At 41.7% G+C, this 227,751-nt stretch overlaps 3 protein-coding genes across 7 annotated transcripts; 2 read left to right on the forward strand and 1 right to left on the reverse strand.

Annotated features, from left to right (window-relative positions):
• The first annotated feature begins 18,338 nt into the window (after positions 1–18,338).
• Positions 18,339–177,761, forward strand: GAB2 (GRB2 associated binding protein 2). Of its 3 annotated transcripts, XM_036220948.1 has the most exons (11): positions 18,340–18,536; positions 24,610–24,893; positions 129,210–129,510; positions 155,526–155,769; positions 165,713–166,305; positions 167,573–167,667; positions 168,976–169,240; positions 170,549–170,639; positions 170,935–171,037; positions 172,464–172,589; positions 173,455–177,761. In XM_036220948.1, exons 2-11 carry the CDS (start codon positions 24,816–24,818, stop codon positions 173,596–173,598), a joined length of 2,040 nt encoding a protein of 679 aa, XP_036076841.1. In that variant the 5' UTR covers positions 18,340–18,536; positions 24,610–24,815; the 3' UTR covers positions 173,599–177,761. The 3 variants fall into 3 exon arrangements, with proteins under 3 accessions (XP_016016948.1, XP_036076841.1, XP_036076840.1); XM_016161462.2 differs by lacking the exon at positions 24,610–24,893 and having other exon boundaries at positions 18,339–18,536; XM_036220947.1 differs by lacking the exon at positions 18,340–18,536 and having other exon boundaries at positions 18,759–24,893.
• Positions 177,762–178,639: 878 nt separating this feature from the next.
• Positions 178,640–202,454, reverse strand: USP35 (ubiquitin specific peptidase 35). 2 transcript variants are annotated; one of them, XM_016161461.2, is made up of 12 exons: positions 202,105–202,452; positions 195,452–196,134; positions 194,278–194,410; positions 192,421–192,550; positions 191,928–192,029; positions 190,192–190,350; positions 185,757–185,950; positions 183,585–183,678; positions 182,527–182,633; positions 180,814–182,077; positions 179,628–179,796; positions 178,640–179,095 (listed from the first exon to the last, which is right to left on the reverse strand). In XM_016161461.2, exons 2-11 carry the CDS (start codon positions 196,122–196,124, stop codon positions 179,629–179,631), a joined length of 3,024 nt encoding a protein of 1,007 aa, XP_016016947.1. In that variant the 5' UTR covers positions 196,125–196,134; positions 202,105–202,452; the 3' UTR covers positions 178,640–179,095; position 179,628. The 2 variants fall into 2 exon arrangements, with proteins under 2 accessions (XP_016016947.1, XP_016016946.2); XM_016161460.2 differs by lacking the exons at positions 178,640–179,095; positions 179,628–179,796 and having other exon boundaries at positions 180,591–182,077; positions 202,105–202,454.
• Positions 202,455–202,608: 154 nt separating this feature from the next.
• KCTD21 (potassium channel tetramerization domain containing 21) lies at positions 202,609–217,935 on the forward strand. Of its 2 annotated transcripts, none has more exons than XM_016161621.2 (2): positions 202,609–202,691; positions 214,685–217,935. In XM_016161621.2, exon 2 carries the CDS (start codon positions 214,715–214,717, stop codon positions 215,495–215,497), a length of 783 nt encoding a protein of 260 aa, XP_016017107.1. In that variant the 5' UTR covers positions 202,609–202,691; positions 214,685–214,714; the 3' UTR covers positions 215,498–217,935. The 2 variants fall into 2 exon arrangements, with proteins under 2 accessions (XP_016017107.1, XP_016017106.1); XM_016161620.2 differs by lacking the exon at positions 202,609–202,691 and adding an exon at positions 202,721–202,962 and having other exon boundaries at positions 214,685–215,665.
• Positions 217,936–227,751: the final 9,816 nt, after the last annotated feature.

Consider the following 227,751-nt stretch of genomic DNA (forward strand, 5'->3'; position numbering starts at 1 on the left):
CCTCATATACTGCTGGTGAAAATGTAAATTGGTACAGCCTCTCTGGAAAACAGTACAGAGTTTCCTTAAAGAATTAAAAACAGAGCTACCATATGACCCAGCAATCCTTCTTCTGGGTAGCTACCCAAAAAATTTGAAAACACTTATTTGTAAAGATATATGTACCCATATGTTCATTGCAACATTATTCACAATAGCCAAGACATGGAAGCAACCTAAGTGTCCTTCAGCTGGTCATTGGATAAAGAAAAAGTGATACATGTATACAATGGAATATTATTCAGACATAAAAATGGTGAGATATTGCCATTTGTGACAACATGGACGGATATTGTGCATATCATGCTAAGTGAAATAAATCAGGTGGAAAAGGACAAGAACTATATGATTTCACTCATATGTGGGATATAAAACAAAGCAACAAACAAACTCAAAGACAAACAACAGTGTGGTGGTTATCAGAGAGGAAGTGGGTTAAGGGAAGAATGAAGAGGGTTAAGGGGGTCAAATATATGGTGAAAGAAGGAGACTAGATTTTGGGTGGTGAGCACACAATGCAATATATAGACTATATATTACAGAATTGTACCGGAAACTGACAATGTTATTAGCCAACGTTGCCCCCAATAAACTTAATTTTTAAAAACTGATCTTTAAAATTTTTTAAAAACTGAAAAAAATAAAAATAACTCATCTTCAATTATGCAAGTTAATGAGCTATGCTAATTATTTAAACTAATCACTTCTTTGTTATGATTAGTTTATATTAGATGTTATAACTTTACGAATAATCAACAAAATGTATTTTTCATACCCATAGGAAAAAAAGTTATATTTTATCATTCCACTTGGCCTTTTACCAGGGAAATTTGGAAGAAAGGTATTTTTAGTCTTGTATGAGGATGCAGATATAGTTAAACCTAAAGGATGGGTAATTCTGGAGTTGAAAGTAATTAGAGTGAGAAGATCACTGATTTTGGAGTTTGAGACCTGCCATTTCTACCACTTTGCATGTATGAATCTGGACAAGCCACTTACTCTGTATGAGCTTGTACATCATTTTTCTCAGAGTTGATATAATAATTACATGAAAGTGTGTGTGTGTGTGTGTTTAAAACTGAAATGCCACACAAATTTTTTTAACGCTTAGTCTTCATTGAGTTACATATATACGGACTTACAGCAAATTGTATATTCAGTAGAATTTGTCCTATCAAATAATTGTTAAAAGGTATGCATGCCAGAATAATCAACTTTCTAAGTCTCATTAGATTATTTATCTTTGACTATTTCCTAATGAGTTTGTATATGCACTTTATTTTAACTTAACTCAAAACAGCTGAAAAGAACTACAAAATCCTAGAGTTGGAACTCATGGAAGCCCTGAAAGGTTGTCAAGGTCAAACTTCTGCATGATGCAGAGAGATCCTTTATACATGGGTAGCCTCTTCTTGGCAAAGGCTCAGTATCCCACAAAGTAGCTCATTTCATTTCTGAATATCTCTAATTGGTAGCTTCTGCTGAGCTAAAATCTACTTCCCTAGAACTTTAATCCCTTGAGCTTAGATGCCAAGTTTAGGATAGAATAAAAGAGATAATTGGGGCTTCTGTTAGGCTTACTTCAACCATGGGTTTAAGAGAGAAATTCATTTGTTTATTCAACAAATATTATTTGAACATACTCTATGTGCCAAGAACTGTGCCAGGTGCTAGATGAACAATAGTGAACAAAACAGAAATGACTCCTTTCGTGGGATTTACAGTCTATTAGAAAATATACACAATAAGTAAATAAAATATATTATTTTAAAATAGGACATATGCTATAATTTTTTACAAAGAACAGGGCAAGAAAAAATAAGCTTGCTAGAGAAGGCATCTCTGAAAAGGTGATGTTTAACCTTAGATCTGGAAGATAAAATGCAAAAACCATTTAAAATATTTGCAATATCAGCCAATATTGATTTGGCATTCAAGTCTTGATACTGTATTGATTTTGTGGAGTAGGAATCACAATCATTTCCAGGCCCCAACCCTGGAGGCACTACTAGTTTCCAGGGCTATCAGAAATCATGCCTCTAGTGATTTTTGAGGAACCAGATAGAATGATATGTTGTCATATTGGTAGAGCATCAAAAATAATACTAATAGAATACTGAATTAGAGAAACCCCAGGTTCTGGTCCTAGTGCCACCATTAATTTAGCTGTGGAGCGTTAGGCAAGTAAGTCATCTTTGTGGCCTCCAGTTATTTCATCTGCAGAGCTAAGTGAACTCTAAAGATCCTCCTATCTCGTAATCTTCCATGAATCTGTGCTGGACATGGTCACTATAATAATTGATTTAGAGTTTAACCTTTCAACTTTATGTTAGTACATACTAGGTCTCTGAAAATGTATAAGGAAATCAAAATCACTGAAATTGTTACAGTAGACAAGTGTATTGGATGCGTGTATACGTGAGGTGGGAGTAGGTCCTGCTCAAGGAGTCAAACATACATTGTTCCTTACCTTTTTGATAGTCTTCAGCAGTATATTTCCAAACTTTAATACTTATTTGTTTATTCTTTCCCTTCACAATTGATCACACAATGAATATCTAGTTGGAGCCAAACATTTGCCACTTATAAAAAGCCTAATCATTTTATCCAGTGGCTTAATATTTCTATTTTACCAACTATTGAACTAAAACACTGGTGTCAGACAAAGATGATGAAAATGCCACAACTAATGTGTTGCTTGCAGGCAGCATCAATAGGAAGAAACTTTAAAGTGTTAAATTGTCAGCTGATACATGAATATCCAAATTCTACATATAAACACCATTGTATAATTCTATGTATAATGAATAAAAGTGTTCACTTAATAGTCGAGGACCATCTATATTATAATAATATTTTTATAGGGCTTCCTTTATGAGTTAAAATGTGATTTATTTTTTTTCTACTTGGGGAATCAGTTTCCAGTGAGGAAAAAAAAATTGATTCTGTTTTCCCAAGATTCCCAAACATCACCTCAAAATAGTAGTCCCAGCAACCCAGGAAAGAGTATATTCTAAAACTTAGATTTTTCCATCATTCTCTTTCTCATTTCAAATTTTGAAGTAGGTAGAGAAAAATAGTTACTTTCCATCTGGCTGTCCTCTTGCCTAGGGAAGTTGCGTTTTGGGTTTGTGGGTTTGTTTTTTTTTTTTTTTTTTTTTTTGTCTGACAAAAACTTAATTGTGTGAGTGATCCACTCCAGATCTAGACAAATCTCTCCCATCCTCTGACCCAGCCCAGAGAATCTGTCACAGAACAGCAGAGGAACTGTTTGACCTTTTGTCCCTCTCAGACAGGATCTGCCAGAAGCGTCCCTCCACAATGTTTCACATTCATATTCTCTATAAATTGAATCTAGACATTCAAGCATGACTGAACAGGCATTGAAGATGCAATTGGTTAGATGGATTAACTCTACTTTAAATCTCTTGTTTCAGATAATTATAGATGAAAGATGCTTATTTGGATTGGATTGCTATTTATTCATATATTTATTTTAGTAAGTGGTGAGGCAAGAACATAAAAATGCAGAGTTGAAAGACAGATTGGCCTGGATTGAATTGATAAGAAATGTGTGGGGCTTTTGGCTTCTGATCAATATTTGTATTCAGTATGCAATCTAAAGTATGCATAATAAAAAAAACAGGTGGGAGTAATATCTGATTATAGTTTCTTCCCAGTTTATATCCCAAATTAAAATATTTAAAAAAGCATTAAGAACAGAAACCAACCTTAATCACCCTACACAAAAATGATTAATAAGACTTCCATAAGAGAGATCTTATTAGATCATAGTCAACACCTATCCAGAAACCTACACAGTCTACCATTGCCAGGAGCCCTAGAGTGTCCCTCTGATCAGTTACAGCTCCAGTTAGCTCTTGTCTTATGAGTTTAAACCCATTATTAGCACGTGTGTGGGAGTTTCTAGGGTACCTTTGTAAAGAAGTCAGGAGTTTAGGTGGTTCATAAAATGTCAGACAGCTATTGAATTAACATAGCTCACGACCCTTCCATAACTTTAACATATTCACAATATATCATGGACCTCATTCTGTTGTAACTTATTGTACCTCAAATTCATCTGGTTTCATGAAAGATTCTTTTATTTGTTACAAAGATTGTCTATTTGGAATTCCTAATATTGAGGGCGAGTAAGACTATGAATAAAGTTCACTGCTCTGAGCCTCCAGAGAAACTGAAAACACAGAACTTTTTATAGTAATTAAAGACGCTTGCATCTTAAGCCCCAGAGTTTACTGGACATGTTGCAAAACAAACACATTGACCTCTGATTTCATTGTTCTGCACAGAAAGAAGAAAATTAAGAATGTGAAGAAATATGATGATCAAGCTCAAATACATTTCAGTAAAGAGAAACATTGAAAATGGAATAAAGGGTCCTGGACCCAGCAATGTACTTAAGCTCACCACGCTTCAATTTTTTAAATGAATTTATACTCATCTTTGCCCGACCTTTTAGGATCCTACAATATAATAGACATACACATTAAAGAACTTTGGTGGGAATCATTAAAATCCTCCTCAAAATGATGGACATTTGATACTTCAAGATGATACTTGAAGATATTTCAAGAATAGAAACTTGGTGGGCCCATCCAGCAAAGGTTTTTTTCGTACTTCAAATATACATGTATACAAGCTAGAACTGTATTTTGCAGAACCTGGGCCATTTACAACTTTGACTCTTTGACTTATAATCTCTGCACACTGGCTCAAGAACTGCTCCTTGGCTGTTTTACTAGGACCCTAGATTTGAAGAATCTTTTAGAGTTTATATTCCTTTCCCTGTCTGTGATATATAAATATTTTCCCCAGTTTCTAGTAATTTATGCACCGTCCCGTCAGTAAACAGGAACTCTCTAACCTTAAGAGATAACTTAATTCTTGGAGAACTCTGACGAGGTAATAATAAAATCTGCCTCTCCATAGCATGCAAATATAATGAATTAGAAACAGCAACACTTTCTTTTCTCCCCAGCCTTCTCCAGTTGAGCAATCTGTCCTTCCCTAAAGGGCTGCACCTCACTAGGTTATTCATCAGGCCGTATATCCCTTAAATGGGCCTTTCTCTTGGCAGAGGAAGGCTTCCCTCCACTGTCTACTCATCTGCTACCCAAGTATCCTGTGATAACAGTCTCGGTATTAGAAAAGCTTTGAAGTTTCCAGTGCCTTCTTCCTATCTGTCTTCCAGCCTGTAGTATTTGTTCTTCCTGTATATATAATACTACTAAAAAATCACAGTTACAATTTTAGAATGTTCAGGGCAGTCCCAGCGGCCTGCATTTGGGGATTGCGGGAATGGACTTGGGTTGAAGTACAGTAAGTTCACTGAAGGTTTCCACTAATATGCAGATTTTATTTGCAGTGTCCCAAAAGGGAGAAACTGACTCCTATATAGTTAGGATATGGCCCGCTGATGATGTCTCTAAATGTAATTTCCATCTTCCACGTTCTGCATTACAGATTTTTGCAATAGGAGATTGCTGCCAGAAAATGTGCTGGATTTTTGGTGTCTTGGAAAGGATATTAGACATAGAAGGAGAAGACTTTGGTTTAAGTCTGGCGCTCTACTTGGAGGTTATGGAAACTTGAGCAAATTATGTTATCTCTGAGTTTGTATATCTATCTGCAAAATGAGGGCAATACTTATAAAGCTTTGTGAGAAATAATTACGTCAAAAGGTGTCATAAACTGAAGAGCACTATACAAGTGTAAGGTTTTCTAAGGAAAACCTTTTCAAAATTCAAAAACCTGTATGAACTAAGATATTGCTTATTGAATGAAATATTTTATAGCCATTATAAATTAGAAGAGAAAATGTGTTGAAAAAGTTTTAATTGTAGTTTGCAATTACAACGATATAACAGTTACATGCCTGGACTAGAAGCACATGGGGGGTGGAATTAAACCAGCTATTGTAGGGCAGTAGAATTGAATTATTTTTTCTTTCAAAATCTCTTTGGTGTGTTCAGTTCAATAAAGTTATTGAGCACTCATTGTTCCCGGTCCAGTGCTGGACTCTGTTGATACAGGGAGAAACAGGACATGCTCCTTGGACTCCCATTTCACAGTCTTTGCAAAGTTTATTCTGTATAAGAATCATCTGGTTCCGGTAAGATGATGGAGAAGGTAAATGCTGTGTTTGCCTCCTCTCACAACCACATCAAAATTAGAACTACAGAACAGCCATCATTGGGAGTCACCTGAAGTCTAGCTGAACAAATGTTCTCCAACTGGGGACACACAGAAGAGGCCACCTGGAGGCTGGTAGGAAGGGCAGAGACATGGAAAGGGCTGGTCCCACACTCACATGTGCTGGTTGAGAATCAGGAAGGAGATTCCCACTGCAGAGATTCCCCAGACCCACACCAGGGTCCCCAGCCCAGGGTTCCAGTGTCAGGAAGAGAAGTCCCCACAATATCTGGCTGTGAAAACCAGCAGAGGATGTGGCCAAGTGAGACAGAGGGCCACTGGAATCTCAGACATTCCTCTTAAGCGGACTATGTATGGATTTACTCACTGATAGACTCATTCACTCTGAGCTCCAGTGCTGAGGCAGCAGCTCGAAAGGCACCAGGGAAAAACAGAGAGGAGTTGAATTGTCTGGCTACCAGGTGAGGGCTGGAATGGCATCTTTCTCCCAGACAGAAGTGCTGGCAGAGGGCATTGTTCCTTTGTTGAGCTCTCCTCATTCTTAGCTTGCAGGCACAGGCAGCAGCCACATCTGAGTGTCCATTCGCACCATGCTGGTGATTCCCTGAGACTGCCCCACCAATTTGCCGGCCCACTCAGGCTGCCTCCAGTGGCTTTATCATACAAATGGCCTGCCTTGGCTCATGCTGAAGACTTTCCTAAAACCTCTCAAAGGTTCACAAAACCTAAATAAGCAACATCTGTCCTTGGCATGCCTTGAACCTCTCGCTGAGCAGCCTCAAGCCCAGGACTAGCAGCAGCCATCCTCGGTTTGTGGCTTGGCCTCTCAAGCCACATCAGAGCCCAGCATGAGTGGTGGCCTTCTGCAGATTGCTTGGCGGCTCATGCCAGGTAGCCCCAGCCAGGGCACAGACTGTGGCTAAACTTGGCCTGTGGCAGGACCCCTCTTGGGAGGCCCCAGCCTGCACACCTGGTGGCCAGCTTCAGTCTGAGCCATAGCATCACCTGGGGCCATATCTGAGGACAACACACCCAAAGGGCAGACTGAGCAGGCACCAGAGCCCTGCTAAAGCAAACTCTGGTCTATAGGGCCAACCGTTATACAGCAGCTCTAATGTCCTCTCTAGCCAGTCCTCACAACCAATCAGCCCGAGGATCAGTCTCTCCCATTGATGTGCAAAAAGCAACCAAGGCTCAACTACAACAGGACAACAGGAGGGCACATGCAACCCATACAAGGGACATTCCTGCAGCACCCAGCTCAGGAAACCTCGGAGACTGCACCACTGTGCCCCACAGGACATCTACTACATAAGCCTACTCTGCTAAGACCAGAAGACTTAGCAGCGCTACCTAATGCATAGAAATAAACACAGAAGGCAGCCAAAATGGAGAGACAAAGGAACGTCCCAAATGAAAGAACACAAGAAGGCTCCAGAAAAAGAGCTAAACAAAATGGAGAGAAGCAGTCTACCATTTGCAGAGTTTGAAATACTGGTTATAAGGATGCTCAATGAACATAGGAGAAGAGTAGATGAACTCAGTGAGAACTTTAACAAGGAGATAGAATACATAAAAATGGAGACAGAAAACATAAAGTATCAGTCAGAAATGAAGAATACCTTAGGAGGAATCAAAAGTAGATTAGAGGAAGCAGAGGATTGAATCAGTGAATCAGAAGATAAGGTGGCAGAAAACACCCAATCAGAACAGGAACAAGAAAAAAGAATCCAAAAAAGTGAAGATAGTTTAAGAGGCCTCTGGGACAATGTCAAGCATACCAACTTTCACATCATAGGGGTACTAGAGGAGAAGAGAGAGAGTAAGGAATTGAAGACCTGTTTCAACAAATAATGACTGAAAACTTCCCTAACCTGGAGAAGGAAATAGACATACAAGTCCAGGAAGCTCAGAGTCCCAAATAAGATGAACCCAAAGAGGCCCACACCAAGACACGTCATAATTAAAATGCCAAAGGTTAAAGACAAAAAATCTCAAAAGCAGCAAGAGAAAAGCACCCAGTCACCTTAAAAGAGAGCTCCCATAAGACTGTCAGCTAATTTCTCAATAGAAACTTCGCGGACCAGAAGGGATTGGCATGAAATGTTCAAGTGATGAAAAGCAACCTTCAACCAAGATTACTCAGCAAAGCTATTATTTAGAATAAAAGGACAGGTTAAAGAGGTTCCCAAACAAGAAAAAGCTAAATGAGTTGATCACCAGCAAACCAGTATTACAGGAAATGTTGGAGAGACAGCTTTAAGAAGAAGAAGAAAAAAATATATATATATATATATATACACACACATATATATGTGTGTGTGTATATAATGTATGTGTGTGTGTGTGTGTATATATATATATATATATCAAAAATATGAATAATAAAATGCCAGTCAAAAGATAGGGCAGCTGAATGAATAAGAAAACAAGCCCCTTACATATGCTACCTACAAGAGACTCACTTCAGATGGAAAGACAGGGATTAAGAAGTACAAATTGGTAACTACAAAATAGTTATGGGGATGTAAAGTATAGCATAAGGAATATAGTCAATATTATCAATATAATTATGTATGGTTTCAGATGGGTATTAGATTGATCAGGGTGATCACTTCGTAAGTTATAAATGTCTAATCACTATGTTGTACACCTGAAGTATATCTTATGCCAAATGTAATTAAAAAATAAAAGAATTATTTTTAAAAAGCTGTTTAATGGAAGAGCCCGGCAGTCTGGCTCCTGAGTCACTGAGCCGTCCTTAATCACTAGACTGCACCTATGCTTCCCAGTGATAATTTTACTTCAGACCCAACAAACACAAAAGAAGCTACTCAGGGCAGTCAGTGCTCTCTTCACAAGGCAAACTGCAATTTAGTTTCAGCAAAACATTATACTAATATCATTTTGAATGTTTTTAAAAAATCACTTGATTAATTTGGATGACCCTGATCCCACCCTAGAAAGTCTGATTCAGTAGGTCTGGGATGGAACAGCCCACAATTTGTGTTTCTTAAACAGCAACCCTGAGTGATTCTAGTAATTCTAATGTGGGCAGTTTAATTCCACACTGTGAGAAACCTTCGGTGAGGTTTTAATATTTTTACAATAAAAGATTAATAATAATTACAAACATCTGCTCATCGAAGAAGATACTCTGTGAGTGCTCTGTCTGAACCGCTGAGCTGGTTTTCATGCCTTTATGCGCAGGATGAGCAAGCCAGCCCCAGAGTGAGGGTGCTCTATGCACGTGTTTCTCTCCCACCCTGATCCCTCCTGTGCCTAGTGTTGTATCAATATTTGGATGCTTCCGCTTTTCTTTCTCCACCCTACCCCCAACCAGCTATGTCAACGTTATTGAAATAATATAGAAAACATATCTAGTTTACTAATTTTTGCTGGAAGACTCTCGTATATAGTTAACGTTTCTCAAAAAACTTAGCGGGCTATTCATTGATCAACAGCCACAAAAATACCGTATGTGGAAACTTCTGCATCTTAATGTGTGACTATCATTTAGCTCCTGATCAATTTTTTCCCAGTGGGTTAGCAGCCCTCAACAGATTCCTGTTTTGCCCCTCGAGTTGGAATATGCCCTGCACCCCGACTCAGCACCGCTTGTTTTCACATGCCTGTGACTGGGCTTGTGTGGCTTTCTCAGGCTACACACCTGTCGCCTCTTAGTCACCCAGAATTAAAATATTACAACTCTAATCACACTGTCTGAGGCTGTGAGGCTTTATTTTAAGAGCAGTGACACTCCAAAATGCAGCTAGGATTTCTTCATGTTCACATGTTTATATTACTAGTGTTAGTGTTTATATTACTTGTACTTCAAGATACCAAGGGTTAGACAATGACTTCCAGACTCCCTCCTTTCATTCTGCTCTCTCAAAACTATATGCAAATTCGGGTCATATTCTGCTACCATTTGTCTTCTCTGCCACAACCCAAGCTCCATGAGAACAGAGAGGAGAATGCATTCATCTTTGTATGTGCAGTGCTCTGGAGAGCATCTGGCCCACAGTGTGGGTACTCATTAAATAACTCTGGAATGACTTAGGTATCACTGAGGTGTCAAGAAAAAAAAAAAAGGAAATATGTCCATCAGACAAAAGAGAAATATTCCTTAAAAAGTAATACCCAAATTGGCTTTTCCCTTTTTATGTGTCTGAAATACTTCATAAATTTTTAAACTAGTCTCTTCAGCATAAATCCAGGACTGGAACCATTGCCTAACATAGAACAAAAAGTCAAGAATAAAAAATAATTGTATTTGTCTTCATAATCTGTTACCAAAGGTGAGTTTCTAGGGCAGCTCTCCCAGCATTGCTTCTGGAATACAGTGATAGATCTAATAATAGATCGATCCTCAAGAACCTCGCTATACTGTTCATCATTATATAACCAGCACCTAGCCACATGCCTTGCACACAGCAGGTGCTCAATAAATATTTGTTGAGTGAATGTATTTTATGGACAAAAGAATTTCAGAAACAAGTCTTAGATGAACTTAGAATTGCTCAGATTTTCAGTTAGTGGTTTCTCCACTTTACTGTCTAAATCCAAACAACTTTCCTGCCTCCAAATTGAAGTGGCTATTACATAATCTAATTCAGCAAATGTTAATTGATGCCTACTCTGTGTAGCTCTGGGGGCACCCAAAAATAAGTAAAACCTAAGCCCTTACAATTTCAGTCCCCGTACGGTTGGGTGCTACAGTCCCTGTGCTCCCACAATGCTCGGAACCTACCTCTGTTATAACATTACCTGTACAATACTGTAGACACCTGTCTAGTGGTTTCTCTCCTCAGAAAGACCCTGAACTTAAGACCCTAGACTTACTGCTCTTTGTATTCCTATGCTGAACTTGGGGCAGTAGGTTCTTAGAAAATCCTTATTGAGAACTGAATAACAAATACATAAGTATTTCCTAAGTAACATGTATTTGAATATAAGTGTTTTATATTTGAATAGAAATTCATGCCTAAGTATTTTTCAAAGTTTCAAATGATACTCAATATGTTCTGAAAGAAACAAAGCTGGTTTTCATGTCTCTCTTAAACAAGGTGCTTAATTAATTATCAAACCCATCCCTCCTCTAAGAAGTCCCCCACCTCTATTCTAGCCAGTGTATCCCCAGCAGATGAACTGGGAACATGAGCTTCCCTTGCTGACTGTATTAGGGGTGGATACCTGACCTAAAATGGACTAGTCTCATTTTTCTCTTGGAAAATTGCAGTTGAGAACACTAGAGTGTCTGGACTGCTCATTTGAACCAGGAACACGTAAACTTAGGAGCTGCAAGGCAATCATGTACCTGAAGAAATGGAGAAAGCAGTCTAGAGAGAGAAAGAAAGGAAGGCAAAATTCTCAGAGATGAAAAACCATATGGCTCATGAGAGAGAGACAGTCATACGAACTGGCTGCGTAGTGTTTGCTCCATTTAGTCCTTGGTTGCTACCCTTCCTGAGGCCAGATTATTCAACCTTTTCTGGGGTTTCATGGGGTATACCTCATTTTTCTGACCAATAAATTCCCTATTTGGGCTTCAGTGAATTTCAAATGGTTATCTGCTTTTACAACTAAAAATATAATACATTATGTGATATATGGAAAGAATTCTTTTTTAGCCATGCTAATTAGGAAATTATTTAGATAAAGAATTCCTGATAAATAAGGTGTAATAGGGAGGGTAAGTGACTTCTTGCTTTTCAAGTCTTTTGATCCTCTAAGTCACAAAAACAAAACAAATGAATGGAGACTTATTTACAGAGGGGATGGGACACATCAGACTTTTTTAAACTACAAAATTGGGTTAGGGAGGTTTTGAAGAACCAACATATTTGGCAGTGTCCCAAGAAAGCTATTTTTGAAGATTCTGCTTTCCAGAACGACATAAGAATGGCTTTTGTCATGGGCCTTAGCTGTGTTTCAGACAAGCCAAAACTGAAAACTGAAAGAGACTAAATAAAAACGTGTGTGTGCCCAGAGCAGGCCAGACCCTGCTGGCCATGCACAGTGATGGCCAAGTCTGTCAAAGTGGGATAAAAGACTTCACTCTTCGAAACAGTTACAAATGCTTATAGAGCTTTGTGTGCCACATTCATTCAACCCTGGCATGCCACACCCTGAGTTTAGTCCTCACTTAATCACTCTGAAAACACACATGGAAAATAGAGGGAATTGTGGACAGCTAAAATCATTATTTCGTTTAGGAAAATTTCAGAAGAAAGTCATAGGGCTTTTTCCTAGAATGTTATGAAAATATTAAGCTATAATGATTGCTGCCAACATATTTCTAACCACTCTAGGAAAAGAAAACAACAACAACAAATAAGTTTCCAGCTTTTCTGAGTGATGACCTTGAGGAGCTTGCATGTAATTCGACTGCAACTACTTTACTTTTTTAGTTAATGGTGTTAAATGTGCCTCATAACTTCTAATCCCGGTGGGGCTGCCATTTAGAAGGGTTTGGGGGAAGCTGTTTTAATTCTGGCTTTTGTTTCAGCCACTAAATGTAATGCCACATGATTGTTGACCCAACAGTAATCCAGTTAAAAAACAGTCTTCAGAGTTACTGCATCATCAAAATTAACCCTGATTACATCAAATTATGTTGAAACAGACCACAGCTGTTTGCCCTGTTGAAGCAACTGCTTGAGAGCTCATCCAGAAGATACATCTGGGTGTCAGGAAGATATATTTGGGTTTTCATTTGTGTTTCTCAACACAAATGTGGGAGGGGAACTCTATTCTGCTCAGAGTGCTTGGTGGGAGCCAAAAACCTGGTGATTCTCTGGAACCAAAAATCCTCTTAATTCCAAAAGAGAAGAAAACCTGACACCTTTTGTTTGGGTTTCTATAGGAAGGATGTAAGAAGAAGAAATTCAAATCTGTTGAGTATTGCTCTTATCAGCAGAAAGAAGTCGAACCAACTACAGAAAAGTGTGTTGGGATTTTCTGTGGTAGGCTGTATGCAGTGGTGTGCGAGGACTGGCTCATCCCAGCCTATGAGAATAGATAGTTAAATTGTACAAAAATTTGCAAGCTGGTTATTAAAAATAACGTTATTAAACTTAAATTATAATTTTAAAAAATAGAAAATAAGTATTGAAGATGTGGACAGAGTGGAGCCCTCATACATTGCTGGTAGGAATGTAAATAGGGTAACCACTGTGAGAAACAGTTCTGTAAAAAGTTAAACACAGTTACAGTATGATCATCAATTCATCTCCTAAGTATATACCCAAGAGTACTGATAGTTCACACAAAACCTTGTACATGAATGTTCGCAGCATTGTTATTCATAATAGCCACAAAGTGAAAAAAAATGAAATGTCCAACTGATGGATAATTTTATACATGCAATGGAATATTATTCAGCCATAAAAAGGAATGAAGAAAAACCGACATGTGCCACAACATGGATGAACCTTGAAAACATTATACAAAGTTAAAGAAGGTAAACACAAGAGGCCACATATCGTATGATGATGATTATATGAAATGTCAGAATTGGCAAAACCATGGAGACAGAAAGTAAAATTAGTGGCTGCCAGGGGTCAGGGTCGGAGGAATGGCAGTGGCTGCTAATGGATCTAGAGTTTCTTTTTGAGCTAATGAAAAATGTTCTGAAATTAGATAGCTATAATGGTTGCACAACTTGGTGAATGTACGAAAAACCACTGACTTGTCCACTTTAAAAGGGTGACATTTTTGGTATGTGAACGATACCTTAATTAAAAAATGATCACATAAACTTACAATTAAATAAGTTATATTAAATACAAAGGGAATAAAGCAAAACTACATTTAAACTACATTTTGCTATTGTCTCTGCTCTTGGTGTTATGTCTATTTTTTCTTTATGTTGGTTTATTACTGTGTAGCTCATAACTCTGTATTCAAAGACTTGAATTTAATAGCTTGAAATTGGTTAGAAGTAGAGTGGGAAGAGCGTAGTATTTCCACCACAAAAATCATCACATACTACAAATTAAGGCCACTACTACCAGCAGGGAGCCAGTTCTTAAATATTTACCAGCACTTAACTAGCTGTATGGGTCAGACAATCATCTTGGGTAACTCCAGTAGAATTAGAGAGTTAGGTGAGACGATCTCCCAGGGCCCTTGGATCCCCAGCAAAACAAAGACTAGTAAATCTGCACAGCTGCCATGCGTGTATTCAGTGCAGGATAAAATGGCATTTCTGGTCAACTGTTGGGTGAAACCCAGTTTGTGTCAGGGGACTTGCTTTTTCCAACTTTACTAGTATTGTGTGTAGGGATAAAGTGCTAGAGCTCCTCTAGTAAAGCCAGATATCAAACCACAAATGATTCAATTCTTAGTCCCAGAGAGGAGGGTATCTGGATAGTTTGTACGACAGTGTCAGAGTTTGGAAACTAAGGGTAACATAATATGGAGCCTGGGAGCAGAAGTCAGAAGGTCTAAGCCAATGGTCTGGAACCATTGTTTTTGAAACTACCCCATGGTTTCAACCACTGAGAAACTGGGTAGAATTACTTCCATCTCCTCAGCCCTTCTCACCAGGCCAGTTCCTGTGGGTTTAAACACTCCAGCCACTTATAAAGACCATCATAGGTACTATTCTCTGGGAGTGTATGGATCAGGGCATTCTGGGTACTCCAAGGGACCACAGCTCCCACCTTATCCTTTAGGGTTGGTTCCTTCATTCTCACAACAAACATATAATGAGTATCCATTGTGTCCCTGGTACCATGGTGGGTGGCCTAGAGAAACATTTGCAGTACAGTGTGACAACCCAATTTATGTAGGTGCAGTGAGATCTAAGAAAATGAACAACTATGCTGGGGAATGGAGATGGTGAGTTTTAGGTAACGGAGTCTTGACCTCTGTTCAGGATCTAATTCAAGGGAGGAATTCTGTGAAAGAAGTTAAATATGGTTTGGAGTACCAAGGCACTTTCCCAGGGTCTTTGTTCATGAGAGCACATGATAACTGATATTCCAGCATGATCTGTGAACACTGACATTACCACTGCCACCAGTGTCGGCAGAAATGTCCCAGGAGCCTAACTGCCCCAAAGCAATTAACACAGGTTCTGATTCTTTACAAAGAAAAATTGGGAAGCTGGACTTGTCAAACTTTTTAAGAAAGCTTACTTCCAAAATGTCTTCCACTGGTTGTAATGTCAAGTAACAGACTGTCAGCAGCCACAGACAGGGTGGGAACCCAATTATGTCTTCAACCACACCCCGAGCCCACTTCCAGATCTCAGTCCCATCCAGATGCCAAAAGCTGATTTGAGTAAGTCAGAGTAATTTGGTGAAGAGAACCAAGTGGGCTCAAAGCACCCAGGGGTTAAAGAGGTGCAAAACCCCAATATGCATGAGAGACAAGTGTCATGAAAGTCACCAGCCAAGGTGGCTCTGCTGGCCACACTGACCTTGGCAGGCAGCACTCAGCTCTGAAATTAACCTGTCAACTAAATTGAAGGGGAGAAAAGGCAGAAAAGCTAGAACACAAATATCCATCCCCACCCCCAGTGCAATCACTGACGTCAGCCCTGGCGTGGGTGGTATTAATCACACCAGCCTAGTGTGCAGTTGAGGACAGCTCTCCTTCCAGCCCTTCCAACCCGTTCCTGGGAGTGTTCCACCAGCCGTGCACCTGCCGCTGGCCACAAACCCTCAACTCTCAGACAGGCACGGATGCAGGCTGTCGCTGACGACACGCAAAGCCACAGTGTACCCTTTAGAACCCGGGCTTTGGAGGGGTAAAACATGGTGCCATGCTATCCTACCAGGTGTGTATTTCTCTAATCTCTTCAATGCTCCCTCCACAGAAACCCTCCCCATAAGATGGTCACTTCCTGGAGATTTTATGAGAATATAGAATTAATAACCCAAAGCGATCCTTGCAGCCGGTCTTTAATTTCTTCAGGAAGTACCTGTGGTCTTTAATCAAAATTGCCTAAATTATAGACTAGTGCATATCCTCGCAGGTTGGGCGGTACTGTCATCCCAACCGATTCCGATAGATGGCGCTTAGCTTCATGTAAATAAGTCTGTTTTCCATTTCTCGCTCGCAGGGAACGTTTTTTTTTTTAAAAAAAAAAAAAAAGAGATTAAGAGAGAGAGAGAGGGGGAGAGAGAGAGAGAGAGAGAGAGAGAGAGAGAGAGAGAGAGAGAGAGAGAGAGAGAGAGAGAGAGAGAGAGAGAGAGAGAGAGAGAGAGAAACTGAGAAACTTACTAAAAGCCCAGACAGGAACATTCTGTCCGATAGCCGTTTCCAGGCCTGGCACGCACCTTCAGACTCAGAAGACTGGAACCGTACCAGGGTACAGTCAGGGTCCTCCGCACTCAGCAGTCCTGCCTCCTATGTGCAGCTTGATCTAGGCACTAGCAGCTTAATAATGAGAAAGATAGGGAGGGTAGCTGCAAACAAGCCATGTAATTTATCAGATTCTGCAATCCTTGAGACTTGGCACCATGACTCAGATGTGAATGAAGTCAGAAGTTGCTTTATTTTGTTTGGGAGTCACTGCCTTCTGATTGATTTGGCAGACTTGTGTATTTTAATATTTGTCTCATAGGGTATTAAGGTACTTAGCCGGAGGTTAAAATGGCCATGATTCTTGTGGTGGCCCTTGTACATGGCTTAAGGATCCCTAAACCGGAAGGGTAGGGGAGCTCTGGTCTCCACGACAGCGGGATATGGCTTTACATGTCATCCAGCAGCACACTGAATAGTGAAGAAAGTCAGTGAAGTGTTGGGTCCTGGGGAGGAATTTCTAAATCTCCCAGAGTGTAAAACGTCCCAAGATCTGTAAAACCAGATGGATGTCCAACGACTTGAAACAACAGTTTTGCCGCAGAGGCAGGGAAATGAATAGATGCTGCTTCCCCTACTCACCTTCCTGCAGTTCCCTGTTGATGCAGTGAGTTACTCTCGTTTCTTGAAGAAGTTGGGGAAGGACCAACCTTTTAATATTGCTTGTAAAGGTACACTGTGAGTGGAAAGGAGCCCCTACCCACGGTTTCTTTTTTTCCTCCGCTCTCTCCCTGAAATGTAGGGTTGTCTAGTGTGCGCTTCCGCATACTTCATCTCAGATAAATCTCACCACAGTGTAGTGAGAGAGGTAACATTATGTCCCAATCTTCATATGAACACCAAAATTCTCCAACTTATGTCAATAAGTTGGAGAATTTTGACCCCAATTTCTTAGTCTACACCACCTTGCCTTCCAATTCGCCATGAAATACATTGATTCATTTTTGTTTCCTTGTTTCTGTAAATCATATGAATTTTCTTTTACTAAATTGTTTTGCCCAGAGTCAGTGAAGGAGCCAGCTGACCTTTATTTCCTGGTAATAAGAGGTCCCCAAGTTGATCTGCACACATTAAATTCCCCCATTTTAAAAAGCAGGTGAGCAGGAACAACCCCACCGCCTCCAGAATTACAAACTTGGCTCTGCATCACACCGGCTTTGGGACTTTAAGCTATCTGTAAAATGGGAATAATACTGCCCACCCAGTTTGCAGATTCGTCGAGACAATTTTGTAAACAAGGAATGTAAAAGAGTCGAGCACGTAATAGTCTGTTTCCTTCATTCCTTCTCCCGCCAAGGGGGTGTGAGAGTTAAAGAAACTCTTGCTAGGAAGCGGAATTTCAGCAGAACCTGATCCAGTGAAACCTGAAACTCTGGAATGGATAGGAAACTGGAGCAGCCCTCGAGTCCCTTCCTGACGACCCTCCCTGAAAAATCGATTCGCGATCAAGAGCGCGCAGCCCCCTCCCATCACCTCACCCCACCCGCATCCCCACTAGGGGCGCAGCCGCGTCCTCTGCGTGCTGCTGGAGAATTCAGGAATAAAGCAAGATCAGGCAGGGCGGGGGACCGCGGCCCGCGGCAGGCGTCCCGGCGAACCTCGGGCCTCTCGGGTCCAAAGCCTGGAGGCGGTGTTTGCGTCTTTGAAGCCGCGGCCGGGGGGCGCGGCGGGCTGTGGGCGTGGCGAGCGCGCACCGCCCTTCCTGCTGTGGCGCCCCCACCGAGTGCTCCCGGGCGCGCGCGGGGAGAGGGGGCGCGCGCGCGGCAGCCGGGCTCGCGCCGTGCCGCCCCGTCCTCAGCCCGCGGCCGCCGGCCGCCCCGGCCCCTTCCCTCCCCCGCGAGCTGCGCACCGCCGGCCCGCGGACCCAGCCTCCCGCGCCCGCGCCCTTGTCCGTGCGACCCCGCGGCGGGCTCCAGGCGGCCGGCAGCATGAGCGGCGGCGGCGATGTTGTGTGCACCGGCTGGCTGAGGAAATCGCCCCCCGAGAAGAAGTTGAGGCGCTATGTGAGTGCAGGCGGCCAGCGGGCGCGGCCGCGGAGGGTGCAGGCGGGGGGCGCCCTGCGGCCTGCCGGGGGTCTGGGGGCTCCGGGAGCGACTTGCGGACCGGGAGGGCGGGCCCCGGGGCCTCCGGGGGGGCGAGGAACGGCCAGCGCGCCCCGAGACTTGGGTCTGTGTGAGGCACCTGCACACCTGTCACAGGTGCGCCGCCGAGGGGCGGGGCGGGCGGGCCAGCAGGTGGAGGCTACGGCTCCTTCGCCGCGGGGTGGGCGCGGTAGCAGCGCCTTCCCAGCCAGCCTCCCTGTAAACTACATACAGTATTGAAGTTTGTATTGATTGTTTTTGGAGAGCGAGAGAGTTGATTCCCGGGGTTCGGGGACGATAGTAATCCTGAGCGGCTTCCGCCTGCAGAATTGGGGGAATGGGCAGGAAAGGGGAGCATAAACTGTGGGGCCGCTCAGCCTGGCCCCACAAAGGGCGAGGCGTCTCACACCCTTTCCCCGTTCCCTTTCTCTGCCCGCCCCTCCCGGTGGCCGCCTGCTTCCTTCCAGTCCACAGCTTCTGCATCATGGGCAGCGTCAGCGGCATGTGCAGCCCTTGTATGAAGTGACTCATTTGTTTGTCCCTCTTCTTTCCCTTTATTCTGTATGTCTCTCACATACATCCCCACCACCACCACCCAACTCCTGGATGGTGACACTGCAGTTTGGTCTGCTATAACTGACCCAGGTTTTGTGTTGTGCAGTCCTGGGTATTGGGGGTCGAGAGAAATCAAGGTTCTCAGCTGCCAGGTGGTGCTAACCGACAGTGTTTACTGAAATTGTTGGGACAGCCTCTCCCTTCTAGGTGAGAAACTGGCAACATCAAGCAGAAGGTGGTACATACAGTCTGGTGCTGAGCGGTCAGGAGGTCTGGCTTCCCCCAAACAACAGAAGATGCCGTACCTGGTGGGATCAAAGTACAAACTGGAGCCGATTACTGAGATTTGGCTGAAATCAGCCCTGGGCTGTTTGCAGGTGTTTTGAAATAGAAATAAGGTCGCTAAAAAGTGTCAAGGTCTCCCATCCCTTCCTTCTGCACTTCCTATGAAATGTCCTTGTTAAACTGACTCGAAGCTCTGGGATCATTCCCACAGCATGGAAGTGAGCTAGCTGTTGCCTTCCAGCTGCAGTGCATCAAGGGAGCTCTGAATAGACCCTGCCCTCTGTCAGCTGCACCAGTGGCTGTCCATGGGGGGAGAGGCAGAAGCTTACCAGAATTTCCTGTCTTGGCTCCCCAGATCAGAACCAAGGGACTCTGGCCTCTGGACTGAGGAAGTGACACTCTGTTTTTCAAAGGAAGTGTTGTTGTTGGGGAGTGCAAGTGTATGTGTATGTAAATGAAATCGGGCTCTTATTTAGATTATTTGCTGGGAAAACATTCTAAGGATTTAGCACAGGACTTTTGAAAGTGGACATCGAATTAAAATGGGACAGTGATGTGTTCATCTAAGTTCTAAAGCTCATTTTCAGGCATGTACGTGTAGCCAAAGAATTATAATTACTAAGAAACTTTTCTGCTCTTCAGGTTGTATCACTTTATTTAGGAAAGGTGAATTTTTATATTAGGTTAAGGTAGAGTAATTTGCTATTAGTATTTTTATAAATACTGAAAAAAAAAATATTTGCCCCCAAACAGTTTCCAAAAACCTGTCAATAAAAGTGTAACACCATACCAGGTAGTGGAATAAAGTATCCAGTAAAAATGTGACTGTTAACTGTCAATTTAGAACTCTAAAGAACCTTGAAACTTTGTTTTTGAAACCTTCTGCAAACAATTTGATATTGTATCTACATTTGACTAATGACTGTTTCAACTCTATCACTCAGACTCAGTTTATGACCCGTTTCTTGGGTATTTTTGTTTACAAAACAAAACAAAACAAACACAAAACTTTAGCTCAAAATAACCAAGTTTGGAGGCTTTAGGGTCAAACAACTTCTTCACCCAGTTGAAGTACAGGCATACCTCGTTTTATTGCACTTCAATTTATTTTACTGCACAGGTGTTGTGGGGTTTTTTGTTTGTTTGTTTGTTTTACAATTGGAAGGCAGGACCCTCCACCAGCAAAAAGATTACAGCTCGCTTTATTGCAGATACTTGCTTTATTGCAGTGGTTTGTGACCAAACTTACATTATCTCTGAGGTATGCCTGTACATACTTGACTCCCTACAGTCATATGATGACCTTAGCCTCCTTTTCATCTTCCCTGCAGCTCCAGCACATAAGGCGTCTGACCAAACTAAGAGCTTTCCTTAGGCTAGGGTGTGATGTGTTCCATTGGTATGATTGGAAGTCTCTCCTACTGTGGAAGTCCAGTTCCTTTAGTTGAAACTGATCTGATCTGTGTAATCTTAAACTCTTGAGGAACTGTCTACTTTTACATGTTCTTTTCTTTATGGGTATTGAGAATATCTGCGCCCTGTTTTAAGTTAGAATTCTGCCAGTTTCCTCTGTTCATTAGAGGCCCAAGTTCATTAGAACCAAACTAGGAAAGAAGCATTTTTCCAGCCCTATTGTTAACCCCCCTCCTCAAAAAAAAAAAAAAAAAAAAAAAAAATCTGCTTATTCTAGCATATGTACTAGCCATGTTGTATTATAGAATGACAAATATATAAGATTGTATCAAGCATCTGAGATCATGGAAAAATCAGCTGATAAAATAGATCACGACTATTTAAAATTAATTTAACAAACTACCTCTTGTTAATTTAGGGAGGAGGTAGGTATAGGGGGGAAAACAGCTTGAAAAAAGCTATGGCAAATGTTACCAAGGATTAGCTTTAGGAATTTTTTTTCATCAGCCTTTTCTAATTTATTAATCATAAAAAAAAAAATGTAAAAGGTCTATTCAGTATTCGCTGTGTGCCCTGAAAGAATTCCAAAAAGTGACCTCTGCAGAGTAGCGAGTACTGCCTCTGGGGGCATCATGATATGATTGCAGTGGGAGGCTGGTAGAAGGAACAGCCCCTCCCATCCTGCTGCAGTGTGTGTGTGTGTGTGTGTGTGTGTGTGTGTGTGTATGCGCGCGCGCGTGTGTGTACACATGTGAACACAGATATATACATGTATACAAAGCTGAAACCAGATTTTCTTGAGGAAAAAGATTTAATGACATACACTATTCTATAATTTTATATTAATTTCACGGAGTTAAAAGATTTGGAAGGAAAAAAAAATTTAGGGGAAAGAGTCGCAGCAGCATTGCCCCCTGGTGGCTAATTTGGAGAAAGTTGAGTATGAACAACTGAATTAATGAAACTTATTGTTTTTATTTTATTAAGTACATTTACTTATTAAATACTTGTGTCCCAGGTACTGTATTAGATGCTGGAAATAAAAATTAAGGCAACTCTTCAGTCTTAGCTGATGACCTTGCCTTCTCTTTCACAAAGAAAATTGAAGCTATCAGGGAGCAGCTGTCTGCACATACTGTGACCAAATTTCCAAATGTATGTGTCTCCTGCATGGCTTCTTTCCTTTTCCCTTATTAGAGTAGAGGAGGTACCCCTTCTCAACTAAGCCTGCTACTTGTGCACTGGATCATATATCCTCTCCTGCGTATTCAGATCATTCTTACTGTTTGTCATGAATTTTCAACTTCTTCCCCTCTATTTTTTCCTTTTCATTAATATTTAAACATACTTGCTTTTAACAAAATTTTCCCTATCACACCCCTTCCTTCTCACTGTGCTTCCTCTTTTTCTTGTTAATGGTTGTTTATATTGTCTTTATTTTTCCCATCTTCTCAGTCAGCTCTCATGTGAAACCTACTTTGTCATTTCACCAGAGCTATTCTCAGAAAGGCACTAAGTGACATCGAGGTCACTAAATTCAGAGGTTTATTTTTCACTCATTTAAATTTCTCTCCTCACTCCTTGGTCACTCACTCACTCTTGAAACACCTTTCTGTTATCTTCCAATATGATACCATATATACCTGGTTTTCCTCCTTTTATGGCCACTGTAAGTCTCGTTTGGTAGACTGACCCTCTCTCTCCAATCCTTAAAGCGTGAAGCTCCTTTGTACTCACAGTGGCTGTGCTCAAGGCTCTTTTCTTCTCCTTGGAAAATTTAATCTAGTCCATTCTCCTGGCTTCAGTTATCATTTGCATGCTAGTCATTACCAAGTTAAATTTCCATCCCCAGGCTGTGTTCTGAACTCCAGACTTGCCTAGCCAGTTGTTAACTGGACATCTCTACTTGAATATCTCCCAGTCAACACAAACTCACCACACCCAAAACTAAACTCTTCTTTATTGCACTATTTTTCGCCCCATGTCTGCTCAGTAAATGGTGCCACTGACCACACAGTGGCTCAAGCGTGAAACTTGGGAATCATCTTGACTCCCTGTCACCCACATCCTTCACCAAATCCCATGATTCAGATCATTCTTACTGTTTGTCATGAATTTTCAACTTCTTCCCCTCTACTTATTCCTTTTCATTAATATTTAAACATACTTGCTTTTAACAAAATTCTCCCTATCACACCCCTTCCTTCTGTGTTTTTTTTTTTCTGTGTTTTTCTGGATCCCCATTGCCATTACTCTTAAGATTATCATTTTAATAACTGTCTGTTGAGCACTTACGCTGTGCCATGCATTGTGCTTAGACCATGGATCTCTTAATTTAATCTTTTAGCCCTATGAGAAAGGAAGTGATTTGCCCAGCATCACCTAGCTTTGTCCTAAAGCCTGAGCTTTTTTTGAAATTAAACCTTTTATTTTGAGATAATTGTAGATGCATGTCTAGTTATAAGAAACAGTAAAGAGAGAGCCCATGCACCCTTTACCCATTTTTTTCTCCTAATCTTACATCTTGCAGAATCATAGTACAGAATCACAGTAGGATATTGACAGTGATGTGGTCAGGATACAGGGCGTGTCCATCGCCACATGGTCTCTCGTGCCGCCATATTACCGTACCATCCCATCCCCACCACATCCTTAGCTCATGACAATCACTAATCTGTTCTCCATTTTATAATTTTGTCATTACAGAAGTGTTACATAAATAGATGTATGTGTAATTTTTAGAGTTGGCTTTTTTTTTTTTTTTCATTCAACAGAATCTGGAGATTCATCCAAGTTGTTGTATATATTTCTTATTTATGGGTGAGTGATATTCCAGAGTAAGGATGTACCACACAGTTCATTTGTTAAACTGTTCACCCATTGGTTTTAATTTACATTTCCCTATGGATAAGATAGTGGACATCTTTTCATATTTTTGCCATCTATATATCTTCTTTGGTCAGATGTCTCCAAGTCTTTTGTCCATTTTCTATATGGATTTTTTTTTAACTGTTGAGTTTTGAGTGTTATTTATATGCTCAAGATACTAGTCCTTGTCAAATAGGTGGTTGCAAATATTTTCTTTCAGTCTGTAGCTTGTCTTTTCATTCACTTAACAGGGTCTTTCACATAGCAAAAGTTTTTGATTAGGATGACATTCAGTTTATCAATATTTTGTTTTATGAGTTGTACTTTTATGGCCAAGTCTAAGAACTCTTTGCCTAGCCTTAGGTTGCAGAGATTGTCTCCTTTTCCCTTAAACATTTTATAGTTTCATAGTTTTCATTTAAGTGTATAATCTATTTTGAGTTAATTTTTTAGTGACATTTAGATTTAGATACCCCCCGCCCTGCCCCTCGCAGTGGATACTCAATTGCTCCAGCACCATTTGTTGACGGGGCCATGCTTCCCTCATTGAATTGCTTTGGTACCTTTGTCATAAATCAGTTGAGCATGTTTGCATAGGCCTGTTTCTGGGCTCTCTGTTCTGGTTCATTGTTTCATGTGTCTGTTCTTCTGCCAATACCACACAATCTTGATAACTATAGCTATATGATAAGTCTCGGAATCTGGTAAACCTATTCCTTCACTTTATTCTTGATCAGATTATTCTTAAATTTTTCTAAAAGGTAACTTCGAAAAGTAAGCTCATCATTGGAAAATCTGAACACTGTTAAAGTATAAATAAAAATTACCTATAATCCCATTAACTTTGAATTTTTCTGTAAACTTATTTCAACAGAGAATGTGAGCGTAAGAAATATATTTTAGTTCAGTAATTTATCAGCCATTGTGTGTCAAGCACTCAAGTTCTGGAACTACAAAGAAGAAAAATAAAAGGTGTCCTGGAGAGGTGGCCATAACTAGAATTAAGCCAAGAGAAGAAAGATTTCCAGCCAGGGAGACCACTGACAGTGGAGGCCAGGTGGCAAAGGACCTGTATCGTATATGCAGGGACACTGGAAAACAGTTTGGTGTTGCCGAACCGTTAGCAGGATGACGGAAGTACTGGGCTCTGCTGAAAAGGTAGGCAAGAGAACATGTGAGCTAGTAAGAACATGGGAGGGGTACAAATGCCTAACAGGTACATGAAAAGATGTTCATCATCACTAATCATTAGGGAAGTGCAAATCCAAACCACAAAGCGATAGTACTTCACACTTGTTAGAATGGCTGCCATCAAAAAGACAAGAAATAACAAGTGTTGAAAAGGATGTGGAGAAAAGGGAACCCTTGTGCACTGTTGGTGGGAATGTAAATTGGTACAGCCACTATGGAAAGCAATATAGAGATTCCTCAAAAAATTAAAAATAGAACTACTATATGACCCATGACCCAGCAATTCTACTTCTGGATATATATCCAAAGGAAATGAAAACTGGATATTCAAGAGGTACCTGCAATGTTCATTGCAGCATTACTCACATTAGCCAAGATTACATTGGACTATATTGGCAGACAATGGATTATATTGTCCATTGATAGACCCTGGATGAATGGAGAAAGAAGATGATATAGACACACACACACACATACACACACACACACACACACACACACACACAAATACACAAATATTATCCGGCCACAAAGGAAATTCTGCCATTTATGACAACATGATGGACTTTGAGGGCATTCTGCTAAGTGAAGTAAGTTGAAAGACAAATACTATATGTATCACTTTTACATGGAATCTAAAAAGTCAAACTTACAGAAATAGAGAGTAGAATGGTGGTTACCAGAGGCAGGGGCGAGGGGAATTGAGATGTTGGTCAAAGGGTACGGACTTCCAGTTAGAAGATGAATAAGTTCTGGAAATCAAATGCACGGCATTGTGATTATGGTTAACCGTACTGTATTGTATACTTGAAAATTGCCGAGAGAGTAGATCTTAAATATTCTCACCACACACATGCACACAGGTAATTATGTGATGTGATGGAACTGTTAGCTAATGCTACAGTGGTAATCATACTGCAAAAAATATATATCAAATTAACATGTTGTACACCTTAAACTAACAATGTTGTACATCAATTATATCTTAATAAAGCTGGAGGGACAAAAAAAAAGTACGGGAGATGGAGGTCTTTAGAAAGTAGAGTGAATTCAAGGTTTGTTTCTAGACCATGCTAGGTAGCTGGGGCTTTATTCCAACAGACTATTTGAGTATTTCAATAAATGTTCTATCTGGTTCCAATTTCTAGGACAGATAATCAGATGGAAATTCCTTTTAGCAGCTTTCCGTTCTGTGAACTGAACCAGTGGATTGGTTCTTTGTGTTCACAACATCAAAGAGACCACTCTAACCCAGGACCAGTATCCTGAGTTCTCATCACAAGCATTGGATCAGAACTCATTTGGAAGCAAACTTCGTGTCCAGCAACAGATGAATGAATAAACAAAATGGACTGTATATGTACAATGGAACACTATTCAGCCTTAAAAAGGAAAGAGATTTTGACACATGGACATGTAATAACATGGATGAACTTTAATGACATTTAGCTAAGTAAAATAGTCCAGTCACAAAAAGACAAACACTGTATGATTCCACTTATATTAGGTACCTGGAGAAGCCAAATTCATAAAGACAGAAAGTAGAATCGTAGTTGCCAGGGCCTGGGAGAGGGAAGAACGGAGAGTTATTGTCTAATGGGTACAGTTTCAGTTTTGCGAGATGAAAGGAGTTCTGAGACAGATGCTAGTGATGCCAGCACAAAAATGGGAATACTTAATACCACTGAACTTTACGTTTAAAAATGGTTGGGATGGTAGATGTTAGGTTTACATGTGTTTTACCACGATTAAAAACAAAAACAAAAACACTCCTTTGCTAAGGATTAGTACTTGGCCCTACGAATGCTTCTAATCCAAAGAAAAAGACAGGATGGAGTCTTTACAGTCTTGAATGATAATGGGCTGTTCTCTCAGGGATACCTAAAGGCAGCGAATTTGTGCGAAGCAGGATTGCATGCATGCCTGCTGCTTTGCTTAATGAAATGACTTTTGATGTTGCTTTCTGTCTCTAGCTGGCCCTTTTCTAACTAGAAAGGAAAATGGAATGAGGTAACCTCGACCTTATGAGATATGCTGAGAAATATCAGTTCTTGAGTGGGCTATTGTCTGCATCCAAATTAATGTGGATAAGCCTTTATTTTGTATCCTTTCCCTTCCCCAGGGAATATATCTATCCTGAATCCTGCCTTCAAGGAATTTTCAGGCCAGGGAGACCAGAAGTATACATGTGAAACAAAGCAATGCCCTTATAAGGAGTTATATGGTCCAGACAGCAAGTTTCATGAAGGCGAGAGCTCTGAACATGGGATAAAAATGGAAGGGCTTCCTAGAGTGGGAGGTGGGGATGTGAGTTGGACTCAAAAGATTAGGACCTAGAAAGAAACATGACAGTTGGAAAGGAGCAATGCACATGGGATTTGGGGATGGTGAAAATCCATACAGAGTGGAGGAGTCTATAGTAGAAATCAAAAAGAGGTTTGAAAAGTGGAGAGCTGAGGGAGATAGTCCATAAAAGGCCTTGGATGGTAGGATAGTATTTAGTAATGAAGAGCATCACTCACAGTAAGTCTTTGCCTCTCAGATGACCACTCCTTCCATGTGAAATGTTAGTGATGTGTGGACATTGTTTATCTCCAGAAGACCTGTCTTAGTGTTTCAAGGACCTCTGGGTCCTTGAACAAATGACTTGATTCTCTGAGCCTACTTACTTGGAGTAATGTGTCTTTCTTTGCTGGGTTTGAGAATTTACTAGGATAACACATGAAAAGAAAAATCTTAGCACAGCATCTTGCCCCCGGAATAGGTAGTTAATATAGGGGGATGTGGCAGGAGTGGCTGACATTTGTTAATTCTTTCATAGGATCTCTGAACATGAGCACAGGTGTCTTCACATCATTTCAAATTTTGGCTAGATCTGAAGCTTACGAGGTCAGAATGTAAATGAAATTCCCAAGTTAGATCTTACAACAAGTTCTAGGGAGTTAATTTTTCCTGAAAGGAACATCTCAAAGCTCTCCTGATTTCCAGGAGGGGAAATGAAATCACATGAGGATTTGTCTGGAGCTATAACTTTGACCAGTTTCTGGAAAAAATGTGTGTGCTAGGAGATATAAAGATCAATGCGTGAGATTCTGGATCCCATGTTTGAGACTGGTTTAAAAATGTAGAAACTTTCCAGTAAGTCATAACTCTTTAGGCTGGTGTCTACTACCCTCCAGGCCTCTCCAAATTGAGCCCCTTTCTTGGCTTGTTTTCGCAAGCACTTTTTTCAGTTACAGTTTGGTATTCTCACATGGGGTATCTCTCTGCTCCCTTTGTTAGATGATGGGCGTTTTACACGATAGTGTAAGCATCTCAGGGCTTGGTGCCACTTGTCAGGCATCAGTTATAAGTAAGGCACTATCAAAGTCATTGTCATTTATACTTCACAACTATTCCCATCCCCAGCTTTATGCTTTCTTTTTTTGTCTATCTACCAGTTGTCAAAATAGTGCGTGAGTTCCTTAGTATGCTTCAAAGTGATCAATTAGGGCATTTTTAGTATTATGAGCTCACATATTTATACATACTTGATGTGTTTGAATCTGTTCTATTTGTTACCCTTATTATACTCAGATTGTGCTGTCTTTAGCCAGTGAGCCTGTTCAAGTTGTCTTCTGAGTTCTTTTGACATGACCTTAACAGTATTTGAGTTTCTTTGGTATCTGGTGTGACAAGATGTTCCAGGCTTCTCTTGTATGTTTTCTGATACAAACTTAGAATTAGCCATATCCTCAGAGAGTTCTTTTGTTTTAATAAAAGTGATATCTAGAGATCCAGATGGGCTTTAAGGGGTGCTTCTTGCTATTGGGTTGGTCATACTTATTTTTCACATGGTTATAACTAATATGAACTATCACTTTGTATTCTGCTTTTTTCACAAGCCATCATTGTGAATATTTTATTTACTTCTACAAGTATTTTTTCCAGCTTTTAATTTTGAAAAATTTCAGTCATACACAAAAGTAGAGAAAATGGTCTGACGAACACCAAGTCACATAGTTTCGAATATTATCAAGATTTCATCACATTTGTTTCATCTTGTTTATTTGCTGGAATATTTTAAAGCAAATTCTAGACATGTACATAAGTCTTATAAATATCATGTGAGTGAATGTGCCATACCTTCTGTATACATTTCCCCTGGTTAGACATTTATGTTACTTCTAGTTATTCAGTTATATACAACACAGGCCTGTTCTGTTATAGGGATGGAACATCTGAGAGGTTCACCCAAGCTGATGAGCCACAGCACTTAGTTCTCATTAACCATCCCCGCAATTTACTTGGAGGAATTTCTTGGGTAGGCAATCAGTGTATCTTTCCCTGGCCTGCTTTGGGAGAACATCCCAGCTGGAGCTCTGCAGGCTTGCAAGAGCTTTTTCTACATAGTAGATTTTCATGTAGGGATTATTCGAAATGAATCTGTTGCTTTGATCTTTTGACTTTTTTGATATAATTTTCTAGAGGGAAAAGTGAGTATAAGATAGACGTATACATACCTTTTAAAGTATCAACAGAGGCTATGATATGTTGAGTTTAATGCCCATTAGAAGTCTATCTGAAGATAATGTCATTAACAAATAATATGGTCTACAGTGTGCATAGAATTCCCCTCTGAGTTTACAAACTTGCTGGGGAAGCAACTTGAATTATAATGGCAGGCCATACAGATGACAAAGACCAGTGCCATAGGAGCCCAGATGAGATTGGTCTAGTGTGGTCAGTGAGTTCAGTGTCACAATACCTATGTTTAGATTTTGCTTGCTGGGTGATCCGCCATTTCACCTTTCTGCATTCATTTCCTCACGCATTCGTAGGACTCGGTTCACGTGTCATCTTATGGCATCGTGTGCTGCCTCGCCCTCCCCGTCAGAGTGAGTCACGGAGCCCCTTCTCCACACTCCTGTGTCACTGGGCCTTAGTACCACTAACTGGTATTTATGCTGTGCTTCCCCCAGACTGGCAGCTTCTAGAGTGTACCATGTCCTTTGTTCATCCTTGTAGCCCTGGTCCCCAAAGCACAGTAAGTTATTGCTAGACCAGGACTTTATATGCTTTGACGTTTTAAACAGATATTACTTTAGGATTAGTTTTGTTTCTTTAGATGAAGAAAGAGCTTGAGCTGGTATTGGATTGCAAGTGCAAAATTTATTTTTTTTGGAAACAGGTTTTGGGAACTTTCATGGGACAGGCTGTTAAAAAATTGAATTTTTTGTACTACTTAAAATTTCACTCTTAAAGTTATCATAAATAGACTATTATAAAAACAAATAGCAATATTAAAAGAGATCACCTATAATATCCTTACCATGGCATAAACATTAACATTTAAGTGTATTTCATAGTCTCTTTTTTCTTATGTTTATACATACTGTGTTTATTTTACAAAAGGGAGTAATACTCTACCACCTTTTGTATGCTCTAAGTTAATATATTGAAAATATTTCCTTTTATCAGTCTTCCAAGACATAAGTTTGAATAGCTGCTTAGGCAGAATGACATAAGACAGAGCTTCTCAAGCATATGTAATTGAGGGCACTTTAAACAAACATTTTTACAGGTTCTTGATGTAAAATTAAATTATCTTTATTATTATATAACCAAAATGTCTATAAAATTATGAGATAAAAGTATATACTTATAGCTCTTCTCCAATTATAAAACCAAAACAAATATATAACTTCAGAATCAATGTAATTCTTATTAACAACAGTGGATATTTTGCTGAAACTAAATTTCTTAAAATGTGAATATTGCCTTTATTTCTGTGGGTCCTATCTGTTCTGTGTCCCTTTCTTTTCTGTGTTTGAACTATAGTGAAACATTGGCTTGTATAGCAAGCCATTTGGCTTTTGATGGGTATGACTACGTTATTTATATATCCAGTCACCTCTGTCCTTTCTCATTAGTCATTGGTGATGATATTAAAGAACTTAATATTTGATATCAATAAGATTACAAATGCAAATACTGGTAATCAAGGAGCACCTTTCACTTGTGAGATGATCATTTAGATGACTGAGACTATGCTTACGAATTTTAAGATCACCTTTATCCTTGAGATGAAACCTCTTTATTGAAAAAAATTTTTTGAAGTGGATTTGGAGATCCCTAGGAATGTGTCTTTGCCCCCTATACTGAAAAATCCTGATTTACCTGTAAAAGGCATGGGTTCTTAAATTAGCTCTGGGTTGAAATCTACACTAAGCTTCCCACATGGTTTGTGGACTTGAGCAAGTTTATCTTTCAGAGCTTTAAATTCAGTCTACGTAGTGGATATAATGGCAACTTTAACCAGTTAATTGAACAATACGAACTCAGAGGAGTGCAAACATGAATGCTTTTATTTTTCCCCGGTCAGAACACCAAAGTGTGCTTTGTCAAAATCTCCTCTCTCCTCTAGAGGACAAATCCCTTGATGATACCTTGGGCAGAGTCTGAAACCTATTGAAAATTCACCATTTTAAAATTTTAGTACATCTAATCGAAAGCTTTTCCTACTCCTATTACTGACCGGACTTGTGACTCTAGGGATGTGAAGTGGGGAAAGGTAGACTTGGTTTATTTGGAGCGTGTGGAGGTGGGAGAACAGAGTCTCTCTGGACTACTCCTGTTGTTACAGTGTCTAGGGATGAGCAAGAAGGAGAGGGACAGGGATAAGTGTTTCTAAATAGTTGCTGCTGGGTCCTCCTTGATGACCTTTACTGGTTGTCTGACCAGCACTGCCTGTGTGTACATGCCCCTCGCTTGTGAATTCTTCGAAGGTTAGGCTGGCCCACTGCTTAACCTCCAGATCTGGAGGGGAAACTAGTATTAAATTCTTTCAGGCCAGCCCCTCTCACTCTCAGTATCCCACAGCTGGGGCCCACTTGCTCAATGGACAGCCCTCTTAGATGAGGACCTAGCAAGAGGGCTTGAGGCCAGCAGTTTCCATGGGACTGCTTGATACAGTGGACTCGCATCCATGGCGAACACTTCTTGCTCCATTTCCCCTTCCTCTGTCCACAGTGGTACAGGGCAGGTCTATAAGTCAATTGCCTAAGCAGACATTTACCAGGCGGTACAATTTCATTCATTCATTCATTCATTTTAAAAATTCTTTAATGTCACCACATATTCGACTCCTTTTACCCCATCTACCTCCCTCCTCTTCCCTCTCCCCCTACCCTCTGGTAATCACTAGTCTATAGTCCATGTCCATGAGTCTCTGTTTGTCCTGTTCGTTTATTGCTTTTAGGTTTATGTCCCACATATAAGTGATATCATGTGGTTTTCAACTTTTTCTGTCTGGCTTATTTCGCTTAGCATGATTATCTCGAGGTCCATCCATGTTGTTGCAAATGGCAGTATTTCATCTCTTCTTATGGCTGAGTAATATTCCATAATTAGCCCAGCCCCAGTTACTGATTGCTCTCTTTACCTTATGAGGAGCTTACCTCTTCTCTATTTTTAGCTTTGGTTTCTGTTTGCCAATTCTGGTGCAACTGGAAAAGTCCCACTAAACATTCACTTATAACTGCTTTATAAGTTGCTGTGGTATTAAACGTGATCATTTCAGGCACATTATAAGCACACTATAAATGTTAACTGTTAAAATTATTGCAGTGCCAAATTTATTTGATTTTTCTGTTGGACATTTAGATAGTTTATTATTTTCCACAATTTTAACTAATGCCATGATCTTTATAACAAAGATTTTTATCCTTAGGACAAATTCCTATAAATGGAATTTCTAATTCAAAGGATGCAGTTATTTGTAAGGCTTTGATATGTCATATCAAATTGCCTCTCAGAAAGGCTAGTTTTGGTTTTCCTGATTCTTCTGCAATACCAGATATTATAATTTTATAAATAACTGACAACTTGACAGGTACAAAAGTAGTTCCTTGTTGTAATTTGAATTTCTGTGATTGCTACTGATTTGAATACATTTTCCTGTATTATTAACTCATGTTTTTAATGAGTTGCTTGTTCAAATGATAGGTGCTTTTTAATATAAATAATTGATGTAATTGGGAAGACTGAGTGGCCTTGGGTAATGCAAAAAAAAAAAAAAAAAAACTTGAAATAATGTGAGCAGGGAATCTCCAGGAGTAAGGAGATAAAAGATTGACCAGACATGACCAAATGTTCCTGTTATTTAGCAGTTCCCTTCTGAGACCTTTTTAGCTCTGACTCCATAGATTTTCCCCATGTAAACTTCTGACTTCAGTTTCAAGGCCTACCTCAAATATCACCTACTTTGTGCCACTTCCAGATTTCCTTCTGAAGATTTGTCTTTCTACATCATCCTACCGTACCTCTGTGCAGCTCTTATGACACTAAAGTGTGACTGCAGTGTGACTATCTCTCCCCTTAATTATGTGGGCTCTTCAAAGGCAGTGATAATTCTTTTTTGACCTGTTTGGCACAGAGACACTCAGGCAAGAGATAAGGTGACGAATAGGAATCATCCTTGCTCTTTGGTAGCTTATAGTTTATCAAGGAAAATAGACATCTAAACTTACTAATTAGATATAATGCAGAACATTCTGCTATACTAGAGGTTGTGGAAAGTGTTACAGGAGAGTGGAATAGATTAACTCCACTTGGAGTGGGGCTCTATTAGAGACAACATGACAGTGGAGTTACGCTTTGCAGAATAAGTAGGAGCTCATTAAGCAGATGGGAAAAGAACATTTCAAGTAACAAGAACAGCTTGACTAAAGGCCTGAGGACAGGGATACATGAATATTGAGGGAAAGCGGCTATATAGGGAAGGATGAAGAGTGAGCTTCAAGTGACCCCTGTTTTCTCCCCAGGACCCCATCTTCATTACCTTTACTCACCATGATCCCTTTGCTTTGTCTGGAATATCTTATCTCTCCCCTGACTCCCCAGACCCTCTGAGTCATTCTGCAAAGTTGCTAAATACCCATTATGTGCCATGCACCAAGGGAAAGAGGCAGAAATGGGTTACCAGAGAACTCTGAATGGCATCATGGGAATGTTAGTCTCATATGGAAAATCTAGATAAGAAAGCAGTATCTTGCCCAAATTCTTTTTGGACTGTCCAGAGTCTTCCAGTTAACTGAGACATTTTCTATTATAGCAGCAGTAGATAAAAATAGGTATTCTTAATAATCGAAAGAGTGTTATAGTTTATTTAGTCCTCTGTGATAAGATAATGGTTTCTGTCAAACCAGGCTTAGATAATCAAAGAAAATATAGCTTCATTTTTTTTTTTTTTCTGTAACCAATCTGCTTCCTTTTTGGCAGTTCCTGTCTGTTGTTCCAGTTACTTTTGCTTCACGATACATCTTTGAACATGATAAAGCATGCCCAAAACTTAGTCGCACAAGACAACTATTTTGTTTTGCTCACAGGTTCTGTGGATCAGGAATTCAGACAGTGTGTGGCAGGGACTGGTTTCCCAATATCAGGGGCCTCAGCTGGGAAGACTTAAGTGGCAGGGGGTGCCTCAACTGATAGGAACTGGAATCATCTGAAAGCGTCCTCACTCACACAACTGTCATCAGGGCTGGGGTGACTCAAAGGTTCCACTGGACAGGTGCCATTGACTAGGGCACCTACAGCTGGTCTCTACATACAACCTGGGCTTCCTCCCAACGTGGTAATCGCTGAGTGATCAGACCTTACCTGGTGGCTCAGGGCCTTCAAAAGTGAATGTCTTAGTGGCCAAGATGGAAATATCACGGATCTTTTGAATGGTCTCACCTTGGAAGCCACACAGTGTTACTTTTGTCATACTCTAGTGGTCAAAGGAGTCATAGGCCCACTCAGGTTCAAGGAAAAGGAATGGAGACTCCCAAACTCTTAGTAGATGGGGTGTCAAAGGATTTGGGTTTTTTTTTTAAAACTGCCATAATATTTCAATTTTTCAGTATAAACAATCTCCTTTGGATCTTTTCAAAGTTCAACTTCCTACTTAGAGATCTTTGAGTAAACACTTCATCTTTCAGAGTTACATCTACTTCCCTTTCTCTAGCACAAAATCTTGTTTTGTCGGGGCAGGGATTTTGTCTGCATCGTTTACCTCCAAATCCTTTATGCTTAATACCTATTACTGACTACTTAATGAGAATGTTTGCTATGTCTTTATGTGAGTTAAAGAGAAGAAGGTATCTATGTGGTGTCTTCTGCTTTATTGCCTAGTTTGGAAAGTATCCTGGAGTTGACTTTTGAGCTGTAAATAATTCCCTCTGCCCTTTGGGAGTGAGGTGCAGGAACCCGCTATGGAGGTTGTGCTGGTGCTAGACATTTGTCTCAAAGTCTCTGTATACTGAGAATTCTTCGCTCCAACCACAGATATCTGCTGGTCCATCAGCCTCAGTAACTACTAGATGCCTGACTCATCATGCTCAGGCCTTAGGGAGTGAGCAGCGTTGCCCCAAGCTCATCTTTCTGGCTGCCTCCGGCGACTGCATCCCAGCATGTGCCCCGGTACCATATACTAGCATAGAACTGAAGAATGAACTTTGGTAGCCTGAAGCCCACCCTCATGGTACGTATGTCAGGGAAAATGGAGTCTCAATATTTCCGAAGCGCCATTGCTCCCTGAGTTGAACCAGCTTAGTGAAAAGGAGTGTATATGTGAGGAGGGGGTGTATGAGTGAGGACCATGTCTTTGTTCTACCCCTTTTCTTCCCCACAGGATCAGAAGGTGCAGACTTCTCTTGTACTTCCCCTTTCAGGCCTAAGGCTTCTCCTGTATCACATCCTCCTTTCGAACTCAGGCTTAGCTGTAAATTAGGAGGTGCTTTATATGTGGAATATGTGAAGAAAAACTGCTCTGTCAACAAGGGGATTAGGAAGTTACATTTCAAATTAGGGAGCATTTAAAAAATATCGTAACAATTATTCTCCATTATACTGAGGCTGAAGTAAAATGACCTAATTATAGATTAGCTTTCTTCTGCCAAACTACATTTTCACAACTTCATACTATAAGAGAGTTTGGAAAGTTTATACCAGGAAGATGTGGTGATACCATCAGAACTCTCAAGTGCTGCACCAGCTTTGTTTAAGGAGTGAATCCTTGAGCCTCAGTTTTCTTTTCAGTAAATTAGGATGTGCTCCCAGCCTTCTGATTGGCAGCTATTACACATTTAACATGATTTGCATGGAAACCAGTTTTCCATCCTATTCTTCCTAAAAGTTCTTAACCTGTTTCCTAACCCTGAATGACCTGTGCTAGTCTAAGTTAAGTCAGAACTTCTGAGAGCACAGGGATGTGTGTTAAAAGGTTAATTCGTGTGATTTTGTATGCCCCCTAATTAAAAAACTTCTGCAAAAAAGACTAGGAACATAATATCATAATGTTCTTGGAATAAGTCTTTTTTGAGACTAAGGCTTCTGTTTAAGTTGGACTTGACCAAACCTAGAAATTACTTCTTTACCTTGCCAAGCCCAGTTTCGTTTATTCCAAATTCTATAAACCAAGGGGAGAGATGTAAAGTGCCTCCTTATTTGCATGAAGGCCTATATCAGGGTTTTCTGGTAACTAGATTTGTGGTCGGTAGCTTTGAGCCGGTTAAGTGCTATGCTACTGCACTTGGTGTGTGTGGTGTTGATGTAAACCTTACCTCTAAAGTTGCCTGATCCTGAACTAATGAGTTTATATGATGGAAGATACAAAAGGGTCTATATTATCCTGAAGAGAACAAAGCAGTATTATTTATCCTTGTTCAAAATTATTGTAAAAAAAAATGCCCAAAAACCTTGCTCTGCGCAAGAAACAATCTGCAAGGCATTGTGAGAGAGAAGAGTGTTGTCACAAGGAGTCACACTAAGCTGCTACTAATGGTAACCTGTGGGGATTTGAGTTGGAGGGATGGTCAGAAGAGCTTCAACTTTATTTATTTTAAATAACAACTTTATTGAGGTATAATTCACATACCATAAAAGTCACCATTTTAAAGTGTACAGTTCAGCGTTTTCAGTATATTCACGAAGTTATACGACCATCACCACTGTCTAATTTCAGACCATTCTCACCCATTGAGCAGTCACTCTCCATCTCCTTCTCCCCAGAGCACACACAGACCACTCTTCTGCTTTCTGTCCCTACCTATTTGCCTATTATGGATATTTTATGTAAATGGAATCCTATAATATGTGGCCTTTTATGTCTGGCTTCTTTCACTTAGTGTAGTGTTTTCCAGGTTCATCCATGAAGCTCTATGTACTTCATTCCTTTGTATATCTAAATAATAGTCCATTGTGTGAATATATCACATTCTGTGTAACAAATCTAACATGGCTGTTAAATGAACGCTTGCAAGAGTGGAATGGAAACCAGTTTCCCATCCCATTCCTTCTAAAGGACCCAAGAGAATTGCTAGGTCATGTGGTAACTCTGTGTTTAACTTTTGAAGCACTGCCAAACTGTCTCAATTTTTTTTAATAATAAGAATATATTCATGTACTATTTTTGTACTTATGAATCAATTTTTAAATTACTTTTAAAATAGAACAGAAGATATTGCAGGGGATGCTAAGAAGAGTACATATCCAGTTCTGATTGTATCCTCTAGAATTTGCCACATTCTGTTGCCTCTTAATTTTTGGTAAAGTAAAAGACTCAAAATAGGAGAAAAATTGTTTCCCTTCTATCAGAATCTCTAAAAGAAAAGATGGAGAAGAACATGGACTTGTTTATGTCAATCTCAGATGTTTCTCCCATAGTAGAATGTGATATTCCCTGTTCTAATCTCAGAGTGTGTTGACTGACACTCTTCCTGACATTTAAAGCATTCTTCCAAGAGGCTAGTAGTATGTATACCTTCCCCCTCATAGATTATGAGGAACTTGAGAGCAAAGATTATCTTGTGCTTATAGTTGTACCACATGTCGTACACCTGTTAATATTGGTTTGAGAGTGGTAATCACACAATAGAATATATAGATGTCAAATTATAATGTACACCTGAAAATTATCTAATCATATTAACCAATGTTACCCCAATAAACTTAAAAAATATATAGCGATTTGAATTATGTTAACATCCTTAGACTTTTCAAGTTGATATTAGGAGGAAAAATTTTTTCCGACCAAGACACCCTAGTTCACTTCTCTGTTAAATGAGGTTTCTCATTCTTCTGTCCCCCCCACCCCAAAGAAGTGTGGACTAAGGGAAGGTTAATAAAAGTAAGCAGGACTAGTTGTGCAAGTAAGAACATTGTATTACCTATTATGAAGCCATGTTCTCCAAGGATATCCATAGCTCCGAGGGAAGAGATTGGTAAAGAGCATTTGGGTAAAGGTAAAAAAATATATATTTTCTAAGAATATATTGTGAGCCATGTATATTATACACACACACATATATATATCTACATAATGGTATAAGACATACCTTGTTTTATTGTGCTTCACTTTATTGCACTTCGCAAATGTTGCTCTTTTTACAAATTGAAGATTTGTGGCAACCGTGCAACAAGCAAACCTATTGGCAGTGTTTTTCCAGCAGGCTTAGATGATGGTTAGGAATTTTTAACAATATTTTTAACTTAAGGTATGTACATTTTTTAGACATAATGCTATTACACATTTAATAGCCTACAGTATAGTATAAGCATAACTTTTATGTGCACTGGGAAACCAAAAAATTTAATTTACTTTATTGCAATATTTGCTTTATTGCAGTGGTTTAAAACCGAACTTACAATATGTCCAAGATATGACTGTGTATAGAAAAATTACATCTATATTTGAATTTGCCTATCGATAGCTAGATAAATAAATTGATTTGTTTATTCACATATATATGGGATACTGTTCTGAGCACTTCTTATGTATTATCACATTTAATGTTCACAGCAACCCTAAGAGAGAGGTACTTTTATTTTCTCTATTTTATGGGTAAGGAACTGAGGAACAGGAAATTTAGGAAATTTGCTAAGATTTCTCCATTAGAAAAGAAAAGGTGTAGATTTTCAACCCACAGAATCTTCCCTCAGGGCCTGGCTGGCCTCTCTATATAGAATAAGCATATATTTTTGTCAGACAAATCTGAGTTTGAATCCCGGCTCTATGATTCAATACGAATATGACCTTGGACAAGTTTCTGGGCCTCCTTTCTACATGGGGTATTTGGCAGATTGTGAGTAAAGTTCCTCATTCCATTTTAATTCCCACTGTCACTTCTTTGTGGCAATGTCTCTACTAACATGACACAACCTGACAGTGATGGATATGAGTGATGGCAGATTTCAACTGAAATTTTTTGGAGTTTGGTGGTATAACAAGTAAGCTATTTGACACATCCTTTTCTGGTCATGTTGACAACTTTGTTTTCTGAATTCATTGTAACTATGGACTTAATTCTGACCCAGTGTGAAATATCTTGGTAATATGAACTTGATATGAGCTTGAGAATATGATGATCAACTTAGTTTGCTGTCAGTAAAGAGAAGATTGTACCCTACTTTGGAAATGCATATTTCAGAAAGTGTGTATCTTAAAATCTTGACCAGTGCTAGTATATCCAGAGAAGGCGACTAGGGAATCACGTGGGAACCATGTCAAAAAAAAGGAGTAGTTGGAGGCTCAGAGCCCTTTTGGTGTGAGGAAAAGAAAAGAAAGTAGGTTTATTTTCTTCTAGCTATGATACTTCTTGCACTTCAGTGTTTGAGTTAATGAATTCTAAATCTTATTCCTAGTTCACGTGGAAATGATAGTATTCCTTACATGACTCACTCATTGCCTTCTCTGAAAGCTTATTTCTAAAGTCAGAACAAAGTTATATTAACTTTATTTTTTTGAGAAACATTAGAGAATCCGAGAAGCACAAAACTTTCACTGTAAGTAGTAGAATCATGGCTCATAACCAGTAGTTTTGATCTCAAACCATTGATCCTATTGAAATCCCTTGTTATTAGTAGACACAAATAAATGTTATCTGCTCCCAGGGACTTTACTAAAATTGTAGGAACGTTATTTTCCAGTGTTTTGAGCTGTTGTAGAAATAGGCTTTACTATGGCTAAGTCTGGTGGTGCTCATGGTTACAATTGACTGTGAAAAGATATGAATTAAATGATTTCCATGCATGGTGACTTAGCTTTGTGCAAGGGACTATGCAATACACAGAGACTTGCATAATTACTGTTCTTGGAAGGTCTATTAGGTATAAAAATATAAGTATCCCTGTCATTAATCATGTTAGGAAAATAGCATGACTGAAGTCTTCCTATTTGTAGATCCAGGAAAGCTTTGTTTTGGAATACAGTGGCCCAGCAGGAGAAACTAAGGAAATGTAGGCTTTTACTGAGTGCCTACATGATGCCTCTCACTGGAGATGTAAGTGATACAGTCCTTGGCTTTCAGAAGCCTGAACTAAAAGGAAATCAATCAATGAATCGATAGCTAACTGAGATCCACTGAGAAAAGTGCCATAATACAGACATAAGCAAAGTGCCATGAGAGAACAGAGGGGGGTACAACTAATTGAAAATGATTGGAGAAGGAGTGTTGTGTTAAAAATGATATAAGGTCAGTATAAGGTCTTTAGCTCAGTCTCTAAAATCCAGTAAGCAAAGAAACTACTTGACAGGGCCTGTACTGCTTCCCAAATCCAATCTCATACCACTGCCCTGCTGTTCATTACTATTCAGTCATAGTGGCCTCTTTTCTTTGGAAACACCAAGTCCTTCACTACTTCAGGGTCTTTGCCCTTGCTTTTCCCTCTGCGCAGACTATCTCCCCCTCCCCTACCCCTTCCACATGCCTGGCTCCTGCTTGTCCTTCTGGTGTCAGCTAGCGTCTTCAAGCAGCACAGCAAGACGGTTAAGGGCATGGACTCTGGATTCAGATTCACTGACTGGCTTTGTGACCTTGGGCAAGTTACCGCTGTGCATCCCAGTTTCTTCAGTTGTGAAAACGAGTAATAATATCGATTCCATTCTGTTGTCATGAGGATTAAATTAAAAGTATATGTAAAGCATTCAGAATAGTGCTTGGCATGTAGTAAAGCTCTGTTGAAGTGATTGCTGTTATTAGAAAATGTCATTACTTCAGAGAGAACTTCCATGACCACTTTATCCAGAGTTTCCCCCAAACCATGGCAATTATTTATTGTGATTACCGACATGTTTAGGTATTTTTCTGCCATCTTATTTTACGCTGTCTGTCCCGCTTTCTGTTTCCCTCCTTTCCATTGGATTCACTTGGCCTCCTTTATATCTTTTTCTTCTTCCCATGGTTTGGAATTCACACATCCTGTTTCTATTATTTTAATGATTTTCCTTGCATTTCTTATACAAACTCCTTATTTGAAGTGTAAAGTAAAACATCCCTCCTCTCCTTTGAATTCATGATCTTAAGGAATTTCTGCTCTAATTCCACTTGCTCCTTCATCTTCGTCTTTATCGTTGTCTCATCTTTGGATTCCGGCATGTTTTTCACTCCCCCAATTAGCTGCCATTAGTGTTTTACGCTGTCAGTGCCTGAGTTATCTACAATCGCCAATTTCTTTTGCTGTATTAGATAGACATACATGTTGCTTTGAAGGGTAAATGACCACGGTAGGAGTACAAATCAAGAAAGCAGTATATCTTAGCAGAACATCTATAATAAATGCCTCTAATGAAGACTGGAGCATCATAAAACATATCTGGTTGTCACTTGATAGTCAAGTGCTGTCTTCCATCTGATCATATTAAATTAATTCAGTTGACAGTTAAGCCCCACTCTACTTACAGCCCTGGTAGAGTGTACCAGCGATGCGGCAGGATAAAAGAAGGTCCCTACCTTTGAAGAAGCCTGCCCCTCATACATGAATGATAAAAATTAGTACTTATCTAGCAAGCACCTACTATATAGGAAGTCATATCTTTAGACACTGAATCTGAAACTAAATATGAGAGACAAGGTGCCTGACGGTGGTGCTTACTTACATTCAGGGCCAAGGGAGAGGAGTGGTACAGTGAAGGCAAGGACCAAGTTGAGGGGAGGCAGCAGCTAAATCAGTGAACAAGATTCACTTAAGAAGCTATTTACTGATTTCTTGCCAAGTATGAGTTATTGTTCTGGATGCTAGGAACACACCAGAGAATGAAAACAAAAACCCTTTATGGAGTTTATAGTCCAGAGAGGGGAAAACTGAGGATAAGAAAACAAAAGATGCTGTGGAGAAAAATGAAAACACAGAAGAGAAGTAAGAAGTATGTATGGGTAAGGTACAGTTTTAAGTAAGAAGGCCTCTGACTGAGAAATAGACATTTGAGCAAAAACTGAAAGGAATTGAGGGAAGGACTCAGGCAGTTTTCTGGAATAGGAATTTCAGGAAGAAGGAACTGCATGGGCAAAGGCTCTGAGTCAGAAGAGCATTTGGAAAGCCCCAAGGGGGAGTGTGGTAGGAGAGGAAGTCAAAGAGGTAATAGGAAAATAGAAAACTCTGTGACGAATTTCACATTAGCTGAATGAGGTAAGAATGAAATAAGCATCACGAAGAAACTAAGCAGTTAGGTGATTGAATAAAATATGGTTTGAATGCCTCAAATGCTTTTTCTTCATGCTGTTTTTATGTATGTCTGGATTGAAGATGATTTATCTTGTATGATTTTGGAGTTTTTCATCCTTACATTTTGAGGTGGAAGAAGTTCCAGTTCTGGTAACGGTGAAGTAGCTTGTATCAGACTAAATCTCCTACAGAAAAAAATTATAAATTCTAAACAAAATATATAAAAACAATTGATTGAAGTCACCGAAGTGCAGAGTAGGCAAAAAAACTAGAAAGGATTTAACTCTTAAGGGGAAGACAATGGGTAGAGCCACAGTTATGTGACTTTTCTTCTGAGGGTGTTATTCCCCCTTGTGCACAAGGCAGAGAGGCTGGGATCCAAATAGAAAACTGTACTCTTGTCTTGGAGAGTTTTGGATTGACAGAACAACTGGAAATGGAGGGGAAATCCTGGAAGAGGGGAGCAGCAGAGTCTATATATAGACACCCCTCAAATATTTGACTGATCTCTGAATTGTACTTAGAGGAGTGAGACTTTCAGGACCCAAAGAAGAAACAATACCTAGAAGGCCGAAATTACTGATGTGAGATTTCAGCTGCTGTCCATACACAGTGGAGGGTAGATTTTACAGTTAGAGACCTGCCAGGTTAGATTGGCTTGGTAAACACTTCAGGCTTTTCATTGAAATCCTAGAAAAGCTGCAACTTATAATTAAAGATTATATCCCCAGAGGGACTCACCATAGGACCAAGGGCAATACCAAAATAGACCTATCCCAACAAAGCATAAAATAAAGCCTCCACAAATTCAGGATTATCCTTCAGTAATTAAACTGCCTGCTAGAACAAAAATTACTCTTCAGAGAAACACAATGGAATCCAGAATCTCCCTCAATGTATCATCCATAATTAAAAAAAGATTATTCAACAAGTGAAAAAACTACAAAATATGTCCATATTCAAGAGAAAAATCAATTTTTGGAAAACTGAACAACCCAAGTATTGGAATTAGCAGATAAGAGCTTTAAGAAACTATGATAAATGTTAGCGCCTGCAGCAAAAAAAAAAAAAGTTTATTATAGGTGAACAAATAGGGAATTTTAGCAGAGATATGGAAATTATGGAGAAAACAAACAAATGGAAATATAATATAAAAATATAATATGAAATAAACAAGTAATTAATTGGTGGGATTAACGGAACATGAAGGATAAAAGGAGGATTAGGGAACATGACATAAAGTCAAGAGAAGTTGTTCAAACCAAAGCACAGAAAAAAAAAAAAATTGAAAAGAAAATGAATAGAAGCTCATTGACTTGTGGGATAGTATCGGGAAATCTAACATAAGTATAATTGGAGTTCCAGAAGAAGGAGGAAGAGGGGAAGAGGAGGTAGGGAGACTAGGGCAGAAAAAATATTCGAATAAATACCAGATGAAATTTTGCCCATTTGGCCACAAACAGAAACCCACAGATTCTGGAAGGTTAGCTAATTTTAAGCAGGATAAACACAAAGAAAACATACTTGGCACATCATGGTCAAACTGCTAAAACACAAAGATTTTTTTTTAAATCTTAAAAGCAGCCAAAGTGGGGAAATACATACAATTTTTTATCAGAAACAGTGGAGGCCAGAAGATACTTTAATGACAGCTCTATAGTCCTTAGAGAAAACTATCATCTTAGACTATATCTGTAAAAATTTATATATAGATATATACACACAGAAACATATATATACACTTATATGTGTATGTATATACATATAAGTATATATATACATATGCATATATGTGCAAAATAAAAACATTGTCAGATATTCTTTAAAACTGAGAATATATGTTACCAGGTGATCTACAATATAAGAACTGCTAAAAAAAAAAAAAAATGCAGGCTATAGGAAATTGATACCAGATGCAAAGTTAATTTTATAGTAAGGGAGCAAGAGTGAGCATAGGAAATGATAAATATGTGGCTAAATCTAAAACATTTTTCTTTCTGTTAGTCAATTTTTCAAAGGCCAATTCACTTTTAAACCAAAAATATAATGTATTGTTGAGTTTATAACATATATGGAAATAAAATGTATGACAGCAAAAAAATATATATGTTATAGCATAAAAAGTGCAATGGAATTAGAAGATTTTTGCATTATAAAGTGATATTAATATACACTGTGATGAATTCAGGATGTATATTAAAATCCTCAGAATAAGCACTAAAAGAAAGAAAGAGAAGGAAAGGGGGGGGGAGAGAGAGAGAAAAGCTAAGACAAACAAGCAAACAAACAAACAAACAAAAACCTTTATTAACTAAAAGACAGAAAGAAATAAAGTCTACTTAAATTTAACTATTTAATAAACACAGTGAATGTAAATGAACTAAACACTAATTATTTTTATTTTAATTTTTTAATTCCCCTCCACATTTCCACCCCTGACCTACAGATGTTGCCATCTCCCTTTAAGAACTGGATCACTGAAGGAGGGCTTCTCCTCCCACACACTCACAGCGCACACCCAGGGGGCCTGGTGCTCCCAGGGTATGGGCCATGGCTCCTCTGGGGCTCAAACCCAGGACCTTCTGCATGTAAAGCAGACATGTTAACCACTACTCCATGGAACCATCCCTCTGAACATTAATTAAACAACGGGTTGTCACATTGGACAAAAATGTAAGACTAAACTAGTTGTAGTCCTCAATTTAAAAAAAAGAAAAAGGAAAGAGGGAATAAAAAATGGCATAGATGACAGAGGCTTTGGACTACCCTCTTGCGACCAAATCAAAGTTGTGACAGAAACATGAAGCAAACAACAAGGAAAGTCACCTAGGAACTAGATGAACAAGCACCACAACTAGGGAAAGAAAGAAATCACCCTGCAACAAGAGGAGGTAGAACGGGGCGAGGACGTGAGGCTGCCTGGTTGGACTGGTTGAGTGGGACAGAGGCTGCAGCAGCTGCAGACACCTCTTAAAGAGGCCGTGTCCACAAGTGACTTTCACAGTGACTGACCTGCTCACTCTGGGCATCAGCGCCCAGTCGGCTGTGCAGGAGGCACCAGGGGCTTACAGAGGTCAGAATGAGGGCCGGAGACGAGGTTCTTTCCTGGACAGAAGTGCAGGCGGTATCCATCGTTCCTCTGCTGAGCCCTCTCCCAGTGTGCTGACGCAGGGCCACCATAGCTGAGATGTCATCAAACTGGATAACAGAGGTCACTCTGCCCAGAGGATTCCCTGAAACTCCGCCTCCCCCAACTTGCAGTCCCACGCAAGCCACATCCAGGTATATCCTCCACTGAGTCAGGTTGTCCTTGCTGAGCAGAGCCAAGATTCACACTAGTGGCAGGTGGCCTCAGTTTCTGGTGTGGTTTCTTGAGGCATCTGTAAGCACAGCATCTGTGGATTGCTTGCTGAATCTTAACAGGTAGCCCCAGAAGTGCACAGATTTGGGCTAAACTGGCCTGCAGCTGAACCCCTCTGGACACCTACTACACAAAGCTGCACTAATAAGACTGGCAGACTTAAGAGCTTTCTTTAGTACATAGAAACAGACACAGAAAGTCAGCCAAAATGGGAAGACAAAGAAGCAGAAACCATATGAGAGACTAGAACAGAGATCCAGGAATAATACAGTCAAGTAGTCTAACAGATGCAGAGTTCAAAACACTGGTGATAAAGACGCTCAGTGAACTTAGGAGGAGAAGTATAGATCAATTCAATGAGAACTTTAACAAAGAGAAAAAAGCATGGAAATGGAAATAGAAATTATAAAAGGGAACCAGTCTGAAATGAAGAACACATTATCCGAGATGAGTATGTTAGATAGAATAAACAGAGTGGATAAAGAAGAGGTTTGAACCACCAATATAGAGGATGGGGAAGCCAAGGACACTCAATCAGAATGGCAAGAAAAAAGCCAGGACTATAATAATAATATAAGGAGCCTATGCAACACTATTAAATGTAAAAATATGCATATCATAGGGGTACCTGAAGGAAAACGAGACGTTGAAGAGCTATTTGAAGAAATAATGATGGAAAACTTCCCTCACCTGGTGAAGGAAATAGCCATACAACTCAGGAAGCTTAGAGAGTTCTAAGAAAGAGAAACTCAAAGAGGCCCACACCAAGACACATCATAATTAAAATGCCAAAATTAAATATAAAGAGAGACTCTTAGAAGCAGCAAGAGAAAAGCAGTTACCTACAAGGGAGCACCCGTAAGACTAGTAGCTTATTTCTCAAAAGAAGCCATGCAGGACAGAAGGGCTTGGCACAAAAGATTTGACATGACGAAAACCCAGGATCTATAGCCAAGAATACTTTATCCAGCAAAGCTATCATTTGGAGTGGAAGATCAGATCGAGAACTTCCCAGATAAAAATAAGCTAAAGGAATTTATCAACACCAAGCCAGTATTACCCGAAATGTTGGAGGGACTTCTTTCGGAAGAAAAAAACATGTATCAAAAAACAGGAATAAAGAATGGTAATAATTATATTCCTATCAACGAGTCCCTCAAATGGAAAAGAATTAAGTGCTCCAACCAAAAGATAGAGTGACTGAATGGATAAGAAAACAAGACCCCTACATGCTGCCTACAAGAGACTCACTGCAGGTTAAAAGACACACACAGACTAAAAGGAAGGGGATGGAAAGATATTTCCTTGATGGACCTAGAGAGTATTGCTCTGGATGAAATGGGTCAAGTAGAGAAAGACAAATATCACATTATTTCATGCACATGTGGAATCTAAACAACAGACAACAGCAAAAGCAGTAACACATAGATACAGAGAATATTTTAAGGATTACTAGATGGGAGGGGGTTGAGGGATGGGAAAAAAAGGCAAAGGGATTAAGAGATACAAGTGGATAGTTGCAGAATAGACATGGAGATATAGAGTGTAGCACAGGGAAGAGGGTTAATAATGTAATAAATATGTGAGGGGGAAGAGGGAACTAGATTAACGGGGTGATCACTTTGTGAGTTATGTGCATCTCTAATCACTAGGCTGTACAACCGAAACTGGCATATTGTATGCCAGCTATAGTTCAAAAAAACCTCATTGAATTGTACAATGTAAATATGAGCAATTAATTGCCCGTTATATTTCAATAAAGCCAGAGGAAAAAAGGAAAAATAAAATGCTTGTGTAAAAATGTGTATAGCAGCTTTATTCATAATTGTCATAAACTGGAAACACCCAAATGAATACTGTATTCTGTAACTACAGAATTTGTGTTCTTTTCAAATATTTAATTAATACGTGTTCAGGTAATACATTTGAATCATAACTAAACTTTATTTAATCATCTTGTCAGTCTAATGAGGTAGATTTTTATGTCAGGAAATGAGGCTCAGGAAGATTGGTCTTGTTCAAGGAGGCAGTTATAATGAGAAATGGGACATCTCTCACCATGAAGGTAAACAGTTCAACTTTAAAACCAAGATTTTTTCTACTCAAGAGCTCAGTGAGTAAGTTTAGGTATTGGGTCTAGAAGCCACGTTTCCAAAACCCCAGTCTAAAGCTAGAAATCTGTATCATATTCTCATTGCATTCTAACAGAAATTTCTGTAAAAAATCTATTGGCTCACTGTTGTCAGCCCAGCCTGTGAGGAATCTGTTTTGTTGGACAACTGGGTGATAAAACCCTTTTCTAAAGGAAAGACTTGCCTTTCTTATTTTCTTATTGTTTTGAGTTTACCTTTACTAAAGAGGAACCCAAGACAAGGAGACAGCCGAGGACATTTTAACTGAGTTGAGTGGGCCGTGCTTTTAATCAAGTCTTTACTGTCACAGCTTCTGGAAAGTGCCTTGAGATCTCTTAATAATCTTGCCAAATCAGCATTTCAATTTGGTACTCAGCAGTGCTGAGAGGGTCATTGATTAACTAGCCTCCCTGTGGAGGAGAATAACTGGAGCCTCTAGAGGACAGTCTTAAATTAGACTGAAGAAGTAAGAGATCACAATAGTAATGTGAACAAAAGAATTATTGATCAGATGGCTCAGAAATCTAGATAATCTTAAAAACCATTCATTTCAATTTTTCTTTGGAATATGTAGTAAATACTTGTTGATTACTTTCCCCAAATTCATTTCTCCCTTTCTCCTTCCTAGCAGCACCTTCATTTCTGTTAAGACATCTGTGTGGTTCTGGGGAAGCTGGCTCCATTTACCCTTAAGGTTTGGCCAGTCAGCACATTCCATCTAGTTTGCCACTATGATTATGCTGGATTAAGCCTGTGACCTAAGCAGGTACAATCTGAGTAAACTCTAGTTGGCATGGTGAGGAGAAGATAAAAAGTGGGGGGGGGGGGGGGGTTATAACTTTGATTCCTTTGATATCCTTTGAGAAATTGAAGTAAAGGCTAGGATTACTCTTTTTTTTACCTTTGCTTGCTGGAATGTCTTTAAATGTCATTCTGGCCAGGACTAAGGCACTTAGATTGCTGGAGTTTATTCAAGTTATACATATCATGTCTCTCCACTTTAGTTGGCTTTTTGTCCCTTTCCTTGCTTAATAGTTTTTCTCTTTAGGCAAGTAACTGATAAATGAAAAATTCTTACATTCTTCTTAAGAGTTTTTCCTAAAAGAAAACTTCTTGAGAGGTAGAGTGGGCCCAGGGAATAGTGCAGCCTTAAGTACCCACTGTTGAACTATAAGGGACTGGTCAAATTAATTTGAAATACTGTACTTTTTTTTTTTTTACCATATCATCAACTTAGACTGGTGCATCTTATTGTGTTTGTGGTTGCAGCTACAATCCATATCTGTTCCAGGAGTCACGGACTCTGTTAATCTCTCAGCGCCTCTAGTGGGTATACCTGGCAGGTCTGTAGCAAAGGCAGCAGGGTAACAGTTGAAAGAGAGGCTAGCATGAAAACACTTTGTAAACTTACAAAGGATGGTATTTTGTACAAAGCCTGGCACAGAGCTGACATTCAGTAAAAATGTGTTGAATGACAAGACAAGGAGGAAAGAAAGATACTTTTACTCATAACAAATCTCTTTTCTTTTTTTTCATTCTCCCATCACCACCAAAGCAAAACAAAACAAAACAAAACAAAAAAAACAAACTGTTCTGTTACAGCTTGGGACAGTTGCCAAAGAGCTGCCCGAATCACTCTTAACTGGTGAATTTCTTATGTTTATGCTGCCCAAATTGTGGACCACCATTCAGTAAGTGAGGAATTGAGTTTGGTTGCTAGTAACAGTCACCTAGCTATAGTGGCCTAAATATACAAGGGTTGTTCTCTAGCATTAAAGAAGTTCAGAGATTTAAATCCATGGAGTCATCAGGGACCTAGGCTCCCTCTGTCTTTGCTGCTGGTGATTTTGATCCTTAATTAGCTGGAAAAGCTTTTTCCTTTCCAGTGCTCCCTGGAATGCAGACCTAACAGTTGTGCTCCAGAAGTCAACTTGTACCACAGTGTCCAAAACACAGTGATAAGTTGCTAAATCTACTCTATTTCTGCCATCTATATAATCTTTAACAGTACTAACAATGAAGGAATCTATATCTCCCCCTAAGAATTGGTGTTTGGAGTTCTGGTTCATTCAGCAAACATGTGCTCAGCCCCAAATAAGAGAGAGCATAGCTGTGCTAGGCACCAAAAGGGGACACCGAAGACTCAAATAATAACCCTGTCCTCAAGGAGCTCCCAGTGGAGCAAGTGATGATAAATATAAACAATGCTAAGCAGAAGGACGTCAGTAGTGTAATCTGAGATCTCCTGGAGGAGCATGGAGGAGGGATTGAATGGGGGAAGGAAAAGAATCAGCCTCTCATGTAAGAGGCAGAGTCATGCTTGTCAAAGCCAAATATCCCTTTTAGCCACCTGAGCTCCTTTAATCTTCATAATAACCACATAATATCCTAATTATACAAATGGGAAGCCCACCCAAAGTTTCCTAGTTCAATAGGATTTTCATACTCAGAACTTTCTGACTCCACGTCCTTGCCTTTTCCATTAGACCACTGAGTGTGACCTAAATACCATTCCTTCTGTTTTAAAAAGTAATACATACATGGTGGCAAAGGTTCCATTCTATATCCAAGTATATGTGTTATATTGGACTCAATTAATTATCTACCTAGACTCCCTTGGTTCTACCTGGTCCTCAGGCCTTAGTCAGTTGCTCAGTGGTGAGCCCCAGATGTTGCTGCTTTTGCCTTATTTCCTAACACTGTCTCCTTCTGGGTTGGGGGCTGGGCTCTGGTTTGGTCTGTGTTGTGCACACCGTGGAGAGAGCCAGAGCAGTTCAGAGGCCTGTGCTCTCTGACTATACCCAAGAGGGCTCTGGCTCCTCCTGCCATGTCCGGATTCAAATGTAGGGTCTGTTGTTCCCCAGAGACTGTCCAGCAAGCTGGGTGACAGCCTGGGTGTGAAATGGTGGTAGGCAGGGGCAGTCACCTCTTGCTTGCTTGTCTGTCTTTCTCCCCTGGTCCCTCACTCCCCATTTTTCACATACACTAGCAGCCCCCAACCTTTTTGGCACCAGGGACCGGTGCTCCTGTAACAATCTAATGCCTGATGATCGGAGGTGGAGCCGAGGCAGTGATGCTAGCGCTGGGAAGCGGCTGCAAACACAGATGAAGCTTCACTGCTCTCCCTCAGCTCACCTCCTGCTGTGTGCCCTGGCCTAGTTCCTAACAGGCCAAGGTACCAGGCTTCGGCCTAGGGGTTGGGGACTCCTGACATACACTATTCTTAGATACAGTAGCTCTACATCATCTATTTGAAGCATTCTGAACGATTGGGCAAATGGCTGTTTTCATGTGAAGCTGTAGCCAATTTGTGAATGCACAGCCTTCTGTTTGCTTTCATTCCTACCCTGCCTAGTCTTTTTCCCCTCTCTCTGTTCTGAGATTTCAACACCTGATAAAAAGCAGATGAGTTTTGCCCCAGGCTCTGTTTTCTAGGGAACCTGGGCAGAGTAGTAGTAGATGAAAAATAAATATCCCACCCCATACCCTTGTTTTACCTTGTTTTGCACCTTATTATATATTTCACTTAACAGTATAATAATAGGCAATACGTGAATGCTTAGGTGCCAGACACTGTTCTAAAGCCTATGATTAATGTGTACCACAACCCTATGAAATAAAATAAACCCTGGAGATAGTTCCATATTAGCATACACAGATCAATTGCATTTATATTATTTTTTAAAGAAATGGTCATTACTTTTGTTAAAATGGACCATATTCATTATAAATTTTTTAAATGCAGAAAAATTTGATAAAGAAAGCAAAGATTTACCCCCGAATTCCATATCCTAGAATAATCATCAGGCAAATAGTATAGTATATAGCTCTCGCAAACCAAGTTTTCACAGCAGTATTGTGTAAGGATAAATGCCTTTGCTTTTTCTATAATTTGCTGACACATAAGACATATTTCTCCCTCCACCCCCCAAATTTTATTCAGATATTTTCTTGTGCCAAATACACCTATTTCTGTTAAGCTATGTAATTCCTGATATAGGAACATATAATTGTGTTCATTGAAATACCAGCTTCTAGTAGCGTACATTGTTACTTTTACTTAATTTTGTATAAATAATTAGTGAAATCTTGCTTTTTATAGCATGCTTATTCCCATTTTTATTGAAGTAGTTGCTTGTACTGTGACTGCCTGTTTAGCAATTTGTATATATTTTAGATTGTAGTGTGGTTTTTAAGCACCAGGACCATATTTTAGTAACTTCTGGGCAAACATGATTTAGCTATAGGATCATGTCCTAGTGGAATTTTTGAGTCAAAGAGTATGTGCATTTTAAGTTTTGACGGACATTGTCAAATTGAAGGAAGTGATGATACGTAAAGGTAGACTAACTAGGTTCACTTTTTTGCACTTATGTCAGGGTAATTTTTTTGCCTAGAATAATAAGCATAAAATCCCTGCTTTGAGAATTGGAGGTGGCAACTTTTCTGAATATTTCTCCAGGTAGCAAGTCTATTATTGAGTAGATGGGAATTAATCATATTAATGAGCAGTGTTAATCTGTTGATTAACAAGACAAACCAGCAAGGCAGCTGCTTTGACAGTATTGCTACTTCCTGACTTTCTGGTTGAAGAAAGAGATCTTGCCATTCTTAGCAAGGGAAGTATCTGAGCAAGTGACGATACATTAGTGTAGCCAGTAAGTGCTGTGAGAAATGAAAAATTAATGAGAGAATTAAGAACTATAAAATATTCTAGGATATTTTCTGAAGGAGGTGAAACTTCAAGGTTCAAACTAAATGCCTTCACCTACTTGATGCTTGCCCAGACCTACTTAACTGGAACTGGTTTCCTCCTCAAGCCCAGTGGTACTTAGTTTATAATGCTACATGAGTGACTGTGTCTCTAAACCAAAAATCATGATACATGTTCTAAGACAAAAGTCGTAAACTGATACCTTCAGCCTGAATTCCATCCACGAAGTGTTTTGCTGTGCCTGCAGAATTTTAAACAATTTTAATTGGTTATAGATTGTTAAAAACTGAGAGATTTTACATAAAATTTTCAGCCTCCAGATCTGGGAATATTGGGCCCAGATTTCTGCTTAGCAGCAATTAGTTTGAACAGGCTAGCAGCTGCTCATTTTACCCAAAGCATATTTTTTCCAGTTCTCTGTATTCCCTCTTTTCCCCACCATGGGATCACAAATATATGTACCTCCTTGACCTTTTACACTTCTAGAACATATGCCCTTTGAAGGCAGGATTTTTCTGTTTTGTTCATTGCTTTTTCTCTCGTGACCAGAATGTTGTCTGGCACATAATAGGTTAAAAAATATTGTTTGATGGAAAGAATGAATTTGTGACTCTTGGTCTATCTTTATGGAGAGATGTAAGACAGTTTTTTCACTTTTAATTCTTCCAGAAATGGGATAATGTGCCACTTTACCCTTGAGGCATTGTATATGGCCTAGCATTATAATTTTCATTTTTGACTTATCTCCCTTGTTAGATGGTAAACTCAGTGGAATCAGAGACCTGACTTGTAATGTTTTGTATCCTTAATAATACCTTGCACATAATAGATGCTTAAATATGCCTTGGGTGATTGGCAGAATTTTTAATTTCTCATGTAAAATAACTTTGTGAATAAAGGTAGGGAGGTATTAATGAATATTTTATGGTGGGGGATCATGAGATGGCCAATTTGAGTTTCTTCTACATCTTTTTTCTCTATATCCTCATACCCAATTATATTCTGTTCCCCATCAAGACCATAGGAGGTTTTTGACAACCATCATCCCTATTCTTTAGTAGCAGGATAAATTACTCCCCATTCTTCATATTGTGTATTCTCTATTTAATGCTAGTATTATATTGGAGAACTTATCTCCTACATTAGTCTGTGATTTCCACACAGTTAAGAATTCTGTTTTTTTTTTTTTATCTAACAGCTAATGTTTATGTTATTCATGTACCAACGCCACATAAGCAGTTCTAGAAACTCAATAAATGATTGAATTTGAGTTTGTATTACAAGCTGTATTACAGCTTTGACACGACTTTATAGTTTATAAAACATTTTCGTATTCATTGTCTCATTTGATCTAAAATCAACCCCGAGAACTGCAAATGAGAAAATCAAAGCCAGAGAAACTGTATGTAACTGGTGTAGTCACACAGCAGTTAATGACTGACCATCCAGGCTGCACTTTGCCAGTTAACGGCTGAGTATTCACTAAATTGTGATGCCCAGATAGGGAGTGTTAGTGTTGTGGAAGGCTTGTCATTCTTGGCAGAGAGTTTGGACTCTTTCTTGAAACAAAAAGAGAAAGGGAAATGTTTCTTGATAACTTATTTTTGGATGAGGGCTCTTTGCCATCCAAGGCTTTATCCCCTCAATCTGGACGACAATAGCATTCCTGAGGGGAGTGAGAAGGATGATGAGTAGTCCTTATTTTGCTCGCCTCACCCAGATTCCATTCCTAACTCCCAGAATTTTCCCTGTTTCCACCCAGCTCTTCAGTAACAATCAGTGGCTGTACTTTACTTTTTTGGACCAAGGAATACCCCTCCCTTCTCCATCTTCCTCCTTATGGCTTTGGATAGGAGTCCTTTAATTGCTGTTGACTAAAGGACAGGAGACCAGCCCCTACATACCAAGAATGCCAGTGGCTTTGTTAGCTGAGGAGGGCATTGCATTAGCACTGCTCTCTAAATCCCGGAGCAGGTGGAGGAAATCTAATTAGCACTTAGTAAGCCAAGGCCCCTTAGGGAATTTCTGATAAGGAAAAGGTCAATGCAAAAGGAGAAGGAACACTGATAGACTTTATTTTCCTAGGGGCAGCTTTCTGAAATGGACTGGGAATCGAATGAGCTGGATCCTCATCCTTGCCCTACCAGTGGCTTGTTTGGCCACTGGCAAGTCCCTTTACTTATCTGGGGTTTTATTTTTCTTGTCTGTATTTACTCCTTTGCTAAGCTTCCTTTCTTAAACAAATACTTGTTTTGTAAGAGTAGAAGGGACCTCAGATCATCAACTCACTATCACCCTGGAAGTTTTTCCCAGCATTTGCATACCCAAACCTCACTGTTATCTATATCCATAGATTCAGTAGATATGTAGTAAATATGTATAGTTTGGAAAAGTTGCCTGAGAAAATTTGATAATATCCTTGGTTCATGCTTTTTTGGAGAACTGAGCCACATACAGCTAACTCAAGGCCGAGCACAGTGTTTCCTCTGCACACAGTAGTTGCTCAGTAAAATGTCTGGAGAGGCCTGTGAAGTGAGAACCTAGAAGTGGAATTCCAGTTGGGAGAAGCAACGGAGATGTTGACCTTAAATGAAAAAAGGGAGGGGGGCAGATATTTCTCCAGCAAAATGGGCTTATTTGGGAACAACAAAGAATTTCAGTTTGGGACATGTGGCCTAATGATGAGCCACACACAAGTCCAGAGAAACAAAGGAGAGGAATGCTTTTTTTATGGACTTGGGAGGGCGTGCTGTAAATGAAAAGTCCATAGGAAGAAACTGAAAGTTTGAAGTATAGTGACTTCTCATTGGTTGAGTTGTGGCAGTCTCCTGTTGGCTGAGTTGTTACCGGGCAAGGAGGATTCTTTTCTTGTTCCTGCGGAGGTAGTAAGATAGGATCTCTTCCTGTCAGAAATTCAAGGTACATTTCTTCCTGTTGGGGTCAGTAGTGTGCGTGAATAACACATGCTCTCAAAGTTCTCTTGTTCTCTTTTCTAGCCTCCCAACTCCCTTTTAAATGATGTTTCTGTTTACTAATTGATATATTCCCTCCCCCCCCTTTTAAGCAAGATATTTCTCTGAAAGCATCACTGATCAAGAGTCAGGTTTTTCTGGTTTCATTGTCTTTTTTCCCTGGATGCTAGGAAGGACCTCTCCTGGGTGTCGTGTCCCACATTGGAGGGAAAATGCACAGATTGGAAACCTATCGTAGTCATATTTGAGTATCAAGGAGCAGCCGGAGGGAGGCTCTTCTTATCTGTATCTTAAAAGAGTGAATATGGCAAAGATACACTCAGAACTGAAAGAATTAAACAAGTATTTTGGGAAGATAATGAAGAAATAAACGAAGTAATTAGATAGTATTATTTCAAAAGAAACTGGAACAAAATGTCTTATCAGTAGTACAGCCTGTGTTTGAGAATTTAGAGACTACGAATTTGGTTAAAAATCCAGAATCAGTTAATAGTCCAGATGAAAGAAGGACTTCTGTGAATTTTAAACCTTCTCAATGGCCTGGTCTGAACATCTTGGGAAAGTGTCATTTGCTTCAATTTTGGGAAATCTCTACTTTCAGGTCATCAGATGGTGTGCAGGTGCAGTCAGGGTTGGGTGCTTTCTTTAGATGTGTCACATGAATACAGAAGTCTGTTCCCTGGAGTTTGGCAGCACAAGGGTTCGTTAGCAGTACCCGTAGGGGCCTTTCCAGGGCGGCTGAAGAGAGTCTTTCTGGAGGTACCTTTCTTACCAGGTGAAATCTCCAGGTTGCAGAGTTTGTTGCTTAAGTTCTTTCTCTCCCTGAAGTGCACTTTGAAAAGATTGCTCTGCCAGGACATGGTTAATTTTGATAGAAGTAATTAGGCCTCTACAATATTGAAGTATACCTCCTGTTATAAGCTGCATATCAAAAGAGGCAGGAGCCAGGTGCACTGGGCACCCTATGACCGTTTAAAAGGGTGAGAGTTTAAGTATCGGAGGGGGTGGACCCAAGATTTAAAATGATCAGCAGTGCTTCTGGCCAAGATACTTGAAGGGGCTCTATGAATTTTGCCGGTTGAGTCTTAATAATGCCATTAGTGTGTTCGACTAAACCTGAAGATTGGGGATGGTAAGAGCAGTGACAGTGTCATCAAGCCCACCAAAGAGCACAGACCTGTCAGAGCACCTGACCCGTAAAATGGGTTCCCTGATCACTGTGGAGTTCAAGACGAGTTCCTTGGTAGGGATACTCTTTTCCAAAGGGACTTTTAACCACTGAAGAGGCAGTAGGCTGTCCTCAAGGGAAAGCTTCAATCCAATGAGGAAACATATAGACCATGACTAAAAGAAATTTATATCCATGAGGCAGGAAAGCTGAATGAAATCCACTCGCCAAACCTCAAACAGTCCATTAAGGAATTTAAACTGTCCGGGAGCAACGGGAACAGGCTTCCCTGGTTATACTTGGGACAGGTGGCACAGATGACATAGGTGCTTTTTTCAGCTTTATTAGTATCTTTCTACCAATCCTGATTCATGAATGCTACCATTTTTCATCGGACCAGTGGTTTAATGCATGAACAGTAGTTAGGAGTGAGGATTTTAGAGTCTTCGGTAGTACTAGGTTATTATTTTGCCTGAAGCAGAGCTTTCTTTTGTATCATACCAACAATTGTTGGATTTCCAATTTTGTTTTTCCTTTTCTGAGGCCAATTGTTGGACTTCTCTAGCAAGTTTTACCATGTTATTATTTGGGGGAAATATGACTGGTTTGACTGCTGTTGGTTCTTTCAAATGCACTATTCCTTGTGGAAGTGTAAGCAAGGAGGTTTCCTTTAGCTTTCAGAGAGTTAAGTTTAGAATACCCTGGGATCTTAGTAATAGCTAAAGCAGCAGGTAAAAGTACATATACAAATACAATAATTCCTGAGCATACTGGCCATTTTTAATTTTATTTCCACTCAAAGTGAGGCAGTCACTTTTCTTCCACAACATTCCAAAATCATGAGCTACTCAGAAAGTATGTCTACTATCAGTATAAATGTTGGCAGTTTTACCTTTGACTAGGGTCCAGGCCCTTGTGAGTGCATGCACTAGTAGCTAAAGGCAAAAATGCCACTTCAGTTACAGAGAGTATTAATATCACATATCCTGCACAATATTTGCCATTGTCACCTTTCAAGTAAAAACTAGCAGCAAACCATGAGAAGTCCACGTTGCTCAAAGGAGTTTCCTGCAGATCGTGATGAGGGAGCAGGAGGTGATAATCAGTGGTAAGCTTCACTGGCCATGGAGGAAGGAAGAATAGCAGGGTTAAAGTTATTACAACGTGAAAGAGACATGTGAGGAGCAGGTAACAGAAAGATTTCACAGGAGGTAGAGCAGCTGACGGAAAACTGTTGAGTGTGATGGGAATTCAGGAGAGCTTCTGTTGCATGGGGCACAAAGACAGTTAAAGGGGATACCACAATAGTCTCCTCAGTGGCCTTAACCAAAAGGACAGTGGCAGTGATGGCTCTAAGGCAAGGGGGATATCACTGTGCCACGAGGCTCGTTGCTGACTGTAATGCCCTATGGGTCGATGGTGGTCCCCCTGTTTTGTGGTGAGTACCCCGAGGGCATTCTCTTTCTTTTTATATATTAAAAGGAAAGGAGAAGCTGGTAATTGGGATAACCAACTGCTGGTGAGTTTATTAAACGCTTTCTAAGGCTTTAAAAGATATGTGGTCTCATTGTTCCCATAAAATCAGATTGGGGTTCTTGTCCCTTAATAAAACATATAAAGGTTTGGCCGTAAGGGAGGGAGTTGGGATCCAGTTTCAGCAATAACCAACTGACCTGAGAAAACCTCGCAGTGGATGCCTAGGTTTGGGATTGGGGAATTTTAGGAAATCATAAAGCCTATCTGGATCTAGGTGCAGCCCTAGTTCTAATATGTGATGCTCCAAGTATAGAACTTGGGTTTAGGCAAACTGCAGTTTTTCCTTGGAGACCTTATGTCCCATGAAGGCTAAAAGCTTCAGCAAGTGTCCGCTGTCCTATGACGAGACTTGGGAGGAAGAGCAAAGAAGCAAGTCATCCACGTATTGCAACAAAGTAGAACCCCTAGGGAACTTTATATAATCCAGATCAGCCTTCAGGATTTGTGAAAATAAGAAGGGCTCTCAGTAAAATCCTAAGGCATTACTCTTTAGGTGAATTGTTTTCCTTCCCAAGTGAAAGCAAAAAGATATTGGCTAGCTTCATCAACTGGAATGCTGAAGAATGTGCTTCATAAATCAATTACAGTAAAGAATTTACTTTCAGTTGGGATGGATGTTAGTAGAGTACAAGCGTTAGGAATAAGAGGGTGTCAAGGAATAGACATGCTGTTCATTGCTCAGGGGTCCTAGACAAACCTCTGCCCTTGACCGTTGGGTTTTCTCACAGTTGAGGTAGTATAATAGGGACTAGTGCAAGGGATATTGAGGCCCTGAATCTTGTAATCTTCTATTATGGGCTTTATAGTTTGAAGGGCTTCTTTACTTATGGGGTATTGATTAATTCTGAGAAGGGGTTTTGAGGTCTCTGTTTGAATATGATAGAAGGTACATTGTGGATTCTCCCAAAATCAGTTGAAGATTTTGCTCAAAAATAGGATGGTCTCTTATCCTATAGTATCATCAGAAATGGAGCAAGTAAAAAATGTCAATGGGTCATCGATTGGCTGTTTTCATGGCTACTTTCAAACTCTAGAATTATTTCCCCCTTTTGGGAGAAAGAAATTTCAGCATGATATTTTTCTAAGAAGCTTTGGCCTAATGAATAGGGGTAGAGGAAATCAGGAGAAAAGGGTAACTGTCTCTCAAAGGGCCTAAACAAGAAGGGATAGATTCAGAGACAGGAACCTGTTAAGGTTTATTAGGGATCCCCACTATTGAACTGTTTTAATAATCCAAGGCAGGAGCTGCTTTATAGCAGAGGGGTCGAGCACTGACAGTTTGGCTCCAGTGTCAATAAGGACAGAGAGCCATTCATTCCCAATCGGAGAGTGGTTTCTCTAAACTGATTAAGAGGGAGAATTGGGACACGAACCAGTAGTTCTTCAGAGCCGGGTCACTGGGAACTAGTAGGACATTGGAAAGGCTGGTTGGAAGGCTGAAGGCACCTAATATGCTAAGTTCATGATCATCTCTTTTCAATATCCCGGCTCTTTGCAATAGTAGCAGAAACTGGGAGGTTTTTCTTTTTTTTAATTTTGCATAGGGACCTCCATTTGTCAGAGTTAGGAGATTCGAATTTTCATGGTTTTTCTTTCGGGGGACTCATCTAGGATTCAAGGCAAGCTGATTTGCCAAATCGACCAAATCCAGAGGGGTATGGTCTCCCATTCCATCTTGGTCTTTTTAACTAAAGGAGAAAGATCTCAGATCAGCCCATTAATAAATATAGATAAAAGCTACCCAAGTGGAATCAACATCTGAAGGAAGCACAGAATTCTTTTTTTTTGAAAACAATCTGAAATTGATTATAATAATCATGAACAAGTTATACTTTTATGGGCAAGGCTGAATTTTATTTCAATCGACATGTTTGGGATAGCCCTAGGAACTGCCCAGTGAAGTCACTTAATGATTGCATAAGCCTTATCATATAGCAGGTCAGCAGGTTGGTCTCCCAGTTGTCATCCTAGGGACCTTTCAGGATTTTCCCAGTCAGCAGTTTTCACCCAGTGTTGAGTCTGGCCTTCAGGCAACAAGCATGTAAACTAGCTGATGTAAGTCAGAGAAACCAGGTTGATGAGTTTGAACGACTGTACTAAATTCCTCAACGAATTTATAGAGATCCTCGGTTACTTTGGGAAATACTTCGACTATGGCTTGCAGTTCAGTTTTAGTCCAGAGAACATAAGAAATTAGGAGTTTAGCCTTCTGATCTGCAGAAGACTTCATTTTAAAGGGACAGGTTCTGATAGGTTCAGAGGAGAAGATGGGAAGAGGCTCAGAAAAGGGGGAAAAGGGCACCAGAGGTGGAGCCTGGGAGGGAGGGGCCGAAAGAAAAGAACATGAGGCTTCAGGAGCCCTTTTGTCTTTAATCATTTGTTTGCCTCAATTAATCTTAAAATTTTTACTTTGCAAAGAGGCAATCTTAGGCTCCCGGTCATGTTTGGAAGCCTCAAAATACCAATCAAAATAGGCATTCCATTCAGTTTTGACAATTTCAAAGCTATGGTTATCCAATTTGGTTTTAAGAAAATTAAGTTTGGGGAGTTCAAAGGTTCCCTACAATGGCCATTGGTATTCTGAATTATTTTTGGTCACTAAATCACTTCATTTAGTTAGAAGTGTGCATAAGGAGGAACCATGATTTCTAAACATAAAATTGGTCAGGGTACTCAAAGTATTGAGATAACTGGGATCCCCTTTTGCAGAGGCTTTTTCTCTCTCTAAAAAAAAAAAAAAAAAAAAAAAAAAAAAAAAAAAAAAAAAAAGCCTAAACAACCTGCAGGCCAAATACCAGCATAGTTCTGGCAGAACAGCCCATTTCCACAAGGAATCAGACCACAGGTCCGCACGGTGCCATTGCAACACCCTGATTTCCAAAGAGTCGGGCTGACGTGCCAACCTGCCAACCAGTATCTGCAAACAAAGCAAGGCCTTCACCAGAAGAGGACAAAGCCTTAAATTAGATCCCAAATAGAACCTGGAGAGCTTCTTTGCAATAAATAGCCAGATATTTCCCCAGCAATATAGGTTTATCCTGGAATAACAAAGAATTGCAATTCAGGACATGTGGTCTAAAATGCAGGTCCAAAGAAACAAAGGAGAGGAACTCTCATGGACTTCTAAGGGGCTGTTATAAAGGAAGAGTCCTTGGAGGACACTGAAAGTTCAAAGTATAGTGAATTTTCATTGGCTGAGTTATGGCAGTCTCTCTCAGGCTGAGCTGTTTGGGGGCAAGGAAGAATCTTTTCTTCCTCCTGCTGAGGTAGTAAAGTAGTATCACTTCTGTCAAAGATGCAGGATAGTTCCTTTTGGGGTCAATAGTGTGTGTGGAGTGACATGTGCATGAGAGTTCTCTTCTAGCCTCCTGACTCCATTTTAAATGAGATTTCTGTTTCTAATGTACTGAGAAGCACATTATGAACCATTACAAACAATAAGGATTTCACAAAATGGGATCGAGAGCTATTAGTGAGTGGTAAAGTCAGTGGTAGTGAATTGCAAGAAATATCTTTAAAAATGAAAATAGCAGTGAATTGTGAGAAGCATCTTTAAAAATGAAAATAGAATAGAGTGGCACGCATTGTGTCCAATAAGAGTATCTCGTGAAACGTTTAAGTTAAATTTATGGATACCATGCTGCAATTTTAAAAGAATTTTTTGTTGGGTTATGGTCAGAAGCCATTAATCTAGACAGGGATCTGTATTGGAGTAGATAGGATCCTGGTGGGGAGGAATGTCAGGAAGCCATGTGGACAAGACACCGGGAATGTCAGTTCTGGTCTTTACCCAAGCTCTTTGGCTTTGAGCAAGTCACATTTTCTCCTGAACTTCATAATGTTCTTTCTCATTGTCCTGAATAGCCTACACCTGACTTCACCTCCAAATCTGCTTGGTAAGACAACTCAGATGTCCCTTCTCTGGCATCTATCTGATTCTGGAATATAGTGGGTACTTATAAATACATGTTAAATGGTTGAAAACTTTCCCTCAAATTTTCAGGTACTTTCTCTGAGCTCTTATGCCTACCTCTTCACTCAAACCTCTATTTACAGCTTTTAAAAAATAGATATTTCTGGTTCTCTTCTACTGGAGAACAAACACTATTTTATTTATCTGTGTATTCCAGGTACTTATCATAGTGCCTAGATATGTAATACATGCTTCATAAATATTGGAATGAATAAGTGTTTTTAAAAGGAGCATGTAATAAATGATTCCGTAAAACCCTTATTGAGCACATATTATATACCAGGCATGTGGTAGGTGCTGGAATAAATACGAATTAAGTATAAAAGAGCAGTATTTTTTCTTGAGCTTAGAGATTAAAAAATTGAAGCAGAAGCACATAGAGTTGCTGACAAAGCCATTAATGTTAGTGTCTAGCTATGTGGTTGCTATGCAGATTACGTTTAACTTCCCAATTTTGTGTTTGAATATTGGTCACCAAAACCAGACAGGAAGAATATCTGTCCTTCCTGATTTATTTTTTCAGGAATTAAGTGAGAAACCTTGTTTCTGATATGGTGCTCTAGAGTTCTAAAGTAGGTTAATTTATAGAGGAGGAGCCTTATTCTTTTTACATCAGTTACTAAGAGGTTGTTTAAAATCTCCATTACAATAATGGACTTGCCCGTTTCTACTTGAAGTGATAGCAACTCTTGCCTTATATCTTTTTCTAAAATTTATTTAAATTAGTTTCAAGTATACAGTACATCGGTTACATACCTATATAGTTCATAAAATGGTCCCCCCAATTGCTCTCTCCCTCCCCTGACCCTCCACCTAGCCAAATTATTAATGCTAACTGCATGCCCTATGCCATGCTCGTGACCATCCATCAGCTACTAATTTGTACTTCTTTAACCCTTCACCTCATTCTCCTAGGCCCCTTTTGAAACCATATTTTAGAATGATGTATCTTCCTGGACATTTGAACCACCTGCCTTGTGAAGTGACCCTTTTTTGCCTTAATATTGCTTTGCTTGATATTTGTATAGCTACAGAAGCATTCTTTTGAGTCATATTATATGCTTTGTATAATTCTTAAAACCTGCCTGTGCTCTTACATTAAAGGCGTATCTCTTAAAGCCAGTATGTAGCTGGATTGTGTTTTGTTTAGTCTCTCTTTGCCTTCTAACTGAAGAGTTTAGATAATTCACAATTATTGTAGTGAATACAGTGAAACAATCTTTGTCTTTTAACTGGTGAGTTTAATAGATTTATGTTTATTGTGATTGTGGAATTATTTAGATTTATTTCAACCAACTAGCGTTGTGCCTTCTGTGTGTTTTTGTCTTGGATTGAGTATTTCATTTTTATTTTTCTCATTTCTTTTTTATTCTACTGATTTGGAAGTTATACTCTGTTTATTTTGTTAGACGTTATCCTAGATATCCTGTTATGCATATTTATTTAAAATTTTAATGTAATGGATAAGACAGTCACATGGTATCAATATCAAATATCTGAAAAATATACATTGAAGAGTCTTCCATCCTTCTGCTCCCATCTGCTCAATGCCAATTTCCCAATATATTTATGTCTATAATATATATTAACCTATGTATTGTGATATAGATTATAAATATAGATAAAAGTATATAGATATTCTGTTTAACTATTTCATACAGATGGTAGCATAAAGCATAACTTTATATTTAGCTTTCTTCACTTGATACTCTTTCCATATTGATACATGAAGAGTTTCATTCCCCACACCCTTTTTTTAACAGCAACATATGGTACTCCATCAAGTGATGGAGCCATAACTAAATGACTTTATTGATGGACATTTACACTGTTTTCAATCTTACTCTTTTAAACAGATCTGCAAATTGTACCTATGTCATTGTGCCCATGTATTAGTTTGTCTCTAAGATGAATTTCTAGAAAGGAATTGTTTGGTTAAAAGATATATTCATTAGAATTTCGATATATGTAATTTCGCCACTTACCCTCCACAGAGTTTATAGCTACTCCCACCAGCGATGTATCAGAGCACCTGTTGTTTCATAGCCTTGCCAACATAATTATCATACTTCTGGATTTCTGCCGGTCTCATGGGTAGAAAATAGTATTTTGGTATAGTTTTAATTTGCATTCCTTTTATAAGTGAGCACTGATCATCTTTCACATGTTTAACACTCATTTGTATTTCTCTGTGAACAATCTGTTCATATGTTTTGCTCATTTTCTACAGGTTTGTTGGTCTTATTCCTTTGCAGGAGCTCTTTAAGAGATTAGTCTTTTATAATAGAATTGCAAATTTGAACACAATATTTGTGATTTCTAACCCAGTTTATTGTTTTCTTACTTTGCCTATAGGGCGTGTGTGTGTGGGTGTTTGCACGCTTGTTTGTCACCACGTAGGACTTACAGCTTTTGTATAGTCACTGTAACAGTCTTTTCTTTCCTATGGCTCCTAGACATCATGTAATATAAAGACTTTCCCTCTCAGAAGTTATAAAAGAAATGTATTACATTTTATTTTTATTACTTTTATAGTTTAATTTTTCATTGTATTTAAATCTCTGATCAATTTGGAATATATCCTGATCTATGCTTAGAAGAATAGATTCAACTTTGTCACGCCATTTAAATCTCTAGTGCCATCTCAATTTTTTTCCCCACAATTTGAGGTGTTACCTCTACCATAACCTAAGTATTTTATGCATTAGTACCCATTTGTGGACTTATAATATATTAAATTTCAATAGTTGATCCGTCTGTATCTGGCTACACACTTTGTTTTAATTAACGAGATTTTATAGTATATTTTTACTATATGGTTACCTAAGTCTCCCCTTATTGCTACCCTTATTTTTCTATATGAACCTTACAATTACCTTTTACTGTTTTAAAAAATGCCATTTTTTTTTTACTGAATTCATGTTAAGTTTTATAAGAGCTCTTGGGGAGAATTGAACCCTTTATTAGCACATGTGTTTTAATTTGGCCTAAAGTAATATCTTTGCCTTCTGTGTTAGTTTCCTGTGACTACTATATGAAATCACTACAAAGCTATTGGCTTAAGACAATGCATATTTATTCTCTCACAGTTCTGGAGGCTAGAAGTCCAAAATCAAGGTGTCATAAGGCGGCGCTTCCTCAGAAGACCCTAGGAGAAAATCTTTTCCTTGCCGTTCCCAGTTTCTCGTGGCTCCTTATGTTCCTTGGCTTATGGCTATTTCATTCCCGTCTTAGCCTCCCTGGTCTATTATCTCCCCTTCTGTTACCTTCTACTCTGTATGTCTATCCTCCCTCTCGAGTATTTTGAATTAAGAGCCCAGCTTGATTATCCATGATACGTGCCTCCTCTCAAGATCCTTAAAGTAATCACATTCTTTGCCATATAAGATAATACTTATAGGTTCTAGGAATTAGAATGTGGACATATGTTTTTTTGGGGAGCCACCCCGCACCCTTCTTCCAAATTACTATATATGAATCATAGAATACTTAAACTCTGAATGCTCCTCTCAACTTATATTTTTGTTGTCAAATATCTTAGTTCTATCTTGTTTATTTCTAACTACACAAATTAAGTAGTATTCTCGTATTATACCATCAGTATTTATATTTCTCACATATTTATCAATATCTTTGCTTATCTTTGTTTCCATTTATGTCAAATCTTACATCTGGGCTCATTTTTTTCTTCCTTAAGTACATTCTTTAGAATTGCCTTCAGTGAGGGTCTGTCTGTGGCAATCTGTTTTTGTCCTAAAAGCTTTATTTTGCTTTTATCATTAAAGAGTTTCATTAGCTATAGACTTGTGCATTGACAGTTAATATTTGTAAGATATTATTTTTCTTAGAGCAATTTTAGGTTCACAGCAACATTGAGGGGAAGGTACAGAGATTTCCCGTATAATCCCTGCCCCCAACATGTATAACCTCTTCCATTATCAGCATCCCTCACTAGAATGGTATATTTGTTAAAATTGATGGACCTACATCAACATATAATCACCCAAGTCCATACTTTACATTATGGTTCACTCTTGGTGTTATACATTCTGTGACTTTGAACAAAACGTATATTGACATGTAACTGTCATTATGGTATCATACAGAGTATTTTCACTGCACTAAAAATCCTCTGTGCTCTGCCTATTCATAACTTCCCCCAGCCTCCCAACCTGTGGCAACAATTGATGATTTTACTTTCTCCATAGTTTTATCTTTTCCAGGATGTGATATATTTGGAATCATACAGTATGTAGACTTTTCAGATTGGCTTCTTTCACTTAGTAATATGCATTTACGATTTCTGCATGTCTTTTCACAGCTTAATAGTCCTTTTTTAAAAAAATCGAGTTATATTTGACATATTGTGTAAGTTTAAGGTATACACATATTGATTTGATGCATTTCTTTGCAATACAATTGTCTAGTAGCATTAGCTAATACCTCTATCATAGCACATAATTGTTTTTTCTAACGTTGGGAATAGTTCGTATCTTTTTAGTGGTGCATAATGTTTCAATGTCTGAATGTACCACAGTTTATTTATTCATCCACCTATTGTAGGATATATTGGTCGCTCCCAAGTTTTGACTATTATGAATAAAGCTGCTATAAACATCAGTGTGCAAGTTTTCATGTGGATGTAGGGTTTCAGTTCCTCTAGATAAATACCAAGGAGTGCAATTGCTGAATCATATACTAAGCATATGTTTAGTTTTGTAGGAAACCACCAAACTGTTTTTCAAAATAGCTGTACCATTTTGCATTCCTACCAGAAAATGAATGGGAGTTCCTGTTGGCACCACCTCCTCACCAGCATTTGGTGTTGTCAGTGTTCTGGATTTTGGCCATCGTAGTGGATATGTAATGGTATCTCGTTGTTTTCATTTGCATTTTCCTGGTGACATGTGATGTAGAGCATCTTGTCATATGCTTATTTGTCATCTGTATATCTTCTTTGGTGAGGTATCTGCTAAGGTCTTTAGCCTATTTTTTAATCGAGTTGTTTATTTTCTTATCTCTGAGCTTTAAGAGTTCTCTGTATATTTTGAATAACATTTCTTTATCAGATGCATGTTTTGCAAATATTTTCTTCCGGTTTGTGGCTTGTCTTCTCATTCTCTTGACAGTTGTTTTTTTTTCCTTAGCACATTGGAAATATTCTGTGGTCTTCTAGATCTTACTGTAGCTGTTGAGGAGTCTACATTGCATGATTATCTAATTACTTTTAATCTTTTGTGGGTGATCTCTCTGCATCTCTTTTAATATCTTCTTTTTTATCTTCGGTGTTCTTAAGTTTCTCATGTTATTTCTTTATACTCTGCTTGACATTTGTTGAGCTTCCTGGATCTGAGGTATGGTGTTCTATCAATACTTCTGGAAAAATCCTCAGCTCGTAAGTGTTTGAATAATGACTTTCTCCATCCTCTCTAATCTCATTCTTGAATTTCAAACATTAGATGTATGTTAGACCCTCTTACTTTATCATCAATATCTCCTAAGCTCATATTTTTTATATGTTTATTTCTTGGCCACATTCTATGAAAATTTTTTGGATCACTCTTCTAGTTCTCTAATTATGTCTTTAACTGTGTCTAATCTAATGTTTAAGCTAGCCATTGACTTTTTAATTTTCAACTATAATTTTTATTTCTAGAAGTTCCATATTGTTTGCTTTCAGATGCACTTAGTTCTTTTTCATACTCTTGTTACTTGTTAATTTTTTCAAGCCTCTCTTTTATTATATAGCAATCATAGACATTTTGTAGTCTGTCTCTAATTTTAATATCTGAAGTCTTTGAGAATCTGATTTTACTGTCTGTTTTTCTTGGTCGTCACTCATATGGCTTATTCCTGCATGTGTGTGTGTGTGTGTGTGTGTGTGTGTGTGTGTGTGTGTTTTGTTTTTGTTGTAAGATCAAATCTTCCTTAGGACTTTATCTGTGGAAATTCTTTGAGGCCTTGGGTTACACTTTTATTCCACCAGAAAGGATGAGTTGCTTGTGCCAGTAGCCTGAAGACATTATGAATAGGACTACTTTTAGATCTTCACTTGAGTTTGCACAGATTTGGTCAAAAACCTACACTAGGGTCAGCTTTTGTTATGGATCCTTAGGAGAGACATTTCTCTTTCTCTGCTGGTTAAGACAGGACATTTTCTTTGTGGTCCCTTTCAGTGCTAAAGATTTATTTATGGCTCCTCTCTACACTGAGGGTATAATCCACTGGGATCCCAGGTTTATTAGGGGGTTTCATATAGGACTGTATACCTAGGGTGGGCCCCAGGCTTTATCTTCTGTTCCCTACACCCCAAACGGCCATCGCAGTGGTCACTAGTGTTTGTTACATAGCAACTGGGCAAAAGCTGACTGTAACGTTCTCTTTCCAGGATTTCTGCTTTCATTTCATTCCTTTTTTTATTATGAAATATACATAAGATTTAAACCATCTTATGTATACAATCTCAGTGGTATTAAGTACATTTACATCATTGTGTAATCATAACCACCATCCATCTACACAACTTTTTTAACTTCTCAAACTGAAATTCTGTACCCGTTAAACAATAACTCCACATTGCCCCCCACCCCAGCCCCTGACAACCACCATTCTACTTGTGGTCGCTATGATTTTGATGACTCTAGGTACCTCATATAAATGGAATCATAGAGAATTTTCCCTTTTATATCTGGATTATTTCACTTAGTATAAAGTCTTTAAGATTCACCCATGTTGTAGCATGTGTCAGAAGTTCTTTTTTAAAGATGAATAATATTCCATTGTATGTATAAACCATAGTTTATTTATCCATTCATTATTGATGGACATTTGGATTGTTACCATCTGATTTACATTTTATTTAATTTTTGTTCTCTGCAGATTCCTGGTTTTTTTTTTTTTTTTTGACAGCTCAGCGTGATGCATTTTAAATAATTTTTAGGAATAATTTATTTAGCTTTTTAATTAATTGTTTTCTTTGGGATGGTCATTCAGAATATCTAAACCACCTTACTTCTGGAAACCAAAGTCTCACACCTTTTATATTAAGACTAGAAGACAACCGCAGAGAACATATTTTTACATTCTTTTGGGGTACTAGAAAGGGAAGATTCTGAGATATGCAACAATTAATATATAGTTTGATAAGTTTTCATTCTTGAGGTCTGTTAGATAATTTTTTCCTTATCTATGAGAAAATTTTTAGAATGTCATAAGGAAACTCATCTCTGTCTTGCAGAATTTGGTACTCTTACATGTTGTTTGTGTCAACGTCCACCTACCCCAGCACACCCCAATATCCAGTAGTATTTTAAACTTTTACAGAGATATAAAAATTGTAGATCGCTTGAGCTGACAGGATCTAATTCTAATCCCTCTTCCCTCTACCACTGTGTCTTAAAGAGGAGTTGTTCAAGGTTAAGTGACTGACTCAGAGTCACATAAGGAGTCTGACAGCCAGGACTTTGGTTGCCTCGCTTCTGTCCCAGTATACCTCCTACTTCCATGTCCTTTCTCTCTTTGGACTTTCTGTGATCCATTAATGAGTTCTGAGCTTATTAGTCTTTTGAAAAGTTGCTATGGCGATTGATGAAGATGATCTGACACTGATACATTGGTCAGAGCAGAAGCAAAAATCCTCATCTAATTAACTACTTGAAAACCAAATAGAATTGGCCTTCCATATTTTACTCTACTCCTATCTCCCCTATTTATGGAGTCTTTTAAGGTAACAGAATGTTAGAGCTGGGGGGACTCTTGGGATCTTTTGGTCCAATCCCAAATTCCCTGCAGGGACATTTTGGGAACCTTCGCCTGTGAGGTTTGCTATTCTTTATAAATGAGGAAACAGAAATCTAAAAGATGCGAATGGTTTCCCCTAGGTCATATAAGGTGTTCATAGCAAAACCAGAGCTGTATCCAGGTCTTCTAATTCCTATTCTAGTGGAGGATTTCCATTGTATTAATGCATTACTTTTGCTCCTTGTCTTCAATTAAGCTCCACCTCTACGGTCTGTGCTTTAAGGTTGTGAACTCTCCTAAGGGTGGTTTGCCTTTGAGAATAAGCCAGCACCTGCAGGGTTAATAGAAATTGAACAGTGAAGTGGGAGCCCTTTTCTCCTCTTCTCAACTGGGGAGCTGCTGGGCTGTTTCACTTGCACCGCATGTGTTCCATTATGGTGTAATGATATAATTACCAGTAATGCTGCTTCTGCTAGAGTAGTGGTGGAGAGGCAGCATTAAGGAAAAGACTAGCCCCAGTTCTCTCCTAAGAGCCATTTCAGCCCACTTCAGTCTATTAGATTGAAGATGCTGGAAGGCGAATGACTTCAGCAGAGGAAAAGGTCAGATTTAAAAGCTTTTCTGGGCATGGTATTTATTGTTGCTTTTTTTGACCTTCAGAAAAGTCCCCTGTGTGTTTGTCCTTGATTCTTGCCTTTCTCATTAATTCTTCAAAGCTGTATTGCTGTCCAGAGCAGGTCTTTAGCATAGGTGGTTTCCTATGTGGTGTTATTTGAGAAGGCATACCCTCCCTGCCCCTGCTCGCCCTGCCCCGCCCCCCCCTCGTTCAGATCACCAGTCCTATTGTCTTTCATACAGCCATTATAGTGTTCAAAGTCTTTTAACTCTTGAATATTTTAGTTTTCTGCATTTCTGTAGTAACACACACACACACATACATCTATAAACATACATACATACATATATATACACACACACACACATACACGCTCTTCCACAAATATGCTTAGACCTAAACAATTTATAATACTTTAAAATACAGAAAAATAAGGAATAGGACCTAGTGCCTTGGGCAAAATCACTTAAGCTTTCTATACATCTCTTCCGAAACATATAGTCTGCCATCTAATGATTATGAGGAGGTAATCATGGTCTCTGGAACATGTTAGACCCTTCCCAAAGTTTTCTTCCTTGGGAGGGCTAGCCATTATTTTTTTCCTGGTATCAAGCACCTGCTGCATTCAAGGCACTGAGCTGATGTGTACTATGGGACATACAGAATCAAAATCCTACTGTCAGGGAGCGTTTCCTATTTGTTAATTTAATGAACACATAGGAAAACACAAAGGAAAAGTGGCTTTGACATAGGTTATAGAAAGCACAAGCAAAGTTTGCTGATGTCAGTGGTTCTCAAGTTCCTATCCCTGGACCAGTAGCATCAGCATCACATAGGAACCTGTTGGAAGTATACATCCCCTGGCCCCCAGCCAGACCTACTGAATCATAAATTCTAAGGATGTGGGCTACAGTCTATGTTTTACCAAGCCCCCTAGTGATTCTGATGCATATTAAAGTTTGAGAACCACCAGTTTATCTCATGTCTTGGTACTAGGAACCGTTTGATAATATAAAATCCATTATGTTTATCCAAAGCTGTAACATCTAGTATAGTAGCCACTAGTCATGGGTGGCTATTTAAAATAAAATAAAGTAAAATAAAATAAAATAATAAAATAAAACTACGTAAAATTAAAAATTCAGTTTATCAGCTGCACAATTACAGGTGCTCAATAGACACATGTTGCTACTGACTACTGTACTGGACAGTAATTGAATAATACTGGGCTCAGAACAATGGTCTTCAAACTTTAGCATGAATCGGACCACATGGAGGACCTGGTCAAGCATAAATTACGAAACCCAGTTGTAAGAGTTTCTGACACAGTAGGTCTGGAATCAGGCTGAAGAAATTATAACCAATCCCCAGTGGCGATGCTGCTGCTGGTCCAGAGAGCACACTTTGAGAACCACTCATCTAGAGTAAGGATTCTTGACATGAAACCTATGACTCACTGAAAATCGAAGGCAAAATATTGTACATATCCATAGAATTAAGGTTACAGGATATAGAGCCCATAGTTTTAATCTGATTCTCAAGTGGCTCAGCAGATCAGTCAAGAGACCTTTTAAATGCAGTTAATAGAAAATCTGAATAATAGTAAGTTAAATCTCAAAGACATAGATGTTCATTTAGCAAAGAAAGAGGCAGAAGTTCTTATCAGTGACTCAAGCATGTCACCAAGAAAACCAAGCACTTTACCTCCCCAGAAAAATTCTTGTGTTTTTTGGTCAGAACTTGGTTACACACCCACCTTTAGACCAGTTCTGGCAAAGAGAATAGGATTTACATGATTGCTTTAGACCAATTGTGATTCAACCCCTGGGGCTGAGGGTTCTGCCTTCCCTGAGACCATGTGGTGTCTACCAGTTCTCTGAACAAAATATGAGTTTTATAACAGGGATAAAGGGAGAAATGGCTATTGGGTTGTTAGAGATCTATGTCTGTCTCAGCAAGTGACCTAAAAAATGTAGAAACATCTGCTCTGCATCTTTTCAGCACATCACATGCTTTCAACTTGCAAGAAAAGTAGGGCCTGGACAAGATCAGCTGTGAAGATTCACTTGGCTCTGTCCTCTCAAACCTTATGGTGGGTCTGTGAAGCAATTCTGCTCATAATAGGGGTGAGGTGGGGTCGAATTTAGGAACCTGATCCAGGCTTCTGGGGACAGCATCAAGTCAGCCTGAAAGCTAGCACCCTCTGACTTTGGCCTCAGTTCTGAAAAGGGCTCTTTCCTGGTTTCTTTGACTAAATTCCGGCCTTATACTTTGATTCTGTATGGAGTCTCATTATTCTTTTTCTTTCACTACTCCTCTTGGAACTAGAGTTCAGGTCCTGAATTTTGAGACCAAACCCTTGGATTCTGCTGCCAGATTTCCTGGTCCCTGTTTACATGTCTGGATCTCTGCTTGTCTCCTCCCATCAGTGTGCTTCAGAAACTCTGCTTTGCTAAGTAGAGAGATCATGTCTAAAAATGTACCATTTGAGTCGTCCATGTGGAAATGGTAAGTGAAGCTCTGAGAGTTAATGAGATCATTAAAGGAGATGATGTAAGAAAAGCTGAGAGCACCCACCCCAGCTTATTGAATTGAATCAAGGGTCTGGTCATCTATGTTTTTATCAGTATACTCCACAAATCAATAGACCTACCGATCACACACAAATCAACACATATCAGTAAAACTAATTGTGTTCCTTGCAGCCCTAGAAATCCAGAGAGACGCCTGATGAAAGGGATGATGGCAGCTGAGCTGACAGAGCTCTCTGCCTGTGTCCCCTACCCCCGGAGCAGTTATGCTTTTATGTTTTATTTTTTGAATATTAGAGACAAAATTTTGTATGCAGAAATAGAGGGCTCTACTTCTTTAAAAAGTGAAAGGGCTGGGAGCACTGGCTAAATGGTGTCAACGGTGCCTTCTAACACTGGCATTGAGCTCAAGGGCTGGAAGTTAGAGTACATGTACTAGGCTATATCACGTCAAACATAAGCGTATGTAGTACTGTCCTGTTTGAGAGCTAGAGCTCTGACTCCCTTGTTCTCTAGTGGTTTTGAGCTGACAGTTGCCTCAATCAGCAGCTGGATACAGTACCCAATTGTTTGCAGCAAAAGTCCTGCAAGTCTGTTTCCTCTAAAAGCATCCTCCGCAGCTTCCCTCCCACATCCTCCCAGGGCAGAAGTGGACACAGGGTAGAATGTTTCAGTTCCCCTGTGGGGTTGTGTCTTCCCCTCAGACCCTTGTCCAGAACGTCTAGGGAATTTTTATTTTCCAAAGTTGCTTACCAGAAACAATTTGGCAGAGCATAGTTTGAGGGAGGAGGTTGTAGCTAAATGAGCACAATAGCACATGTCCCTGTGGTGGATTTTAACGTGTGTGAAGAGGGACAGAGCAGAGAGCTCGCTCCATGGTAAAACTGCAGTTCAAGCTAAATCAGGATCAGAAATGAGGAACGACCCAAAATACTACAACGTACACGAAGGCGTCTAATCCCCGACTCTCGGTAACACACAGGACAGAATTTTAGTGTATATTTGTACATACTTTATTAAAGTTTTTACTTGGTAGTATAATTTATACTGATACAGTGAAAAGCTGCCTGTTTTTATAGGACAGATTTCAGAAACTAAAGCTCGGTTGCTGGGGAATAAACAGGCAGCAGAGCAGTTCTCAAAGAGGAAGTGCACGAGCATCATGAGGGTGTAGGGGGAAGATTATTTTGGGTTGTAAACGGAGGACCTTTGTTAAAAGTTGGAAAACATGGTCAATCCAGTCTGAGGCTCAGCGAGGAAAAATGACCTGCCAGAGTTTCACCGAAGATTAGACAGAGTTAATCCCAGAAACCAGCTCTCTGCTCTCTGTCCACAGAGTTGGCCCTATCCTGAACTACCCTTCCACTTCCAAACTTCCCAGGGTTTCTCCCTGCAGCCCACATTCTGCAGCTCAAGCCACCTTCTCCTAGATCTGTTGACCCGGATTTAGGGAAGGTGGGCTACAACTGGTCCGAAATAGGAAGACTACGAATTGATTTAAACTTTCAGCATGACCCATTTGCCACTTTTTCCACTGTGATGAATGAAAGTGTAGACAACAGAATGTTTCCCAAGACAGATGACTCAAAGAGAATAAGGAAAACCCAAAACAAGAAAGCGTGCGATTTGTTTTTGCTTTTAAAAAGTAGCATATTACAGAACTTCTTGATCCTTTCTTTCTTTCTTTTTTTTTTTACCTCTGTCATCTGTGACCCATTCGCCTATTCAGCCAAGATATTTTGGTGTTTTTTTCTCTGGGAAATCAGTGGGTGGGTGAATATGTAGAAGCCAAGAGTTAACAAAATACCAGCAGATGCTGGAGCCAAATGAGAGGACTCTCCTCAGCCTCAGAGGCAGAGGCGTACTCCACCTCCCACCCTCCCAGGGCCTCTTGCAAAAAGACTGCTAAAACTCCCTACATGAGAGGATTTCCCAGTCCTGATGAAGGAAATCTCCAGGAACTCTGTCTGTCTTTGCCTTTCTGAGGATGCCCCAAGCACTTTAGAAAGTCACAGCGTTGTTTTTGAAGACAAGCTCACCTGGTTTGATTCAAGATTTGTTATTGACTCCAAATCAACTATTTACCATCTGGGAGGCTTTGAATGAGTTGCTTAAACTTTCTGAGCCTGTTTCCTCATGTGACAGATGCAGTAGTACCTACCTCATCAAATTTGACAGAATTGAGTAAGATAATGAATATAAAGTACGTAGCACATTGCCAAACACCTGACTGATACTCAATAAATTAAAAGGTTTTTGCAGTACCACCCCTTTCCTTAGCAGCTTAAGTACAACTTTCTCTTTTCCTTGTGACCATAAGATGGGGAATAGTAGCTTTCTGACTTGATTCTAGTGGCAACAGGAGTGGCAAAGTGGATTAATTTTTTTCCTTATCAACATTGAGGAAAATTTACACACAATAAACTGCATCTGTTTAAATTCAGTGAATTTGACAGTTGTTTATACCCATGAAATGACTGCTGCAGTCGACATACAGAATATTTCTATCATCTCCCAAAAAGATTCCTTTTGTTCCTTTGTAGTCTGTCCCTTCACCTTTGCCTTTCACCCTAGGCAAGCACTTCTCCGATGTCACTATAAATTAATTTGCATTTTGCGTAAATAGAATCATACACTTTTTTCTTGCTTCTTTAACTCAGAATACTGAGTTTTAGATGTGTCCATGTTGTACATATTTTACTGCTGAGTAGCATTCCATTTTATGGATATCCATTATATGGATATCTATTGATGATGTTTGGGTTGTTTCCAATTTCTGGCTATTTTAGATAAAGCTGATATAAACATTCGTTTGCATGTCTTTGTATGTTTTTATTTCTCCTGGGTAAATATCCAACAGTCAAATGGTTGGGTCACAGGGTAGTTGTTAAACGTTTTCAGAAACTACCAAACTGTCTGTTCCATTTTACGTTCCCACCAATAGTGTATGTGGTTTGTCAGTTACTCCACATCCTCACCAACACTTAGTATAATCAGTTTTTTCAGTTGTAGTTATTCTAATGGGGTTACAGGTAATAGTGTTTCATTGTGGTTTTAATTTGTCTTTCCCTGATATATAATGATGTCAAACATCTTTTCATGGCCTTTTGTATATATCTTTTATGTAGGTTCTGTTAAAATCTTTTTCCCATCTTAAAAATTTTATAGTTTATCTTATAACAGGAAGTTGTACAAGTTCATTACATGGTCTGGATACCAGCCCTCTGTAAGATAGAGGTATACAAATTTTTCTTACAGTCTGTGAAACGTGAATATTTTCTCCCAGTCTGGCTTATCTTTTTATTTTTTTTAGTGGCACCATTTGAGGAGCAAACACTTTGAATTTTGATGGTCTGTTTTTTCTATTTTTCTTTGATGAGTTATGCTTCTTATTTATCTACCTCAAGGTCACAAAGATTTTTCTCATATATTTTCTTCCGTGAGCATTACTTTTAGCTTTTATACTTAGATCCGCAATCCATTTCAAGTTAATTTTTTGTATATTTGCAGTAAGGATTAATATGGAAATTATTTTTTGAGTGTCTATTATGTATCAGGAACTTTAATTCTCAATAAATAAATGTTCTAAGATAAGTGATCATCACCATTTTAATAATGAGGGAAATAAATCTTAGAAATATTAAGTAACTTGCTCAAATCACACAACTGATTCAAGCCCATGATATGCCTATGCCAAAACCGACATTCTTTCTACCCTATTATGCTGGCACATTGAATTGGAATCTATATAAAAAAAAATGTCCTGGTATATAACCTGTGAAGTAGATATAAAAAATATAGGATGGTACTGCCCTTCTGAGGACATTACTATCCCAAGCCCAACCTTATGGCATGAACCACAGGGATGCTGGGAGCCAGGACCAGGAGTTCCACATCAGCCCATTTGCTTAGGTCTATATCTCAGAAGCTATAAATACAACTCTCTTGGTGCACTCTTGACAAGGAGACTTATCCTGAATTCTTTTTCCATTTTACAGCTGGTCCATCAAATATGAAGTTAAGTGCCCGGCCACACAGAAAGTTAATCCTAAAAGCACCCAGCTGGATGGCCGAGTCTCACTGTGTTTGGTTTAAGTTTTTATCTTTGGAAAACAAACAGTGAGTCAGCCTCCCATCTCTCTCTCTCTCTTCTTCACCACCCCTTCTGGATTCGCTTAGATGCTGTGGTCACACTAGGTAAATAGTCTTTTCCGTAAAACTTCCTTTGTGCCATGACAGAATAATGTGAGAGAAGTCCCCTGCTCTCTGATACTTAATGCTCTGTCTGCCCCTCCTTAAAGGAAAGGTCTATTTAAGGCTATTCACTTTTGTCATCTTTAAAGAATCTCTTGAGTCTTACTTAGCAGGACTATTTTGTTTCTTTAAAAAAAAAAATGTGGGAGGGAATGTGAAGATAGCAGCTGTACCTCTCTGTTCTTGCTTTTCAACAAGGTAGCTTTGGTAAATTCACTCTCTTTCTTTCTTTTCTGTGAGGCAGTTTGGTATAGGGGAAGAACATAGGACTTTGCAGTGAGAAGTCTGTAGATTTGAATCTAAGCTCCAATATTTACATAGCCGACAAATCGCTCAATCTCTCTGAAGTTCAACTTCCTTTTCCTTGTCTGTGAAATGGGAATAACATGTCCATATAGGTTTGTTACAGAATGTCCATACAGGGTCTGGCACATGTGTCTGCCTATACTACCTCTTCCTGTTCTCTTCAGGTCTCTTTCTGAGGAGTGAGGATGTGGGATACTCATAAAAAGTTTGAATAAGAGTATTTGAGATTTATAAGGAATGTTTTTTGAGTACAGAGCCTTTTTTATGGTACCTTAACAGATACACTGCTTTCTCTTTGGTGAGCTGGGCAGTCTAATTTCAAAGTCCAGCCATGGAGGATGAAACATTGTAGTCATTCTGCCTGTTGTTTCCTTGTAACTGCCAAGTGGATTGTCTTGGGTCAATGGAAGCAAAATCCACTGTGATGTGATTTTTCGCTAGTGAGAAACTTATCTGATGGGCAAGAGTATGAGTTGAGAAAGAGATGGAGGAGAAAAGACTAATACAGAGAGAATTAAGTATAGGTTGATGGGAAGGAGAGGGGTACCCAGTTTTCACATTTGAAAAAGTTATAGATACTTCCATCTTCTGAAATACAGCCCTCATGTCAATCTGTCAGTAGTGAGATGAGGACAAGTCACTGTCTCTCAGTACCTTCTGGTTACCATGCCTTACAGCTGGCCTCAATTTCCTCTTTTTCATGTGAGCCTCCTTTGCATTTCAGTTTGGGGGGCTGGCCTCTGTTTCACCTTTGCCCATTAAGGATTCTGTGCTCTCTCCAATCAGCATGTTCAAACCTATACATCCTTTAAGATACTGTTCAGGCTTTAGCCCTTCCAAAATGCCTCTCTTGACTATTCTGCTTCATTCGATGCTCCCTTGGCCTTCCTAAATCATTCAAGTAGCCTTGAGAACCCAAATCTGTGAATATTTAATGAGTACAAACTATGCGTTGGGGAAGGATATAGAAGGGAGGCAGGACAAGTGCCTAGCACTTAGATTTGACCATTCATTGTACCACTTTTTTCTCCTCACCAAGATTCCCAAGCCTCTGTAGAGTTGCCTCAGAAGTCTAGCGATTACTTTGATTCTAACCTAAATCTCTCCCATTACCTAAGTGTAGCTCAAATTTTATTTCATTTTCCCAGGCTTCATACTGTCTCCACAATTTTGGATGCAGTTTATGTCACTTAACATTACAAATTTAAAAATGCTTATTATGAACTTATAGGAAAATCCGATGGCTACAGTGTGACTCACTCTCTGGAACACTTCGTACCATCAGAACATCGGAGCCTTAGTGTTCCTAGATAAGGAAATGGGCATCATTGAGTCATTAAAACCTCTTAGTCAGACTCTTATGTAGCTTACCACTTATACCTAAAATTCTGTTTTCCCCTTCTTAATTATATACAGAATACTTTGACTCTCCAACAAGTAAGAAAACTAGTCCCTTCCTATCTTAAAGTATGTATTATGTGGCTAAATAACATTTATAGTTAGATCTATAAAATAAGTCTTAAGTTTACCTGTGAATCAATTCTAAGAATTAAAAACCAATAAATATTCTTTGCTGTATTAAATTATGTAAATGTTCACAGCAGAGTTGAGTTATATAATTTGACCCAAAGGAAGAAATGAAGTTGTATAATACTAAACCTGTGACCTTTAAAAGAGAGTGTTCTAAACATCAAGATCAAATAGGAAATTCTCTTTCTCTATTCTATCACTTGCTACAGTTTCTTTGCTTCATATTTATATCTTGTCTTTGCTTTTTGTTTTCCTCGGAATTTCTAATTGCCTGTTATTTTTCCTGATTGAGAAAAGAGTATCTGCCTTTACATTATGACTAACATCATTTAGCTTTTCAATTTTACTACTTCTTGTAGGGAAATAACTTCCATCTTGACACATTCTCCTGTAAGTCCATACAGTTTCTGTTCTAATTTCAGGGCCTGCTACCTTTTCATTGAATCTTGGGTTAAATCTTCTTTCTCGTACCCCATGTTACACTCTTTCTTAAAATCCTTTTTAATTGTGCTATAAAACAACTTTGGTAATTTTTTTCAAAAAGAATGCTTAGAAGTTAAACTTTCTAAGTCCTTAATATCTAAAATGTTTAGCCCAGATGTTTATTAGAGAGTCCTTCAATTAACCACCTTGATTTCTGCTTCTCTTTTTGACCTTGCTCTCCTTATCTTCTATTCTGCACTATCGACTACAATAACCAATCGCCACATGAAAGCCATTGGGCACTTGAAATCTGGCTCATCTGAATTCAGATGTGCTGTAAGTGTAAAATACACACTAGACTTTTAAAAAGAAAGAAAATACCTTATTTTTATGTTGATTCTACGTTGAAATGATATTTTGGATATGTTGTTGAAATGATATTTCATATACGTTATTAAAATTAATTTCACCTGTCTCTTTTTACTTCTTACATGGAAAACAATTTTAATTACATATGTTCCTCATATGACATTTCTACTGGACAGTGCTGCTCCGATGCCCAGCATGGCACCTCTGCAGGCCTCATCAAGGAGCAGCACTGGCTACGTGCAGCTTTTCTCACGCTCTTTTACCTGGCTTCCTTCACTTGCATGATCTGCGGATACGTCGTAATACATCTACAGTATTAGTACACCTACCAGTGTAATCTCATCTACTTTCCATCTTTTGAAAAGCATTTAAATTTCTCATCTGTTCCTTTTCTCCTCTTTTTCCTCTTTCCCCACCCTAAGCACAAGTATTGATTTAGTGCCTCTTCTACTGTTTTATCATATCTCTGGACTCTGGGAGGGAGGAGAAGTAAAGATATTTCTAGTCTGTCAATTGGGAAACAGAATATTTGACTGATTTTTATTACTATTTTGAACAACACTACAATGGTCATCTTAATGCATGTCTGTATCTCTAGATATTTTCTTAAGATGGATTTCTGAAAGGAGATATACTGGTTCAGATTATATGAATTTCTTCATGGCTCTTGATATACGTATTGACAAATTTATTCCAAAAAAGTAACAATTTATGTTCTCAGTGGGCTATCCAATTAAAGATGGGAGCAGTTATCCAAGAAGTGCCAGATTCAATCTGAATTCTCTTCTGTGGGCCTTTTATCTCGATTTCTGGGGAAAGCCTGGCCTCTTTTAAGAACCACTTTTATAAGCCTTAATTTTCTTATTTGTAAAATAGTGATAATGAGGTCCTGAATGTGTATGAAATCTTGCTGAAGGTAATATTTTCATTAATTCATTTCAACAAGTGTTTGAGAGCCTCCTACTTGTACTAAGTACATGTACTATATGAGGAACTACAGGGAATGTCCAAAAGATATAGACCTTGGCCTCAAAACTAATTTCTAATGAAGAAAATCGAATGGAAAAGAAGACACACTCATAAGAAACTGTCTTTTCGTTATTTCTAATAAGAGGTACAAAGCGTTAAATGGGTTTACGTGGGGAAGGTTTGCATTTCATTTAAAAGATCAAAGAAGACAGCCTAGAGGAGCTGGCATTTAAGGTAGGCCTTGAAGGAGGAGCATAATTTCATCGTAGTCGGGGAGTGGGGAGTGGGTGCGTGAGATACCAGGATGGGCTTGAGCAGAGGCGCAGGGGTAAGTTCTAGGCAGATCAGTGGACAAGCTTTCATTAGAGTGCCAGCAGAGGGTGAGGAAAACATTTTAGGTAGAAATTTCTTTAAGTATATTTATTTTCATGTGCTACAGAATGAGATGCTTTCTATTTTTATTTCTGCTCAGTTTTCAAAAGAGAATGTAGAGAGAAATCATTTTACTCACTTTTGGCTCTGGCCAGAATTGATGAGGCAAAGTTTATCTTGTCCTTAGGGACTAGAATACAATATATTTCAACTGGCCTTTCTCTCCCAAAGAAGTTGGAAATTCTGAGGCATTTTTACACCGTTCTGATTCCATGATACACCACACTTATCCCATCAAATGATAACTTGCATCAGAAATATTGAGGCGTGGTCAGAGGAAGAAGAGTGCTGAGAAGAAGAATAACTGAGATGAGGATAGGCCGATGGTTGAGAGAGAGAGGAAGAGAGAATAGTGAGAGAATGCTTTGGTGTCATCATGAAAAGGTGAGGAATTGTGTGAAACAAAGACAAGGATTCTGCTTTCTGTTCATCTCCCTAGCTTCTCCTGGGAGTTCACTGTCTTCAGGCTGTACTCTGACAATCTAAAACCATGCTGGGTATCACCCACCTCCCTCCTGACCACAATATCCAAGATTTTTTTCATGGTAACATTCATAATTCTTTTTCTTTCTTTTTGGTTGCCTAGAAAATAAAGTCAAATTCTTGTGCTTGACTTTCAGGATACCCCCAGCCCACCTAGCAGCTTGTATTTACCATCTTACTTTCCATCGTACCCCAGTATTGTAACCTTGAATCATTCTATGGCTTAAGGTCTCTCATCCACTTCTTCCAACAGAAGTATCTTGTTCATTTATTTATTCAACAAACATTTATTGAATGCCTATTATATGTCATTTCTTCAGTAAACATTTATTAAGCAACTGATATATTCTAGGCCTTGTTTCAGAGTATATGAATAGAGGATAATATTAGTAAGTGGGAAAAGACCATGAGATATATTTGAGGAAATGATACAATATACTACATGTAGGTGTGATAGGAAGCGCCCATGTAGTCCCCTCAAGAGATCGTTGTCTTTCAGATATGCTTGGCTGGATAACTAGTAGACACTGGGATCAAGGATCAGGTAGTGTTTAGATTCAATTCAAATATATTGCCAAATGGAGATGAGGAAAGAAGCAACCATACTGGTTGTGAATTGGTGTGATCAGCTCCAGGACTGCTACTGATTTCTTAAGAGGTATGAGTTATTGCCTCTTCTGATTCATCTTACCAATACGGTCAACAGTGTCACTCTGCTTATACCCAATAGCACTATTGGAGTCTGTTTCCTAGAGCCCTTTTTTTTTAAATGGTGATTCCCAAAGAGCAGATTCTCAGAAGCTGGTACATACTTGCCAGCCATATTGGCTCAGTTCTCATTCCCTAAATGAGCCTTGTCCTTCCTGCCTCCATGACATTGCTCGTCAGTGTGGTGGAGAAAGAGATTATTTGGATCTAGATCTGGATTTGAAACCTAGATTCACCTTTTGTTTGGTCTGTAACCCTGGACAAATTTCTTAGGCCAATTAAAGGTTTTGTGAGAATAATAATACCTACTCTTCCCAGCATAGTCTGTTATAAGGTATAGATGAGAATTTATGTTAAAGTACTTAGCATGATATCTGTCACATGGTAAGTCCTCTTTCTCTCTTTCCTGGGGAGTTTCCTTTTCATCTTGTCCCCATCTTTATTTATTAAAGTCCATCCATCCCTATTTAGCTTTTATGTCATATCCAGTAAAGGTTTTCCAATGTTCCCAAATACAAGAAGATTTGGGTATTCCCTTTTTTGTTTGCTTCATTTGTTGGATTTTAGACCTTTGAAGAAAGAGATCTAATTAATAGGGGAAAATGGCACAGGAAAGTGTAGAAATCTAAACAATAGTGCTGTATTTGGAAGCAGGAAGATAAGGGTCAGTGAGTCACAGTAACCAAATGGTGTAAATAAGGGTGTCTTGTCACTCAGAGCAAGGGGATTGATTCTTGGCCCATCTTATACCAGTAGGCCCAATGTGAAGGTTGTCTCCAGTTTTCAGTGTGAACCACAGAAAAGCAGCCCCTCACTCTTCTTTATGCAGTGAGAGCCAGCTACCAATCTTCCAGATAGCTCTGAACTTTTAGATTTTTTTTTATTAAGTTTATTGGGATAACATTGGTTAATATAATTATATAATTTTCAGGTGTACATTATAATTTGACATCTATATATTCTATTGTGTGTTTACCACCCAAAGTCCAATTTCCTTCAGCTATCATATATTTGACCCCCTTTAGCCATGAATTTTTAGATTTTGATGCTGCGTTTTGATTAGAATTGGGCAGTCATTTTGTAGATTTTTCTAGTAAGACCTGCTTTGGTCAACAGAATGCATCTACAGTGCAGTCTGGCTTGCTTTAAAGGAAACAACCAAAGGTGGCCAACACAACTCTCATTCTTTTCACACCTGGTGCAGTCAGGAGACTACATTTCACAATTGATATGGTCAGGAAGCTACATTTAAAAAATCATTTTCTCTTAAAAAAAAAAAAAACACATAGTCAAAAAAGCACTCACTTGCTATAAAGCCAGAAAGATTTTTTCATTGGAGCTGATTGTTCACATTTGTAGAATTTAGAATTTTGTAGTAGATGGAAGGGGCCTTAGAGTCGACTAGGGCCTTCCAAAGGAAACAAAAGGCTCTTGCTTTCTGCATGAACAGAGTTCATTCACAGTTTTTCTTGATCTATGAGGAGTGATTTCAGACAATTAGCTAATTGGCTGAGGGAGGTGACCTATCAGCTTTGCGGAGAGGATGTCTGCTCTTAGGATCCACATAAAGAACATATCTTAAGCTTTCCATGACAGCCAAAAGCAGCCCCATTAATCCTCCTACGTAATGGCCAGTCATGACCACAGATGAGGAGTACATTTTACTTGAGAGTAAAGCCATGAAAACCCTAACAGCTGCTAACAGCTGATCACTGTCACCATCAGCTCAGTGTTGTTTCAGGCTTTGAAAAATTTCTAAATGATCTTCCAGTTTGCTCTGTTGTAAAAGAATAAGTGACCCTCCAGAAACAGTCTATTTTAAGTAATATCAGATGCTTAGTTTCTTGAAATGACATTTTGTCTATTGTATAGAAAACAAGGGGAGTACTCACTTGTGGTCATATTGAAAGTCCAAATGGTTATCAGAAAAAAAAGGAAAGTTTCTGTAGACAAATGTTAAATTTCTCTGGATTTCAAATGTGAAAGAAATGTAAAATGAAGGAAGAGGACTACAGACTTGACAAGAAGGGAATCAGGAGATTACTGAGAGCCATTGAAACTGGTGTCATTTCTTTTTTAATATATTATTAAGATATACCCAGAATATAAAGTTTTATGATGAGAGTGGCTGTGAACATTATAGGATGTTTAGACCCTACAATTGAAATGACAACCGGACTGGTCATTAAAAGATTCAAGTTTTCATAGCACTGAGTATATACCCTTGTTAAAATAGTGGTTAAGAGTCAGAGCTTTGGATGTCAGATATGAGCTTGAATTCTGTTTCTCTCACCTACCAACTTTATAACCTTGGCTAAGCATATGGTATTTATATCATAAATATTTTCAGTTTATTAAGCTGAGCGATAGTGGTTTAAATAAAATCTCATTATGAGAAGTCTAGAGTAAGTAGTTGCTGCCTTTGGCTTAGAGGCTCAGTGTTGCTATCAAGGATGCTTATTCTTTATAACTTCCCATTCAGCCATCCATAATGTATGTCTTGACTTTCAACCTCATGGTAGCAAGAAGATCAAAAGCTTTCCCAGGGCCCCTAGAAGCTTTCTGCTAGTGTCTTATTGTCTAAAACTGTGACACATGGATACCTCCAGTTGGAAAGGAAGGCTATGAAAGCAAATAGTCTATTGTTCTAGACTATATAATGAAGACAAATAAGAAAAGTGGAGATTGTGGAGGGATATTATGTTATCCAACCAACAGTGCAGTGTCTGACACAACATTCAGTTAATGTTAAATGCTGTGATGATGATGCTGACAAGTAACTCACCTCATGCTCTCCCGAAGATTCAAATGATATGATATTTACTATCTTATACTTTATGAAGTACTTTTACTTACCTGTATAAGGAGATTTTTGGTGGCTGCTGTTGTTGCATGTTTAGAAGTTTCTTGATGATTGATTCAAAGAAGAAAGGTCAACCAGGAAGGACAGCATCGTCCAAGCCTTCACACTGACCTGGCCCAGCTCCAGGTCTGTTGCTTACAGAGCCTTCCTAGACCACCCAGAACCACAGCAGTTACTGACCGCGCTAAACACTAATGTCACTTATGACTTATAATGTTTATTTGCACTTTATGTTTTAAAAGTATGTATGGCTTCTTAGCTAGGTTTGGAACTCCTTAATTTTAGGGTCTCCATAGAATATACCTTCTGGAATGTAGGGAGGAACTTAATTGCTATTTATTTATTGACAGAACATTTTCTGTTTCTCATCATTAGCTAAATTTGAGTTAGTGTGGGATGGGGAATGATTAGAATGATGTTATTGTATGGGAAAAGAATTTTATTTTCTTTTTCTTAAATGTCCACCATTTTTTTTCCAGCCTCTCCTTTTTTGCTTTTTTCCATTTAAGAGAATAGGATGTCAAGGGATGACATCCCATTTTATTACTCTCCCCAGCCTCTTCTTAACTAAGTTTTGACTCTGACTTAGCTATAAGAAATTTTGTCCTGATTTTTTGTAGGACAAAAACTCCTTCCCCCTCACTGCCGTGAGACTTCAGCCAAAAGGAAACTTTACAGTGTAGTTTATTTGGTGCCTTTTGGACACTCTGCCATCATCCTTATGTCTTTTGAAGCCAATAGTATTGGGTAAGGAAATCAAACCCATTGACTAAAGTCTATAATGGGGTGTAAACAATTATCTGATATTGTGCTAAGACCAAATGCTAAGAACGTGTAGGGATTTTATTAGATGTTATTAGTTATTAGTTATTAGATGAATGTTTAGCAAGGAGTTTTTAGTAGCAAAGTCAGTTGGAGAACCAGTCCAAGATTCTTTTAACATCGTTTTCTGCTAGTGCCATAGTCTTCAGAAGTCCCTGGTGAAGTGTAGATGCCAGAATAATCACAGCCACATTTTTGAGCAGTTAAATCCTGTAGGTCTCTTCTCTTTACCATGACTGCAGTTTTAGAAATAGAAATGAGAGTAGTTGCTAGTGTATTTTAGTATAATTAGTATCCCTTCTCAAGTCACTATTCCTATTTGTTTGTTTTGTTTCTAATTGCATAAAACCCAAGAATTTCCTAATATCATGTTTCTCATACCACGATATGGCCACTTACTTTTACCATAGTTTTTATTTCTGTCTAATGTTTACTGTTCAATGATGGTTGTTGTTTAGATACAGCATATGAAATGACAGCTGTAGTACCTATATTTCCAAGTTTTAAAATAAACTTAATGTGCAGACATCCATAGACAAAATGAATCACAAAATCCTAATTATTACCTATTTATATAATAAAGCAGTTCACCAAGGCTTGGGAGATTTGGGGTGCCAGTTAATTATCCCACCTTTCTTCTGATGTAGAGAATGGGAAGAAAGGAGCCAAAAGGCAGCATCAAATCTCCTCATGGCTGCCCTGACTCCTAAAGTATAATCTAGAGATGTAAATCTGGGAGTACTCCATGCACTGAGAGAAATCTAAATCACCAAGGAGTATATAAAGAAAAGAGAATGCTGAGGATGAAATCCTGGGGGTTGTAGACCTTAAAAGGATCACCATGAAGACTGAAAAGGAGCATAGAGATGCACGAAGTTGTGGTGTCAGATAATCCAAAGGATTTGGGAGCAGTGGTTAGGAAGTAAGGAGTGCTTCTCAGCCTCAAATATTGCCAAGAAATTGGTGAAGGTATGAACAGCAACAACAAACGCAGCCATGAGATTTTATAACAAAAGCCTTAGATCATCCATGTAAGAAAGAAAGGAAAGAAAGGGAAGGAAGGGAAGGAAGGAAAAGAAGGGAGGGAGGGAGGGAGGGAAGGAGGAAGGAAGGAAACAATTAAACAAGGAAACAAGGAATGAAACAAGAAAATGAGAAGACAACTTGCTGTTCTCCCAGCCCAGCCTCCCTAGACTGTAATCACATTGGACCACCTACGTTTTATTTTCCAATGTACCTTTACATCTCTGGCTCCCGTTGAGTATAAAGATATGACACCAAAAGATCTTTGGTTTCAAATTGTTTATTGTAAACCTTGAGAGAGGACTTAAGTTATGTGCATGTGTGTTTGAAGGATAATTGGTGATAAGATTTTCCTTTGTAATCAGGGCCCAAAATTTCTGGGTGAGAGGACTGAAAATTTTTGGATTAGAAGGAGTAACTGTGGGGGCAGCAGGGTGATAATTCCTTCTGAAGTTATGCCAGGGTCCCGGGCACTGCAGTGCTGCTCTCCTCCCTTCTGTTATTTGTAGGAGGAGTTTTTGCCATTAAACTGTGAGGTTCTTGTTCTGTTGTCATTGTGTACTGTAGGAGATACACTGATGTTGAGGCTCGGTAAATGTTTGGCAAAATTAAGCTTCTGCAAGTATAAGAGAAGGGGAAGAAGAAGGCTCTGAAAACAAACTCCATCTTTTTTCAAATTTCTTCTCAGGCCCTAAAGCATGGATACACACCTATAGAAAAGTTATTTCTCAAAGTCAGATGATACTCCTTAATAGTTACTTTTTGGCCTCCTGGTGTTGTAGTTTTCATTTCTTTGTTGTTTAAGCCAAACTTTGATTTGTCATTACAGATGCCTTTGAGTGCAAATGCATTTCCTGTTTTCCACGGCCACATCTATGCAGGTTTTCCAACCCTTTAAATCTTCTCATCTCTTAAATTGTGAGCTTTAGCCCTTGAAAATCAAAATTCACTTAAACATATGATGTCATTTGTGCTACCTATCCACTTATCTCATCATTTGAGTCAAGCTGTATATATATATATAAGGCACTAAGGCTCATACCTTCTGTGCTATAATGACTTAGATGAATAGAGAGCCTAGAACACTGTGAGGACTTGATGAAGGTTAAATTGAAATTTAAATCACACCAGGTGCCTGATGAGCTCTTCTGGAGGACAAAGCCAGTGCTGAATTGAGCTCACTGGATTGGTGGGTGGGGAGAGTTCCAAGCCCAGTAGCTTCCTCAGACAATTCTTGAAGAACTAGGGGCCTCCCCACAAGCTTCCAATAGCCTGTGTATTTTTAGTCCTCGCTTTTCATGTAAGTTTCCTGTTAACTGCTTGCAGGAAATCTTTTCTTGGACATAATCTGCCCATTTCCTGAAGTCTTCCTCTCCACATTGTGTCAGTTTAGGGATGAATCAAGTCAGCAGATTTAGAGTGTGTTCTCTTCCCTGCCACAGCCATCCCCCTTTGTGGAACACCAGAAAGCTGCCTTTCTTGTCTGTTTCTAGGGGTGAAGGGAGGAGGAGCAAGCCCTTGGTGTGTGTCAGCCTCTTAGGCAGCTTGACACAAATGTCCTTTTGTATGTGGAGGGGGCATGTGTGTGTTTTTCCCCTTCCCAATGGACATTTTCATTTATTAGGTCTGGATGGTGTCCTCTGAGCTGTAAACAATGACATCGGAGATAAAGAGCTGCCTTAGTGAGGAGGCTGTGGTGGCAGCAACTGGTTTTCCTTCTGTGCCTCTGTGTCGCTCCCTCCCCGCCCCCACTTCCCTATCCCTTATCCCCCAACCCCGACCACCCTCCCCCAACCACCTTCTTTGTCCATGGTCAGTTTGGTCGGATCTGAGCCAGCCTAGGACCTTTATCATCCTTTCTAGGGCCCAAGCAGCATGGACACTGTTCCCTTACCTTGAAGTCTTCAAACTCGAAAGAAGTTTTCCATCATAAGGATAATAATTCTTCATATTTGTACAATGTTAGTTTTTAAACATATCTCTTGAAGAACTGAAAATCTGGCTTTGTTATCCCTTAAGAATGTAGGATTTGGATCAAAAGGTAGGAGTTTGACTGCTGGCCCTGCTGTTTAATAACTATGAGACCTCAGGCAAGTTATGAAGCTAATAAGAATTTCTACTTCACAGGATGTTCCAAAGTTCAAATAAGAAAAAATATGTAAAGTGCCTGCTGCATGTTAACCCAAACGAAAGGGAGATAGGGAAGGGGTATTAAACAAGATTATTTGGATGGATATGATATGCATAAAGTGCTACTTTAGATACTATTTGGATTGAGGTCTGAGAGTAAGCATGTTCTCTCCCCTCGAAAGCTGCCCCTTTACCTGCACTCTCACCCTTCTCTAATCATCCAGCACTGTGGGCTTTTCTTTCACATGTTAGAATGGGTTGCCTATCTGAAAGCAGACCACTGTCCCTTGAGGCCAGCTCCCAGCCCAGTCACAAAGTGGGATTCAACAGTTAATTGAACATTGTATAGGTACTCATTGTAAGAAGCTCCAAAACGCAACCCTTCTCCCATCCGCAGGGGCCTGCCCCTAGTCACTCAAGCTTATTTCTCCATTTTCATACCCAGAGCTTAATGTAAGAAATGGAAACCACTCCAGATACTTTGAACAAGAAGAAATTTAATACAAGGAATTAGATGCCTACCAAATTGTAGAAGAACTAAAGCTGGGTGTTCTTCACAAATGACACTCACTCTCCACACCCTCGGAATGCCACTAGAATGATCAGTCTAACACTCCACCCCCATTCCAACGCTTTGATCTAGCAATTGGGAGATGGGACTTGAGTAGCTACTGCTGCAACTGCCCCATGGCACTCAGGAAGCTGAAAAATGCCTCAGCTGCATAAAACCTTTTCATTCCTACACTCTTGTTTGTCAGAAGAAACAAGAAACCACTGAGAGAGCAGGAAAATGGTCTTCACCTCACTTCCAACTTACCAGTCCTGTGTAAATGCAGATTAACTGCAAGCAAATCTGGTAAAGGTTTTTTTTTTTTTAGTTTTCCAGCATTTCCAACTAGAAGTGAATGGGTGGAGTTTGAATGAACCAACCTATAATATACACCACACCAGCTTCATCTAGAAAGTAATTCAAGTAGCACTATGACAGGATAAGAAGTAGATGAGGAAATACAAACATGTACCCCTGAATCCAGTTGTTATCTTCCAAGTGCACAGAATCTCTTCTATAGAATGTGTTTTGGATCACATGTCTCTATGGGAAATCTTCCGTATCTCCCCATGGCCTTTAAAAGAGTCTGACTGCCCCAACATTTTTGCCTCATAACCCATGGGATATATTCAACAAGTGTTTGAATGAGTTCCCTCTGTATATGTCAGGTACTGTGCTCGGCAAAGGGAACACAAAGTCAAAAAGGAAAGACAAGATCCTGCCTTCAAGGAGTTCTCAGTAGTCTACTGGGGTGACAGAGAGATGAAAGTGGTCCAAAATAATCTTTTAAATGCTAAAATGAAGGTATTCTCAAGAACACAGATGAGAAATACATAAATCAGATTGGGAGATGAAATGAAGATAAATATGAAAAGGCTGTCTGTATTCACTTAAAGTGTTAAATGTAAGACAGTTTTGTTAATATTAAGAGCCTGTGAGCCTGGCTTTATGGGCTTAAGTATAATCTCTTTCTCTTAATTATCCACCCTGGACACAAGACCTTAAAATGTTTTTTATTTTACCCAACATTTTTAAAATCAATTTATTGATTTAAATTAGTTTAAAGTATACAGTACAAACAAAAAATCATCAGATTCGTACGGAAGCACAAAAGAACCCAGATTACCAAAGCCATCCTGAGAAAAAATGAGGCTGGAGGCATCACTCTGCCCAACTTCAAATTATACTACAAAGTGACAGTAATCGAAACAGTATAGTATTGGCAGGAAAACAGACACACGGACCAGTGGAACAGAATTGAGAGTCCAGAAGTAAACTCATATTTATATGGGCAAATAATTTTAGACAAAAAAGCCAAGAACATACAGTGGAGAAAGGAAAGCCTCTTCAATAAATGGTGCTGGGAAAACCGAAAAGCCATCTGCAAAAGAATGAAACTAGACTCTTGTCTATCACCACACACCAAAATTAACTCAAAATGGATTAGGACCTGAATATAAGACCAGAAACAATAAAATGCATGGAAGAAAACATAGGAACTAAACTCAAGGACCTTGGACTTAAACAGGATTTTATGAATTTGACCTCAAAGGCAAGGGAAGTAAAAACAAAAATAAATGAATGGGACTACATCAAACTAAAAAGCTTCTGCTCAGCAAAAGAAACCATCAACAAGGTAAAGAGACAACCATCAGAACAGGAAAATATATTTGCAAGCAACACCTTCAATAAGAGCTTAATATCCAAAATATACAAAGAACTCATACAACTCAATAACAACAACAACATCAAAATAATCCAATCAAAAAATGGGCAGAGTACCTGAACAGCCACTTCTCCCCAGAGGACATACAAATGGCCAACAAATATATGAAAAGATGCTCAACATCACTAGCTATTAGGGAAATGCAAATCAAAACCACAATGAGATACCATCTCACAGCTGTTAGAATAGCTGTGATCAAAAGGACAAGCAATAACAAATGTTGGAGAGGATGTGGAGAAATAGGAACCCTCATACACTGCTGGTGGGATTGCAAATTGGTACAGTCACTATGGAAAGCATAAAGTTCCTCAAAAAACTAAGAATTGATCTACCATATGATCCAGCAATTCCTCTACTGGGTATTTACCCCAAAGACTTGAAAACCCGTATCCATAAAGATATTTGCACAGCAGTGTTCATAGCAGCATTATTCACAATGGCCAGGACATGGAAGCAACTGAAGCGCCTTGTGATAGATGATTAGCTACAGAAGCTGTGGTACATATATACAATGGAATATTACTCAGCCATAAGAAGAAATGAATACTTCCATTTGAGACAACATGGATGGAACTTGAGATAATCATGCTAATAAGAAAAATAAACCAGACAGAAAAAGCTGAAAATCACATGACATCATTTATATGTGGGATATAAACCTAAAAGCAACAAATGAGCAGGACAAACAGATTCATGTACATGGACTATAGCCTAATGGTTACCAGAGGACTATAGAGTAGTGGTTACTAGTGGGGTGGGGAAGGAGGGGGGAGGTACACAAGGTAAAGGGGGTCAAATATAGGGGGGTAGGGAGAGGGTGAAGTGGGTAAAGGGGGTCAAATATATGGTAGCTGAAGGAAACTGGACTCTAGGTAGTGAACACACAATAGAATATACAGATGTCAAATGAGAATGTACACCTGAAATTATATGATTGTAGTAACCAATGTTACCCCAATAAACTTAATTAAAAAAAAAATACACACACACACACACACACACACACACACACACACACTACATTGGTTAGATATCTATAATGTTCATAAAACGACTCCCCCAATTGCTCCCTTCCTCCCCTGGCGATCATATTAATGCTAACTGCATTCCCTGTGCCAGGCTTCTCATCCTCATGCCTAGCTATCAACTACTAATTTGTACTTCTTTAATCCTTCACCCCACTCGCCCAGCCCCCCAACCCCCTTCCCCTGTATATTGTTTCCTGAACACTTCATGAATACTGTTACCTCCATGCATTTTGATAATGATGTCTTCCCCTTTATGTTCATAATATTTTTCTTTCTTCCATCTTTCATCTCTTGTTCCCAGAATTTACTTCTGGGAATATTTTTCATCCTTTAAGACTCATTTCAGATATTATTATTTTCACATAAAACATCCTTCCTGATCACTTACCTCCCCTCACCATTTCCTCCCCACCCCTGATGATTCCTAGAATGAGGTATATGGGTCTTTAGTCTGTTGATATATTAGACTTTGAATACTTATCATACCCATTCCATATTCAGATGCAAAGATGATTAAAAGATGATCCCTTGAAATTGTTTACAGTGTATTAGGAGAATTAGACATGTACAGAAGTGGTTATAATGTAACATAGGGATTAAAAATTGACCCAGATGTAGATTTATTGAGTTCCCACTGTGTACCCAGCATAGATGCTCAGTACATATTTGTAGAATTGTATTGAATAACACATTATACATCCGAACTAAGTAAGAATTATCTTCAGCATAGGCAAAAATGGCAGTTTATCTGCTGGTTAAAGAGCATAGAAGGGGTCTCTGCTCAAATGAATTTCCAATTTCCAATTTCTCCTTAGCCTTCATCCCACTGGGTCGGAACTGTATATTCTTTGGATGTGTTTGAGAGTAGCAAACTGTAAACTGAGTTCTCACATGATTTAAACATTCCCTATAATACTATGTCATCTATTCAGCAAAAGTCACTGAGGCCCTAGTTTATGTGGATGACTTTGTTTCTATCTGTGAACACAAAGATGCACATACTGTCGCCCTCAGGAAGCTCCTAGCAGGCTGTAGACAACTTCACGGACAAGACATAACTAATTTAAACTCACAACTTCTATTCCTAAAGTAAAGCCCTTCAAAATGCTTTCATGACCATTATTTCAGTTATTTGCTCTTCATTTAGCCATAGAAAAAATTATTACGAATTTGATTCAATAGAGTTTCCTACTCTTATTGGCCTGTGGCCACTATGTATCAGTTCATTTTATAAGGAAACCAAATAAATGTAAAAATAAAATATCCTTAACTTTTACCAATGTGAGCTTAAGTAATTTTCTCACTCGAATGGTGTTTGTGTTTGCTAGCCTTCCTCTGGCATCGAGTTTGATGATTTTAAAGAAAATTATCTGAAAATAACACCTGTTCTAATTATCTCACAAGGTTGGAACTATCTTCTGTAAAAAGTAATGAAGAAGTTTTTTAGATACTGATATGGAATAAGCTTCAGAGTATAATTTAAGTGGAAAAAAGTGAGCCCTAGTTACACTATCTGTAATAATGTTAACTTATACTATATGACTATTTGTATTAAAAAAGGAAAATATCTATTTACTGTTGCACACATAAAATATCTCTGAAGTGAAATACAAGAAACTCATAACGATTATCTCTACAAAGCAAAATAGGGTGCCAGGCATTAGGGTGGAAGGAGAATTTTTTTAATGTTTGCCATTTTATACCTCTTGATTCTTGAGCTATATTATTTCTTCAAAAATATGACATTTAAAAAGAAAGGAACGAAAATAGTTTGGAGATAATTTATTACTAATATTCATAGGAATAGGCTATTGTGGGTTTTCTTTTTTATCCATGGTGTTATCCATTTCATGCTTTCTGGTAAAATCACCCTCTAAGATAATCTCTATATCTCTTGTCTGCTGACAGTGTAGTGGTTGTCAAGGTGTTGCTAAGTCTCATGAGATTCTTAGAAATCGCACACTTTAGGTTGGTAGTAGCCTTCTGTGGTCAGGAAGAAGGCACATATGAGCATAGATAGAGTTCTTAGAAACCTAGCATCATAAACTTCCAGGGCTGAAAGAAACAGAAGTTCATTCTAGTCCGCTCCTCATTATATGTTTGTATGCCCTCTGCAATTTTCCTGCATAGTGGTCATTGTCACTACAGTGTTGCTTGATATTATTAATAGAGATGCTAGCTAAGTCAAGAGGTACTCAACTCTGTGATCTCTGTGCGGTCCTGGAAAGATCACTAGACTAGAAGTCAGATTGCTTGACTTCTAGCGTCAGCCCTGCCACTAATTTACTATGTGGCTTCAGACAAATCACCTTCCCTCTTTGGGTCTCTTTCTTCATCTCTACAATTAGAGCATTAGACTGTGCCAGGGATGGCAGGTGCGTGACATGGCCACTGCCACTCTCCCTCCCTTCCCATGACAGACATCACTTCACATTTTTGGCAGGTTCTTTATGATAGAGAACTATAAATGAGGTCTTAGGTTCCTCTCAGGAACTAGAATGAACAGGTGGGACTTGGGTGGGACTGGGCAGTAAGATGAAAGTCATTCAATTCTCTAAGTTCTAAGGTTCTCAGGCAGCAGTGAGCTAGCAAATGTTTAACAATAGGTTCTCAGAAAAAAATAAAAAAATAATAAAAAGATGCCCTGATTTGCAGCATTTGCCTATTACCCAAATGTAAATACTCCCACCATGGCTGAGTTCAGATCGCTAAGGTGAAAACAACTGGATTGCAAAATCCCTGAGAACTTAACAGTCCACTTTCATAACCTGAGAGAAGCTGACTCTGGCACATCACTATAAAATCGATGACTTTGGATTAACTGGCCACAGCCGTAAGTGAAAATGACCATCTTCCTCAGGGAATTTTATCCAGAAGCATAATTCTTACCATACAGCTTTTTGGGCTTTGGAAATACTTGAGTGTCATGACACCTTAGTAAAGTTATTCTACTTCCCTGAGCTTCAGTTACTCTACCTGTAAAATAGGGCTAAGGATTACTACCTCAGGAATATAGTCAGTATTGAGAGGCTGTGTATAATCCACTTAGCACAGTGCCTAACACATTATTTAGCCTCTTGAATATTCTTCTTCCCTTACCGGTGTGGGAGACTTCTATGTTAGATTGTGCCTTTATCTTTTCCAGACTCACAAAGGCTAGTCCTTGCTTTCTCTCCAGTCCTTCTCTTTTTCTAACCACTATACATTCCCTTTTCCTCTGTCTCCCTTCTGCGTTACTTCATCTTCCGTCTGAATAGAATATAAATATTTAATCTTATGTATTGCTAGTGTTTTATTTGTATTTATCCTCTATCCAATCCTCTCTTGGTATCCTCTGCTGTCAGAGATTATGGGCACACTTATGGGTAGAGACCAACCCTGTGTAAGTCTCTTGGACTATCTTCCATTACAGCACCATGAGCAAGTAAGTGCTAATAAGTCACCACTCTTGGGGTCAAACTTATATCAAGACTGTTGCCGAAAGGATCTTCTCTTACATGAGTACCAGAGGAGGCTGCTGAAGACCAGTCCAGAGCTTCGTGGCAGACACCTAATGTGTGCTCATGACCAAAGACTTGACAGCAGTTAGAAATAATTTCACAATTTAAGAACGTGCTGTTTTTTTTTCCTTCCTGTAAGTAGAGTGAGTACTTTTGAAAAGTTGTTCAAAAAACAAAAGTTTGATTAAAATATGTATATAGTCTTCTCCTTCCTCCGGTATAGTGTTTATAAAACAAGAGGTGTTAAAGGAAATGTAGTGCAATCTGAATTGTGGTGTCTCCTAATTACAGCGTCAGTTCTGCAAACACTAAATACATATATTATGCCCCAGACACTGCTGTAGGCTGGGAATAAAAAGACATGAGCCATGTTTCCTGCCTGCAAGGAACATACAATCTATAGGCAAGAGATAAGTCATCCAGCAGTATAACATAGGGTGGTAAATGCAGGCAGTAACAGAGGTAAGTAGTAGGTACAGTGATTTACATTAGCCCAGGATTGTGGGAAGGTATCCTGGAAGGAGTGATCTGGGAAAACTCTTTCCCTTCTCACAGCACTTCGTACTGTGCTAAGCTCAATAAAGTCTTACTATAAGAATGATCGTATCCACTCCATTGCCTCAGTTACCATCCCTATGTGCTGATGACTCCTAAATCTATACCTCCAGCACACGTATGCATTTTGAGATCAAATCCTTCACCTACAGTTCAGCTCCACAAGGATGTCTTGAAGACTTTCCAATTCTAAATGTCTAAAATTGAACTCAGTGTCATCTGCCCTGTACCAAAATTCCTTGTGCTCTGGGAAGCCTGCATTAGTAAATGTCACAGTTTACTCAAGACAGAAACCTAGACGTCATTCTTCTCTGCCTGTCACCCTCCACATTCCAACAATCACTAAGAAGTTGATTCTGGCTATTACATATCTTTTACCTTACCTTCTCTTTTTCTCCATTGCCTTACTGTCATCTAAGCCACCATCATTTCTCACCGGGACACACCTGATCCTAGTCTTGTTCTTCTCTAACTTTCCACATAGTAGCCAGAGTGATCTTTCCAGAACACAAATTCAGACATAGCACTTCCCTTGAAAGAATTCTAGTGTTTCCTATTGTCCTTAGAATGAAGTGCAAATTCCTTAACTTCTTTCTACTGGCTTTTTCTAACCTTTTCAGTATGGAGAATTCATTCCCCTGGCACACTATATATCTCTTTATCCTAATATTGATCATGCTCTATTATAATTATTTGTTTCCTGTTGGCATCTCTGCTAAATGTTAGGCTCTGGAATTAGGACCATGTCTGTATTGTTTACTTCCCTAGCACAGTGTCTGGTACACGGTGCAATACCACATGTGTAAATGAATTCATTATTTTAAATAACTATTTAAATAATACTTTGCTATCCTGTAAAATGAATAGGAGACCTCTAATGTAACTCATTGGTAGGCTTCGTTAGTCATGTAGTAAATGTTCTTACAGCAGATCTTTTTTATCTTGTGTGCACAGGTGAGAGATTCCACTTTATCATAAGATCTGTGCTGCCCAGAGCCAGAGAGAATAACTTTACAAAGCCTAAGGATAAGTTAGAGGAGGAGCTGGGGAGAAAAAAAGAATACAGAACTCAAACTTGACTGCTTTTTCTTTCCTTCTGTAATATGTATAATATATGTATGTTCATTTTTATTTCCTTTGAATTATTCCTTTAGTCAGTTACCTGAAATGAGAATTATCAGATAAAAAAAGGATGAACATTTTTAAGGCTCTTGAAATGCTGCCAGATTGTTTTCCAAAGACATCATAGCAACAAACAGCTTTGCGCAATGGACGAGGGTTAATTACACTCTTACCACCTCTGGGAAATGTCAATTGAAACCTTTTTTTACTATTTTAATGGAGGGGAGAAAATGGTCTTTCCCATTCCTTTTAGTTAATGTTTGGTCTTTTGAGCCTGATTGTTCATGCTTCTCGTTCTGAAGCAGCATCCCACCGCTCAAAGGCTTGCTCAGAGGCGGTGGGGCTCACAACCTCAGCGGCCTCTGGGGCACAGCGTCTGCCTTGTGCCGTGGTGGGGAGGGGCAGTGATGGAGGGAAACATGACACAAATCACGCCATTGTTAGGGGATGAGGTCGCTGGGATAATGCTGTGAAAAAGGATGAAAAGAACGATTCTCCATTCTTGACTGTTGTGATTTCCAAGGATGAGCCAACAGCTCCAGCACGGGAAGGGATGGGTCTTCACTGCAGCCAGATGCTCCTTTTTCCAGGGCTGCCTTCCATTATTTCTGGTGAGAAGGGGTGGGGGTTAGCCTAGCAGCTGAAACAGATTAACTTTTATGCCAGTTTCCTCCCTTTGAGTGATTGCCCTGGACCTGGAGACATTCAGAATTAGTCAGAAACTGTTTAGAAATAAGAATGTGGTTCAAGGTCCACAGTGTATAAGAGCCAACCTTCTGGAGCTGAAGCACCATTCCTGCCTTTATCTACGGAAGCCGCGTGAGGCAAAAAGTGCTTGCTTTCTTCTCCTTCCCCATAGCCACTGTCTTTGTTCAGGCCGTCGTCCGGTTTTGTCTGGGAAATGCAATAGCTTCCTGTTTCCCTTAATTTATCCTCTTGTGCACTGCTGCCAAAGTGATATTTCCACCGTGCACATTGGATCTTGTGCCTCTCCAGTTTCAGCTGTAAGTGGTCTCCACTGCCTTCAGCATCAAAGCCAAGCTCCTTCTCCGAGCAATTTGGTCATGGAGCAATCAGGTACCAAGCTGCTTTTCCAGACAGGCCTGCACCTCTCCTCTGGACTGTGCCCTGACTAGTGTATCCAGTCCATGTAAGGTGCTCCTGTTGGTCTCTGCTGTGCCTGCCCTTCTGCCTCTGTCCTACCTGATTTACTCTTAATCCCTCACATCCTTCAAAAAGCAGGACCTCCCTCAATTATCACCTCTTTGGTGGATTTTTCATGGATTTTCCCTAGCAGTTAATCATTCTCTCCTGTTACCTACATATAGATCGTGATTTCTATGTTTGTTTCCCCCAAATCAGAAATTATCACCTTCCTTTTGCATTTGTGAATCTCCAGCCCCTACCACAATATTTTGGATATAATAAATGCTCAGAAATGTTTCCTTTCTGCTAGTCTGTCCTTAGTCTATTTAATCTTCAATACTTCAATATGTTCTTATTTTTAGAGCCGAAAGGGAATGTAATATAGTTTAATCCTTTAAAAAAAAAAAAACAGTTAACAAAACCAAATCTGTGAGGGAAGGAATTCACCCTGGGATGCACAGCCATATTTAATGGCAGAGCTGGGGAACCTGATTGGGACTGAATTCCTCAGGTAACTTAAAAAGATCTTTGAAATACAGGATTGCATCAGGGGGAGAGGAGGGAACTAAGTAAGGTTCATTGCCAAGTTTTTTGCTAGATACTTTATATATGTTACCTTATTTTTATTTTTGGAAACATTCCTTTTTTAAAATTGTCCTAAAATGCACCAAACATAAAACTTACCACCTTGCCCATTTTTAATTGTACATTTCAATGGCATTAAATACATTTATATTGTTATGCATCTCCAGAACTCTTTTCTTCTTGCAAAACTGAAACTCTGTATCCATTAAACAATAGCTTTCTATTCCCTCATCCTCCAGTCCCTGGCAACTACATTCTACTTTCTATTTCAATGAGTTTGACTCCTCTAGGTACCTCATGTAAGTTGAATCATACAGGATTTATCTTTTTGTAATTGGCTTATTTCACTAATAAAAGTCCTTAGGGTTCATCTATGTTGTAGCAGGTGTCAGAATTTCCTTCCTATGCAAGGCTAAATAATATTCCATTGTATGTATATACTGTATTTTTGTTTCTCCATTCATCCATTAATGGACACTGGGTCGCTTCCACATTTTGGCAATTTCAAATCTCTTGTGAACATGGGTGTACAGATATCTGTTTGAGACTCTGCTTTCAATTTGTTGTACTGCATACCCAGAAGTGGAATTACTGGGTCACATAGTAATTCTATATTTAATTTTTTGAGGAACCACCAGACTGTTTTCTATTGCAGCTGTACCATTTTACATTCTAACAACAGTGCACAAGGATTCAAATGTCTCCATATCCTTGACAACACTTGTTATTTTCTTTTTTGATGGTAGCCATCCTGATGGATGTGAGGTGGTATCTCATTGTGATTTGATTTGCATTTCCCTAATGCTTGATGGTGGTGAGCATAATTTCATGTGCTTGTTGGACATTTGTATATCTGCTTTGGAGAAATGTCTGTGCAAGTCCTTTGCCTATTTTTTTTAAATTAGGGGTTTTGTTGTTGTTATTGAGTTGTAGGTGTTATTTATACATTCTGGATGTTAACCCCTTATCAAATATATGACTTACAAACACTTCCTCCCATTTCATGGGTTGTCTTTTAACTCCGGTGGTTATGTCCTATGCTTCACAGTTTTTAATTTTTGTGTAATCCAATTTATTTTTTTTATTGCCTGTGCTTTTGGTGTTATATTCAAGAAATCATTACCAAATACAATGTCTATTTTTCCTTCTAAAACTTTTTAGTTTCAGGTCTTACTTTTAAGTCTTCGATCCATTTTTAGTTAAATTTTTGTATATAGTATAAAAGTCTGGCTTTATTCTTTTGCATATGGATATCCAGTTTTCCCAGAATCATTTGTTAAAAAGATATGTTACCTCATTTTATATGCATGATAATTCTCGGATGTATTATAACTATCTTATGGATGAGAAAATGAAAGTTGAAATATCCCTGAGGACCTTCTCAAGGCCCCTTTGTAACCTTGGCAGGCCAAAGGCATAAAAGAAGAAAAAAATATCATGTAATGATATGAGGGGCAAAGAAAAAAGAAATGGAGAAAGAAGGAAAAAAGTAATTGCATAGGCAGCTATCCCTCAGCAGAACTTAGAAGTGTGTTTAGATCACTTGAGAGTCTGTCTCCTTCTGACCTTTTCCTCTCCTCCTTCCTCCTCTGAGTGTGCTTCTCTGACTCTCTCAATGTGTTTCCTTTAGTTTGCTGTCTCTTGAAATTCTTTCAAGAGGGTCATTTAAAGCTTTTCCACAGTCTGTTCCCAACCTGTTTTCTCAGCCTTATGTGTGTCACCCCCTCCCTCCCACTATAAATCTATACTAGAACTCTGTTAGTTCTCACTGCTCCAGGAACAAGCCCTGTCTTTATACACCATGGTCATTGTACTCGCTCTGTCTTTGCTATACTACTGTCCTTCTCCAAGGCCTCTTGATGTGGAGTCACATATTTATCTCTGTGTGTCTGTGGCATATGGCAAAATGCCAGCCACACAGAGGTGGGTGCTCGGTAAATGTGTTGAAAACATTAGGGAGTTTCTATGTTCATCATATCTGTAATAATGAATATGTAATCATTATTATATCAATGTTAATATCATATATTTGCGATTATGAAAACACACTCATTCTGCATATGTAATATAGTCTTACTTTTAGAGATTAAAAAAAGCCATATGACATGGTCTCTGCCTACCAGTGATTGCAGTCTAGCTAGGAGAAGACAAGCAACTTTCACATGTACTTTACACTTTACTATTCTGTATTACATGTAGTCCTTGCAACATTCATGAATGACAGTAAGGACTAGTTTTATCACCATTTGACTATTAGGATACTAAACCACAGCAAAGTTGAGAGATTTGGGTGACGTCACATAGCTAGAAGATTTGAGAGGGGACTGAAATCTAGGTAACTGCTTCAGGCAAGACACTTAACCACATTAAGCAACTCAGTTTGTTCATCTATAAAATGAAGAAAATAGCATCTGTTTCTTAGGTCATTGTGAGTCTTGAAAATCAGACAGTGTGCATGAGTAAAGACCTGGGCACAATGTTAGCACACAGTAGAGGTGTACAACTGCTTGCTAGTATTCGTCTCTATATCTGGGGTTTATCCTCTTGCCTAACACAGTGTATTGCTTTGGGGAAGAGGCCCGCTGGTACCATCACACTGGTTTTGCCTTGGATTGTTGGGCATAGCAACAGCCACTCTTGCTCCTCATGTGAGTCCTGTCTGACGCAGGCGCTGGGTGGATGATTCCTTCCCCTTCTGGCTTTGTGCTTTTACAGGTGAATTACATGGGACTTGACACTTCTAAGTCCACAAGTTAAGAAATAAGCCAGTTAGGAATAGAACATGGAACACATATTTTCCAGACTGTGCATTCTTTTCGGTTATTCAGCAGTCTTCCTTGTGTTCTCTTCACATATTTTTGTGGTAAGTAGATTTAAACTGGTAGCATCACTGAGGCAAAAATAGAAGCAAATCTGTACCGATGTCTTATTTTCAGTTTGTAGAGGCTCGAGGGCACTTATGTGATAAATGGGGCCATATAAATTAAAATGCATATAGGGTCTCTTCAGTGTTTCTTGAATTAAGTTTATTATGTGTGGTAATTTGCACCTAGAGGCTTTTGTTGTTATTTGTTGTAGTGACTGTGGCAGTAATAAGCCTGCTCCCAGCATAGTTTGGCACGTGCCTCATAGATAGTTTATTTGCGTTTGGCAAGACTCCATGGTGTACCCTGAACAAATGAGTCAGCCCGTTTGGGGGATGGGGAAACTGAATCATAGGGAGACTGTGAGTCTTGCTTATGATCCCCAATGATCCAGAGATGGGGGAATACCAGAGGGTTCTTGTTCCATTCCTAACTGGATTATTTTTTACCCTATGGAGTATCAAGTCCCATGTAATTCACCCATGAAAGCAGGGAAGGGAAGTAAAGGAACCATTCACTGAGTGCCTGAGTCAGACATGAATCACATGGGGTGCTCTAATAGGACTCACATGTAAAGCAGGAGTGTCTGTTGATATGCCCAACAGTCTAAGACTCTGATCCAGTCTCAGAACTATCTGCTTTTTTGTAGAAGGTAGTACTTTATCAGGCAGCTACACTGATCCAAACCATCTGAAGACCTAATAAAAAAAATCTTCAGATTGGTCCCAAAGCCAACACACTAAATCCTGTACTCTCTCAGATTCTCATATGACACAGGAAGACTGCAGATGAAGAGTTAGGAGTTTTAGAGAGGTCATGGAGCTTTCCTGGGATCACACAATAAATAGACTGAACATTGGACCCAGGTTTTCTAATAGATCACCACACCGAGATTCTCTGATTCTAAGATTCAACATAAAATAATATATTGCATAATAATGTCTTATTTTCAGTTCCCGCTTCTACCACCCTCGTCGAGAGTCTAAATGCCTCAGACCTGGAAAGTTGCAGAAATTCCTAGCTGAGAGATGTAAGGCAGGCCTGAGTTTAACAGAGGAAGCCTTGGTTAGCAGGAGGCACCCAGAAGACAGAAGCCCTTGCTTTGCCACTTCATAGTTTTATATCTACATTTAAGTTACCTAGCTGCTTTCTGCCCTAGTTCCTTCATCTTTAAAATGGGATAAGAATAGTAACTACTCATAGGATGGTTATAAGGATAAAAGGAGTTAATATATATGTAAAGTGCTTAGTTCAGTGCCTGGCATGAGTAATGTATTTAGTTATTATTCTTATTGTCAATGCCACACAGCATGGAGAAAGCCCAGAATAATCTCCCTAATACTTTCCCCATACTTTCTTACTGAAGAATTACAGGAAAATAATCTCTGCTTTCTCCTGCCCCTACCCCTCCTCTACAGGACAGCCTAATTTGGAGCTTACAGTAAACACTGAGGGGCATTCAGTTGATTGTGGCATTTATTTGGTTCAGGGCATCTTATATAATGGTCTGCCTTGTGACATAGACATGGAAAAAGAATCGTTCCCCTAGAATTAGGAAGGAGGTTGATATTCTTAGTCATTTGCAGCAAGGCATGAAGCTGGACAGCATTATTTATTAGATAAAATTATGTCAGTGGAACTCTCCTATGCCGATTTCCAGTGTCTCCCACACCATCTCGGTCTCAGGTGTCTGGCCCTTCTGAGCTTCCTCGTTGGCACCTCCCTCAGGAGCCACCCTTATCTGTCCGGCTGCCACATCTCCCTGAGTCCATTTGCCTCAGGCTTTCTGTGTCTAGCTACTCTGGTAAACTAATTGTATCTTAGTTTTTGTGGAACTAATGAATAAACAAATATATTGAACCAATATAGCAAATACTACCAAGTCATTAACACCCAGTGCCTGGCCTGGGGCCTGGCACAAAGCAGTGGCTCAATGAAGATTTGTTGACTAAATTATAACTGTGCCTGTACTATCCTAATTAGGTGTTTGAAGCCAGTTCAAATGCTTCCTTTTTTGTTAATATCAAATACAAACTCTCCTACCTCTATACTCAAACTTTATAGGAAAGTTTATATATCTAAAGTTTTTATTTAGGGAAAGAAAAACCAGCCTTTCACTTTTAAGTCTAACAATAACCCCGTCAGGATTATCATTTTATAGTTGAAGAAACTAAAGCTTAGGTGATATGAAAGATCCCAAGTTCATAAGTACCAAAGCTGACTTACATTGAGCTATTAAATTATTTCTGTTGCAATATGTTGTATAGGCAGATGTATATTTTATTTAGTTGTGTTCGTGTTTAAACTTCACCATTAGAAGCGCTTTTAATCCAAGGACTGGCTCATAGTGCTGCTTATGCTCCCCACAGCTTCACATATAATAAACGTGAGAAAGTAAACTGCCAATTTTAACAAGGTTCTTCAGTGCTGGAATCGAAGGGATGACCAACGGCAGAACTTCATACAAAATCAGCGTAGAGAAAAACAGTTTTAGTGGGGGAAGACAGAATAGGCTTTTCCCCATGTAGAGCTCCTTCATGGGCCTTCGTAACTGTCAGACTGGAGGGCACCCCTGCGGGCCGGCTCTCTGACGGCTTGTACCACTGAGATAGCCTTTACCCTTTTGGTACCTAAAGTCACAGCTCTGACTCCCGGCATAGACTCAAGAGAACAATATTGGTTGATGCTGCAGGTCCTCTTCTGCTGAGACTCATCACTATTAATATCTGGGTTTCTATTAATATTCTCTTTTCACTGTGAGCTAATTTAAATCTTCTGTTCTCTAAGCTATTCTTAACCGCACATTCTTGGGCCTGGGCCTGGTTCCCAATTACAGATCATAACTCTCCATTTTGGGTTGTTTTTTTTTTTTTTTTTCATGTAGAAAAGCAATTTATTCCATTATAAGCACTTACACAGTTAGTCATGGAGAGTAACAGACCTGCTGGTGAACAGGTCACCCAAAATAGAGATAGTATCAAACTAGCAATCAAGGACTACATTTTGGTTTTTGCACTTGCAGAAATAATAGGAATTCTGCCTCTATTGATTCTCTCAGAGGAGAGGGGGCTCAACTGGAATTTTGGGCGGGGCGATCCTTTGTTATGCAGGATTGTTCCATACATTGTTTGAGGTTAGTATTTCTGTCCTCTGCCTTGGGATGCCTGTAGTGCTCCCCAATCATTGTGACAACTTACCCCCACACAGACAACACACACTTATTTTTTCCACACCCCCAAAGGTGGGCAGTACTGCCACTGGTTGAAAGCCACTGTGACCTGATGCCTGTCTCCACCACCTTGATCCATGTAGACTTGAGTCCCTGTCCAAGTAGGAACTAGGAATGGGGATGTCACCCTCTCTATCTTAAGAAAATAAGACTTTCAGCTTCTCTAGAGCTTCCATCTTTGTGAAGAGACAAATTAAGGCTCTGAAATAAGGTTGCCTTGGGGATTGGGCTGCCAAGACCCATTGAATTGCATTGTTACTCTGTCAAGTAGTAACAGTTGGTTTTAACCACAAGATTTTGTTCTCATAAAATTAACATGAGGACTAGGGGAAGGTACAGGGAATGGGGAGTGACTGTTAATGAGTAAATGAGTATGGAGTTTCTTTTTGGGTGGTGGAAACATTTTGAAATTAGATAGTGCTGGTGGTTGCACAACCTTGTAAATGTGCTAAAAGCCACTGAATCATATACTTTAAAGAGTAATTTTTATGTTATAAGAATCGTATCTCAGTTATTTTTAATTCCATGAGTCTCCTGTCTTTAGTATTTTCCTTGCTTAACATTCAGTTTCCCAAGCTCGAAACTTAAAAAAATCTTATAGTCACTTTTCGACTCTTTCCTTTCCCTCAGTTTCTATTCCTAATGGGTCACTAAGACCTAACTTTTAAGTAATTCTCAAATCCCATTTTTTTTTCTTTGTGTCTCTCTTACTGATGACCTCACTCAAGCTTTCTTCCCTTGCCTGGACCGATGCGACCAGCCCTCAGTTTCTCTCCCTGTCTCCAGACTGCCCACCCTCTCCATCCTCCCAGGATGCTTCCAATTATGTCTTCACCATTTTATTGTGAAATATACACAGGAGAAAAATGTATAGCAGACAGTTCAATAAAGGAAACACTTATATTGCTACCATCCAGGTCAAAAAAAATCAGCAGCATTTCAGAAACCCCTATTATTCTTACTCCACCCCTGTCCCCCTTCCAAGTATAGTGACTTTTATAGTAATCACTTCCTAGCTTTTCTTTATAGCTTTACCATGAGTATGTATATCCTTAAACAATACTGTTATCTTTGTCTCTTTTTGAACTTTATATTAAAAAATCACATTTTCTGTTTTACTTTCTTCTCTCAACTTCATGTTTGTAAGATTCATTTATGTGGTGTATAGCTCAGTTTGATTTTCTTAAAAACCCTAGATCTGATCTTGCTTTTTCCAGTCACCTAAATGGTGAGTCCAAACTTCTTAAAGTGGCAGCGCTGAAGGCCTTCCATCCTTTCCTATAATCACACTAAAGAACTTGCCATCTCCAGAAGATGCCACATATTTCTATGTCTCCTTGTGTTTAAAATCTGGAATTTCTTTTTACCCTTTCATCCTGGCATATTCTTTCACTCTCTTCCCAAGGTACGATCAATCAGTCCTTTTTATATATTCCATAATTTTTTATGCTCTCACCTAATACACACCCATTATGTTTTTTTTTAACATAATGGGTGTGTATTAGGGTAACAGATAATGGTTATTGAGCATGTGCAGTGAACCAGGTGCTGAGATTGGATTGGTACTGAACAGATGCTCTAAAATTTTTTTGCCCACTTAGCATAACAGGTGTTCAGTCCTATCGTAGAATTCCTTGGGGGTGATAGCATCCCACCTTTAAATCGTTATAAAACATTGTAAACTACTCTGGAGCATCTCTCCAACGCCCTTCCTGGTGGTCCAGTTTCTGGCTGACATGAGCAGTCTGTCAGGTATTTGGAACTACCAACAGGCTTTTGTGCCTAAAGAGGATTATCGTCATCTGTTTATACTTTGTTTAATGTTTAACTTCAAAACTTTGAAAAATAATTTGTATTGCACATTTAAATATTAGTTTTAAATTTGTTTAAATTCTCTTAATATAATTGTAGTTACAAGTTCAATTTGTCTGATTCTCTTGAAAACTGGAAAAACCTTAAATAGTAGACAAGACATACAAACATAATGAATACAAATCTTATTTTTATACTTATGTTTAATCTTATTCTAAGACAGCAACACCTTGGGTTTAATTAATTTCTTCATTATTTCTGTATTTACTTGCATGATCTCCTTGTGTGAAACAAAATACTTATTTGGATATCTTCCCAAGATTTAAGTTATAATTTTGACTTTCCCATGGAAATAACTTTTCCCAGGTAAATATAATCAGAAAATAACCAGAACAAAAAGTAAAAGGCATAACCTTCTCAAATTGGCAAGGTCCTGGTATCTCTTTATAAATAACCGATCTTCAGTCGGACACATGACTTGACAGCTTTCCCAGGGCGTTTCAAACCCCTGCCACTGACTCTGAGGCTGAGCTTCCTTTTTCTAGGTAAACTCCAGTTATATAAATTTGACTTTTAGTTCATGCCTTTCACATAGTTTTTATTTTCTTATATCTATTTTGTCATCATCTTCAAATGAGGAATTTCTTAGACTCTTGTTTGGCCGGAGTTATGAAACACTGTCCAGTCATTATAATACATAGTGTCCTGAATGTTACCATTTTTCAGAACTCGTGACTTAATAATGTCATTATAATTAGTGACGCATGTGGGGCAGTGGTTCCTAAAGTATGATTCCAGGACCAGCAGCATCAACATCTTCTGGAAAATTGTTAGAAATGCAAATTCTAAGACCCCCCCCCCACCCCAGAACTTCTAAAGCAGAAACTCTGGGGATGGGGTCCAGCAATCTGCATTTTAACATACCCTCTAGATAATTCCAGTGCATGCTCAAGTGTGAGAACCACTGCTAGAGAATGGGAGTTCATGAAGTCAGCTCTCTTCTACAAGCTGAAGTGTTGTATTGAAACATACTGTGGAACCCTCAGTCTACTTGGTCAAGGTACAAGACCACCAGTGCTTTTTCGCTGTTAGGTTCCCCCTTTCGTTAGCTATGAAGTGGAACCACCAATGCCGATCAGGCCTTCCTATTCTCTGTGTAATTTCTACTTTATTCTGTACTTTTCATTTACTCACAGCCCCCTGTGTTGACCTTTCTCATCTTATACAAATAGAAACAAATACACATCTATGCTTTATATCAAATATACTGCTTAATAGAAGAAATGCAATATCCAATGTTTTGCCTCCTCTTCTTATTACAATCAATAAAAACACTAAGCAAATCCTATCATCACCTTTATTTTGTATTTAAAAATTTTTGTACATTTTATTCCTTTGCATGTCATGAATTCATATTTTTACAGGCTCATCTTTTGAACTTAAAATGTTACAACCTGGCTGTTGGGAACACCTTTAAACCTAGTCCTTTGACTTGCTGCAGTCCTTGACATTTTTTCTTCTGTGTATTTTAAAGCATCCTTGCTTTTATTATTGAATAAACAACACCTTTCCTATTTTTTATTTTTTAAATTCCATGACGTGGAATCAACAACCTTTCAAAGAGTTCTGATTCCTTTGGTGGAGAATAATGTTAAAGACTCACATCTAAGGCTGCGGGTGCATGTGAGAGGCTGTAGCATTCACAGGCATTGCTGCTGCCATGTGCCTCTCTTAGTAACTGAGTTGGAAAGTTAATTTTTTTTCAAAATTATGAGTTTACACACACACACACACACACACACACACACACACACATATGGGTACTGTACCTAACTTTTCTTTGAGTATGTGGTTTTATTGACCACTAAGACACTCTCCTACATAGATATCAGAAAATATTTTTAGTTACCTTCTATGATCTCTTGCACTGAATTATGGCTAAATACAGAGGTGATAAGAGGCATATGTTCAAAACAATTGGAAGATAAAGTTTCTATTTATGCATACACATTTTAAAAATATATATGTCCTGCCTTATTTATTCCTATCTATAACCATGTGAGGTCGGTGCAATTTATTTCATTTTACAGAAGAAGAAACTAAGGCTCACGGAAGTTAAGTGACTCATTCGGGTCACATCACTAGTATGTGATACCTGGAATTTAAACCCATATCTTCAGATTTGAAATCCTGTCTGTTTTCTACTGTACCATGCATCTTTTCTGTCTCTGCCTTCAGGAAGCTTATAGCACACTTGCGCATTTGAAATAATATAAATAACATTTATGCTGAATCTTGGAGCTGTAACCCAAGGACTGCTTACAAATGAAGTCTCTACTTATAATCCTTTTGGAGAAAATTTCTGATCTAATTTGACTTTATATTAATAGCTTTTAAAAGTGTATAGTTTTGGATTTGGTTGGGAGTAATTTATTCAGATTAATCATGTTACATTCTAATTTATAAAAAGCTCATTTCACTTCAGAGTAAAGAAAAGTTGACGGTACTAACAAAGTGAAGTGCCAAATTTCTAATTTTAGAGCAGGTGTGGTGAATGGGCATAAGGGCTTTGAGAGAGGAGTATGCATTTTAGGTAGTAAACTGTTGGATTTGATTGCATTTTTCAGTGCTATAGTGTAACATTTTTTGCTCAGAGAAGAGTTAAGGTCAGAAATTATTTGTTTCAATGATAGTTTTATTTATAAAGTCACCAGGATTGAGCCTGAGAGATACCTGACTTTTCTTTGAGGAAGCTGAAGCTCCCCAATTAAAATCTATAAACTTTGGAAGAAATCGAATCATTGGGAAAGTTTCTAGGGCCCCAGAGGGGCCTATGTCCTAGAATCAGGGTACTTCGATATGGAAATATTATCTAAAAACTGAGTTTCAGTTCTGATACTTATTCAGCTGCACTTTCATTCAGACACAGGTAGAGAGGGTGCCTAGAAATAAAAGGCTTAGGTGGTTTTTACTTCTTAAAATAAAAAGGTCTTGGTGCCTCTATTTCCTTAAGTGGTTAGCACCTACCTCCACACAACAGAGACAACTCTAAATCAGCTAAGGGACCAACACTAGATCATAAAGCTGTAAAAAAGGGTTCACGGCACCCAGAGTCCTCGTGTGCCACCTCTCCTTCTCTGTGGGACTCAGTTTCCCTGCCTAGGCTTTTAGGATTCGCTCCTGTCTTCAACCGGGATCTTCAATCTGCTATCAGTCTTGTGTCTAAAGGTAAATGTAAATTATTATAGACCACCTCTAGGAGATTTTTACAATGAAAGAGATAGGATGTATACCTATATCAAATCTACAATGTACACTTTAAATATTTTACAATTTTATATGTCATTTAATAATAAAAACTGAAATTAATTAATTCCTCCCCCACCCCCAATTTTTATTTTTTTTAATTGGACTCATTTTAGAGTAAAAGCTTTGGGTCTCATCATTTTTAAAAACACTTGTATAATGATACCTGGCATGGTAAAAAGGAGACTTGGGTTCTTGTTCCAGCTTTATATGCAACTCGCATGTATGAATTTAGTAGATCATTACTGTTTTCTGGGCGAATGTTCCTAGGTCTACAAAATGACGATGATAGTCCCCTTCTTCCTCTCTTTCCAAAAAAATTCAAAATTACAACAACAACAACAAAATTGTTCTTTGAGAGCCTGTCAGTACTGGATTCGGTTCTATGGTTGGTTTTGTGAAGGGAGGATGGGCATGGTCCCTGCCTTCCCAAAGAGCTCCCCAAACTCATTTGAGCAAAATCTAGAAGGATTAGTAGTATTTGCCAGATAATATCTCAAATGCACACAATTGCAGGACTTATTGGGTTATTTGGGTTATAGCACTTTTTATTTGTTTGTTTCTTTGAGGGGAATGGTTGGAGTCTAGGATATTTGCAGGAATAAGAAAAATGATTGGATAGAAGGCAATTATAGGAAGCAGTTTGGGGAAAAATAAAGAAGGCCCTTTAATGCTGTTCTGATTGCTTTGGACTTGGTAACATAGACCAGTCCTTTTTCATATCATATTACATTTTTAAAAAGTATTTTAACGTCAGGCTACAGGTAGCATGGCCAGAGGTGACTGGCCCAAGGACTTCAGCTACCCTTAGGGCTAAAGTAACCAACCATTGTGTACTGGTTGAAAAGTGCTCTTAGGCAATGATGAGCCAAGTTAACAGACTTCAGGAAAATTCTCTCTTCTTCCGTTTCCTGAGTCTCAGATTGTAATGTGACTTCAACTCTTCCAATTACTACATTAGAACTGGCTCTCTGTGGAAACAGAGTGCACCAAAAATAAATCAGTCCATCAGACCCTACACACATTAAAAGATAATAGAAGATTACTAGTTCCCAGGGTCTTGGAAGAAGAAGGGGCGGATAGTGACTGCTAATAATAATTAATACTATATCCATTTCCTTTTGTTTGGGGGTGATGAAAATGTTCCAGAATTACAATATTGATGATTGCACAACCTTATAAATATGTTAAAAATCATTGAATTGTACATTCTAAAAGGTGAGTTTTATGGCATGTAATTTATCTCAATTTTTTTTTTTTAAAAAAAGGATAAAGGTGAATATTATGAACAACTTTACCTAAATAAATTTGATAACATATACAATGGACAGATTCTGTTAAAGACACGTTATCAGTACTGACATGGAAGAAAGTAAAAATCCAAATAGCCCTATATCTATTAAATTAAAATTTAATTAAAAACCTTCCACAAAGAAAACTCCAGACCTGATGGCTTCTCTGATGAATGCTCACGAACATTTAAAGAAGAAATGATACCATGTCATTTCCCTCCAAATTTCTCTAGATTCAGTGCAAGCCAAATCAAAACCCCAGCACCTTCTTTTCTTTTCTTTTCTTTTTTCCCTTTTGTTGGAAATTGACAGCTGATTCTAAAATTTTGATGGGAATGAGAAAGAAAGGATAGCCCAAACAATTTTGAAAAAGAACTCACATTATCTGATTTCAAGACTTACAAAACTGTAGTAATGAAGAGAGTGGACTAGGCATAAGTATATGTGGAGAGATCAGTCGAATATAATAGAGAGTCCAGAAATAGACCTACTACATATTTTTGGTCATTGATTTTCAACAAGTCTAAGATAATTTGATAAGGAAAGCATATTTCTTTTCAACAAATACTGTTAAAACAGCTGGATATCTATATGAAAAACATGGGCCATGATCCTCACCTTATACTGTGCACCAAAATGGATCATAGATCTAAACATATACATTCAAATGGTAAAACTTTTAGAAGAAAACAAAGCAGAAAATCTTTTTGACCTTGAAGTAGGCAGGAATTTATTAGAAAAGAAATATATGACATGAAAAGAGCCCAAACTCTAAAAAATGATAAATTGGAATTCATCAAAATTAGACATTTTCCTCTTTAAAATGCACAATTTAAAAAATGAAAAAGCAAGCCACAAACTGGGAGAAAATATTCTCAATACATATATCTGACAAAGGACTGTATCCAGATTATATATAAAGAACCCTTACGACTCAGTAATGAAACAAACAAACAAAACCCTCAGTTTAAAAATGGGCAAAAAGATTTGAACAGACATGTCACAAAAGAAAATAAACAACCAATAGGCACGTGGAACATTGCCCAACACCATTAGTCAGCAGGGAAACACAAATTAAAAACAGTGAGATATTACTATACACCCACTAAATTGGCTATAATGGCTAAGTGTTTTGGAGACAAATTCTCATGCATTGCCGGTGGGAATGCAAAAATGGACAATCACTTTGGAAAACAGTTTGACAATTTCTTATAAAATTAAGCATACACTTACAATGTGACCCAGCCATTCCCCTTCTAGGTATTTACCCTAAGAGAAATGAAAACCTGTTCACAAAAGCATGCGTACGTGAATGTTCGGGGCTGCTTTATTCATAATAGTGCCAAACTGAAAACACCCTAATTGTCCATGGATAGGTGACTGGGTAAACAAATTCTGTTACCTCCATAAAATGATATACAGTGATTTAAAAAACTACTGATCCATGCAACAACCTATTATGGATGAATCATAAACTTTATTATGCATAAAAAGCCAGCGATAAAAGAATATATACTATATGATTCAATTTCTGTGACAGAAAAGACAGATCTAATTTATAGTAATGGAAAACAGATCAGTGGTTGCCTGGGGCCAGGGTAGAGAGTGGAGATCAACCTGGAAATGATATAAGAGAACCCTCTGGGGTGTTGAAAGTGTTCTGTCTTGATTGTGGTGATGTTTATATGATGTATACATTTGTCAAAACTCACTGACCTGAACTCTTAAAATGGGTGAATTTTATCATATTTAAATTATACCTCTATAATGTTGACTTTTTTGCAAAGGGGGGGGGGGGGAGAAGGCATTAGTCCAAAGGTCATTCTTGTAGTGCTGTATACTGACTTCTTATAAATCAAACAAAACCCCTTTAAATAGATCATGTAAAAGTGATGGAATAGTCTCTATATGGGAATGCTTTTCAGATATACATATTTCAGGCAGCTGGACTGATGTAAATTAGGGCTCCCGAGAGGCAGGCAAGATATTTATTTGAGCATCTGAGTTAATCTTCAGAATTAGGTTCAGTTTCTTCTTCCATTCTGAATTACTTCCCTGCATTTTAATTGATTAGGGAAGTGATTAAGGAAGAGAAGCCGGGTTCCAGAAGGGCCCCATGCCCAGTTCATCCTGTATCTTAGAAACAGCTTTTTATGATATTTGCTCATGACCAGCAATTTCCAGAAAGCACTAGATGTTTTGCTCTTGTTCATGTATATACACAATCTGAGTACCTTAGAGTCAGTCTAATACAGTGGGAGCAAGAAACCCTCCCTACCTGACATTTCCAACCCTTTGTCTTTTCCTGTGTCTTAAAATTTCAGAAATTGAAGGGAAGTCAGAAATCCACAAATTCAACACTTGTACTTTATAAATGAAGAAACCATGGCCCAGAGTAGAAAAGTGCCTTGCCCCCACCCCACCCTGCCCGCCCAGGTTCCTATGCCCACCGAACTAACTAGAGACAGAGCTGAAAGTGCAACCCAGATCTTCATGATCTTCTTATTCCTCCAGTGCAGTTCACTAAATTGTAACAACATTTAAGGACTATTGTTAACAATGTAGTACAGTGTTTCTCAAAATGAGGTTAGTGGATATTCTGTAGTAGAGTCACTTGGGGGTTGTATACCTGGACCCCCACTCCAGACCTACCTGAGTCTGCGTCTGAATCTCTATTGAGATTGGGACCTGGGAATAGCTGCATTAGAACAGGTGTCTCAGTGATTCTGATGCCAACTAAAGTTTTAAATGCCTCTGTTGAAGGAAGAAAGTCACACAGTCAGGTGTGTATTTAAGAAAGTATGAGATCAGGTCTTCAGGGAAGCCAAAGCCATGCTGTCTCTCATTAGTTGGGGCGAGGGAGGCTGGTGAGAGAAGCCTCCTTTGTCCTAGAGGGACGGAAACAGTTTATGGGCATTATTTGTCTGCCCGTTCCCCAACTTTTCCCTGGTTTTCTCTGGTAATCTTTGCTTAATTCAGTGCTTTAAATACAACTTAGAGCATTCAAGGACATGAAAGGGAGGTCTCTTGGCAGAATGACCTTTGTTTTTCCAAAATGCAAAAGATTGGCAACAGCTCATTTGTTGTTTTGTCAATGGAGAGAGGTAATTCCACTAATGGATTCTCTGAGTCCCCGGAAGAAAGATTGACCTGGTCTTTGGGGAATCAATCTCATAGATTTCACTCAATATAATCACTGATACAGGGCTCTCTGGTCTACAGATGGGACCCTCTCCCACATGTCAGATTTATTTTACCTTTTTGTTTTTGACTCAGTCGAGGGAAAGAATGGGTAGAGTGCACTGTGATAGGCTTGTCGGAGAAACATGACTGTGGTTCTCTTCCCCACCTAAGTCATAACAAAGCCCATGTACTTACTCAAATGGGAAATCTCAGGAGTCTTTCTTCCCTCCTTCTCCCATGCCCCTCATATTCGGTCTATCACCAGTGTTAATCATTATAGCCTCCCAAGTACATCTTGGAGAGATGTGTGTTTTGCCACTGTCCCGGTCCAAATTGCCATTATTTCTTGAGCAGCGGTCTGTCTGGGCTTCCTCCTCTTGTTCTGCCTCCTTCATTCCATTTGCCACAAGCCAAAATGATCTTTAAGAAATGTAAACACGAAACCATGTAGTGGCCTCATGTTCTTTTTATCTGAAAACACAGAATTATATGGATTAAAATGTGGAAATCCTTGTATTTCATCTCTCTGTATACCCATACCCCTCCCCAGGAAACCATTGCTAACAGTTCAGAATGCTCTTCTAAGAATTTGTATGCGCATGTGTATATACATATATGTATACTTTCAATACACATATATATATCTATGTGTGTGTCCCTTAACCTACAGGGTTTTTAATATAAATAGGATCATATTACATTGTTCTCAAGCTTGTTTCTTCAGTTGCCAATATATTAAATTTATTTAAGTATGCCCCAATTGAAGGATCTCCTTCTATTTATCATAAAGATCTAAATGGCAAACAAGGCTCCATTATGATCTGTCTCTGCCTTTCCCTCATTCTACTTTCCACTGCTCCAGCCATGACCTCCTGTCAGGTCCTCCTAAGAACTAAGTTTTCTTCCTCCTCAAGGCTTTGCACACGCTGTTGCCTCCGCCTGGGCTGCTCACCTAGGTACACCACAGCGGGTCCCACATGGCAGACTGGGTTCTTGAAACACACACGCACCAAACATTACTTATACACCGACAAAGTGTTTTGCATGTACTCATAAGTAGATATTGTGATTAATAAAATAATTGAGTTAATGAATTTATAGGATATTTTATTTAGTAGTTAAAGTAGTTAATAAATACTAAAAAGTATATTCTTAGTTTATGGGGGAATTCTCCACTTTTGAATTATACATTAATAATGTTAAGAACGATTGGCCTATGGAAATACGTAAAACCAGCATGGAAGCCCTTCTTAAAATAGCCTGAAAGCACTTTCCAACCTTCCTTTCAGTGATTTCCTTTCCAGTTTTTCCTCCTCCCTTCAGCTTCACCAAACTTAGCTTTATTATTTGAATACACCAAGCTTTTTTCTTATATAGTCAATGCTCCTATTCACAGATTCCAGATTCTGTTTTTATGAATTCACCGACTTGCTAAAATGTATTTGTAACCCATAAATCAGTACTCACAGTGCTTTCATGATCAGTCACAGACATGCACATGTCCACAGCAGTTTGCGTACCCTCCTCAACGCACCTGTTCCCAGCTGAGGTAGGACAAAGCCGTACTCTGCCTTCTTGTTTCATTCAGCTCTCACATTGTAAACTCGTGTTCTCTTATCCATCTATTTAATATCATGGGGTTTTTTTTTTTACATTTTTGTGCTTTTTGTTGTTTAAAATGGCCCCCGAGCATGGTGCTAAAGTGCTATTTGGTGTCCCTAAGAGCAAGAAAATTGCAATGTGCCTTACGGAGAAATACATATGCTAGATAAGCTTTATGCAGACGAGTTATAGTGCTGTTGGCCACAAGTTCAATGTTAATGGATCAAAAATAGGTCTTAAATAAAGTGTCTTTCCACAGAAACAAGCATAAAACAAGATTATGTATTAATTGGTTGACAAAAAATATTATGATCAGAGGCTTGCAGGAACCTAACCCTGTATTTCCTTTAAGAAAAATGATTCAGTATTCACTAATTCAGTGTTCATATTGACTTTATAGACCATAACTGCTATGAATAATGACAGTCACCTGTACTCACATTATTCTATTTTCCTGAAAAGATCCCCCTCCAGCATTTCTTCTTTAACTGGAAAAACTATAAGTTGACTGTTCTGACTTCAAATGGTGGTCCCTGCACCTTGAGGCTCATATCATTACAGGCCTCTGTCTGGTCAAAGAAAAGAGAGAACCCACTCTGAGAAACACAATCAGAAGTCCTAGAGTTCAGTCTTAATGACTGACCTTGTTTGGATCATGTGCCCATTGCCAAACCAATCACTGGATGAAATGCCTTAACTGAATTAATCTACCCCCATGATCTACCCACTGAAGCCTAGGGTTGGAGTCAGCATCACATAAAAGGTGTGAACTTTTCCAAGTGATCATTTGTGTTTATGGTATCTGTGGACCATGTCACCCAGGATAGAGACGGTTAAAAATCCTGAAAGCGTTACATTAGCAGATCATCTGACTAAGAGGTTTTATTTGTTTGTTTGTTCATTTATACCAAAAGAAAAACAAATAGATATTTGTTCCTTTGGCATACTTTTTGTTGATTTATATAGCGCATAATGTGTCAAGCACTGTTCTAAATTCTAGAGATAAAAAAAAAATCCCCTGACCTCAGAATGTAGCAGTCTTGTGGTAAAATAAATTTTTTCAGTGCCCTAGGAACAAATAAGACTCATTGGAATCAGAGAGAAACTTTATTACTCAGGTGAATGAGTCGGGAGCATGCATTTATGCTGCCCTCTCATAGGAGATTTGAATTTGAGTGGAAATAATTTTGGACTAGGAACTGAGACCTAGATTCTAATCCCTCTGTTGTCATCACCAACTAACAGTGAATTTGACCTTTCATAAACTCTGTGGCCACTGTTTCTCAAAGTGTAGTCAGCAGTTCATCTGTATTAGCTTCTTAAGTTCTTATTGGATCCTAGCCCTGACCACTGGACCAGGTGATCTGGGGCTGTGATCTCTACAAATTGTTTAACCTTGATGAACCTCATTTTCTTCATCTATAAAAAGGGGATCGTATTTGTCTTGCAGCATTAATATGAAGATTAAATGTATTAATAGATAGAAAGCACATGGCATGTAGTGGGAGCTCATTAAATGTCATTTTCTTTCCTCGTTCAGAGTATAAAGTCACCATGGGCCAGAGTGGTTGAAGGATTCCTAGAGGAAGGATAGCAAGAAGCCCTTCCTCACTCAGGAAGTGTCCCTCCAGAAACATGTGACTGTGATGTGACCCACAGGACTCTTTTGTTGGTTGCTCTTAACTGTTATGGGACATAAGATTGGCCTAGTGTATTTCATGCTACAATGTATTGGGATATAGTTGTATATCATGTACTCACAAGTCAGATCAAATTCTTCTATGCCTTTGTGACTGTTTGAGTTCACAAAAACTCACAAAGACACAGAAGAATTTGATCTGACTTGTGGAACTGAAACCACCTGGGAGTTTCACTAACTCAGAAAACTGAGTATGAATGAGTGTGTGTGTGTGTGTGTGTGTGCACGCGCGCGCGCTACATAAAGCAAAGAGCTTCTGAAGATGCAAGTATTTTGTTTTTAATATCTCTGACTAATGAGTAGTTTATTGATATCATCCAGTGAGCTCAGTTAGATTCTGATTAACTAACTATAATCCTCACTTGACAGAATTCTCCTGGTTTGTTGGCAGTTTTTAGCTTTACCCTCGTCAAAAAGAGGGAAGTTAAAAGGACACACCCATTTCTAGGAGTTACACAAACCCTCTTCCAAGAAATATGTTGACCCTTCTATAACTTTAGCCACAAGGCATGTGAGATTTGGTATCTGGGAAGATGATTTGAGGCTCTGAAAAGTCCTTAGTCATCAAAGTTCTGTTATCTTTGGTATAATACCTAAGGCAAGGCTGAGGGTTCTGGAGTTTTAGAAATATTTTCAACCGTCAAGGCTGAAACTAAAAGGGGGTTCTAGTTAATACTTGGTTTTCAGTAGAACACATCCCTCTATTCCAAGAATATGAGGAATCCGATTAAATGAGATGTTACCATATCAGATTTTCTTGGTTAAAAATACATAAAGCTCTCAAGGTTGGAACAGACCTTAGTCCCTTACTTGTCTACTGATCCACTTCTTGAACCCCCTCTTTACTCTCCCTCCCTACTCCTAGCTTAGGCCAGGGATCAGCAGGCAAATCTTATCTACTATCTCTTTTTCTGAATAGTTTTATGGGAACACAGTCCCTTTCATTTGCTGACAAATTGTCTGTGGTTTCTTCTATGCCACTGTAGATTTAGGTAGTTGTGACAGACTGTATGGCCTGAAAAGCCTAAAATATTTACCCTCTGCCCTTTACAGAGAAAGTTTTCTGACCCCTGGCCTAGGCTCTCTCCTCTTCAGTATCTTCAATGATGAGTACTTCTTCAGTTTTTGAGGGCCCTACTTTAGACCATTCTTCTAGGAAATTCTTATACTGAGCCAAAATCTGTTTGTCTATAGCAGGCCCCTGCTAGCACTAGTTCAACTTTAGTAATCAAATTGCCCTTCCTGGTGTCAGCCCCGTATATCTTAGAACACTGCAGTATGACTCCAGGTAGGAGCTCTCTGAATCCTGGTACCATAGGATTTCAAGTGCTTTCATCACCACCAAAATTGAACACAACACTCCCATGCGATCTGGCCAGTGCGAAGTTAAATTGGGGCGCATCTATCTGAGTTTTCTAGGTGCCAAGAGCAATAGGAAGAAGCCATGGCTTCATTCTACGTGCTTGGAGACCTTGCAATCTAACCCAGGTAGCAGAGACGTGTTCATGTAGGACATGCTCTCCGCTCAACAGCTCGGAATGAAGCAACTTCCGGCCAATATGTACCCACGTTGCATGTCTGTGGTCTGGGTAGTTGTGAAATGCTTTGTTTTTGACTGGATTTGGGTACAAAGGAAAATAGTCACTTCTGTTTCGTCAGAGAAAGTGGTAGTGTTCTCAATCATAGACACAAATGGAAGGTTCTAACTCTAAGAGTAGGACCCTATGCCATATATTTCTTTAAGCTCCATTGTTGAGTAACGTGAATTGCATTGTCTTTTCCTCTCTGTCTCCTTGCCATCTTCTCTTACTGCTACAGACAATTGCAACAGCTTCCTAAATAGTTTTCCTGCTTCATAGGTTTCCTTTTTCAGGTTGGTCTTCCTCTCTGGCCATTAAGAGCACAGCACTCATTTTCATTTCTCTGCTCATCTGTACTCTTCAGTGGCTCCCCATTACCAAGAAAAGAATGGTGAAACTTCTTAGGGTAGCATCCAAGGCTTCCCAGGGCCACCAAACTCTTCTTTTTCTCCTCTTTTTCACATTCAAAAGACTATTCCACATTCTCTGAACCTGTATTGTATTTTCCCATCCCTGGCCTTGGTCATACTGTGTGCTCTATTAGAAATATCTGTTTCTTTTTCCTTCCCAAAACCATATATCAAACCCTACCTTCATTGTTCATGTTCATTCATATGTTTCTCTCTTTCCCTCTCCCACCCCATACCCAAAGATTTGATCCCCCACTTCAGTGGTCTAATAGCATATTATGTCTCTTTTTATGGTACTTCTAAAAATCTGCTTTTTATTTTAGGGATATGTGTTTATGTCTATGTTCCTGCAGCATTATAAACATTGGAAGTTACATGAAAGGAGTGTTTAGGTCTTTCTTCTTTTATTTATCCCCCAAAGCATTTAACAGAATCTGTGCCTGTTTTATTGAATACCATAGAAGGAACTCCTTGATTTGGCATGAGCAGTGAAGTAGCTGGAAGAGTTGAATGGAAGTAGATGATTTTGTATCAGAGAGCCCAGAAGAATAGTGATGCCTTTAACCCGAAGAGGCAGAACTCTGAGAAGTGCTGGTGTATGGTTTGGAGCAAGATGAAGGACAAAATAAAGCCTCCTTAGTGATGATATAATAGAAAGAACACTGAATTGGAAATTCTTTTGCCAATTACATGATCTCAGAATGTCCTTGGGCTGCTTTAGGTTGAATAACTACATACTACATGTTTTAGGTTCAATAACTACATACTTGGCACCTATCATGCAGAGTTTGGTCCTAGGTGGTTTCACATTTATTAATTTTACTCAATTCTCAAAGCAGTATTGTTAGTTTTGTACTTTCCCCTTTTATGTATTTGGTTATTGAGGCTTAAAGAAGTTAAGAAATTTGTCGAAGGTTATAGAGCAGGAACTAGTTATATAGTTCCATCTTTTCACTCCAATCTTAAGCTTTTCTCATCACACTCTGCATCATCTCTCATTCTGCTAACTTCATTTCTCTAACTCTTATTTGAGTTTTTGTCAGTCTGAATTAATGGTATTTCTTCTGTCTGACTGGGTTATATCAGGACTGAGGCAAAAATTGCTATCCTGTTTCCTTCTTCATAGTGTCTGTTTGGCATTTTTAAATGATGTAATATAGTTTATTGAAACTAGAAAAAAAATAGTTTCATGATGATAGATTTAAGTGTAAGTATACTTGTACTTTAATGCAATTTACTTAGTTTAATAAATAAGAGTACATGTAGCACAGAAGGAAGGCCTTGTATAAGGTTCTGGGGAAGGGGAAGAGTTCTGTTCTGAGAGAGTGCTTGATGGTGGAATATTGGATGAAGGATGATCAAAAATGGTCACACAACAGGATAGCATTCACGTATAAGCAAAACTTTGGAGAACAGAAAGGAAGGAAGATTGGGAGACTTTTTAGGTAGAGGGAAATTGAGAGGGGGGGTGTGAATATATGTATACTCATACACGCACACGCACACGCACACATATACACATATACACAGACACATACGTGTCCTTCATTGGATATATGTATTGCATATATCTCCTTTAACTATCTTGGCTGAAATTAATTTTCACAGATGGCATGAAATAAGAATCAAGAATCTTTTTTTTCCCAAGGTTATCTAATTAATCTAGTGCCACTTATTGAGAAACAATTCTTTTAATACTCCACAGCACTGCAGTATTAACTTTTTCATAAATCTAGTGACAATGTTTGTAAGCATCTCTTTCTGGATTCTTCTGTTCTGTTGGCCCATTGGTCTATCATTTAGGCTCTGCTTTTATTTTTCTAAATAGACAGGCTTTCTTCCTACTGGTTACCATTGGTCACACCCCCCTAGCCCTGGAAACGGAAAGTAGAATGTCCAAAACCTAACTAGCTAAAAACAATAATAAATATTATTTCATATGATTTCTGTGAGTCAGGAATTCAGGAGCATTTGATGTATGTGGCTCAAGGTCTCTCATGAAATTGCAGTCAAATAGTTGTCTACAGCTATGGTCATCTGAAAGTTTGACTGGGGCTGAGGATCACTTCTAAGAATGGCTCATTTACACACCAGCCAGGAGGCCTTAGTTGCTAACCACATGCATTCCTCCTTGGTACTGCTCGAGTGTCCTCTCAACATGGCAGCTGATCCAAAAGAGAACAAGGAAAAAGCTGCATTTTTATTTATGACTTAGCTTTGGAAGTCACACACTGTCATTTATGCAATGTCCTGTTGGTCATCCTTATTCAGAATGGAAGGGGACTACGTAAGACTATACCATATAAGGAAGTAAGACTCATTGTGGGACCATCTTGGAGGCTGGCAATTATACCAAAAAAAAAAAAAAAAATAGAACAAGCCGGCTGACATCTTATGTTTTTTCCCTCCAGGAACTTTTATTACCCAAGATAGAGAATCCTGCCTTCCTTTATAGCCAAGACTTCCTAGGGCTGGCATGTAGTTTGGTAGGTTCAGAAATACCAGTGACTCTTAGTTCACTCCAATTTGTACCCTCTTGCTCAGGAGCCTGAACTCTAAAGTTTATTTATATTTCCCCAAAGTGATTCCTTAAGAACTAACTCATCCCTCAATAGGAAAGATTGAGGACAACTGGATCTGGTTATACTCATTAGCCACCTGTTAACAGCATTTCTCTCCATGATCTTTACTTCTCAGAGAAATATATATTGCCTCCTTATGGTTTTCTTTAAATATATTTCCTATCTATGAAAATTCTAATTCGTTTGTGGATCAGTTTTTTTAAACTTAACTTTTTATTTTGAGGGAATGTTGGATCCACGTGTAGTTGTAAAAATAATACAGAGATCACACGTACCCTCTACCAGATTCTCCCCAATGGTAAGATCTTCCAAAACTATACTGTAGCATCTCAGCAAGGATGTTGATATTAATACAGTCAAGATCCAGGACATTTCCATCACCACAAGGATCCCTCATACTGCCCTTTTATAGCCACGCCCACTCCCAACCCGCTTTAACCCCCTCATTAACCACCAACAACCACTAATCTACCCTCCAATCCTAAATTCTGTCATTTCAAGAATGTTACATAATTGGAATCGTACAGTATGTTGGGATTGGCTTTGTTTGCTCAGCATAATTCTCTGGAGACTGATTCAGGATTTTGCACGTGTCAATACTTTTTTCCTTTTTTATTGCTGAGTAGTATTCTATAGTATGGATGTACTATAGTTTATTTAACCATTCACACATTGAAGGACATGTAGATTTTTCCAGTTTGGGGCTATTTTAAATAAAACATATAAACTTTCATGGACACATTTTTGTATGAATATAAATCTTCACTTCTCCAGGATAATGCTCATGAGTACAATTGCTTGGTCACATAGTAGTTGTATGTTTAGTGTTTTAAGAAACTGCTGAATTGTTTTCCAGAGTGGCTATATCATTTTAGATTTTCACCAGCAATGTTTGAATGACCCATTTTCTCTGATTCATTGCCAGCATTTTGTGCTGTTAAAATTTTTTATTGTAACCATTTAGAGAGGTCTGTGATAATATCTTAATATGTTTATAATTTGTATTTCCCAAATAGCTAATGATGTTGAGCATCTTCTATGTGTTTATTTGCCATCTGTAAATCCTCTTCAGTGAGATGTCTCTTTGTCTCTTTTTGCCCATGTCCTAATTGGATTGTTTCCTCTTTTAACGGTTGAGTGTCGAGAGTTACTTATATATATTCTAGATACTATCCTTTACTGAATTTGTGGTTTGCAAATATTTTCTTCTACTCTGTAGCATGTGTTTTTATCCTCTTAAAGTCTTTTGAAGAACAAAAGTTTTAAGTTTATAACATTTTCCTTTTATGGTTTATGCTTTGATGTCAAGTCTAAGAATATTTTCCCTAGCCCTATATCCCAAAGATTTCCTCCAGGTTTTTTCCTGAATGTTTTTTAGTTTTACATTGAAGTTTATGATTTACTTTGAATTAGTTTTTGTATAAGGTGTAAAGCGTAGTTTGCAGTTCATTTTTTTCCCCTCTGTATGTCCAGTTGCCTTTCCACCTGTGCCAGAAATAAGTTGGGCATATTTGTGTGGGTCTATTTCTGGGTTTTTTGTTTGATTGCATTGATCTACGTGTGTGTCCCTCTGTCGGTACTAAATAATCTTGATTACTGTAGTAATCAAGATTATTGAAATCTAGTGGACTGATTCTCCTTTATCTTCTTTTTCAGAATGGTTAACTATTGTACTTACTTTGCCTATCCATATACACTTCAGAATAATTTTGTTTACATCTATAAAAATGCTTTGCTAGGATTTTAATAGGAATCATGTTGAACTTGAATATCAATTTAGGGAGATAGACTATGTTGAGTTTTCCAATCCATAAACATAGTATTTCTCTACATTTAGGTTTTTAAAATTTCTTTCATCAGCATTGTATTAATTGCATTAAAATGTTATTAAGGAGAACATTTTCAGCATATATGGTGTATACATATTTTGTTAGATTTACACCTATTTCATTTCTTAGAATAGATTATAAATGAAATTGTATTTTTCTTTTCTCTGCCCAGTTGTTCATTTGCTTATAGAAGCAACTTGATTTCTCTATGTTCACCTTGTACCTTGTGACCTTTCTGGACTCCTTTATTAGTCCCAGGAGTTTTCCCCTAAATTCCTTGGGATTTTCTATGTGGTTAATCATGTCATCTGCAAATAGGAATAATTTGTTTCTTCTTTCCAATCGGCATGCCTTTCATATGCATTTTTTGCTTTATTGCCCTGACTAGAACTTGCAGCACTGTTAAAAAAGAGTGATAATAGCTGACATCCCACCTTGTTCCTGATCTTCAGGAGAAAACCTTCAGTCTTTCAGTACTAACTATACTGTTGGTGTTGGTCTTTTGTGGATGCTCTTAAACAACTGAGAAAGTTCCCCTCTCTTCCTATTTTTTTGAGATTTTCTTCATCATAAATAGATGTTGAATTTTGTTGAATGTTTTTTTCTGCATTGATTGATAAGACCATGTGGTTTTTCTTCTTTAGTCTTATTAATATAATATGGTGGATTATGGTGATTGGTTTTTGAATATTGAATCAGTTTTACATCCTTGGAATAAACCCCACTTTGTCATGGTATATAATTATTTTTATATCTTGCTTAATTCTATTTGTATTTTACATTTACATTACATGATCCATTTTGAGTTAATTTTTGTAGATTTTCTAAAGTTATAAGAACAATTTTGAAAAAGCTCCTTAATAATATATTCAGGAATCATGTTCCCATGTTCTTTTTGCATATGTGTCAGTAATCCAGCAGTATTTTTTTTCATTTCTGTATCATGGGACACTTTCTGGCTGGAGTTTCCAGAGTTTCTTATAAATATTTATTATATAGTCACTGCACTTACTAGAATGAAGAGAACAAGATGCTAAAGAACTCATGTCATAGAGAATCTGCAGCATACCTCTCTTCCTTATTCTTTTCCATAATCTTCTGGCTGTTCTTCTTTTCTCCTTCCCCACAGTGAAAGCTTATATTTTTTAATTGCACTGATTAGTTTGAATAAATTAATATATCAAATGAAAAAAGTCCACAGATCTTTACTCAGTTTCCATAAAGGCTAAGTGCTCTGCCAAGTAACTACTGGCCACATAGGACCCTCACCTCAAGATGCTCAGACCGTAAAGTGGAGGAGGACATATAAATAATTGAAATGCCAAAGTTGAGGGAAGAAATAGCCAAAGAAGGCACAGATTGTTAAGGTAACAGAAGCCAGGAGCACCAAATCTACCTGGGGAAGTTAGTAAAGGCCTTCCAGGAGAAGTGATAATTAAGCTGGCATTGAGAGGACACAGGAATTTTCCAGATAGACAAAGTGAGGTGAAAGGCATTCTAGGAAAAAGCAGCAACTTGTGCAAAGACATGAAGTCATGCAATTATGTGGCACATTTGGAGAATAATAAGTAATTTGTTAGGCTTCTGTAAGTAATACTAAGTAATAATAATAAGTAATTTGTAAGTTCTGTAAGACCAGGAATTCATGTTGTATCTTCAGCATCTACAATAATGCCTGTAGCATAGTAAGCGCTAAATAAATATTCACTGGATGAATGAATGGATGATGGAAGGAAGGACAGGGGGAGAAGAGGAGAGGAGAGGGCAGGGGAGGGGAGAGGAGGAGAGCATAAATGAGGCCAGAGAGATAAGAACGGTTCAGTGATAAAAAGCCTTGCTTAGTAACATTTAGTAAATCCTATCATGGAGAGTCAAAGAGGAATAGGAGGAGATGTTGTTCATAGTCTAACTAAGAAGAAACAAAATACAAAAATATTTATAACGTATTGTAAAAAATGACAAGCCATGAAAACTACTTAAGAAGTATTATGGAAGTTTAGAGGAAGTAGAGGTTTATTTCACCTGAGAAGATCAGAGAAGTCATTGGAGCTAGAATCTTTGAAGATGCTTGGTTCTGAATTGTTTGATTTCAAAAAAAAAAAAAAAAAACAGCATAGATTTGGAGAGATGTGGCAGAAAAGGGATGGGAATTTGGGACTAGACTAGGCAGCCTTGCCTGCTCTGTCATAAATTTATCAACATTTTATAGGCGGCTATTTATCAGCCTGCACCATTTCCTTGGAAGCTGAACCTGACAGGCTCCGATGTTATCTGTAGCAAACACCTTTTTCTTGTTTATGAGGGTGTGTGTATGTGTGTGTGTGTGTGTGTGTGTGTGTGTGTGTGTATCTGTGCTTGCACCTGCACACCAGTAATTTGAAGACAGCTCTTTCTACAGAGACTAGCACTGAAGGGGATACTTCAGCTGAACTCAAGCTAAACTATTAACGGTACCTTTTTAAAATGCACCTTACCCACACACTTACTTGTACAAACAGCGTTCTGGAAGCAGTGGCCCAGGCAAGACTTTAGGTGATGATAAATAAATAGTACTTATTTTCCTCAGCTCTGTCCCATCTGGCTATATCCTAATCTTCATTTCAGTCTAAGGCTTACTAGGCATCAGTTCTGCCCCCATGACCTACTAGATGCTGTTAGGAATTTATGTAAGAAAATGATTGATTAATAACGTATATATTGATAACCGGCTACATGCCAGGCACAATTCTAAACACTGAAGATGCACCATGGGATAAAAAGAACCAATCATTGCCCAGGTGCAGTTTACATTCTGGGAGTAGCATTGTTAGGCAGCGTGAGGGCCCACTTGAATTTAAAGTAAGACTGGTCAACATAGCTGTATAGCTGAGTGGTTCAGGCAGAGCCTTAGACTTACCCAGAGGTTGTGGTTTTACCAAATAAATAAGGGGATTGGAGAAAGAAGCAAGGGAATGATTATAATGAAAGATCACAGAAATGAAATCGGGTAGGAAGGAAAAGTGAGGATAGGGATAGAAGGTGAGAGAGAAAAGATGGTAGGATTAATGGAGTGAAAGTCCTAATGGGCTCTAAAGAATTATGATAATAATCAAGTCCTTGGCCTTCAAAGTGCCTTAGGGTTGTACACAAAGTGCTTTGGGTGGCTTCGCATAATAAAAACCCTATAGAATAGGTAGGCAGTGGTGGTGGTGGTGGCAGCCATGATGTCAATTCTCATTCTATAAATGAGTCGACATCCAAAGAGGTAAATGAGTCTAAAAGCACACGGCAAGTCAGTAGTAAAGTATAGACTCCACCCTAGGCCCTTTGCACAGGGCCCAGGCTAATCTTTGTCTCGTTCCATATATAGTGTATGTGCTGCCAAAATGAGCACAGTCCTAGGCTCTTTGTGATACATAACATCTTTTCATCAATTTGTGTGGTGTCTGCCCACCGATTACTCAGTCATGTTGAGAAGATGGAATGTAGAAGACAATATAGGGAACATCTAATCAAAGTTTAATTTCTATAGTATGGAATGATTTAAGTTTATTCATTCAGTAATACATACTGAGTGCTTGGTATATGCACGGCTCTATTACAAGTACTAGGGATATAGCGGTGAATGAGACAGGAAAACCCTAAAATTATGCTTTAGAGAAGTTTTAGAAGGGTTTCTCTGTGATCTTTCAAGACATCATGATTTGGTAAGAAGCACAATGTACTAAAAGGGAACTTGTCTTTTTGCTACTAGCTGTGCGTGACATTGTTGCTTCAACTCGCCATGTCTTAGTGGGGGGTCCCCATCCATAAACTGAGATGTTATGGTTTTGCAAGTCCCATCCTAAGAGTACTATGAGTTTGAGTCTGTATTCTAACCCAATGGAATAATTGCCCTAAAGTGTTTTAGTTCTCATCTAACTTCCTGATCTAAAAAATGAGAACACCACAGCTCTTTCATAGTGATAAAACCCTGTTTCCATGGTAAAATGCTGTACTAACATGCATTCTAAAATTGTTCTCCATTTCTGACACTCTGGGGCAATATGAAAGGGAGACAGAGGCCACGTTCAGCCAGCAGGTGCAGCAGTCTCCATCCTTAACTGGTGATATCTGAGGACCTGTGAAAAGCTTTGAAACAACTAATGACTTTTTTCCTCTCTTCTCACTCTTTACTGTTCAGGCCTGGAAGAAACGCTGGTTTATCCTGAGGAGTGGCCGGATGAGTGGTGACCCAGATGTTCTGGAATACTACAAGAATGATCACTCCAAGAAGCCCCTGCGTATCATCAATCTCAACTTCTGTGAGCAGGTGGATGCAGGCCTGACCTTCAACAAGAAGGAACTGCAGGATAGTTTTGTGTTTGACATCAAGACCAGTGAGCGTACCTTTTACCTGGTGGCTGAGACCGAGGAGGACATGAATAAGTGGGTCCAGAGCATCTGCCAGATCTGTGGCTTCAATCAGGCTGAGGAAAGCACAGGTACGAAAACAAACAGGGACCATCGTCAGAAGAAGGGAGTTGCCTCTGGGGGAAGCTTAGCAACTGGAGTTAATATGAGGCCTTAAGATTCCTTGAGCAAGGAGAGCAGGCTGTAGCTAACAGCTTTCCTCTTTAGCAAGGGGAGTAAGAGGCAAAGGGTAAGATGCGAAGGGGCTGGCCAAATATTAGAGGGCCCCCTGGGCCTGGTTATACTCAACTAAGGCATGTTGGAGTTGTGATGAAGGTAAAGGTGCTTCGTGCTAAAAGTACTTTCTTCGGGTACCTCAGCACCACCCCTTTCTCAGTCCTGCACTTTTCTCCCTCTTCCTCAGCTCTCTAGCACTCTGTGCCCTCTTACCTATCAGCCATCCCATAGGGCAACTCTCACCTCGATTCTTTTTTTCTGGTTCATCTCCGTCCGTTCTAGCCCATCTGTTTCATACCATCATGCACAGGTACACTTGCCACTTTTTTTGAGGGGTGAGTGAAGGTAGGTTCTTTGGGACAATTAGTGATGTTTAATCCAGTGTGCATTTATATGCACTTAGGAGGGAAGAGGTGAGAAGGGAACATGCCGATTTATGCTTGGGTTTTGTTAATCTTCACAAAAGAATACCTCAGTTTTTTGAGTGTGTTTTAAGTTGCAGAAATTCTTTTTGACTTTTGTTTGGACTCATCCCCAACTCTGAGAGGACTGAGGAGCAGAGTGTTTTTGAGGTAGGCAGAGAGCCTAAATAAGTAGTTCTTAAACCCAGTTGTACATCAGCGTTTCAGAGAAGCATTTAAAAAATATTGATGCCTAGGACCCATCCAAATCAGCTAACTAAGAATCTCTGAGGCATTAGTGTCTCTTAAAAGCTTCATTCTGAATAGCAAGCGTCCAGGTTCAGGAACCATTTTTTCTACATATATTTGAAGGCCATATACAGTAGCCGTTTCATATTCATTTTTAAATTTTTTTAAACACTTCAAAAACATAAAAACCATTCTTAGCTCATCAGCAATGTCAGCATCATCTGGGAACCTGTGAGAAATGGAAATTCTTGGACCCCCACCACAGACTTTCTGAATCAGAAACTACAGGAGTGTGGCCCAGCAATCTGTGTTTTTAAAAACCCCACCAGGTGCCAGTTAAGTCTGAGAACCGCTAGTCCAGACTCCTGCTATTCATAGTGGGGTTTGTGGACCAGCAGCAGCAGCAGCAGCAGCAGCTGCTGCTTCTCCTGGGAAATTTGTTAGGAAGGCAGAGGACCTCCTTACAGACTTACAGAATCAGAATCAGCGTATTTTTTTAAGCTTCTTATTTTGAAATAATCTTAGACTTGCAGAAGAATTACAAAAGTTTACAGTAAGTTCCCATATCCCTTTCCCTCAGCTTTCCCTAATGTTGACATTTTACTTAACCATGGTACAAATATCAAAACTGAGCAATTAACATTGATTGGCACAATATTGTTAACTGAACTACAGTTTATTTGGATTTCACCTGTTTTTCACCAATGTCTCCATTCTGTTCAGGATTCGATCCAGGGTACCACATTAGATTTAGTAGTCATGTCTCCAAGTCTCCTCCAAGTCTCTTGTCTTATTTGACCTTTACGCTTTTATAGAATCCTAGTTAGCTGTTTTGTAGAATGTCCCTCGATTTGAGTTTGTCTGATGTCTTCTCATGATAAGATTGAAGTTATCAATTTCAAGGAGACAGCGTTACCACAGAGGGGATGTGTCTTTCCAAGCATGTTATATCAGGGGGCACATAATGTCAATATGTCTTATTACTGGTCTTATTAATCTTGATTACTTGGTTAAGGCAGTATCTTCCAGGTTACTGTCTTTACATTTATAATTAAAAATTTGGAAGAAATATTTTAATGATGTGCAAATATTCTGTTTCTCCTTAAGTTTTTGCCCACAAATTTTAGCATCCATCAATAGATCATGTTTGCAACAGTTATCACTGCGGTGTTCTAAGGATGATTTTCTTTCCCTCAGAATCCACATTTCATTAAGATCCCCAGGTGATTTGTATGCAAATTAAAGTTTAAGAAGCACTGGTCTGGATTTTTCATTCCCAGACCTAGTGGGTCATCAAAATCACCTGAAAAACTTTTTTTTTTTAACTTATAGATCTGATTCCATAGATTTGATTTAGGGTAGGGGAATCAATATTTTAAAGTTCCTCCTACGCAATGAGATAAAATATTTCCAAATCATATATCTGAAAAGGATCTAGTATCAAGAATAAAGAACTCTTACAACTCAACAAGAGAAATAACCCCACTTAAAAATGGGCAATGGATTTAGACATTTCTCCAAAGATATATAAATAGACAATAAGTACGTGGAAAGATGCCCAACATTATTAGGCATTGGGGAAATGCAAATCAAAACCACAGTGAGATACTGCTTCTTCCCCACTAGGGGATGTAATCAAAAATATGGACAATGACAAGTGTTGGCAAGAATGTGATGAAACATACTTGCTCATTCATTCCACCGCATACGTTGCTGATGGGAATGTGCAGTGGTACATTTACTGCATGGGAATGTAAAATGGTACACTTACTGCAGAAACAGTGTGGCAGTTTTTCAAAAAGTCAAACCTACAACCCAGCAATTCCACTCCTAGGGATATACTAAAGAGAAATGAAAACATGTTCATACAAAAACTTGTGCATAAATATTTATAGCAGCACAATAATAACCAAAGAGGGGAAACTCTGTCCGTCAATAAATAAATGTGTGTGTTTTTGTGTGTGTGTATTATTTAGCCATAAAAAGGAGTGAAATACTGATACATTCAATAACATGGATGAACCTTTAAAACAGGCTAAATGAAAGAAGACACAAAGAATCACATGGTTTATGATTTTATATACAGTCAGCTCTCTGGATCTATGGGTTCTGCATCCACAGTTTCAACCAACCATGGATTTAAAATATTAACAAAAAAATGTCATATTATTGCTGATAAGTACTATATAGTTAGGCCTCTGTTGGTTGATGGTTGCATCTGTACTGAACATGTACAGACTTTTTTTCTGGTTACTATTTCCTAATCAATATTGTATAGCAACTATTTACATAGCATTTACATTGTATTAGGTATTATAAGTAATCTAGAGCTTATTTCAAGTATTCAGGGGGATGTGTGTAGGTTATATGCAAATACTATGCTATTTTATATAAGAGACTTGAGCATCCACATTTTGGTATTGGCTGGGGGGGGTCCTGGAACCAATCCCTTGCGTATGCCAAGGGATGACTGTATATGAAATGTCCAGAATAGGTAAATACATAGAGACAAGATTAGTGGTTGAGAGTTGGGGAATGGGGAGTGACTGCTGATGAGTTTGGGGTTTCTTTTTGGGTAATAAATGTTCTGGAATTAGATAATGGTGATGGTTGTGAATTTTGTGAATATACTAAAAACTGCTGAATTTTGCACTTAAAATGGTAACATTTATGGTATGTGAATTGTGTCTGAAGGCGTTTTTTTTTTTTTTTTTTTCAAGTTCCCCAGGTGATTCTGACAGCCAGGTTTGGGAACCCCTAGAGTTAAGGACAGCTTCCTGGGCATGTGACCTGTGCAGCCTCACAGTGCCCCACTCTTAAACCGACGCTTGTTTTAACACTCTACTATTGTGGTGTCGAAGTTCTTAGTTTTGTTTAAATCATGTAAGTTTACGGTGTACAACCTGATGATTTGTCATCTATTTATATTGCAAAATGATAACCACAGTTAGGTTAGTTAACACGATGCCTCATATAGTTACAATTTGTGTGTTTTTGTGTGTATGTGTGTATGTGGTGAGAACTTTTAAGGTCTCTCAGCATCTTTCAAATATTCATTGCAGTATAGTTAACTGTAATCATCATGCTATATATTATAGGCCAGGACTTATTCATTTATAACTTTATACCTTTTGATCTTCACCCATTTCTCCTACCCTCACTACTGGGAACCACTAATCTACTCTTAGTTTCTGAGTTTAATTTTTTTTTTTTAATTTGTTTTTCCCTGTCTGATTTATTTCACTTAGCATAATGACCTCAAGTTTCATCTATGTTGTTGCAAATGGCAGTAATTCCTTTTTGATGACTGAGTGCCGTTTTACATATATGTACATCAGATATAATATGTACACAGTACATATGTCATTTTTTATACATTCATTTATCAGTGCACACTTAGGTTTTTTCCATGTCTTGGCTTTTGTAAATAATGCCGCAGTGAACATGGGAATACAGAAGTCTGTTCGAGATAATGCTTTCAGTTTCTTCGGATATATACCCAGAAGTGTAATTACTGGATCATGTGATAGTTCTGTGTTTAATTTTTTGAGGAACATCCAGACTGTTTCTCACATAACTGTACCAATTTATATTCTCACCAATAGTGCACAGGGGTTTCCTTTTCTCTACATCCTTGCTAGCACAGATCTCTTTTTGATAATAGCCACTTAATAGATGTGAGGTGATATATCATTATGGTTTTAATTTGATTCATTGTTCTCTGATGACTAATAATGTTGAGTATCTTTTCAGGTATACCTCTTGGTCATTTTAATAGTATCTTTGGGAAAATGTCAAGTCACATTTTTTTCCCATTTTTAATCTTTTTTTTTTTTTTTTTTTTTGCTATTCAATTGTATGAATTTCTTAAGTATTTTGGATATCATCCCTTATCAGATATGTAGTTTCTCTCATTCCTTAGGTTGTCTTTTCATTTCATTGATTGCTTCTTTTTCTGTGCAGAAGGTTTTTAGTTTAACGTAATACCACTTACTGATTTTTTCTTTCATTGTTTGTGCTTTTGGTGTCATATTGAAAAGAATTATTGCCAAGACCAATATTGAGGAACTTTTTCTCTGTTTTCTTTTTGGAGTTTATTTAAGTCTTTAATCCATTTTGAGTTAATTTTTGTGAGTGGTGTAAGATAGGGGTCCAGTTTCATTACTATATATGTGAAAATCCAGTTTTCCCAGAGCCATTTATTGAAGAGATTATCTTTTCCCCATCGAGTCTTCTTGGCTCTCTTATCAAATCTTAGTTGACCATATATGTTGGGGTTCTCTGTTCTGTTCCATTGGTCTATGTGTCTGTTTTTGTGCTAGTACCATACCGTTTTAATTACTATAGCTAATATAATGTAATTTAATTTGAAATCAGGAGGTGTGATACCTCTAACTTTGTTCTTCTTTCTCAGGATCGCTTTGACTGTTGTGGATATTTTGTGGTTTCATATGAATTTTAGAATTGTTTTTATTTCTTAAAAAAACACCATTGGAATCTTGATAGGGATTGCACAGAATCTTTGGGTAGTATGAACAATTTAACTATGTTAATTCTTCCAATTTACAAACACAAGATATCCATTTATTTGCATAGAAGTTCTTAATTTTTGAATAAGGGGCCCCACGTTTTCACTTTGCACCAGGTTCTGTAAATTATATAATTGGTAGGGCCTGAACTACATGTCCTACCCTAGGAATTCTGTAACTTTTTATCTTCCTTTAAGGAAAGATTGTGAGCCCCCATTTTACTCTTAACTTCTTTGTTATAATCTTTGCTTCCTGTGTCGAATCTCCTGTTTTACCCAAGTCTTTGTTATTTATAGGCTCATGGATTTTGTTTGTTGTTTTTGCCTTTATTTTATTACTGGTTGAGGAATAAAATGCTTATTGGAAAAAAAGGGAGGGGGGAGAAAGGAATATTTAGAAAAAAAAAAAAAAGGAGAAAAAAAACGCCATAGACCTCCCAGTCTGAAAGCTTTTATAAATTTAAGAAATAGGTTCAAGGAATACCTCAGCTTTTTAGGAAATAGATGAGATTGGCGGGGAGGGGGGAGGGGTGTTGGGGGGGGTGGCACAGAGTATCCAGAAAATAAATTGATTTTAATTGGCTTATTTCCTTTTGGGATTAGGGGTGTTCCTACCAAGAAAAATATATCTTTGAGCTGTAACAAAAAATTACTCTTGGTGCGGATATACTTTTTAATCACATATTTTAAAAATAATTATTGCCTGAATCCTTGCTTTTTTGGTAGAAAAATTCATTTGTCCATTCAGTTAGTCAGCTAATCTTTATGGAGCACTTATTCCATGGCCTTATTAATAAGAGGGTGCCGGTGCTCAGATGTCAGAGTCTAGTCTTTTTTTTAAGTGGATTACTCTATTAGATGTTCAGTGGTTTAATAATCAGAGCCAAGGATATTAGTTATCTATGATAGAGGTTTAGGATTCTTTGTTAAATCTTTCTGATGAAGATCATAGGCTTTTCTTCCCTCTCATAAGAGATTCTGGTGTGTAAAAGATTCAACCACATAATAGGTTATTTTTCAATTTAGAGGCTTTCTTAAAAGTGTATTATATCCATAAAACTCTCAGGTAAGGAATTAGAGCTTAATCACTCAACTCAGTGTTTTTTAGTAGAGAGTCATGATCTGAGAAAAAGCAGGAGAGAAGTTAACATTTGACTACCTACTTTCACTTAAGTACCTTATTTCAGGTGCCCCCAACCCCCAGGCTGAAGACCATTACTGGTCCATGGCCTATTAGGAACTGGGCCACCCAGCAGGAGGTGAGCAGCAGGTGAGCAAGTGAAGCTTCATCTGTATTTGCAGCTGCTCCTCAGCACTAGCATCACTGCCTCAGCTCCACCTCAGATCATCAGGCATTAGATTCTCATAAGAACACTGGTCCCTGGTGCCAAAAAGATTAGGGACCACTGCCTTATTTCATTTAATCACTTTTATCAGCTATGTTTCCTTTTTTTAATTAAGGAAAATGAGTGCTTTTTCTTCCCTGCCTAGTGCTCCAGGACTAAAGGTATTCTCTGTCCACACCCCTGCCTTGGCTTGTTCAGATGGCTATCCAACACTCGTCTGCCCTGAGACTTTTTTTCTTAATAATATTTTTTATTTTTCAATTATAGTTGGCATATATTAGTTGCAGGTATACAACATAGTGATTAGACATCTATAAAACTCATGAAGTGATCACCCCAATAAATCTAGTACCCATCTGGCAATATACATAGTTATATAATATTATTGAGTATATTCCTTATGCTATAGTTTACATCTCCATGACTATTTGTAACTACCAATTTGAACTTCTTAATCCCCTCCCCCTTTTTCGCCAAACCCTCCCAAGCCCCCCTTCCATCTAGTAACCCTCGAAATGTTATCTGTATCTCTGAGTTTATTTTATTTATTTTGTTCTTTAGATTGCACATGTATGTGAAATCATATGGCATTTATCTGTCTCTATCTGACTTATTCCACTCAGCACAATACTCTCTGGGTCCATCATGAAATATCTTTTCCATCCCTTTACTTTCAGTCTGTGTGTGTCTTTTAATCTGAAGTAAGTCTCTTGTAGGCAGCATATGTAAGGGTCTTCCTGAGACTCTTAATACAACTCTGCTCTCCTTTTGGGGCTTGCTGAGAGCAATCCAATTGTACGGGTGTTAGTGTTAGCACCCACCTTATGTGAGGAGTGCCCTGTCCTGATACCTAACATTTAGTGGCCACCAAAAGAAATAACAGCAGCAATGTATTGAGCATCTACCCTATGTAAAATAGGGACTTTACATTAATCCTCACTCAAAATTTACAGTAAACTTTGAGGTAGCAATGATTTTGACTCAAGGTCACACAGCTAGAAAATGACAGAGCCAGGATTCTGGTCTAACCCAGATCGGACTTGGCATTATAACATGCTTTCTCTTTCTCCCTGACCTCCTGAAATATGAACATCTGCCAGAACCAAGTCCAGATATTTTTGCCTCTTTGGACAAGTACACAGGACTCACTCCCTGACTCCCTTCCACCAAGGGTCCTACAGCTGGCTCAGGTTTCCCTCATCACCGATTTTGTTAAAATTGTCAAATGGCATATTTCAATAACTTAGTAACTTCCAGGGCTTTAATGCAGTCATCAGGCTCCGTCCATGAGTCTATAGGGTGGGGGTAAGGGTGCCTGAATTTAAATCACAGCTCTGGCTGGAATTGTGTTAACTAGCCGGTGGATTTAAGTCTCGGTTTCCTTTTGTCAAATAAGAATAACATTCTCTTCGCACCCACTGGGTTCTTCAAGACAGAGCTGAGACCCACTGGCAGTACTGCAAGTTTCACATTTCCTAAAGGATTATTAACATTGTATCTTATGTGAAGGTCTCCCCTGCAGCTATGCAAAGCAAATTTTCATGCTTGCTGCTTGGTCCTGTCTAAATTTCTTCCTCTGGGACCCTCCTTCAAGCAAATACTCCCTTTTTCTTTCTTTCTTTTTTTTTTTTTTTTAAGAGTTGCAATGGGACCCATAAAAAAAATTAAAAAAAAAAAAACTTCTGTTTTTCACTTTCAGCTGGAAGAAGTTCTGTGGCAGATGGAGTCTTTTTTTAAATCCTTCTTGCCACCCCCCAGCTTCTTCTTTCTGCTGCCACCCTCTAGTTTCTCACATACTGCATCCAAAAGTGCCTAGGATAAAACTTGTCTAGGATCAAGACCAGACCAGGAATGAAACCAAGTCTGAATATCGACATAAGGGTGAAGGAAACAACCTTCTGATAGCAGAGATGATGCTCAAGAGAGAAAAGCAATTCCAAGAATGGATATCAAGATTTCGTATCACCTGTGTGGAGTTTGTTTTTTGTCGTCCATGTGTATGTGTGCATTCACGCATGTGGACAAGCAAAATTAAGAACCCTACCTTCCTTCAGCCCCTAGAGTAAGGGAGCAGAAAGCTGCTCCGAGCTGTGTTCATGAGCAGGCAGGTCCAGGTCCTCACATTTGTGGCCCAGTCATGGGCAGCTGTCCCTGAACAGATGTACCACACACAAAAAGAACCAGCTCTCAGCACAGAGCTTTGATGAATTATGCATGGGCTCAGGAGTCATCCACTATTGGGAAAGCCCTCACCCCTTTGAATCCTCTCAGCTGAGGACTGCTTCCCTTTTATCCCCTCTTTTCTTCATTTATTCAGTAGCTATTCCAGGGCCGGCACAGCCGGTCTCACATGGACTCTGAAAGGCAGGCTAGCTGCCCTAAGTCCCAGCCCCGCCACTCATTCGCTCTATGATGTTGAATAAGTAACTTTATCTCTTTGAGGTTTCATCATCTGCAAAGTGGAGATGATGCTCCCTCACAGACTTGTTGGGAGGAAGCTAGGAACACGTATAGGTGCACAGTGTGAACACTAGCAGCGTGTTGTAATGTTTTTCATGCAGTGGTTGTGGTGATCATGATGATTTTTATATCAGTAGGTCAAGATGACCAGGAAAGAATTAAAGTATCTGGTATTATTAGGAAGTTTAGTCTACAAAACACTTCAGGAGTCTCCTTTGAGCATAAAGAAACAATAAGATAGGCGGGACTGCTAAGCATTATTTCTGTCGCACAAGTGAGGCGACTGTGGTTCAAAGGCACTGAGTGGCAGTGCCAGTGTTGCCGGGTCGAGAACCCCAGGCTTTTACCTTCATCCTGGGGCCGTGTGCTCTAACTCTTTCTCGTTTATCCTAATCCCTTTTCACAGACCTATTAACCGTAGCTGCTTGTAAGTCACAAAATAGCCAGCAAGGAGGAGAAGTACGAAGTTTATAAATCAGCTGAGAACTGACCATTTGGAAAGTAAAGTGCCGTCTGTACATTAGCATTAATCTCTGAGGGCTAAGTTAGCCAGATAACATGATCCATCTTAGAGCGGCCACATACCACTGTGAACCAGAGCTCAGGGACTTTAGGTCACCAGAGCCCCGTTTGAAACTCTTGCAGATTTTGAAATAAGGCCAGAGCCTTCTCCATCCTGTCTATTATTTTAGCTTTTTCCCTTTTTCTTGAACTCTTTGACAGGAATTTTATGGCACTCACATGTCTAACTCTAGGGAACGAAGACTTTTCAGAGTTCCAACAAACTGTTCTTTATCTCTTCCCCACTTTTTCTCTACTAAAATTTTGGGTGAGGCTGTCCTCCCCCTCTTAAATATTTTCTAAATATTTAAACTTCTAGAAATCCATGAATCTCCTGAGTAACTCAGCAGCAGAGTTATTTTAAGTCCTGCTCCCATCTGGGATCAAGGGTACTTGTAAGAATGTTTTTGGGGAGATCATCTGCCTCCAAAGGAAGAATATTACTGGGGGTGGTCTTCAAATAGCTTCTTCCTCTCCAGAGAGAATGACTGGTGCTTAAAGGTCAGGACCCCTTATTCCAGCTGGATTTCTGACAGCAGGGAGGGCTTCGGTGGAGCCAGGCAGTCCACCCAGATGCCTTCTGGTGACCTTGGCCCTTCCCCGATGCAGTGAGTGGGAGAGCCAGGGGAGAAGCTAGGAGTGGAGGAGGGTGTGGAGGAAAGAGGCCTTCCTTGGAGACCTTGCCCTTTCTCTCTTCTCATCTTTGGGAGGACCTTTTCCTCCCTCGTTCCCTCCCCTACTGCTTGCTAAATTTTTTAAACTGATCTCAGACCTCTCTACTCCTCTGGGGTACCCTTGTTGGAACTGTAGAGCAAACGTGGGAGGTAATATGCAGCTTCTCCCCAGGCTGACACCGGTCCCTTGAGGAGGAAAGAACAGTGGAGACAGACCCGGGCCCCAGCCCAGAGGCGGAGGCTGCTGTCTGAATCACCCACCCTTTTTTTCCACTGAGACAATGAAGAAAATAAACATCCAGACCAGTTTCCAGCCAGATCTGAAATCCTCATGCTTTAAAAAAAAAAAAAAAAAAAAAAAGTTATTTTAAATGGCCCTGAAATATCAGGCCTTCCTCCTCAATCTTTTTGTTTGTTTGTTGATTTTTGTCTGCAGCTGGGTCTGGTCATCCTGAGAGTAGGCTTTGAGTTGGGACGTGAACTCCATAAAATCCCCACAGACAGTCTGCATTGTCTTGGAACAGGCTGCAGCTCTGATCTGCAGGGAGGTCCAGACCCTCTGGAGGAGGAAAAGGAGACAGGGAGAAACCCAACCCTCTTCTCTTCATCCTCAGCCTTGATCTTTCTTCCTGCTTTCCCTTTTATACCAGACACTCCCCCTCACCACCCCAGCCAGCCAGCATAGATTGAGCCTAGTGTTACCTGCCAAAACCCACAGACTTTTGGAGATGCAAGCACTTCATCCTAACTCCTCAACAGCAGCTTTGGATAGCTCCCAAATATCTTTTGATTTACCCTACCTTTTATTCTTTGAGTGCTTCTGATTATATCTAATGAGGGAAGGGTAAAAACAACAACAACAACAACAAACAAACAAACAAACAAACAAAATGCTTTTGAATTGGTCCCAGACCAGATGCCAGAGTCCAATGTAACTGTAATTTTTTGGCAAGAGGTAGAATTAGAACTTCGAGTTTAGTGGTAAGGTCACCTTGGACCTCTGAAGATCTTGGCTGTGATTACACATAGTTACGTACAGCCCTACTTAGGACTCTGAACTCTGCAAAATCAGTGCGTATGGTCATCTCTAGAGTTTGAATTGGGAGTCAAAGTTCCGGTTTTTTATTTCAGCGTTGTTACCGATTCAGTGTGTAGGTCTCAGTTTCTTCAACAGTAAACGAGGAATTTGGGGACCGAAACAGTGATTTTTCAAACATTTTTTTTCTTGCATTGCTCGTTAACCAAATCTTACATGGAACACTGCATAAAAAACAGGCGAGAGGGAGCTGCGTTGGATATTGCAGGGGAGAGAGTCGTGTGCCGCAAACTAGACCAGGAACCAAACGGCCCGCCACTCCTTCTCTGCCATGGTAGCCTGGGAAATGTTGATCTGTGGCAGATATTTCAAAACAGGGACCCACAGACCAGTAGTGAACTATGAAAAGCTCCCTCAGTCCACAACAAAAATGAAAAACATGAGAAAGATATAGTCAGTTTTCATAAAGCTAAATGTGGTCAGATTTCAAAACTTTCCTTTTAAAACTTTCCTTATTCAGTTTCTCTTTGTATAAGTGTGAATGTTAGTTAAAGTGTCTCTGTGTGTGTGTGTGTGTGTGTGTGTGTGTGTGTGTGAGAGAGAGAGAAATGGCAGTCATAGTAAATATGACATAATTTTTCCATATTTAACATAATTAAAATTGTTAGCCCTGTGTGTCATTTTTAAGTGTATAAACACAAAGAGGCAGTATTTTAGCACATCTATATAATGGAAAAGTCTGAGAAACAGTGATCTAGAGATTATGTCGGTGTCAGGGTCACCTGATCCCTGGCCTCTGCTTCTGAACCTATGGCTAGAGGCCTTTGAACTCTACCTTCAGGCTCAGGCACACCCTGGACACCAGCATAAAGTTGGTGCTCTGGGATCTTTTGTCCCTTTTGCTCAATTCCCTACTCTTGAGTGCAAGCTAGGGTAAGCCCTGGTATTTTGCCTACTACTCCTGTTCTTGAGTCGTTTCTCTGTTCACCTGCCTGTAGTCTCAGGCTCCACCTAGGACTGGACCTTCCCCTGCTTTTATTTGGCCCATCTCAGAGACCACAGTCTTACCCAAACCCCGAAGGCAGCGGCTGGAGCCCCACTACCCAGTGGCAGACTTTCGGGTTTTCAGTGGCCTGTCTGCCTGAATTTCTGAAGAAAATCTTCTGCTTTCCCTAAATATGCTTCCTCCTCATAGGCTCTTCCGCTTACATTTCTAGTTGATGCCCAGTTTCTGTTTTTGTGTTCAGTCATTCAGCATACCAAGTACCTGTTTTTGCCAGGTCCTATTCTAGGCACAAGTGCCAGAGAATAGCGCGAGACATAGGCCCACTCTCCATGAACTCTGAGCCTTGTGTTCTCCAGTTGATGTTTTCTCCGCCAGACTCCCATCGGAACTCTTTTTAGTGACTGCCCGCCTCCTCCGTGTCCCATTCTAGGCCCCAGATGCCAAGATTTACCTTTCAACTGACTGTGCCCAGATATATGCAAAATAGATCTAGCATATCAAAAATTTGATGTGAACCTCAAGTGTGTAAAGAAACAAAAATTTTTTAATACCTGATTTTAACTTCACTATCAAGGCCCCATCTGGCCAGTGATAGAAATTGAAGTTTTGATCAACTTAGGATAAAATTAGTCAATACAGAATTTTTCTCATTTAATTCAGATGTCTCTCTCTCTTTTTTTTTTTTTTTACATAAATGGAACTGCATATACCAGATATTTATTTTTTTTATTTTTCCCAGCTTTATCCAGGTATAATTGACAAAACTGTATATATTTAAAGTTTACACAGTGATGATTTGATATATTTATACATTGTGAAATGATTACCACAAGCAAGTTAATTAATACATTCATCATCTCAAAATTTATGTTTCTCTTGCTTTCTCCATGGGCTGCTGGCTATTCAAGTTCCTAGAGGCTTAGGGAACTGGAAACAGTTCTTTGAGGCTAGAGCGCAGAGTTTGGGAATAGGGGAGGAAATGTGTGAGAGACTTGAGGAAAACATGACTCTATCACCACATTAGTAGAGACACATAGTAGCTGCCCAGTGAATATTCAAAGGAATGATGCAGTTATAGTGTTTTGTTGTAACTTTGTAAATAGTTATACAAAATTACAGTTTAATAGATTCCAACTTATTTTAAAATATTGTTGTTTTGAGTCATTCACTGTTGAGAATAGGAAAAAAGTTTCAAAAATATTCTAACCTTATTTACAAAACATGGGGTCTAAAGTTCTGTATATTGAAGCAATGGCATAAAGTATAATGAAAGAAATAAGAAGAAAAACTCATCAAAACGGATAATGTACTAACTAGGCTGAAGAGACAAGGTATGCCAGTGACCCAAACTTTATTTTACTTATCCGTCATTTGTTTGCTCTTGCATCATCTTCTCACACTTTTGTGGATGATGAGGTCAGTGAACAAAACTATTCATGTCTGGTGAATCATGTTAGCCAAACAGTCAAGACAGAGAAGGGAGTAGATATCATAGCATGAGAAAATTCTGGGATATTAGATCTTGGAGGGCCCTAGAGGGTGTCTGGTTCCAAACTCCTCAAATGACAAAGTATCCAGAGGTGAAGAGAAGGATTACCACACAGCTAACTGGCAGGGCTAGAATTGAATTGAAACCGAGGTTGTTGGGTTTTTTGTTTTGTTTTTTTTTTTACTTTTAGCTAGTGTTCCAGATGATGTTAATAGTGATACCATCTTGCATTTGTATAATAAGGCCATATGATTTATAAAGTGCTTTTATAAAGTCTGATTTCAAAAGCTAATTTTGTACAAAAAGTATGAGTCTTAGAATCCTATAATACATGAACCCACAACATTGATGAGTTCAATCAAAACATCATCTTGGTAAGTTAATTTGCTTTTCTGAGCCTCAATGTCTGCATCAATGAAATGACATTTCTTCACAATATTATTATGAAGATATAAGAATCCACTTAAAGCACATAGCACAGTGTTTGATTCATGATAAGCACATATGAAAAATCTGTTGGATGTATGGCTAATAAATTGTTGCTGCCTTCTCTAGGATCTTCACAGCAGTCCTTTGAGTATGTATACCATGCTATTCTTATCTCCCCAAAACCAAAACATCTTAAATAACCTTCTCTCTATTTTGCCCAAACTCAAAGACATTTTTACTGTGTGTGATTAATATTTTATCAAATAAACTTTACTGACTTCCCCGATTTGAGATGCATCATATGTAAGTCGTTAAGGTGCTCAGAAACAAAAGTGTCTTTTTAAATGTATGACTACTAATAATAAAAGCTAATATTTACATAGTGTTTACAAGGCAGTGTTCTAAGCATTTTACATGTCTTAACTCATATGATCCTGTGAAGTAGATACCTATTATTATTCCCATTTTACAGGTGAGGAAATTGAAGCACAACTAGTAAGTAAAGGAGCTAAGATTCAAACCCAGTCTGGCTCCAGAGTGCATGCTCTTAACTACTTATCCAAACACAGAGCTTCCATTGTGCACAGAGAGCTGGGAAAGACTCACTGCCACCTCTGATCTTTTGTGATAACCTGCTCTGGCTTTGCCTGTGTGCTGCTCTCCCTATATCCCTTTAAGAGGGCATCACACACAATTTTTACTGCCTTTAATATCAACCTAAGCCAGCTTTTCTCCATTGACCTGAATCTAGGACAGATGTTTTCACGCCCACTAGAGTCCACTTAATTACAAACAGCTGGGAGGCCAGCTGTGGGGCTTGGCCATTGGTGGATGCATTTCCCCCTTAAATTTGTCATTATTGGCCCTCTGGACAAAGGCACCAAGGACATATTTCTCAGATCATTGGTGATCTGAGTGGAAAAGGCTTTGGACTGAGGGAGCAGAAACCTAGGTTCTGCTTTTGGGTCTGTGGTTTACTTGAAGTATGAACCTGGGCCAACCATTTGTTCATCAAGCACTGTTTTAGATAGTAGGTATGTTAGCTAAGGTTCTCTGTGAAGAAGCTGTCAAGATGAGTTTAGATGTGCCAGAGATTTATTGGGTTAAACACCTGTGAGGGACAATGGAGAGAGAAAGCGGGAAAGCCTTCCACGGAATGCAGGTCTGACACCTATGAAGGAGAGACGGCAGGAAGGAGAGTTAGACTGCAATGCAAGGTGAGACCGTTTCAGCCAGGTCAGTGGAGATTCAAGCCAAAGGCTCCCATTAAAGGGTCCCGTGTCTCACAGTACCAGGCCTGTCTTAGTACTCCTGCCATTCTTTGTCACTGGATGAGGACAGCCCACGAGGAGTTGACGGGATGCAGCATGCCAGCAGCTGGGGCTGTCAGTCCATTATGCTACCTATATCAGGAGATCTGAGAGGCATATTTTACCAGCCACCACATTGAAGCATCAGTGATGAACAGGACACGTAAGTTTCAGACACTTAAAGAAGCTTGTATTTAAGTGGGAAGAGATGGATCGAAAACAAAAATGTTTAAATGGTAACAATAAGTGAGTGCTTTTATGCAAATAAAACAAGGTAATGGAATAAGGAGTGACGAGATCGTCATTTAGTTTGGGTGATCAGGAAAAGTCTCTCTAGGTCTTGCTTTCTTTACTAGTCTCATTTAAATAGTTTTCTTTTTTAAGTGTGCCAGATATTTGTATAGCACTTGTGACTTAAAAGCATATGCTTCTCATCTATCATATAGAGCTACATAATAGAACATGTCCTCAACTTTGTGCAAAAAAGACTTGAATTTGAATTCTGGTTTGGGTATTTCCTAAGAGCTCTACAACATTGAGTAAGTCATTTTATTTGAGTTTTAGTCTCTTCATATATTAAGTGAATTTGCAAAGATCACTGCCTTGCCAACTTTTCAGGGCTATTATAAATGTCAAAGTTGTTGAGCGCAGCCTACAATTGGAAAATAAGTTTTTAAATTTCTTTTATAATAGCATCAAAAAATAAAATACTTAAGAATCAATTTAACAACAAAAAAAAGAACATGTAAAACTGCTATATAGAAAATGACAAACATTGCTAGAAAACATTAAAGGAGACACAGTAAATGGAGAGATATATCAATATGTCAATTCTCCCCAAATTTATCTATATTCAGTCTGTCTCTGACATAACCCCAGCAGGCTTTTTTTTGGTATCCCTTGATACCAAAGCAAGTTAAAAAGTTGGGTCCTGCCAGGCTCTCTGCCCCTGCAGTCCTCAGCTCACCACACAATGGCCATTTGAGTACATTTGTACCATCTAGGATCAGTCCTGACTCTGGTCAATCCCTGAAGGTCTGTTAGCACAGAATTTAAGATCTTCTCCCACACTGGGTTACCTCCCATAGTAGAGTGCTGAGAGAGAACTTCCACTTGTAAAGCATCTATGTGAAGGGACTGTGGCATTTCTTTATTCCATAGGACAACCCTACAAGTCGCTTATAAATTAAGACTCTTAGATTCAAATACCATCCCTACATTCCACAGCTGGTAAGCTAAGAGTCAGATGTCAATATCCATGTTCCTTTCCCCAAATCACATGGCCTCTCCTAAAGCCAAATTTCTGCTTCAGATAATGCCGCAGGTCTCTTAATGCCTAGGCAGGCTAGAGCTCTTAGAATCCCAGCCTCACCATCCAGACTAGAGCAGTTTCAGGTATTGTTCTTGTGATTATTGCCACTGCTAACGATTCTCGATAAGCTCCCACCATTATAATGTCAGACACTTGTGTTCCACCCTGCCAGTTGCCTTAGTGAAAGTCACTGTAAAAGGAGGGGGAAGCTTAAAAACACAGTGATATGTTTTCAATATTTTTGTGGAAAGGTCACAGGGGTCAAATGCATCATTTACATGTGAACTTATGGTGCTGACTAGATGGAGCGATCCCTGTGAGAATACCAGTGGGTTCCCAAAGTTCCTTGGGGGAAGGGAGAAGTGCTGCTCTGGATATAAATTTGCTCTTTCCAACTGCAGCATAAGCTCGTAGAGTAAGGAGAAGATCCACCCTTTTTTGATGGGCCTGCAGCTCCTAGCATAGTGTCCACAGTCAGTGCTCAGGCCCCTAAGCAAATGACAAGAGTGCTTCCTTCCAAATATAAATTAACTCTTTGAGGGGGACCACCCAGCTAACCCAAGCCCCACTCTAAGGAGCAGGAGTAAGGTCTATCACGAGTGAGATGTGCCTTAGATGTGGCAGATGAGAAATAAAGCTTGTAACTTGATCTAAAATGAACAGGACCATGCATGGCTAAATATAGCCTGGCTGTCCAAAAACAGGAACACATAGCCCAGGAAACCTCACGGAGCGACAACAGTTCCTTCCACCCTAAAAAGCAGTTTACATTTGAATTCTGGAGCTATTCATCTATTCTTCCAACCTAAGGAGGAAAGATTTGAACAAAACTTACTGCCATGGTGTATTTATTGAACACCTTCTTGTTTTAATCTGGGAATTTACTAGGCACAGATCCTTGTGCTAAACCCCATTAGAGAAACAGAGATGATCTAGATCCTGACTTCTAACAGCTCCCAGCCTAGTTTTGTATGACAGATTTGTGAAATCTCAATATAAAATAAGTGGCAAAATGAAGTACTAGAAAAGGTGTAGAGGAAGAAGGCATGATTACTTCTAGCTAGAGACCTTATGGGAAACATGGCGTTGGTTCTGGGCCTTAGTTTCCCATCTCTAAAATGAGATGCTTCGTTGCAAAGAAGGTTACATAAGGATGTGTGACCAGAGACCGTGACATTCCTCTAAGCTACTGCCACTTACTCTCTTTCTCTTGTGCCCTTCACAAAATTGATTTCTGCTGAAGTGTATCAGAGATCATGTGCATCAAGGTCAGGATGTTCTGACATGGCTCTCAGAGCTCTGAGATGGTGTCTTTTCTCAGATCCTTGCTCAGAAGGGGGCGGGGGAGGAAAGATAAGCAGAATCCCTGAAAGGTCTCACAAGATCTCATGTTACTGCCTGTCTCTGCCTCCCCGTTTTTCCTCTACTTTATAGTTTTTATAAATACTAGGAGACTTACAAAATGAGGAATTATTTATACTAGCCTTTAGTAGTTTGGTCCAGCAAACCTTTATTTACCATGCAAATGTAACATTATAAACTCATAACAAGATAACAGTCCTGCCAGCTGGTGTCCTGGTAATCAGATCTGCTGACTTGATTGCCCACCCCCTCCTCCATGCAATATAGAGAATACATCTTCATTCACATCGATACATCTTTCTTTTTGTACAGTAGAAAGACCCCCAGACTGGTTATGAAGTCTAATTTCAGGGTTCACATCTGACCCACGGTATGGTATTGGACAAGTAGCCTCACCTTTCTGGGCCACAGTTTCTCCAACTGCAAATGAGAGATTTGGGGAATGCGGAGAGTGGCAGTGATAAATGAGCATTTGGACTCCAGGGGCCCTTCCAATTGCCATATTATATGGGTTATTGTGTAGAGTGACGCCCTTTTGTATCTGGCCTTAAATTTACGAATAACTCCTCTAATGATGTGTGTCAGAGGATTGGGGGGATTTTACCTTCTTAAATAATTTCAGGCTTGTGACTGTGAGTTAAAAGGATCTGGAGCTGTTGATCCAGTCTTACCCTCAGCACCTGTCAGCATGCTTTGGTTTTTTAAGAACTCTCCACTTATCCAATCCTTGTTTTTCAACTAGCTTTCTAGAGGGAGGACCACTCACCCCATAGAATCCTATGTCTATACTGTTTTAAATATTATTTCATCAACCATCTTCTCCTTATTAGAACCCTTAGAATTTTACACCATTCCACCTCTAGAAGTAAACCATGGAGTTAACAGTGTCAAGCCAAGAACCATTTACTGAGTATTTCATAATTACTGTTCATCCATATTTCATCTCATGAAATCCTCAAAAGGACCCTGTGTGAGATGGGTATTCTCTTTGACATTTGATAGAATGGAAGTGGGGTTCAGAGAGATTAAAAGTTTTGCCTGAGGCCCTGTGGTAAAATAGTTTCAGAACCTGGATTCCCATGTTTCCAAACCCACGTCAGGCTCTTTCTGTTACACATTGTTCCTTTGCAGTTGGCCGTGGTCAGATGATCCGAAAGGCCAGCGAGAACATGGACAGTTTCCAATTTAAAATTTTGATGATACAAAGAAAGATTTTTGAAAGAATTTGTTCTTTCATTTGGCTTTCAGAGCTTGCTTTGCCCTTGATTTTTCAGTGACTCTAACCCCTCTACCTCTGCCTTGGAATTAAGAACCAGAGACTGTTAAAAACCAAACCAGTAGATCTTCATCTAAATCTTTGTATAAACATGACTCATTAGGTTTTACGTAGAACAGCTTTCTTAAGTTTTCCAAAGATGACTTTGATGTGTATCCCTGATCTAATCCAAGTTCTTCGTTTTATAAATAGAGAAGATGAGGCCCAGGAAAGTGAAATGGCATGCCTAAGGTCACTCAGCCTATTGGCAACAGAACCAGGCCTAGACCCTCATTCTGTTATTTGACTCTGCTTCCCAGAGGCTAATACCATTTACCTCACAGAGACCTCGTGGGAACTCTTTTCTCGACATAAGTGAAAAGAATAGGCTTTGAAAACGAAGATCTGTTTCAGATCTAGGGTCTGCCACTTTCTAACTGTATAACCCCAGAGCACACTATTAACTTGTCTGAGCTTCAGTTTCTTTCTTTTTTTTTTCTTTTTTTTAGCTGTAGTTTCTTCATCCAAAATTAAAAAATAAATGAATGGAGGTAATAATAGCTACCTCACAGAGTAGACTAGAGACACATAGTGGGTGCTTAGTAATTGAAAGCTGTGATTATGAGTCAATATTGTCCTCTTTGTTCTCATTTGTTTTTCATATAACATCTATACGGGAGATAGCTGCGACTCAAACTATGACAATTACCTTCCAAGCATCCACTCTAGCTTGGAAAGAAATGCCATTCCTCTTGGTCGCTTTCAAGTTCGCGACCAGTCCCAGGTGTACTCCAGGAATGGGAGCAGTAAGGATGGTGGGGTGCTGTGCTAAGTGCTTTACATATATGATCTCTAGTCCTCACAGAAGCCCTACAAAGTATGTATTTCCCCTGTCGACCAAGGGAGGATCAAAGAGGTTTACTAACTCCTAACAGAGCTAGGAGTTAGCAGAGTCAGGCTTTGAATCCATCCTGACTCCAGCATGTGCTTTCATCTACTACTTTATGGGTTCTGAGACCCACTGAGGCTTGGGGTGGGGATTTTGGGGGGAAAGGATAAAGATACAAAGGGCATTGAGATAAGGGAACTAGTCATTATTTGGCCAGTCATCTTTTCCAGAAAGTCCCGCCAACCGCCCCTTTCCTGCCGCCGTTATCACTAGCCAGTTGATGGCTGGGCCGGGCTGGGCTGGGCTCCTCTACTGAAATCCTTCAGAGCTTTCCTGTTCTAGAGTTTTGCAAGAAGGTGGGAGGAGTGTTTGTATGCTGGGCAGGCTTCCCAGGGGTGATTGTGGAAAGGAAGGGGAGTGATTTTGTAGGGCTCTAAAAAGAAGCCAGGAAGAAGAGGAAAAAATAAAGTCCTGTTTAAAAGAAAACAAATTGACTCAGGCATTTTCTGGCATGATCTTTAGTCTAGACTTGAAGATAGAAGCCCAGGCCAGCAGTCTGGAAATATCCATTTTCTTCTTGCCGTATTACTGACCTTCCTAATGACCTAAGACACATCATTACAGCCACACACCAAAAACAGCCAGGCACACGTTATTTAATGTTTTCCTCCGTCTCTACCATTTTTTCCTTCCCTCAAGCGGTACCCAGACAATAAAAACAAATCCTTTGAGCAGTTTATGCTAGTGAACTAGTTTGTTTCCACACCCTTATTTCATTCATCTTTTAAAACACCCTCCCAAGATAGGCAGGCCCGAGCTCATCCTCCCAACTTGACAGGTGTGGAACCAAAGCTGAGAGAGACTCGTCTGCCATTCCACAGCTAGTCCATGGCAGCTGGAGCTGGATCCCCAGTCTCCTGACGCTCCCATCACTGCGAGGTGGAATTTCAAATGACTTGGGTCTTTTGACCCCAAACCATGCATTCTTGCTATTTTGTTGTGCTGAAATTCCCATTGTCTTTGTATGGTTATGGGGTGAAGCCCTGAATTTATTATGGGATTGGAGTATGGAGAACTGAAGGCAGGAAGGAGAGAATGTCTCTTACTCAATGTACTTTAGTAAGGACTTGGTATTTACTGAGTGTTCAGTTTTCTCTTTAGAGAGGAAATAACTAAAGGTCAGATGTCTTTCATTAGACAACTGTTAATCTGTTGGATATACTTAACACTTCATGCTTTACAAAGGGCTTATATATATGTATGCATATGTTTTTTAAGTTCACATGCCATATTATCTATCACTTAAAGTGTAAGTCAGTGTTTTCTAGCATATTCACGGGGTTGTGCAACCACTACCACAATTTAATTTTGGAACATTTTTATTGTCCCCAAAAGAAATCTCTTACCCATTAGCAACAACTTCCTATTCCCTATCCTCACCCCAACCTTAAGCAACTACTAATTTACTTCTCTGTCTCTATAAATTTAGCAATTCTAGACATTTCTTATAAATGAAATCTTTTACTTAGCATAGTGACTTCAAGATTCATAAATGTCGTAAACATGTATTCATACATTTTTACTGCTAAATAATATTCCATTATACAGATATGCCACATTTTGTTTATTTCTTCTAGATATATACCTACAAGTAAGATTGCAGGGTCATATAATAACTCTCTGTTTAACTTTTTGAGGAACTGTTAAACTGTGTGTGTTTATAAATTTACTGAGATATATTTCCCATACCATGAAATTCACTCATTTAAAGTATACAGCTCAGTGGTTTATAAATTCACAGGGTTGTGCAACTGTAACCACAGTCTTATTTTAGAATAGTTCGATCACCCCAAAAAGAAACAGTATACTCATTAGCAGTTACCATCTATTCCCACTCCCCCAACCCCCAGGCAACCAATAGTCTACTTTCTATCTTTGTAGCTTTAGCTATTCTAGATATTTCACATAAATAAAATCATACAACCTGTAGTCTTTTATCGCTGGCTTCTTTCACGTAGCATAGTGTTTTGAAGATTCATCCATGTATCAGTATTTTTTTTTTTCATTTCTACGGCTGAATAATATTCCATTTATGGCTACCTTGCACTTTGTTTATTTAGTCTCTGCTTCTGTCATTACATGGCATTCTCCCTATGCGTCTCTGTGCTTCTGTTTTCTTAAAAGAATACCAGTCTTAAGGCCCACCCTAATTCAGTATGACCTCGTCTTAACTAGTTTCCTCTGTAAAGACCCTATTTTCAAATAAGGTCACATTCTGAGATTCTAGGTGGACATGAGTTGTTTTTTAATTTTTTTTGTGTGTGGGGGGGGGACACTATTCAACCCAGTACAGGCAACAAGGAATAATCATAAATTCAGGTAGAAATCTTTTAAAATTGCAAGCACAATTAGAATTTTGGCAAAGTCGTAGTGTCAAAACAGCTTTGAAAGAACTTTCTGGGACTGCAAACCATTATGGAGCCAACTGGTTTCATAGACATGGCTTCATGCTGGTCAAATGGAATTCCAAGTATCTGTGGGCCCAACTCATCCTAACTCCTCCTTCACCTTATTAACAGACCTTAAAATCTCTCTAATTTTGACTACAAGAAACAATCATATTGAGATTTTTGTGCCAGGGAAAATTCTTACATTTATTCAACAGATGGATATTAACCACCTGGTACGTGCTGGCACTGTTCTAGGTACCAGGGATACAGAAGTGGCTCAACGCATTTTGAGTACTTACAACATGCACAGTTTTCTGGACCCTTAATGTGTTTCATCCTCATAGCCACCTATGTCAGTTTGTAAATATGGAAACCGAGACACAGAGATGTGAAGTGACTTCTCCAGGTCTTCAAGTAAATAAACTGGGTCACAGATTTGATTCCCCAGCCCGAGCTGGAGGCAGAGGGCCCCAGAGGTGAGGACAAGTCACTTCTTTTATACAGAACCACGGCCCAAGCATTCAACATAGGGAGCATAAAGGATGTATTGGGTAACAAGGCCAGGATAAGTAGGTCATGACAAAATGACTTTTCTTGTCACACTGGGGAACCTGGACAATGAGGAGTCAGCAAATGTTATTGAGGGAGTGTGACTTATTATGCTATGCACTTCCTGTATTTAATCAGCATATTAGATGCTAGGGACAAAGTATTAGGAAAGAGACAGAATCTCTGCACCTGCTGAGTTTACAGCCTAACGTATGGAAGGATGAGAGAAAGGTATTTTCCTGTAATTCTCCTTGAAATACAAGGATGTACTGGTGAGAAACAAGGTTGAAGACATAAACAGGAAAATTATTTTTAAAAGAGAGAGAGCTTTGTAAGTCATCTTGAGGATAACAGTTATCCATCGAAGAATGTAAGCAGGGCAGTGACATAATGACCCGATGTGGTTGTTGAGAAACAGGGAAGAGTCGTAGATAACGCACAGGTTTCTGGCTTGGAGAACTGATTGAATGAGGTACTTCACTGAGATGCAGAACACAGGAGAAGCTCGAGGAGTTCAATTCAGATTGTTGAGCTTGACCTGCTTGTGGGACACCTGAATTTAGATGCCCAGCCAATGGACAGATGTGACAGGGAGCCAAGGAGAGAGACATGAACTAGAGATGTAGACTTGAGAGTTATCTTTGCGTTAAGTGGTAACTGAAGCAATGAGAGTGGACAGGATACCCCAGGAGACTCTCCTGAATGAGAGCGAAGCTATAGCAAGGTCTAGGGCAGAATCTTAAAGAACGAAAAAGTACATTGAAGAGGAGGGCAGAGGAAGAGTAGTCCAAAAAGACCATGGCGAACGTAGAATTGAACCAGAAGCTTTCTCTTTGCACCTTCCCTGTGTCATCTCAGGCAGCGGCTTGTTTCGTCCCCGGCGCCATGGTCACTCTGTCTCCCAGCATAAGCCCTCTCTCCTCTGCCATTAAAGAGTTCATCTTGCAAACCTAATGGAGTAATGAAGCCATTGATTCTGTTAACACATGTCCAGTTCACTATGAGACCTGTAATGGGAATTCATTTTGGAGGTCAATACAGCTGTCAATGGATCAGTTTTTCCCCAGAGGCCTGTGGCTTTTTCTGTCGTACACAGGCAGAAGCTGTCCTGACTAGTACCAGACTAGACTGGAGAGTAATTAACGCTGTAGAGCATCAATGAGCTAGTGACCCTGCCTCAGGCCTTGAGACGGTACACACTGAAATAGGTCAGAAAGCGGAGAGTGGAAACAGAATTGTGTCCCCTCTGAAATAATTTGAATAACCCTAGAAAGCCACAATCACCACCACTAAAATATTTTCCCCAACTAGCTATCACTCAACCAGAAATTACATCTTTAAATCTTTATTTCTTTTGCACAAGAAGCTCCACTATTGGAATTATTATATACTGAATGAATGTGTTTGCTCATTCTGCCAACACAAACTGAGAACTTTCTGTGTACCTGGCCTTTATTATGTAAATGCTGAGATTGTAGAGATTACAACATCAGTTACTGTTCTTAGAAACCCACTGACTAGGCCAGGAAGCAGAGCGTGGGTGGATGTAATGGAGGATGGGCCAGGTGCTATTGGCACCCCAAAGAATGACTGAGTCCAGGAAGGTTTCAGAGAGAATGCGATGTCCGTGTAGGGTCTTAAAGTCTTCATACGAGTGCTGGAAGAGTAGAAGTGAAATCCAGGTGGAAGGAATAGCATTAGCCGAACCAGAGAATCATAAACGAGGCTGATGTGTTCAGAGACTGATGAAGCTTCCATATGCCTTGGGTATGGGAGGGGAAAAGCAGGAAGTAGGTCAGACTGTGAAAGGCCTTGTGTGTTATGCTAAGAATTTGAACCAAGCTTAGAGAGCCAGCCAAATGAATAATGCCCTTGGCTTAGGGTGTAGCACTCTAAGCTATTATCTGTCTTTAATACCTCGCTTCCTTTCTAACTTAACAGAGGAGAGCTTGAGATAAGAGTTATGAAGAAAAAGACTAATAGAGAGTGGTGGGTACAAGAGCTGTGAAATGGGGAACATTGCTGTCCACAGAGGACTTGGAAGAGCAGGCAAGAGGAGCTGGGACCAGTCTAATGACCAGCCCCAGATGAATTTATGCTTTTATCATTAATACAGTAAGGCTCAGTCCAGGGCCTCAATTAACAAGTCTTCAGGAAGCAAAGCTTCTTTTAACAAATCCAGCTTTAGCTTTGAGGAAGGTGATGACAAGAGCCACCAAAGAGAAGGAAGGCAGTGGTACTCACTGCTCCAGGGCTGCCCTTGCTTGAGGGCCAAAGTCATACTCCTGGAGCACAGGTAGCCGCACCTCCTAGCAGCGGGGCAGGTTGTGATAAGAAGTGGCATCCAGGTGACTCCAGCAGCAATACCAAGGTACAGAGCATCCCCTTTTCACCAAGATGGCCTGGAGGCCACAGCCCTCCTCTCTGGGAAGGGAGAGAAGGAGCAGGTACATGAGAGGGAGAGAATGCTGCTGCTGGATTATTGCCTCTCTTCTTGATATTTCTTCTTCTTCTGACAACCCACTTTGGGATAAGGACACCTTCCTTTCCTTCTGCATTCACAGAGTCCCTGAGAAACATTTCCTTAGCCAGTCATGGCCCCCGCTCCTCTCCAGCCGAGCTCAGCAGCTCCAATCAGCACCTACTCCGAGAACGGAAATCCTCAGCCCCGTCGCACTCCAGCCAGCCGACCTTGTTCACATTCGAACCTCCACTGTCAAACCACATGCAGCCCGCCTTGTCCACCAGTGCGCCTCAGGAGTATCTCTACCTGCACCAGTGCATAAGCCGGAGAGCAGAAAATGCCAGGTAAGAGACTGCTGTGTGTGTCCACACACTGGGCATAGCACTTTTTAGGCTGTTTTTCCATTTTAAAGGAGGTGAAATCAAGGTGAGTGAATCTCTATCTGTAAAACAAAACATCATTTGACTTAGGTAACCTTCACATTTTATTGGTATCATTTCTGTTGCTATACAGCGATAATTGGATTCTAGAGAAGCCTCCCATTATGAAAAGTCACGCGATAAAACTTTTTTGTTTAACTTGGGAGAACAGGCATTCAGGGCTACAGTTTCAGAACAGAAAAAAAAAATCAGTTTAATCATTGGCCTTATAAAAGAGCTATAAAACCTTAACATTATTAAACAAATCCATGTCTCACTTTTGCTCTAGAGCTGCACCATTCCAAATGGTAGCCACTATCCACATGTGATTATTTAAATTTGAGTTAATCAAAATTCAATTAAGTTCTTCAGCTGCATTAGCCACATTTCAAGTGCTCAGTAGCCACACATAGCTAGAGGCTACCATACCATGTAATACAGATATGAAACATTTCATCGTCACTAAAAGTTCTAAAGCAAAGACCCCCTGCTCTAGCATAATGGTCTTTATTTTTCTAACACCGCCAGCCCTCTCACAGGTACAGAGCCTGTGCATATTTTTATTACCTTTTATTTCCACTCTTAGGATAAACAAGAGCGCAGAGCTGATGGGCTTTGCCAGAGAGAGTTCCCACTTGCTACCATGGCTAGCAGATTACAAATCATATTCCTTAATTAATTAATTTAGAAATATCTAATTCGTGTTACGAAAATTAAAGCAATTGGAGGTTGTATTAATGTATCACGTCACAGAATATTTTCATGCATAATCTCACTTGAACTAGTCAAACACACTGAGAGACAGTATAGATCATTTATCTTCACTTCATAGATGAAGAAATTGAGGCTCACAGCTAATAAATGACAGAGGTAGGACTAGAACCCAGGTCTTCTCATTTCTTGTCCTGTACTCTTTTCTCTACATGTGCTACACTGGTTCTGGTTTTCCGACTCATTTACCATCACCCAACAGAGGCTCCCAACACTCAGTCTTATACCTCAGATACTTCAAACGCCCATTTTCCTGAAGCAGCCTGATTCATTTGTTTATGGACTTTCACAAGTTCAGCCTCTGTCAACTTATCTATGAAAAGCTGAGATCCAAAAAGGTAGAACAAATTAGCCAAGATCACTGAATTAGTGGCAGAACCATAAATAGCACCTGATTCTCCTGAAACACAAACCAAAGACAGGCAGTGTGTTATAATGAAAAACATATTACAGGCTTTGGAGTCAGTCAGATATGAGTTTAAAGTCAGATTCTGCCACTTTCCTTGTGACCTTGGGGCTAGTTAGTTAACCTTCTTGACTTTCAATTTCCTTATATGCTGAATAGAAATAACTAATTCGAAGGCTTACTAATGAGCATCAGATGACAACACATACACGAAGTACCCAGGAGTAGATGCTCAGTACATACCGCCAGTTCTCCTGTTCCCCATCCCCTTCTACTACATGGAGGACTCCCAGGGAGCAGAGAATGTGGAGGTCTTACAATTATAGTTCTAGTGAAAGACCACGTGCTTTATATTAATGCTTCTCAGATTTTAATGTGTATGTGAAATATTTGAGGATCTTGTTGAAATGCTGATTCTGACTGAATAGGCCTGAGGAGGATCCTGAGATCCTGCCTTTCTGCTAAATTGCAGATGATGCCAGTTTAGATGGTCTGCAGTTCACACTTTAAATAGAAGACCTTATGTAATATTAACAACTGTCGCCACTTCCAGTCCCATGATACAGCTAAAGCAACAGAGAACAAATATATAAATGTCTCTGCTTGCATTAGCAGTTAGGGCCCCCTCTCTGCACCCCTACCTCCTCTGTAAAACCTCTCTTAATCTTCCTAGCTGGAATTCATTTCTTCTCTGAATTCCCATAGTGGTTTTTTTATTCTCACTCTCAGGCACTTGGAACTTTCTGCCTCATATTATGGATGTTTATATTAATATGTTACTGCTCTTTGAAGACCCAGGACACCTACTAGGTACATAATAAAATATTTGAACAAATCCATGTTGTAGAGAGATAACATAATAGAAGAGATAGAACTTACCTGCAGCTGGGAAGCACTTTTATTGTGGGGCCTTGACCAAACTGCTTTTCTGTGTCTTTGTGTTCACTTTTGTAGGTGTTGGAGCAAGAGGGTGATGAGCAGGATCTCAGGGAGATTTTTTGGAAAAAAAATGCATTCAGACATTTTTTGTAGAATTCTAAAGGGGGATGGAGGGTGGGGAGGAGGCGTTGTTCAGTCTAGAAAGACTGTATAGTTTCTGGTAGTAGTGAAGTATCTTGCATGATACTAAACATACTGTAAAAATTACAAATCCTGGACAAAACATTAAAAAACAACTGTTTGAAGGCAATCAAAAATCAGGCAGAAATTGGAAAAGATTTGACTCTTAAAAGAAGGTACCCACTTTGAATGGGTCCAAGTTACATGGCTTTTCCTAGAAAGGAAGTTCCTATAAATGTATCATCCAAAATATTCAGTATGCAGTGAGCAATTGCTAGACACATGAAGAAACTGTAAAAGCTGACCCATTGTTGAGAGGACTCAGTTCATAGAAACAAATAAAAATAAACCCAAATTTTTAAGCTAGCATACAAAATCTTTAGACAATTGTGTTTATTGCTTTAATCTATGGGGTAGGGGTAGATAATGAGTGAAGAGATGATGAAATTTAGGAGAGAGATAAAACTCCGAAAAATAACAGAAGTTTCAGTCCTAAGTGTAGGACAGTCCCAAACAAGCACAAAAAGGCTTTGTGAACTAAACTGAGATTTGTTTACCACACACAGAAGGAGAGTCAAAACTTGCAGTATGAATTTAATCAAGCTAAGTGCCTGCAAAAACAAAAGCGTCAACATTCTCTAGGGCATTATAACAGAACCCAGAATCTAGACAACTTAAGATCACAACATTCAGGATATAATCAAAAATATATCAGCATATCAACCCAGAAGGCTATAGCCTGCAAAAGTATACTTCATGAATGAAAACAAAACTAAGACATTCTCAGATAAAAGAAAAATAAGTGAATTTCTAAGAGTCGTGATTTAAAGAAATAAGGACGTTCTTCAGGCTGAAGCAAGATAGTACCAGAAGGAAACTAGATCTTTAAGAATAAAGAGCAGCAAAAATAGTAAATACCTGCGTAATTACAAAAGGCTGTTATTTTCTCATAAGTTCTTTATAGTACGTATGAGTGTTGAAAGTAAGTTTAAACATTGTCTAGTGGGGTTTTCACCTGGTTTTATTTCTCTTCAGCCTGAAGAACTTCCTTTACCAGTTCTTGCCATTTAAGTCCCCTCATGATATATTTTCTCAATCTTTATTTATCTGAAAGTATCTTTATTTTTCTTTCATTTCTTGAGAGTTTTTTCTGGGTATAAAATTCTAGAATGATGATTTCATTTTCTTTTGGCATTTTAAAGGGTGCCATTCTATAGTATTCTGACCTTCATTGTGTTTGATGAGAGGTCAGCTGTTATTTTATTTTCATTCTCCTATAAGTAATGTTTTTTTGACCAAGTTGTCAATAAGATAATGAAAGTCTTTTCAACAAATGATGTTAGAACAGCTGGATAGCCATATAAGAATAAAAAAAGAACCCTTACTTCATATCGTACTACTGAAAAGTTAACTCATATATCAGCGACCTAAATGCAAAGTCTAATACCATGAAACTTGTAGAAGAAAGCATCTCTGTGATCTTAGGGTAAGCAAAGATTTTTATATAAGCTGTAAAAAAGCAGGAATCAGAAAAGAAAAAAAATGATAAAATTTATCAAAATTGAAATGTTAGCCTTCAAAAGAACTCCATTAAGAAAACAAAATGGCAAGTCACAGAAGTTGAGAAAATACTCAAAACACACATATCTGACAAAGGATTTATTCCTAGAATATATAAAGAATTATTTCAACTCAACAGAAGATAAACAACTCAATTTTTTAATAAATTTATTTATTTAAATTAGTTTCAAGTATACAGTACATTGGTTAGACATCTATAATGTTCATGAAATGATCCCCTCAATTGCTCCCTCCCTCCCTTGACCCTCCACTTAGCCATCATATTAATGCTAACTGCATTCCCTCTGCCGTGCTCCCCATCCCCATGCCCTCCATCCCTTTGCCCAGCTATCAACTACTAATTTGTACTTCTTTAACCCTTCACTCCATTCTCCCAAACCCCTCCCCTCTGTCCGTCACCAAATTGTCCACCATATTTGTGAGTCTCTTTTTGCTTAGTTTGTTCTTTTTGTTCCTTAGATACCACATATAAGTGAAATCATATGGTATTTATCTTTCTCTGTCTGACTTATTTCACTCAGCACAATAACGTCTAGGTCCATCCATGTCATTGCAAATGGTAGGATTTCCTTTTTTCCCCCTCTTTAATTTCCCCCCACCACTTCCACCCCTGACCTATGGATATTGCCATTTCCCCTTAAGAACTGTATCTCCACACACTCGTGGAGTGCACCTAGGGCCTAGCGCCCCTGGAGGGCCTGGCACACCTGGGGTATGGCACACCCAAGGTATGGTCTGTGGCTCCACCTGGGGCACAAACCCAGGACCTTCTGCATGTAAAGCAGATGCGTAACCACCACACTATGGAATGACCCCAAGGATTTCATATTTTTTAATGGCTTAGTACTATTCCATTGTATATATGAAACATAATTTCTTTATCCAATTGTCTGTTGATGGGCATTTAGGTTGCTTTCATATCTTGGCTATTGTAAATTGTGCTTCCATGAATATTGGAATGCATAGATCTTTACAAATTATTGTTTTTGTTTTCCTTGGATAAATACCCAGAAGTGCAATTGCTGGGTCAAAAGGTATATTCATTTTTAATATTATGAGGAACCTCCATACTGTTTTCCATAGTGGCTGTACTAATTTGCAATCCCACCAACACTTGCTGTTTTTTGATTTATTGATGTTAGCCATTCTGACAGGTATGAAGTGATATCTTATTGTGGTTTTAATTTGCATTTCTTTGATGATTAGCAACCTTGAGGATCTTTTCATATGTCTATTGGCCATCTGTATTTCTTCTTTGGAGAAGTATCTGTTCAGGTCTTCTGCCCAATTTTTAATTGGATTGTTTGGTTTTTTTTGTTGTTGAGTTGTATAAGTTCTTTATAAATTTTGGGTATTAACCCCTTATCAGATGTATCATTAGCGAGTATCTTCTCCCAAACAGTTCATTGTCTTTTTTTTTGTTGATGGTTTCCTTTGCCATACAAAAAATTTTAGTTTGATGTAGTCCCATTTGTTTAATTTTTCTTTTGTTTCCCTTGCCCAAGGAGATATATCTGAAAAGAAATTCCTGTTTGTGATATCAGAAAGTTTACTGCCTGTGTTTTCTTCTAAAAGTTTTATGGTTTCAGGTCTTACATTTAAATATTTAATCCATTTGAGTCTATTCTTGTATACGATGTAAGAAGATGGTCCAGCATCTTTTTTTTTTTGCATGTATCTGTCCAATTTTTCCAACACCACTTATTGAGGAGATTGTCTTTACCCTATTGTGTATTTTTACCTCCTTTGTCAAATATTTAGTGAGATTTATTTCTGGGCTCTCTGTTATGTTCCATTGATCAATGTATCTGTTTTTATGCCAGTACCATGCTGTTTTGATTACTGTAGCCTTGTAGTATAGTTTGAAATCAGGTAGTGTGATGCTTCCAACTTTGTTCTTCTTTCTCAAAGTTGCCATGGCTATTTTGGGTTTTTTGTGGCTCCGTATAAATTTTAGGATTATCTGTTCTAGCTCCCTGAAAAATGCCATTGGTATTTTGATAGGGGTTGCATTGAATCTATAGATTACTTTGGGTAATATGGACATTTTAACAATGTTGATTCTTCCTATGCATGAACAGGGTATATGCTTCCATTTATTTGTATCTTCTTCAATTTCTTTTTTCAGAGATATAATTGTCTGAAAATAGATCTTCTACCTTCTTGGTTAATTTGATTCCTATGTATTTTATAGTTTTGATGCAATCATAAATCATAAAAATGCCACCAACTTCTGAATACGTATTTTGTATCCTGCTACTTTACTGATTTAATCGATCAGTTCTAACAGTTTTTTGGTGGAATCTTTAGGGTTCTCTATATACAGTATCATGCCATCCGCAAATAATGAGAGTTTTACTTCTTCCTTTCCAATTCAGATGATTTTTATTTCTCTTTCTTGTCTTATTGCTGAGGCTAAGACTTCTAATACAATGTTGAAGAGGAGTGGTGAAAGTGGGTATCCTTGTCTTGTTCCTGATCTTAAGGAAACCGCTTTTAGCCTTTCCCCATTGAGTATGATGTTAGCTGTAGGTTTGTCATATATGGCCTTTATTATGTTGAGGTATGTTCCCTCTATTCCCACTTTGCAGAGAGTTTTTATTGTAAATGGATGCTGTATTTTGTCAAATACTTTTTCTGCATCTATTGATATCATATGGTTTTTATCTTTTGATTTGTTAATGTGGTATATCACATTAATTGATTTAAGGATATCGATACCAACCTTGCATTTCAGGAATAAATTCAACTTAATCATGGTGTATGATACTGAATCATCCCTGCCTTGCATAGACATAACTATGCTTAGTTAGGCTACCATTGTGAAATTGTAATTACTGAGGCTAATATACTGGTCTTCTATTTATTCTTTTTTACATTTATGGAGAACCTGATATACAGTCAGAATAACTTAAGCGTCTTCCTTCAAGTACTAAGTAATATGTATTCTAGTTAAAATGACTTTAGTTCTTAAAATTCATCTCTTCCACTGAGCTTAAATAAGTAACTATAGCCAATGAAAAGAGTTTTGAATTGACATTGTCAAGACAAGCAGAGTCCTTTTTGTCTTCAAAGACAAATTAGTTTGACTGGATTTATTTTTGCCCTCCAGCCGTCAGGGCTTTATTCCAGATTGGAGCCCGTCTCTGTCCTCTTAGTTCTAGGAGGCCGTTAAACCTGGAATAGGTGACACATTGTGGCAAATCACATGCTCTGAAAAGCCATGATTCTGGTGAGGGCTTGGGAAAGTGAAAGTTCAAGTGATAAGATGCCAGAATAAAAGCATCACTGACTCTGTGGCAAAGTTCTACAGACCAATGGGAGTAAAAAGTAAAATCAGAAATGCTGTGGTGAGCTTAACTGTGATTAATCATTTCTAAGGCTTCTCTGAGTCATTCACCTAGTGGCTTTGATTGACCAAAGGCAAAATATACAACTTTTAGTTTCATTTAGTTTCATTGATATAGCTTTGCTCTGTAACCAGAGAGAGAAGGCAGGCTCAAAATTGCACCCAGAAGGGTTTGAGATGCAGACATCACCTCACCTCAGAGATTGCAAGACAGAACTTTCTGAGTTTTCTTACCTCACAGGAAGGATCCATTTTGGATGGGTCAGATGCAAAAGTGTGGGCTAAATGACCTCTTAAAATTGTCAGTGACAGCTAATGGTGGTTAATTTACTTACAAGCATTTATGTATTAGGTTTCCTTAAACAGGAACATTCCCATTAAAAAATCAAACCAGGCTCTTCATCATTAAGGTACTTGGTGTCTATAGAGTAGTGTGAAAAAGAGTGAAGTCGTGGTGTAGTGTGGTACGTACAATTATATGAAAATGTGCGGAAGAACAAGTACAAAATAAAGTTGCCAAGAAAACTAGGAAACTGTCCTAAAAGCCAAGGAAGATGTTTGGAGTCGGTTTTTAGACCAAAGCACATGCAAGAGAGTGGTGTGATAGTCCCATCTACCCATAGCCTCTGGAGCCGCTGGCAGCCAGGACTATGGAGGAAACGCACTGAGCTGCTGGCTTGAGGGAATGTTTCCTCCCACACTTTTCCCTCTTCCCCCAGAGAGCTCCTCTACACACTCGTGTTTGAATTTCTTCCTGTACCAACTCCACCATATACTATTTTCCACATCTGGCACGTGAGGGCAATACCTGTCTCAGAACTGTTAGGGAGATTAAAAGCTGCCTCACACGAGATGTGTGTAGCACGGTACATTACTCATTAAATGAGGCCTCCGTCAGCCCACAGCCCTGGGAGAGAAGCCTTGCTCCAAATCCCCTGCTTCTAGGTAGTCATCCCAGGAAAGCAACTCAGCATTTCATGTGACTAGGCCTCAGTAAAGGTTTACTTGAAAGTAGTAAAGACCACTGGTTCCTGAGTGCTCAGAATTGCCGCTCTTGATTCTTGCCCAAATGGAGCTCACCGAAGCAGTGTGGGTTTTGAGCAGGGAGTCCAGAGACCTGGACGCTAGAACCAGTTTAACTACCATCTGAGTATGGAATGTTGAGCAAGCTGTTTGCCTTGTTCAACTCCTTCCACCTTATTCATGAAGTAATGCTCAGTCCCCTTCAACATGCATCTGTATTATCTACCACAGAGGCCTGGCCTCTGGGGGCACGGGGGGGGGGCGGTGAGGGGGGGAGGGTTGTGGCTGAAGGTTTAGGAACTGAAATGTATGCAAATTTACATAAGAGAAGAGCCTGGCTTAGACACTTGTTTCCCTTCCTCATTCTAGGCTGCTAGGCCCTATTTTCTAGCACCATCTGGTGGCCACATCCAAAATAACAAACTTCTGTGAGCTGAAAGAGCTTGCATAAAACAGAAGTTCCATGGATTGGTCTCAGGGGGTTATGACACCCTCGCCGCCCAGATATAGCATGCAAATTTGTATGTATACAAAATTTGCCTTATTCTGGTGAGAAGGACTTTTTATTAGATTCTTTGGGGTTTATAGTTCCCAAAAGAGTGAAAATCACTACTATAAAGGATTGTTCTAGAAAAGTGATTCTTTACTTCCTGCCCCGTCCCCATGAAATCCTATGAAGAATCATAAAGTAAGAGAGAAAAGCAAACTTGGATCCCTACTTGCTTAGAACCTCACCCTCCAATTTTCCAAGGCACCTACATGGAACACAGAGTCCAGTTTAAAATCACACTTATAAAGCCAAAGGCTTATGAAGCTTCCTTAAGAGCTGCTGGGGCCCACTAGGTCACACCTTGGGGAGGCGGCTTGGTGCACCTCACAGAGCGTATTAGAAGCAGTACTGGAATCTAGCACAGATCCTTCCCACTCCCACATCTTTAAACTGCTCAGTTTTGCCGTACTTCCCAAATACCTAAATTTAAAAAAATAATAAAACTTTTTCTATCTGGAATATAGTTCCCAAACAGGAATACAGTTCCCAAACCATTTTTTCTGCAAATATTTAGACTTCTGGAAAGAGATATTTCTCCCTCTAAATGCTTCTCAACAAACCATAATACACAGTATAAAATAAATCTATAGCTTAACGTTCGAATAGTTCTTTATAACTTATAACATCAACACCCATTTAGCTAACTTATTTTACCATGGGAAAGCTGAGACTCAGAAAAAATGACTTAAAGGTTCTTTCTCCTGTCCGCCTTCGTATTCAAATGTATATATTCTAACTTAAAACGATGAACAAGTGGACAGTATAACTGGTTTGTTGATATCTGTTGGGAGCGGGGTAGGTAAGACCAGCCCTTGCTAATCAGCGATCTGGAGAGAGGGGTAGGGATGAAGGCTAACACTGATTGAACATCTCTGTACTAGATAGACTAGAGTCTAACTTCTGAATAACCTTCAAAGTATGTTTTTGATCACCATTTTTGCAGATGCAAAAAACTGAAGTTCAGAAAGAGAAGGTGCCTTGCCCAAGGTCGCACAGCTGATAAACTGCCAGCCTCCTCCTCCATACCAACAAGCTGCACAGGGTTTTAAACATGTCAGCTAGCCTGCCTGGGTGGGCAATCCTGGCATCCTCTAACCCACCTGCCCCTTCCCTTCTTTCTCTCCCTTAGGAGTGCCAGCTTCTCTCAGGGCACCAGGGCCTCGTTCCTCATGAGGAGTGACACAGCCGTACAGAAACTTGCCCAGGGCAATGGACACTGTGTCAATGGGGTTGGTGGTCAAGTCCATGGCTTCTATAGCCTCCCCAAGCCAAGCCGGCACAATACAGAATTCAGAGACAGTACCTACGACCTCCCCCGGAGCCTGGCCTCCCATGGCCACACCAAGGGCAGCCTCACAGGCTCGGAGACAGATAATGAGGATGTGTACACCTTCAAGACACCCAGCAACACCCTGTGCCGGGAGTTTGGGGACCTCCTGGTAGACAATATGGATGTTCCGACCACTCCACTCTCAGCCTACCAGATCCCTAGGACATTCACGCTGGACAAGAACCACAATGCCATGGCAGTGGCCGCTCCTGGGGACTCAGCCATAGCTCCCCCACCTCGGCCCCCCAAGCCAAGCCAGGCGGAAACACTGCGATGGGGCAGCCCTCAACAGAGACCTCCAATTAGTGAAAACAGCAGATCAGTTTCTGCCGCTGCCACCATTCCCCGGCGCAACACCCTCCCTGCGATGGACAACAGCCGACTTCACCGAGGTGAGTGGAAGCCCGGCTGAGACCCAGCAGGAGAGGCAGGTAGCACAGGGGTTCTCAGTAGTTTGCTAGTCCTTGGTCATCCATGCTAAGAAGACTTAGAGACCACCCAGTTCACTGATATGGTTAAGGCATCTTCTACTCCGACCCCTTACCAGTTGGTTCTCTAGCACTGGAGGCTCTTGGTGGACTCCCACGACAGCAGCAGTAGAGCAGACCCTAACTTAGAGAGCTGATATTCTCCTGAGGGAGATAGAACCTTCTTAGTTAACCACAATGCAACATCTTATGGGTTTGGAAGTCCAAACCATAGTATTTTATTCATTTATAAATGAAACCAAAGATTGCGAAAATAAATTTAGAGGACCAGTCCAATCTGCAGCCAAATCTATGTGAACTAGCAGACTATTAAAACAAAATGAGATCTTCAAAATAGTTTTCTAAGACACACTTAAATCTTGGTTTAAAGTCCAAACTTCTATCTGAACTATCTAAATTCTGTTGCCACTGTTTTCCACATAGAATATTCCAACTCTGCATATAATCTCCTGTTTGATGAAAAGGTATAATAATATTAATTCATTTCATTTTGCATTTGCTTCGTACCTTGCAAAGCCTGTTATTTTATCTATTCTGTTATTCAAACCATGTAGTGACCCTGAGAGTTTGGTGGAACAAAACTTCATTGTTTCATATGAGGCCCATTGTAGTTAAAAGACTTTTTCAGGGTTGCAAAGTCGGTCAGTGGCAGAGATGGGACTTGAACACAGGGTCCTGACTCCTGGTTCAGTATTCTTTGTAGTCTTTCAATCCATCAGCTATTCAATCAACTACCCTGTACTTTGGAACCGAAATAATAGAGACACACAAAAAACATGTCCCTGCCTTTCACAGAGCTCACACCTAGTTGGGGAAATAAATTCGACATGTAAAAATTAGTCAAGTATCAGCATTACTATAGTATTATATAAACGATGGCTGGGGTGAGTGGTAAGTGCTATGGGAATTAAAGGAAAGGTGTGTAAATGAGGGCAGAAGTGGTCAAGAAGGGATTCCATGTAGATGCTGACACTGGAGCTAGATCGAAAAGCCTGGGAGGAATTCTTGAGCTAGGGAGTGATATGATGGAAGTTATACCTTATCATTGGGAATTGAGAGTAGTATTTTCTGGAGTGTCAGTGAGACCCTGAGCAACACTGGTGAGTGTCAGGGTGAGTGGCAGCACACAGGTCAACTGTGAGTGCATCTGGATCTTCCTTCCTATGTCTAGCTTCTTCCTGTGAGTCCTACGAGTACCCCCAGCGTGGTGGAGAGAGTGCAGGCCGGTCTGCAGAGTCCATGAGTGATGGAGTCACTTCTTTCCTGGTGAGTGGGCTTTAGCCAGGGGTCCTCAGGCCACCTAGGTGGATTAAAGATCACACCCATGGAACTAAAAACACAACCCGAAGGGTGACAGCATCTCCCTCTTAAAACCCTGCCAAGCTTCTTGTCTCAGTTCAGAACCCTGGGTTGACTTTTTAGAAAGTAAGAAACAGGTGTCCTGGTTTGGAAGAAATGTCTGTACTTAGGAATATTAGACCAGGGGTCCCCAACCCCCTGGCTGCAGACTAGTACCAGTCCGTGGCCTGTTAGGAACCTGGCTACATAGCAGAAAGTAAGCAGCGGGCGAGCAAGTGTTCATATTTACAGCCACTCCCCGACGCTAGCATCACCGCCTCAGCTCCACCTCCTCAGATCATCAGACATTAGATCCTCATAGGAGCATGGTCTCCAGTGCCAAAAAGGTTGGGGACCGCCGTACTAGACTACAAGGCTCACCAACCCTGTGGGTAAGCAGGAGGGATCTAGAACACAAAGGACGCAGGCTCTGGGATATGGATCTAGGGCAGCATCGTACCTACGAGGTCTCATCTGGAGGAGGGGGCCGTGGAGCGAGACTACAGACAGGGGTGGTGCTCAGAGTCAGGCTCAGTGGCAGAATTATGGTTTGAGCACAGGATTTCCGGCTGTCCTCTGAACAGGGCTGACCATAGTTCTGCAAGGTTTCAGGCCCCAGCTAGCAGACTAGACCCATGGAAAAGACTGAAAATTAGGTAACCAAAGCAAAAACAGTTGTATGTCTGGACAGACAGGGCAAGAGTTAAAGGAAGGCTATAGCCAAGGTTGCTACATTGCACACCCTGGCAACTCTGACTGCAGCTTGGTGGTCATACTGAAAGCTGGACCGGGGAAACACAGCCGGTCCAGCCGTCACCTGTCAGGGCCAAGGCTTCTAATGTGCTCTTTGCCCAGCTCAAGGCCTGAGATGCTGACCTCCCAATGGTGGTCTGGACTGGAGGTGGAAGGCGGGTCCTGAACCAAACCTATGCAGCCCATGGCCTGTGCTATCCTCTGCCTTAGACATCCAGAAAGATTTGTGGATTCAGCCACCAAGGGTATTTCATATGAAAGATTTGTCAAAAATTCTAAGTGAGTCCCAAGGGATCATGGATGCTAGAAGGGACCCACAGGTTCCCTTTCTTCCTGTCTCCCTTGGTTGTCCAAGGATCTGCCTTAGAGCTTCCCAGTACAGCTCACTCAGTCATGACTTTTCTTCCCTCGTATATAAATTCTCACCTCCATCTTGTTTCTTCTTGCTAGTGACAACCATATTTCTTTCACTGTCCCTCCTAGCCAGGAAAAACGCTTGTAGGCCGATCGGATAGCGCCAGTTCTGAAGACAACTACGTGCCCATGAATCCAGGTTCCTCCACCCTGCTGGCCATGGACCGAGCAGGCGATAATTCCCATAGTGTCTACATCCCCATGAGCCCAGGGCCCCATCACTTTGACCCGCTTGGCTACCCCTCTACAGCCCTTCCTATGCACCGAGGCCCCAGCCGAGGGACTGAGATCCAGCCACCCCCTGTCAACCGCAACCTCAAACCTGACCGGAAAGGTGAGTCTGCTCTTTCTCTGTCCCATCTATGGGCAATGGCCAGGGACTGTGTGCATTCATTTAGCAATCAGGTGGATCCTGAACTTCATTTGCAAGGAAATGGTAGCCTCTGGGCCTAAGCCACCCCAAAATCACGCTCACACTCACACAAACCTCCAGATTCATCCCAGTGGTCTGGCACTCTAAGGATTGGCTGCTGGGGTAGCCTGATGGACAAAGGTGTATAGAAATGAGGACAGTTTCAGGTTTCAACTCTGTCACCTGCTAACATGTGATTGTAGACAAATCATTTTGTGTCTGTGAGCCTTGTTTCTTCATTCGTGAAATGGAAACTGTAATACTTACCTCCCAGAAGCATTGAGGGACATAGATAATATATCTAAAAGTGCTTCGTAATATATAACATCTATTCAAGGATAAAGGGTTAGTATTAGATCTGGGGCTGGGCAGGGCCAAACTAACGAAGTAGTCTATTAAAAGATACGTTATGATGCTGTAGAAAGGCTTGAGCACTTAAACCAAGTAGATGTGGGTTGCAATCCTTATCCAGCACTTCCTAGGCATGTCTTTGGGCAAATCATTTAAATTCTCGGAACCTCAGTTTTCTTAACCGTGAAATGGGGATGGTAATTCCTGCCTCCCAGGTTTATTTACAAGGAAAGCATGTAGGACATTGATTTGGTCCATAGCAGATGTTCAGTAAAGTTAGATTTGTGCCGCCTGCATCTAGACCAGGAAGAAGTACTGGAATTCAAGTTCAAGGCATGCCTCTACCTCACGCTGCTGGCCTTAGATCAGTAGCAGAGATTCAAAAGGAGAAGTAGAATAACCTTTGGCAGAAATAAACCCTGTTGGTCTGGCCAGCAGGGAATTCAGACCTTAGCATTCGAATCGCAGCCTTGCAGCATTCACCTTCCTCCACTCCGGGTTCCACAGCCCTGGTCCGGGAGCAGCAGGGAGTGGTCGCGGTGGCCTTCACTAATTCAAATACCATGTCTCACTTTTGTATAGAGTAACAAATCTGAGAAGAACAATCTGTTGTCAAACCCTATGTCTCCATTTTAGATTCTGAAAATATGATTACCATAGATACAAAGCAAAGAATTTATAGTTTGGAATCTGAAGACATGACTTCAAGGCCTATCAACATGGGCAAAGATTATCTACCCTTGCTGAGCCTCAGTTTCCCTGTGTAAAACTGGGATGAATTTGAAGGTGTTTATAAATATACCTGTGTGTCATGTGTAAGGATGTATGTGTGGCATTATTGTTATTGGCTGATTACTCAACTTTCTGTGCCTGCTCTAGCAAAGCCAACACCGCTAGACCTGAGAAACAACACTGTCATCGATGAGCTCCCGTTCAAGTCACCTGTCACCAAGTCTTGGTCCAGGGCCATGTGAGTGTCTTTTTGGAAATGGGAGCTTGGAACAGGGCTGTTAGGGTTGGTGAGGGGACAAGTGGCCAAGCTGTAAGTCGGGAAAACTGCTTCCTGATGATAATGAATTCAGTAGCTGACCAGTCTCTACATCTCATCTGTAAGAGGGAATAACTGTACCCGTCCTTTATCACACCTTCATCTGAGAACGGAGTGTAAAGCTTCGAGGGCAGAGGTCTGGAGTGTGAGGGTTGGAGGCCCAGCTGGAGGCTGGAAACTTCCACAGGGTTAATGCTTTGTCTTCCCCTGACAACAGCCACACCTTCAACTCCAGCTCCTCCCAGTACTGCCGCCCCATCTCCACACAGAGCATCACCAGCACGGACTCAGGAGACAGCGAAGAGAACTATGTCCCTATGGTGAGTCCCCCGGGGTCCCATCTGAAATGACTCTCATTGAGTCCTCTGGAACCTACCTCTCAGGTCCCTACTTCCCAGCTTGGCTAATCCACCTTGGCCTAGGGGCTCCCACTTTATCTGTGATTTCATTTGCTACTCTAAATTTTTCTTGAGCCACATATGTGACAAGCCCTGTGAGGTTGTCATCAGAGAGAATGAAGACCTTGCCTCAAGGAGGCCGTAGTCTTAAGGGGCAGAGAAGGTCTGCCTTTCTCGTGCCTGTGATACTACGGAGTGGTCAGTGCCCCCTGGAGAGGGCACTGGGCGGCGGGGGGGGGGTACACATGCAGGACAAGTGATCATACTGGCCGGGGAAAGAGACGGCACTGAGGTGGGGGCAGCCATGTGGAGGGGGAACATGGAACAGTCAGGAAGTATGGCCTAAGGTGAGGGGGCAGGAGGGTTGTACTGGAGCAAGATCATAAAGAACCTCCAATGCTTTCTGGGAAGTATGGATTTTCCTGTGGGCAGGAGGGAGCCCCAGAAGGTTTAGCAGACCAGACGATTAGACAGGTGTTCCAGAATAGTCCTCAGTGACAAGAGCACCCTTCAAAGTTGACTTCCTCCTTCTGCCCTGTGAAAATCTATTAAAAGTAAGAGATCCTCCCTCATTTCCTTATCCTGTTGTACCCATGACCATGGGCATGTATGTGAGTGTAAACATTTATTGAGTATCTCCTGATCAGTGGGAAACACACATGTCCATGACTCACTGTGGTAAAGGCCACAGCAGAGACATAAACACAGGCAGCGCATGGCAAGTGTCCTTCCTGAGATTGTCACTGAAAAGAGAATAGCTGCCCGGTGCCTGGCAGTTGCTGCTCATTGAAAGAACAAACCAACCAACCAATAAAGTAGCCAAAAAACAGGAAGTGGGACTATTGCCTTTCTTATTAGAATGAGACTTCAGGAAAATCCTGGACAAGTTAATGTTGGCGCCTGGATGGAGACAAGGTTCTAGAGCATGTCGTTTGAAGAGCTGCACAAAGAACTGGGGCTTCATGGTGCCAGGGGATGAGGCCACTGTTCAGATCTCGCAGGAGCTGGGCTGGAGGGAGCACGCTGCTTCTGTGTGACTGCCCAGCTCTAGGCAGTGGGCGGGAGCTGCAGAAAAGCAGGTTGGATGCAACAGAAGACTGCGCAACCCTACTTCACTTCTCCGAACCAGCATTTTATCTTTGTTTTAAAAAATAAGAATAGTAATAATACCTACAACACCAGACTGTTGTGAAGGTTTAAGTGAGAACATGAAAAGTCCCTGGCACAGTGCATAACTCTGAGTAGGCCTTCAGTGAGCTTGTAGCTCTTCCTCCAAGAGGTGTGTTTTTCGGGTGGTGGGTTAGTCTGTTTCCTAAACTTACTAACAGTTTTTTCCTCTTCATGATAGCAAAACCCAGTGTCTGCATCTCCCATTCCCAGTGGCACCAACAGTCCAGCCCCTAAGAAGAGCACTGGCAGCGTCGATTATCTGGCCCTGGACTTCCAGCCGAGCTCCCCAAGCCCCCACCGCAAGGTGCCTGGGCCGGGGTGGGTGGGGCTGTGGCGGAGGGTGCCTTCAACACGGAACAGCAGCACTCCAGCCTCTTGCGGCTTAACTGTGCTTTAGTCTGTGCCTCACAGGGCTCACATTCCCCCTCTGTCAGCACACAGGCACCCTGGGTCCGCAGGACCTCCTCAGCCAGTCCACCCCTCTTGTACAGATGGTCAAAAGAATGCACCCCGAGAGAGACAATCTGCTCGAGGTTACAGAGCACATCAGGGACTGATCCGGGACTCAGGACTCCTGTGTCCTGGTCCCAAGCTCTTCTTCGAGAACTCACTGCCTGGGTGGGTCCCAGAGCCCTGCTGTTGATGTAGTGGGCCTCTGAGGGGACTTCCAGGCCTAGGAATGCTCTCCACAGGAAGTACCCTCCCTTAGCTGACCTGTCCAGACAGCAAGGCAGGGCACCCTGCCTCAACACCAGTCCCCATCGCAGCGTGCCTGTGAGTGCTCACCAAAGAACACACACAAAGCCCTATGGCTGCTGCTTGCCGGCACCCAGCAAACTCCTTCCCCCAGATGAGTGGCCACACAGGCAGAAAAGTAGGCTTGGACCCATCCACCAGGCCAAGGGCAGGCCTGGGTCCTCCTGGGAGCTGGGAGATCAGGAGGACTAGAGGGGCTGTCGTATCATGCAGGAAGGATGACACAGTTTGGAGTTCAGGCTCTAAATGCCACTTTCAGAAAATGAAGACGGGCTCCTAAGGGGCCAGTCAAGGCAGCAGACAGAGGCCCACCTCCTCTTCCCTTGAGACAGTCACTCAGAAAGGGCCCACCCACTTGTCCCCCACCTCATGACAACTCACAGCCACATCTACTTCCTCACTCTGCCCCTCAGCCATCCACGTCATCTGTCACCTCTGACGAGAAGGTGGACTACGTTCAAGTGGACAAGGAGAAGACCCAGGCCCTGCAGAGCACCATGCAGGAGTGGACAGACGTGCGGCAGTCCTCGGAGCCTTCCAAAGGCGCCAAGCTGTGACGTGGGGACCCGCCAAGCCTAGAGAGGGGCCCAGAGGCACCAAAGCTGGTTCCTCCCTGTCTCTCCTTTCTCCTCTCCCATTGCCCCCTCCTGCCCATCCCTCTCCACTCTGCCACTCTGGCCTTCAAAGCACTTGACATCAGGGACCCTGAACCCTTCCCCTGGGAGGTAAGGACCTGATTGAGGCACTTCCTCTGCCCACTTGGGGCCCACCTTCGGTTTTTATCAGTAATGGCCATGCCTCTATCCACCTTAGTTAGAGCTATTGCCAAAAAGTATCCTTCAGCCTCTTCCTGCCCTTTAGACCAGAATATCTACCAGACGTGCAGAGGTTGAGGTTGGGGCTCTGAGCCAGATTCCACAACTCATGTTCCATCACAGCCCTCAGCCCCCTCCCCTGGACTACCTCCTCCTGGGAGAAGCCCGTCATCTCACTGACCAGGGAGACGAGGACCAGCAGACCAAAGCAGACATGGACGTCCGTTCTGTCTGTCTCAGCAGGGGAGAGGCAAGGCCACCAAAAGATGGAAGAGTCGAGAAGGAAGGTTAGAGGTGGTCTTCAGAGACAAAGGAATTAGATCCCCAGATGCAGAAGGGCAGTTGATACCTGCAGTGGCCCCCACTTTCAGCCGAGTGGCAGTGCAGCTGTTGTGAGGTGAGAGAGACAGAAGGACGAGGACAAAAGGAAGGGAAAACCGAGGATGAGCAAACACGGAGCAGGGCTCGGAGCCCAGGAGCTGGGGAGACGAGGCCTGAGGGCTCGGGCCCGGGACTGTGGAGCCACAGGCCCATCTGGTGCCCTGAGACGGGGATTATGCAAGACTCCCCCCCCCCAACCCCCCGGTCCCCACCACCCGAGGGCGCCGCACCAGAGAAGGCCAGGACCGTGCTGCGACGTGCAGTGCGTGCTGTGGGGGTGCGAGCATGGAAAGGGAGGCTGGCGGAGCTGTGCAGAGTGTGGGGTGTGAGACAGAGGGAGCATGGGGGGCACTGGAGGTCACGCCAAGACTTAAGGGCAACCCTGGGACGGGAATGGGCTAGGCAGAGGCACAGGGCAGTGCACGGGACACTGCATGGGGGACGGTGGAGCAAGTTTCTGCGAGATGGGCAGTGCAGCAGGGGGAGGCGCAGGTACTGACGGGATGAGAGGCGGGCGTGAAGGCCGTGGAGCGGAGGACAGCATAGCAAGTGGGGAGGTGCCCCCAAAGGGCCTGGCGGAGTGCCCCAGGCAGTGCCCTGGGGATGCAGGGGGAAGAGAAAGTGACGCGTGGGGTCGGGGGAGCAGTACGCGTGGTGGCGTAACACAAGGGCAGCCCCCCGGACTGAGAGATGCCACGTGAAGCAGTGCGAGGGCCAGAGCAGGGCAGACGGAGCTTGGAGGGTGACGTGGGAACGGCTGACGGCGTGTGGAGCTTGGGGGATGACGTGTGGGAACGGCTGACGGCGTGTGGAGCTTGGGGGATGACGTGGGAACGGCTGACGGCGTGTGGAGCTTGGGGGGTGACGTGGGAACGGCTGACGGCGTGTGCGGTGTGGCTAGGGTTTGTGCCAGGTCCCTGAGCAGGTACAAGCGTGGCCTGGTGCCAGGCTCAGAGTGTTTTCTCAATTCGTCTCACCTTCTGTTGCTCCCCCACATCCCAGGTGCCATGTTGGACTCAAAACCTGGCTACAGGAACAGGAGAGGCCAGGCCTCTCCTCCCAGGGTTTGAAAGGCCACCAGATCAGCACCAACCTCCACACATCCCTGCCAGGGACAAGAGGTAGGGCTTCACCCCAGGCTCTCTCTCCTGAGCCTGGGGAGGGGGGATTTGAATCTTTTATGATGAAAGTTCTTGGCCAAATGTTCTGGAGTTTCAGAGGCAACTGGGGAGACCAGATGTTTCATCCTACCCTGAGGCGTGAGTAAACCTTCCTCTTAAAAAAGAAAAAGACTCTCCACTGTGATTAGAGGAGATGGCTCCCGCTCACCTCTCAGCTTCCCTCGCCAGCCCTCCGGCCTGACCGTTCCCTAAGAAGTCCCATCCTGGGAGAAATCATTTCCTCAGCGGTAGCCCCTCCCTCTTCATTTGAGTTCAGATCAACTCAACCAGCATTTATTAATGGCTGCCGTGACCAGGCTCTGGGCTAGGCACTGAGGACACAGGAATTAATCAGAAAGTCACAATCAGTGAGAAAAAAGATAAGGACGTGAGGTCTTGGTGACTTAACATGCCGATGTCCCCATTCCTCAGACAGAAGCACCGCCATTCTGAAGCGACTGGAGCGTGGACAGAGGAAGTGAGGCTACTCCTCTGGGAGGCTGGTGCCAGGGGCAGGAGTGGGAAGTGGGTGGAGACCAGAGAAGGTGGTCACTAGGAAAGGAGGTGCCTGGAACGTGCCAGATTTTTACAGGGAAGGAGAGCAGTGCTGGGCCCAGTGGAGGAAGCAGCTTTGCGCTTTGGGAACAGAAGACCTTTGGGAGCGTGCGGCCATGCCGCGGTCTTCCTGCAGATGGAGTGGTGCTGGTGGCAGGCGCCTGCAGCGGGCGGTTTGCTGGTTCACTCTGCCCAGCCCTGAATGTGTCCTTTTAAGACCCTCTACGAAGGGTCCCATGTGGCAGAGCTTTTACTGGTACCATCCCTGTGCCCCCAGCAGGCTACAGGTAGGCCCTGGTATTGACACCCTCAGTTCCCAGCCCCAACAACCCCCCATGAACTCCTGGGCTGCCTAATAATGTCAGCATTTTCTGAACGTGCCATGACGTGAATGAAACTGGTCGGAGTCCCAGAGACTAAGATGTTCAAATCTAATCTGCAAGGAGACCTCCCTTCAGTTCTTGATTCTTGTAACTCCCAAACTCTCAGGGCAGAGGGGCAAGGGTAGAGATGGAAGGAAGTAGAAGAGCAGAGGAACTCACAAACCCCAAAGTGCCAGGCGTTTACTACACACCTGTCAGCTCAGTTTGAAAAACTGATCCTTTGGCCTATCAGCAGGTCAAAGTCCGCCTCTCCTGGTGGCCTGGCAAGAACGGGGATGCTTTCTCGGTCAGCAAAGCTCTCACAGGGCTCATCCCACCTGGGCTCCCCACAGAAGGAGCCGTCCTCACCCAGTTCCAGCTCCATCTCTGTAGAGTTAACAGAAGTAGAGCAGGGATAATGAGATAAGAGGGAGTGAGTGCTACAGGAGATGTGTCTCTTTTGGACCTTGATTTGCCAGTCTGTGAAATGGGTGGTTATATTAGGTGGTCTCTGGGGCCCCTGATGTGAATGATCCTCAGCTGTTTTGAGAGAGAACTCCCTGCTCTGTGACTTCTCTCTCAAGGGCCTGGATCACCAGGGATGGGCAGCACCCAGAGCATTAGCCAGCTAACCCAGTCCCCTCCCTAGGTTGATTTTGGTAACGTTTATATTTGAACCCATTCAAATATACCCCATTCCTAGGACAGAAGCACAACCATTCTTAAGTGATTTGAGCACAGGCTCAACTCCAATCTGCCCTTGGCCCCTTTACCTGCCACAGGGCTAAGGCCTCAGCCCCAGGCCCTGGCTGACCAAGCCTCCCCCAACCCACACCCTTGACAGGCTCTGGAAGCGGAGGGCCAGATGGATGGGAGGGAATTTGGCATGTCCTTCTTCTCTCTGGGCTTTTATCTGCAAAATGGGGAGGAAGTGAGGCTGATCACATGAGCTCTAAAGCCCTTCTTAAAGGCAAGGCCATCATTCTGGGACTCCCCAAGCTCTCTGGGACCAGGTGGGCTACCTGCTGAGGGCGTCCCACTAGAGATTCAGGCTGTCATGTGATATTTGGTGGTATATGTTCTTGTGTGTTTGTTGTTTACCTGTGTCTTGAAATTTAGAATCATTTCACACAGAATTATTGCTATTTGTTGGGGGGAGAAAATGGGCTAGGAGTAGCCCATTCTTAGGTTCTTGCCCTGTTACCATTTAAAATTGACATTTAATTTTTCAAATCACTGTTGGTGCCTAATCACTTAAGTTATTAATTTATTCTGTTTTCTTTTAAAAACAAATTTGTAACATGTATTTATCCTGTGAGTAGGGAGGGGCGGGAACGTGTTCTGTTTTTGCTGTGGTGACACATGGTACAGGCCTGGCACTTGCAGGTCTCTTTTTACTGTGGTGTTGGAACAGGACAACAATAAAGTCCATTAGAAGCAACCAGAACAGGCTGCTGAGTCTGCCTCGTCCGAGGGCCTGGGGGTGCCCGTGTGTTGGCTTAAATACATTCTTGATGAGGAAATTTTCTCTCATGGACCCAGGAAGGCTCTGGGCCAGTCTTGCTCCACTTTCATTTTAATAGGAAATAACTAGGTGCTTTTCTTGGCTGGAAACAAGAATGAACCCCCCACCCCCACCCCTTACCTCAGAATCTGCAGTCCTTATGTGCAAACTGTAGTAACACCTGCCAATTCAGCTTTCTTAGAAGGCAGCCTGGACTGGGACTCGGTCTCTAACAGACTATGGGCCCACTTTTGCTGGTCCCTAAGGTCTGACATTTAAGAGTCTATGACATTTGGGCCAAATTTTAACTCCTCTACCTATATAGTGCAGGCAGCCTGTGAAGCCCAGCCCTGGAGGAAGACCCTGCTTCCCAGCCTTCCTCCTGGCCTGTGCCCAAGTGCAGGAGAGGCTGCCCACCCCTAGATTCTCAGAGGGAGGAATGTGGTATCAGCAGTAGCTATTTCTGGGCAATCTGGAGTTCTTGGGATCTGAAAACCTCTCAGATGTTGGGCTCCAGCCCCACCTGATAGGTGAGTCCCCTGACAGCATCCTAGTAGGCAGCCCCCAGCCTGTATACCCACCCCTCCAGAGGCAAAGGGCTCCCCTGCTTCTCAGAATAATGACAGCATGCTTCCTTCCCTCTGCCAGCACCCGCCTCTGGGTCATGTCTCCACCTAGAGTCCTAGGTCCTCACCTTAATTTACAGAGCACTTCAGTGTAGGGTGCTTCCACCTTACCTGATGTACCCTCCTGACTGCCTAGGCACACCAAGAAACCAAGCGTACAGCAGACATCACAGCCACTAAAGTGAGAAGAACATCTTTAACGGTTTCAGCAAATCTATTTTTATTCCTGTTTGAGACCCCGGGTCTCTTCTCTCCATTTAGAAGGGGCACAGCAGTGTCAGGGCCTGAGGTCAGTGTCTGCTCCTTCACTGGACCTTCCCCGCCAGCCCCAGGCCGCTGCTCTGATGCCCAACTGACGAGGAGCTGAGCCAGCCAGCTTTCCCCAGGATGGGCAACAGCTTCATGAGAAACACACATATCTTCAATAAAATAAGGATTTTCCATCTTAACCAGAAGGGAGATGCAAACAGCGGCATCCCAGGCACTGAGGCAGGCTAGGGGAGAGGGGGTCAAGGGTCTTCCACTGCGAGGGCGCTGTCCTCACCTCTACGCATTGTCACTTGGGGCAGGCAGCCTCTGATCCTGTGCCAGGCTGCTTCTCTCAAAAACAGTACAAACGGTGCAGGCACCCACACGTTATCCCCGAAACCCCTTCAGAGAAACAAGAAAGTAGCCAGAGCTGAGCCCCCTCTTCTTTGTGCAAGGACTTGGAGCCTGCTCTGCTTTTTATACTATAGAGCAATAGGATTGTCTAAAAGAAGCTGGAAGGGAAATGCTACTTGATGGCAAAACGCCAGCACTGTGAAGTTCAGCCCTGTTGGTAGTCGGCGGGGGCGGGGGGGGGGGGGGGGGGGGGGGGCGGGGGGACAAGACTTGAGTGTGCATCTAAACTGCTTCAAGTTGCCCAGGACACTTGGGTGTAGAATCCTATTGGGGCTGATCTCAGTGTCAGGGCCTGCGGCCCAGTCTAAGAGGCTTGGGTCTCACCTCTGTATCGGACTCTCTGGGTACCCTTCAGGCTGAAGACCAGTGTCCCAGAAGCCCCCTCTCTGCCTTTCTTGCCCTTGGAAGGGCCTGCCTTCAGGACTGGACCGGCCCCTACCCAGCTCCCAGAAGAAAGGAGTCGAGGCCCTCCTGAGGTTCGCTGTGGCACCACCATAGGTAGGAGCAAGGAGGGGCTCACATTAGAAGACCAGTCTGTGGAAGTCACCGCCACTGCCACCTGCAGGGTTGCAGCCCCCAGGAGAGCCTTCGTCTTCATCTTTGTCTTCGTCAAAGCCCTTCCCCCAATGCGGAGATGCTGGGAGTGCAGAGATGTAGGCCGCCCGGCTCCGTGCCTCCTTCTCCTGCTCCTGGGAACACAGATGCAGTGGGAAGGAAGCTCAAAATTCAGGCTCTGGGGCGAGAGTCCTCCCTTCACCCCCTCCCGCAATGCCATCCAGCTCAGCGCAGCACTTCTTAGTGTCTCAGGTCCCCAGGGCCGGGCACAGAGGAGCCTCGGCTTCTGCCCTCGAGGCAGCCCAGCTCAGTGGGAGGACAGGTAGGACGGACCCATCCTTACATCCTCTATCTAAGCTTCAAAATCGTTCGTCCTCCTCCTCCCAATAACCCAGCCCCTTGGAAGAACTCATTCATACTAGACTAGCTGATATGGTACCAGGATGCCCAGGGACTTGAAGGGCCACGTCACACCACACAGGGACCTTTCTTCAGGCTTCCTGATGCAGCTGTCCAACTCACTGCCGCTGAAGGCTCTAAGAATGGACTTGCCTGGGAGAAAGCGCCTCCTACTGCTAAACGGAGGCTGGCCTCCCGGAGACTTTTTGCCACAGGCCCTGACTCTGCCTGGACAACCTGGCAGAGGTGTACAAGCAGGCCTGGTGTCTCCATCCCAGGTCCCACCCTCCCCACGAAAACACCAACTCCAGCTGCTGCTGTCCGCAGGTCCCAATGTGGCCAGTCTGGGTGTTTGTGGCCACTACCCCTCCCATTCGTTAGTGCCCTTGCTGTTCAGGTTAGTTACTAAGTATTTTGATACCCCTGACACTGGAGAGTAGAGTTGAAGGCAGAGGGACAGAGGAGGTTCTCTGGGCAGGGTGGTCCCCCGATGCCCGAGAGGCACTCTGCCTGCTCACACTCGACTCTCAGAACCCCATGCTGCTCCTTCAGCACACTTATGAAAAATGGATAAATAACTAGTCAGTGTCTGTTCCTCTGAAGTAAGGGGTTGTATCTGGTCTACCGATATATGCCAGCACTAAGTGGACAAAAGGAAAAAAAGGAGAGACTTGAGGAGAGGAGCAATAACGTCCCTGAGCAAGGGGAGGCACTGGGAAGCTCCCATCAGAGGTCCCAACAGCTCTGCTCACCTGCAGGAAAAGGATGTTGTCTTTGGAAATGGCTTCCATCAAGTCTTTGTGGAGGGTGGGCTCTGTCCGGACTCTGGGGGAACCCAGCTCAGGCTCGGGTCCCTCCCCGGGCCGCTGCCGGTAGAAGAGCACATAGGCCGTGTCCTTGGGGAAGAAGGAGGTGACATTGCTGACAGACTCGAAGGAGGAGAAGGACACCCGAGTATCGTTGAACAGGTACCACTGGTGCTCGGGCTCGGGCCTGTCGGCAGCTCCCAGGGAAGGGGCGGGGCGGGCAGCGCCCTCGCGAGCATAGCAGTAGTAGTGACCGCTCTCTGAGGACACTCCAGAGTGCACCACGACACTGCAGAGGTCGTAGGCCTGTCCCAGGCCTCCGGCTAGCGGCAGGCGGAGCAGCAGGGGGATGGCGACGTCGTCCAGGATCTTGCGGCGCCGCATGGTACGCAGATCGAAGGAGAAGCGCAGCAGGGTCAGGATGAGGTAGCGCGGGCCCTGACTCAGCTCCACCACCTTCTCCGCCTCCTGCAGTGAGGCACACGACTCACAGTAGTAGCAGTTCTCTGCCATCAGCCTCTCAGGGGACAGGAAGTAGTTGACCAGGTCCAGGACGGAGCGGGAGCCCTCCCCAGAGGGGGCGGTGGCCCTGTGGGTCCCTGGGCCCAGGCTCTCCTCCCCTTCCTCCTCGTTGTTGGCCTCATCCTCCTCCTTGGCCTCCTTCTTCTCAACCTCCTCCTCCTTCTCAGCCTTCTCTCCTTCCTCCACTTCCTTCTCCTTCTCCTCCTCCTTTTGTACTTTCTCCCCCTCTGCTCTCTCCTCCTTCACTTCTTCATCTTTCTCCACCTTCTCCTCCCGACTGCTTTGCCTCCCAGGTCCCTGGGGACTCAGGCCTTCAATGTCCAGGACAGTGAGGGGGGCATCCCCTGTGATACAGTGTTTTCTCTGCCTCCTACTTGGGACATGGGCTTGGGATGGTACTGGGGGGTCCTGGGCCCCAATGCCCTCCACAGGGGGCATCACTGAGCCTAGGCGGCGGCGGCGACAGCGCTCGGGTGGTGGAAAGGCCAGAGAGAGGTCCGTGAAGGCCTCCTCCCTGGAAGAGACATTGAGGCAGCGCAGACAGCATATCCGAGTCACAATCTTGCCTCCGAACATCTTCTCCACAGAGGTCGAACTTGGGCCAGGGGGCTCCTCAGGTGGGGATGGTGAGCTGGACTGCTTGAGCTTTTGGCAGATCCTTGTCCCCGTTTTCTCCTCTTCATGCAGCCTGGTGCAGGGAGCACAGGGTCTTCGTACACATACGTGGATCCATTTCCAGTGCGCCATCTACCTTACTTGGCTGGCCCCACAGACACATGCACATGCAGGAGTACGCACAGGGAATATGCAGATGTTTGCAAAATGGCACTCGTGCACATGCACTGACAGCCCAGGCACACAAACCTGCTACATACACATCTCTGTGCACATGCCTCCGGAACCGGGATGAAGACATACGCGTGCACTCAGGCAAGCGTAGTACGATACGTATACACACACTTAACCCTCCCAGGGCAGCACCTCCTAAACTTCCCCTACATTCACCTCCCCCTCCCCATGCTCATGGCACCCATCTTCTCAGAGTCTTCCTCAAGTACAATGCAGCACCCCCATTTCTAGGAAGAGGCAAAACAGTCTGGAGAGGTGGGGCTGTCCCCTAGGCCTGGTCTCCCTTACCGATCCAGCAGGTACTTCAGGTACTCCGAGCAGTCTTGCTGGGTGCCGGGGCTGAACCAGGGTGTCCAGGATGCAGAGAGAAAGTTCTCTGGAGAAATGGCAGGCCGCTAGGTCCACAGTAGGTGAAAGGCAGGGTCAGGAGCAAGAGACCACTCACAAACCATCTCTGCAGCATGCTAGACCTGAGGGTCTAGATGGGGACTCTGTGCCCCAAACTTTCCAGCCTCCTCACTAAAGTCCTGCCCGCTCTTAGTCATCCCTGACCCATCCCATCTCACCAAGCTCACACATCCTATGAGCAGGGCATTGGATTCACAGGTGAAAACAATCCTCGAGGCATTTGTTCTTCCCTGACACACCTCATACTTTCTCTCCAGACCCTTGCTCATTGCCATTCCCTCTGTCTAACACACCCTTCTTCCCTGTCAAAAGCTTAGCTATAGAGTTCAAGTCCCAGATAAACCTGTTCCATGATGTCACCTGTTCCATGATATCTTCAAGTGTCCCCTCGCGGCGAGGGACCATCATAATCAAGCTCTCCCTCCCTTGCATGGCACAACACTCTGCATTTCTCTCTGCTAAAGCACTGTATTGTTATCTGCAATTTGTCCTCCCTGCCAGACTGTAAGCTCCACGAGGGACTGTTGCTTACTTACCTCCATGCCCCCACATGGGGCCTTGCAGAATACTTGGCCAAGGACTATAGGTTCCAAAAGGGCAGAGACAGTGAACAAAACAAACATTGCCTGGCAATGTGAGTGCTCAAAAATGACAGCAGATGAACAAAGCAAACCTAATGCAACAGACTTAACTGATCCAAGAATGCACTGATGGGCAGCACAGAAGAGAGCTTAAGGAGGCACCCCTTCTCCTGCCGGGAAAGGGTGTTGAATCAGCCCCATGAGCTTTGGCCATGAACCCAGGCCAGCCTGGACTGAGGCTCAAGAACTTATACCAGGAAGAGGGGCTTATAGCTAGATGCACGCAGGTTCTGGGGAAGGGAAGGGTGTCAGATCAGAGCCTCTTCTCTACAATGCCCCGGCTCCCCCTGCACTCACCTGGCTATGCTCTAGGAAGGCAAAGAGCCACTGCAGTTTGGTCATCAAGGGCTGTGAGTTGTTCTCAGTCAAACGGAGCACACAGTGTCTGAAGCTTCAAAACAAAGCAGGAGCACCAAGGTAAGCCAAGGGCACCCAAGGAGCTTCTACTCACCCATACTGCAGGCAACCTGGAGCCTCCAGGCCAAAGGCAGAACAGACACTTGTAGTTCAAGTTTGGGCCCGAGGCTGGGAAGGAGGAGTGAGTGAACAACTGAGCTTAGATGATGAGGTGACTCCTGATGTTCTTTGCACTTCTGACAAACCATGACACTAAGATTTGATGATTTGAATGTCCTAGGCCCTATGGTCAAAAATTCTAAGGCTAGAACTCTGTGGCATGCTCCAGAGTCCATGCCAATATTCCAGCCACTCACACCCTTCGCCCTGCTTCCCCAGGAAATAGTGTTCAGACCCGCTCAGAGCAACAGGCCTTAATCCAACCTCGGCCTTCCAAGTCTGCTCTTATAGCCCCTTCTCAGGGCCACAGCCACTGCCCCTAGGACCACCCCAAGTTCTGCTGCCTTCAAATGAGGGAGACGGGTCAATGTGAGGAATATGCTCAAAGAAGAGTACCCTGCAGGGGTACACTGGTTCCCAGTGATGGGGGTCTGGTCCTAAAGGAGGTGGGACGGAGCCCCTCCTGAAACCCATATTCCCTGGAACAGAGATTCCCAGAACCCAGCTTAGCTCCTGTTCTCACAAGCAGCTCCAGGCAGATAGGTGGACTTTCCTAAAATCTCAAAGGTCTACAAACCCCTAACAAGTAGCATGTCACCTCAGCATGCCATGTACCTCTTGCTAAGCAGCCCAACCTTGCACTTCAAAGCTTAGCCTCTCAGAGGCACCTCCAAGCCCAGCACAGGCAGCATCTGAACTTGGCCTGCATCACAGACCCTTCCAAGAGGCTCCAGAACCAACATACACAGTGGCAGCTTCAGACCATAACAGAGCACCACCCAATCAGCTCCACAAACGACACACCCAAAGGATGAACTCAGCAGGCACCAGAACCCTGACAAAGCAAATCCTGCCTTGCGGAGTCAGCCCTTGCACCACAGCTTGTCCACTGTAGTCACAGCCATTCCTCACAGCCAGTTAGCTCGAAGGTCAATCTCTCACACTGGCATGCTAACAGCAATCAAGGCTCAACTACAACAGGTGGGCACACACAACCCACACAAGGAACATTCCTGGAAAATCCGGCACAGGTGACCAGAAAGACTAAGCATCTGGGACACCTACTACACAAGGCCACTCTGCCATGACCAGGAGATGTAACAGAACCACCTAATACATGGACACAAACACAGGGAGTCAGCCAAAATGAGGAGACAAAGAAACATGTCCCAAAAGAAAGAACAAAAAGAGACAAGCAATCTTATAAAGATGCTCAATGAACTTAGAGGAATAGATGAACTCACTGAAAATTTTAACAAAGAGATGGAAACGTGAAGATAGAAAACATAAAAAAGAACCAGTCAGAAATGAAGACTACACGAACTGAAATGAAGAATACATGAGAGGGAATCAACAGTAGATTAGATGAAGCAGAGGATCAAATCAGCAATTCGGAAGACAAGGGAGTGGAAACTACCCAATCAGAACAGCAAAAAGAAAAAAAGCGAGAATACTTTAAAGGACCTCTAAAAGCGAGGATACTTTAAAGGACCTCTGAGACAACATCAAGTAAAACAACATTCACATCACAGGGGCACCCGAGAAGAGAGAGCACAAGGGGTTGAGAAACTATTTGAAGAAATAATGATAGAAAACGTCCCTAACTTGGCAAAGGAAATACACATACAAGTCCAGGAAGCACAGTCCTAAACAAAATGAACCCAAAGAGGCCCACGCCAAGACACATCATAATTAAAACACCAAAGGTTAAAGACAAAGAGAGAATCTTAAAAGCAGCAAGAGAAAAACAGTCAGTTACCTACAAAGGGCATTTGCGTAAGGCTGTCGGCTACTTTCTCAACAGAAACTTTGTAGGCCGGAAGGGATTGGCATTAAATAAATTGACAAAAATTAAGGACCTACAACCAAGATTACTCTACCCACCCTTACATGCCAGGGAACCCAAAGGAGAGAAGCAGGGGGGCAGACAGAGAATTCAAAATCAGCACCTACTCAGAAGCCATGAACAAGGCCTGAAGGATGCTGTTCACATAGCACGTGTTGCCCAGATTGATTAAACCAATCTTGCCCGTGTCTGACTTGGCCATGAGCCGGGGATAGAAGCCAGCCAGTTCACTCTTCTGTGAGGTCCAGGCATCCTGCCCCAGCAGTTGCTTGATGCGGTCCTCATTGGGAACATGGAGATCCTGAGGTAGGAACAAGCCGGCAAGAGAGTGAGCACCAGGGTCAGCTCTAAAAATATCACCTCCTCTGGGAAGCCTTCTTGGACTACAGCCAACCTCACACCCACCCAAGCACACCACCCCACAAATGTTCTAGAGATGTGTACAAATAGGCTCCTGCTTTCAAACTTACTGTAGTTTCTCATGTTGACATGTGGACCTTCTACATGATATTTAATGCCACAACTGCCTTAAGAAGGTGATGAAATCTCCATTTGATAGATGATAAAACTAAGACTCAGATCAAGAATTTTCCATGGACATACAAGCAGTAAGCAAAGAGTCTGTACATTCTTAGAAGAGCCCACGCTATGACAGGCTGAGCAATGACAACAATGGCCCGCAGGCCAGATCCAGCAAATTTCAATCTTAGTCCTGACTTTTGTCCTCACTAGCTATCTGGACATAGTCAATGAGCCTCTCTGACTCAGTCAGTTAACCTCCCTGGACCTCAGTTTCCTCATTTGTCAAATGAGGACACTCCTACCTGATGTCAGTTTGGCACTCTACACTTTCACGGCGCTTGCACACAATGATGCTCCTGCTTCACCTTTTACTTTTAGGTTTGCAGAGTCAGCTTTTTTGAATTAGTCACCCCCCCCCCCCCCCCCGGAACTTGATCCTACAGTCAGGACAGTGGGAGGATCCCAGGGGTCTGAGGTATGGATCCTTGGTCACGGGCTCAGGGATTAGCAAGTTTTCTCACTCACTATCCTTTTTCACGTTAAACAGCTGCACCTAAAAGAATATTACCAAGCACTAGTTCTAATAATGATCTATTTTAAAGAAAAACACCTAAGCATAATATAGAATTACTTGGTAGATTTAAGTAATAGTCATAACAGTTCTTCTAGCCCTGCTTTCATTTCTAGATCCTGAGCACAGATCCTAGACTTGTCCAAGGCTCCAGAGCCCCAAACCAGCTCCGGAAGCACTGAAAGCAGGGCTAGAAGATGTTCCGGCCACTGTGGAACATCTGGCTCAAGCAGTGGTTTAACACTTCAGCCCATTCATTTTCCCAGGGTCATTTATCAAATAATTTATCAGATTAGTCAACTCTCACAGATGATAAAAAAAATGTAGGAGCTTCTAGAAACAAGGTAAGAAGATACAGGTTCAGTATCATCTCTCTTTTTTCTTCCTATCCAATCCCCAATCCACACACAACATGAATGGAGACGAAAAAGCAGACAGGTCCCACACATGCACCCATCTGTACACAGAAAATGCAAAAATATCCCCCTCATCCCCCCAAAAATCAAATGCCTTTTCCCAAAGAAGGTAACGTTGTCCTCTTAGGAAAATAAAAAGAAGAACTTCCATATCACTCGCAAGCTCCTAATGTTACCGGAAATTTATAAACAATGGCTCCCTTAGCAAGGACCACAGCTCCAGAGACACTGCCGTAACCTGATACAACTGCCTACTTAACAGAACGTTCCAGAATTTATAAAGAAACCTGTATATAAAGAAGGATGTACTCATAGAATACATGTGAAAGAATTTTATAAACAAAATCCTGCAGAAAATTTGCTGTCTTGCCCCTCAAACTGGCTTAAACCAAGGTATATTCAAAGCCGTAGGACAAAAGTAGCACACCTTCCTGGAGCTGTGTTCTCTAACAGTTAAGGAAGAAACGCGTGTTTATATTAAAACAAATGTAATTATGAAGTATATACTTAAGTCTTTGAGATAAATGAGATTTTAGAGAAATTCTAGCTACTTGGGGTAAGTCCCCTCCTCTGATAGCAAGTACTTTGGCGGAAAATTTGAGAAGCACAAATCTGCTTGATTAAGCAGAGTCACTGAGGCTGGTTTTCAAGGCCCTTTTACTGATCTCACTGATCTCCACTCTGCTCCACCAACACATTCAGCCAAACTGGACTTGCACATTCTCGCCCCCCATGCCTTTCTCTCTGTTGATCCCCATCACTCAAGGTCCAACCCCTATCCTCTCTCTGGAACGCTTTCCAGAATCTTCTCAAATGGGGTCCCCACACTATCTATACCTTTCTTATAAAGCATAACTCTCTGCACCTAGTGGTACAGGTATCTGCAGAACCACCTTGTCCCCTGAATCAGACCATAGTCCCTTGTGTGCAAAGCCGGGGCCTCAGCATGGTTTTCCCTCCGGGCCCAGTGCTGGGCCATGCTCCCTTCTCTTGGTCTACATCTCCGTGATAGCATTCTTCACACTACAGTCATGTTCACTCACTCACTCACTCATTTACTGGGCACAGAGATCAAAAAACAACACAGCCCCCTGCCCACCCGAAGCTCACAATCTAGCAGGAAATACTAACAGTCACTTCCAGTAAGTGGAAGTCCTGCGTCTTCTGCTCATCCCCCTCCAGTGGCAGGGAGCTCAAAATCTAGCAAGGTGCCCCTTACAGGTGAGCTCTATTGAAAAACTCCCTCATGTTAAGTTGGAAGAACTGAGAAGATCCAAGTAACAGCAGAGGTTTCATTGGTTTTATCTACCTTCTGTCACTCACAATACATTGTTCCCTTGTATGTTTTATCATTTTTGTACTATAAACTCATCTTCAGTAGAATCTCATCTTTGTGGCTTGAAAGCAGTTTTGTTTCCATTTCAACTAGGCAATCATGGGTATTACAAGTTTATGACTACGTTTAATGTTAGTATCTGAGCTTAGGGGTCCCATAACCCCAAAGGTGGTGTGAATTTGAACCCTTACACCAACATGAGAGCAGGCCACTGACTGCAAATTTCTTTTTTTCTAATCCACAGCCCTGACCAAGCCAGAAAAGTTTCCTTGATATCTATTTAGGACCATGTTTATATTTTTCTAGATCAACTCTTACTAACAGTAAAGCCTTTCTTGGGTCCTGGCTTACATGGGCCTCTTAGTGCTAACTCCTTACTAGGGGCAAGGCACTATGCCCCACCTCTTGTCCCCATCAGCTCAAGCCCCTTAGTGACTGAGGCCAGCTATCTCCCCCACCCTCCCTCCCCATCCCAGGGGAAAAGAGCAGCATCTCTCACTTACCATTCCGGAACTCAGTTTTCTCTTCCTTTTTGGCCCCTGGGGATTCCCCCTTACTTTCTTGCCAGTTCAGCTATGTACTTAAAAAGACGTTTGTTATATTTTAACAAGCATTTCTAAGTGTTTTGTAGTGGGACACTTTTCAGGTTATCTATCTGCTATGCTACAAAAATGGAAGTCAGACGAGAGGTTCTGAACGGGCCACCACCCACCGAGGTATTTTCTACCCATGCTTGAACCTGCCCTCTGTACCAGGCGACCCATCCTGGCTGTGTCTCTCACTGTCTCTATGACTTTGTACAAGTAACCAAACCTCTCCAAACCTCATTTTCCTTATCTGTGAAACTGAAATGACAATAGTATCTGCTTGGCAGACTTTTTGTGAGCATTGGCAGAGGAAATACATGAGAAAACACTGTCGGACGAGGCACATCTACTGATGTGAGTTATTGTCCCAGCAATCCAGCCAGCCTAGTTCAGAAGCCCTTTCCTCTTGCAGCCTCCTCCTCTGACTGAAGATCTTTCTCTCCTCTGGTTCCTCACTGCTCCCAGCTGACCTTCACAGTTGCTTCATTAGCTGCTTAGATCAGTTACTTTTATACAAAAGTTTGTCAGCCCCCCAGGCTGAAAACTCCTCAGTGGAAGTAACTCATGCCTCTGTCCCCAATTCCGAGCCTGGGCCTGGCACAGAGTAGGGTGACAATAAAGTCATGTGAACAATTGGAAACAATCCCTGCTCTACAGTGTTCATCATCTGTTGGGAGAGACAGACACAAAGTCAGTGACAACGTGTAACAGAGGAATGCCCCGGGGCTGTGAGAGCCCAGAAAGACCCTGACCCAGCCTAGTGGAGGCAGGAAGGTATTGAGAGTTATCAGAGAAGGCTTCCAGAAGGAGGTAACAATTGAGCAGAGCTTTAAGGATTATGTAGGAGCAATCCAGGCAGAACATGAAGAGGGTTTACAGTTAGAACAGCATATGCAGAGGCTCAGAGCAATCATGAGAGGATGACCCATCTGGGGAATGGCAGGTGGCTCAGTGTGCCTGAAGCACAGGATGGGCCAAGGGAGGGCATGGGAGACAGCTGGGGACCAAATAATGGGGGCTGTCACCAACTTGTAGCACGGCCCTAAACAAAGCCCACATCAACGCCCTTGTCAGAGTGGGGCAAGGGAGCAGTGGGGGATTGTCACTCACCTTGATGGCTTCCATGACGGGCTCATACAGGTCTGGGAAGCCTGGGAACCGGAACACCATGCAGTGGACCAGCTCTGCCAGCTGCTCCAGGCAGCTGGTCCCCGAGTTTGAGTCCTCCTTGAGCAGAGAGGCCACCATGGGGGGAATGTGAGGGAGGAGCTATGAGAGCAGAGGGGTTAGGCTTAGCACCAGTTTACCTGAGACGTGGGATAGTGGTCACTGCTAAACACACCCAGAGCTCCCTAAGGCAGGAGGTCTGCTGACCTGACCACTTCCTCTTTACCCACATGGGGCTCTGAGCTCTGCAGGCAGGTAACTCCCCTTATAATATCTGTGACCTTGGACACCCTGCCTCAATCTCTTCACCTATAACATGAGATCAATAACTCCTTCCTCACAATTGAAGGGAGGCCTGAGTCCAAGCCCCAGCTGTTAAGCCTCAGCCTGTTGACCTGCCTGAAGGCCTGAGTGACCAGGGCTTCTCTGCCCACCCAGGAGTGATGCTGGGGCCATGATATGGCCAGCTGGTGGCCAGCCCTGATGGAGCATGAGCTGCCACCTCTGGGGGGCAAACACCATCATTCTTTCACCAAATACACATGTCAAGCACTTCATCCTCACAATGACTTTGTGTGGCAGTGATTATTATCTCCATTTCCTAGAAGAAGACATTGCAGTTAGAGAGGTTATAAAATCTGCCAAGAATTTCAGCATGGATTATGGGAGCTGGTGTCTGAACCAGGTCTCTCTGAATCCAAAGCCCATTTCTTTCCTCTGTGCTACAGACTGTTAACTTTCAAACCCATGAGGGTTCTACACCAGAATGTTCCAGGGACGGACAATCAGGGAGCAGGGGAGCCCAGAAGAAGGATGGAAAACAACAACAACAACAACAACATGTCAAGTCCCTAGTATGTGGAAGGCTCTTAACAAATATCACTTCATCTGACCCTCCCACCATCCTATGGTTTACCGCTACCCAGGCTCTGCGAGGTAAGTTTTCAGCCCAAGGTCACAAAATCCAGCAGACAGCAGAGTTGGGACTCAACCCACAAGTATCCCAATCCCTCGTTCTGTGCTTTTCCCACTGCAGCAAATAGGGAAGCAGGAAGTTTCTGCCCTGACTAGGGACCATAAAAATCTAAGCCCCATCTGCAGGTCCTCGGAAGGCAGGCAGGGGAAGATGGCCCCCAAGGGCCACAGGCTATCCTTCCAAAGGGAGGGCCCAGAAGCCAGCAGAAAGGGCCCTGAGCTGCAGCCCAGGCCACCAGGGTGCTGGCAGGCAGCAGGGTACAGAAAGGACACTGGGTCGAAAGTCAGACCAACTTGGCTAGAATCCTCCCTGTACTGCTGCTTACTAGCTATGTGCCCTGGACAAGTGACTTAACCTCCTTGCACTGCAGTTTGCTCAAGTGAAAAATGGAGAAAATGGCAGAATCTCTCTATTGGGGCTTTTCTGGGAATTAGCACTATGACTGCCACACAGCTGGTAACCAGGGAACATTAGCTGTCATCATTCTAGGCCTGTTGTTCTATTATGGGCCCACAGGTAAGCCATACAAATTCTCTGGCCTCAGCTTCCTATCTGTAAGTTGGAGTCTCAAATATCCTCCAGTCCTAACATTCAAGGCTTTGAAGGCTTGGTCTTCCAGCACCGACCCCTTAACCCCCAACAGAGACAGCATGCCTGGCCTACAGCCGGACCAGTGCGGGGTCCAGCAGGGATGGGTCCTTACCAGGTGGAAGGCCTCATGGGAGTGCTGGAAGGTCAGAAGCATGTACTTGAGGACAGACAAGGCAGATCCTCGGACAATGGGGTACAGAAGCTTGGAAAAAACCTGGAAGAGAATCCCTGGTCAGGAGCCCTCCAGGCCTGGGCCACCCAAGGCTGAGTGCAGCCACAGGCTGGAGTTGAAGCAGCAAACCCATGTCAGAGCAAGAATATGGAGGAGCTCACAGACCTGGTGGATGGACAGATGGCAAAATGGACAGCAAGACAGTTAGTTATCTGATGGATGGACAAACACACCAAAAGTAACATACACGTGCTTGAATGAGCAGTCAGACAAATGAATGGGGAACTTAAGGCCCAGAGAGGGGCAGTGAATTGTCCCAGGTCACAGCAAGCTTGGGTGGGAGCCCCAGTGCTCTACCTCAGACCTGGACTGCTCCTGGCAAGAGACTAGCAGGAAGGGCCATAAGCAAGGGCTAGAACAGGGGCCCACCAACCTTCTCAATTTTGGCGAGTGAAACCTCAATCAAGATGCTGAACTTCTTAACAGCGGCCAGGCCCTTCAGCAGTGCAATGATCCATTTGTCAATGTTCTTCCCCAAGGGCCAGGACACCCAGTCGATCATCCTGGTGAGGGGAGTACAGGGACAAGAGAGGCCCAAATGCCTGGGAAGGGGTAGCCTGGGGACTAGACGTAATGTCTTAAGGCCCCACACTAACTCATACCTGCACAGGGCAGCCCAGGGGTCCCTAGGATGAACAAGATGCCTTGGGATATACAAATGAGTCCAGCATAGGCACCTGGCAGAGACCTGGGCTCCCACCCCAGCAGGAGGAGAGCCAGGCCCCCTCACACCCTAAACCTCACCCCCACACACACTGCCTACTGTGGAAGAACAGGGTTTTTGGCTGCCTCTGCCTGGATCCCAATGGCAGGAAGAGCACTGCCCCTGGGCCAGAAGCTCTGGCTCCAGAAAACCATGGCTTGTGACCTGGAACAAGTCATTTACTCTCTGAGCCTCAGTCTCTTCCTCTGTGAAATGGGAACAATGCCTGCCAACAACAGGGTTGTTGAATGGAGTAAACAAGAGAGCAATAGCTAACACTCTTGTAGAATTTACTCTGCACCAGGCAGTGCTCTGCCTTAAATGCATTAACCCATCTGACCCCCACAACATAAGATCTGTGTGCACTGAACAAGCAGCTGCCACCTAGGGGGTACTCAGAAAAATGTTACTATTATTTTATATTTGGCAAACAATGCTATAAAGAGAGAGAACAATGTGAGAACAAAGTAACAGTAACTATAATAATAACAGCTCCTAAGCATTTCACACAGTATTATCTGATCTTATCTAATCTTTTTTTTTTTTTTTTTAGGCGATGCAACCCTTGGTTGACCTCACAGATTGCAAGGACCTTGTCAGCTAACAACCCCTTATTTTTTATTTTTACATTTATAGCACCTAGGTCTTCCTAGGTGGACTCCTATCCAAGTACTAACCAGGCCCCACATTGCTTAACTTCCGAGATCAGACAGGATTGGGCTTGTTCGGGGTGGCATGGCCGTAAACTCCAATTTAATCTTCAAAACAACTTTATAAGATGGGTTCAATTATACCACATCTTGCCGATAAGGAACCTGAAGCATAAAGAAGTTGAGTAACTTGCCCAAAGTCACACAGGCAAGAAGTGGTAGAGCCAGGATTTAAACTCAGGCAGCTTACCTCCAGAGCCCCACTCTTACCCACTAAAACAAGCAATCCAGGAGGGCCCACTAGAGACAGTGGATCTACACACGGGTATGAAAAGAATGGCGGGGGAGGCAGGCTAGGTGAATGGGGTCTGCAGAACCAAAGACCTGTGGGCAGGAGAGGAAGCGGCATATTCTAGGATCACTGGTCAGCAGGTGTGGCTAGATCACAGGTGTCATGATGTGCAAGAGCTCTGTGAGCCGAAAAGCAGCCAAACTGTTTATCATACTTGTCAAATTCAGAAAGCAATTCGTAAAAGTACTTTCACCTTCTAATATGACCCCATGGAAATCTGATGACTTCTACCACCACCCACATCTACTATGAGACAAAGGGAAACTGAGGCTCAGAAAGTCCATTGACCTGTCCAGGGCCTCACACCTGGTACCCAGACTAAGAGTATCACTAGGGCAAGGTCCTCTGTCTCCCCCACATCCAGCCCTGGGCAAAGCACAAAACAAGGCTCAAGAAAGGATTGATGAATGAACAAGCAGGAAGGCCTGGGCCCCCTCTGACACTACATCTAGCCCGGCAACTCCTCCCAGTAGAACAGGCTTCTAGGAGTGAAAAGACCTGACCAACACCCAGCCCTCAGCCCACCTGCTGATGGCAGTCAGCATCTGGGAGTCCGTCACACTGTCATCATTGCTGAGGTTCCGGATGACACCATCCATGAGCTCCAATGGGAGGTGCTGGACCACGCTGGCCAGTGCACTAGACGGTGGCTCCTCCTCTGGAACAGGGGGCAAGACTGGGCTGAGCTTTGCAAGGCAGGCGCCCCCACTGCTCTCATCACCCCCATGCACTCACGATGCCGAGGAACTAAGCTGGGACAGCAAAGAGCACATCAAGGCCACCTCCTCAGCATCACAGCCTCTGATTTCACCTTAACTCATTTCCTCTTCAACCTCCATTGGCACTGCTTTGGGCCCAACTCTGTGCTGGCACCAAAAATAGAGCACTGACCCCAAACTTTGAGTGTACAGACAAGGCCTTTAGAAGGGGTAACAATGGAGCTGGCAAGAGCAAATAGGAGGTCTATGGAAACTTGGGAGGAGGGAGGACAACCACACAAAGGCCTAGAGGTGAGAAAGAACATTAAGTTAAAAAAGTTGGTTGTCCAACTATATAAAGACCCAGGTCCTTAGACACCCCACCTGGGTTCTTCTGCTGCCAGGTGCATTACCTTCCTTCCCCCTAAACAACCCTATAATCAGGGAAGGCGCAGATCTTATTTCAGTCATTTATACCATAGTCCGTTTCAGTTGTCGGTGGAGTAGCAAGATTTTGCAGAGCTGACACCTACAGGCTCCAATGCGTTTGCAGACGTTTCTTCTGCCTACCAGAGCACCTTGCCCCTGCTGCCCAGTACTGCCCAGCTAAGATACGGCTCAAAAGTCACCACTTCTATGAAACCCACCTGACCCAAAGGGCAGGATGAAACCCCCTCCCCTACTTCCTGTTGTCTCGCTCAGCCCTCGGGCCCTTCTTCTGGACAGGTTAATCTAGGTGCATTCTTTTCCCACACCAGGCAATCTGCTCTTCCCGGCGTAACCAGCACCCACCACAGGATAGAACCCACAGCAGGTGCACCCCATATAGGCTTGCCAAATGTTGGAACATCATTTCTCCCACCTGTGCATTCGCCTCTAGCAAATATATACCACACCGCACGTGGGCACGCCAAGCTGAAGAATGTGCATCAACAGCCATTTGCCCAGGCGCGCGTCCAGAATCTTAGCTCCCACGAGTTCCCGCCCCAGCGCACACGCACCTGTGCAGGAGATGACTGCGAACAACTCCTTCAGGCAGGGCAGGATGGCAGCGGGCTGTGCGCGCCACAGCTGCGCCAGGAGCCCGCTCACCTGCTGGGCCTGCTCCAGAAACTCCACCGCTCCCTCCTCGCCCTCAGCCGGGCAGCGGAAGCGGCCGAGGCAACGCACCAGCTGCTGGCAGAAAAGCAGGCGGTGCGGCCCATCCGGCACACAGCGCGGATGCCGCGCCAGCAGCCGGGCCACCTGTGCGCACGCCGCGGGCCCCGGGCGTTCGCACACGGTGCGCAGCACCTCGCGCCGCAGCAGTGCGAACACCTCCTCAGCCGCAGGACCCTCGGGCAACAGCTGAAGTCCTAGTTGCACGCAGGCGAGGGCGCGGGGGCCCGGAGGACCCACGCCACCCTGCAGCAGGCGCAGCACGCGACGCGCACTGAAGAACTCCGCGAAGACATCTGGGTGGTGGCGGCCGGCCACGTGCAGCAGCTGGCATCCCACGCGCCGCGGCAGCTCATCGGCGCCGCCCACGTAGAGGCGCGCGCCCAGCGCCAGCAGCGCTAGGCACTGCTCTCGTTCCAGGGGCTGCCGGGCCGCCTCCAGCACCCGCCGCACCAGCCCTTGCTTCACGCTTGTCGGGTATGACGACGTCACCACGGCCTCCAGGATCTTGTCCATGGCGGTCGCGCTGCGGAGAACAGGGAGCAAGTTCACATTCTGCCGGACAAGTCCAATACCCTATGTGATCGATCCCCTGTGTGCTGAGACTTGGAGCAAGCAACTCAACTCTTCTGGGCCTCAGTTTCCTCATCTGTGAGATGGGACAAGGATACCTACCTCACTGGAAAGTGTCATGATGAAGTAAAGCACAATGCTTGGCATACAGTAAGCCCTAGTGTGTTACTGCTGATGAGGGTCTTTAATTTCACAAAGGTAATACCTGAGCCCTCACCCTCCTCCAGCCCTTTTGCCTCCCCCCCCTCCCTGGTGACCTCATTCATTCTGGACAGGTAGGAGTTGGTTCTAAAAACTGTCCACACACTTTATTTTAGATCTAGAAATCCCCACACACTTTATTCTTCCCTCAATCAACTTCTTGCTCTTTCTCAAAAGATCTACACCTTTCCATGATTCCACTTCTCTGTGTATGCTCTGCTTTTGGCCTGAAACATCCAATTTCCCAAGACTTCCACCACCACCACCGCACACTCACATAACCAGGCAAACTCCTATTTTCCTTCAAAGCCCACCTCAAACACTCTGTCCTCAGTGAGAACAGCCCTGGACCTCCAGGCATGAATTCATCCCTCACCCTCGATTCCTAGAGCCCCCTGTGACCTCTTCCTCCATTAGCTGGAATCACATAGTACCAGTTGTATGGGTCCAAATCCCCTCTACTGAAGTAGCGTCTTGTCTCTATGCTCCAGCCCTGCACACTCAGCCCTGTCTGCTTCACCAGCCTCAGCCCACACTAGCCCCTCACTCTTGGCTCACTTTGTTTTCCCTGCCACTGGGCCCTTTGCATATGCTCTTCCTTCCCCTTCTTGCTTGGCTCACCCTGCAGACCTTAGCTCAAATATGCTCAAGGAACCCTTGCCCAACCTTCCTACCAGGGTCAAATTCCTCTGTTAACAATTTCAGAGCATCCCATCCTCCTTTGTAGCACTAATCATGTTTACGTGACTGGAGTCAGCCTCCTCCACTGTACTACATATAGGCATGCTTCATTTTATTGTGCTTCACTTTATTGTGCTTCACAGATGTATTTCTTACAAACTGAAGGCAAGACCCTCCACCACCAAAAATACTATGATTCACTTTATCGTGGTGATCTGGAACTGAACCTGCAGTATCTCCCGGGTATGCCTATAGACTCCTGAGGGCAGGAACTACATCTGATTTCATTCACCATAGTATCTCCAGCACACAGTAGGCATTTGCTGAATGAGCAAATGCAGAATACAGCATGAGTTACTGTTACATTTTTCCTGAGCCATAATAGCCGTCTCTGCTCTTCCCCTTTATGTGGGCTGTTTCCTGGAAGCCTTCATCCACTGACCCACTTGACTTCTGATTCTCATGCTAATTCACATGGGTACAGCTTGCTCTCATAATATTTAACTTTCAGCTATGAGAAAGCACAGACATTTCTTTGCTTCTTTGCATAATCCCACTCTAAGCAAGAACCCAACATAAGGCTCAGCACACAGTAGGAGTTTAACTAAACAACTCAGCAAAAAGTATCCTTGAGACCTAGAGTTGGTGTGAGGACAAGCCAGAAATTTCCTAAAGGAGGGGCCAGAAACTTTTATTCAGAACCACGGATATTGTGGGACCCCAACTATGTGCCAGGCCCCATGGAGACACTCTTAATGGTCTCAGTTCTTGGCCAGGAGCAAACTGCCATTACTGCCATGTGTTACAATTCAATGCACTCATTTGTTTAGGTCTTTGTCTCAACAGGCTGTGAGCTCCACAGGACAGGGACTGCAGCTTATTTCTCAGTGGCTGGCATCTCCCATGCCACTCACTAAAGCCTGAGAACCCTTGAAGAGATTACTGTAGGTGTAGCCAGGGTACAGATCAATGGATCCCCCATGCTGGCCTGGCTGCCTCAGAATCACCTGGGTACTTCATACAAGTTCATATGCCCAGGGCCCACTCCAAGCCTCCTGTGTTAAACTCTGCTGTTTACCCTGAATGATGCATTCTGGATATCCAGGTTACTTATGCTCTCTGAACCTGTGTCCTTCTTGCGAGATTGTTGTGAAAATAAACTCCTTACCACGCTGCTGGGATCAAGGAAGTGCTTAGAAAGTGTCAGCCCCCTTCACTTTGGAAGCAAAGTCCTTGCCCTTCAGAGCTTCCAGTGCAGTGGTGGAGGCAGAGGTGTTGGCAAGGCATAATCTCAAAGTATCTTTAAAAATTGGTCTCCCTTCAGCCCTGGTCCTCTCTTAGGCAGGGGCTATGACCAACCTCCCTTGCAGACCATCCACCCAGACCCCTACCCTCACCCTCTGGGCTGGTGCATTTCATATGCATTCAATCCAGGATGCCAAGTAATCCAGGCACAGGCACACCCATATTATTGCACTTTGCCTTATTGTGCGTCACAGATGTTGCATATTTAACAAATTGAAGGCAAGACCCTCAACCAGCACAAAGATTACAACCTGCTTTATTGCAGTGGTCTAGAACTGAACCTGCAATATCTCCAAGATATGTCTATACTCAGGCAGCCAAGAAGAAACCTTAATGGAGATAACTGATATCACGTGTGGAGGAAGGAAACCTGGGGCCAGTAGAAATGGAGTTCTGGGGCTAGGGAAGGCTCTGAAAGTGGGAAGAAAATCAAACTAGAAATGAGGAATCCTGCATTGTGTGACTTTGAGTAAATCATACTGTGAGCCTCTTCTTTTTTGTAAAATAGGGATAAATGATATCAGGTTGAACCACATGAAAGTGAAGGATCAAATGTTGGCGACTTCATATTGCTCTATCTGATAACTACCACATACGTGGTTTATGCCTGGCAGCTGGGTGCTCAGTGGAGCCATTCGGTGAGGGCTCTGACCTCCGAGGCCAGTCCTGCAGCCTCTGTGTAGTCCATGGCCAGGCCACTCCAGGCAAGCCCTGCCTACCTGGCCCCCTCCCACACAGCCAGTCTGAGGTGAGCTATCACCACGGTCACCAACAAACCCACTCACTAATATCTTAAATGCATTGATGCAGAAGGGTTTTAGAGGTGCGAATCTCACCTGACCCCATATGGGCCACAGAAGGAGGCAGGACAAGGCCTGCTAGCCCTGCAACATGGAGTTAAGGATCACCAAGGGAAAGGAGCACAGCCTCAGCAGGGTGAGGTGAGAAGCCACACTCAGCCTCCCTGGAAGAGGAAGAAGCAGACACCCAGTGTTCTTCAGAGGAGGTTGGATTACCCCTTTAGGCGCTAGACCAAGAGATGCCCTGTGGACGCTGGCTCTAACCCAAGAAACAGCGACCCCACGCCAAACACAGCAGCAAATAGAAGCTATGTCCTCCCAGAGAAAAGCCTGCCTTACAGGTATGAGACCCAGTTCTCTGCTTCAGAATCACCAGGTGACCTCAAGGGAGTCCCGAAGCTCTACAGCCTTCTCACCTGGAAAAGGGGGACCATTCCACCTATGATTGATGGAGCTGGGACAAGATTTAAAAATTATGAAGACTGACTCCAATCAATTATGAGTCTATTCCTGGGCCACTTGGCACTGAGGGGTGAAGGTGAAACAGACACTGACAGGGAAGGAGATAGAAGACACATTCTTGATCTTGCTGATTTGACAAGGAATTTCATCTATTAGCCTTCACTGCCAGGTTTGCTTCCATGGTCTCGCTCTGAGCCCCAGACCCACTCAGGATCAGTTCCTCTTTACTTCTTGCTTGGACTACTGCAATAGCTTCCTAAACAATTCCCTCATTCCTTCCCTCCATCTGTCCTCCCATAGAGGCGTGTGTCCTGCAGAAGCAGAGTCTAGGGTTTGAATCTGGCCCAGCCCCTATCCTCCACAGTGGCGATAGTCATGCGGTTAGTGTTCTTTCATCTCTCTGAGCCTCTGAACCCTAAAACAAGAGATGACTATCCCTAACCCTTTCCCAGCCTTTGCTGCTACTCCTCCCCAAGCCCTTGGCTTATACTTCTCACTGCTGATATGACAGCATGAGAGTCTCATCAACACCCAGCCCTCTACAGAACACACAGTAAGCACAAAGGAACCCCAACTCAGGCTTCCTCATCCCTCCCTGTTCTCTCCCAACCACCCTGCAAACATCAGATTAATCTCATTAGACGGTAAGCTTCATCCTGCCATGCGCCTCCCTGCTCAGAACTCTGATGGCGCCTAGTGCCTTCAGGATAAGATGCAAACTCCTGAGCCTGACATTCAAGCCCTTTCTGGACACTCAGCTAATATGAGGCAGGGGTGGTGATGAACTTGACAAACACTGTTCAGTGGTGAATCTACAGGCTTTTCCTGATGGCCACCTTTGGGTGACGTCCTCTCTGCTGAAAATAGGCTTCTTCCTCTTCTCTTCAGGTAAATTCTAACTCATCCTTCAATGTCCAGGTCACATGCCCCCTTCTCTGGGAAGCCTTTCCTAACCCCACTGCAGTCCAAGTCTGAGTTCTGGCTTCCCAAGGCCCTCTTCATTTCTCATTCCTCAGCAGTGTCACTGGATTCTAGGTCTACCTCCTCCAGAAGGCTAGCCTTCCTTTAGTAGGAAGTAGGTCCAATCCCTCTGCCAGAGACCAGTACCCAGCAGACGACCAGGCACAGAGGTAAAGGAGTGCCAAGTGACCAACAAAAGACATGTAACAGCAAGATGAGATAAAATCATGGCTATGACCAGAAAAGCACCTTCTAGGGACTGGCCTAACCCTCTGTCCAGTCACTTTTGCACAAGCCTGTACCCTCACATCTGTCCAGGTCTGGTCTCACATACCAATAACTCTGAGACTCTTAAACGCCAGCTAGGAATACCCCTACAGAGGTCACTAGACAGGACTAAGTGAAGCTCTACCCATTCTAGAAATGACTCAAACAACCAAAGCTGAAGAAAAAAACAAAAAAAAACTATTCCAGGTTAACTCTCAGGTCAAAAGTTCACAGAATCTCATGGAACAGGGGAGGACTTCAAGAAGGTCTCACTCACCTTCTCCCTACCGCAGAGCACAGGAGCCCCTCCAAGCCCCAGCCCAGCACCTAAGAGATGTGCAGTCCATTTCCCCTCTCTCTGACCCTCATACCCTGTTCCCCTTCTTTGACTCCCTGTGGGCACCAGGTTGTCCCTCCCAACAACCAGAAGTCCCTCCATCCCTGGGCCCCCATGTCTCTGGGCAGCAGCATCTCTCTCTGTATTTTTAAACTGCACTTCTTCTACCCAACGTAGCCCTGGGAAGGAGCCCCTTGCCCTACTACTGTGAGGCCCTCATGTAGGCCACCAAACTATTTCCTGGAATGGAAGGCAAAAAGGGATTTTATTGGTAAAAAAGCAACTACACTCTTACTGAAGGGATATGGGGGAGGGGGAAGAAGGGAAGAAGGTGGGTGTACATATTCCCTTTTCAGGAACCCACCACACTCACTCATTCCCGCTAGGGGCCACTCCTCACATACCTGATGGCCAGCTCCCTGCCCCCACCCCAGGTTTTCTGGAAAGGAGAGCATCAGGCTGACACATCAGGGTCTCCAGTTCTCAGGGCTCTCATAGAGGGAAACGCCCGGGCAGGAGGCTGAGAATAGCAGATGCCCATTCCAAGCAGAGGGAGACTCTTGGCCCCACCTCTCCCTCCCAGTTAGATCAGTGCACCTGCTCCCAGCCCAGGCTGGGGCTGCGGACCCTAAGAAGACAGGCAAGCTTCGTAGTACTGGATGGTGGAGCCTTCAGCCCTGAGGGGGGTGGGGGCGGGATCACCTCTATACATAATTGAAGAAGCAGTTGAGGCCCAGAGAGGGGCAGTTACTTGCCCAAGGTCACACAGCGAGGCCAAGGATGCATCCAGACCTCCCGCCTCCCAACTCCGGGCCCTGAGAGCCCTACGCCCGTGTGCGGAGCTCTCGAACCTTTAGGGTGCAGACACTCCCACCCCCCAACCCGCACACACGCCACCAACCCCCCTTACCTCTGGGAACCCAGTGGCCTCTGCCTCAGACCCGGGTCCTGGGCGGGGCACTCAGGCAGGGCAGGACTAGGCTAGGACAGGCTAGGTCAAGGTGGTTCCTCTGCTCCCCCCGGAGTGAGGACGCCCTCCGCCAGGTCCCAGACAACAGGGATGCTCCTACCATTGCAAGGTTCACCCTCCCCACCCGCCTTTGCACAAGCCTGTACCCAGAGAGCCCGATTCAGAGCGCAGCCGCTGGGCTGCGGGACGAAGCGGGAGGAGGGGCGAGGTGCGGGTAACAGGGCGGAGCCCGAGCGGGGGCCACCCCGTGAACCGCCACTCAGGCCGCGTCCACTTTAAGGCCAGCCGGCCTGAGCGCTGGCGGGGGCGGGGCGGGGAGCTGGGCGGCTCACCGCAATACCTCCTGGGAGATGGAGTTCGCGCTCAGCGCACCAAGCCACAAAGAGCCCAAAAAGAACTACAAGTCCGGGAGCGCAGCGCGCGGGTACCGGGCCGTCACGCCCCTGGGCTGGGCTCCAGCCCTCCTCCCGCCTCGGAAAACTGCGCTGGCCGCCCGCGGAGGGGAGGCTGCAGAGCGAGGGCAGGAGGTGGGTGCGGCGCGGCCGGGGTCGCGGGACTCAGGGACAACCGGTGAGGGGGTGTGGGCCCACCCGGGCACCTCTCCTACCATGAGAGGTCACGTAGCCTACCCTAGCCTCGCCATTCTCATCTGTGCGATGGGGATGGTAACGCCTGTGGCTGCAAGGGAGGGGCGCATATCGAGAAGAGGGGGCGGAGCTGGTGGAAGGAGCCAGGATGGATGGGGATAGTCGGGAAAGCCCGGATAATGAGGGTCGAGACTGTTGGAAGGAGTCTTTGGTAGGTGGGGCAAGGAGGGGCGGAGTCTCTAGGTGAGTAGGAGAACATGCTTGAGGTGGGAGGGGGGGCTCCAGGGCTGGGGAGTGGGTGCTGAGAAAGATGATGAGGCAAGCCCGGGTTCGATTGGGTGGAATGGGCGGAAAAGCACTGGGGAAGGAGGGGCGGAGACACAAAGACGAAAAGGACGCCTCCCAACCCTGGAAAGCCCAGTGTCGGCATCACTGATATAGTTTAGGCAAGGGGGTGATTCAGTGGGCAAATTCCTGTGGATGCACAGAACACTTTCCTTTCCTTGTGACTAGAAATAAAGAGCCCAACCCTTGAACTCAGTGCGTCACACACATGATCTCATTCAACTCTTACACCCTGTAAAGGCGTCACCCTATCTGTTTACAGGTGAGGAACATGAGGCTCAGAGAAGTGAAGTGACTTGCCCCAAACCACCCAGAACTCCGTGGTCCAAAAACTCTGATATTTTTCCTGCACTGCATGGAGATAGAGATTTATTCTGGAGTGGGTGGCAGGGAAGAAAAAAAGTTGATGTCCTGCCCTTCGTAGGTTGTGACAGGACCAGCTTCCTCAAGCCTTCAGAAAGTCAGTCTGTAAGGAAATCCTCCTATGTTTATTGTGAGGATGAAATCATAAATGAACTTAAAAGCCCTTTGTTTATAAACTGTTAGGAGCAGGAAAACCATTAGGAAGAGAGTGGTTGAAATGGGGTGCTTGTGCCTGAGAGTGAGCTGAGAGGATGAAGGAAAATTCTGGAACAGGATGGGGGGATGGTGACAATTGTCGACAGTCTGTAACAGGTGAGAGAATATTTTGCTGTGCAAATGGGGAAGTCAGGTTACCAGGTCAGGTGGCTTCCCTCCTCTAGCCCCTTATCACATGGGCTACTGGGCAGCTCATTCCAGGGTCAATGTGTGTCACCAGAGTCTAGGTAACACCTTTAACCCGCTACCCTGTGGGTTGTGAGGATAACGAAACAGCCTGTGGGATTCTTAGAGATACGAACTGGGCAAAATGGCTAAAGATACAGCTATTGGTGTATAGGAGGCTAGGAAGGGGAGGTGAAGAACAGTACCCCCATACAGTCCCCAGGGCTGTGAGCCAATCCTGGTGGACTGAGATGGGGAAGTTGCATTCGATTTACTGGGAGACACATAACTCACTCTAGCATCGTCATTCTTGAACTGTACCCAACAATGTTCTATCTCTTCCATTTACCTCCAGGTGGTCACCTGGGCCTTGCCCTGAGCCTTAGATTACAAAGTGAAAATTCAGGACAGGGTGATAAACCTCCCTATTGGCAGATGACAGTCAATCTGGAGTGAGGAAAATGAATCTGACTAAACATGGGAAGAAATTTCTTCCCCTTCCCCTTCCCCTATTCTGCCTGCTTCTAGGATACAAAGAAGGGAGATCCCAGCCCCAAGAGATTGCCCAGGCACCCACCTAGTAAAGTGGACCTTGGTAAGGGGTGAGAATAAAACAATGGAGATGCAGAGGAGAAAGGAATAAGTTCCAGCTTAGGGGCCTGGAAGATGAATGGAATTTGCCTTCACAGTGAAGGCAGAGGGAATGGCAGGTGCCAAATTACAGACATAGGAGAGGGTCTGGCATGAAAGAATGGATAATAATAGTACAGACGTACCTCAGAGATATTGCAGGTAGAGGGTCTTGCCTTCCATGTGTGAAATACTACAACACCTGTGAAGTGCAATAAAACGAGGTATGCCTCATCTACTTTATGAGATCAACATGCATAAAGTGCCTAGCACAGTAGTAACTGCTAAATAAATGTCAGCCATCATTATTACTGCTGCTATTATGATGACATCATCTATCCAGGAATTGGCCTAGGCCCACACAGCTAGTTAAGTGGCAGCCAGGTGACGTCAAAGCCCATGCACTTTACCCCACAAAGCCCCTCCAGTTATATGTCCATAACATTCATGAGGCCCAGAAGTAGCCCCCACTTGTGAACATTCTCTGTGAGCTAAGACAGGAGTTTCTTTTGTAGTAGCAGAGACTGGGTTCAGGAAGTAGAGAAAACAAGGCCTGAACAGCCATCTTCTCCCAGCCTGAATCCCAGGCCTACTATTGTGGCTTCTGTGGGTAGTAGGTCAATGTTGAGATACTCAGGTTTAAATTCTAACTCTACCAACTGTAGGCTATTTTAGCTCAACCCCAGTTGGCTTCCTCATCCTCCAAGGCACAGTGATAACTAGGCACAGAGAGGAAAATGAGATTTCGATGCTTCTTAGTAGTAGTAATAAAAAAATCTCCTATTTATTGGGGTCAGGCACTCTGACTGGAAATGTACATATATAGTTCTGTGAAGGGAGTGTTCTTTTCTTGCCCCTTCTTCTAAAATAAAAATATTTTTACAATTTTCAAACCTACAAAAAGTTTAAAGAATAGCCTTTGACCTAAATATACCAACTCACTTTCATGATTTTGCTTTCACATTTTTTTGCTAAACTAAATTCTTCAGCATGTATTTCTTAATTATAATCCTATATAACCATGATACTATTATCAGACATAAGAAAATTAGCAAGAAGTCAGTATTATTATCTAATACAGTTGATATTCAAATTTCTCCAACTGCCCAAAAAAATGTAGCATTTTAAATCAGATGCAGTCAAGAGTCATGCATTCCATTTAGTTACATCTTTAAGCAACTATTTGATCGACACAGAGCCCTTCCACCTATTTAAATTTGATTATTTTATCAATGATTAGATTTTAATGTATACAGTACTTCTTATTGCATCACATTAGGAGGCATGTGATAGCAAGGTCGTACTATCTATGAATGCTGAATTTGATTATTGGTTAAGGTCATGACAGCCTGATCTTTCCATTCAAGGGTAAATTTTTCCTCCTTGTAATAGTCTGTGGAGTGATTCTTTGAGATTTGTTGGAATTGTGTGTTCATAATAACCTTTCACTCCACATCCTTCACTCCACATTTATTGATGATCCTTGCCTGAATTGCAGCATTGAGAGTTTCTAATTATGCCACTTTCTATATTTATTAGCTGGTATTCTTTGTTATAGAGTAACTTTTTCCTGTGTGTGTGTTTCTTACTCCCTCTCCTTTTTTCTTTTTGGAGTAACAGAGACTAATGATTTTATAAGAATTCAGTGTGTTAGAACCCATTATCATCATTAATCTTTTTAGTACTCAAACTGTCCCAAATTTGGCCAGTGAGAGTTGCTTCAGGCCAACTCCTGTGTTCTTTACTGAGATATAACTGACATGTAACATTGTATTAGTTTTAGGTGCACAACATAATGAGATATATATACATATTTGAGAAATGATTACCACCATAAATTTAGTTAACATCCATCAACACACATAGTTACCAGATTTTTTTCTTTAGATGAGAACTTTTAGGATCTCCTATATTCTTTTGACATGACCTCATTAATCTTTTTTTGCTTCTTTGCTATCTGGCAAGAGATATTCCAGGCTCACCTTGTACTTTTCCTTTCAAAGTCCTGGAATCATCATCATCAATTTCTCCAGGAAGCCCTGGTTTCTTTTTGTAGGAGGCAACATTTAAAAACCAAGATCTGGAGTCAAGTGTACTCACTATTACTAAGGTATCATTTCAAGGCTCTTTGAGTCAGCACTGCTAAGAAATGATGGAAGGAGGGAAGAAGGGTGGGTGAGAGAGAGAGAGAGAGAGAAACTATCATTGCTTAGTAGATCTATTGTTGTCACAACAACTGGTCCTCTGTAAAAGGAGCAGATTTCACAGAAAGTAGCTCCATTATGGAAGCTCAGTGGACAGTAATGTAGGAAATTGCACAGAAAGCCCTTGCCTATTCCAGGGCTCCATGAGTGTACAGGCTGTTGTCTAGGAACTCTGTGACTGGGTTTAGTCTCTTGCTCAAGACCCATATTAGAGAAGACCCTCCAGGCTGCCTCCAAAGGACTGCTTCTCTGAGCAACATCCAAACCCGGAACCTTCCAGAGGCCATGACTCATGACTCAGAGGTCAAGAATGCACAGAACGCCCTGGCCGGGAAGTCATCCTTTCCCAGTCTGTGAAAGAAAGATAATATGACCTGTTCTGCCTGCATCCCAGAGTTGTTTTAAGAATCATATGTGTTTTTTTAAAACTGCTAACCAGTCTTTTCAACACATGTATGACAAAATCCCTTTTTCATTATTTTAATACTAGTTAAGAATGTCGTTGCTTTATAATCCAATTTAATACATTATACTAACATAACTACCCTTTTTCAAATATTCTTTCAGGTTATCATGCATCAATTTTTCCAAACTAAGATTTTAATCTTTTTTTTAAATCTTTTGAAAAAATACTATTGGGATTTGGATTAGGATAATATAACAACTATAATTTTTAGAAGAACAACTTTAAGATAGTTTGTCTCCTCAGAAGCATTATAGGTCTCTATTCAAATCCAATTTATGCTGCTTAATAAAATGTCATAGCCTGTGTTACTTGAGGCAGCCTAGGCTTTGGAGAGCTTACTTAGAATTCTAGCTCTGATGCCTTTAGCTGTGTGATCTTAAGCGGCTGTCTTCACTACTCTGTGCTTCAGTTTTATAATCCTAAATATTGGGAGGATAAGTATACCTACTTCACAGCACCAGTGTGGTATTTTAATGAAATAACCTACAGGAAAATATCTCACATAACGGGGCTTGTCCTAAGTGCTCAGGAAATGTTGATCCTCTGTGCCCTGGTCTTTATGTAGGTCAGAATCAAATTGAAATGGCAGGTGTGAGGGCACCTGGTAAGAAGTAAGAGAGGGGCAAGTGACAGACCTCTCCAAGAGCCTTGGCTGCTGAATCCCCAAAGAGGAGTGTTTTTGCTCAGAGCACAGACTTTGCAGTCAGACTGGCCTAGGCTTAGATCCAGGCTCCGCCACTGCTTTGGGCAAGTTACCTAACTTCAGTCTCAGGTTCCCATTTGTAAAGTAGAGATAATACTTCCCTTGTTTGGGACTTAAATGAATCAATATGTATAATGCATCTAATACAAGTGGTACGTGATAAATATTCATCAAATATGAGCTGTGTCCCTCATGAGGGACATAGTTTTAAAGTAGGACTGTCAAGAGCAATGTCTTGGCTACCCTTCCTTATAGGACATTTCTCAAAGAATTCTATTTTCTGTGTCACAATTAGAGGTTGCATCTGGGTTATTTTCAGGCCCCAGACTGGAATTGCCCTTCATATGGTACCAGGCTGGGCCTTAAGACCCATATCAGGGAGGAGAGAATTCCAGCCTCAACTCCAAGTTCCCAGACCCCTGGCCTTTCTTGCCCAGTCACATGGTCTGAGAATCAGCATGGCACAATTTCCTAGTCTGACACCAGTGGTTTTCTCAGGGAGATGGGGCTAGTCTTTTTCTTGGTTCTTTCCAAGTCAAGAGGCAGATCTGGAAAGTTTCCTGCTTAGGAAAATTATTCATTCAGACAGTGGTGGGATTCCTTTCTCTCCTACTTCCTGGTTCAATTTGTATTTCCACTCCTCTTTTCTAACCTGGCTTATAAATACCTGGCTTTTTGTATTTTGTTGCTCTGTCATTAGACATCCTAAGTCACTGTAGAAATAGAAGGGTTTAGACCTCTCAGTGCACTTGCCCTGTGTCAGCTGTGGAGGGACTCTGGGGCCATCCTGGGATCCTGTTCCCATGTCCTTGGATGCTGAGTGGGCAGAGCTCCAGGCTATCAGTGGACTAGCTGCCAAAGGACCCTATCCCAGTCTAGTCTAGACAGAATAAGAGAGTGTGCATTTCTAACTCACTTTGGGACCCTGTGGTGGGAAGAGGAAATGACCAGAGGTATTGGACTCACATGGACCTGGATTCAGGTCCCAGCTCCTCCACTGGCTGAACCTCCTGAGCCTCAGTTTCCTCATCTGTGAAATGGAGTTAATGATAGTATCTCCATTAATGATGTGAAAGACATCAAATGAGGGAGTGCATGTAAAACATTTAGATCATAATATATCATTCTCTGTACTTTCCTGTATATTTTTACTGAATATAAATAAAATGCTACCAAGTGTTATGTGAAGCTCCTTACATTGTAAAAACAGAAGGCATGTATCCAACAAGTGGTGGCTGTTGTCAAGCAAGCTGCAGAGCAGTGTTTTAAAAAGCTTCTTCAGAGATGCTCAGACTGGTTGAAGCTGTTGCAGCCTTTTATTGCTATTACAGCTCTTAGTGGCCTATGCAATGGGAAGAGAATTGGCTCTCCGCTTGCTGGCTGTGTGTCCTGAGCAAGTCACCAGCCTCAGTTTCCTATCTGCCAACAGGGAGAATGAAGCCTACTTTGTAGGATTTCTGTAAGAATTAAAAAGTTCAGTAAGTGTTAAGGCCTTGGATGTAATAAAACTCTCAGTAAATGTTCATTTCTTCTCTCTCAGGGCCTACCTGCTGCCCACCACCACTACAATTACACCAGCACCCACTGTGTGCTAGGCAGTGAATATCCAAAGACATGAGACACAGCATTGCTCTCAAGACCACAAATTAGGCAGTGGTATTCAAAAACACTTTTTATCAAAACCCAAAACAAAAAGATACACTTTATATCATAATCCAGTTTTTATATATACACACACACACAGCTGAAACAACAGTTTCACAACAATATACATATGTAACCAGTCATAACCCACTATATGGATTTCATGACACAATCATAATCTTGATTATTTTCAAGTTTCTAAAGGCATAGTTTATATAGTAAAATTCACCCTTTTTAGGTGTATGGTTATATGAATTTTTATACTCTTTATACAGTCATTTAACCACCACATCAAGACATAGATCATTTCCATTACTCCAAAATTTTCTCTCCTACTGTTAGAAAGGACAAGGATATCAAGATCTGTGCAGTTCTTACTAAATGCTATTCTTGCTAAATGTTAAAACGTAGCACAGAGAGCTGGGGGAGGTAGACCGGGGGACTAAAAAGAGGAAAAATATTAAATCATTTCTTCAATTAAAAATAATTTTTTAAAAAATTTTTTAATTAAAAAATAATAAAATGCAGCACAGTATTTTGCAGAAGTAGCTGTAACGAGATGAGCTTGATGGGAACTCAACCAGATAAGTTTGGCTAACTGAAAAGAAATCCACATGTAATTAACCAGTAGTATATATAAGCAGTAGCTAAGCCTGCCTTCAGGGAGACAGAGCTCAGAGCTTTGGGTATGAATCCTGTCTCCTTTATTTGCTGCAAGTAAATAAAACTACCTAATGACAACCATGTCTTATTCTTGAATAAACACCCCAAGCAAGAAACCCCCTGAGTTCAGTAACAGTGCCATTATGAAGCCAATGTTCTCCCCAACCCGCCCCCTAGAAATCACTGATCTGATTTCTGTCTCTGTAGTTTTTCCTTTTTCAGGATGTTATATAAATAGAATCACATACCATGTAATCTTTTGAAGCTGGTTTTTTTCACTTGACAGGATGCTTTTGAGATTATGTTATGATGCAAATTAGTAGCTCATTCCTTTATATTGCTGAGTCATATTCCATCATATGGATGTACCACAATTCGTTAATCCACTTATATCTTAGCTGTTTCCAGGTTTGCGCAATTATGAATAAAGTTGCTATAATCATTCACACATAGGTTTTTGCATGGACATATGTTTTCATTTATCCAGGATAACTAGGGGTGGGATCGCTAGGTTACGTGGAAGTTGTATGCCAAACCACTGTTTTCCACAGTGGTTGTACCATTTTGAGTTCTCACCAGCAATGTATGAGTTTCCATTGCTCTGTGTACTTGTATTTGGTATTGTCGTATTTTTTATTTGAGCCATTTCAGTAGGTATGTGGTAGTATCTGATTGTGGTTTTCATTTTCATGTTCCTAATGACTAATGATGTTGAGCATTTTTCCATGTATTTGTTATCTGTATATCTTATTTAGAGAAGTGTTTGTTCAGATGTTTTACCCATTTTAAAACTGGGGTATCTGTTCCGAGTTTTGAGAGCTCTTTATATATTCCGGTTAACAATACTTTATCAGATATGTGTTTTGCAAATATTTTCTCCCAGTCTTTGTCTTATTTTCATTTTCTTAACAGCATCTTTCAAAGAGATTTTTTATTTGGATGAAGTTCAGTTAGTCAGTTTTTTTTATGCTTTGTGCCTTTTGGGTCCTATCCAAGAAATCTTTGTCTAACCCAAAGCCACAAAGATTTTCTCTTAGAAGCTTCATAATTTTAAAAAGATTTCATATTTAGGTCCATGAGATATTTTGAGTTAATTGTTTATACATGGTGCAATGTATGGGTCAAGGTTCTTTTTTTGAACACAGATGTCCAGTTATCTGCATCTTGATAAATCTAGGGAGGAGAGCCAAGTGCAAAGCAAATTGTAACATGATGGAATGGTAGGCACTGCCAGAGAGGGAGTGCTGGAAGCCCCAAGAGGAGAGCTAGTGGAGATTTGGGGACAGCCGTACAGAAAGGCAGTGACTCACAGGCAAGGCCTTAAAGGTTGACAGCAGAGAAGATGGAGAAGTGTGGTGTAAGGAGAGCGAAGGCAGGGCAGGTAACAGTGTGAGGGTATGTGCAGTAAGTATCTAGAGTGCCAGAGCATTGAGTGTGGGGAGGGGCAGGATTAGAGGTGAGACTGGATGAGCAAGGTGGTTTGGGCAGGAAGCAGTTTTCAGGAAGATCAGTCTGCAGACTGAAATGGAAGTTAGAAAGAAGGCAGGGAGCCAAGTGATGTAGGAGGAGTGGGGATGAAGCTTGAACTCCAGAGTAGCTGTAGGAATGGGTTCAAGGAGACAGTAGAGAAAATTTTAGGGATAAGGAGTCTCTCCTGGGTCTCAGGCTCGGACAGCTTGGTGGCTGAGAAAAGTTCACAGTAGGTTTGGGAGGAAGAAGAATTCTGTGTTAGGCTTCTGGTACCCACAGGATATCCAGGTGGAGATGTCCAGGAGGCAGAGTACTCACCAGGGACTATATCTCAGTGATGTTAGTTCATCCCCACCTAGCCACAAACCCTCTGTCACAGTCATAAAGCTCCTCAGCCCCCTAGAGGTATCAGTTCCTGCCCACTCCTGTCATTGTGCCTTTCACAGTGGGGTCTGTGCATTTGTGATGATGGACATTGGGGTGCTACCACTAAAAAATAGGGGCTTGAAGGGCTGGGCTCTATGATTTGTAGGTATGGGTAGAATACTGTAGAAAGCACCCTAGGAGGCCTGCCTTCCCAACAGCCTCCACCCCTACTGACTGTGAAGCTCTCTGTGCTGCTCTCCTTAGACAATGACTGAGCCATAAGCTGGGGGTGCGGGGGACAGGAAGACAGGTGTTCTGCTGTTTTTGCAGAGAAATAGTTTGGGTACCTACCCAAGGGCCCCCGGGTATGCTCTGTAGCTCCTATCTTCCCCACCCCAGTGTTCTGAGCTCTTCAGCACTAATTCCCAGAGGAGATGTGGGGTCTGCGGTCCACAGAACTGTCAGGAAAGACAACTCAGCCTCTGTGACGCCTGAGCCTACTCTTTCCAGGGCACTGAGCCACTTCACAGAGCCAGGGCCTTAAACGAAGGAGAAATCAAGGAGAGAGAGAGAAAGAGAAACTATATGCAAATTATTATCTAGAAAGAAAAGGGGGGGTTCTAAAATGAGGAAGGGAGTGGCCTACTCCAGGGCTCCTACCCATCTTGGCCCTCTAGAGAGAGAATTGGCCAGACTCAGCCCCAAAGCCAAGCACCCTCCCCAACTGTGGGTCTCCACACAGCAGCTGCCCCTTCCTCAGGCCCTTCACCCCACCCTTCTCTGTTGGAGCTCCCCACTGTCTCGCAGCCCATCTGCTTCAGGCTGCTGATGACGATTTTGTAACTTTATCATCAGCTTGTTTCTCTTCAGAGACTCCAGATGGTTAATGACTTTCTGTAGTATCAAAGTGCCTCATTAAATAGGGATACGATCACAAGAGGACCCCTGCTTCGGACAGTTAGGTGGGGCAGCCAAGCATCTGTATCTACCAAGCATGGCCTACATTCTTCAGCCGGGAGTACGGGGGCATCTCAGAGCAGTCAGCCTCCTCAGAAGGCAGACATGTAGTGAGAAGTACTCTGTCCTGCTCACTACCCTTGCGAGTGACTTTGGGGAAGTCACCCTCAAACCTCTGTCTTTCCATCTGGACAGTAAGCGTGCCAAGGATTCATTCTCAGCCTACTCCCACCATGCCTGGTACATCTCCTGTGCCACCACACCATCACTGTCTCTTGTCTCGGTCTCCCCTGCAGGCCTGAGCTCTTCTCAAAGGTAGTACTGGGGTCAATTCCTCTCTGCACCACACACATACGGCATCAGGGAAAGACTGCTGAATCCATCCCATAGGTTGGCTCTTGAGAAAGTAGCATGTTGGAAGCATAAATGGTATATGCTTTCTAGAACCTTAAAGAGAAGTTAGAACACAAGACTTCATGCTGAAGGAGACACACCAGCCCTAGACACTGGAGGCTGTGAGATGAGGCTTTGTTAAGGAGAGGGTAGAGAGCCCTCAGGAAGGGTGCTCAGTGGCAGACTCCACATTTGCACTGACCTCAAAGCAAGTTTTAGAGGAGGCCAGGGTGCCATCATGAGGATGAGAGTCTAAAAAAGGGTGTTGTTTAGAGTCCACAGGGCTGAGTGACCCGTTGTAGGCCTGGTAGATTGATAGAAATGACATTAATTACAACCACGTCTTGTAAATTCTTTGAGAAAGGAAAATAAGTAAGAAGGCAACATTGGTACAGTAGGAGCACTGGACTTGGAGTCTAAATTTCAGAGTATTTGTTAAGTACTTACAATGTACAATTCTTTGGCTAGTATTTATAGATTTTTCTCTCACATTTAAGGAACCAGGTTTAAATCCTGGCATGGCCCTTCATCTTTCTGAGTATGGGGAATGGATTCAGGCACAGTTTTCTTCATCTGCACAAGGTAGATGGTAATATTGTCTATGTCAAAAGATATCTGACCATTATGTAAGCAAATGTAAGAGCAGGTAATATAGCATTCAGTCCAGGCACATCTACTCTCTTTCCTTAGGCCAGCGTTTTTCTGTCCTAACTGAACATTTAGAATTACTGAGAGTATATTTTAAAAAGACCAATGCTGGGGCCACATCCCAGACCAATTAAAACAACCTCGAGTGTGGGACCCAGGCTTTGTTTTATCTTTTCTTTTTTAACTTCCTAGTGAACCTAATATGTTTTAGACAGTGCGGCAATTATCTCCCATCCACTTGTTCAAGTATTAATTCATTTTGACCCCAAGGACTGTAGGCTTTATCTACAATAAGGAGTTGAAAACTGTGACTACCCGGATGTTATGGACTGAATATTTGTCTCCCAAAATTCATGTTGAAATCCTAACCTCCAATTTGATAGTATAAGAAAGTAGGACCTTTGGGAGGTGATTAGGTCATGAGAGTAGAGCCCTCATTAACAAGATTAGTGCCCTTATAAAAGGGACTGCAGAGAGCTCTCTTGCCCCTCGGCCACATGCGTACACAGCAAGATAGTCCCTACCAGATACCAGATCTGCCTACACCTTGATCTTGGACTTCCCAGCCTCCAGAACTCTGAGAAACAAATGTTTGTTACTAAGCCATCTAGTCTATGGTATTCTGCTACACCAGCTCCAACAAACTAAGACACCAGCTATGGTTGGGTGATGGTCACTTCTCACTTTTCTCCCTGTCTAGGACTACTTCCCAGCACCCCAGCCTCCTGCCATGTCCGACCCCATCACACTGAATGTCGGGGGAAAGCTCTACACAACCTCACTGGCAACTTTGACCAGCTTCCCCGACTCCATGCTGGGTGCCATGTTTAGTGGGAAGATGCCCACCAAAAGGGACAGCCAGGGCAACTGCTTCATTGACCGTGATGGTAAGGTGTTCCGCTACATCCTAAACTTCCTGCGAACTTCCCACCTGGACTTGCCCGAGGACTTCCAGGAGATGGGCCTGCTCCGCAGGGAGGCCGACTTCTACCAGGTGCAGCCCCTAATTGAGGCACTGCAGGAGAAGGAGGTGGAGCTCTCCAAGGCCGAAAAGAATGCCATGCTCAACATCACACTGAACCAGCGTGTGCAGACAGTCCACTTCACCGTGCGCGAGGCACCCCAGATCTACAGCCTCTCCTCCTCCAGCATGGAGGTCTTCAACGCCAACATCTTCAGCACCTCCTGCCTCTTCCTCAAGCTACTCGGCTCTAAGCTCTTCTACTGCTCCAATGGCAATCTCTCCTCCATCACCAGCCACTTGCAGGACCCCAACCACCTGACTCTGGACTGGGTGGCCAATGTGGAGGGCCTCCCAGAGGAGGAGTACACCAAACAGAACCTCAAGAGGCTCTGGGTGGTGCCAGCCAACAAGCAGATCAACAGCTTCCAGGTCTTCGTAGAGGAAGTGCTGAAAATTGCTCTGAGTGATGGATTCTGCATCGATTCTTCTCACCCACATGCTCTGGATTTTATGAACAATAAGATTATTCGATTAATACGGTACAGGTAAAAGGATCCCAGCCACCCTGGAGTGGGGCTCCCAAGAAGCTCCATGTCAGCCAAGATCTTGAAGAGCATCTCACTGGCGGTGTAAGGCAGGGCGCTATACTAATGTGTATTAATCACGTAGCAGGACTTGATCCCCCCGTGATGCAGTCCACCTGTAGGAATATATGTGTCCTCTTTTTTCTTGCCATTTGGAGCTTGAGATGGGCAGTCTGTTATGACAAGTGAAGAATCTACCAATGGGTCCTAAAGGAGGCCACAGGAGGACTTTCTGGCCAGACAGAGGAGCGGCAGTTTTGTCATGGGCTCCATCTCTCTTTGTACCACTAGGCAGTGCCTCACTTTAGCCATCTGTAATAAGATCCTCTGGTGGAAGGGACAGAGTGAGAACAAAATGCTCCCTGCAATTTCGTGAGATGGAATGTACTCAGAAATTCCCATCATACCTTCTAATCCAGAAGCTGTCAAGAGAACCTTGGATTAGTTTTCCTGAGGGTGACCATGTTTCACTGGCTTAGAAATGCAGTATGTTCTCAAAGCTGTCTTATTGGCTGCCTCTGGGGGCAGAATTGAGCAATGGCATGGCCTAGAGGAGTGAGCGTCTAGGCAGGTTTTAGAAAATGGGGATATCCCTCTTGACTGGGTCAAATCTAAGCATTTGGGCTTAGAAATGGGCTGCTGTCCCTGTGAAGGTTGGAAAATCTGGAGCCAGTGCGATGAAAGGCATTTCATATCATGGCCCATTACCTGACTTTTGTAATCGTTTTCCCAAGAATTTGAGTTACCATTGAAACAAGTCATTTAAATCATATTATGGACTCTCAGGGTTAGAAAATCATTCAATAGTCATTTAGTCCTCCCTTACCCCAGCATACCCCAGTACATTTGGGGATGAGTGCCTCTCCCCAGTTCCTCCAAGCAGTCACTTATCCCTACTTGCATACCTCCAGTGACAGGAAGCTCATCATCCCTAAGGCAGCCCCTGCCATGGTTGGCTGGTGCTGGCTGTTAGAAAGTTCTTTCTTACTGAGCCAAAATCCTTCTACTCCCATTTTCTGGTCTTGGTTCTACTGTCTGGTTCTTCTCACCCAAAGATGTATTTACTCTTTCGACATTGTCACCTTGAAAGATCAGACACTCATTCTGAAAATATTATTAGGATTCCCCTTTGCGATCTGTCTTCAGAACCAAGGTTGGCCCTCTTCCCTTCCCTGTAAGTCAACCCCATTTTGTTATGGACCTGCCTCCTTTGTGACCCACATTTTACCCACCTTCCTCAAGAGCCATGACTCCACATACCCTTTGACATCTGTTGGAGGAGGAAGATTTGCTGTCCCTGAGGAAGTACTGCCAGAGGAAGCAGGGTCTCAGAAGGCAGTGTGCAGCAAGGAGCCCAGTAGTGGTCTGAACCATAACACTGCCTTTGGAGTACGTGTCCAGCCCCTAAGACACTGCTCTGAAGAAGGTGGCCCTCCCACATAGTACTACTTCTGATCATACCCAGTCCATAGACATCCTTAGGGTGAGATCCAGGGCAAGACATCCCAAGCTACTACTTTCCAGAGGGTGATGAGCAGTGCAGGCCTCAAAACTGTACATTATGATTCATCCCTAGAGTGAGTATGGCCTTGGGAGTCTCAGAGTCTTCCCCACTGGACAGGGGACCTCAGACAAAGTCAGGAAAGCCTGGGGACAGAGGTGCACACACAAGATAGTCCAAAGAAGGGGCTTTCCATAGTTGTGCCTGAGAGTAGGGAGCTTGTACACTAGGCCATGGGCAAGGCCACATCCCTTAGGTGATAAAGGCCTTTTCCCCCATCAGTGGGGCCCAAGAGTCTCTGACAGCTGTCCCAGGCCACGAGGCCAATGGTACTTGAATGGAAGCTGTGACCACAACAAAAATAGTTTGAGGAAGAAATCATAAATTACCACTGCCCTTTTTCCCTCTCCATAAAAATTCTCTCTTCATCTTTTTGGTGCTTCTTAATTCAAGCAGCTTGACTTTAGAGAAAGTACAGGACCTATGAAGTCACTAATGTGCTATGTGACTTTATGCAAGTCACTCACCTCACTGAGCCACCTCCGTTTCTTCACCTGTGAAATGGGCATAACAGTAAAACATAACCCTACCTACCTCACAGGGCTGTTGTGAGGATCAAATGAAATAATGTAAGAATACTATATAAATCATTGTTGTTATTTTATGTCTGCTTATAAGGGAAAAAACCTTGGCCTTGGACCTAGACTAACCTGGGTTTGAATTCTGGCTTCATTATTTGCTGTGTAACCTAGAACAAGTCACTGGGCCTCTGTGATTTGTTTCCTCATTGGACAACAACCCTATCTCCCACTGTCATACAACTTAAATGAAGTACGTGTGAAAATTCCTAGCTAGGCCTGGCACACAGGAGCTCAATAAATGCTTGCTCTTTCAGGAAGTAATAGTGATGGACTGTTATGCAGGGGTCACCCTGAGAGTACACGTTAACAAGCCCTTCCGGAGCACTTCATGTATGGGCCCTGAGGATGGAAACGGGCACAAGTAAGTTCCGTCTGAAAAAAGCCTAGAGGTTCACACAACCTGTTGTGGAAACTTGGGGAAAGAGCTGAATTCTCAGAAAGGGCTTAATGGATGGCCCTTTAAGAGTAGGCTGAACTGTGAAGGAATAAGCTAAAGAGGGCACAGTAGGCACAGGAAATAGCATGAGCAGAGGCCCAGGAACCAGGCGGGAGAGGCGAGCCTTCACAGAGCCACAGCACAAGGAGAATGACAAGTGGTGATACCCAGCACACTGTGCAGTGTACATGCATCTCAGTTGAGTGCACCTATCTGCTTAGCAAAACTGAGAATGAGAACACTGAGTGGTGGCAGGCAGCACCATCCCAAGGGACCCATGAGCTAGCATGTAGACTGGGAGGCAGGGATGTGCTGCTGCATGTAATCCCCTCATGGCCCTGCGCGAACCCTGATGGTGATCAGTGACCTCAACCAGACTCCATTTATTTAGCTTTTTTTCACAGCTGAGAGCTTTGTCCCAAGTGAAGGGCAATTCCAGGCACATATGAGTTTGTCACCTTTTTATTTGCCCTAGGCATGGCCCAGGCATTCAGAGGGATAGTCAGAAAGGGTGCTTGAGGGAACCCTACGGCACCTTGGTTATGACCACTTTGTGAGGACTGCCACCAAACAGGACCCCTGCAATGCTCGAAGGCCAGCACTGGCCACCACCTCAGGCACCGCTCGCTGTAACCTCATAACCCTCAGGACCACCTAAAGCTCTTTACCCATTTATGAAAGACAGGCATTGTGATCCTCTGTTTTGCCTTTGGGCCAGAGCTCCCGATGCAGAGGTGACCATGGTTCCCACTCTTGCCCATACAACAGTGGCCTCATGGCCCTGAGAGCTGGGGTGTGGTCACATTGCTTTGTAAATGGCTATGTGGCCTAAAACATAGCACATCTGTAACTGCCCCTTTGTTCACCAAACTTCCAGCTTTCTTATACAAATTACTTCTAAAATAGGCTACTGTGAATGAGAGCTTAGACAAGGTCAGCCTTGTCTAAGGTCAGCCTCCTGGCTCACAAGGCCAGAGGACCAGCCCATCCCTTTCCTGAACTGTGGTCTCTTCACCCGGATTGCCTGTGTCTGCCTGTGTGTCTCAGGGCTCTATACTGATGAGGGTGGCTGGCAGGGAAATGAGGCCCTATGATTGTCTGAAGAGCAAAACAATCTTGATAACAGGCTCACCCAAGGGAGGGGCCCGGGCTTGTTTCCAGGCCCCATAGGGTCCTGGCTGTGGCAGCTCTGTCTGTCTGGACAACCCAGTGACCTCAGTCTCCTTCAGAACCTTCAAGGCAGTGTGGCACCACGCAGAGCTGAGGAGACAGTCTGGTAACATGCGCAGCCTAGTCTGGGGCTAGTCTTAGGAGGCCCTAAGGAGAAAAGTTGTCTGTGGAAGCCGGAGGATTGCCAAGCAACCCATAGCACCTAGGACCCCACCTGATACAAAAGACAACAAAACGAGCTCTGTAGCACTACTGTCTTGCTATGACTTCTGGGCAGGAAGTGCATGCCCAGCCACGTGTATCTGACTCTCACCGCCCTGTCTCCTGGTCCTAGTTCCTGCCAACTTCCCTGGTCCTTTTACCCCAATATACAAAGCATTACAAAGCCTTCATCGACACTTCTCAGCTGGCAGCCCTAGAGTATTCTAACCTATTATGCCAGGTCCTTGCCCACAGCCTAGGTTCCCTTTTACTGAGGTTTTGGGTAGAGGCCCAGTTGAGTCATATTGGAAATATGATCTTGCCAGCTAAAGACAAAAGTTAATATATTGTGACATGGGTACTTCCTCACTAACCCCAATTAGTTCACTTTATAAATTCAGCATTGGATTTGCTAACACACACACACACACACACACACACACACACACACACACACACACCCGCCCTTTTGTTTGGCACCTCACAGGTTACCAATCGCCTTTATATCCATAGTTTTCATTTACAGAACCACAGAATATGCCATGCCATCCCACACCTCTGGTGGGCTGCCCTTTACAATTTTGTCTTCATAGCAAACATCTGCTCATCCTTCAACAATGCATGAGCCTGGCCTCCTTACCTCATCAAAGAGAGTTAGTCCCAACCCCCTTTGTGCCACTCCATACCTAGGGATGTCATTTATCATACTGCAGTTGTTCATAAGCAGTGTTGCACTGGTAAAAATTTAACAACCAGCTGTCTAGGGGGAAAGCTCTGATTTGCAGCATTGGCCACTTTCCATGGTATAAATACTCTCACCAAGTTCAAGCTACCAATGTGATGTCATTCATCATCCCGGAAGAGAGACACACAATGGGTTCCAGAGAGCCAGCGTGAACCATCCCCAGCCACCTCCATGAACCTCCCACTGAACTGTATGCTTGTGAGAGCAGAGGCTCTGTCTTGCTCTTTTTATCGCCAGTGCCTTCCACACAGAAAGTGCTCAATATCTTTGAGGTGTTCAATATGTATATACAACCTGTGAAGTAAGACATTTGTACCCCCATGATGTCCTCTCTTGCTCAAACTCCTTCCTGCTCAAAAATTTTGCTCAAACTTTTTCCTATAGTACAAGAAAAAGTCCAAAGTTCATAGCTCTTTAAAGACAGGCTTCAGCCTACTTTAAGAGCACAGATTCTGGAGTCAGACTGCCTGCAATCAAATCTTGTCTTTCTCACTTCATGGCTGTGTGACCTTGGACAAGTTACTTAACCTCTCTGTTTCCTTATCTTGAAAGTGGAGATAATAGTAGCCACCTCATAAGGTATTGCAAGGGTTTGATGAGGTAATACTGCTGTAGCTTTTTGAACAGTGCCTTGAGTGTAATAAGTATTATCCTTATTACACTAATAATAATAATTACTATTATTACTATTTTCTGTTATCTTTTGATGTCTTACTTGCCCACACTCCCTTAGTGCCCCGTACATAATTTGTATCTCCTGACCTTTGCCCAATCTACTCACAGTGCTTGGAGTGTCCCACTCTCTCCTCTCCAGTGACCCAAACCCCGTCCATCCACAGTGGACACCCTTCTTACCCTCCACCACCCTCTCGCTGAACCCTTCCCTCCTCTTCCAGTGCCCATCTGCTTTGCATCTCCATGGGTCTGGCTGAGAATCAGATGGTATCACATGTTCTGTTTATTCACATACTCTGTTAAACACCTGCCATATGCTAACCCCAGGGCTGGGCTCTGGGTAATCAAAGATGAACCCTGCACATTCCTTCCTCAGCAAGTGCTGGGGAAAGAAAGACAGGTAAACAAATTCCAAAGGGAGGGAAAGTGGAAGTCTGCTTCAGGTGGAGTGGACTACAAAGAAGGTACAGCCAGCTTCAGCAATAATCTCTCACTGTACACACCACTTTACAGATTACAAAGCATTTTTGCTGCCTTTTCCTCATTTAACACAACAAGAAGATCTAGGGGGCTTTTTTTTTTTTTTTTTTTAAATAGATGAGGACGCTGAGGTTCAGAGAGGAAAAATTTTTTGCCCGTGACCACACTGCGTGTAAGTACAATGCCTGGTGTAGGCCTTTAGCTAATATTTATGAAACTGAATTAAATGTCATTTAATTTAAGTGGCCAAGTTGAGGCAAAAATCTCATCTGAATCCTCCACTCAACTACAAGCCCAAGAACACAAGCCCGAGAACACAAGCAGGTTTACAAGTGCCAGGCCTCTGATCCAGGCTTGTCCACTGACATTTCAGGTGACCTTAGGCTAATCACTTCACCATCCTGAGCCTGAAACCTTTAGCAAAATGCAGCAAGGTAGAGCTCAATTCTACCTGCTAGAAGTCTCTTCTAGCCAGAACTAGAAGGAAGAATAAGCTTCCTTGCCCTGGAAATGTGCAAGTCGAGACCAGAAAATCCCTTGATAGGGCTGTCATGGGGCCTTCAAACATACAACTGGCCCCATGTGTCTACTCCCAGCCTTTCGTCCTGTAAACATAATATTCAGTGATGGGATGGTCCTGGGATTCTTATATTTTACAGTGTAAAACACTGTGCTCTCTTAAGTGCTGCTGGAGCTAAAACGACCAGGCAAAGTGGAGTCATTCAGATGTCATGTCACACTACTGACACTCCCGAGTGAAATCAGAAAGCTTTCATGAGGATGAGGCTCATTCCAGTGAAACGTGGTGCCCCTTCCTCTACCTCCTTAGAAGAGGAGGCAGGTCAGACAAGCTGAGTGCCCCCTCCACCCCACTCCACCCCCTGTTCATTCCTAAGCAGAGAGAGGGAATCCATTACTGGGCTGCTAAGAGAGAAAACTGTCACATGACATTCATTGGCTATCTTTTGGCATAGAATATGAGAATGTTGTGATAGAAGGAAAGTTATGACTGACCATCAAAGGTAAAGAGGAAACAGAACTGGCTTTGAGTCAAGCAGACCCAGTCCAGATTTTGGCTCTGCCATGTGACCTCGGCAAGCACCATCATCTTTCTCAATGATGTCATCTATAAAGAGGAGATTAAAATACCTGCATTATCTGTAGTGGCTATGTGTAGAACCAGCGGGAAGACAGAGTCATAGGGGGATTGTTTCATAAACTATATAAATGTCTAATCAATGTATTGTATAGTTGAAACTAATAATAATTTTTTTTTTAAAACTACCTACATTACCTACTTCATATGAGGATTATAAGGATTAAGTGAGAAAATGCATGGAGAATGCCTGGCTCCTTCCTCTTTGCTCTTTGTACTCCTTGCTCTCCATGCTGGACGGAACTCTCTCCTAAAGCAGGGACCACCTCTCATGCCCCTATGTCCCCTGCCTTATAAAAATAAGGTGTGGATCTTATTAAAATTCCAGTGCCAAGTAACAATATCACTGGCCAGGAACTATCAGGAGCGTTACCTATATGCTCTCATTTCATCTTAATCTGAGAAGTCACTATCTTAACACTTTACTTTCAAGTGAAGATACTGAGGCCCACATAGATTAATCAGCCCAAGGGAATGAAGACAGAAAGTGCTAGAGCTATGATTTGAGACCAAGTCTGTCTGACATAGAAGTCTAGAGCCACAAAGGTGCATAACTCCAGGAGGCTCTATTCTCACAAAATAGTAAGATACAATATGACTGCTACTCCTTGGAGTTGTACATTCCCCAGCCCTTCAAGGCTCCCCCTTTTCCCAACCTCCCCGTATATCTAATCTAAGGATATACACGTCATTTCCTAAGCCTCTTGTGGGACAGGCACTGTTAGGCCTGGGCACAGACCTGAGCTTGTCCTCTTGGCTAGCATTGCCCATTGGGGAAGACAAGCAAGTAAACGAATTATCTCTGTACAGTAAGATTACTGCTCTGTTAGAAGGGCAAAAGTGAGAGGGATGAGGGAGAGCTGAGAGAACCAGGGACCACTTGGAAAGGAAACAGGACAATCAGAGATGCCTCACCAGGAAGGATACCCTTATGACAGGTATTGTAAGATGAAAAGAAGCTCTCTAGGCAGAGAGCAAGGAAGGAGGGGCATTCCAGCCTTAAAAGACATCATGTACAAATAATAAAAGCTAATATTGATTAAGTACTCATTATATATCAAACACGATACTGGGCACTGTACTTGCATTATCTCATTCAGTTCTCACAACAACCCTATCTGATAAGTACTATAACCAGTTTTACAGATTACAGAACTGAAGCTCAGAGAGGGCAAATAACTCACTCAAAGATAGAAAGCTGGTAAGAGGCAGAACCAGGATTCCCACCTGATCTGTTGTCTCAAAAGCCTGTGCTCTCACCACTACCATATTTCCTTCATTGTTCAGAAGCCTAGAGTTGAGAGTTAATAGAACTTACTGTCTCCTTAATAATTTTTCTGATTTTTTCCAACTGAGACTGATGGTGATCAACTCTTTTTCCAGTCTTTTCTCACCAGAGGGTGAGGGGAGTTTCATGTCCTGGCACACAGTGGACTCATTTTGCAGTGAGATGGGGCAAGAGAGAATGTGCCCAGAGTTTGTTTACATTTAGAAGCTCCTAGGGCCTTATAAAATTTTCAGTATTGTTTGCTTTACCTGAAAGAAAATCCAGACAAACCAAAAAAAAAAACCTTTCCTCTCCAAAGGACCCACCATTTTAAGAAAAAGGAAAGAGGATCCATTTAGTGAATTTGGTCCACACTGACTCGCTGCCCTGCTGGCTAGAGGCCCCAGCTTGAATTTGGAGTGTTTAGTCCTGCTGTTTTTGAGGACTGGGTCAACAAAATACATCCCAGGATTGTTTGTCTATTTTTCCATGTTGCCTCATGACTCCCAGATAAGAGTTGCCAAAACTTATGCTCCCACAAGTATCCTCAAAGAAGTCCTCTTTAGAGTGAGACATCAGACAGAATTAACAAAGGCTCAAAGATGCATGAAGATTTTTCCAAACATTGTATGCACAGACAAGGTGGCTGGTATATGAGAGAGTAGAGCTGGGATTCAGGAAACTTGGGATCTGGCCTTGGCTCTTTCTCTTACTTTGCTATGTGGACAGGTCCCTCTGCCTCTCTGGACTTGTTTCCTTGTGTGTCAAACAGTGGGGTCAGTTACTCATACAGTAAACATAAATGAAGGCCTTTCCACATATGGGTACTGTGCTGAGGGCTGGGGATACTGAGGCATAAGACATGGTCCCTGTTTCAGGACAGCTCTTAGTCCAGGGTTGGGAGCAACTAAATTGCAGAGAGGGGCTGCCTCCCTCCCTGGCTGGAGAGGCCGGTGGGGTCAGAGATACGACATCTGGGCTGGATTTGAAAGGGCAAGTAGAGTTTGCTAGAGGCAGATATTAGAGAAATTCATTCCAGCAGGACCCAGTCTTGATGACTGGAAAGAGCAAGGCCACCTCTGAAACAGAGGCACTGGAGGTTGGAATGGGGCGCTATGAATGGTTGAGGGTCTGGGCAGACAGCCTGGCTTCAAATCCTGGCTCTACTATTTGCTGGCTATGTAACCTCCAGCAAGGTACCTCACCCCTCTAAGTCTAATTTCCTTATCAGACAAATGGAGATAATAATTATACTTACCTGATAAGATTCTGTAAGGATTAGATGAGTTAAAGCATGAAAAACATTTACACCAATGCCTGGTACCTGTTATACACTGAATGAATGATAATTATCAATATTGCTATTATCCTAACTAGTTTGCAAGGCTAGAGCTGAGCTAGAGTCTAGGCTAAGGCAATAGGCTAGGATGTACACCAGAACTGGACTATGAAGGGTTTTGTGTGTTAGGCTCATTCAATTCAGTCACCAAGTATTTCCTGTTTATCTGATGCTGGAGATACAGTGCTAAATCAGAGACATACCCTGCCTCTAAGGCATTTCCACAGAAAAGGGCAATACTGAGGGGAAGAAGCAATGGAAATTGAATGTAGTAGAAGCAATCCGTGCAGGTATGTATGTGCCTTTCATCATCATGCAGCAACTACATAACAAAAACAGGCCTGCCCTGATAGAGCCTGCGTTCAAATGTGAACAGGTACCCCTTCTCATAATTCAATGTGGCACAGGTGTCATCAGACTTGGAGAGTTAACAAGACTTTCCCTAGGACTCAGGGGATGGCAAATAGAAACAAACATTGAGAACAACATGAGCTACATCATCTTCAGAAGGTCAGGTATTCTTAGGGAAAACCCTATGGGAGGCCTCATACTGTGTGCGTATCAGAGGCCACTTTCCAATCCCATTGAAAGGTCCTAATCAGCGTACAAAGACTGCTCCCAGGCCTGACCTCCAGAAAAAGACCTAGAGAGATAGCTAGTCTTTCACTTGCCCAGCTCAGACTTACCACCTTGGTTTTCTCTCTTATAATTAACTGTTCTCTCACAATTATCAGAAAAAAAAATCATTACCCCTTAAAGGAGAGACTTACCCTCCCACAAGGACATGACCTTACCCTCTGCTCTCAGCATATTCAGTCCCCTAGGAGAACAGATGATAAACTGATTGTAGCAGAGGCTGCAGGTTGTCCTTCAGTATCCATTTCCCCCTACTTCTTTCTGTAATAGAACTCATGAATTTCAGCCAGGCACTTTGCCTCCCAGAATAAAATCACATTTCCCAGCCTCCCTTGCAGCTAGGTATGGCCACATGACTAACATCTGACCAACAGGATGTGAGAAGAAGTGGTATGGGAAACTTCTGGGACAAGCCGCTAAAGTGAGGTTGATGCCCCTCTTCGGCCCGTCCTGCTTTCTGATGGCTGGTATGGCAGACGAGTGGCAGTAGCAGTCATTATAAACCATGACGTGAAGGCCACATGCTGAAGGTGGTGGAGATACTAAAAAGTGAAGGAATCTGGGCCACTGACATCATGGAGTGCTGTCTGGCCCTGGACTGACTACTTCTATACATTTATGAGAGAGACAGAATAAATGTCAAACATATTTAATCCACTTAATTTTTACTTGTAGCCAAACCTCATCAAAATACCTTATCCATACAAGGGAAACTCACATATAAGAGCAGGGGTATTATTTCATTAAACCAAGCCAAACCACGTGTCAAGAGCCCCTTTATAAAACTGGCTTGCTGTCCTGAGCCTGAGGTCCAGTGAGTCTCGATGGAGCTTTGATGCTCTAACTTTCCCCTTACCCCTAGGTTGGCTCAGTTTCCCTGCCAGGGGCCAAAACCCTGTCCTGAACTCCAGCTTCCTTGCCTGGGTCCAGAAAATTGTCCAGCTCTCTCGGTCCTTCTGTTTACATTCTGGCCCCCGGACCCATCCTATAGGTCAAGGCTCTGCTTTGTAAGGACAACTTCTCCTTCCTGTCACCTGCTAGGGTACAGACTCCGCAAGTGAGACATTTTCAATATGTATTAGGGAAGCTCTTTGATATGCCTCTTTGAAGTAGTGCCTAAGGAGTCCAAGCTCTTCTGGCAAATCCAGCATTAGTTAGTTACAGCCTATGTTGCCTACATTTTCCCATATGTTAAATATGTGGATAATTGGAAATCTCAAATTAGTCCTCATCTGTCCCCTAGCTTACATTCAGGATTTATATAATTATTGTGTTTGTCTGATGGAGGACGACCCCCCCTCTTCCCATGATGTCTGGTGTGGCCTGGATCCATCTGGGAACTTTCAGATTCATGAACTTCACGGGAAGGGGCATAAGATGCCGAGGGCTCATGGAAGAAGGTGCAATAACAAAGGGGCCAGGGCAGAGGTAGCATTGGCAAGCTTTGGCCTCCATGCTCTTCATGAGATGTGGGTCGTCATGGCAATGAAGGGCTAGGAGTTGGACATTGAAAGAAAATTGTGTCATGTTGCAATGCAAGATGGGATGTTTGAGACACAGACAGTTTGATCAAAACATAAACCACTGACCTCAGTGGGATATGTCCAGAGCTTGCTCCTATGTCATTAAGTATCATGATCCCAGTATAATATATGGTACTTCCTCATATTATCCTCAAGACCCTAAGGGGTCATGTCTTCTCAAAAGGGGATTTTAACAAGGAAAACCATTTCTACTGCAGAGACTCCTGCAACTGTGACCAGCCCCATGCTCTAATTTGTACACCAGATGCCAGTGCCACTGTAGGTCCCATTAAGCTAGGACTACTGGGCATGTTCCACAGAAGAATTGTCCCCTATACTCTGCCCTCTTTTCCATGTTGGTCTACCACTGAGGCCTCTGCATGTCTCCTAGTCAGGCCCAAGAAGCTGTAAGAGAGCTTTACAAATCTCTTCATTCCAAACTGCCAAAT

The sequence above is a fragment of the Rousettus aegyptiacus genome, unplaced genomic scaffold (genome assembly GCF_014176215.1).
Source record: "Rousettus aegyptiacus isolate mRouAeg1 unplaced genomic scaffold, mRouAeg1.p scaffold_m13_p_5, whole genome shotgun sequence".
NCBI lineage: Eukaryota > Metazoa > Chordata > Mammalia > Chiroptera > Pteropodidae > Rousettus > Rousettus aegyptiacus.

What these genes read in the sequence shown, in the direction of transcription:
- GAB2 (XM_036220948.1), top strand. Translation starts at nt 24,816, where the DNA reads ATGCAGGGACACTGGAAAACAGTTTGGTGTTGCCGAACCGTTAGCAGG. An exon ending in TCAGGCTGAGGAAAGCACAG is followed by an intron (nt 129,511 to 155,525) that starts GTACGAAAACAA and finishes CTGCATTCACAG; the next exon opens with AGTCCCTGAGAAACATTTCC. An exon ending in CGGAGAGCAGAAAATGCCAG is followed by an intron (nt 155,770 to 165,712) that starts GTAAGAGACTGC and finishes TCTCTCCCTTAG; the next exon opens with GAGTGCCAGCTTCTCTCAGG.
- USP35 (XM_016161460.2), bottom strand. Translation starts at nt 196,124, where the DNA reads ATGGACAAGATCCTGGAGGCCGTGGTGACGTCGTCATACCCGACAAGC. An exon ending in CGCAGTCATCTCCTGCACAG is followed by an intron (nt 194,411 to 195,451) that starts GTGCGTGTGCGC and finishes CCCCTGTTCCAG; the next exon opens with AGGAGGAGCCACCGTCTAGT. An exon ending in CCGTCATGGAAGCCATCAAG is followed by an intron (nt 185,951 to 190,191) that starts GTGAGTGACAAT and finishes TTCCTACCTCAG; the next exon opens with GATCTCCATGTTCCCAATGA.
- KCTD21 (XM_016161620.2), top strand. Translation starts at nt 202,900, where the DNA reads ATGGATGGGGATAGTCGGGAAAGCCCGGATAATGAGGGTCGAGACTGT. An exon ending in ACTGTTGGAAGGAGTCTTTG is followed by an intron (nt 202,963 to 214,684) that starts GTAGGTGGGGCA and finishes CTCCCTGTCTAG; the next exon opens with GACTACTTCCCAGCACCCCA.